Genomic DNA, 232,415 nt, shown 5'->3' with positions numbered 1-232,415 from the left:
TTAGATAAATCACCTGGGAGGGAAGGGCTGAATGGGGCAGAAAGAGGTGTCTCTCTCGCAGATTGCATTTCCAGTAATTAATCTTTCTTGGTACTTTCCACCTTAAGGGAAAAGTGCTTTATTTACCCATCACAGGATAAACAGAACTGTAACTGGGGTTTCACAATATTTACTGCTGAGTCTTGCCTAAATGCTAACTTCCCAATCAAGCCTTTCTTGACCACCTTATCTAGCTGTTTCAGACACTTTCATATTTCCTTCCTGTCACTTATCAAAACATGAAATCATTTCATCTATCTGTTTATTTGTTGCTTTTTTTCTTTGTTTTGCCCATCTTGTTTACCATTACATTCTCTCCACCTAAAATAGTACCTCACACATAACAGGTGTGTTATTCAACAGTTTGTTGAATGAAAAAAAAAAGTGGATTTCAACTACTGACTGGTGTTACTAATGTAGCAGTTGAATTCCTTATAACCTTCTTTCCCTCTGGGGTAAGGGGAATATTAGGAATTGGGGGTGTGTCAATGATGGGAGACATATTGTGATCCAGGGGTCACTAGTCCCCTTGTCACTGCCCTTCATCTGATGGTCTTGTTTTTCTCTCCAGTGTCCCACCTCCACATCCCTCTCTTCCTCCAGCCCTGGGATCTTACCTGCTATCACTAGTATCTGCTATCTTCAGTACTCCCCAAATCTGCCTCATCTCCATCTCAGAAGACAGATGTGGGCAGTCAGCAACGGGCCAGGTTGAGATTCTAGGACACCTAATCCCCAGCCTAGCCCTAAAGGGCCCTGATCCCTCTCAGATGGCTCCATGCCCCTGGCATTCCCCTGTACAACCTTAGCAAGAGTCTCAGATTTGTTTTCTATTCTGCAAAGTTTCCTTCCAACAGGAAAACAAAGATTTGTGGGACCTCTGGAACATGTCACTGGGCCTCTGCCATCAAGCCCAATGTTCTTCCTTGATTTACAAATAAAAATGTGCCTCTTTAATATCTTTCCTCCCAGTTGGTTACTGGGCAAAGCTGGACTCCCTAAGCCCTTGGCAGCATGGGCAAATGCCAGGACTCCTGTGGCAGATACCTGACACCCACTTTCTTCCCACCGCAGGGCATCCCTGACTGACCTTGACCCCCTCCAGTTTCTGGGCACCAGGAGCACCACCCTCAGACTCACTCTCACCTGCTTTTTTGCCTCTCAGTCTCTAAACCCTGATATAAGCTTCCTGGGGTTCTTCCTATTGAGCACATAGTAACTACCTCAACCACTGTCTCTAGCTCCAGACCTGCACTAAGCCTGCCGGGGGAGATGCAGATTTTCACACTGAGTCACAAACACCGCTCAAGAAATCCACAGTGAGCATCTTCGACAGCTGTATCAGGAGGCTGCATGGCTCTGCTGGTCCAGGGAAGCAGCCTCCTCTGGCCTAGCAGGACTCCGAGCACATATACTGGTGGTCAGTTTTCAGCTTAGCCTCTTTTTTCTCCACATAGCACTGGTTCCCTCCACTGCACCCCTGAGTCTATCTATCCTAGAAGAGTGATTTGTGCCATGTTTTCACTATTGTTTCCTAATTCTCTTTTCTACCCTAAAGGAACTTAAATAGCATGATAGGAGACTTCCCCTTCCCTCCCTGCTCCCCAACCTCCCCATCAGGCCCTCCATCCCTACCCCCGACCCCGACCCCATCTCCCCTGCCCTACTTTCCCAAGGAGCAGACTAGCAGTCATCTGCATGGTAGACAGTGCTGTTGAAGCTCAAGTTCTGAGCAAGAGCTAAGAGGTAGAGGACTAGGTCCATCTGGCAACCCAGGCTGTGGATATGTTGGCCATTCTGGTGCTGGTGACGGCACAAGGCACCTCTTCTCGGGGGACCCAACAAGGCTGGCCTTTCCTCTCTGCTTCCTTGAGGTGGCCATTTCTGCTTCTCCAGAGTCGTCCCACCCCGCTGGCCTAGGCTGAGAAAGTTCTTGTCCATACTTGATCCTGAGCGCCCCCTGGAGGCCACAGGGCTCAGTGCGCACCCACCTTTCAAACAGAGGCCAGAGTTTTTCCTCCTGGAAACTGGCTCTCCATAGCCTTTCCTCACTCCTCTCAGCCTGGCTATGGGCTTTAGTGGTACCCCTTCCTCTGCAAACCTCTGCTGTCCAGAGCAGGTTTGGGGATCTCAGTCTCTTGCCTGATTTCCTGAGGAATTCAACCCCAGAAAAAGCCAACTATCCCTTTTCCTGTGGTCTTCTCTCAATCCTATCCAGCAACTTTCCACCTTCCTCCCAAGGGGGTCTGAATGTCTTCATGGACAGAGCTTCCTCTTGCATTGCTATGGGCTACATTTATTTATTTATTTATTTATTTATTTATTTATTTATTTATTTATTTATTTATTTTGCTATGGGCTACATTTAAACGACACTGATCCACTGTCCCTTGGAATGGCTGTGTCCAGCCCCCCTGACACTCATCCCCCATCCCCGGTCTGAGTTCTCTGATCTCAGTCATTTCTCCTGGGGCCCACTGAGTGCTGGGTGTGCTGGGCTTGCAGCCTGTAGCTATGAACTTCCAGGAGCAGAGCCTGGGTTCCTTTTCTGTGACTTAGAAGGCTTGGGGTAAAGCTCCAGGCACCAAAAAGAGCTAGCTGCTCCCAATTGACTCCTCCAACATGTACATTTGCTTTTGTTCTGCCTATAATGGGCCTTCCTGCATAGTCCATGCTTGCTTCTCTATGAGTAAATATACTAATAATTTGCTCATATCTATTGGGCACTTGTATATGCCTGGCACTATGCTTAATATGGATTATCTTGTTAATTCATAAATAAATATGTGTGTATATATATGTATATGTGTGTATATATTATCTATATTATTAGTCCCATTTTACAAATGAGGAAACTGATATTAGGTATCATAACCAAATCCCATTGTTAGCAAGGGGTAGAACTATGATTAAGTTCTGGCTATCTGACTTCTAGGGGTGTGCTCATTACCCTATCAAAGGGTACATTTTTAACAGCCAGCACTCCAGAAGGGAAAAAGCACCAATTTGTAGCATTTGCTAATTTCTGTGGTGTAAATCTTCTATTATGACCATTATCAAGCTATAAACAACACATCAGAGTGGAACCAGGAAGAAATATACAGTAATGTACTTACTATATGGTATTTCTACCACGCAGATACTCAAGAACACAGGTAATAGTAAAATGCAGTAAAAGAATTAAGAAGTGATGAGTTTTGAGTATTTACTATATTTGATTTTAATAAAACGTACTTAACTTCAAATTTACATAACTTATTTTTTAATAAAGGCTGAATCTCAAGAACCAGCTATCAAAAATCCTGAAAACTTAACCGTGAGCCCTTGTGAGCCAGTATGAACCAGCTCCTGCACCCCATTGCCCACCAGACTGCCTTAGTGAATGGAACAAGGATGTCATCTGCTTTATTCACCACTATCTCTTCAGTTCTTCAAGCAGTGCCTGAAATGTTCTGTGTTAATATTGACCTCTTTTGTTCCTACTTTCTAGTTAGACCTAAAATTTATCCACTTTTCTCTGCCTCCTGCAAAATGCAAACCCATCATCTCCTTTGGCCACTGAAATAGGCTCTCCTTCCCTGCTTCTCCTGCCCCTCTGCAATACATTCTTTATAGCAAGTCCAGTTTTCAAAAATGTGTCTGAAACCACTGTAAGCTCCTGCTTAAAAGTTTTTTTTCCTTGAAAGACAAAAATCAACTTTAATTCTACTAACCAGAGAGCACCACTATTAACATTTTATCTATTCCAGCCTTTTTCTATTCTTCCAACATCCCTTCTGAAACAGAGGGAATTTTATAAAAACTTTTCCTTCCTTAGTGTATCTCAGATATTGGCATTTTAAAAGGATGCCTATAATTCTATTAAATATTTAAGCAAAACTTTATAGAGCTATTCTCTGCTGAGGGATACTTTGGGTTTTCTAGGATTATTTTTTCCTATTATGAATAAAGCTGTGAGAAACATTGGTGCTTACACCTCTTTGTGCCTTTGCCCAGTTTTTTCTTAGAAAACATCCCTAGAACTGAAAGACTAGATGATTTTAAGATGTCTATGGTCTTCAAGGAGAGTAGAGATGCTGGATTTTCTTTTTATTCTCACTTTTCTTTTCACCCTACGGAATCACTGTCCAGCTGCCAGTTCATCCCATAAAGCATCCTCTCTGGCACTTCAACCTTTCTGTGGTTTACTAGGAGAGTTCAGATCAAATCCAAACTCTGATTTAAATGATCCAATGCAGGCCTGACTCTCCAAGCTTGTTTCTTTCCTCTCTCTCCCTCTGCCTTCCTTCCTCCCCATCACCCAGGCCTTCTTTCAGGTTTTCCAATACACTGAGATCTTGACCCCTCAGGACATTTGTACCTGCTCTTCCTTTGGAAATCTCTAACTCCTCTGCTTAACACAAATGGTTCCCCACTCGCTACCCCATCCTAGCCTGCAGGTCACTGCTCAAGAGGCCTTCCTTGCCCACCCTATTTAACATTGTATTCTTCTATTTATTGCTTTCTATTCATTTCCATCACAGCTTTAACACAAACTGTCATTACACACTTACGTCCTTGTGTTTGTTTGCCTGCCTTCCACAATAAACTATAAGCTCCATAAGGGCAAAGAACATTTCTGCCTGTATTCCCAGGGCCCACCACTCTGACCAAAAGTGTGCAGAAATAATTGTCGAATGAATAAATGAGCCAGCTGGCCATATATGGCCACAGGGCTGTTCTGATCACCTGAATGCCCTATATAAACCAGGTGTGAGCCCTTGTGGGACCACAAAATAACTTTCCAATCTGCCCCAGCAGGGCTCCTGCTGTAATCTCCAAGTCTGTAAAGATTAGTTAAGATTGATGCCAACTAAGTCAAGGCATAGCCTCTACTGCCAGGTATCACTTCCACCTACTTCTGGGCCTGAGGCCTGAATTGGAGGAAAAAGGCCCACTGTGATCAGGTCAAGAGGAAGTGAATAACCCCACCTTGAGACACCTTCTGCATGACTTAGGCAGACAACCTAAACTGGTATCTATGGAAATCAGCCCAGCAACCTGTTCTCCATCTGGTAGGAAAGCCATCTGGGGCTTCCCACCCAAGGAAGTTTATTTTTATTGCCATTTTATTCCCCTGCTACTTTTAGATGTCAAGAACATGAGTGTGTGAGAAGCTGAGGGCTGGGAACTTTGAGCTTGCATCCTCAGAGCCACTGTTTGTGCTCTGTCACAAAGGGAGTACATATCCCTTAAATTAATTTAACATTATGTGTCAGCCATACTTCAATAAAAAACTAAATATAAAGAAGGGAGTGCAGGGAAGGAATAGACTGTCCACCTGTGAGCTCCCAAGGATAATTGAGTATCTCTGGTGCCCAAGGCATGGGTTTAGGCAATCCTACTAGGCAATGAGTAGGCAATCCTACTCATAATTGGAGCCAGAAGTGCAGACCCTATAAGAACACCTCCCCTAGAATTTCAGGGAATTCATCTGTCCCTACATCTGCCTACCAGATCTCAAACAATGGAAACAGAGGATCAGGGAGGTGAATATTACCAAGACTTCCAGTGGTCCACGTGGTGCCTCCTTGATTTCTGCACGGTCCTCCATAGGTCTGTGGACAGGCCCTCCCATCCTAGCTCCAGGAATCATGCCACATGAGGACAATGTCTTGAGCTTTCCCATGACCTCTCATAACTAACTTTCCCAGAGCCATCATTCCCCAGATCTTGTTGAGTGCCTTCTCTGCCAGTTACCATGCCAGGTGCAAGAGGTATAATGAGTAAGGTGCAACAACTTTCAGATTAGGAGTATGACAGCTATAGATTCAAGTCCAGGCTCTGCTTTTTATCAGTCATATGCCCTATTCATCTGAGCCTCAGCCTTTTGTAGAGGGAGAAGTCATAGACCCTGCCTTCCAAATCACTGAGTGCTGGTTGTAATTATCTCTGGAATTGGCAGCCGAACCCTGGCCCACTAGAACTCAGGAGAGATGCTAGGACCCCCATTCCACTGTGGAGAATGGGCAACTGTAGAATGGAAAACAGGAGGATTAAGTGGGGCTCCAGGGCTTCAGCACTGAGCTTTAAAATTGGCTACAGAGTCTCTCACATGTGGGTTCCATCTGGGCTTAGCCCCTAGGTTCCTTACCTGGGCTTCAAGGATTGCTATCATATCCTCAAACTGTTCTCCCTGCAGCTACTGGTTGTATTCTGGGGAAGGGTCATTTTTTCCCAGGCTCCTTCTTAGCTGTAGGGCAATCTGCCAAAGGACTTACTATTTCTGCAGGAAATGAGGGCCTAGGGACAGGGATCTGGCAGGTGGCTAAGAGTCCCAGGGGTTAACCCTTTTTTGCACTCCACTCCTGAAACTTTAACGTATCAGGGCTCTTTGGGAATCTGGATTCTCTGCCTACCTCCTTGCTCATCTTTTAGTTCAGAATGAGTCCCAAACTCTGATACCCTCACAGCCCCTCCCCATAAGAAAGCAACAAAACCATCTTGGTGAACACATTTACTTAATATGGGGGGTGGGGTATTGCTGTCTCTGTCACTGTGTATAGGGTGGTAGGGAGACAACCAGAGGGACTTCTGCCCTGGAGTAAGAGGCTGTTCTGGCCCCAGGATGGGGGTGGGGAGCAGACTGAGGGGACCGGGCAGGTGTGTATGGGGTGGGGGGTAGGGTGAAGCTCTGCACACATCCTTGGGACCACAGTCCAGGCCCACCCAGTCACCAAAGCAAGAACCGAATAAATAAAGTGCAACCGTGGGGTTGGGAGAGGGGGAGAGGGAGGGCACCGGGCACACCCATGCCCACGGCCCACATTCAGTGCTGCCAGGTCTGGCCTGCCTCCTGGCCAGACCCTCTTGTCCAATCCCCCCATATCTGTCCCTCCATGAGCCAGGCAGGGCCCCTATGCAGCTACTGGAGGTAGCGATAAGCTTTAAAGCAGTGGTTGCCAGCATCGGCCACCACCACGTGTCCATCTGAGGTCAGTGCCAGGCCCTGGGGGCCATACAGTGGCTCTGCAGACGTGTTGATGTAGGACAGGAAGGAGCCAGAGCTGTCGAATACCTGGGGAATGAGTGGACAATGGAGGGAGAGGTGAGACGGGGCAGATAGCAGGCATTTGCAGGGGGGAAGGGGAAGGGTGCATGGAGCACAGCAAGCAGCCTCACCCCCATGCCATCCCTGGGCCTCACCTGGATGCGGCTGTTGCCCCAGTCAGCCACGATGATGTTCCCATTGGAGTCCACTGCTACTCCCGTGGGGGCGTTGAACTGCCCATTGCCCTCGCCGTGGGAGCCAAACTTGAAGAGGAACTCTCCGTCGGCACTGTACACCTGGCAGGGGAAAGGGCTGGGGGCTGGGGACCCGGCCTCAGGCACAGGGCAGGGCCTTAGAGGAGGCGGGGTGAAGCCCCAGGGCTGAGGACCCCCAGATCTGCAGCTCCAGCCCCCTTCTTCCCAGGCTTCACATCCATGCTTCCCACTGCCTACAGAACATCTCCAGCTGATGTCCCCTGGGCTTATCAAGCCTAACAGCTCTACTTCCCCAACCTCTCTTTCTCGGTGAATGGCAACACCCTTTTGGCCCAGGAGGCATTCTCAACTCCACCTCCTCCTCTGCATGACAACCAGCAAATTCACACAACCAGCTGATTCTATCTCAAATCTGCACCCTCCTGTATGTATGGCCACTGTAGTGGTCCTCAACATTTCTCATCTAGATTACTACAAAAGACTGATCTTCCTGACACTAGTCTTGCCCCAGCCAGAGTGATCTTTCCAAGACACAGGACTGCATTGTCCTGCTCCTTGCAACCCTTCGATGATTCCCCACGGCTCTCAGGAAGAAAGCAAGTCCCCTAACAGGGCACCAAGACTCAACAGTACTGGAACCACTCCCCTCTTCAAACACAGTCAGAACTACTTGTGGTTTCTTGAGCATGCTGAAGGGTTTCTGCCTCCAGTTCTTGGCTGCTCTGGTCCCCCTTGCCTCAAATCCTTTCCTTCTATCCCTCCTAGTTAATTCCCCTGCTCCTTTAGGTGGTTCTCCTCTCACCTGAATCAAATCTTTCAGCTATGCCCTCACACAGTTCCCTGCACTTCCCTACCACATAATGTAACATAATAATACACTGTAATATGCTGCTTTACCTCTTCCCTACTAGACTATTAGCAAAAAGACAGTGTATTTGCCTTATTAATCACTGTATCCCCAGCTTCTAGCATAGTGCCCAGGACAAAGTAGCCATGCCATAAATGTTTATTATTCCAATGAATGATCTCAAGGAGGGGGAAAATGTGAGAGAGAGAGGAGTCTTGTGAAAGAGAAAAGGATGTTGGGACAGCTGTCATGGAGGAAAGGAGGACACTGACCTTCACTGAATGGTTATGGAAATCCGTCACTACAATCTCGTTCTTGTTGTTCACAGCCACAAAATGAGGCCCTGAAAATACAAAGTGGTCTCTAGGGCAGTGAGCTGGGATACTGACTGGGATGGAGAAGAGTGTCTGGGATGACAGAGCTGGGGTATTAGAAAAGAGGTGGGGTCTCAGAGGCTGACAGGTTATCTCTGGGATAATGGTCCTAAGGTATAGTGAAGGCAAGGCGTCCTTTAAGGCCCAGATCTAGGAGGAGGGGTGGTTAAGTCTGGGGTGCCCAAGGTAGTTCTCTGGGGCTGGGGTGTCAGGATAGATCTCTGAATTTTTCCTCAATACCTGCAAAGTGGCGGTCAGTGGCCCCACGGCCCCCAAAACGGCCAACCAGCTTGCCATTGGGCTGGAAGGTAAAGACGCAGCAAGACTTGTTGTCTACCACAATGATATGTCCATTCCGGTCTACGGCTACTCCTTTGGGGCCCATGAGGCGGCCAGCTCCAATCTTGGTCTGGAGGAAGAGGATATCATTAGGGGCTTTCTCCTGCCTTGTGGGGAGAGTAGTCCCAGCCTGCCACTAAAGGAGAACATGGGGCTAGGGATGGACCATTCTGGGCCCTGACCACCAGGAGGCGCTAAAATGGTCACCTCGGCAGGCCATCTGAAGTGCAGAGCACAGTGACAGCAGTAGGCCTCTTACCTTGAATTTGCCCTCAGGGGAGAAGATGCTGACCCAACGGTTGTCATAGTCTGCCACAATAATGTCTCCATTGGTGTCCACTGCCACACCTGTGGGACGCTGCAGCTGCCCTGGTGAGCGCCCTCGGACCCCAAAGCGGAATTTGAACTGGCCTTCATTGGAGAAAACCTGGAGCAGAGGAGCAAGGGAAGGAGCGGGAAGGAGGGGAGAGACTGTGGGCACAGAGGGAAGGGAGCAAGATCCTGAGGGAGGAAACCCCCCCCCCCCATTCATTCAGTCATTCAATGAGCACTTACTGACACCATGCTGGGGGGCACAGGGAAGAATCAGACACAGCTGCAGACCTGAGGTCACATGCAGCACAGATATGAAGGAGAGAGACTGTAGGAAGAGGACAGGGGTGAGGGGGAATGGCCAGGGAAGGTTCCAAGAGAGGTATGTCTGAGTTAACAGCCTAATAAGGAGGCCAAGAGACAAACCAACACTGGCCAGTAAAGGAGGAGGAAAGGCATTTGAGCAGAGTGAACAGTAGGTAAAAGGCACAGGGTGCAGTTTGGGCACTGCATCCAGTGTGGCTGGACTGCAGGGAGCACTCCCATGAACAGAAGAACAAGGTTTTCTCCTGGGTGTAATGAGGATTCACTGAAAATTTCTGGGCAGGGGAGTGACAAGATGAGATCTGCTTTTGTGGTATACCAAGAAATATACTTGGTCTTTGTCCCTAGTGCCTGACACAGAGCTCCTCAAAGCCTTGGAATTTCCTGATTAATAGGAGTGTCTTTTGCCATTCACAAGGAGCCCCTTTTGAGCTCATGATAATGAGGTGACTCAGGATGGGGCCCCTACACAGCTTCAGGATGGGGCTGGTCACCAGAAAGACCAAATCATTAAAGAGTTGGAACCTTCAGCCCCACCCACTCATCTCTGGGAAGAAGAGAGGAATGGTACAGATTTGATGTGCTTCCAGGTTGGTGCTAGGAGGGTGGTGTGCCCCAGTTCTACAGGGACCAAGTTCCTACATTAGAGATTCTTCTAGACCTCACCCTATTTACTTCTCCATCTGGCTGTTCATCTGTATCCTTTATAGTAAACTGGTAAACATAATTAAATGTTCCTCTGAATTCTATGAGTCACTGTAGCAAATTAACCAAACCTGAGGAGGGGGTCATATGACCCTCCAATTTATAGCTGGTCAGTCAGAAACACAAGGAACAACCTGGACTTGTGACTGGCATCTGAGGCGGGGACAGTCTTATGGGAAGTGATGCTATCTCTAGTAGACAGTGTCAAAATTCAGTTAAATCTGCAGGGCACCTGGTTAGTGTCCACTGATAGTTGCTTGGTACTGTTGGAAAAAACACATGGGAGCTTTTAGGAAGGAATACTTGGGCTGCAGGGAGGAGTCTAAACTGGACACTAGCTGGGCAGTTAGAGGTGATGTATTAGTCCAGGTGAGAAGTGATGACGGCTTGTTCCAGGGTAGTTGCTGGTGCAAAGATAGACTCAGGAGACATAGGAGGAAGACAATAGTACTTGGCAAGAGACAAGAAAAGGTGGGGTGGTGGACAAGGGTGAGTATGTCCAGGCTAAGAGGCTGACAAGGAGCCTTCTTCCCAGACAGAGCAATCCTTCCAAACTTTTCCCCTCTCCTACCTCCTCCTTTAGGTGTGCAACACGCTCAGCTCTCCCCATCCTAAAAGCACCTCCTTTAATGCTCCTTTCCTCTATAGCCAAGCCTTCTTATTTCTCCTTCACAGCCAAAACATCACTCACACTACACAAGTCTCACATACTCAGCTTTGTTACAGCTCTAGGGACAGAAGATGAGCCAGGAGCAGCCTTGGGGAGCTCAAGTTCTGGGTCTTGGCTTTGCTCCTTCCTTAGTGGCCTAGCCCCCCTGCCCCTGCCCCATCCCCATCTCTTAGGCCTGCAGGGCTATTTGAACTGGACCCACCAGCAGACCTCAATCCCTCCTGACGTGGACTTCCAGCATGCCCTCAGCTGGCTGGCCAGCCCAGCGGCTGGGGTCTGCCCTGGTCTCTTGTGGCAGGCCAGCATTAGCCAGCATGACAGGGAGGCACCGTGAGTGGAAGAGCTGATGTCAGAGGGGCTAAAAGGTCCTGCTAGATCAGCAGCAAGGCTGCAATTCTTCCCCCTCTGGTCTAGGCAGCTTGGTCCAACTCAACACTGAGGCTTGGTGGAGGTGGTGGTGTCTCGCTCTTCCCTTCCTATCCTATCCACCTCTGACACCTGGCCAACTCCTACTCATCTTTTGATTCTCAGACATTTCCAGGTCACTTCTTCAGAGAAATTTCCCATGACCAACTCCAGCTCTTGAGTCAATATACACACATAAAGGTAGGCCTATGCCATATGCTTCACAGTTCTCCTATTAACAACTTTCACTCCTGCAGACTAACTGCTAAATACCCTTGCCTCCCAAGGAGGTAAGCTTCAGGTGGGACAGAGACCGTCTGCCTGGCTTGCTGCTGCATTTGCACTGCTGGCACAGCAACGGGCACACAGCAGTCAGTCAACAAATGTACAAATTCCTTGGCTCAGCCTCACACAGAACTGGGCATCTCCAGTCCTGCTGCACAGCCGCTCAACATGTACAGAAGGGAAATCACCAATTGATACCCAGGCCTGCTCCTGAATGGCAGCACCAGCTACGTAGGGCACCAAGTCCTGCTATTCTTGATCTCTTCTTCTCCCTTGACATCTGATGGCTCATCAAAACCTGCCATATTTGCTTTCTTTTTTAAGATTTTATTTATTTGACAGAGAGAGAGAGAATGAGCACAAGCATGAGGAGGAGGAGCAGCAGCAGGCAGAGGGAGACAGAGAAGTAAGCTCCCCTCTGAGCAAGAAACCCAACATGGGGCTTAGGATCCTAGGACCCTGGGATCATGACCTGAGCTGAAAGCAGACACTTAACCAACTGAGCCATGCAGGTGCCTCCATATTTGCCCTCTTAACGTCTCTAGAATCTGCTGGTGCCTTAGTTTGGTCCTTAACACCTCTCTCCTACACGATAGTAGCACTAAGTAACTTCAGGATCTGAGTCTAGAGGCAAGGTGCGGGTGGGGCAGAGAGACTAAAAAGAAACAACAGGACAAACCAATGATTCTAATAAAGAATGAAAAGTGCTATAGCAAAGGCCGAGGGAACTCAAAGAAGAATGTGATTACTCTTCTGCCTGAAGGAAATGAGCAAGTTTTCACAGAAAAGCTGATAAAATTTCTGGACTAAAACTATTACACAGGAATATAATATATACAAATCAAATTCTTCATTCAAAAATCACAAAATGTTTTTTCTCTTTTGTCAGCTGATGCTGATTAGGCACTACGAGGGGATTTGCCTCAGCTGTCACCATAGACAGGCCAAAGGAGGAAAAGTTCACAAGGTCACCAAACATCATGAACAGGGTGGGGAGGCAACATCTATATGGGAGCCTGGCCCATATGAAGCTGGAAGACCCCAAAATAAAGGAAACCCCAGTAACTCAGCTCTGGAATCTGAGAGCCCAGGTCCTAGCAGTTATGAAATTGGGGTACAGGTGGCATAGGAGCAAGGAGGCCTGCTGTAGGAGTAGCAAGTGTCTGGAGAGGAAAGGAAATGCAAGGCCCAGGCCCTCTCTCTCAACTCCCCAGTCCTTCATTAGGGAGACAAAGTAGCAAACATCCTTGTGTGCATGTGAACGTCCATGTGTGTGCACACCAGGGACAGTTTCCCAAATTTCAGCTTTTGGGGCCAGAAGGCATCTCTGGCATAAGGAGGAGAAAAGGAGTTGGAAGGTGGAGGGTGGGACTGAGTAGGGCCTTGGCACCACCTCCACCCCCCATCCGCTCACTATCTTGGCTGGACCCAGAAGCTTCCATGTGCTGCCCTGCACCTCTCCATTCCTCTCCCCTCAGGAATAAGGTAGGAATAAAAGCAAGCTGGACAGGACTGGGACAATGGTTGTTGAAGAGTTCCTGGCACCTTCAGCCTGCTAACCTGGAAGGCAGGGAGTGGGAGGAGCTGACACTGAGGTGACAGACCTGTGGCATGGGTATTCAGGCAGGGTGAGGAAGAGCTTTAAATTTATAGGTGTTGTGAAGCAAGGATCTTCAAGAAAGGTTTGGCCACCTGATAAAATGTTTCCAAGAACTGAAGTGCCTGGTAGTTAGAAACAATCCTGCACAGGATAAAATAAAAATTCCACAGCATCTTCTCCAAAACTGTTTACAATATAACCTCAGCTACTTGGCTCCTAATAGTAATCCACCTCCAGCTGGCTAGGATTCTTCCAGTTCCCTGAACAACCCCCCTCCGGCACTTTCCTACCTCCTGGCTTTTGTTTACAGTCTCCACCTGGACAATGATATTTTTAACAATACCTAACATTAGAAGAAGGTTCACCAGGTGTCAGGTAACGTGCATTATGTCATTTTAATGCTCCCAGCAACTCCACAAGGTATTCTTTTCCCAATTTTAACATGAGCTAACTGAAGCTCAGAGAGGTCACATGACTTGTCAGTAAGTGGCAGACTAGGATTCAAGCCCAGGTGTCTGGTTTCAGAGCCTAAGCTTTTAACTGCTATCTGCTCTATCAAGCTGGTGCCTGTCACTAGGCTCTGGGCTCAGTACAAGGAATACAGAGAGAAAATCATGCTTCCTGGCTTTAAGGAGCCCAAAGTGCAGAGTGAGGCCACGCCCATTGGTGTAGCAGATGTTTTCATCAGGCATGTGAGGGGCTGGGAGCACTGGGTGCAGGACCACGTTTGAGGCTGCACTATAGTTTAGCCTCTGGAAGACACCTCTCTTCATCAGTCACTCCCACTTGACTATCTAGCCAAGCAGATGTTTGCAGAGACCAGCATGGACAAGAGACACTCTAGGGCCAGGCTGGTATGATGAAAGAAAGCAGGAGAGGGCAATGCCTGCATCCTGACCACGTGGGGATAGGGGAGAAAGTAAGCCCATCCGGTGGATGCTCCAATGGAGACAGAGGGGTATGCAGAATCAACCAGATCTTTGGAGTCCAGGAGCTCACGTGGACAGGGGCTCAGCCTGGGAGATAGAAGCTGCAAGCACAGGAAAACGCTGACGCCTAACTACGAAGGTGCTGGATAGAGTTGTGGCCCCTGGAAGTGGATGGCAAGTGGGTGGGTGAGGGATAGTGCTGCGATTCCTTGCTCTTTAAGGACTGGTACTATCTTCAAGGATTGGTTCATCTTTCAAGAGGTGACTGGTACACTCTCTTTTTCAGGCGGTCTAGTCTGAGAACCTTCACCGGTGTCAGGGGAGAACCGGCAAGGCGCTTACCTGGATACATTGGTTGTTGCTGTCTGCTACCACGATGCGGCCGCTGCTGGCTGCCGACACGCCCTGTAAATTGGTGAATTCGCCCTTCTCCCTTCCTCGACTGCCTGTGGGGAGGGCAGGAGGAAAACAGAACAATTGGCTGAGGTCATTTTGAGCGGTGCTCGAGAACCGCCCAGCCCACTGCCCGCCCCGCCCCCGCCCGGCTGGGCCCTCCGCCCTCCGCCCTCCACCCCCGCATACCAACGCGGAAGACAAGCTCGTCCTCGATGGGGTTGTCCTTCCGCTTGCCGCCGGTGCTGTACATGGAGCTGGGCCTCCGCACTGCCTTCTGGCGCACGTGGCTGCCGGGGCCGCCGGGGGACTTGACGCGGCGCTTGACGTCGTCGGGGGAAGGGGGCAGGTCCCCGGGGCGCAGGGCCCGCACGCGGAAGGGGCTGCCGCGCACCGGCTGTCCGTAGAGCAGCACCGAGAGGAGCAGCTCGCCCTCCGCGCGTGCCGTATACACGAGCTCGTACGTGCCGTTCTTGTGGTCCACCACCGGCACCGGGAGGCGCGTGCCGTCGGGGCCCGTGATCTCGGCGCGCAGCTCGGCGCTGCCCGTGCGCACCAGCCTCCCGTCCTTGTCTTTGGTAGTGACGGTGAGCGAGGCGGGCTGGCCCACAAGAGCCTGGCGCAGGCCCTCGCCCGTGGCCACGGTCTCGTGGGCCGTGGCGCTCGTGGTGAGCAGCGCGCCGAGATTGAGCACCGAGCGCCGCAGCCCGTCGACCTCGAGGACCAGTTCCAGCTGCGCGTTCTCGTGCGGCCGCTCGGGGAAGGCCTGCGCCGCCAACGCCGCCAGCCGCTCTCGCATGTGCTTGCGCACTAACAGCACCTCCGGGGCCGAGCCCAGGCGCAGCGCCTGCTCCGCGAAGCTGCAGCTGCTGCCGATGTGCTCCTGACCCTGGCGCAGTGTGTCTAACTGGGTCTGCAACACCTGAGGAGGGGTGAGGGGAGGGTTGGGTGCGCAGACTGGCACGGAAGGGGTCTCTGTGATTCCTCACGAACTTATAGTAGGTACTACAGCATGAAAGAAATGCAAGAGGCTGAGTATGGACAAGGGACACGGGTACTGCCCTCCCTACGGGGCCAGGTCAGAAGGCAGAAAGGGGTGCCCAGACGTGGAAAGCAGGGAAGGCACGGTGGTAACAAGGCCATCTCACAAGGGACAGTGGTAGGGAAGGGTGAATGGACGCACCTTCTGCTTGGCCCCACAAATGGCCTCCAGGTCGCTGACCAGAGCCTGCTTGCGCTGCTGCAGCGCTTGCTCCAGGTCCTCGAAGGCTGCGCTGATCTGGGCCAGGGCCTCTGCTTTGCGCTCCTGCAGCTGCTGGCTGATGCCCCCCACTAAGGCGATAGCTGCAGACAGCTGTGGCAGTCTAGGGAGGGGAAACATCTCATACCGCGGTTGCTTGAGGATGCTTTCACCAAACCATTCCTTCTCAGGGGGTCTCCACTGTGCCCTCCAGGAGATCCCCTACCTGAGACCTCCCCGCCCTCCCTAAGAATTTTATTTCCAAGCCTCCCCAGGGTCCCTCCCCTGCCCCACCAACCCAGGCCCCGCCAGCCCCGGTTCCCACCAGGCTCCTACCGGCCGCGCACGGCCTCGAGCTGGCGCTGCAGGGCCGCCTTGTGCTGCTCCACCACGTCGCGCAGCAGCACGGTGCCGTGCTCGCGGTGCTCCCCCGCGCGGCACTCGCCGCACATGGCCGTCTCACAGGCCTCACAGTAAAACTCCATCGTCTGGCGGCATAAGCACTCCAGTCAGGCAATGGCTAGACACCAGACTTCTTTGTCTCCTCCCCGCCCGCTCTGCCCTCCTCGCCCCTCACCTTCCAAGTGCATCCCCCTACCTGGACCACTTATCCAACAAAACGCCCTCTCACCCTCAGCCCCTCAGCCCCTCTCCCAGCCTCTCCTTGCCCTCCACCCCAAGTCCTGGCCTCACTGGGCCTGCTTGGGCCCACCTTGCCTTCATGGTTGGGGCAGGAGAGGGGGCGGCCAGCCACTGCGCTGAGGGGGTGGGGGTCCTCGGGGTCGTGGGCCCCATCAGGTGCCTGCTGCATCGCCTCCATGAGGCTGCTGATGAAGAAGTTGTTCTGCAGTGCAGAGACGCCCTGCTCCGGGAGGATGGACGTCTGCCGACATACTGGACATGACAGCGTCAGGCTCTGGGCAGGGATGTAGTTCTGGAGGCATCTGGCCAGGGAGGAGGGGGAGTCAAAAGGATGAGGGGTGGGCAAAATCAGTGCACCCCTCCTCACGCCTTCCAGGGATGCCAATCCTTCTCCTCACAGGTGTACACTTCATTTTGAAATCTCTCTAGTTGGCACACAAATCTTGTCCTGCCAGCAGGTGTAAAAGGCCTCACCTTTCACAAGTGAGTAAAACACATCCCTGATCTCTCTCAGAAAAGCAGACAGATGTGCATTCTTCACAGTGTGTACAAACACAGGCTCACCTTTCAAGGTGTTTACAAACCGTTCTCATAGAAAATGTGCAACTAGCCCCATTAACTCATTAAACATTTACCGACTGCCTACTCTTGCCAAATTTGTGCTAAGCTCTTGGGATAAAGCGCAGTACCCATCACTAAAATACTTCCAAGTCTACAGAGGAAAAAAGTCAGAGTTTATAGAAGTAAATAGTATAATGATAAGGGCATGGGTCTGGAGTTAGGCTGCCTGGGTTCAATTTCTAGGTCAGTCATCTATTATACTATGTGACCCCTGATAAGTTACTTAACTTTTATGAGCCAAGTATCCTTCCTGTGTAAAATGGAGACAGCACAGACTTCACAGGGTTTTGGAGGGAGGATTAAATGTAAAGTGCTTTGGGGAGCCCTGGGTGGTTCAGTAGTTTAGCGCCTGCCTTTGGCCCAGGGCATTACCCTGGAGTTCCGGGATCAAGTCCCATATCCGGCTCCCTGCATTGAGCCTGCTTCTTCCTCTGCCTGTGTCTCTGCCTCTCTCTCTCTCTCTCTCTCTCTGTGTGCCTCTCATGAATAAATAAATAAAATCTTAAAAAAAAAAAAAAAAGTAAAGAGCTTACATGCCAACTCAGAGCAAGCATTATATATTATAGGGTATTAGTATTATTTATTACTAGCAAAAGACTACTATACATACAGTGATAAGGAAATGCATAGAAAGGGCATCTGGCCCCAGGTGCAAGTGGAGAGAAAAGCCAGGAAAAGCTTCAGAGGGTGTAGGCTAAATCTTCCTGGATAAATCATTGTTAGCCTAACCAAAGAAAAGTGCAGGGAGAAGAGGAAGGGTGTTCCAGACATAGAAGGTAGCCAGAAACAGCATCATGTAAGCAGGGAAGCAGTTTGGGGTGGGTGGAGATCAAGTCGAAGGCAAGAAATGGTAAGAGAAGTCTGAGAGAGACAGGGGCCAGTTATACAAGGTAACATGGCCCACACTAGGAGCTTTGAAATGATCCCAGGGGTGCCTGGGTGGCTCAGTTGGTTAAGCGTCTACCTTGAGCTCAGGTCATGGTCTCAGGGCCCTAGGATTGGCCCCTGCTTCAGGCTCCCTGCTCAGCAGGAAGTCTGCTTCTCCTTCTACCTCTGCCCCTCCCCCACCTCTGCTTGCTCTTTCTCTTACTTGCTCTTTCTTTCCCAAATAAATTAATGAAAATCTAAAAAAAAAAAAAAGAAAAAGAAAGAAAGAAAGAAAGAAAGAAAGAAAGAAAGAAAGAAAGAAAGAAAGAAGAAAGAAATTATCCCAATAGCAACAGGGAACACCGGGAGCATGGTATAGCCACTTTTACATTTTATCCTCTTCATTGCCTCTGTGTGGAACATGAATTTGAATGTGATGAGACAGCAGATAGCAGCAGCAGCAGCATCCAGCTACTGTTTATTAAGTACTATGTGCCAGGTGCCTTGCTCTGTGCCTTATGTTTATGTTAATGGACTCAGAAAGGGTAAGTCATCCAAGGTAACAGGCTAGTGAGCACTGGAGCCTGGACTCAAATCCAAGGCAAAACATGTGCTTAGCCAAGATGCTCTCACAATAGTCTTGTAAGAGATCTTGCAGTGGATGAGAAGAACCTGGAATTAGGCAGTAGCAATGTAGACTAAGAGCTGGAACAAATTTGAGAAGCATTTAAGAAGTACAGCAGTGGGAGGTGTTAGGTCTGAGTAGATATGGGGAGTGAGAGATGAGTCTTGGTTGACTCCCAGATTCCTAGCTTAGATGATGGATTGGATGGTGGTGACAGTCACTAAGATGAGAAACACAGACAGAGGAGTGGTTTATAAAGGCGTTCAGCTTTGACCTGGCTGAGTTTACTGGAACAGCAGGACATCTGGGTAGTAGGACAGGTGGGGAAAAGGCAGAGAGAGATGGGGTACCATCAACATTGAGGTAGCCTCTGTAGCCACAGGGGAGGATGAGATCAACCCAAAAGGCATAGTCAGTGACAGGAGCAGGGCAGAACAAATATTGAATGAGGAGAGCAAAGAGGAACCAGCAGAGAAGTAGGAGGAGAGGCACTGATAAGGCATCAAAGTAAGTAGTGCATTTCCAGAAGGAGGTGAAGGATCCTGATCAGTGTGAAAGCACCTGAGGAGTCAGGGGAGTTAAGGACTGGGGAAAGGCCCCCTGAACTTGCCCAGTGTGAGAGTAGTTTTGTCTGTAAGGAAAATTGTGTGTGTGTGTGGGGAGGGGGGGGGGGCGGTGCCAGAGGAAAGAAAGCTTGACTGCTGCTGGTTGAAGAGTGAATGGGAGGTTGGGGGTTTGAGGAAGAAGGGGCTTGGCATGAGGGACTGCATGGCAGCTCGCAGGAGATGAAGGGACACAGGAGAGTTCCCATCTGTTTGTAATGGGAGCCTGAACATGTTTATAAATTGAGGAGCCAGCAGAGACAAGAAGAAACACGGACAGGACTCTGGGAGGGGGTAATGGCTCCAGGTGGCCTGAGGAGGAGGAGTGGACCCCATTCTCTGCGTGGGGGAAGGGGGAAAGAGAGATGGATGTACCTGAGTGCAGGGGTGAAGTTAGAGAGGATGCCTCGCTTCCCTCAGGCAAGATCGGCTGCCAAGAGCAAAGGAGGGGTTCCGGAGACTGGTAAAGGCTGGGATTAGTCACTGAAGGGAGGAGGAGAAGAAGCTTTCTAGAAACACAGCCCCTGGCTGTGTTTGGAGACCATGAATCTATAGAGGGGAGATCTATCTGCATGGTGTATACTTTCCCATATCCTCAATTTCTTCTCTTAATGTTCTCTACACCTCTGGATCTGCATTAATTAATTTTTATTTATTTAATAAACACTGTGTGCCAGGCACGATTCTAAGTGCTTCACAAATATTAATTTGTGACCTAGTTTTGCCAGCAGTCGTGTCAAGTAGAGAGTGGTTTTGTCTCACATTCCACATTCCTTAGGGCCAGAAGGTGGGGTTGAACTCTCCTCGCTCGCAGCTGGAACATTTCTGTTCTTCTACAGCTCCTTGGAAGCTCATGTGTTCTGTCTATACCACCCTCCTGTTATTATCTCCAGTGGCCTCATGGTGGCTTGCCCAATGACTTTCTTCTGGCTCACTCTCTTCTTCTGTTACTGCCACCCCCAAGACCGCCCCCCCCAGCACTACCCCACCCCACCCCCTATGCGTGTGCCCACATGCACGCGCGCACACACACACACACACACACACACACACACACACAAACTCCTGTCGTCACTCTCAAGGGCTCTGACATCTGCAAGGTGACCCATCCACCATCAGAATCTCAATTCTTTGACCTTCACACAACCAGTGATCTTTTCTTCCACTTCACCTCAGCTGTCCTCTCCCATCCTACCCCTACCTCCCGTTTCTCATTGCCAATCTCTGCATCAACCCTACTATCTGAATTTCAGCCATTAATATCTGTCTCCCTGAAGCTCTCTGCCCAGCTCACTGAATCTGGGGTTTCCTCAGCAAAATACTTGCAAACTCATCGAGATCTCCTTCCTATGTGTTGAGCATACCTGGCTTATACTACCTTCCTAACAGGTTTCCTCTTTCCATTCTTGCACCTCTGTAATCCATTCTCCACACAGCAGCCAGAGGGTGCTTTAAAATCTAATTTATGTCACGTTATTTCCTTGCCTAAACAAAAAACAAAAACAAAAACCCTCCTCCAATGGTTTCCCGTTGTGTTTAGAATAAAATCTAAACACTTTCTTAAAACCACCAAGTTCCTCCACAAACTATCCTGATGCTTTTGGACCTCACTTCATCCTCCTCATTCAGCTATACTCACTTCTTTTGAGTATAGCCCAGATCTCTACCCCTTCCCAAAGGCCTTGGCACGGGCTTTTCCCATTACATGGGCCATTCTGCAAGTGTATCTCTTCATCCTCAGGCCTCAGGTCAAATGTCACCTCCTCAGGGAAGCCTTCCCTGATGATTCTATGTAGAGTAGCCCCTGGCCTAACCATCCCCACTCAATCCCTCTTTATTTCCTGCAAAGAACTTTGCTGCACCTCTCCTGTTTGATTATTTGCTTGCTTACTGTCAGTCACCACCCACTAGAGTAAAGCTCTTTGACAGCAGGGACTGAGGGATAAATGAATGAGTAGTAGTTAAGAGTGAAGGCCCTGAAGTCAAACCTGGATTCAGACATTCAGACCTCAGCTATTTACTTACTGTGGAGCCCCAGAAACATTTCTTAATTACTCAGTGACTCTTAACCCTAGTTTACTCCCCTCTAAAATGAGGATAACAAAGTATCTATTGTGAGGATTAAGCAGTTCAATACATGTATTTCACTTAGCCAGTCCCTGGCAGATACTAAGCAATTGATATATTGTAGTTACTGTTATAATTTCTCAGGCACTTATTTTTCTCCATGAGAGCTCAGTGAACTGGGCCTAGGAGGAGGTACAGAGATGTCCAATTACAGTTCTGATCCAGGGTTGAGCATCGGCTGCGGCTGCATGGGTTCAGAAAAGAACAAAGACCTGAGGAAATTATGGCAGCCAGTCAGGTGGTCAGCCACAGGGTCTGGCATGGGTAAGAAAGGATGGAGCTAGTGGCTGGGAGAGGGAGCAGTTGAGGGGGCTGGGTGTCTATACCCAGTCAAAGCTGCTAGAGTGGGAATGGGGTAATGGGAGCAGGAAGGGGATACCAGAGTTTATGACCACAGAGGTGATATTATTCTGGGTAATGGCAAGTTCCAGACACAGTTGGGAGAACGTAGACTGAGGTGGTCTGGAGGATGTCCCTGGAGAAACAGTCGAGAACCAAGAGGCCTAAGTGAGTGGTGAAGTCATCAGGTTGATGGAAGAGGTTGGAATAGACCAGAAGGCTGAGACTGTTTCCAGTTGATGATGGGGTGAGAGAGTAGAGCTGAAATCTTAAAGAGTGGTGGGGTTGGAAGAAAAGCGTGTCCCTGTGACAGAGGCAGCTTTCAGTGAAGGCAGGAGGCAGTGGGAAGGCTTGGGTGGAGGCAATGGCAAGAAGACCCAGGGGCCAAAGGCTTCATGGGGACCTCAGGGTAAAGGCAAAATTCTCTAACATGTCTACCAAGCCTCCTGTGGTGAGGGCCCCACCTGACTCTCTAGCTTCACCCGTACCACCTCAATCACAAAGCTCTGCTCCAGCCTCAGCAGACTTCCTCCAGGCCCTCTTACCTGACGCACTCCCTCATTCCACATGCCTTTTCCCATTTCTGCCTAGAATGCTTGTACCACTTGTTAACTTGCTAACATCACTTAGTGCATCCTCCAGGTCGCATCTCAGGGAAGACTTCCCTCATTCTCTAAACCATAAACTCTCGTAGCTTACCATTTTATTTGCAGCCTTATGAAGGGGGCAATATTTATCTGCAGTCTGGCTGTAGGACCGTTTAATGACTCTCTTTCTCCTTAACTACACTGTAAGCTGTCTAAGAGCAAGTATTACATCAGTTTGCTTAACATACCCAATGCCTGGGACAGTCTGGGACATAGTAGATGCTCAATAAATAAATATATGTAGAATGAATAAATAACGGATAAAAGCCTAAAGGTGGGGAGTGATGCCTTTCATTCAGGGCCTCAGAACGACCATGAAGACAAGCAGGGAAGGAAAGACCCTCATCTGTCCTCCCACGGGTGCTGCAGCTCGTGGAGAGTCTCCACTCTGTCTGATTTCTCTGGCAGTGTTGAAAGCTGCCTTGAGGTCTGGCAAAGGGCAGGTACTATGACCCAGGGTCAGCAGCTTCTGGCCTGTCACACGTTCTTGCACCAAAACCTCATCTCCTGCAGGTTAGGGTCCATCTGCTCCCCTCCATGTGTATGCACTTCCCTTATCTCCTATAGGTTTACACATGCCACCCCACTTAGGGGGGCCTGCAAGGTCCTCATCCCTCCCCGGTACACACACCCCCTCACCTCTCACAAAAGGTATGCAGGCAAGGCAGAACCTTGGGGCACCGGTACCGATCCAGACAGATGCTGCACACCAGGAACTGCTTGTCCATTGGCTGGACCTCTGGGCCAGGGCTGTCCTCCCTCTTCGCCATGGTGCCCACGGAGGGTTCCTGCCACTCACACCAGCCTGCATACAGAGAGACGGTCAGCCCCAAGGAAGCCCACGCTCCCTCTCCCCACCCGATCCCCACCACTCAAATCCCCCTGCAGAGAACTAACCCCGTTTCTTCCCTGCCAGAGGCAGGACAGGCAGAGATCAGGAGGGAACAGGGTGAAGTAGGTGGGCCCAGTGACCTCCGAGCATGGTGCTCTGGTTAAAACCAGACTTAGGGTTTGATTGGGTTTCAAAGCCTCTTACCAGGTATGTAACCTCAGACAATTCATATAACCTCTCTGAGCCTCAGTTTCCTAATTTGCAATTGTGGGAATAGTGCATACCTCAAATGGATGTTTTGAGAATTTGCAATAGTGCACGCTGACTGCACAGTACAGGGATGCCCACTTTCAAGGACACCCACCCTTCACTTCCTCTGCCTTCCCCAAATCTTCCTCCAGGGGGCTCTCTTCATGGAGGGTCTCTCCCGCAGCTCTTCCTAAGCTCTGACCCAGCCCTTAGCACGACTCCCCTGGGATCACATTCAATATCAGTATCCACATCCAGTCAGTATCAGGTCTTGTGGAGTCTGCCTCCCGAATATCTTATGCCCTTTTTTCCAACCACACATCTACTGCCCTCAGTTCAGGTTGCCACCAAATCTGTCCTGTGATATAGTGACAGCCTTCTAACTGGTACCCTTGTTTCTTCACTTGTGCCTCTTATCCATCTAATATCCATCTCCCTCGCAACTAAACTGAGGCTCCTAAGACACAGGTTCCACCTTGTCACCTCCTCCCTATTAAAATCCTTCAATGGTTCTTTTCTATTGTCCAGGGGACAATGTCCAAACTCGTTGGAGTGGCCAACAAGGCTTAGCTGTGTCTGGCCCATACCTCCCTCTACTACCTCATGTCTCATGATTCTATAATCAGTCACACTGGTGTCTCTTCAGTTCCCGGAAAACTCCTTGTTCTCTTTTGCTTCTGGGCAGTCACACATTCTGTTCTCTTTGCCTGAGATCCTCTTCCAAGCTCCCCTTTGCCTAGCTGGCTCCCACTTACCTTTCAGGTCTCCACATAAATGTCACTTCCTCCAGAAGGCCCTCCCTGATTTCCTGAAGTCTGGGTTAGGTATCCCACCTTTGGGTCCCTCCGCACCCTGTACTCCTCCATTCTAGCCTGGATATGCTCTACTGCAATTTCCTTGTTACCTCTCTGTTTTCCTCCACTACATGCAGAGTTCTTGAAGGCAGACATTATATCTTATTCTTTTATTCCTAACTCTTAGTACAGAGCCCAACATAAGGATTGTTCAATATTTACTGAATTAATTCCATAATTCAACAAATATTTGTTAAGTGCCTACTTTGTGCAGGCGCTGGGGAAAGAGTGATAAACAAAACAGATATGGTCACTGTACTTGCGGTGGGGAGGTGGTGACATTTATTTTATTGTTTATTTATTTGTTAAACGTTTATTTATCTTAGAGAGAGAGAGCGACAGCATGCACTAGCAGGAGAGACAGAGGGAGAGGGAAAGAGAAAATCCCAAGCAGACTCCATGCTGAGCAAGAAGCCCAACATGGGGCTTGATCTCACCACCATGAGACCACAATCTGAGCTGAAACCAACTGTTGGATGCTTAACTGAATGCACCACACAGATGCCCTGACATATATTTTAAAAGTAAATTTTAGGGATCCCTGGTGCAGCGGTTTGGCGCCTGCCTTTGGCCCAGGGCGCGATCCTGGAGACCCGGGATCGAATCCCACATCGGGCTCCCGGTGCATGGAGCCTGCTTCTCCCTCTGCCTGTGTCTCTGCCTCTCTCTCTCTCTGTATGACTATCATAAATAAATAATAATAATAAAAAAAATTTAAAAAAAAAAAAAAAGTAAATTTTAAAACTACGTATTTACAAATTGTAGGGGAGGAGAGTGCTATAAAGAAGAAAGGATCCTATGAGGAAGAATATTTTTTTTGTTTGGGTGATCAGAGAGGGCCTCTCCCAGTAAGGTAACTTTTTAAGCTGAGCTCTGAAGAATGGAAGGAAAATGGTAGGGATGAGGATGGGGCATCAAAGACTGATGGAGGGGAATCATTCTGGGCTGAAGGAATGGCAGGAATGAAAGTTCTTAGGTAGAAGGTTCACTGGGAATCCAAAAGGACTATGTGGTCAGTGCAAAGTGAATAAAAGGCAAGAGGTGAATTAGGGAAGGTAGGATAAAATGAGAGCATCAAGAACCTTGACTTTAAAATTTTGGACTTTACCCTAGGGGAGGAAGGGGGATGGTGTAATTTACAAAATAAAAAATAAAAATAAATTTAAAAGCTCCTCTGGTAGCTAAGAGGATTGAGGAGGAGCCAGAGTGGAAGCAGGGAGACCAGTGAGGAAGCTACCTCAGTTCTTCCTGTCAGATGATGTTTGGTATTAGCAGAGATATAGGCAAAAAGGTAGACTAATTTGAGAAATACTCATGAGGCTGAATCAAAAAGATATCATGAAGGGGCGCCTGGGCGGCTCAGTTGTTGAGTATCTGCCTTTGGCTCAGGGTATGACCCCAGGGTCCTGCGATAGAGTCCTGCATTGGGCTCCCCACCAGAAGCCTGCTTCTCCCTCTGCCTATGTCTCTGCCTCTCTCTCTCTCATGAATAAATAAATAAAATATTTTTTAAAAAAGACATCACGATGGATTGGGTATGAGAGGGAAAAGAGAATGCCAATAATGACTCCATTGAGCAAATGGTAGGCCATGCTCAGAGACAGTGAAAGCTGAGGAACTGCTGTGGAGCACTCTGCTTTCAGCATGTGAAGTTTGACGTTCTATATGATGTCCAGGTAGAGATGTCAAGTAAGGAATAGAATATAAGCTGAGTAGAATAGAATCTGGCTGGTTACCATTTGAGAAGGATTGGCATATTAATGACACTTAAAACGATGAGAATGGATGAGGCCACCTAGGGACAGAGAGTAGATTGGAGAGTGAAGAACCCAAAAGGGTGGAAGAAAACCAAGAGACTGTGGAACCAAATAAATCCAAGGAAGAGAGTGATTCAAGAATGAAGGGATGATGAAGGCAGATGAAGACTGGGATGCCCACCAGTTTGGCTACGTGGCACAGTAGGAGAAGCAATGGCATTAGAGTAGCTGAGTGATGAGTAAAGATGAAGACTTGAACAATAGTGGCTGTAGACAATTCATGAGAGAAACGTGGCCATGAAGGGAGGCAGAACTGGACTACTTCAAAACAGGCAGTGGCTACGATCGTAACAACTATCTGTGCCCAGCTAGATGCATCATGGGCTTCTGTAAGGACAAGTGAGTGAGTGAATGAATGAATGAATGCATGTTTGTCTGCTGTGGGGGCCAGTCCAGAACCCTCTTCAGGTTTGGGGAGGAGCAGAAGAAGGGCTGAACTGCATATGTCTTATATTTGTACAAGGGTGGGCATGAGTAGGATTGGGATAAGGAAGGGCATCCCTGAGAGCATCCTCTCCTGATGTGAGCACTGGGATTCTGAGGTTCTCTCTCCAGAGAGACCTAACACCAGGACAACAGAGCAGGAGGAGGACAGACTGAGGGTTGGTGGAAGGTTAGGAGGTGGGAGCCAAACTGAAGCTTCTGTCTGGTGAAGGGGAGGGCTAGGAGAAAAAGTAGGAGTGGCTGGGAGGAAGAGGAGGAGTAGCCTACTGGGTACTGCTGGGGCAGCTGGACAGCAGGCTCCGCCTCTCTCCAATCCCAAAGGGCTCTCTCAGCCTGTCACACAGGGGCGGGGACTGGGCTACATCCAAGGACAGGCAGCTCCTCCCTCCCTTCCCCTTCCTGCTTCAGTTCCCCACCCAGACTTGCTGGGCATGTAACCGCTAAGGCCATACCCCAGCCTGAATCACTAAGATTCCCTTGTCTTGGGTTCCCACTCCCACCTCTCCCATCCCACCATGTCTTAGAGATCTGCCCCCAAGGTCCTTCATGTAATGGTTTAGGCGGACTGTTTTTCACAGTGGAAAGTTGGAAGACGTTGAACTCAGAGCTGAGGATTCACACTCCTTCCTCGGGCTGCCCACTGCCATCCCTGCATCTCTTACCCCACCCATCTTTTATGGCTCAGTTCTAAAGGCACCTCATTTCCTCATTCAGCATTCACTCAACAACTCTGCTAGGACTGGGAATACAAAGATAAATAGTCACAGTGCAGCCTTCATGGATTCCGCAATCTAATAAATAGATTACTGCAATGCAACATAGAAGACTATGTGGGAAAGCAGTTTGCTACAGGAGCACAGAACTCACCTAATCTAGAGCTGGGGCAGGGGAAGGGGGTTTCTGGAGGTTGGGGGTCAAGAGAGTTCTCCTAAAGAAAGTGACACTCACACTGAGAGCTCCAGGATGAGTAAGTTACAGAGGATGGTGCCTTCTACATCAGGAGACTGAGTCACATACTGTGACAGAGGAGGGCTAACAAATGAGGAAGAGGGCACCTGGGTGGGTCAGTCAGTTAAGCATCTACCTTCAGCTCAGGTCATGATCCCGGGGTCCTGGGATCGAGTCCCACATTAGGCTCCCTCTTCGGTGGAGAGCCTACTTCTCCCTCTTCCTCTGCCTGCCGTTCCCCCTGCTTGTGCTCTCCCTCTCTCTCAAATTAATAAATGAAATCTTAAAAAAAAAAAAAAAAAAAGAAATGAGGTGGAGTTGTAGGCAGGGGCTAGATCACACAATGCTTGGTTGGCCTTACTAAGGAGTTTAGACTTTACTCTTCCCTGCTTGGGAATTAAGGCTTTATCCAAAGAGCAAAGGAAACGTTGGGTTACGTGGGTTGGGAAAGATGGGTAGAGAGGGTTTACATATAAAGTGATAGAGGCACAAGAGTCACTTTTTTTACTTCTGTGTGAAAATTAGTTTAGGGGCGTCACCAGGACAAAGGTGAGACTGCATGATGTTCCACAGGAGAGCTGATGGTGGCCTTGACTAGGGGAGTAGCCAAGGGGAGATGCAGAGAAATTGATTTCATAGGGAAGAATCAACAGAACTTGGCAACTGATTGGTGTCATGTGAAGAGTAGACGGACAAGAAAGAATTAGAGATGATTCCTTGTTTTCTGGCTTGGAAATTCTGGAAGAGGAGCCGCTGAATGAAAGGATGATAAGTTCAGTGTTTCCCTAAGACAAATCTGATGGACATCTGAATGGAGAAGTCCAGCTGGCGGTGGGAAAGAAAGGCCGGAGCCTAGGAAAGAGATCAGAGCCTAGGAAAGAGATCGGCCCGGAGATAGAGATTCTGGAGTCACTGGTGTAGAGATGGTGCCTAAAGCCATGGAATTGGCTGACATCACTCAGAGTATAAGGAGAGAAAGGAGCGCCTGGGACCGTGACCCGAGGAACCTCAACATTTAAGGGATAGGCCCAGAAAACAAAGCTTGTTTGTAAAGAAACTGAAAAGGTGTGGCCAGAGAAACTAGGAGAAACAGGAAGGAGAGATATGAAGACCAAGGGAGAAGAAGCTTCATGGATAAGGCAACAGTGAAATGCTGCAGAGAGGCCCTAGGATCTAAAGCCAAAAAGAAACTGTCATTAGCTTTAAGGAGTATGGCTTCCAGAGGCTGGAGGAGAGGAAGCCAGATCCAGAGGGCTGAGAAGGAAGTTAACTGTGAGTAAATGAAGAAAGCCAGTGCTGACTCCACCAGATCCTCGGCATCTGCAAAGGATACGTTTCAAGGCTTTTCAGTTTCTCCAAATTCTCAAACAGCATCCAATTTTCCCGATGACTTTCTCCTACGACCTCACGAGAGTCCCAGTACACATGATTTACAGAGCTGTGGCTAGAGGTAGGTGACCAAGGCATTGTTAAAAAAAAATGATGCAAGAGGTCAGCGAGGCTCACTTGCTTCTTAAAATGAGTCACTCCTGTACACTAGCTCCCAAGTGTACTTGATCATTTGAGACCTCAACAAAATGACAATGACTGCAGGTTACAGTTTTGGGGGTTTCTCAGGAACAGATAAAGCTCTGGAGGAAGTAAAGTCCTGAAAACCAAGGAATCCTTTCAGTAAGATTGGCAGGGATGGAAAGTGATGAAATCCACAGTGCCATCACCCCCACAACTGCCAGACTGAGCAGGTGGGTGAACGGTCCAATCAGCTGATCAACCTATCAAAGAATCAGACTGCCCTGGGCATACTCTGGACCAGGCTCCTAAACTGGAAACTGGAGACACAAAACTGAAACAGATGCACTCCTTGTCCCTCACAAGTCTCAGACTAGTGTGGGAAAGAGACACGGAAATACATGACTATAATGTGGTGTCATGATACTGACATATTCAAACTGTTATGGCCAGAAAAAGGAGGAAGTATCTAACTCTGAAAGTGGTGAAGGAGAATAAAAAGGCTTCCAGAGGAAGGGATATATGAGCAGACTCTTGTAGCAGCTTGATAGGTACACTGGGAAAACAGTGAGTAAAGGAAGAGAAACATGAAAAATTAAGAAACATGGACCAGTTGGGGCAAGATAGCAAGACTCAAAAGGGCAGAGGTTATACTAGATGTTTTCATGATCCACTTGATACAGGTTCTCCAACTGCCTCTCCGGCTGTGCCTTCACTGCCCATTCCTTAAATGTCTAACTCCCCAGGGCTTTGATCCAGGACCTCTTCTCTTAGTTTCATACTCTGCCTGGGAAATATCACCTCCCATGGTTTCAGCTACTATCCTCTTGACTCCCAAAACTTTATCTCCTGTGGAGAAAACTGTCTTGAACACCAGGCCCATATATCAACCATAGCTTGGACATCTCTACGTAGATGATGGGAATCTTCTCCATTCTCCCCGTTCTTTTACCTTTCAGATACCAGCTATGACTATATCCTTGATTCTGCCTCTAAAATGTATCTCAGTTAAAAAAGGTCAGAAGATTTAGGAGCCAGTCTTGACTCTGTTACTAATGTCACTAATGCAAGGTTAGACTCTGGGCAAGTTTCTATTCCATCTCCTTACTTGTAAATTGGGATGGGGGCGATGTCTTTTTGTTTCCCAAATCTGCGATTCCCAAGGTTCTCTTTCTAGCCAAAGGTCCCTACAGACTATAATATGTGCCATGATTAAATCCCATCTTCAGGATTTGATTGCTGATTCCTATGGTACGGCTAGCTGTGTTGGAGGGTGATTGCCGTTGCCCCCACCTCCCTTCCAAAACAAACATTTGCTAAGTTTAGGGCACCCATAACACTCCCCCTGGGCACCCTATACCCTAGCCATATGGTTTTGCTCTGTTTTTCTGAACCCAGGCTGTGTTCACAACTACGGGCCTTTACTCAAGCTCTTCTCTCAGCAAGAATGTCATTGTCCCCTAAGTGGCTGAGGCAGCACCTGGCACACAGAGGGTGCTCAGTATATGTTGGTGACAGGAGAGCCATGTTTAAATCACTGCAGTTCCCTCTCACCAGACAGAGAGGCAAAAGCACAGGCAATAACAAGACAAGTAAACAAAGTTCCAAGGAAAAAGACCTCTACTTAACATAAAAAAGCTCTTCCACAGCAGAAGGTAGTTAAGTGCTCTGTCACTGGAGGCATGCAAGCCAAGAGAGGCAGGGCACCTGTCAGGCCTGCAGCTCTGACTCCAATTCTGCAGCAAACCAGAGCCCTACTTAGGGGATGAATGGGCCGTGGCGAGCTGGACAGACAAACAAGGAAAGACCTGTGAAAAAGACCTCTGCACCCACTCCAGCCTCCCAGATCTCACCTTCCTACTGGTGCTAGTCCTGGGTTTATGCTGTCCACATCAGAGACCCCCACACCAGGAACAAGCCCAGGACCTGCCCGCAGTCAGACGGACCTCCCTGGGGTGTAGCCGGCCCCTCCAACCTGCAACCATCTGTCCCCGCAGGTTTGCAGCCCGAGATCTGAAGCCAGGTCCAGAAGGGAGGAGGCTAGGACCAGGGAGGGGCCTGGGGTCCTCCAAGCGGGGCCCAGGCTGAAGGGGAACCAGAGGGGTCCTTTGCTACAACAAGCAGCCTCCGGATGAGGCTTCCCGTCCAGGGACCAGCGCTAGAGGAGGAAGAGTGTCCTCCACCCTGGCTGGTGGGCTTCTTGGTGCCTGAGGAGGATGGAGCGGGGAGCCAGGGCGGAGGTGTCTGCACCCGGGAGAAAGGAACCCTTCAGTCGAGCTGGGCCACAAGATTCCGGAGTCCCATTCGGCAACCCCACCCGCCACACCGCCGCCACCCTCGGCCGCAGCCCCCGGCACCCTCCGCCAACACACAAGCTCCCGAACCCCGCGCCCCAGGGAACCATCACCACCCACCCGCGCCTCCCCTAACGCGGACCTCACGTGAGCAGCCACAGCCCGAGGAATCCCCCCAGCGCTCGCGCGGACACGGACACGGACACGGACACGCCTCACGTGGACCGCGGCAGACACGGCTTTTGAAAAGCATCTGTGCCCCCACCCGCAGACGCTCGGACAGACACAGCGCCGCTCGGGCTCGGACCCGGGGCCGGGCAGACCCGGACACAAATGCACCCCCGGGGCCGCCCGTCGCACTCACCGCGGCGGAGCAGGAAGGGAGGACCGAGGCCCAGACTGCGGCCCCTCGGCGCGGCCCGCGGCGCTGCCCCCGCTGCCAGCGCCCGACCGCCCGGCCCTGCCCGCGGCGCCGCCCCACGCCCCGCGCCTCCGCCTGTCCCCGCGCCGGCGCCGCCGCCGGACCCGCCGCACAGGCCGGAGGGAGGGGCCGGGGCGGGGCTGCGGACCCGCCGGGGGAGGGGGCGGCTCGCGCGCCGAGGCCCCACCCACGCCCCGCCCGCCGCCGCCGAGGCCCCGCCCGCCCCTGCCCCCCGCCCCCCGCCCCCCCCCCCCCCCCGGGCGCCTGCGGGAGCTGCCGCGGCCGGCGGGCTGGGGAGCGCGCGAGCCGGACCCCCGATCCCCGGCCCCGATCCCCGGCCCCCGCCGCTCCGGGCCAGGGCGGCGTAGTGGGTCCCGGGGCTGGGCTGAGGCTCGGCCAAGCCGCCGCCGCCGCCGCCGCCGCCGGACCGCAGAGATTGCGGACTCGGGGAGCCGGTCCGGGCCCTCCCGGGCGCACTTCCCGGCCTTGCTGGGGGCTCCTTCGGAATCTGCAGTGCGCGCCCAACGGCGCGGGGCGGCGGGGCGGCGGGGCGGCGGGGCGGCGGGGCACGGGCCCTCGGGCGGCCGGAGCCCCCCCCCCCCCCCCCCGCGGAAGGGCAGTACCGGGCGCTACAGGGGGCGCGGGGCGAAAGGGGGCAGGACGACTGGGCTCCGTGCGCCCGACTCTCCCTCAGGAGCCCCCTCGCGAGGAGATACGGCTCAGACCCTCCAGCGATTCCCCTCCACACTCCAAAAACCAGAGCAATTCAGGATCATCACATTGTGGAAAAGCAGCCCCAGTGGAAAATTATAATGACAGTTAACGGGGACTGAGTGCTTATTATGTGCCAGAAACATAACGAATCACTTTACATATATTGTCTCCTTTAATACTCATGATCTTAATAGGTATCTCCTTTTATTAGCTGCTTTACAGAGGAAGCACTGAGGGCCCCGGGCTTCCCAGACATGAGCCCTGATCAGCTAACTCGGCTAGGAAGCGGTGTAACCAGGACCCTCTGCTTCAGAGCCTGCCTCCAGTCACCTGGAGATTCAGTACCTTTGGTTGAAAGTCCCCTGGGTGGGGGGAATCTATCTGTATGAACCACCCAATCTAATAATCAAGCTCCAGTCAGACGGCTGCGGGCTGACCGAAACCCAGAAAGCCTGCCTGGGAGCTGCAGTATCTGTGACAAAGAGCAAAATCAGGCTGCAGGGATCTCAGTGCTAGGAGAACCTGCTGACTGGGTTGTCCTCTTCCTCCAGTCCTCCAGAGAGGTAGCGGAGAATTTTGAAAAATTCTGGAACTCTCCTCCGCCAGGGAGCACAGAAGTGACGGTACCTGGGCGCAGACTGAACCAAAGTGCTGTTAAGGAGCTTTCTTGCCTCAAACAAGGTTGATATGGGCTCAACATCTGGGTGTACCCTCAAGCTCTCATGCACCTGAGGAGCTCTGGGACCCAGTACAGGTGCTCCAATGCTTGTGAATAAGCTCGCTTTGGGGTTTGGGGCCAGGGTTACTTACTAGACTACTGGCCAATGTGAGGGAGCTCAGGTCTGTGTAACACTATTTCAAGCCTGAGGATGACTTTCCTCAACTTCAGATTTCCCCCACGCTACCAAACTCGTGCTTGAAAAAGCTTTACAGCTCCCTTTCTCCTAAGGGCAGAAGTCCTTCATCATAAGCCTGAACAGCCCAGTGTGACCCAGGGCTGCCTCAGCTCTGTAGTCCTTCTCTAAGCCACTCCCCTTCCACTTTTCATTCCAAACTGAATTCCTCACAAGTCCTCTCAGGGCTTTCACAAATGCTGGCCTCTCTGCCTAGCTAGCTCTTCTCCCTATTCTTTGCCTGCCTGTGTCTACTTGCCATTCCAGTCTTGGTTTTCAGGGTGATAGCCCATCTCCACTCCAGTCTGGGCTAGATGCCCCTCCTCTGGATTCCCATAGCTCCCTGAACTTCTGTATCCTAGTACTCATCACTGCATTGTAGTTGCCTGGTTACTTGTCTCTATCCCCCACTAGGCCATAAGCAATGTGGGAAGGGACTGTGTTTTATTCACTGATGTATCCCCAGGGTCTAGAGCAGTGCCTGGCAAATAAAAGCACTCAGTAAATATTTGCTGTATGAATGAATGGATGATGAAGGCCAGGGGGCCCAACCCCCTCCAGGTCCTGGGCTCTTAAGATCATAGCTATCTCGGTGCTGGCCTAAAGAGCAAATAAGCTTTGGCTCCAGCTGGGGCTGGGGGAGGAGCAGGCTCTCAGACTGCTCCTGAAACCTGTAACTTTGGTTATCTGGCCTCTGCTCTTCTGGCTTGATAGGATTTGGGTGTATGATTAGACTGAGCATTTCTCCACCCAGCCCACCCTCCTAGAGCCCCCCACAAATTGACCTCACTGGGCCTGCTTTTATGAAAGGTTTATTCCTAGTGCTAGGTCCCAATCTTCCAGGGCTCTAAGCACAATTAAACTGGGTGGGTAGGAGAGGGGAAGCCCATTCAGATGCAGGGCCAGAAATGGGGCTCCCCATTCTCCCCACCCCTTTGGTCCCAGTCCCCCCTTCTCTGCAATGGGGACGCATAGAGGAGGAACAAAGGGTACTGGAGGCAACGTCATTGGCCCAGGGGAGCCCGAGAAGAGCTGCCATTGGCTGACAGGGCCTTTGAGGCTCTGCCATTGGTCAGGGGGCACACCCCAGGAGCTGGGGACAGGCCTGAGGAGTGATGCCATTGGCCAGGGAGTGGTTTTGTCATAGCCTTTGGCTGTGGAGTGGAAGGAAAAGATCTGGGAATGAAGCCCAGAGGCCAGGAAGATAAAGGACAGGGCAACAGCTGCTGGCCCTGCAAGCCCCCTCCCTACCCACAGCAGTGTGGGCAAAACTGGGTGTCAGGCCCCAGCCAGGGAAACGGAACCCAAGCCAGAGGGCAGGTGGCAAGGGAGGTCCCATGTCCAATCTCCCCCACCCTGGGACTGCCTCTCCCAATGTCCTTCTTGATAGCCAGGGTTGGTTAGGAGCAGCTCACTGCTCCTCTAGCCAGGAGGGCTTCTCAGCTCCTGGAGGCCGCAGCTTGATGTTGAACTGCTGCAGGGTCTGCTCCAGTTGTTTCTGATTCCCAGCAAAGTAGGCTGACACGGCATTGTGGAAGAGCAGCAGCTGCTTGTGCATCACCTTGATCTGGGGGTCCAGCAGGGTCAGCTGAGACTGAACTCAGATGCCCTTCTTGAGCCTGAGCCCAGACCAGGGGTAAATGGACTCTGCTCTGATGGTGCTTTAAGGGTGGGGGCTGACCTCCACTAGGGAGTCAAAGGATAAGGGTCAGTCTGATGGGAGAAACCTGATTTGATTTGCCCGGGCCTGGGGTTCTGGTACCTCAGCTCAAGGGACGATTTTTTCCCAGTTATGTTCCTGGGACCAGCAGTCAAATCCTCCAACAGAAAAGGGCCAGGGACTAGAGGGTGGGTAACTAGAAAGGTCCAGGAATTAAAGGGGTTGGGGGAAGATCCCACCCGTAAGCCAGGCTGCATTTCCCCATCCAGTGACGGGGAGGGTCTTAGGGGTAGAAGGTCAGTGTTACAAATGGGAAGGCGGGCTAGGGTCAAAGGGGTGGGGTTGGCACCTTGTTTTCTTCCAGGAACTTGAGCTTGATGGCCACATCTCCCCGCAGCTTCTCATATTTGTCCCGATGGGCCTGGAAAGTGGCCTGGGCACTCTCGAGTCGACCACGCGTCCCTGCATCCCGGGGGCCTAGGCTCAGCTCCTCTAAGTCTGTTCGGTAGGCATCATATTCCAGCCTGGGGAAGGGGTGATACAGGCTGGTCTCCACCCCTGTGTCCTCCACACATACTCTCCTTTCCTTCCTCAATTCTTATGACCTCAAACTTCCACCCATGCCAGCCAACTCCCAAAACCCTGGGCCCTGCTGGTGCCCACACCTGGCAGCCTCATACTGTTTGACAGTCATGAGAGTGTCTTCCATGGTCTTGGTGACCAAAGTGTTGATGCTAGAGACAAAGAAGTTCACAGCCCCTAGCAGTGTCTCTCCATTCTTGCACAGCAGCTTCTGTGTCTCTGCATTGTAGCCAAATTCCTCCTGAGGGCAGAAGGGGAGGACAGGCCTTGAGCAACAATTCCTACCTAACTAAAGCTATAGGGCCCTCATTCCCCTCCTCCCCCAGGAGGAAAGAGCCATCAAAACTGGAACCAAGGACTGCTCCAGCAAGGCTCTCTTAGACAGAAAGTTACTGGGGCCACCCCGGGGATGGCTGGGGTAGGAGTATGGGAGTAGGTTCTCAGATAAGTTCACAGGACGAGAACAGGGAAAGCTAGTGCAGCAGGCAAGGGGTGGGGAGGGGGGCTCTGATTAGGCCGAGCACCGATGCAGAGAAGGGTTACTTGTGAGGCATCTAGTGTGCCGCCTCCCCCACCCCTCCAACTTCTGAACCTCCGTACAAACCCTTAGGCTGCCTCCACAGGTGAGTGCTGCTGGGGGTAGGGCTGGGCCTACCCTGGAGGGGTTCTCCCTCTGGGCTGCAGGAGGGAGGGAGGGAGGCTGAGGGCTGACTGCCTGGGAGGGCCCGGGCCCAGTCCCCCCACCCTCTTTGGCCTGACCAAGGCACCTGAAGCTCTGGGGACTTCTGGCTGAGGTCAGCAAAGGCGTCACCTAGTGCATGCTGGGTCTGCAGCAGGCTGTAGAGGTGGGCTGTCAGTGCCCGGCCCAACTGCAGGACACTCTCATACTTGCGCTTCGTCTCACGCAGCAACTCAATCTGCAGCTCTAGCTCCAGGTCCACAGTCCGGGAGCCTCGGCCAAATCGCTCTGATAACAGCTGCTTTGTGCACTGATTGGGAAGTGGGGGAATAGGTCAGAGATCCTAGCACCCTGCCCCCCAACAGGTATCTACCCTAGCATCCCAAGGCTCCTCATCTCAGACAAGGATGGGAGAGTGGAATCTGGAAGATGGGGAAAAGGTACCCAGGGGGAGTCTGGGGAAAGGGAAAGGTGCTTAAATCCCACCTTATATGTGTTGATGCCCCATTTCTTGACGATGTCAAACTTTTCTCCAGCGATGCCCCGAGCCACCTCATCTCCCGGGCCAGCAGGAGTGGTACTGTGAGATGGATGGCGGCCAGACCCTAAAGAACCAAGTTCTTTGACACCAGCCTCTCTGATATAACCAGACATCTCTGTGGCTCCACCCACACTTCCCACCGACCCCACCATGCAATGACTTTCCACCGACTTCCCACCATGAAAATGACTTCTCTGAAGTAGCAGAAACTAGAAATTCTCCTACTCACTAGGAAGAACTCACACTTGTGCCCTGAAACCCAAATCCCAATATACATCTGGCCTCCTGAGGTGGTGATGGGGGCTGGAGTGGGGGGAGGGAGGGAGTTGCTGATGTACAGGGGCAGAGAAAACAGAAGAAAATATGCTGAGTATTGGGTGGCAGGTCAAGGATGGTGGGTCCTGACAATAGGAAATCTCATTGACGTTCTCATGTGGAATCCTAGTCAGTGTGAAATTCAGGGCTATTTGCTTCTCTAAACTTGAGAGTCTGAAGCAAAACTCTGAGAAGCTTCAGAGTTCCAATTAAGTCTCACGCTCCAAAGCAGAACTTCTGCAAAACAGTTCTTAATGTGATTCAGGTGGTGGAAGCAGAGAAAGGACAAATGGACACATCTCAGGGCTAAATGGCAAGCGGGAGCAGTTGGACAGCCCTACTGAGTAGAGTCCATTGGGCTCGTACTAGCAAGAGTTCCTAAAATCTCCAGACATAGATCAAGCTATCTTAGGCATATCCTATACTCCCCAGAACCATTCCACTCCCTCTGTCCATTCAAGCTTCCTGTCCTGTTCTGATCATTCATACCTGTGGGGATGAGTCCATCACCAGAGCCCCCATAGCCACCAGACACAATGCTGGTTTCATTGAGGTTGGGTCCTGACACCATCACCTGCTGGAGGTCCTATAGGCCAGAGAAGAGGGGGGCTTCAGGAACATTGGGGCAGCTGAAGCATTTGGGGGGTGAGAACAAGCTTGGATTGAAGCATCACAGAGAGAGCACACAAGGGAAGTCTGCATAGAATCAGAATGAAGATATGTAAAGATTGGAGGGAGTTAGATAAGTTAGGGGAAAACTCCTGGAATGGGGTGAGAGCCCAGGGCTTATGATTTTGGACTCCTAAATTGAAACAATATGGAGAAGAATCAAACAGAAGCACCTGCTCCAGCCCATCATCCTCAGGAAGCTGCCCAGCTTCACCGTTCCCGTGGATGGGGATCTCCATTGTGGCTGCCTTCCCTAGGATCCCGTCCGTCATGGCTAGGGAAGGGACTGGAGTCAAAGTCTCCACCCCAGCGCCCTGCAAAGCCCAACACAGACAGTTCTGGAAACTAGCCAGTACTCCCGAAAGAAAGGTCTCCCCCACCATTTCAGAGATTTTAGAGGTTGTCCCAAGACTTGAGTATCCTGGGGTTCGGCCACCACTCCTTTCTTCTCATGGATATGTATTTCTCCCCTCCAAGGTGTGCATCTTTCCACATGCACACCCAGGTCCCCAGTATCTTCTCACGGACCCCCAACCCCACCAGGACTCAGGTGATCACTCATGCATTCAACCATTCAACAGACTACTATTTGAGGTCACAGCAGTGGCCAAGGGAGAGAAAGTCTGCCCTGTTTTGGAACTTACCCCCATGCAGCTGTTTCCTCCCATCAGATTAACCCCTTTCCAGGGCTCAGGAGCCTACTCCTCCCGCTCTGGTATGTTCTCCATTGCTTGGCCTCTCACACTCCCTTAGGGTTGCTTCCCCTTTCCTTCAGGTGGTCTCTGCCTCCTCCATCCCATGCACCCCCTCCTCCTGAAGCCCTCCCCCCGAAGGCCCTAGTTGAATCAGTTGGTGTCCGTTCTTGGCCTCTGGGAAATGCCTCATTTTCCCAGCACATAGTGATCCCTTCCAAAGTCAGTTATGTCCCCCAGGTGTGTTAGTCCCCGCCCCCCCCCCACACCTGGGCATCAGGTGTGTCCTCATCCTTCCCCAGGGCTCTGTAGCATCTTTCCCTCGGGGCAGGCTCGTGCATTCAACTTCCCCTTGCCCAAGTATGTCCTTCTCACCTCGGGCCGGGCCGCTCTTCCCCTCAGGGCGCCAGGCCCGGGCCGCGCGGGGACCTCGGGCTCCAGTTCCCGTCGCGATCCTAGCAGCAGGTCAGGGACTCGGCGGAAGTGACGTCCCCTCCCGGGCAGAAGAAGCCGGCCACGTCGCAGACTATAAGGGCGGAGATGACGTTAAAGCCAGGGGCGGGGCGATCCTTGAGTCAACCCCTCAGTCCCCGGGGAGCCAGGAGAGGTCACTTCCGGGGCGTTACCAAGAGGCTGTGCGGAAGTGACGTGCGTGCGCCGGTGGCGCGATGGAGCCACAGCAGCAGCAGCAGCAGCTGAGGAACGTGAGTGGGTGCTGAGTCGCGACGGGGCCATCAGTTCAGCTGGCATCCTTGTCCGTTTGGCTGGAGGGCGGAGGGCTGGGAACGTCGCGCTGTGGCGCGCCGTCCTGGGAAACCTCGAGGGCGCGGCCTCGAGGTGCCCCCTTATCGCTGGGCTCTTTGTCCCCTTCTCTCCTAGTTGCGGGACTTCCTGTTGGTCTACAATCGGATGACGGAACTCTGCTTCCAGCGCTGCGTGCCCAGCTTGCACCACCGAGCTCTGGACGCTGAAGAGGTTAGGTGGGGAACCCTGTCGGGAGGTTCGCCGCAGCCTGTCCCCAACCTCCACCGCCCCTACCTCTGGCCCGGGCCTTTCCATGACCCTTGCCCCTGGGCTAGGGATGGGACGGACACCAATGGACACCAATGCTTCACCCTGTCTTCCTTCCAGGAGGCCTGTCTGCACAGCTGTGCTGGGAAGCTGATCCATTCCAACCACCGCCTCATGGCCGCTTACGTGCAGCTCATGCCGGCTCTGGTACAGCGCCGCATCGCAGACTACGAGGCTGCCTCAGCTGGGCCAGGTGTTGCTGCAGAACAGCCCGGAACCTCACCATCAGGCAGCTAGGAAGGGAGGCGCTGGATGGACCCTCAAACTGAAGGAGCCAGTGGACCTTGGGCTGGATGCAGCCCATATATAGAGCGAGGGGTTGTCTGACAGCTGGGTACTATTGCTCCTTTTCTAGGAGCCAATAAACCCACTTTTGCACTGTTTGATTTATGTTCTGGGCAGGGAAGCTTTGCCCGCTTTATTGGCCCCTCCTTTATCCTGTCAGCGCATATCTGTTGGCTTCAGCCCTGGCAGTGGAGAAATTGGCTTCTATGTGTAGAAGGAAAACCTCAACATTTCCTGGCACCTGGTTAAAACAAGGCCTGTGGGTACAATTTTTTTCTTTTTTAAAGAGTTTATTTATTCACGAGACACACAGAGAGCGGCAGAGACCTAGGCAGAGGGAGAAGCAGAGGCTCCCTGTGGGGAGCCCGATGCCGGACTTGATCCCAGAACCCCAGGATCCTGCCCTGAGCCAAAAGCAGACGCTCAATGGCTGAGCCACCCAGGTGCATCTTATTTAATTCTTTTTTTTTTTTTTTTTTTTAAGATTTTGTTTATTTATTTATTTGAGAGAGAGAGAATGAGCAGGGGGAGGAGCAGAGGGAGAAGCAGACTCCGGGCCAAGCAGGGAGTCAGATGCGGGGCTTGATCCCAGGGCTCTGGGATTATGACTTGAGCCAAAGACAGACACTTAACCAACTGCACCCAGGCACCCCTGTGGTACAATTTTAATGTTAGTAATAGCAATAGGAAGTTGGTTCCTGCCCAGATGGCAGAGAAAATAAGAGCTCTTCTTGTTGTCTTTCACTTAAATCTGACTTAATGGTTTATTTGTGAGCTGGGTGTGCATTCATTTATAACTCTTTTCATGGGCTCTAAAGAATTCTGCTAAATTTAGGGGAGGGAGGAGATACCTAAGAATAATAGATCAAGAAATCACAGGGTTTTTGTATGCAGTGCCTCCTGGAAAGTCAGTAGCCCCATAACTGAAATGAAACCTGTAAGATTTCGGGGTGTTCTGGAACTTCAGCCATTTTCCCAAGTTGTTATTTTCTTATTTTCTGTCTCCCCCAGGATGAGCAGTAAAGCTTTTACACAAAGAAGGTCTGTGTGCTTGTCTTCAGGAGCAGTCAGAAAGGGGGAACTTGGAGGACCATATTCTGCAATATAGCCAGACCCAAGGAACAAAAGCTCAGGGGAGAAATAGATGATGATGGTTATGGGGGAAAAGATAAAGCAAATCCTTGGGACCTCTTTATCGTTGCCTGCACGTCTATAATCTAATTCCAGCTCTTCTGTCCTCTACCCTACATTGTTTTCATTGTCCCGGTTTTGTTATTTCCATGCTGAGCCTCTCTATCTTTCTCTCATTTATTGCCCTCATAAAATTTACTTGTGTCCAGCATTCTAAATGGCGTATCACCCCATCACCGCATTTTCTTGCCTCCCTTGTGTCCTTTTTGTATCATTCCAGCTGTTTTACCTTTTCTGTTCTTCCGTTCAGACTGCTAGACAAAAACACAGCTGTGTCATGAGTGGCACTAACCATTCAAGGTCTCCAGCGTCAACCAACAAGCAACCCTTTGTGGCTTCCTGGTATATTTTGTCTCCTAATCACCAAGGCAGTTAGTTTACACCTTCACTGCTCTTATCCCCCATTTCACGTTCAGCTATCCCCCATCAGGGGACCATGTTTCATTTTTTACAGAGGAAATGGAAGCTCTTAGACATTGGCTCCCATAAAACTCCTTACAACTACCCACAAAGCAGACATTTTTCCCCCTATGTGGATCAGGAAGTTGAAATTCTCTAGTAGCAGACCCTGTATTAAGATACAGATCTGACTTTAAAATCCATGCACTTTTGGGCAGCCCCAGGGGCTCAGTGGTTTAGTGCCACCTTCAGTCCAGGGCGTGATCCTGGAGACTGGGGATCGAGTCCTGCGTCAGGCTCCCTGCGTGGAGCCTGCTTCTCCCTCTGCCTGTGTCTCTGCCTCTCTCTCTCTTTGTCTCTCATGAATAAATAAATAAATAAATAATCTTTTTTTAAAAAACAAAATCCATGCGCTTTTTATTACACCAGGCTGCCTCTCAAAATATCCATTGAGCTATCCGATTTGTATGGGTTCCAGTGCTGGTATATGTCCTGCTTTATCTCAGCCTTTTTTTTTTTTTTTTTTTTAGATTTTATTTATTCATGAGAGATGTAGAGACAGAAGAGAAGTAGGCTCCATAGGCTGCTGCAGGACCCTGGGGTCACATCCTGAGCTGAAGGCAAATGCTCAACCACTGAGTCACCCAGGCATCCCTATTTTAATCTATAGCAAAACTACAAGTAAGAGATATTATCCCCCCACTTAATGGATGAGGAAGCAAGAATCCAGAATGTATCAGAGCCCCGTGTTTACATAGTTACCTCTTGAGAAAAGTTGCTCCAAATAGCTTTTCGTCTCTTTAGTTTCTATATCTTCAACAGATGGTTGCTAGGAATGTACAAGCTGCTGACCAGGAACTTCCCTACTGAATGGGTTTGTCTACCCATTAAAATTTTCTCCTTGGAACGGAAAACTTCAGCTAAAGCAGTTTGTGAACTTAACCAATTCCAAGACAGGAATGGAGACCTTGAATACTGTGCTGCTGGTGGGAGGACTCTTCCGTGGACATTTGCTTGTATCCTTGCAGTAAATTTCCATTGCGAATCATCTGTTTCCATGTCACATAATTACTACTTGCTGGAGAAGGGCTGAGAACAAGATCTGTCTTGACTCTAGAGGCTATGTTCTTTGAATTTCCAGAATTTATATTTGTTTGCTCATGTGCACCCAGCCTGTCCCTAGGGATGAAAAAACAAGTATCCATCAATTAATCCCTTAAGTTTTTAACCTCTTCTTTCCTCTCTGTTTATAAATATGTTCAGTATGTAGAAGAACTCTACTGTTGCTACCTATCTCCTGTAGTCATCGACATCTTCCTCAGGTCTCATCATAAAGTGATGACCATTGGCGTAATGAAAGCAGTGTGATGTTTCAAGCATGACACAAGAATTTTTTTTTTTAAGATTTTATTTATTTATTCATGAGAGACATGGCGAGGGAGAGGCAGAGACACAGGCAGAGGGAGAAACAGGCTCCATGCAGGGAGCCCGACGTGGGGCTTGATCTCAGGTCTCCAGGATCAGGCCCTGGGCTGAAGGCGGCGCTAAACTGCTGAGCCACGGGGTTGCCCACAACACAAGAATGTTAACAAAGCTTTATCCCTTATCACATCATTTTGGAGACAGAGTTGATGTTCTTGCCATTGTGACTTCAGAACTTAACTGCCTATTCCTTTGCAAAATCAGATTCCTTTGAGCCTACTGAACTATACTACCCTTTCTCATTACTGGTCCTTAGGAACCACTGCTCTCCTACTTTCCTCGAAATGGCTAGCCCTTGGTTTTCCTATCAACCCCTTGGTACTTTAATGTTACTGGATAGTCCATTAACTATTTTGGTTTCTCAGTCTTCAATAATTTCCACTCTGTCTTATCCACCCACTCCCTTAGCTATGTCCTAGCCATTGTCATTTCCCCTAAACTGCTCCATCTTTAATACACTATTTACTGACTATTACTTCCACTTTGTTTATTGATTTATTCCTTTACTATTATTCTTTGGTTTTGCTGGAGCATTCAAACCATTGATTCTACCTTCATTCCATTAACACCTCTGTCTTTAGATTCCTATCCAGCTTAAATTCCAATCATTCTCTTGGAACAGGCTACTCCTGTTTTTTGTCATCTCTTTGTTGGACTCAGATAAAATGAGGTATTTGTCTGCCTGCATTTGGACAGCTAAAAGCCCAAGGAAATCACTACAGAGCAGATTTATATCACTGAATTTGTGGTTACCAGCATCAAATGGAGTCTCAACCCCTATAGTCCCACTAGATTTTTCCAGTCTCCGCTGCTCCTGCAATGACTTTTTTGAATCAGTAGTCTTAAGCCTCTTATTACCCTAACTATTCTCTTCAATTTTGTGCAGGTAACTTTATTTTTTAATTCATGGGTTAAAGAAAAAAAAAGCTGTCAGTTGGGAGCTACCACAAAATCTCACAACAAAACTTGGTCACCCACCTGTATCTGCATCTTTCTCTCATTCCCTCCATCTAAGCAGGGCAAACATGCCAATGCCTATCCCTGCTCTGAATTCTAGTCCTTCCTTCTTTGGGAATCTCTGACTTTTTCCTATTTCACTCTATTCTCACCATCGTTCAAACATGCTAAAAACTCCCCTGTTACAACAAACAAACCACTTCCTTTATTCCCCTCTAGGTACTATCTATTATTTTCCACCTTACAGTTTAACTTCTTAAAACAGTTGGATACTGTGGCTCTTCCCATTCCCATTCCTCCACCCAGTCTATTTTGACATCAATCTTTATTCTATTGAAATTGTTCTTGATGAGGTCACCCTGTCCCACCAAATGACTTTCATATCCCTGAATTCAGTGATGATTTCCCAGTCCTCACTTCATTTCTCAGTAGCATCTGGTACAATGGACTAGTTCCATTGTCAGTCTTTCACTGGCGTCTGATTCCACTCATGGTTCTACTACTTTCACCACAGCTTCATAGCCTCCTTTGAGGATCACCTGCTTCCAGCCTTTACATCTAAAGGTTTCTCTAGGGCCTGTTAGACATTTTTCTAGGACAGTGTCCTCCCCACTCAGCTTCAGTTATTCATGCCTCCCAGATCTCTCCTCTGAGCAACTTGACATTCCCACTTAGATATCTCAAAAACTTCCCCAACTCAAAGGTTTTCCTCATCAGCTTTCCTCCAATACCTAGTACTTTTCCAGTTGCAGAAGGTAGAAACCTCGGTTGCCAAATTCCATCTGTTTACATTTTACATTTCTAAATATCCCCCTTAATTCGGTCTGCTTCTCCCCATTTTTATAATCTTCCAACAGGGTCACTGCAATTGCTACTTTACCTCACATCCACTTCTGTGTCTCTCCAATCTATTCTCCAAACATAGGTCAGAAAACTGATGCTTAAAACCTCACAGTAGCTTCCCATTCTTAAGATAAAAATACATTCTACACATGATCTTTGAGACCCTGCATGATCCGGCCCCTGCCCACCTCAGCTTTATCTCATCATTGATTATCAAACACGAGACTCTCAGTACTGTTTGTTGTACTGAGTTGCACCACACCTCACTTGCTCCCTCCCTCTCTGTGCTCTAACCACATTGCCTCCAAAGTTCTTCTGTCACGTACTATTCATTCTCAGGGCCTTCGCACCATTTCCCGGCTTGCAGTGCTTTCCCCTCACTTTACCTACTTAACTTCTAACGCATTCTTAATGAGTACTTAGTGTGAATGCTCTTTCTTCAAATAACTTCTCAGACTCCAGATCCCATAATTCCTCATGTTTGTGGCAGGTAGCAGTTCTAACAGTTGATAGTTACATACCTCATGAGGTCACAGTTCATGGCTGAATTGCTCACTGTTGTATCCTTATCACAGTGGCAGCACATAATATGTGCTTAGTAAATATTTATTGAATGAACATCTTTCAGTTTCCTCCCAGCTCAGTCTGGGAGGAAGAGAAAGGCTTTATATCGGAAGAGACAGAAATGATTCTGCATTTATCTTTTGACCATTTGCCAATGATTTAGAAGTTTTTCATTCCTAGTCTTACTGATTGGTATCTTCTGTCCTTAACATTCACAGATCAAAGAAAGGGATATTACCTGGGTTGGTCTGACCTAACCACATGAACTTTTTAAAAGCAGAGAGATTTCTCTGGCTGGTTGCAGAAAGAGGCCAAGCTTGAGGGGCACCTGGGTGGGTGGCTCAGTCAGTTAAGTATCTGCCTTTAGCTCAGGTCATGATCCCAGTGTCCTGGGATTGAGTCCCATATTAGGCTCCCTCTTCCTGGAGAGCCTGCCTCTCCCTCTCCTTCCCACTTGTGCTCTCTCATGATCTCTCTTTCAAATAAATAAATAAAATCGAACAAAAATATATTCCAAGCTTGAGAAGGTTTTGAGGCACTGTTGATGGCCTGAGGATGAATGTGCCATATGGCCAGGAAGGCGGGTGGCTTCTAGGACCTGAATATGGCCCCCAGTTGATGGCCAGGAAAGAAACCAGGACCTAGTCCTACAACTGCAATGACTCGAATCCTGCCATCAAGAATAATCTTGGAAGAGGATTCTTCTCCAGGGTCTCCCAATAAGAACTCAACCCAGCCAACACCTTGGTTTCAGGTTTATGATACCCTGAGCAGAGAACCCAACCAAGCCATGCTGGACATCGATCTACAGAACTGTGATAAATTGGTGTTTGTTTTTAAGCTGCTTTGTTTATGGTAATTTGTTACACAAGCACAGAAAACTTGTATGTGTCCAACTTTGGCTTTTATATGAGGGAATGAGATGTAAGGCATTAGTGAGTTTTGAGCAGAGGAGTGACAAGAGCTGCCTATATTTGAAAAGGGTCACTGGCTGCTCTGAAAAGAGCAGATAGGAGGGGCAAGGGTGGAAGGAAGGAGTTCAGTTAGAAGGCTATGGAATAATCCAGGTGAGAAGTGATAGTGACTGGCAAAGGTGACGAGAAATAGTTGGATTCCACATAGATTTTGAAGCTATAAGCCAACAGAATTTGCTAAAGGATTCAACATGGGATATAGGGTGAAGTGGGAAGGAAGAGAGGGAGAGAGAAATCTAAGATGACTCCAAGTTTTGACCCCAGTAACTAGAAAAATGGACTTGTCATTTTGGGGGATGCAGTAAAAGAAGCAGATTTCATTTGCCCTGGGGAGAGGGGTGGTAGTTAGGAGGCTGGTTTGGATATTTTAAGATTTTAAGTTTGAGATATTTATCAGATATCCAAGTAGAGCCAATAACCAGGCAGATGGATATACAAATCTGAATTGCATGGGGATCCCGGCGTGGTTCAGTTGCTTAGCGCCTGCCTTCAGACCAGGTCATGGTCCTGGAGTCCCGGGATGGAGTCCCACATCGGGTTTCAGTCCCACATTGGGCTCCCTGCATGGAACCTCCTTTTCCCTCTGCCTGTGTCTCTGTCTCTCATGAATAAGTAAATAAAATCTTAAATAAACAAAAAACAAGGCTGGATTGGAAAACAGAGGTAAGACCCTATCGTACACTGAATTTTTTCCCCTTTTTCTTTACCTCCCTCCCTCCCTTCCTCCCTTCCTCTTCCTTTTCCTTGTTTCATCATTCAGACCTTCCCACCCCCGATTTTGGCTTCCTATGATCAAGGATTTTACCTTATTGTGGGTTTTCTTGAGGGGGACAGTGAGGTAGGGTTGGTGGATATGTGGATGGCGTTTGGGTAGGGTCCCAAAGACTTAGCTTGTTGGTACCTGGTGCTAGCGTAGACGCTCAATGAATAGATAGGCACATGGATTATACCTTCCCACGATGCCCTCAGGGTTGTTACTTCCCCAAATCAACCGTGTCATTCGTTTTCATACCCAGCCAGGCTGATCGCCTATGCCCAAGTTGAGTGGGCAGCCAGCGGGTTTGGCCGCGCCGCCGCCCTTCCCTGCCTCCGCCCTAGCCCCTCGCCCCGCCTGTGTGTGACCCCGGCCAACAAGGATGCCGACCCCTCCCCTCTCCGGCTCCTCGGGTGTCCCAGCGGCATTCTGCTGTTCGCGGGTAGAGCCTCGGGCCTTTCCGGACCGGACCGGACGGTCTAACCGTTCTAACAGCCGTAAAGGGATGATGGAGCTGCGGGTGAGTCCACAGCTTGCAATCCGCTTCTCTTTGCCTGGAGACCACCCTTGCCACCGCCGCCAGAAGATCCTCTCCTCCCACACTCCCATGCCCCCCCTTCCCCCTCTCCTCCTCCCATTCCTCCTACCCTACCTCCTCCTCCTCCCAGTTTTGTTTGTCCTTTGCCACTTTTTCCTCTGGGCACTCCCCCCGACCTCATCTCGACCAAGTAGTCCTCAACAGCCCCCCCACAGCCCATGGGCAGATGGGACAGGGCTTTGTTGCCTCTGAGTGACGACCTGTTTCTCCCCTCAGGCCATTGCCAGGCTCCACTCCCAGTGATGGTTCCTTGCTGTTACAAGGTTGTTTGAGTGAGCCCTTTCTGGGTGCTTGTCACTTTGTCTCTGCAAGTGATCACTCCTATGTATGCCAGTCTCTGTGTGGGCAGCTGTGAGTAGAGTGAGCCTCTGCTGGGGACCCAAGTCCCGGTTCACCAATTTCTCCAACAGGCAATTGGGATGAAACCTCACCAGCACCTCAGTCTCTCTTCCCTTCCATTGCCTACTGTACCCCTTAGGCCAGGTGAGAGGGATTGTATCCTGGGTGGCGGGAAGGAACTCTTGCGCAAAGTGGGCTGCCACCTCTGCCCTGGGCCTGCTTCTTGCCAGTCTTTGGGGAAGCTGTAGGGAGAGTTGTCTTCTGCTGTTCTGGCTCTGCCTGCAGCTCCATCCATTTTCCTGTCCTAAGTCACTCCCTCCCCCTTTCTCCTTCCCCCTAACCCCTTAAACCCTGACCATTCCTGGTCCAGAGCCTAAGGCCCCTTCTCTTACTCCTCTCCTGGGCTGGGCCAAGCAGGTGAGACCCAGCAGCCGGGAGCCTGGAACTGGCAATCAGAACCTGAGCAGTGGGCAAGGTCAGTTCGACAGCAGTTGAATGCCCAGCTCCTCTTGGCCTCAGAGCCAAAGAGAGGTTCATCTCCTGAAGAGGCATTATCTGAAGACCTTGAATCCCAGCATTCCATCTATGTTCCAGACGAAGAAAAGCAGCCCTGGGATGGTCAGAGGAAACAGAGGCAGTTCTTAAAGGCAGTGACGCAGTCACAGCAGCCCACAGTGCTGGAGCTCCTGGTAGCTGAGCTCCAAAATCTGTTCTCAGCTGTGCTGAAGGATGGCAGTCCTGCAGCTTGGCACTACCTGTATGCAGTGTTGCGTCTACTGCCTCCATATCGTGCATTACTTGTTGGTCGCCTTGATTTGCTGCCCTTCCTGGAACAGTTGTCCCACTGGGCCCCCTGGGTCCAATCCCAGCTCCAGCTAGACCTGCTAGATGCCATAGAACAGGCCTTTCCCCCAGATACCTCTTTGTTAGAAAGTGCCTCTCATATTGAGTGCTGTCCCCAGAAGCAGAAGTTCCATCATGGGCCCCCACACCCAGCCTGCCCTTTTGTACAAGCCCGGTGGGGTGGGCAGCAAGTAGGGGAGGAGTTGGCTACATGGCTGCGACCATTGACACTGCCTGAGCTACAGCACAGCCTGGGTATTGTTGGCGCTCAGGTGGCCCTGACAGAGACCTGGTGGCTAGATGGCCTAAGCCTTCTGCCTTTGGCACTGGCAACAGACATCCCTGTACAGTATGAAAGCCAAGGCACTGACAACACAGCGGAGGAACCTGTTGGAAGAAAAGAGACTAAGTAAGTGAGGGGCCCAGACTGGGGCTTTAGGCAGAGGAGAAAAAGAAGTCAGTGTATGGGTGTTTCTAGGACTTGGATGTCCAGAACCAGCTCAGCTCCCTGTTGATTTTAAGCATTAGCCGGACTACAGGCCATGCTGGTTGAAGCTGCTTCTCTCTTCCTTTTTGTCTGCTAATAAACCAAGTGATCTTAGTGTTCATCCCCATTGGGCAGTGCAGAAATTTGTGAAAATCAAAAATCAGCAATAAGGAAGCCAAGCTTCAGAAAACAGCTTGAGTTTCCAGAGTGTCATTCTTTCTCAGATGGTGCTAGAAGCTTCCTGAGTTCTTTCTCTTACTCATTCATAAACACTGAGCCTTGTCTCTGGGCCTACCTAATGTTGGGTGCTGGCTTTTGGGTACAGGTCCTTCTCTCAGGGTGCCTTTAGGTGAGTGGTGATCTAAGGGCCTTCCCACTCATGTCTATGTGAGGTAAGCCAGCCCCAAAGCAGATTAGAGTTGGCAACACTGCCAAATGGGACTTTCATTCTGACCCTTCCAGAGTCTTCCTGCTGTGCCAGTATAGGTATCCTGGCCCCTTGAATGCTGATTGTTTCCCCCAATCTGGCTCTTGTCACTCCTTTCAGAATTTCAGAATGCCTGCAGAGACCTCCTCTTCTGAGAGTTCTAAACTCTAGCATGAGAATTTCCCCCCATCCTCTGGCCTGATTTTCTAAGTGCTTTCCAGCTTGTCTAGGACATTCATTGTCTGGGAAGAATGGTAGCTTTACCTTTAAACTAGGTTGGCTTCCTCAGTTTTTGCTTTAAGTTTATGGATGGGTCAAAGTTTTCCTAAAGACTTGGATCCATAATGGTGGACAGATAGATAGGTTCCTGAGGCCCTGATGGAACAATTTATCTCTTCAATACTATCAGCAGACTCTTTAAAAAGACCTGCCATGTGCTCTGAGTATGGTTCCTTCCCTGGGAGAATGTAACTAAAATGATAATGGGCTGAGATGTTGAGAGGGGTTAAGTTCTAAGCCTTCTCTTTGGACTTGGTGATAAGCCTCTGAGGCCCAGCTAATGTGGCTTAATTTGCACAAAGTTCTCCAGGCCTATTCCCCTAGGCATCTGTTCATTCAATAAGTATTATTGGATCCCCAGTATATTTCAGGAACCGCAAGATGCTGGAGATACAGAAGTGAACAAGACAGACTCAATCTCTTTCTTTGGGGTTTTACAGTTTAGTTAGGGGAACAGATATTAAGTAAAGTTGGTACCAGTAAAATATAATTACAAATTGTAATAAGTGCTATAAAACAGAGAACACTGCCTTTCCCCTGGCTGCTCCTCTGGGTGCATGCATGTGTGTGTGTGTGTGTGTGTGTGTGTGTGTGTACAGGTAGGGGAAAGCACATCAGAAGGGTTTGAGTTTAGATTGGAGTTGTTAACAAAATATTATGCAGGTTATAAGGTGAAATAAGAGGAAAGTTTCAAGGAAAAGGAAGCAGTCAGTAGTATTAAATGCTACTGAGGCAAGTAAGACAAATCTGAAAAATGTTCATTTGTTTTAGTAACAAGAAGTTGATGAGAGTGATTTATTTCAGGGGAGTTTTTTGAGGCAGAAGCCAGATTTTAGTGTATTCAGGAGCAAATGAGAGATGAGGAAGTAGAAATCACATATTATTATTCTTTCATGAAGCTTGGCTTGAAAGGGAGAGAGATAATAGGATAATAGTGGTGTCTGGATAGGACTCTTAAAAAAAATGGAGAGATGTTCATAGCCCTTCAGGCAGTGCTTGAGAAGTGGGTGTTCAATCAATATTTGTACAGTGAATGAGTAAATATAAGCTAATAGTAAGAAAAGGAAGAGATTGAAATACATCATGATGAGGTGATCAGAGATCCATAGCACAAATGGAGGAATAAGTCTTGGAGAGAAGAAAGGACATTGTTTCCTCTCAGGTTGATTAGGATGGGATTAGGATGGGAGTCTGTGCAGATAAATGTGTGGGAAGGCAGCTGAATTGAAGGAAGTTAGTTCATGGCCAAGAGCCTCAGTTTTCTCTGGGCAGAGAAGGAGGCAGAGAAGGGGATAGAAAGAGGCCTGGCAGGGCTGGGCATGAGGGTAGGTAGAAGCCTGGAATAGCAGCCGAAGAGAAAGCTGCCTGAGGACTCATATGAAGACATCAGACCAGAGTAAGCCCATAGTTGAGATTAGATACCAGGAATCCATAGAGGCGCTGATATTTCTGGTTCCTCAGTCTTCTGAGCCAATTTAGACCATGTAGCACTTTAATTGTTGAGGAAATGAAGCTTTAGTAGCTATTATACCATTAAAATATCCAGATCTAACATCAAAGTTACAAGCCCTACCGTTGATATGAATTTTAAAATAGGATTACACTGTTATCCCCGGGGTTACTTGTTCTGTTGCTCTAAGTTTGAGTCAATTAGTGACATTGTTATACTTGACTAGTTAATTCTAAGTTTAATTATTCAGATTTTTTGTTTGTTTTGTGCTCTGAGGTCACTCCAACCGAAATTATTAGTCCAGGTGATTGGTTTTTGGTTTCTTGGATAATTAATTTTCATACCAGTTTTGTTGGCTGGTATTGTGGAAAGGTGAGAAGATTGAGAGTACTGTGCAGGCTTGAAAGGGTCAAAGGATGCATCATTGGATTCTAGCTAGAAAGGAAAAGATGTGAAACTAGAAGTTAGGTGGTGATGAGGGAAGAGCAAGAGTCACAAGCATGGGGATCATGCGGAATTGGAAAGCAGGCATAATAGGGGCAAAGATAGATCTAGAAGGTTAGGAAGGTTGCCACTGAGGAGAAATCCAGAACTGTGGGCTTGGAAGGTAAGGAGTTGGGAAAACAAAGTATTCCCAGTACTTTTACTCAGTATTAAGTAATACTGACTTCATAGTTATTGCAATAAATCCAGAATGATTATTCACTTATCAGAAAGGGAAGGGTTGCTCATATATAGGTCTGTGTGAATGTAGCTGTTTGACTATATTTGCTCAGTATGTGAACACCTTTGGGTATAGATGGTAGACAGGCTCTGAGAATACCACATCATATCCTCTTAGGTACCTGATCTAGCTCCTCTTTTCACCACTAACAGTGGCAACTTGGTCTCTTTTCTCCTGATTTTTTATTGTACAGGTCTCAGCTTGATCCAGAAGTTCCTGGGAAGAAGACCTTCCAGAAGAGAAGCACTGGCTTCTCACTTCAGACTTCCCTCCTGGGTAGGCAGGTGATGACCATTCTGAAGACTGAGAGATACCTGAAGAAGATCCACTTCCTCTATCTCAATGTAGCTCCCAGCCGGTACTTTAGGTAAGAGCCTATGTCAGACCCTTTCTTCTCTGGCCACTCCCTGGTTTCTGCCTATGCTCTCTTCCCACACATTTATCTGCACAGACTCCCATCCTAATCAACCTGAGAGGAAGCAATGTCCTCCTCTCCATACGAATTCCTCTCTGGCTGCTTCTCTGTCTTCCAGTATCCCTCTTTCTTCCCTTCTCAGCCTCCTCCTTTCCATTTTCCACCTCTGCTTTGCTCCCCTTTGCCTTCACAGTCTTTGGTCTTAGTCATCCTCTTCTACTTTTGGCTCTGTCTTCTTTATTCTGTCCTAAAATGATAGAAACATTTGGTCATAGCCTCTGAAGGGAGTTTAATGGTGCTCTCTTCCAACTCCAATGCAGGAATCAGGTGTTTGAATCTTTACAGTGAGGGGAAGCTTTGAGTTTGCCAAGGTATCTCATTCCTTAGACTGAACCAAAATCTGCTTTCTTTTAACTTCTATCTTCTGGTCCTAGTTTTATCTCTGGGACTAAAAAAACAAGTCTCCTTCCATATGACTCAGGAGGCATTAATTTTCTTCTGTTAGTTCTAAAATTTACATGTTTTTAAAAGCCCTATTCAAGTCCCATCTCTTCCCAGGAATAATAATAATAATAATTACCATTAGGTAAGTTTTTCCAGGCATTGTGCTAATAAATACATGATGTATTGTTTAACCTTCACCTTCCAGGTAGATGCTATTATTATTTCCATGCATGAGATGAGTACCCTGATGCATCAAGAGGTTAAATAACTTGTCACATAGTAAGTGGTAGAAACAGACAAACCTAGGACTATCTTAACCCAAAAGTCCACAGTCTTTTTTTTTATAATAAATTTATTTTTTATTGGTGTTCAATTTGCCAGCATACAGAATAACACCCAGTGCTCATCCCGTCAAGTGCCCCTCTCAGTGCCTGCCACCCAGTCACCCCCACCCCCCGCCCTCCTCCCCTTCCACCACCCCTAGTTCCTTTTCCAGAGTTAGGAGTCTTTATGTTATGTCTCCCTTCCTGATATTTCCTACCCATTTCTTCTCCCTTCCCTTCTATTCCCTTTCACTATTATTTATATTCCCCAAATGCATGAGACCATATACTGTTTGTCCTTCTCCAATTGACTTATTTCACTCAGCATAATACCCTCCAGTTCCATCCACGTTGAAGCAAATGGTGGGTATTTGTCATTTCTAATGGCTGAGTAATATTCCATTGTATACATAGACCATATCTTCTTTATCCATTCATTTTCGATGGACACCGAGGCTCCTTCCACAGTTTGGCTATTGTGGACATTGCTGCTAGAAACATCGGGGTGCAGGTGTCCCGGCGTTTTATTGCATCTGTATCTTTGGGGTAAATCCCCAACAGTGCAATTGCTGGGTCGTAGGGAAGGTCTATTTTTAACTCTTTGAGGAACCTCCACACAGTTTTCCAGAGTGGCTGCACCAGTTCACATTCCCACCAACAGTGTAAGAGGGTTCCCCTTTCTCCACATCCTCTCCAACATTTGTGGTTTCCTGCCTTGTTAATTTTCCCCATTCTCACTGGTGTGAGGTGGTATCTCATTGTGGTTTTGATTTGTATTTCCCTGATGGCAAGTGATGCGGAGCATTTTCTCATGTGCATGTTGGCCATGTCCATGTCTTCCTCTGTGAGATTTCTGTTCATGTCTTTTGCCCATTTCATGATTGGATTGTTTGTTTCTTTGGGGTTGAGTTTAATAAGTTCTTTATAGATCTTGGAAACTAGCCCTTTATCTGATATGTCATTTGCAAATATCTTCTCCCATTCTGTAGGTTGTCTTTTAGTTTTGTTGAAAAGTCCACAGTCTTAAGCAGTATGTAATATATCCTCCCAGAAAGCTTTATTTCCTGCGTACACTGCTCTCTTTCTCCTGAGCATTTATTAATGTAGCACTAATGATCCATATCATCCATGCATTTACTGATCAATTAATTAACACATTTTCACTGAGAGCATTGTGCCAGTTATTAATCAATTGTCTTTTGGCTCTAACTCTCCTCTCTCTGCATGGTATTGGGGCTGAGACTTTTTGGTCTGACCTCCTATTAGATTTGATTAGTAGGGGGTGCTAGAAGGAGACTGGGCAGCAAGATAAAAGAAGGACATTTCTCTTCCCCTTTCTTCCTCTGTCAGCATTGGTCCTTTATCTTGGTGGCTGCAGGCACCTTCTGAATTAGCTTCGTCATGATTCTGAGCTGGGTGGCACCTTCCCATCAGAGTTCTGCATCTTGACTACACGGCCCTTCCTCCAAACTCAGTAGCAGCCTAGCTGTGTCTCTTAAAAAGTCCAGGTCCACGCTCTACAAGCCCTTTCTCCAGGCTCAGAGCTTCTGAGAATCCAGTTACCTTCCCTTTGTTTCTTTAGTTCTGGGACTGGCATCCATTATTGTATGTGTGCTGTCTTAGTATTCCCTTTTGGTTTTTCATTTCTTTGACATCTTAAAAAATATATATATACTCTCTATTAAATTCACTTTGTTGAAATGCCTAGTTTGGTTTCTGTTTTCCTGACTGGACCCTTACTGGTATCATGAAAGAAATTGAGCCTCAAATATGGGATTCTGATATTGATTTGGTAATGTCATTGGCTTTGAACAGTACTGAGCTCTCTGCTGATGGGATATAGGATACTAGTAATCCATGATACATAGTGACATAACGAATAATTTTTTAAATATATTTTTTATTTATTTATGAGAGACACAGAGACAGAGAGGCAGAGACCCCGGCAGAGGGAGAAGCAGGCCCCACGCAGGGAGCCCGATGCAGGACTTGATGCCGGGTCCCCAGGATCAGGCCCTGGGCCGAAGGCGGTGCTAAACAGCTGAGCCACTGGGGCTGCCCGACATAACGATTAATTAAACTATCACTTGTGGCTGAATGTGATGAACTACCTACTGATACCCAGTGGCCACCACACTTGATTGACTGGCAGGAATGGTAGTAATGGTGGCAGTGTGGGATGGGACACTTACTGACTGTCGCAGAGAGCTTACACAAAGAAAATTAGAATCTTAGAACTTTAAACTATCAGCTCAGAGAAGCAGCACAAACAAAAATAATTAGGCACATAGAGAGACAAGAAGCCATAATCAAGAGAACTAAAAAGGCAGTGAATAATTATAGGATCAACATCTGCCAAAGAAGGGAACTGACTGAAGTGAGCTTAGCATTTGGTGGTGCTTTTCCCCAAACAGAGATGCATGTCGATTCCAGTATCAGCAATTGTGTGTCAGTCTTACTATCTGTTCCTAAAAGACTGAGAAGAGGAGCTGAGCTTTTTGGACAGGTGCAGACAGCCAAAGGATCAGGAGGTGGTGGTTTGGGGCACACACCCAGGAGGGACATGTTTTCTGCTTCAACCTATAATGTGGCCAGGGTCCCAACCCAGAGCCTGGGGCATTTAACTTTTAGTTCTCTGATGTGTTCATACAGATTATTTTCCTATATTATCCACTTATTTTGCCTTTTTCTAGTTGTCCTCAAGTAAGAGTGTTACTTCCAAATTTCTAGTGCACCATCAATAAAAGTAGAACTCTGGCATTTATTGTTTAATTTTGTTTATTTGTCATGTAACAGGTTTTTTTTTCCCCCAATGGTTTGAATTTATCAAATTTTTCTTGCACTTATCCTAGAATTTTTAAAATTCTAATATATTTAAGATACGGTATTATATGGGTTTTTGTCCTAAGTGTTGATTCATACTCAGAAAGGAATTTATTCCTTCACTTCCTTAGAGCCTTTGCTCAATTGTTACTTCTTCACCCTTTGTCCTCCCCTGGCACTGCCAATATCCTTTTCCTGTGTTTTTCTTCCCCTCTCATTTATTGCATTTATCATTTTTCTTCTTTAGTATAATGAAAGCTCTATCATGACAGAGATGTTTGTTTGTTTTGTTTAACAATGTATCCCAAGGGTGTAGAACAGTTTGGTGTAGAGACTCAATGTTTGTTGAATGAATGAATGAATTATCCAGAGTAGGAACATATTTAGAGGCAGTAAATTATGAGTTCAGTATAGAACTTGCTATGTTTCATTAAGGCATAGAGTTTGAGATGTTTTGGAATTAGTTAAATACTCTCTAGCATCATTTAATACTCTGATCCAAGCCCTTTGAGAGCAAAAATTATGAAGTAGTTATTTCTATGTCCTCATCTCCAATCACAGTACTTGGACAGAAGGGAAACATGATCAATGGTTTAACTAAACTCCATGAAGGCATTAAAAAAGGGGAAGGAGAAGGAACTTTTAAAGAAAAGAAAAAAGAAAGAGAAGCATTCATTAAGAAGGTCATAGGGGAAGGAATGACTCCTTGGGAGAGCCTGGGATCAGTTAGGATAGGAGGCTATTCTTTGGGAAGCTAAGCAACCCAGTGGTTAAAAGGGGTGGCTTCAATCAGATAGATTTTGCTTTAAATCCTATATTTTTCCCTTAACTACCTTAGGCGAAGTTATAACTACTCTTTGTTTAAGAAGAAATAGTTTGGGAGAAAGAATACTTGGGAAAATCAAGTCACTTTGTCAGAAAAGAAACAAAGTTTTTATATAACTTGATTTAGTGAGTTCATTCTCAAATCTATCTAAATGCTCTTTTTTTTTTTTTTGCTTGTTTTAAAGATTTTATTTATTTTTACGAGAGAGAATGAGCAAGCATGAGGTGGGGGGAGCAGGAGAAGGAGAAGCAGACTCCCGGCTGATCAGGAAGCCCAATGCAGGACTCATCCCAGGACCCTAGGATCATGATCTGAGCAGAAGGCAGATGCTTGGGATCCCTGGGTGGCTCAGCAGTTTAGCATTCAGCCCAGGGCGTGGTCCTGGAGACACGGATTGAGTCCCACATCGGGCTCCCTGAGTGGAGCCTGCTTCTCCCTCTGCCTGTATCTCTGCCTCTCTCTCTCTCTCTCTCTCTCTCTCTCTCTCTCTCTCTCTCTCGTGTGTCTCTCATGAATAAATAAATCTTAAAAAAAAAAAAAGGCAGACACTTAACCGACTGAGCCAGGAGCCCTAAATGCTTTTTTTTTTTTAAATAGATTTTATTTATTTATTTTGGGAGAGAGAGAGGGTACATGAGAGAGTGTGAGCCAGGGGAGGCATAGAGGAAGAGGGAGAGAGAGAGGATCCTCAAGCAGACTCTCCGCTAAGCTGAGAGCCTGACATAGGGCTTGGTCAGACAATTCTTGAGATCATGACCTGAGCTGAAATCAAGAATTGGATTCTTAACTGACTGAGCCACCCAAGCACCTCTCTAAGTTCTCTTAAGTCATTTGCTTAATAATATATTCTAGAAAATTGAGAGAAGAGATAGAAGAGGACCATTTTATCTCTTAGACATTATAGGTGTAGGACCTGGGACATAATAGCTTTTAAAGCATTCTAAAATATATTTAATGCTTAAAAATATTATTGGTTCCAAGTTATGAAAATAAAACTGTAAAATAAAACTTATAAATGCTCTACTGAATGTGCCCAAACATAGCATTATGCTAACTAGTCTCCTGCAACTCGATACAACTATTGTATAGTTCCATATAAATGGCATTTAGTGTGGGATGTAGATGCATTGCACTGAAGTAAGAGAACTTAGTAGGATTTTAAGATGACTCTGGAGGTACTTGTCCAGTGCTCTAGGGTACAGTTTTCCTCTTAATTTGCTCGTGTCTAGTCTTCTAGTTGCCCCCCTGCTTTTCCCCATTCTCAGTTACTCCAAACAGCACCCCCTAATGATCTCTCTGTGTTATTTCAGTACCTAGAGATATACATGTTTTATCATTTCTAGGATGTACTTTTTTTCACATTTTAACATCTCTGAAGTTGTGATGCATCTTACAAATTCATGAAGTATCACGTTGGCAGCATTTTAAATTTTAGTGTTTAATTTTTTTTTAAATTCTGGAGCTTACAACTAATGGAATCTTAGATTTGATGGGATGTAAAGTATCTGGATCTGGAGATATGAACTCCTTAGAACTGGCTAGGTGCCTTTTTATTTTTTTCTTCTCTATCTTTGGCTTCCATTTCTTCTTCTTCTTCTTCTTTTTTTTTTTTTTAAGAATTATTTATTTGAGAGAGAAAGAAAGAGAGCAGGCATGCACATGAGTGAATGAGCAAGGAGAGGGGTAGAGGGAAAGGGAGAGTGAAACTCAAGTGGTCTCACATTGAGAAAAGAGCCCATGCTGAGGCTTGATGCTGGACTCCATCTCAACCCAGAGATCAGGACCTGAGCCAAAACCAAGAATCGGGCACTTAACCGACTCTGCCACCCAGGTGCCCTTGGCTTCCATTTATTCTTAATAATATTTGTTTCCTCTTTTTAGTTTGAACATCATTCTACTGTTTCCCCTCTTCCAACCTTCCTCTGCCTTCATTTCTGCTTCCATGTTTTCCATCTCCAACCTTCTTTTGTCCCTTCCTGAAGCCTGCACAAGTTCCCAGGGCTCCTGCTGATCAGAGCTCTTTTTAAAAGGCCCTATAACCTGGTCGTGGTGCCACCAAAGAAGGTGAACCCTGAGCACTACATCTTCTCTCCATTTGGGATCCTGCATATACATCCTGTGGAGGGCAGTGAGACAATAACGCTGGGTACCTGGCACCGCCACTCCGTCCTCTGGCAGCAGCTCCAGTTCATTCCATTCTTCAAATATTGCCTCTTATACAAGGCCTTGGCTCGGTAGGTGATGATGGTCTGGGATTTGGGGACCAGTGTTGCAGGGAGCAAGAACATGTTATCACTGCCCTCTGATTTGTAGTTGGAAGAGGAGTGTGAAGTTACAGGGACTGCAGCGGTGCCGAACTTTCCTAGAGAAGCATCTGCTCTTGGCTGTGCCCCACTTTGGAGCTGGGCTTCTGCATATTAGCAGGTAAGGTCTGCAAACACAATGTCAATGAATGTTTTGAAATTATTTTTACAAAAAGTAGTAACATGGTCCTTGTAGAAATTTTGGAAAATACAAAAACACACAAAGGGACAAAATCTTTAATCTGACCACGTATAAATAACCAAGACAAACATTTTGTTAGTCTTTTTTTCTATCACATATACAAATTTAGTCATACTTGACATATTGTTAAGTAACCAGTTTTTTTCTGAATAATGTATTCTAAGCATATATTCATATAATTTATGTATTCCTACATCAACTTGCCCCAGATCATACAATTATTAAGTATTGCATCTGGGGATATAACTCAGGTGTTTGAATTCAAATTCTTTGCTTTTTCCATACTCTCTTCTCTCTTGGATTCTTTCTTCCTTTCTTTCTTTCTTTCTTTTTCTTTTTCTTTTTCTTTTTCTTTTTCTTTTTCTTTCTTTCTTCTTTCTTTCTTTCTTTCTTTCTTTCTTTCTTGGAGTGGGGGGGACTTAGTGATTCCTATTTTCAGTACTTTTTTCTTTTTCCTGTACTTCTTAGCCACTTCTAATTATTTTCTGTGAGAGAAGTTGTAAATTCAAACATCTACAGGGCCCAAACAAAGGCTTTGGAAAAAAGGCAGTGGTTTAGGTGCAAGACATTAGGGGGTGTGGGGAATGCAATCTGGAGACTACATCTAAATAGGACAATCACTACTCAGTTCCAGTTCACTGTTGCCTCTGGGAATATGGGTATAGCATGCCAGCCACCTTATCTTTTTTAGGATTTCCTGGAAATCCACATTTTGTTTTAAAGTGTCTTAATTTTACCTAATTAACTCAGATTTTTATTAAAACAGTGTGCTGGACAACTCTTAGTGGAATATATGAAAGCATGTTCAGTCTGAATTTGACCCATGGGCTACCAGTTTACAACCTTTACTCTAGGAATCCTCTAGTCTAGCCTAATTATCATGGTATACTTAAAAGCATGATGGCTTGGAGGCTGGACAGATCTGAATTTAAATCTTGAATACTAGCAAGGGACTTTATTCTCTGAGCCTCATTTCCTGATATGAAAACTAGGGATGAAGATTTCTTCAATGCCTCTAAATAGGTACTAAATAAAATGACACCCATTATGATCATCCTCTGCTTATTGGGTGTCTTTTGGCTTGAGGTATTTTTAGAGATGTGAAGTTTTTGGGGAGGGTGGGGAGAGTAGATAACAGAGGCAGATTTTTCTCAGGGATGCTCAGTCCATGTTAGATAAGTTGGAGGTTCATCACCTTTGATCCTAAAACTCATCTGTCCATCTAGACTTTTAGGGCCCTTAGCTTCCTCTATTCTAAGGAAGAAGCCTCTGTGGTTTCTCCTTCTAAGTCAGACCTTGGGATCTATTTGACCCTCTCCTAGCAGAAAGGTCACTTAGTACAAACATTTGCACAAATCCCAGACCTTTCCCAAAGAATTCCCTAGCCAGCAACTTGCTCAGCTTGAATTCTTCCAAAGAACAATCAAGAGGAAGCTGTCACTGTAGGTCACTAGGAATATTATAATCTTTCTAAGCTTTTGCTTATTCTAAAGTGGGCTAGGCTGGAAAGAGGTCAAAGGTGTTCAAGGAAAGAGGGCTGAGGGGGGCAGCTGGGTGGCTCAGTGGTTGAGCATCTGCCTTTAGCTCAGGTTATGGTCCCAGAGTCCTGGGATCAAGGTCTGCATCAGGCTCCTTGCAGGGAGCCTGCTTCTCCCTCTGCCTATGTCTCTGCCTTTCTCTGTGTCTCCCATGAATAAATAAATAAAATCTTAAAAAAAAAAAAAAAAAAGGTAAGAGGGCTGAGATGCTGGCTCTGACCAGCTTGGCCCTTGATCCCAGGCTTCTGCAGGAGCTGCGCTCTGTACCGTGGCTTCCCCAAGAGCCCAATCGAAGCTACAAGCTGCTGGACCTGCAGCGGGCTCTAGCCAGGGAGAACCACGAGGCTCTGCGGCTGCTCCATCGCTGCCTGCACCTCTGCACATCCATCCTTCAACTGGTAAGAGGCTCCAACTTACTGTGAACCTTTTCTCCAAGGTAAGCTTGTCAGAATTTCAGCGTTGTCTTGGCTTAAGCTTCTCCTGGGATCCCATGTGTGGCCTGGATGTTGCATTTGGCTCAGAGCCATTGTCCTGTCCAACAGGACAGCGGAGTGGATGGATCAGTTATATAGATGGGCAGAGGCTTGGACTCAACCTTTTCCCTAAGGGTTGGTCATGGCCTTGAGCAGGGAGGGAGGGAACATAACAATAATTTTTCTTCAGTTGTTTGTGCCAGGGGCATTAGGGAATTTGAAAGTTGAAATCTGGATCTTTTGTGCTGCTGGGCTTATCTTTGAACCTATCTTGAACCTTTGGCAGGCCACTGTGGCTGTTAGTGGCTGTTAGAAGCATCCAGTGATGATGTCCTTCCTAATTATGCCTCCTTTGCATTTCTGGGACATGCCCCCCGCTTAGGGTTCCTGGAGGTCCTGGTGTGTGTTTGTTTTCATCACTATAGTTTGTTGTCTGCCAGGTGGGCCTGGATATTTTCACAGTTATCTGGTTGATCCCCACCTGCAGTTAGTCTAGTTCTGAGAGAAGGGGCCCACCCAGATTTTGTGAACATGGGAAATAATGGAAGGAAGGCCCCCTGTAGATTGATACAGGGAGATGGCTTTTAGCCTCCAGACAATAACAGGCTGACCTGCCATTGCACTAAGGGACAGAACATGGGGGCGAACTGTTCCATGGCCTTTCTCTATCTCCTATTTCCTAAATCCCACCTTTGTTTTAATGTGACAAAACTATAATTTTTGTAATGGTCAGTAGTTTTTGTTAATTAAGGTATAATTTACATGCACTAAGGAAAACAAATTTTAAGTGTTCAGTTTATTGAAATATTTGTATATATATATATCCATGTAACCACCACCCAGATCAAGATATAGAATATTTGGGGATCCCTGGGTGGCGCAGCGGTTTAGCGCCTGCCTTTGGCCCAGGGCGCGATCCTGGAGACCCGGGATCGAATCCCACGTCGGGCTCCCGGTGCATGGAGCCTGCTTCTCCCTCTGCCTATATCTCTGCCTCTCTCTCTCTCTCTCTGTGACTATCATAAATAAATAAAAATTTAAAAAAAAGATATAGAATATTTCCAGCACCTCAGCAAGTTCCCTGGTACTTCTCCTGTCAATAACCCCACAAAGGTAACCACTACTCTCATCTCTGTCACCATAGATTCATTTAGTCTGATTTTGAGTTACATATAAATGAAATCTCATGTCTGGCTTTTTTTTCCCACTCAAAATTTTGTTAGTGGGATTTATCCATAATCTTCTAGGTAATAGTGGTTCACTTTTTTGTATGCTATGTAATATTTCCCTCTATGAATGTACCACCATTTATTCTTCTATTGATGGACATTGGAGTTTGTTCCAGTTTTTGCCATCATGGGTAATGCTGATAAGAACATTCTTGGACATGTCTTGATGGACATAAGCATCCATTAGTTTGGAGTATGTATTCCAGGAGTAAAATTTCTGGAATAATATATATGTTTTGCAGTACCAGACAGTTTTCTAGAATGGTTTTACCAGGTTTATATTCTCCAATGTAGGAGATTTCCAGTTGCCCTATGTTCTCATAAACACTTGGTATTGCCAGGGGTTTTGATTTTAGCCATACTGGCATACAGTGGTATCTCACAGTAGTTTTAATTCGTATTTCTATGATCACCAAGGTTGTTAAGCGTCTTTTCATGTATATTGGTTGTTTTGGTACCCACTTCTGTGAAGTGTCTTAATTCTCTTGCTCATTTTTAATTGGGTTATCTTTTTTTCCTATTAATATGTAGGAGTTCTTAATATATTCTAGATGAGTCCCATATCAAATATATGTATTATAGATATTTTCTCCCAGTCTGTGGCTTGCCCTTTTCCTATTTTAATGTTATCTTTTGATTAACAGTTCTTAATTTATTTGAAGTTCATTTTATCAATCTTCTCTGAGTGGTGCTTTTGAGTCCTGGTTTAAGGAATCTTTGCCCACACCCAAAGTAATGTAGATATTTTCCTGTTTTCTTCTAAAACTTTTATTATCTTTTCTTTCACATTAGGTTTTTGGTACATTTCAAATTAATTTTTATGTATGGTGTGAGGTAAGAATCAAGTTTTATTTTTCCCATTTATTGAAAAAACTATCCTTTACTCACTTAATTACAATAGTGTCTTCTTAAATAAAAGACTATATGTGTGGATCTGTTTCTAGACTCTTTTCTGTCCCATTAATCTATTTATCTGTCTTTTTAAAAATTATCTTAATTTAAATTCAATTTAGTTAACATACAATTATTAATAATTTCAGGGGTAAAATTTAGTGATTCATCAGTTGCATATAGCACCCAGTGCTCATTACATCACATGCCCTCCCTAATGTCCATCACCCAGTTACCCCCCCCCCACCCATCTCTCCTCCAGCAACTCTGTTTATTTCCTAGAGTTAAGAGACTCTTATGGTTTGCCTCCCTCTCTCTTTTCATCTTATTTCATTTTCCTTCCCTTCTCCTATGATCTCTTTTTGTTTCTTAAATTCCACATGATTGGAATCATATGATACTTGTCTTTCTCTGACTTATTTCGCTTAGCATAATTCCCTCTAGTTCCATCCACATTGTTGCAGATGTCTTTTTGTCAGTGTCACATCATCTTAATTATTGTAGCTTTATGGTATGTCTTGATATCTGGTATTATAAGTCCTATTACTTTTTATTATACAAGATTTTCCTGGCTATGCTAGGTTCTTTAAATTTCCATATAAAGTTTAGAATTGGCTTATTAATTTCCACAAAATTTTGCTGGGATTTTTTTATTGCCTTGCTTTTTTTTTTTTTTTAAAGATTTTATTTATTTATTTGACAGAACACACACACACAAGCAGAGGGAGTGGTGGGCAGAGGGAGAAGCAGGCTCGCTGATGAACAGGAAGCCCGAATGGGGCTCTATCCTGGGACCCTGGGATCATGACTTGAGCTGAAGGCAGCCGCTTCACCCCCTGAGCCACCTTGGTGCCCCTATTACTTTGCTTTAAATTTGTAGGTCAATTTGAAGGAGAATTGATATCTTAATAATATTTTGATTTCCAAGTCATAAACATTGATTTCTTCATTTATTTTGATTTCTTTAATTTCTTCTACTAAGGTTTTATAGGTTTCCTGTAGAGGTCTTGAACATATCTCATTAAATTTATTACTAGATATTTGATATTTTTTGTTGCTATTATAAATGTTTTAAAATATTATTGTTTCTGGGATCTCTGGGTGGCTCAGTGGTTTGGTGCCTGCCTTTGGCCCAGGGCGCGATCCTGGAGTCCCGGGATCAAGTCCCACGACGCGCTCCCTGGCATGGAGCCTGCTTCTCCCTCCTCCTGTGTTTCTCCTTTCTCTCTCTCTATGGCTATCATAAATAAATAAGTAAATCTTTAAAAAAATATATTATTGTTTCTAATAGTTGCTACACCATACACAAAAATTGATTCATGATGGATAAAAGACATAAGCGTGAAAAGAAAATCCAGAAAGCCTTCAGTGATCCCTGGGTGGCTCAGCAGTTTGGCGCCTGCCTTCGGCCCGGGGCGTGATCCCAGAGTTCCGGGATCAAGTCCCACATCAGGCTCCCTGCATGGAGCCTGCTTCTCCCTCTGCCTGTGTCTCTGCCTCTCTCTCTCTCTCTCTCTCTCTCTCTCAATCTCATTCTCTCTCTCTCTCATAAATAGATAAATAAAATCTTAAAAAAAAAAGCCTTAAGAAGGCAATGTAACATTTTTATTATCTCAGGGTTTCTTAAACAAAATATAAAAATATAAACCATAAAAGAGTCAAGATATTTATCTATATTAAAATTAACTTTTTAAAAAGCACCATCGAAAGAATGAAAAGACAAGCAAAGGTAGAATGTAGAGCCACTTCCTATGCTGCTGTGTGGAATGGAGTGGAACTTGTCCCTGTTGGCAGTCACCCCAGAAACGGGGGGTGATATAGGGGAAGGGAGGATGGGTCATCATCCCAACTGGTAACTGAATTGTTACAGAACCAGGCTTGTACTCTGTGCTCAATAAAAACATGCTGCTGCCCATTAAATTGTAGCATTACTAAATAACTAAAATAGATTTGAAACATTAAATAAATAATGATATAAAATGTGAGCATTTGGTGGATAACCTTTATCAATTTTTAAGGATGTTTCCATCAATTTTTTGTGTGCTAAGAGGTTTTATCATGAATAGATCTTGAAATTTGTCCAGTGATTATTTTTCTGCTTCTATTTAAATGATGAGAATTTTTCTCCTTTAGTCTAATACAGTGAACTGTCAGTGTTAGATAACCTCTGTATTATTGGGATAAACCCATTTTCTTTCTCTCCTATATAACTTTTTATTTCGATGTAAATTCAAATATATTAGGAGAGTTGCAAGGATAGTATAATAAACTCTCATCTACTTTTTACCCAGATAGTTTGTCTCATTTATCATTTATGCTTTTTCTTTCTCTATGAATGAATACATTGTTTTCCTGAACCATTTGAGAGTTTTAGGTTGGAGATACTGAGTTCCTCTACCCTTAAATATGCCAGTGTGTTTCTCTGAAGAGCAAGGACATTTTTTTTCCATAACTCTAGTCTAATGCTCAAAAAATAGGAAATTTCACTTTGACAATTTTGTTATCTAACCCACAGTCCTTGTTAAAAATCTGCAAATTATTCCAAGAATTTCCTTTATTACTTTTTTTTTTTCTTGCTTCAGGATTCAGAATCATTGCATTTAGTGGTCATTCCTCCTTAGCCTGTTTCATACGTTACAATTTCTCTGCCTGCTTTTTGGTTCCTTGTCTCTTAGTGGGACAGCTCTTCAATAGGGTCTTCATTCCAAAGCTGCTTCTCTCACCACATCAGACCAAGAAAAGCCTTAGCCTTTTTCTGGGCAATTTCCCCTTTTCTGTTTTGCTTCCCTCTCTCCCTTAGATGTTTGTTTCCTGAAGATCATTCCTCCAATAAACCACATTTTCCTAAATTCCTGATCTGGGGAACCTAGTCTAAGAAAATTATATTAGATCAAGTTTGTTCATCCTTTTATGCAAATATTCTACAGCCACAATTACTTTTCTTATCTACTTTATCTTTCAGTTTCAGAGAAATACATGTTAAAATGCCCTCCTGTGACTATAGATTTGTTAATTTCTCCTTGATATTCTTTCGCTTTGCAACATGTATTTCAAAATCATGTTATTGTGCATGCAGGTTCATAAAGATATTTTTTGGTGACTTTACTGTTATGAAAAGGTCTTCATTCTTGTTATTTCTTTTCTAGTAGAGTTCTCTTTTGTTTGATGTTAGCAGTATCAAGTTTTGCTACATCTCTTTGTTTCAATCTTTGTTATTTTATGTGGATCTTTTAAGAATAGTTGGAAAACATTTAGTCTGAGAGTCTGTCTTGCAATAGGTTTATCTCATTTATTATGATTACTGATAGGCTTGACTTATTTTTCCCATCTTTTTTTTTAAGATTTTATTTATTTATTCATGAGAGACACACAGAGAGAGGCAGAGACACAGGCAGAGGGAGAAGCAGGCTCCATGAAGAGAGCCTGATGTGGGACTCCATTCTGGGCCTCCAGGATCAGGCCCTTGGCCTCCAGGATCAGGCCTTTGGTTGGAGGTGGCGCTAAACTGCTGAGCTACCCGGGCTGCCCTATTTTTCCTCATCTTATTTTGGTGTTTTCTACTTTCTATGATTTCTGGTTAATTCTTCCTTATGTTTCTTGTTGTTTGTTGGATTGCTTATGTTTTTGTTGTCATCTAATTGTTTCAATGTTAGACGTTTCATTTCTCTCATGGTCACCCAGGAACCCCTCAATGCCTGTTGATTCTCCTTAGTTTTAGAATCTTGACTTTGTTTCTTTTTGTAGACTGGTAGCTGGAGGAAGCCATGTAACTCAGTTCTGGGCAATGAAACATAAGTGAAAGTCACCGTGAGAACTTTTAAAAAGAGGCAGATATCTAATTGGAATGTCTTTTTGGGCATTTACTTTTGTCTTATTGCCTGACACTTGGATGAAATTTCTGATGTTAGAGAAGCTATGAAACTATCACACCACAAAAGGACAAAAGTCATATTTAAAAAGATGGAGGAGAAGGACCATAAAAAGAGCTTTGTTCTGATTGATACTGTTGGGCCAATATGCCATCCACAGATTTCTTATTGCATTAAATAAATCAATAAATCAATAAATCTTTTACTTGCTTAAACTATATTGCATACGTAAGATATTTAAACTAATGCATATGTACGATGTTAAAACACCTGCCCAACAGGTGTAGCTGTTCCACTTACTTTTTTTTTAAAGATCTTATTTATTTACTCATGAAACAGACACAGAGAGAGGCAGAAACATAGGCAGAGAAGCAGGCTCCCTGTGGGGATCCTGATGTGGGACTAGATCCCAGAACCCCGGGGATCATGACCTGAGCCAAAGGCAGACGCTCAACCCCTGAGTAACCCAGGTGCCCTTGCTCCACTTACATTTTCATAACAATGTTTTTTTCATCTCTTTTTCTAAAAACTCTTCATTGTAAACCCCCACTATGACCAACATACCTGATCTCTTTTTACCTACTCTGTGTTTTTTTTCCCTATAGCCCTTATCATCTTTTTACATACAATATACATTACTTATTTATTAAGTTTATTGTATTTCTCCCACCCCACCCACGCCTCCAAAAGTATAGGGATTTTTATTTGTTTCATTCACTGCTCTACCTCTAGTGCTAATTACAAGTTATGCCATATAGTAGGAGCTCAGTGAGTGCTTTGAGTGAATGAATGTCAAGTGTAGATTTGCGTCTATGTCCTTCTCCCAAGCAAAATAAGAACCTTACCACTCTTCTGGCTTCCTTTCTCACCTCTCTTCCTTTCCTCAGCCTCCACCTCTCCTGGTATGCTTATGTTAAGATTTCCTAGACTTTAATTCTGAATTGTTGTGAACATTCTTGTTTCTCAGCCTACTCATTTAGACTTGACAATATGTTTTACAAATGTCTTTGCTCATCAAAGCTTCTTGTACTTCTGGTATTCATTTTCCTTTCTCAGAAATACACTGTTGATGGTTTGTTTTATTTTTTATTTTTTTGTTTTTTTACAGAGAGAATCTGTGTATGCTAAATTTTTGGAGTCTTTGTATATCTTAAAATGTCTTTATTCATCTCCAAAGCTTCTATAATATACTGTGGCTAGATACAGAATTCCAGGTTTAAAACATTTCCTCAGAACTTTGAAGATATTGCCCCTTTGTGGTGAGGTTTTAAAAATGTATACTGATTATATCCTGGTGTAGTAATTATTGTTGTTGTTTGTATGGTTTTATCCTAACTGGCACTCATAAGCCCTTTCAGTGTGAGTGATACATTCTTTTTATAAACAGTTGCTGTGGAACTACTTGTACCAGACACTGTATTAAGCAAAGAGAAATGAAATAACATGTGCCAGAGGTCTCTTCCTCAGAGAATTTACAGTGTAGTGGAAGAGTCACATGAGTAAGCGGATAGTGGTGATGCACTGGACTAAGGGCTATGAAGTGGGAAGCACTGAGTATGGAGGGTATTTCTAGAGCATGGAAGCAAGTCAGAGGGCATGTTTGTGTATGATGTATAGTGTAGTCCTCAAGTGCCTTATGTCTGGATTTCAGAAGACTGGGATTTGAACTCAGAGTGAGTAGAATATAATCCACGTGCCCCAGTTCTAATCACAGGCTCTACCAAACATCAGAAAGGACAGGAGAGCATCAGGGACAGTAGGTCCATCTGGCCAACCATATCTTCCTGGTGTCTCCCCTCTGTTGTTGTTGTTGTTGTTCTTCTTCTTCTTCTTCTTCTTTTTAAGATTTTATTTATTTATTCATGAGAGACACAGAGAGAGAGGCAGAGACACAGGCAAAGGGAGACGCAAGCTCCTTGTGGGGAGCTCAGTATGGGACTCGATCTCAGGACCCTGGGTTCACGACCTGAGCCAAAGGCAGATGCTCAACCCCTGAGCCGCCCAGGTACCCTCCTCTCTGTTCTTCAACAAGACAAGTCCAGAGAGGTGGCAACTCTCAGCAGCCCATGTAGGCTCAGAAGCCTCCCAGATGTGAGAAGGACCCACAAAGAGGCTCTTAGACTTTTATCCCACATTCCCCACCCCTGATAGAAAGTGTCAGTACCGAGACAGCTTCCACTGTCACATAAGGAGTATTATGCTAGTCAGCAGGCCATGCCTCCCAGGCCTAGTGATTGGAATCCATGTCCTAGAATTATTGCTGGGCCTTACTTAGCCAATCCTTCTCTTTCTCTGTGTGATTTCTGCATTGTGAACCTCTCCATTGACACACGCATAAATTTTCTATTTGAGTCCTACCCTGGGGGCTTTTGGTACACAGACCTGGCTTATCAAATTAGCAGTGTAGCCTCTCAATGTGTGTTCTCCATTTTACATCTTCTCTGGGCACTAAAAGATTTCAGGGGCTAAGCTAAAAAGCATCCCTCCATGTGTATATCTAGGTACTAGTTTTCAGGCTCTGAGACCTGAGAGTTTTACACAGGCCAGTGGGTGGCCAGTTTGTTCTCCATCCCCCTTCAGTTAGTTGTCCATTCTCTGTTCCGACAGGTTCACGAGGATACGTATCACATGCAACAGGGCCTACAGGAGCGAGTGAAAAACTGCAAGAGGATCAGGACAGACCAGTGCTCTGTATACCTTCAGAGGGTACAGTGCCAGCGGCTGGAGCAGAAGCTGAAGCAGGCAGAGTCCTGGTTTCTGCGGCTGGGACATTTGGCCCGCCTAGTAGACTACATGATTTGCCAGAGCCTTGTGTCTATCATAGAGAGGAGATAACCTCCTTTGTGGCCAAAATCCTACAAGTGAGGTGGTGGGTGGCATGTGTGGAGGTGGGCAGGCAGTCAAGGCCAGGTGGCCGGCAGCAGATACTGACATGTAGCCCCACGACCTCTCCTGACCCTTCTTTATAGGCCCCAAGGCAGAAACCCTTTCTCTCAGCCCGACTGGTCTTTGACAATTGTGGCCAGCTGTCCCATGAGCCATGTATTGAAAATATGATCCAGATTCTAACTGGGGGCCTGCAATCTGTCAAGGCCTCTGTCCTGAAGGTATTCTGGATTGGGCAGGGGGCTGGCTGTAGGAATTCCCAGTTCCTCTCTGTGTAATTAGACATTCTCAATCTGGTCTGAACCCTCACTCGTTTCCATTTCTGCCTCCTCTACATACCTTGGCATGAAGGTAATGCAGTCTACAGACCTGAAGACCCCCTGGGACTCCTTGTATTCTGAAGGTATTTAAGTAAGGAGACTTAGGCAGGGGGGTAAGAAGAGTAGAAGGAGGGGGAAGGGCATGTGCAGAGTGCCAATGGCATGGGCCATCAAGTCAAGCCTTGGGTGTAGATGGAACAGCTGCAACCTGGGTAGTACACACAGGTATTGGGGGCGGGGGTTAGAAGTGCGGGTATGTGTCTTTGCTCACTCATACATGTGCCTGTGTGTATGTGTATGCATGCAACTGAGTGGAATGAGAGGTGTATGAAAGAATGTGAGTGAGTGCATTGTCCTTCCTCTGGTTCATCCAGACTCTGTGAGGCTTTTCTCTAATGTAATGGCATTTTGTTCCCTGTTAAATTTGATTTCTAAGTTAATTTTGTACTGGGTTGAAGAACTCTGCTCATTTGATATTTGCTTTACTTCATACAACTCTTTTTCATTTCATATAGGATAATCCATTAATATTATTGAGCCATTATGGTTACCAGTTATTACTGGTTATCAGTCCTCAAACTTGTTAACCATCAGGAGGGAAATACATCTTCACATTTCCTTTATTTGGAATACTAACCCAGTTATAAACAAAATCATTACATGCATTCAGTCACATCTGACATGTAGGTGCTCCCCCCGCCCCTTGATTCAACTAGCATTTTCATTAAGATGATTAAAAGACATGAAGTCAGTTTTAGGAAATAGATGACAAGGGAGAAAAAGGTTCATTGAAAGGAGCCCATGTCTTTTACAGAATACACCAGTTGGGGCACATTATTTTCTCACATGAATCTATGTAAATTAATACAGACTACTGATATTTGTTTTACATGGTACAATGGAAAGAGAAAGGGCTCTGGAACCAAACACATTAGTTTGCTAACCTGTAAAATGGGAATAACAAAGTCACTTAACTTGCAGGATTAAAAGAGGTAAATTGTCTAGTACAGTGCTCAGCACATAGTGATACATGCAACAGATAGTAACTTCTTATTGTTACTAGTATTAAAGAATGAGACGAATGAGATATTTCACATTATTCTCTCATTTTATACTAATTTATATCTTGGTATGCTGTAGTATTTTCTTTTGATCGGCAAAATCAACAAAAACCTTAAAACTTTTATTCTAAATTCTAATGAAAGTAAAAAATGTTTACCTGCAGTGTCTTGGGTGGTGCCTTCTACTTTTAAAAGAGCACCATAACTGATGTATTTGAGGTAAAATGTCCTGATGCTTGTAATCTTATTTTCAAATGTTTTAGGGGATAAAGAGAAGGAAAAACAAAGTAATGTGGCAAAATGCCAATAATTATTGAATCAAAGTGGATGGATAAAGGGGTTTGTAATACTTTTAAACTTTTCTACATATTTGAGTTTTTTCAATATCAAAATTTGAAGGGAAAAAAAAAGATTAGCACAGAAAATCAGAGTAATGGTTCATGGAAGAACCAGACCAAAGTTCTGATTTAATGTTTTTCATAAGTTTTTTTTTTAATGAAAACGGTGTAGTATTTAAAAGCATTATCTATTAATGTATTAAAAGCAAATATCTAGCAGTTAAAACACAACTAATAGTTTTTACGAAATGTACATCTATCTGAGAGATCCTATATGAGGCAAAATTTGGCAATTGTATGGCATTGTATGGCATTGTAACCAAATTACAAAACAATTTCAATGCCTTTATATATACACAAAAATATGAGAAATCAGCCCCTTACAGTAGAAACTTACACACTGACTAGATTTTGGTCCCTAGAAGAAGACCCAATCTATTACTAACAAAACAGTTGCAGCATATTCTGCAGTCTTAGGCTGCATTCTCCAACATTTTCCAGAGAACGGTCTTAGTACTAGAACATTTTGTAACCCAAAAGAGATGATCAGTATTGTTACCTGATGGCCTTACAATCTTATCAGGAATTTTCTGCAGTTTAAAACTGGGAAATCACAATCAGATAATGATTTTTCTCATCTGGCAGGCGTCAAGTTCAGGAATTTAAAGGTCTTACATTAACTTGATCAGTGTATCTTTTTGATATTTGTGTTACATTGAGAAGGAACAAAGGATTGCCCCATAAACTCTTTTGTGTATATTTTGGTTGAGATGGTGTTGAAGTTAGCTGAGAGATATAATGCAGAGAAGGAAACTGTCATTACTATTTTTTTTTTTTTTTGCCAGGGGGGCTGCATGTGGCAGGGAGGGTGTATTGGCAGTGTGAGGTATGAAAAGTATGACCAGCAAGAGGAAGAATAGAGGTAAGCAGTATAACAGTGAGTGGATTCATAGATGAAGGAGAAGAAAGACTTTTTCTTGCCGTCCTGTGAATAAGAAATTCTCAAGAGATGAAAAGTTGTATAAATATGTCTGACAAGAAACTTTGCTACTCTAGGTAAAATGTCTGAGCAACCCATTCAAGGAAACCTACAGTAAAGGTCTATATTATTTGGTTTTTCACAGTTAGGTCAGTACTTAAAAATGCAGCTCCAGGGACGCCTGGGTGGCTCAGTTGTTTAGCGCCTGCCTTCAGCCCAGGACGTTATCCTGGAGACCCGGGATCGAGTCCTGCATTGGGCTCCCTGCATGGAGCCTGCTTCTCCCTCTGCCTGTGTCTCTGCCTCTCTCTCTCTCTCTCTTTTTTTCTCTCTCTCTCTGTTTCTCATGAATAAATAGATAAATAGATAAATAAATCTTTTAAAAATGCAGCTCCAGTTGACTTTTATGTTTCTTTGATTTAGTTGATACCAAACTTCTTATCATAAGCAAGCTTTACTTTACTCTTACGTTGGCTATGAAGTTAATTAACGATTTCTGTTTTGCTTTGTTGGGATATTAAAGTCACCAAGTTGCATTAAAAATATACCATGTTAAAAAATACATATACCAGGTTTTCTTTCCATTGCTCAGAATCACACGTAAATCGACTGTACTGCATCATATTGCTTGAGTGTTCCTGTAGGTCTTGGCGCCTTGAATCACAGTTCTTCAACCTCATCCTGTGTTTAGGAGCTCACAAACCAGAAAGTTACCAAATTCAAAGGCAGCAAAGATGTAGCAGCACCACGCTTCACTGAAATGGAAACTAGAAAGCCAGGAGCCTTGCCTCTCAAATTGCTGCCTATCCTTTTATCTCTACTTCTCTCTCTGTTGCTTCCCAGTTTCCCTAATTCACCACTAAAACTAGCTGTCTCTGTTTCCTTTGATCTTTCTGCTCCCTTATAGCTTGCTTCCAAATGACTTTCTATGGTACCAACTCCATCCTTGACTCTATGTGATCTTTTAGTTAAGTTTTCCTATATATGTGACTGACTTATTTCAAATTTTCGAGATGAGGAGTGTGATTGATTCAGCCTGTCCTCCAGAGAGAACCACATATCCATAAGCTCTGGCAAGGGGAATGGGTGATGGTACAGATTAATTGGTTTTAGCCATAGGTAAAAGCAGATCCTCTTAGAAGGTCATGTGTGGTGGAGGAGGCTCCAATCTTCAGTTATGCTTGTATTGGCTATAAACATTATGTAAGCCTAAGTGTGCAAGTTGGCTTTGGATAACATTTCTAACTCAGAACTAGCAAGCAAAAGTGGGAACTGACTGACTCCCATAACTAAGAAATACATGGATGCAGATGGATTTAGGGTTAGCTGATTTAAGGCTCAGGAAGTGTCTGTCATCAAGGCCTTATTACTCTTTCGTAGTCTTTTGACCTTGCTTGTGTATTTGAATTCTGAGTCACTGAGAATGCTTTCAGCTGGAAGTAAGAAGACCTAAGAGTAGCCTAACAACAACAACAACAACAACAACAACAAAACAATTATCTCCCATAACAAGAAGTTTCCAGATAGACGCTCCCAGGGTTCATTCAGTGGCTCAAAAATGTCATCAAGTACCAGGCTCCTTACATACTTCCCCACATCCTTTCTGGGTTTAGCTGTAGGTAAAGGCAGATTCTCTTAGAGGTATGTGTATGGTAGGGGAGGCTGAATAGAAAGGTTTTTTTCATCCCAAGGCTTATTGCCTCATACTTGTAAGACAGGCTCTGGCTCCAAGCATCCAATTCTTAAGCAAGATCAAGGAAAATGGGAGGAACATTGGAGGGAGCGCTCTCCTTGCCTGACTCTTACATTTTATCAGGAAAGGAAATCTTCCAGAAACTCTCCCAGCAGACTCACTTTTACATCTCACTGTAAAAATCTAGGTCATGTGGCTACCTCCAGAAGCAAGAAGGGCTTGGAAATCAAATGGCAAACATTTCTAGTTTCTCACAGAAGATGGGCTCTACCACTGAGAAGAAGGGAGATGGGAATAGCTATTGAGTAGTCAGCAATACGCCTTCCCTGGTGCCTTCTTCCATTCTCAAAACCTGGCAAGCAAGAGAATTACCAGCATTCTTTACAGCATCATTTCACACTATATTCTTTCCCTTCTAAAAATTTATATTTAAAAAAACCTTACTTAATTATAGTTCTACAAATGACAATATATTTAAGCTAACCAGCAGTCTTTATGTTGATCAGTCTCTCAGCAATTTTGTCTGAAGCTCATTCTCTATTTAGATTCTTTAGGAAGGGCTTGTGGGAGCAAAATTTTATTTCCCTTTTTTCCTGGGTGACTGAAACATTTTTTTCTTTTTTTCTTAAATTCAGTAATTTCAGTAGACTATGTCTTGTTATTGAACACTGTGAGCAGTATTCTCAAGTATGCTGTCTCAAAATGTAGCTTTTGTTTTTGTCTTTTAAAGATTGTTTGAGAGAGAGAGAGCTTGCACATGAGTAGGGGGAGGGACAGGGGGAGAGAATCTCAAGCAGGCTCCCTGCTGAGCTCAGAGCCAAATGCAGGGCTCCATCCCAGGACTCCGAGATCATGACCTGAGCTGAAATCAAGAGTCAGCTGCTTAACCGACTGTGCTACCCAGGAACTCCTCAAAATGTAGTTTTATGTCTTTTATTGCAGGAAAGTTTTCTTTAATTGAAGTTTTTTAGTATTGATCTCTTCCCTTGTCTTGGATTTTTCTTCAGGGATTCCTGATATATGTATACATCCTTACCATCTATACCAAATATTCATCCCTTTATCTTGAAAGTTAAAAAAAAAATGCCTTTTTCTTTTTTATTTTATAGTTTTACTTTTTTGCCTTTTATTTCTATTAAGGTATTAGCTGTTAAATTTATTTGCTCTTAAATTCCTTTTTAGTTACGTTTCATTCTGAAATGATTTTTTTCTTTTCTAATTCCTTCCTGAATTCTATCAAAAGATTTCTGAATTTTTCTAATTTTTCTAATGTGTTCTACTTTCATGACTTCCATAATTTTTCTAGTGTCTTTTACCTTGTTTTGCAGTGGGCTTGTTTTGATCTTGTTTCTTGACATGATCTCATTGTCCCTAACAGTGTTATTCTGTCCTTATTCTTTTTCCTTATAAGGATTTCCTATGGGTTTGATGTTGGTACTTTTCTGTTTCTCACCTTTGGAAAACACATGAGCTTTTCTAAACTTTTCTAAAATAAAAAATTTGAACTTTTTAAAATTTTTCTACAGTTTTAGGAGGAGGTGAATTTCAAAATGACTTTTTAACCTCTCAGTTACCTTTACAATTTTTTTAAAGATTTATTTGTTTATTCATGAGAGACAGAGAGAGAGAGAGAGAGAGAGAGAGGCAGAGACACAGGCAGAGGGAGAAGCAGGCTCCATGCAGGGAGCCTGACATGGGACTCAATCCCAGGAGTCCAGGATCACGCCCTGGGCTGAAGGCGGTGCTAAACCACTGAACCATCTGGGCTGCCCCTCCTTTTTAATTGTTTTTCGGTAGTGTTCAAAAACTAGTGGTCAGCTTTCTTTCTTTTTAAAGATTTTATTTATTTATTTATTTATTTATTTATTTACTTACTTACTTACTTACTTACTTACTTACTTACTTATTTGAGGGAGAAAGAGAGAGAGAGCAGCAGAGGGAGAGGGAGATGCAGACTCCCCTCTAAGCAGGAAGCCCGATGCAGGGACTTGATCCCAGGACCCTGAGATCATGACCCAAGCCAAAGGCAGACACTTTACTGACTAAGCCACCCAGGCACCCAGTGGCCAGCTTTCAGATTTCCTGGTTCCTGTTTTGCTCTCCTACTTTTGTCTGGACTCTTCTTTTTCTCTCTTGCTTCCATTCTGCTCAGTTGTAATTTCACCCCCAGCAGTTTTTTCTTAGTGTCAAGCTCTGTCCCAGAAGGGAGCCCTGGCCAGTTGGTTTCAGGAGTTTCGGGCATAGACTGCTTCAGCTCCTATAGACTTTACATCACCAGCTCTTGGAGTGGACACATTCCCTCCACTCTTACCTTCTGTTCTTAGACTGGCCTTCTGCCTTCCAGGAGATGCCCATGGAGTATTCCAATACAAACTGTTTTCCTAGTCTTAGTTCTGTCAGTTGTCTCATTGCTCCCCTCTGCTTCCTTCCCTACAAACAGCGATGCCATGTAAGTCTTGAGTGTGTAGGTGCTTTGTCCCCACTTACTTTTGTTTTGGGATTTGTAAAGATCTCCTGCTTCCATTTTCACTAAAATGTTGTTGGGTCTGGAATTTTGTTGTCTAATTGTCACTTTTATGTCGTTTTACATAGGAACTTGGGAAAGATTTCAAAACAACACTGTCACTTCCACCATTTCTCCAGAATCTCTTTTTTAAAAAATTTCTTTTATTAGAGTTCAATTTGCTAACATATAGCATAACACCCAGTGCTCATCCCATCAAGTGCCCCCCTCAGTGCCCGTCACCCAGTCACCCCAACCACCCCACACCTACCTTTCCACCACCCCTTGTTCGTTTCCCAGTGTTAGGAGTCTCTCGTGTTTCCAGAATCTCTTCTGGCATTATTTTTAAAATTTTATTTTTTATCTTTTTTTTAAGATTTTATTTATTTATTCATGAGACCTCTGTCAAACGAAGAGAGAGAGAGAGGCAGAGACAAAGGCAGAGGGAGAAGCAGGCTCCATGCAGGGAGCCCGACTCAGGACTCGATTCAGGGTCTCCAGGATCAGGCCCTGGGCTGAAGGCAGACGCTCAACCGCTGCGCCACCCAGGTGCCCCTCTGGCATTATTTTTAAAGGATCATTCTTGATGTTATGTAGGGCAGAGACTATAAAGCTTTGGAGGCAAGAGCCCAAAGCAGGGAGACAAGTCAGAAGCATATTGCAGCAATGCAGCGAGATCTGCTGATAGCTTGGAGTAGAGCAAGGGGGTAGGTGATGGTGGAGGTGATGAGAGTTGGTTGGATTCTGGAGATGTTTTGAATATAGACTCAATGGATTTTGTGTTGTGTGTGGGGGGGGTAAGAGTCAAAGATAACTCAAGTTTTTGACTGGAACAACTGGAAAGATTCAGTTTGCATTTGCTGAAGTTGGAAGACTGTAGGAGGAGCAGTTTGGGGTAAGGGAGAAATCAAAGCTCTTTTTGAGGTGCATGTTAGACATCCAAGTAGAGATATGGAATAGGCAGTTGTTTAAATGAGATTGGAATTCAGGGAGAGATGCGAACCAAATATAAATTTGAGAGCAAATAGATGGTATTTAAAAACATGAAACTGGATGAGTTCTACTAGAAAGTAAATACAGATGGAGAAGAGATGAGATCCGAGGACTGAGCCTTGGTGGGGGAGCACTTTATTTTTAGGTGTTGGTACTGTGCATCTAATTTCTGAACATTTCGATGCTTTTCCCCCATTTTGCACAAAGTTTTAACACATATAGTGAAATTGGCAATTAACCAGTTTCTAAGAAGTTAAAGGGGAAGCCAGCCTCAAAGATATTCCTTGAGGCAGGTACTGAGGACTGCCATGCGCACCATCTTTGTTATCTCCTCTGTTCTGCAGAGGCTAGAGTTCTATGAACTACATTTCCCAGACCTCCTTGCAGCTAAGTGTTGTTTGTGATTTAGATCTGAATGAGACTTCAATTCAGAACTAAGGTAAGAATGGGAAAGAGACAGCATATATGCCAACCATTCTGCTGGAGGAGATCATAACAGAGGTAGTATGCTTTTGTAGCTGGTAGTGTGGCAGTGACATCCCAATTGCCAGGCAGCACAGAGCCATAGATGCTCAGCCTAGAGTATTTTTGTTTTTCAGTTCTTCCAACTATTTGCAAACCATTTAATATTCTATAATAATTCCCTTACTGCTTATACTAACTAAAGTAAATTCTGTTTTCTGAACTTGAACCCTAAATAATAAATTCCCTCAGTGGGTCTGTGTTTGTGATATAGATGTATGTGTAAACTCAGGAGCAAGGAGTGTGTGTGCATGTGTGTGTGTGTGTGTGTGTGTGTGTTTATATGTGTGTGTGTAATGTATACGCTCACATAGAGAGAGAGGTTGTGTGGAGGCCCTGCGGAGTACTCATGGACGATTATGGCATGTGCCCCACTAGAAAAAGAAGAGGAAGAGGAAGAGGAAGAGGAAGAAGAAGAAGAAGAAGAAGAAGAAGAAGAAGAAGAAGAAGAAGATTTGAACACAGAATTCGTGATGCCCAAACTTCAGGGCCAGCCCAGCGAGGCTGTGCACATCTTCTGTGGCCCAAATACAGGATTGGTGTGGCCCTGGAAGTCTCACACAGTTACTCAACCCTTGGAAGTCCGTGGGTACCAGCTGGGGGGCCAGTTCTTGCCCTTCAACTTTAAGCAGCTGCAAGAGGACCTGGACAACAGTCCCCGAATCCAGCAGGCACTGACTATGCAACAGACCTTGCTGGAGGTGAGAACAGAGGTTTAAGGAGGGCAGTGATAGGCACCCACCTCTGCCCTAAGCACCTTGTCTGTGCCTAGGGCATGCTGCGGGAGGTGAAGGAATTCTGCAGGGAACATCACTGGATGACAGGCATTCATGAGTTCCTGCAAGCCTGGGGGCCTCAGAAGCTGGAGTCCATGAGAGGTTGTCCTATCAAGAACTACGTAATGCTGGTGAGCTGCCTGAACGTTTGGCAGACCCGTGTCTCCAATATACCTAACAAGTTAGTCACAAAAGGCAGATTGATGCTGCTGAGCTGCCATCATGTACAGTTAGAGATGGGTGAGTGCTTTTTATCTTCTTTCCTTCCACCTTCCTTATCTTATCCACGTGGCCCTCCTTGGGCTTGGAATGTCCTCCAAGGACTTTTGGTGAAGGCCCCTCATTGGACCTATAGAACCTCCAAAAAGCCAGGTCTCAGGCCCTTCCCTTTGCAATTAAAGGTATGATTATTACAGAAGATAGGTTCTGCTCATTCCCCATACTTTCTGGAGTTACATTTCTGTCACCTGACACCTTCTATTTTTTTTGGCATGGAAGTAGTTCAAACCAAATATGACTAAGAAAAATCTTAACCTACTCCTTAGGCTAGTGTGCTCAGTTTCTTTGCAGATATTCTTGGGAATCGAGAGTGCCCCTCTCCACATGGAGCAGTCAGAGTTGACACTATAATATGCACGTATAAAAAGTTATTCTCTTTAACTGTTATTGTCCTACTCTGTAGTCCCAACTTCTGCAGATGATGGAAGAATGTATTCCAATTGAAAGTGAATTCAGGCTATTTCGGGTATTTGGTCAATTCAAAATTCATTCTACAGATCTAGGTTGTTTTTATTCTCAAGTGCGCTCTGCTCCTCTTCCCCTGCAAGGTGGCATCTGGCATTGGAGAGAGCTGCTGGACTGTAGGCTCTTCTTTACTGGCTTCTGTCAACCGTCGCTGAGATGTAGTACATCTTGCCTGGTCTCTGACCTCCTTTTAACATTGCTGCTCTGGTGCGGCTGTGGCCTAAGCTGGTGTAACTATGTGTGTTCTCTTGGCTAGTAGGAGCCCAGAGTGTCTGCTTTGGTGACTTTGCCCTGCATTGGCTCCTGATGGCTTTGCAGATCCTTGTGATTTTAGTGAACCCTTCACCTAGTCTTCATCTTAGGCTGGCCGGCCCCATAGCTTCTGCTTCAGGAATCTACATAGAAACCCATCACTACTCTACATAGGAACTCATCAGGCTCACTGGTTATTAACTCTCCTTGTCTTCTGTATCCCCTCCCATTTGGGAATTGTGGAGGACTTGGGAGCAGCAGTGTATTTGGTCCTCTTTTTGCCACAATGCATTAACACACAGACACTCTGAAAAGTGGTATCTTCCCAAACTGCCACATGGAAAGTGGAGCTCAAGCCCACTGTGCCATCTGTTTCCTCTTCAACCCATCTCAGTTTCCCTCTTGTCTCTATGTACCCATGCTAGGCTAGGGCCCAGTTGTTGGTCTCCCTGGGTTTCTGAGAAATCTGGTTTAAGACCTAGTTTCATTCCTTTGTTTTTTTCCTTCCTTCCCAAAGGAAGGCTGTCTCAGGCTACTAGTAAAGTGTCTCTGCCTAGAAGCTGGCCTTAGAAAGTCTCACAGTAGGGTAGATTGGGAGGCCATTGATTTGTTCTTCTAGAAAACATTGATTTGTTTTCTCACCTAGCTCACAATGACCAATAGTGTTGGCTTCCTGCAAAGAGTAGATGCTATCAAACCCATGGCCCATGCTTACTTTCCTTATGAAGGTGGGTGGCCTTGGGTGGCCCCGAAAGAGCTTGCTTGAAAATGCTTGCCTGCCTTGCCCTCCTTGTCTTTGCTCTTCAGCAGATGAAAGTACATGCCTAATTATACATCGTTTGGGCCGAAGAAATTCCCCATACTTCCCTCCACCCCACCTAAATGTACAGGGGGTTCGGGCTGGCATGGCAGGAATAGAGAGGGCCTATGACTGGCCTACTTGGCTTCTGACCCTGTTTTGGGCAGGCTTTGCTCCAATGTTATTTAGGAAGTCTCTGTTCTTTCTAGTTTGTTAGATTCTTGGTCCTTAAGTCCAAGATCAACTGGCCTCTTCAAGAAGAACAGATGGAGAGAGAGCAACATGGGGTTCAGAATCCTGGGTCTGCTTTTCACTGGTTTATGTGACCTCAGATCACTGAGCTTCCGTTCATTTGTTTGTAACATGGACATAATAATGTCGTCACTCACAGGATTATGACAAGGAAGAGTAAATGAGGTGTTATTTGCAATGTTTCTAGCATTGAAACAGGCATGCAGTAGGTACTTAATTTTTTCACTTAACCTTATTCCCCTCTGCCAACCTCAACCTTCTTGTGATCTAATCTTGTCTGCTTATCCTCCAACGCTGTTCCTCTTCTGCCTGGACTTCCTTAACTGTGAATGACATAATTATTCACTTTTGTGAGTTAGTGTTCATCCTTTAGTCTTCCCTCTTCCTTACTCCACCACATCTCACCTGTCACCAAATTCCTTCCTTCCTTCTGCTTCCTAAATACCACTCAAATCTGCTTTTCCATCCATCTCCAATTTCTGCCCCTCAGCAGCCCTGGTATTTTCGATCTATTGCGGTCTTATACCATACGATGTCGCTGTTGAGCTCCTCTCTGCCGTCACCTGCCCTGACACTGCTCTTGATAGCAATAGCCTAGCTACCGTGATAGGCCACAGGGCTAGTTTGGAAAGGGATAAGTTCTCTTCCTTGTGTTCTACTCAACCTCAGGTGCCCCTCTAGGGGCTCCCTCTCTCTCGGTTTCCTCAGTCTCTAGAGGGGCTCCCTCTCTCTCGGTTTCCTCAGTCTCTAGAGGGGCTCCCTCTCTCTCGGTTTTCTCAGTCTCAGCTCTTGGTATTGAGTCCCATTGGTTATTTCCTTCAAGGCTCCAGAAGGGTCATGCCCAGTGTATTTCCATGATCCGTGGAACCAGGCTGTCTGAGTTTGAATCTTTGCTCTGCCACTGTGTGATTTTTTTTTAAAGATTTTATTTATTTATTTGAGAGAGACAGAGACAGAGCATGAGCAGAGGAGAGGAGAGGAGACAGAGGGAGAAGGAGAAGCAGACACTCCAGCAATTGGGGAGCCCAGTGTGGGGCTCGATCCCAGGACTTTGAGATCATGACCTGAGCCAAAGGCAGATGCTTAACCTACTGAGCCACCCAGGAGCCCCACTTTTTTAAGCTATTATTTAAATCCCAGTTAGTTAACATACAGTGTACTATTAGTTTCAGGTATACAATATAGTGATTCATCACTTACGTACATTACCTGGTGCTCATCACTACAACTGTGCTCTTTCATCCCATACCCCCACCCCCCACCCACCTCCCTCTGGTAACCATCAGTTTGCTCTCTATATAGTTAAGAGCCTGTTTCTTGGTTTGCCTCTCTCTGTCTTTTCTCCCCTTTGCTCAGTTGTTTTGTTTCTTAAATTCTACATATGAGTGAAAGCATATAGTATTTGTCTGTCTCTGTCTGAGTTATTTTGCTTAGCATAATACTCTCTAGCTCCATCAGTTTTGCAAATGACAAGGTTTAATTCTTTTTATGGCGGAATAATATTCCATTGTGTATATATACCACAGCTTCTCTGTCCATTCATCAGTCAGTGGATACTTGGGTTGCTTCCATAATTTGGCTATTGTAGATAATTCTGCTATAAACATTTGGGTGCATGTATCCCTTTGAATTAGTATTTTTTGTATTCTGTGGGTAAATACCTAGTAGGGCAGTTGCTGGATCATAGGGTAGTTCTATTTTTAACTTTTTGAGAAACTCCATATTGTTTTCCAGAGGCTGTACAGTCTGTATTCCCACCAACGATGCAAGAGGTTCCTCTTTTTCCACATCCTTGCCAAGACTTGTTTCTTTTTTTAAAAAAATATTTTATTTATTTATTCATGAGAAACACAGAGAGAGAGAGTCAGAGACATAGGCAGAGGGAGAAGCAGGCTCCCCTCAGAGAGCCCGATGTGGGACTCAATCTCAGGACCCCAGGATCACAATCTAAGCTAAAGGCAGATGCTCAACCACTTGAGCCATTCGGGTGTCCCAAGACTTGTTGTTTTTAATGTTATTAATTTTAACCATTCTGACATGTGTGAGGTGATAAGTTATTATAGTTTCGCTGATGATGAGTGATATTGAGCATCTTTTCATGTGCCTGTTGGCTATCTATATGTCTGATTTGGAAAAGTATTCCTGTCATCTGCCCATTTCCTTTTTTTTTTAAGATTTTATTTATTTATTCATGAGAGACAGAGAGAGAAAGAGGCAGAGACACCGGCAGAGGGTGAAGCAGGCTTTATGCAGGAAGCCCGATGCGGGACTCGATCCCGGGACCCCGGGGTCACGCCCTGGGCCAAAGGCAGGTGCCAAACTGCTGAGCCACCCAGGGATCCCCATCTGAACTTTTTTTTTTAAGAGTTTTATTTATTTATTCATGAGAGAGACACACACAGAGAAAGAGAGAGAGAGAGGCAGAGACACAGGCCCCATCTGTCCATTTCTTAATTGTATTATTCATTTTTGGAGTGTTGAGTTTTATAAGCTCTTTATATACTTCCGATACTAATCCTTTATCAGATATATCACATGCAGATATCTTCTCCCATTCTGTAGGTTACCTTTTAGTTTTGCTTATTGTATCCTTTACTGTGCAAAAGCTTTTTATTTTGATGAAGTCCCAATAGTTCATTTTTGCTTTTGTTTCTCTTGCCTCAGGAGACATTTTTAGAAAGAAGTTGCTATGGCCAATGTCAAAGAGGTTACTGCCTGAGTTCTCTTCTAGGATTTTTATGGTTTCAATTCTCACATTTAGGTCTTTAACCCATTTTGAATCTATTTGTGGGTATGGTATAAAAAAGTAGCCCAGTTTCATTCTTTTGCATGTGGCTGTCTAGTTTTCCCAATACTATTTGTTGAAGAAACATGTAGAATGAATTTAAAAGTTTTCCTTCCTTTTCTATTTCTTGGAATAGTTTGAGAAGAATATGTATATTTTTAAAAGATTTTATTTATTTATTCATGAGAGGCACAGAGAGAGAGAGAGGCAGAGACATAGACAAAGAGAGAAGCAGGGAACCTGATGTGGGACTCGATCCCGGGCCTCCAGGATCACACAACAGGCTGAAGGCAGGCACTAAACCACTGAGCCATCCAGGGATCCCCAAGAAGAATAGGTATTGACTCTTCTTTAAATGCTTGGTAGAATTTGCCTGTGAAGCCAACTGGTCCTGGACTTTTGTTGCCACTATTTGATATTGATAATATTGTTGAAACTCTATGAGGCTCAGTTTGCTTATCTATAAAAAACATGGACAAAAATATTATCTACCTCGAAGGGTTTTTGTGAGAAAAGTTCTGTAACTCTGTATTAAAAGGGTTAATACAGGCAAAGTAGTTGACATTCTTTTTTTTTTTTTTTTTTTTTAGTAGTTGACATTCTATATGGAATGCAGTAAGCAAACATACTATACTGTATTTCATGCTATACTCCATATCATACTACTTTTTTTTTTTTTTTGTAAGTAAGCTTTATGCTGGATGCAGGGCTTGAACTCATGATCCTGAGATCAAGACCTGAGACCTGAGCTGAGATCAAGAATTGGACACTTAACTGATTGGGTCAAGCAGGCACCCCTGCATATCATATTTCTATATTGTATTTTGCTGTTCTTTGCATATTTTAACATCTCTGAACTTAAAAGGTGTTTTATAATTGATGGCATGCTAGAGTTTAGGTGGCATCGCTTTTTTCTTTTGGTGTGGTGCTTCTTTTTTTAAAAAATTTTTTTTAAGATTTTATTTTTATTTTATTTACTCATGAGAGATACAGAGCGAGAGAAAGAGAGGCAGAGACACAGGCAGAGAGAGAAGTAGGCTCCATGCAGGGAGCTTGACGTGGGACTTGATCCTGGGTCTCCAGGATCACGCCCTGGGTTGCAGGCGGCGCTAAAGCGCTGCGCCACTGGGGCTGCCCAGGTGTGATGCTTCTTATAATCAATAATATCTTAGTGGTGTCAGTGATTTGGTATTATTCCTGCTCTTAGAAACAGTGGAGATGTTCATATCACCAAAGGCAGCCTCCAAGATAACCTTCTAGCCCCATATGCACCTGACAGCTTCTTTCTGTTAACCCTTAAAAACAAAAAAAGCAGATTACACATTGTCCTTGGTACCTCTTCTCCCAGAGTAGAGCCACTAAGACTCCCCAAACAGAAAACTTTGATCCCAATAGGGCATTCTGCCATTCATGAACATGTCATTCCCATGCCTTTGCAAGGTGTGCTATTTCATCTGCTTGATGTGCCTTTGCTCTTTGGAGCATTACCTACTTGACACACTCAACTCCATTGTTTCCTCCCAGAGGAAGCCTTTCCCAGCCTCCTCAGGCCTCCTCTCCTTTCACTATGTCAGGCTGAGGGCTCCTGAGACCTCACAGAGCCTTTATCACACTGGTTTGTGATTGTTCATTTGTCTGTCTCTGCCACCATACTGTCAACTTCTGAGGGTGGGAACACTTCCTGTCTCACCCACTCACCCTGATCTCCTGGTGCCCAGCACAGCCTGGTGTGGAGAGCTGTGGACAGCACCAGTGAATAGCAGCCTTGACCAGACACTAGGCAGGGGTCTGTAAGTGCTCACTGAGTGAGGGAATGAGTTCATGGTCTGATTTCCCTTTCCCCCTTCCCCACTCTGGACCCACAGCATTTCCCCAGCACCCCTTCCCTTTCAATAAACCCCAAAGACCTAACTCTCTCTTTTCTTCAGAATCCAAGCTGGATAGCATCAGGAAGGACATTCTTACACATGTGCAGAATGAGTGCTGGACCCGCAGTCAGCAACTAATAACAGAGCTCAGGGATTTCACAGAGGTCTTCCAGGGCATCAATTCAGACATTCATGCCATTGCACGGTGCTCCCAAAAGGTAGGCTCCTCGCATCTTCCTTTTCCATCTTGATCACCTGCTCAGCACACTTTCTTCAGGTCTCTGGTGAGCTCCCAGTGGGCCCCGATGCTCATGTATGTGATCTGCCCTTACTAACCCTCACCCTATTCTCATGGCCGTCAGTTTCCTCAAGTCAGGCAGAGGCCCTGGCATAATGAGAGACGTGGTTCTGCTCTCTGTGATGGTCAGCAAGGGATCTATTGTCCTGTCAACAGAGTAATGATTTGGTTGGGAAGAGCTATGCTGTCTTCACAGAGACCTGGGTCAGATGGGATCTGATCCCATTGTGCCCCCTGATCCCAGTTGGGTAAAAGGAGGCTGCTAGGGTCTGGAGCCTCTAGAAGGCAGGAGTGCCCTCAGGGATAAGCCCAAACTGGTGTGCAGGGTTGTGGGGGTCCTGGTCTCATGCTGTAACCCCTGCAGTTAAATGAAGCCAACGAGCAGTACAACATGCTGGAGGAGCGAATGGAATACATACGGTCACTCCACGAAGTCATCCGCAACCACTTTAGCCTCTTTAGTGATGAGAATGAGGCCCTGGACATCTCGGTGAGAAGGCAATTCCTGAAGTCACCCATGCCTCCCACCCTCCTCCCCGATGCCCACTTCTTGACTGCACTCTGCTTGCCCCACAGCTCCTGGATGTGTGGGAGGCATTTCAATTCGAGAAAAGCCAGGCCTCAGAGTTTCTACTCAGCAAGCGATATGCTATCGTGCCCAAGCTGCAGCAGCTGATAGCAGCAGCATTGGTGGAGCTGGAAGGCCTGATTGACAAGGCCCTATCTGGCCCCTTCATGGACCCAACACAAGAGCAGAGGAGCACTGAGCGCCAGCTCATCTCCCTGGAGCGTCAGTTCCAGAACACAGCCAGCCACCTCAGTGAGCTGCACCATGCCTATGCCACCTTCACTGGTACTGAGGATCCCTGCCCTGCCCCCACCACTCTGTGATAGACCCTCCAACTGAGATAAGGGTCCTGTGTCCTGAGAGTCCCTAGGAAAGTCTTGGGAATCACATAGCTTCATTTTATTTAGTCTCACTTATAAATGAAAGTTGCAGGACAAAATCTTCATACATTGGCTTTGTCGAGGGTTGTACTTAGGGCAGGGGATCAGGGGGCTTACAGTCTGGTAGGGGAGGCAAATAAGTGAACATTCCATTAGAATGTGATGGGGTTAGAGGGCTAGAAGTCTGTGCAAGAGAAATGTAAAGGTGCCCTCATTGTAGTTCTTAGCCTATTCAGCCCAGTTCTGTACTAGCGGGCAGGGCCTAGAAAAAAGGGTCTTAATAAGCCATAGCCACTGTTTCCAGCCAATGTGGTATAGAGGGGCAGCTGCTGAGATTCTTGCCCATAGGAAGAGACCAGGACAGAACTATCGGTCTTAGCCCTCTGCACAATGATTCCCTAGACTAGTTCCCTTCTGCACATAAAGAACTTCGTGGGCTTGAGTTTCTTTTCGTAGGTGCAGTCACTTTGATCAGTTACTTTTATCCCCTGGAAGGTCACATTGCTTCTGAGTTGCCTCTTGGCCAACTACCAACTATTATCAACTCTGCCTGTGGGCATCCCCAGCCCCAGGGCCATTAGGCCAAATGTAAAGTAGAGGACACCCTGAACCATCCTCAAGCAAAGGGCATTTTCTTTGGCCAAGTATGGAGAGTATCCCCTGGTCCCATACTCTAATTGACATAGACCCCAGACCTTGAACTTTCCTCTAGGGACTGGGGATGTTGGTGAAAAAGCAGAGTGGGGGCTCAGGCCTTGTGATGTCAGGCCCAGGAAACCCCACAGGACTGCTGTTAGTTCCTTCTTCCATCCCTGGCTCTTCACCACCAAACTCTCAGTTTTTGTTAAAAGAATCCAGGATCTTAGAGCTAGGTTATTAATACTACTCATTATTTTCCATTATGTATGTTTTATTTTACTCAAACTTTTGACCTTTGCTTAGTTTAATAACAAAGCTAACAACTATTTTGACCTCTAAGGTTTACTGGCTTTATTTACCCACTACCATTTTTGTTTTAATTGAAGTATAGTTGACAACCAATGTTACAGTAGTTTCAGGGATACAATATAATGATTTGAGAAGTGATTCTGTACATTATGCTGTGATGACCACAAGTGTAGCTACCATCTGTCACCATACAATTCTATTACAGTACCATTGTTTATACCCCTATGCTGTCCCTTTCATCCCCGTGACTTCTTCATTCCATAACTAGAGCTGAATCTTCCACTCTCCGTCACCCATTTTGCCCAGCCCCTTACCCCCTCCCTTCTGGCAACTCTCAGTTTGTTCTCTATATTTATGGGTCTGTTTCTGCTTTTTGTTTGATTATTCATTGGTTTTGGTTTTTTAGATTCCATATATAAGTGAAATATGGTATTTGTCTTTATCTGACTTATTTCACTTAGCGTAATACCCTCTAAGTCCATCCATGTTATCACATTACTATTTTTAGAAATATCACATCTTTTCATTATTTTAATTCTTAAGTGGCTATAATATTTCTTTTGAGTATTTTTTCTAAGAAGGAAGTTTGAGGTGTTAAAATTTTTAAGCTCTTTATGCCTAGAATGACTTTATAAGGTCCTTATATCACAGCTTGGCTAAATATTGCATTCTGGAGTCACAAAATTTTTTCTCCAACCTGCATCATTGCCTTCTGATAGTTGGCAATATGGGTAAATATGATACCAATCTAATTTTTTTCCTGGCTAGGTAATCTGTTCATCAGTTATTTGATAATGGTTCTTATTATATTTTCTCTGGTTTCCTTCCAGAATTCATACTTATATGTTGGATTTTCTGGAACTCTTCTCCATTTCTTTAATCTTCATCATTATTCATTCCTTTATTCTGAATTCTGGAGAAAAATCATGAGCTGATCTTATAAACTTCTACTCTCTGTAATTTCCATTGCATTTAAAAATGTACACATGTATGTATTTAAGATTTTATTTATTTATTCATGAAAGACACAGAGACAGAGGCAGAGACATAGGCAGAGAGAGAAGCAGGCTTCCTATGGGAGCCTGATGTGGACTCAATCCCAGGACTCCCGGATCATGTCCTGAGCCGGAAGGCAGACACTAAACCACTGAGCCACCCATGCGTCCCATGCACACATATTGTTTGTGTATGCATGCTTATATGCATGTGTATATGTACATGAATGTGTGTATATGTGTATATAAACCTGAGTAGATCTTAGTTGCTAAGATCATTGCTTACTAGGGCTCCTCAGAGAGTGGATGATTCCAGGACTACCACAGGATAGATATAAGATAAGCCTAGGATATTTTTTTAATCCAGAAAGTAAGAGAGTAATAAATTCCTTTAGTAAGTGATGGGAGCATGTCACAAGGACACAGAAGGGATGTCAACTGGCCAAATCTGGGACAGTTTGAGCACCAAAGTACAAAGTAAACTATTGGAAAAATAGGAATATATGAGCTTATTATCCATGCTAATAATAAATAAATACATAAATCAATGAGGGAGAAATGAGGACTTGCACTTAGAGTAGAATGGCAGGAGTCAGCTGGTAAATGGGGAAGGAGAAAATCTGGAGGGAAAAATCATCATTTTGTAAACATTCTGGTAAATATTGAATCAGGTAAGGATCATCAGTGGATGTCAAATCTGAGGGCAGATTTGATGAGGAGTAGAACATTTGCACATTCTTAGAGATTTCCTACAGAGACTACTTATTAGTTGGAAGGGAGGAGAAAAAAAACTAGCAATTATTTAGTGGGGAAATTGGGCAACATTTTGACCAGGTGATCAAAGGTTAACATCACCAATGAGGGAGAGATGGAAATCATGTTCCTCCAAGACATGGTACCCAGAAGACACAATACCTATTCAGTAGTCCAGCTGAGAATGTATAACTTCAGTTGTGAAGAAAATCAGGAAAGCACAACATTATGAACTTTCTGCTAACAAAAAAAGGAGAAGGGGGTCTATATACTTAAAAAATATCTATTAGAAAATATAAAGGATGTGAAGATTGTTCTAGATGAAAGACGTTAAAGAGACATGACAAGTGAATGTGGTACTTGATCTTGGACGGATACTATACTTGAGGGGAAAAATGCTATATAGGACATTATTAGGTCAACTGATAACATTGGAAAGGACTGTATTAAAGTATATCAATGTAATATATATCCCTGTTCTTAGTAAATACACATCTGAGTGTTTGGGGATAAACAGGGCCATGAAATATGTAATTTATCTTTAAATAGTTCAGAAAAGAATTATGTGTTTGTGTATACATATGCCCATACACACACAGAGCATGTAAACACAAATGATAAAGAGAATGGGCAAAATGTTAGCAAAAGGTGAATCCGAAGAAATGGTATGTAGATATTCTTTTTACTGCTTTTGCTTGCAACTTAAAAAAATTTGAAATCACGTAGTGTCTGGGTGTCTCAGTCAGTTAAGTGTTGGACTCTTGATTTTGGCTCGAATCATGATCTCAGGGTTGTGAGACTGAGCTCTTTGTCAGGTTCTGCATTCAGTGTGGAATTTGCTTAAGATTCTCTCCCTCTGCCACTCCCCTCATCCCCTCCACTCCCATGGTCTCTTTCTCAAAAAAAAAAAAAAATTGAAATCACTTCCAAATAGAAAGTTTTAAAATGCAGTGGAATTTACTGTGTAGATACTACAGCAAATGTCTGTCAGAGGATATTTGCTATTAATCCTCAAGATTGTCTTTCTCATGTTTCTGGAGATATAGTGCCTGTTCTTTCTTACAAAGGAAGTTCTTCACTTGTCCAGTATTTGATGTTGAGACAACTGCTATCAAAGATTATATGAGTCTCTAGTCAGATCTTTTGAGTTTAGACAAAGGAAGATTGGAAGAGTTTAAAATTACGTGTTTTTTTTTTTTTTTTTTTTGGTCAGATGAGAGCTCTGATAGCCTGATAGTGATTCTAAGCCTCTCAGTATTCTGATCTCCACAATGGATGATGCTTACACATGTAAGATGCATAATTCCCAGCATTCGGGTGTTATCATTTTTTCTCTCAAGAAAGTATATTAGAATTCAAATGAATGAGAATGACAATTTTACTGCAATATCCTTGAATCTTGTCTGATGTCTCTTAAGTAAGTTACAAACCTCAGTACTATCATAATTATGATTATTTTAAAAGATTTATTTGAAAGGGAGAGCATATACCTCTGTGGGGGTGGGGTGGGAGCAGAGGGAGAGATACCCCAAGCAGACTCCCCACTGAGTGCGGAGCTGACACAGAGCTCCATCTCACTACTGATGAAATCATGACCTGAGCCGAAACCAAGAGTTGGACACCCAACCAACTGAGCCACCTAGGTGCCTTCTCAGTACTATAATTATTAACTGCAAATTACATTTGACACCTGTCTCACAACTGAATATAAATTATTAGTCAAGAATTAATGCAGCAGCTTATGAGATGAAGGGAGGGAATAATGACAAGAAATACGCAAAATAGGAAAGTGTCACCATTTATCCTTTATGGCCCTCTATGGGACAAATCATTTTCATATGCCTCTCACTGGACTTATTCATCTGTCTAACATATTTGTTGAGTGCCTATACTGTGCACTGGGCTTGCAGTATATCAATGGGCAGATAACAAATCACCTGCCCTCACAGGCCCAACATTGTAGCTGGAAGAGAAAGACAACAAATAGTAAACGTAAAATACAACCAAATTATGGAGTATTTTAGAAAGTGACAGGTGGCATAGAAAAAAAGAATAGAGCAGGTGAGAGGTGTTGAGAATGCCAGAGAGGGTAGATAGTTTGTAAAGGCTTGGGCTACACAGGCCTCAAGCAGAAGGACTTGAATTTGGTGAGGGAATGAAGTATATGATTCTCTGAGGAAGAGTGTTCCAGAAATAATGAACTGCAAGTCAGAGGCCCTCAGCAGGAGGGAGCATGCCTGGTGCACCGAGAAACTGGAGAGAGCCTGGTGTGGCTGGAGCGGAGTCAGTGAGATGGAGGCTAACAGAAGAAGAACCCTTCTCTTGTGCTGCCATCACATTTTCCCAGATAGTCTTTCCTTGGAAAAACTGTATTTGGATGGTCTCCACCTACATTGGACTGAACAATTTTGGCTACCCCACCCCTGGCACTTTGAAGACCTTCATTTTGGCCATTAGGAGCTCTTGACTGACCACTCCCCATCATGCCCCTTCTCCACACACAGCTCAGGCTTCAACCAACCCTATCCCACAGGGGACGAGAGTCCTGTGCCCTTGCCAGTCTGTGGGACCCGTCCGATTGTGCAGCAGCAGCGCATCTGGCACCTGTACCGAGTCATCTCTGAAAACATCAGCGAATGGAAGTGCATGGCTTTTGCCAAGGTGCTGACGCCCTTCCTTGGAGTTCCTGCCTGAGGGTGGAGTCTGTGGGGACAGGTGGGGAAGGGTCTCCAGCTGACAGTGAGCCTTTTTCCCTACAGTTCAGCATGACTATGGCCCAGGAGAAGACCGATGGCTGGCTGACAGAGGCAGCCCGGATGAGTACAACCCTGGGGCTGCACAGCCCAGTTCTGCTGCACTGCATGCGCATGCTGGAGGAGTTTCGCAGCTACCTGCCATTACTGACCAAGCTCGGCAGCCTCCAACTCCAGAACTTCCAAGCCCTTCTTCAAGGTGTGTTTTGGGTAGAGTCAGGGAGGGGAAGGGAAGGACTTGGGGGTTAGAACAGTGTAGCACCTGGATTCCCTGCTGCTGCTGGAGGCAACACCTGTCCTCCCTGGATTCCTCCTTGTCTTACCCCCACAGGGACTAACATTTCTAGTCTCCTGCACCATCATGTGGGTCTTCTCTGCTGACTTGGACTAGACTAAGGCTAGAGTCTTTGCTCTGGGCTCTGTGTTGTGCTCTGGACCCTACATTCTGGATTCTTAGCTCTATGTTGTACTTTCAGATCTGCTGTCTAGGAGCTGGGCTGGGCTGGGCTGGGCTCAGGGTTGCAGATCTGGGACTCTGGGATATAAACTGAACTCTGCCATACACTGGGTGTTGCTCTGACTTCTCCCCTTTACCTCCAGCCCTAGGGCTAGGCAGTCTCCACAACATGGAACTCCTAACACTGGGCCAGCTGCTCAGTTGTCCGCTGCTGGAATTTGCAGATCGAATCAATCAGGTGGGGCCCTAAGGAATTGGTCAAAGCCCAAAACCTATTTGCTAAGCTCTAATAGATCTAGTTAAGTCCCAGCAGCCCCTTGTGACAGGGGACCGAGGATACTGGCTTATGGGTGGGAAGGTGGGAGGTTGAGTTTGCTGTCCTGTTTGGAGGGTGTGGGCAATCTGATGGGCGGTTTCAGATGCTGACTGAGTGTGTGCCCCACCCCCAGAAAGAACTGAGTGGCAGCCCCAAAGTTTTGGGCACACAGGACAGCAGATGTTCTCTGTACACCTGCCCTGTTCCAACTTGAACTGGTTAAGGTAGTGTCTCCTTAGCTGAAACCTTGCAAAAGAGTGAGTTTCAAGGCAGCAGCTTTAGGTCAAAGTATGCTGCTGCTGACCTGTCTGAAGCCAAGTGGGCCTGCTCTCCATCTCTGACACTTCCACTCCCCTGAGCCTTGGCCTTTGAGTCCCAGCTTCAAGGCTAGCCCCTGAGCCATTATCAGCCAGGGCTGGCTCCTGAGACCCAGCTGTTCCAGATCTGGCAGTGTGAAAATGAAAGAGTCCATGCCCAAGAAACCCTCCGGCAGCTGCAGCGGGGCTGGGAGACACGCCAGCTGCGACTGATCAACTTCATCCTGCACGTGCCCTATGAGCCCCCAGCATCGGAGCGCTCCAAGAAGCACGAGGTCCGCAGCCCCCAGTGGGAGGTGGTGAGCCAGGACAGCGGCACCTTCGTCCTCTCAGGTGAGAGCCAGCCATTGGGGCCCAGTGATAGCCCACTGCTAGGGGCCAAATTCATCCACCATGTCCACCAAGCTCTGTGGAGCTTCTCCAGCTAGCGGCCCATCCTTATCGGGCAGCAGGAGACCTCAGTCTGTCCTGAGACAGTGTCTTCCATGGAGCTTCTTTTAAGTCTTGATCTAGGGAGCTCCCTGCTCCCTCCCTCCTGCCCAACACCTGGCCTCTTCAGCAAAGGTCCTCCCCTTTCTGGGTGTACTGAGCAGTAGTACCTCATGGTCACGTCTTTCCATTTTCTAGTGCTCTTTCCTCTAGATTGCATCCTGCTGTCTGATCTTTTTGCCCCACTCATTCACTCTTCTGTCATTCCTACATCAAGCTTCCCTGCCTTCTCTGAGCCAAACGCAGGAGATGCTGAGGTTCACAGGCAAAAGTCCTGTCCTCAGGAGCTCCCTAGTCCAGTGAGAGAGGACAATGGAATAGAGATGAGTGCATGATGGAGAATCTACTGAAGGCAGTAGAATCTCAGAAAGAGGCCCAGCTTCAAAGGACCAAGGAGAGTCAAGAGGAATCTTCCCTTCCCATAGGCAAAGTCCTCATGTTGACTCCCAAACTCCCAAAGGAGTTTGCCAAACTTACAGGGAGAGGAGGGCATTCCAGGCAGAGGGAACAGCACAAGCCCAGCCACTTGAGATGGTACAGTTAGGGAATTGCCAGTAGAGGAGAAATTCTCTCACCCAACTCACTTGAAACCCAACTGGCAAATTCAAAGTTAGTTAATAGGGAGATCATAAAATATGATATATATATATTTTACTTTAGCTTAAACATACAAACATACATTTATTTACTAACCTTTTAGCCTAAAGACAAGAGCTTTACTTTGATTTGCAGGCAACTAATACAAGTTCCTCGCTGCTTTTCTTGCATTAATGCAACATCTACTGTTTCCGCTTTCAGTTTCTATAAAGTCGAGCAGTGATGAAGACACTTGTGATGTTGCTGGAGTCCAGAATTTTTCTAGATTTTATTATAATTTCCCATTTTTTAAAAATTGGCTGGCTTATACCTAATTTAATACCATGTTTTTATCACTCACCTTTACTGGAGGCTTTCCATTGTTTCCATAGAATCAGCAACTCTTGAGGTGCCTGGGTGGCTCAGTTGCCTAAGCATCTGCTTTCAGCTCAGGTTGTGATCTCAGGGTCCTGGGATCAAGCCCTGCACTATCGGCTTCCCTGCTCAGTGGGCAGTCTGCTTCTCCCTCTCCCTCTGCCCCTCTCCTCTGCTCATGCTCACTCTCTCTCTCTGTTTCAAATAAATAAAATATTTTAAAATATTTTTAAAAAGAACTAGCAACATATTTCAGTGGTTAACATTAGATTAAATTGTGTAACTACGATTATAACTTACTGAATAGGCTTGTAAACACACTCTGATTCTAGGTGAGCATATTTTTCAACTAGCAGAAAAAAATATGTTTGGGTCTTCTAGAGAATACCTGGGAACTGTGAGTTTCAGTGTAATTTGGGTAATAGTAACCCCTGCCCTTGCCCCATCTGACTACTAGCTCAGGAATCCACTTCCTTAGATTACAGCAGCCTGCAGGATTCTATCCAGGAAAGTCTTCAGATGTTGTTCAAGATCCTGGCCATCCAAAAGTCAGGAGACTTAAACAAAATAGCTTTGGAGTGGGTGACCATCATGCATAGCTTGAGTGAGTATAGGCCTCTAAGCTGGGGGAATGGATGGGACCTGAGGTGGAATGGCCTGGAGGTTTGGGGTGAGAGGTGGGGGTTGGGTAGGGGAAGATCAGAACAGAGTGAAGATCTCCTTCAGAGCCACTTCCTGGGCTCAGATGACCAGGTGAAAGTTTATTCACGGTGAAAGTTTGCTGTTTTCCAAACAAGGTCCCTGGGTCCTACTGAGTATTTTTTGGGGGGGCACCCTGAGAGGTCAGGCCCAGCTGGACCCCTTTTTAGAAGCTAGAACCCCAGTCTCCCTCCAGTGTTCCTCTGGTTGCTCATACAGGTGCTCTGCTGAAGGTGTGGGTGATTTTTCAGCAGAAGTGGATTTTTCTGAATAAAGTTCTGCACGAGATGAAGATTGAGTTTCCGAATCCTGACCTGGTAGGGAAGAAGGGTGAGGCAGGTGGACAAGGGCTACTGCATAATGGGGCTCAGGGTAAGGAGGGAGAGCTGACTTTACTCTTATCCCCTCTCTTACCGCAGAACTCCCGGTTCAAGGCCATGGATGATCAGTATCGGACCCTGATGTTGATCTCTGTAGGTGACCCCTTGGTTCTGTCACTTATAGTGCCGAGTGTCAAACGGAGCCCTCTTTTCCAAGGCCAGCAGCTGCAACAACTGCTGCAAGCAGGCTCAGTGGAGCTGGAGGGCATCATTATGGCTCTGAAGAGTGTGCTCTATCGGGTGTGTACTCATTTCCCCCGCCTCTTCTTCCTCAGTGATAGTGAGCTGGTGGCACTGCTGGCTTCCCCACTGGAGTCGTGTGAGGCCCAGCTGTGGGTACGACGCTGCTTTCCTCATGTGCATGCTGTGAGCTTCAAGTCCAGCCCAACCGATAGAAACACAGATGACCGAGAGTCAAGCCCAAACACATCCACTCAGATGGAGGCAGTAGCAGTGCTTGGGGCAGGTGGGGAGGAGGTTAAGCTGCCGGTGTCCATTCCTCTGCATCCAGATCTCCCCAAATGGCTGGCCTTTCTGGAGAATTGCCTGCGTTCAGCACTGGTGCACATGTTGCAGGACTGTGTGGCATCCCGTCTTGCTCTGGGCCCATCCCTAGATGAGACCTTCAAGCAGCTGCCCCAGAAAGGCCAGCTGCCCCCACAGCTATATGTCCACCACTGGCTCGACCTAGTCCAGGCCTTCCCATGGCAGTGTGTGCTGGTGGCAGAGGAAGTGGTATGGTGGGCGGAGATGGAGGAGGCTCTGCTTGAGGGGAGGACCCTGGCCATGGTCCCCATGCATGTGTGCAAGCTTGAGGCACTGGTACATTTTATACGGGCCCAGAGGGCCTCCCAGGGTGAGCAGCCCCTGCCTTCTGTCCGCCAGACCAGCCTGCTCAGTGCCCTGCTGGTCATGGCAGTGACTCACCGAGATATAGCACAGCTGCTGCAGGAGCACCAGGTCAGTGATCTGAAAGATTTCCACTGGGCTCGCCAACTCAAATACCGCCTGGGTTCACCTGACGTCATCCCCCAGAGCCCTCTGCAGAGTCTCAAGACTATTGCATCTACTGAGACTTCTCCATCGCCAGCTGCATGTTGGATAGACGTGCTAGGCCGGTCCTTCCTGTACAATTATGAGTACCTGGGTCCCAGACTAGGGTCTCTGCCCAGCCTGCTGCCCGAGCGGCCAGCCCTGGTACTGTTATTAGCCTTGGAGGAGGTAGCCTGTGGAACTCTACTGGGTCCTGATGGAGTGGGCAAGGCAGCCATGGTGAAGAGCCTGGCACAGGCCCTGGGGCGCCAGCTGGTGACGATGCCTTGCCTGCCTCAGATAGAGGCCCAAAGTCTGAGCAACTACCTGAATGGTGCCTTGCAGGGTGGTGCCTGGCTGCTGTTGGAAGCAGCTCAACGCCTGCCCCTTGGCTTGCTCTCTGCCTTGGGCCAGCGCCTAGCTGAACTGCAACACCTCTACGCTCCACTGTATCAGGAAGCCTCCAGGAGCACCAGCACTGTCGACCCCACGCAACCCCAGCTCCTCGGCAGTGGCTTATTTGAGAAACATCATGTATATATACGCCTTGGCTATGGTTCTCTCCTGACGCTGCGTTCCCTGAGCCCTGCTGTGCCTGCCAACCTGCACTTGCTACTGCGGCCTGTGGCATTGACACTGCCTGACCTGCAACAAGTGGCAGAGCTGACCCTACTGGGTGCAGGGATGCGGGATGCCTCCCGCATGGCTTCCCGCCTATCTAAATTCTTCTCCCTAGAGCGTGAGCTGGTGGCTGCACCTCTGCCTTGCCGCCTGCCACTGCTCAAGCAGGTACTAGAAGACATGATACAGGATTTAAATGCGACCAAGGACGAGTCCAAGTCCCTAGCTGTGATCGAGGAGGCTGCCCTACTGCGAGCTCTGCTACATTCACCACTGTTCAGCATCCTCAAGGGTACCCATCTGCACAACCTCCAAGAGCTGCTCTGTGGGCTCTTCCCTAATGCCAGACAGGTGCTGGCGGAGCCTGTAGCACATACACCGAGGAAGCCACTGCTGCTGGAGGAACTGCAGCAGATAGGCCTCCATCCTAGCCCTGAAATTTTGGGATCCCTGGAGCAGCTGAGACAGGCTCTGGGCCAAGCTCTGGGGGTTTTGCTCCTGGGACCTGCAGGCAGTGGCAAGACCACTTGTTGGCACAGCTTATTTAAGATCCAGAATCGGCTGGCAGCCAGGGAGGACACCTCAACCCAGGGCTGCCAGCCTGTGGAGATCACACACCTGTATCCCAATGTCCTCAGCCCCCAGGAATTCCTGGGATGGCTAGAAGGTCCCTGCTGGCACCATGGCATCTTCCCTAGGCTGCTTCGTACACCCAGTCCGTGTCAGACTGTGGGCCCAAAGGAGCCACCACAGGAATCAGGTGGGATCCAGCACTGGATAATATGTGACGGGGTTGCCAATGCCGCTTGGATGGACTCCATCACTTGCCTCCTGGGCGAAGTCCCCCAGCTCAGCCTCCCCAATGGTCAACAGATAGCACGACCCCCAGGTACTTTTCTCCTGATGGAGGTGGGAGATGTAACAGGCATGTCTCCCGCAGTGGTGGGCCAGTGTGCCCTAGTCTGGTGTGGTGGGGAGCAGACTTGGAAGGATATGCTTAGTGTCCTGATGGCAGCCCTGCCCCATGAGTACCACCTGCAGCTCCAGACAGTCACTGAGCTCAACCACCTGGCTGAAGTGCTGGTGCCAGCAACATTCGGATTCCTCACCCACCAGGGTGCCAGCTCCCTGCTGCAGGTACATGGGCAGCAGGCCATTTGCCCAGGCGTGGCTGAAGTCACCAGCCTGGCCCGTGTCTTACGTTGTCTTCTTGACCCCCACCTACGCATAGATGAGAAGGAGAAGGCACATATCTCAGGTGAAGGGAAGGGAAAATAAGGGATGGTTTGGAGAGAAGGGGCTTTAAAGACAGCTGGCATATAGCCAGCACCTACAGCATGGCTTCTTTGGTGGATTTGGGCCTGGGGATTGAAAGTTGACAGTGACAGAGCCAGTGTCTATGTCTTCCCTCACCCCCATCCCACTTTTTCCTACCTCGGCTCCTATTCTGACCATCGTGACCTTTGCAGAGGACCTCAGCTTTAGTGATCCTATGGCCCAAAGCTGCAAGTCCTCCAAAAGCAGCTCTCTGAACCTGCCTCAGGTTGACAGTGATGATGTACCTAATCAGCGCAAGGAGCACTTGCTGGCTGTCAGCAGCTTTCTTTTTGCATTGATCTGGGGCTTTGGAGCCCACCTTCCCTCCAGGTATCTGCGGAGGTGGGGGTGGGTGATACAGGAGGGCTGAGATGGACTGGCACATGGAAGTTAAAAGCCAGGTGACATCACTGTCGGGGGAGGATGGAATTGTGTGAGTGTGTCACAAATGCAACTGTTGTAACTGTCTGACATTTTTGCCTGTACATCCATCTGAACAGGCTCTGGCCCCTCTTTGATACCTTCTTGAGAGATTCTATTAGTTGCCTCTCCGACTACCCTGAGCCACCACCTTCAGCCTTGGTGTTTGATCTACATGTATGCCCTGAGACTGGGACTCTGGTCCCCTTCACTGGCCATTACCTGGGCAGCCGCATCAGGGGAACTCTGGGCACATTTAGCCCTTCTTTACAGGTGTGAAGACAGCGGGGCAGCAGATGGGGTCAGGGCTCAAGGAGATATCCTGGGGAAATCCATGTTCTAGGCCCACCTGAGGCCCACCTGCTCCCATTCTTTGATATGTTTTCACAATCACAAGAATATGTGAAGCGCTCTGCAAGTGCAGCTCTAAAACAAAACCCCTAGACTTTGCTTTCAGCTAGATTACTGTCCTAAACTGGCACTGCCCCAGTAAGCCCTGCTCCTGTCCTACAGACTGAACGGCTCTTATATGTGGTGGACCTGCTTCTGTCAGAGGGACATCCAGTGATGCTGGCTGGAGAGGCAGCAACAGGGAAGTCCACCTTTGTGGAGATGCTAGTGGAGCCACATCATTCTTACACGTGCAGCCCCATCCACTCTGCCTTCACTCCCCTCCACCTTCGCCTGCTGCTGAGTCAGGGGGTCCAGGGCCAACCACAAGCTGCCCCACGGCCTGGGCAGCACCCAGATTCTAAAGGCTCCCTCCTCTTCCTGCTGGAGGATCTGCACCTGGCTGCTTCTGGTAAGGAGCTGAATAGAGGGAAAGACAGAGTCATTGTGATCTCTTGAGACTATAAAATCTCAAGCAATATTTACTGACTCCCAATTAGACACCTACAGACCAAATCTCAGCATCCCATTCTTAATATCTTTTCATTGTACATATGCTCCCGAACAATCCTACTCCTCTCATGGCTTTATCCACCATCTCTGTGCTTTGACTGCTAAATCTTTATCCCCAGGCCAAGCTTTTCTTCTAAGCACTAGACCTGCTTATCCAACTACTTACTGTATATCTCTACCTTGTTGTCCCATTGGCACTTCAGATTCAACTGTGAACTCATCATCTTACCCCTAAACCCTGCTCCTGTCCTCTGAGTCACTAGTACAACCATCTATCCAGTCACGTAAGCCAGAAATCTTGTTGACATCTCCCCATTTCTTACCAAAGTCCTTTCACCATGTCTCTCAATTTGGCATTCCAAATCTCTCTCAAATCTTTCCACTTATTTCCATTCCATCTTCCCTGGTTCAGACAGTCATTAACTGGAACATCAGTGAATTCTCTTGCAAGGTTCCTTGCAGTGAGGCTTTCTTCTCTAGGCTCTTACACTCTGTACTCTAACTGAACTCAACTATGTACAGGCATTCAGTAAGTCAAGCTCTCTCTAGCTTCTGGGATTGCTGTCCTCTCTGTCTTCCCTACTCTACTAATCTGGCAAAGTCTTTGTTCTTTACAAATAATCTTAGTATCTTCTCCAGAAAACCTGAGCCTTAGGTTAGATACTCATCTTGTGTTCTGTACAAAGATCTGTGACAACCATGGTTCTACTATTATATATTTGTTGATCCTTTCCATGATACTCTGAGCTTCATGAGAAGAGAGATTTGTCTTATTCATTTTGATTGACTCAACAGGAAGTAAGTGCTCAGTAAGAGTTTGTAGAAGCAAAAATTAGAAAGGAAAGGAGAAGTTGTGAAAAAGTTTGGGATATTGAAGTTTAAAGTTTCTCAAGTGGTGGGCTTCTAGATAATGACAGGTTTGAATATGGCCATAGGAATGGGCAGAAATGAAGTATAGGTACAGGATAATGAAGTCAAGGAAGTCAGTGGATTAAAGCATTAGCTGGATTGTCCAGTTAAACACAAGTCTTTTATGGGATGTAGAAAACTTGAATCAGGATATACGTACTTAATAATAGTAGGTACAATTAATTGAGGACTATGTTCTACATGCTTTATCTAGGTCATCTTTAGTGTTCATAAAAGCCTAGTAAGATGGAGATTTGTTATGATCATTTCAGAGATGAAGAAATGAAATATTTTATAACTTGTCCAAAACACTTTAGTCAGTAAAGTGTCAGAACCAAGATTAAAATTTAGGTCTGGGGATCCCTGGGTGGCGCAGCGGTTTGGCGCCTGCCTTTGGCCCAGGGCGCGATCCTGGAGACCCGGGATCAAATCCCACATCGGGCTCCCGGTGCATGGAGCCTGCTTCTCCCTCCGCCTGTGTCTCTGCCTCTCTCTCTCTGTGACTATCATAAATAAATAAAAAATTAAAAATAAATAAATAAATAAAAATTTAGGTCTGCTTAGCACCTTTAAAACATGTAATTTTCTACAACTATGTGATTTGGGCCTTTCAGTGAATTTGCACAAATAATCAGATTGTCAGTGGAAAATAGAAAGGGTGAATTCAGATCTGTGAATAGCAGCTGAGAAGAGATTTCAACAGGAAGGTTGCAAACATTGTAAGCAGTGTTGTGAAATGGCAGTGTTACACAGCTGGCAGTGTAAAAGATATCCCAGGGTGACAGCCACCAAAACATCTAGTATAAAATTAAAAATTAATAAACATACAACAAAACAAAAAACTGTGACCCACTATCTAGAGAAAACAGTCAAATAAAAACTGACTTTGAAATGTTTTCGAAGTAGAATCTAGCAAATATTTACAGCAGCTATTACAGCTAATTATAAAAGTACTAAGCTACTTAAAGAAAAATATGATCTGAATGAATAAACACATAGTAATCTCTGCAAAGAAATGAAAACTATTAAAAATAACTAAACAGAAATTTTAGAACTGGAAAATGTAATAACTGAAATGAAAAATTCACTGCATGGTTTAATAGATTGAAGATAACAAAAGAGTCAGTGAATCCTGAAGAACAGAAATATACTGAATATGAATAGAGCTTCATACACACACACACACACACACACACACACACAGACACACACACACACACACCAGGAGTTCCAAAAGAAAAGGAGAGAGAATAGGGCAGATCCACCCTTGGGGAGCAGTGAGTAAAAATTATACTATTATAAGGTTCTTACACTCATGAAATGTGAAATAGGAAGTGGGAAAGGTCAGGTATTAAGTGTGAAGTGGCACAATATTGCTTATAATTATCAATATATTGAGGAGGCATATTATAATCCTAGAAAAATCACTAAATAATATTAACAAAGTATAATTTTAAAAATATATTTTAAATGTAAAAATACTTCTTATATAAAAGGAATCAGAAAATGAACAATAGAGGAATTAAAAATAAAAGACGATTAGAAGACAAATGGCAACATGATGTGGGGACACCTGGGTGGCTCAGCGGTTGAGCATTTGCCTTCAGCTCAGGGTGTGATCCTGGAGTCCCGAGATTGAGTCCCACATCAGGCTCCCTGCATGGAGCCTGCTTCTCCCTCTGCCTACGTCTCTGCCTCTCTGTGTCTCTCATGAATAAATAAATAAAATCTAAAAACAAAACAAAACAAAACAAAAAACCTGGCAATATGATGGACTTTATTTTTTTTAAGATTTTTATTTATTTGAGAGAGAGAGCATGCACAAGTGGGGGGAGGGGCAGAGAGAGAAACAAACTCCCCACTGAGTAGGGAGCCTGATTTGGGGCTCCATCCCATGACTCTGAGATCATGACTAAGCCAAAGGCAGACATTTCTGACAGCCAACCCAGGTGCCCAGAATGATGGGTTTTAAACCAACCATATGAATAATGACATTAAATGGAAAGTCCTAAGCACTCCAAAAAGTCCTTCAAGACAAAAGGTATTACCAGAGATAGAGAACTGGACATCTCCTAATTAAAAGATTTAATTGAAAAAACCCACAAAAGTCCTAAATGTGTATGTACCTGAAACAGCTTAAAACTATATAAAGAAAAAAATGGATAGAAATTAGAAATAGCAAGACCAAAAATCATAGTAGGAGATTGAACATTCCTCTCAATAATTGATAGGAGAGAGGAAATAAGGATATAGATCTACATACTACTATCAACTGTTACAGAACATCATAGTCACCAACTACAAAATGCACTTTCTTTTCAGGTGTACATGGAACATTCTCCAAGACTGTTGATATGCTGGGCTATAAAATAGTCTCAAGAAATTGCAAAGGGTTAAATTTTATAGAATATTTTCTCTGACAACAATAAAACTCAACGACAATAAACCTAGAAAATTCCCAAATTCTTTGAAATTAACACACTTCTAGAGGTGCCTGGATGCCTTAGTTAAGCATCCAACTCTTGATTTCAGGTCATGAACTCAGGGTCCTGAGATTGAGCCCCCATTAGGCTTTGTGCTGGGCATGGAGACTGCATAAGATTTTTCTCTCCCTCTCCCTTTGTGCCCTACACCCACTCTCACTCACTCTAAAAAATAAAGTAAAATACACTTCTAAATAACTCAACCATTCCAGAAACTACATGATAAATTCAAAAATATTTTGAGCTTAATAATAATGAAAACAAAATGTTATCAAAATCTGTGGACTGTAGCTTAAGCAGTATATCCCCAGAATGCAAAGTTGACTCAACATTCAAAAATCACTATAATTCATGACATTAACAGAATGAGGAAAAGTGTAGGATCATCTAAGTAGATAAGAGAAAGCACTTGATAAAATTCAACACTATTCATGGTAACGTTCAACAAACTAGGAATAGAAGGGAGCTTTCAGTTTGATGAAGAACATCTATTAAAACCTACAGCTAAATAAATAAATAAACCTACAGCTACTTACTTAATTGGTGAAATATCACACATTTTCAAAGATCAGTCACAAGGCAACAATGTCCACTTTCACTGCTTCTATTCAATATTGCAGCAGAGACCCACATCAATGCAATAAGAAAAAGAAATAAAAGCCTTTAAAATTGGAAAAGACAAAGTAATACTGTCTCTACTGGCATACAACATGATTTTCTACATAGAGAATCCTAAGGTAACAACAATAACAAAAAACAACCCTACGAAACTGCTAAAAGTGAATTTAATTTAGCAGGGTCAGGGTATCTGGGTGGCTCAGTCAGTTAAGCATCTGCTTTCGGCTCAGGTCATGATCCTGGGGTCCTGGAATTGAGCCCTGCATTGGGCTCGCTGCTCAGTGGGGAGTCTGTTTCTCCCTCTCACTCTGCCCCTTCCCCACCTTGTGTGCTCTCTCTCTTTCTCAAATAAATAAAATCTTTAAAAAATAATTTAGCAGGGTCATAGGATGCAAAGTCAATCTATGAAATCATTAGTATTTCTATAACCTAGTAACAACATTTTATTTTTATTTTTTAAAGATTTTATTTATTTATTCATGAGAGGCACATAGGGAGAGAGGCAGAGACTTAGGGAGAGAGCCTGATGTGGGACTCAATCCCAAGACCCCAGGATCATCCCCAGAGTCACAGGCAGACTCTCAACTGCTGAGCCACCCAGGCGCTCCCTAGTAACACAATTTTAAAATACAGTTTAAGATATCATCTGAAAGCTTAGAATATTTAGGAATAAACTTATTAGAGATATACACTGAAAATTACTAAATTTTGCTAAGATAAAGGAGACTCAAATTAATGGAGAGATATACCATGTTCATGGGTCAGAGGAGTCAATATCATTAAGGTGCTTACTTTCCCCAACGGATGTATAGATTCAATGCAATGTCAATCTAAACCTGAGAAGGTTGGTTTTTGTTTATTTTGTAGAAAATGACAGGATTGATAAACTCATTATGAGACTTATGGAAACACAAAAGGCCTAGAAGAGCCAAGACAACTTTGAAAAAGAAGAACAACGTGGAAGGGCTTACAGTAGTTATTTTATTTTTTATTTATTTATTTTTTTAAGAGCACTGCTTTATTTATTTATTTCTGATAGTCACAGAGAGAGAGAGAGAGGCAGAGACACAGGCAGAGGGAGAAGCAGGCTCCATGCACCGGGAGCCTGATGTGGGATTCGATCCCGGGTCTCCAGGATCGCGCCCTGGGCCAAAGGCAGGCGCCAAACCGCTGCGCCACCCAGGGATCCCCAGTAGTTATTTTAAAGGCTTATTATACAGCTATAGTAATCAAGAGAGTGGGGTATTGGTATAAGGACATAGATATAGACAGACTAATGGAAAAGAGAACCTGATATATGATATATGATGATATATGGTCAATTGGTTTTCAACAGTTGTGTCAAGATAATTCAGTGGGGGAAAAGATAGTCCTTTCAATGAATGGTGTTGAAACAACTACCTATCTATGGGGAAAAAAGGGAACCTTGAATTCTACCCCATGATATACACAAAAATTAATTACAAATCAATTAAAGGTCTAAATGTAAAAGCTAAAATTATAAAACTTAACAACAAAATGTTGCAGAAAAATCCGTGTGACCTTAGTTAAAAGCAATGATTTCTTAGGACACAAAAATTGGATTTTAGGAAAATTAAAAACCTATGCCCTTCAAAAGACACTGTTAAGGAAATGAAAAAATAAGCCACAGACAGAAATATGATACACATATCTATCTGACAAAGGACTTATAACCATATTGCATTAAAAAGCTCTTAACTCAGTAATAAACTCCATTTTTAAAAATGGATAAAAGAATTGATACTTCACAAAAGAAAGATTTGTGAGTGGCCAATAGCATATGTTGAACAGTATTATTCTGCATAGTCAAAACCTGGAAACAACCTAAATTCCCATCAGTATGTCAGTGGATCTACAAATTGTGGTATTTTTATAATGGAATATCACTCCAATAAAATGAAACACACTGATGCACACAAAACATGGGTGAATCTCAAAATCATGCCAAGTAAGAGAAGCTAGACGTGGTAAACTACATACTATATGATGCCCTTTATGTGAAGCTCTAGAACAGGCTATGGGGCACCTGCGTGGCTCAGTCAGTTGAGCATCCAACTCTTAGTTTTAGCTCAGGTCACGCACGGTCTTGGGGTCATTGGATCAAGCCCTGCTGTCCAGCTCTGGGCTCAGCTCAGCTTGGAGTTGCCTTGGGATTCTCCCTCTCCCTCTGCCCCAACCCCTGCTCATGCTTTTTATCTAAAATAAATAAAATAAGGGACACCTGGGTGGCTCAGTCTGTTAAACATCTGCCTTTGGCTCAGGTCATGATCCCAGGTCCTGGGGTTGAGCTCCGCCTTGCATTGGGCTCCCTGCTCAGCAGAGAGTCTGCTTCTCGCTCTCCCTTTGCCCCTCCCCTTGCTTGTGGTCTCTCTCTCTCTCTCTCTCTCTCTCTCTGTCAAATAAATCCTTTTATAAAATAAAAACTTAAAAAAACAGGCAAAGGTAATTGATAGTGATAGACATCAGATGAGATAGAAGTTCCTGAGACAATGTAGTGGGGGGATTGACCGCAAAGGGTCACGAGGAAACTTACTGAGATGATGAAAATGTTCTAAGTATCATAAGAGGAACAGTTACATAGGTGTATACATTTGTCAAAACTCACTGAACTGGAGATCCCTGGGTGGCTCAGCGGTTTAGTGCCGCCTTCAGCCCAGGGCGTGATCCTGGAGTCCTAGGATGGAGTCCCACATCAGGCTCCCTGCATGGAGCCTGCTTCTCCCTCTGCCTGTGTCTCTGCCTCTCTCTCTCTCTCTTTCTATGTCTCTCATGAATAAGTAAAATCTTTAAAAAAAAAAACTCACTGAACTAATACATTTAAAATGTGTACACTTTATTTTATATCAATCATATCTTAACATCGACTTTATAGAAGTACACATGTGTACACATGTGATAACTCCTCCCTCTGATTATGGTGACTTCACTTTCCCCCTATTGTGGTCAGATCAGGTTTCCATCCATCTCAGCTTCCAAACCCTTCTTCTGTTGATGAATAATTAGTCACAGAGGTGGGATTTGTGGGGAGAAGAAAGAAGAAATTACTCACTTTTAGGGAGAGTGTGGGGGAAAGAGATCAATTTACTCAGACATGACCACGTCCCAACACATCAGGTGTACAGAATTCCTGTAGAAGCCTGTGTGTGCCAGAAGTAAAGCAGGGATAGGAGGGACAGAGTAACACTGTCACGTGCACCCCTGCGTGTCCTTACTGTTGGTCTTCGTGTCCCACAGACCCAGAGAAGAGCTGCCAGCCAGTGTTGGAGACTCTGCGCCAGGCCATAGATGGCACGGTCTATGCCCACCACACCCTGGAATTGCAGACTCTGCAGCCCACAGTCAACTTCCTTGCCACTGCCACAGTGCCAGGCTTCTGTGAGCGCCCGCTGTGCCCACGTCTGTTTAGACTCTTCACAGTGCTGGCCCTGGGTAGCATGACCCAGGCCATGCTGCTGAGCAGGCACACACCTAGCATCCAGGCCTGGCTTGAGCGCTTTCCGTCTGTGGAACGGGAGGGGGTTCTAGCAAAAGCTCTGGTCCGGGCCTCCGTGGAGGCCTGGGAGGCTGTGCGCAACTGCTTTCTGCCTTCCCCCCTCCACCCACATTACCGCTTCTCCCTGCACTCTGTGAGCCAACTACTGGGCAGCTTGCAGCTGCTACCAACCAGGATGGGTTCCCGGGGGTTTCTGGACTGTCCCAACCATCAGGAGCACTTGCGCCGGGTGTCAGGCTTGCGTGGCACCCGCCTGACAATTATGATGGCCATGCGCAACATGGTACGTCTTTGGTTGCATGAGGCACAGAGAACTTTTTGTGACCGGCTGGACAGCCCTAGGGAACGCTCCTACTGTGCCAACCTGCTCCTAGAAGTAGCTCAGAGTGTCTTCTGCTGCGGGCCGGCACCCCAGAACAGGGGCAAAGGCTATGAGGAGGAGGATGAAGAAGAGGAGGAGGAGAAGGTACCTGAAGTGGAATCTGAGGGGGAGTTGGCCCAGTGGGAAGACTTAAGCAACAGCGGCAGTGAGACAGAGGAGGAGGAGGACCCTTATGGCCTTCAGGTCACCACAGGCTCCCCCTCCAATGATCCAGGTCTAGCACCTTCCATAGCACCAGTAAAGAGGGAGACCACAGAAGGTATAAACCAGGAGGAAGACACAAAGTCTTCTGGCTACAAACTACAATTAAACAGAAACAAGAATTGGTGGCATAAAACATCCCAGATAGACCTGGCCTCACCCCTTTTGCTACCAGTGCTGCTACTACGCCCCCAGGAAAAGCCCTCAGACCTAGTCTTCAGTCAGGAGCTGATACTAGGATCCAACTCTGAGAGCCCCAGCTTGTACCTGGAACGGCAGTGGGAGAGCCTGGAGGAGCAGCTGTCCACTTCAGCAGCTCAGCTGAAGCTGAGCGCCCACCTTGCCCGATGCCACTCCATGGCCGAGCACGTGGCCCGCCTGGTCCGGGTGCTGGCCAGGCCCCGGCAGCATGGCCTATTGCTCTCAAGGGCTCTGGGTACTGGGCGCCATACTGCCATCACTCTGGCAGCTAGCATTTATCAGGCCCGCCTCTTCCATCTGCCGACTGGCTCAGAGGAGGCCATTCTCCAGTGTCTACGGGATGCCAGCTGGCATGCTGGCATGTTAGGCCAGCCAGTGGCCCTGCTGGTACCCAAGGGTGTGGATCTTACTACCCTTCATCGTCTGCTGGCCCTGGCAACCTCAGGCAGTTTCCCTGACCAGTATACAGAGGCAGATCTGGACAGCATTGAAGAACATCTCCCCAGGGAGAACCTTAGTGTCAAGCAGAACATCAAGAAGGAAATGCTGTTGCAGAGGTGAGGCCAAGAACGCCATGCTAAGGGCTGTTCTGCTCTTGCTCTATGCTGGCCAAAAGGCCAAGATGAAATCTAAGAGCTGCTGTGAGGACTCAGAAGATCAGGGCTAAAGGGGTCAGGTTTGGGACTGGGGCTATCCTTTATATAAGGGAGGACAGTATCTGAACCCTTGGCCCACAGGTTCTATCAGCAAGTCTGCAACCACCTGCACATGTTCATCCTGATTGGAGATGACCAGGCCCATAAACAGTTGCCCTCCACCCTTTTCCTGAGGCTTCTTCAATTGGCCATTGCTAGCATTGACCGCTATGAACCCTGGGACCAAGACTCCCTGATCAGTGTGGTCCAGCACTACCTGGAGAGTGATCATAATCTATCCGTTGATGGTGGTGAGCCCTTTTTACCTGTTCTCACTACTCCTCTCAACCAGGTTTTATTGAAGATTCAGGTCAGTCTCTCTCTTCCAAGAACCTAGTGATCCCCTTCACCTTTTCTGCCCTGAATCACCTTTTCTTTCTGAATCAGAAAAGGGTCCCTTTTCTTTCCCATTCTCCCACAAGTTCACAGGCTAAAACCATGCCCATTTCAGACTCCTTGAAGTACCCAGACCTCCAGGCATCAGTTCCCAGTGTGGCCAAAGCCATGGCTCTCATCCATCTCTCGGCTGCCAGCTACCATGGACACCTATGCCCTGAGTTGCCACTCATCACCCCCAAGACCTTCCTAGACTTTCTGGACACCTTCATGCTGTTGCAGCAACAGATGACTCTGCAAATTAAGAACAAGGCCCAGCGGTGAGTGGCCCCATTTCCTGCACTGTACCTCCTGCTTCCTTGGGCCCACTTACGTTGTAGGTACATTGTATCTCCAGGATCCAGAATGCCTTGGACAATCTGAGAATGCTGATTGAGAAGCACAATGCCTACACCAACTTTGTCTTCAACTTGGAACAGTTGCTGAAAGGCTCCCACAAGGTAAAGGGGGAGAAGATTATGAGGTATGCACACTAGGGTCAAAGCAGGGGCCCAGAGGGGGACTTTGGAGGAGCCAACCAGCCTGCACCTTAGTTCTTATCTCCCGAGAGTACCCTTTCCCCAGGGAATCTCTTTAATCCCTGCTACCTCTTCCTTTAGATCTTAGGCTCAAAGTTCCCCATGGCACAGCTGAGACCAGACTGATTCTTCTAAACACATGAAACCCCAGTGTCTGCTTCTGCTGTCCTTAGTATGTACTTTGACTATGGGAAGTCCAATATACTTCCCAAGATCTCCACAGGTTCCCATCAAGGACAGGGCAGAGATTACACTCTCGTGGTTGCCTCTACCCTTACCCATTTTTCTCCTGGATTCTCTATCATGGCTCATTGGCACACCTCTTATAGCCATCCTCTTTGCCCGTACAGCTTTATCCTTGTACCTCTTCCTATCACAAAAGCAACAACTATACAAGGCCCACATATACACTGGGGAAATGCGGATGGGTGATGGAAGTCAGGCAATTTTTATTTTAGACCAAAACCAGAAAGATGTTGGAATGGTACACTAGACCTCAATGTCCTGAACTTCACTAGTCACCCTCCTCTAGGCATTCCCTAGCAACCAGTTCTCTTTTTCTCACCTCTTCCTGTGCCCACTCCACCGTATTATTCAGCTACCCCACCTTTTCTTTAGAGCTCCTCCAATACAGTTCTCATGTAACAAGAGAGAATTTTTCTAGTCTAAATCTAAGTCCCATTTTGTTTTTAATAAGAGGAATTCTGAAATAGCTCTTCTTTTTCTTTCTGCTGTATAAGGCTTTGATGAAGATTCAGGGATAACTTCAGAGAACTGAACTAGTGGGCAACTCATACACAGACAAATGCTTCCCTTCTGCTGGGCTTTCAGGCCACAGAGCTCCCAATGCCTAGCCTGTCAGGGCTATCACCTAGTACTGCACAACTCTAGAAGCATGGCTTCCATTGTATCTACATGCATGGCTGTCATCGTGTTCTCTGTAAATGCTATTCCCTAGAGTTCTCATAGTAATGGTGCCCTCCTACCATTCACCACCAAGGATCATTAGCTTAGATGGAACCTCAAGACTCACTTGAGGTTAAAAAAAAAAAGTTCACAGAGGGACAGGATTGCCCTCTCCCATGTTTTCCAAATTCCATTTTCTTGTCTTGGGTCCTACTATTTCCCAGGATAATTAATAACAGGAATTATTTATCTGGTTTAAAGATGCTATTATTTTTTAAAAATGCTATTATTATTTAATCCCATGGTCAGTTATATCAAAGGACAACATAAAAAAAGCCCAAAATCTAGATAAGAGATGTTCATAGTAGGGGCACCTGGCTGGCTCAGTAGGAAGAGCACATGACTCTTGACCTTGGGGTTGTGAGTTCGAGCCCTGTGTTGGGTTTTAGAGATAACTTAAAAATAAAATCTTAAGAAAAAAATGAGAGAGAGATGTTTATAGTGTCAGAGGCATTCAGTGTCAGATCTCTTGGCTGTTCACTCAACAGCCATAATAGTGTATACTTCTTTCAGTGTTCCCCACCCCAGGAAATGGCATCACCACCCACTTAGTTAAGCTAAATCCCAGGAGTCGTTCTGGAGTCATCCATCTCTCGTTTCTCTCATATTCAACTGGTTCATTTATTCATTACTGTACTCTACAAAAGTTAATTGAACTGCACTCTTTTTGTCTACTCACTCATCAGTATTTATGTCCATGCCTACATCTAGATAGATAGATAGATAGGTTGATAGAATCCTTGCTACAACTTTCTGAGGTGGCTCTCCTTTTCCTCATTTTGCAGATGAGAAGACTAAGATCCAGAGAGATTAGGATGAGGATTAAATGAAATCTTACATGGACAGCATTTAAAAGTGTTAGAACATAGTAAGAGCTCAATAATGATAGTTCCTTCTAATAAGAAAGATAAGGCACTGTACTTGCCTTCATGGTACCTAGTTTACTGGAACATATAGCCTCATCCAGGCAATTACAAAACAGTACGTTATGACAGAGAAAGTCCAGGGCACTCTGAATTATCAAGACTTTCTGGAGAAAGCAAAGTGCCACAATGAGTAATGTGTAGAATATGGCAAGCACTAAAAAAACATTCCTTAAATATGGAAACAAAATGTAGTGCACCAAAGTTGATACCTGGAGGTTAGCAAAGATTTGGCATAAAAGGGGGGTGGGTCTGGGGAGGGTGTCACAGGCTGAAGTAAAAGCACGGACAAAGGCCCAGAAGCATGGGAACATGTGCCACATTGGAGGAGCTAGAAGTCAGGAATGGCTGGAGAGTAGGGTGTTGGGGGAGGAGAGAAATGAGGTTGGAAAGTGGAGTCCAGGCCTCCTGGGCACAAAGGCCTCATAAACCAACTGGGAGAGTGGCGAGTGTTCAGGAACATGATGATGATGGTATTTGGCTGGGGCATGGAGAACAGAGTAGAGGAAGGGGCTTACGGGCAGAAGCTCAGACAGCCATGAGGGAGCACAGGCTCAGGCAGAGGAGCAGACAGGACAGACATGTTGGAAGTAGAACTGAAAGGCCTTGAAGACGGGTTGGGTTCAGGGGAATAGAAGGGATGGAGTCATGGTAATAATAGGTTTTCTTCTTTGGGAAACTTAGATGTGTTTTGCCACAGCTCTTTGAGACGAACAGGTGAGGAGGTGAAGAAGATTGCAAGAGATCTGATGGGGCATAGCCAAGACACTGTTCATTTGTGGACATGTGAAGTCCAAGAGGTCTGTGAGGCATCAAAGAGGAGATTGCCACTAAGTAGATGGATATATGGACGTGGAGCTCAGGAAAAAAAATCTGACTTGAGATAGCAATTTGAGAGTTGTTAAAGTATAAGTAGTAATCAAAGCCATGAGATTAGGGAGAGCATGTAGATGTGCAGAATGTGAAGATGAGGAGGCCCTGAAACATTGCTGAGGAATATTTAAGGGATGGTAGAGGAAGAAAGAGCAGCCACAGTAGTTGGAGAAAGCCAAAGGATAACATGGGGTCATGAAAGTCAAGGGAAGGGGTGCCTGGGTGTCTCAGTGGTTGAGTGTCTGCCTTCGGCTCAGGGCATGATCCCAGGGTCCTGGATCGAGTCCTGCATCGGGCTCCCTGGTGGGAGCCTGCTTCTCTGCGTATGTCTCTGCCTCTCTGTCTCTCTCTCTGTCTCTCTCTCTGTGTGTCTCTCATGAATAAATAAATAAAATCTTTAAAAAAGAAGAAGGAAAGTCAAAGGAAGACAGTGCTTCAGGAGGTGGGGAACTGTCTTCTGTGACAAATGCCACTAATGGGTTAAGTAAGAGTATACCAAATAGTTGAGCACATAGGCCTTGGAGTCAGACTGCCTGGGCCTGTGTGGCAGATCAGAAGCAATCATCCCCTTGGAGCTGCATTGCCAGGTATGTAACTTATAGACCAGTAAGGGACAGTCCCAGGGCTCAGTCTTTATCTGGGGCATATATGGAGTTCAACTTGGTCATCCTGCCTATCAAATGAGGAGTATGCTGGAGTCCCAAGTCCCCAGGGCTCCCTTTGGGGTATTTCCACCTGGCCCAGGATCTGGAGCTGCATAACCTGGATCTCTATTTACAGAACCTCCGAATACTTCAGCAGCAGCTAGACAAAGGCAAGCTGCTATTCAGGCAGCAGCTGGCAGAGTGTCAGCAGCAGGAGAACCTCATTGAGAACCTGACCAAGCAGCGGGATGCCCTCCGGGCTCAGCATGAGGCTTTCCTGGAGCAGGTGGGCTCTTCCTGCTGCCTGCCCTGCACTGCTCCTCCCTTTGGGTGGGGACCACCTTTCACAGGATGATACCCAGAGGAGGGAAGGGGATGACTTGTCATGGCATCTTCTGGGGGAGGGGACATAGGTAGTAAGATGGTTTGGGGAATTGTCCCTCATGGGAACTCCTAGGAAGAAGTGATCCCCCCTGGCAACACCTTGAAGGAAGAAGACACTCTGGGAACTCACTTCAAGAGTGCATATCTCCTCATTTAGATGGGCAAGGCATTCCTGGGGCCTCTGAGCCAGCTGCAGGTGGCTGACTTTGAGGAGATACGGAGCTATCGAGCACCACCAGAATCTGTGGTCCAAGTGACAGATGCACTGTGTGACCTGTTCCACTGTGAAACAGGCTGGGCCAGCGCCAAGCAGCTCTTGTGCAGTGAGGATTTTTATCAGGTAGGGAATGTGGAGCACAATGGAAGAGGAGAGTGGAGGCCAAAAGGGGAGACTCAGCAGAGGGAGGCTGTTGGGGCAAGGTCCATAACACCTGTGTCTGCCCTTACCCCTCTTAACACTTCTCCAGGAGCTGGTGTTCTTCCCCAAGGAGAAGATGACGGACTCAGAGATGATCAAGTTAACCCAAGCTCTGAAGGCTCCAGGTATGACTGATGCAGCTCTGCGGGCAGTAAGCGTACCTGCGGCCAGGCTGGCAGCCTGGCTCTGGGCTGTTCTGTGCTATGGGCTGGCACAGCGCCGAGGACTGCCCACGGGCCTGCTGCTGCGGCAGATAGAGGCCACCCTGGCTCGGGAGCAGACCCGCCTGGGGCACTACCAGTTCCAGGCCCAGGAGATCATAGAGCACAATTTGGATCTGGCCAAAAAGCTAGAAGATGCCCAGACTTCACACAACCATTTGATGGAGAAGCTCAGTCAGGCTCAGTGTGACCAGTATCACAAGTGGCCCATCAAGGCTGCCCTGCTCACACCCATGCATTCCTGGACTACAGAGCTCCAGGTAAGGAGCCCCTCCTGGATTTCCCTCCAGAGTCCATGTCTGTACCACTGTCCCCAAACCCTCTGATCCTCCCTGGGCCCTCCCTGCCATGCTTTCTTACATGCCCTGCCTTGCTCCTTCTCTGCCTGTATCCTCCCCGCTGGCCTCCATGCTCTCTGCTCTCCCTTTCCATGCTAGAAGTTGAAGGGGCACTGTGCCACTGTGTCTGGAGACGCCCTTCTGTGTTCGGCTGCCATCGTCTACCTGGGTCCTTTCCCGCCACTGCGGCGCCAGGAGCTACTAGACAAGTGGCTGGCTCTGTGTAGGGGTTCTCAGGAGCCCCTGAACCCAGATGATGTGGCCCAGGTACTGAAGCAGAAGCAGAGATCAGTTGTCATGCCACCAAAGAACCCCCTGCTCCCCACACGCTCTCCCTTCAGCCTTCTGTCCTTGCTGAGCTCCGGATCTGAACAGTGCCAGTGGGACCGGGGCCTGAAGCCCCAGGCGAAGTCCGCCCGCTTGGCAGGCCTGCTTCTGCGGAGTCGCACCCACTACTCCAGTTGTCGTTGGCCTCTGCTGCTTGACCCCAGCAACCAGGCCCTCATCTGGCTGAACCCACTACCTCTGCAGGAGACCAGATGCTTGGCCCCAGGTCGCACTGAGTGCAGAGGTAAAGCCAGAGATAATGAACACGATATTTCTCGGGCATCTGAACTGCAAGCACTCTCAGCCACATGTGGTCTTCTCTTTCCTAATGAAGACACTAAGTTTTTGTGGCCAGGGTATCCTAAACTTCATTGGCCTGTGTGGTATTAATAAATTAGGTCACATTTACATCTTGGGGCCTATATTGCAATGATTCTGAATCTACATGGCTGATGTAAATGTCCACGATCTTCCACTTCCCTGGTCTGCCTAGCACTCTTAGAAACTTGGCCTACAACTCAGAGCCTTCCTTACTATCCAAATTTATCCTCAGTTCAAGAATTCTGAGGAAATATTTTTTTTTTAAGATTTTATTTATTTATTCATGAGAGACATGGAGAGAGAGAGGCAGAGACACAGGCAGAGGGAGAAGCAGGCTCCATGCTGGGAGCCTGATGTGGGACTCCATCCCGGTACTCTGGGATCACACCCTGAGCTGAAGACAGATGCTCAACTGCTGAGCCACCCAGGTGTCCCGAGGAGAAATATTTCTATTAGCTCTGCCTGGAGCAGAGACCCACTTGTGTAGAGTGTCAGAAAGAGGTGTTTCTTAGGGGAAGGAAGCAAGTGTGGTGTGTAGGGGAGGGGGAAACAGGTGTTTATTTCCCAGAAAGAGGGGTTGAGAGTTGCACTGGGGAAAATAATAGACATCTTCAATGGAAGGTATATAACATGGCCTCTTAAATCAGACTGTTTGGGTCAAATATCTGTTCTTTACTAGCTGTGCAAAATGAGGCAAAGTACTTAATCTCTCTAAGCCTAAATTTATTTGCCGATAAAATGAGCCATCTTAATTATATTCATCTCATAAAACATTGTATTAAGTAAGATAATTCCTGTACAAGGGGTTCACAGAGTGCCTAAAAATAATAATTCCTCAAAAATGTTAGTATCACTAACATATTACTACATCCATTATTCCATTGGCTAGCAAAACTCTCCATTTTGCCCATACCCCATTACAAAAATGCCCACTATACAACTATCACATGTGTAACTGTAAGTGAATTTACCCCCTCTCTAGTAAGAGACACTCTGAAGAAACATCCAGCTGCAACATCCAATTCTGAGTCTACAAATTTTGAACAATGTTCATGTTCTTGATCAGATCTACATGTGGCTCTTTGTGATTCTATAACTTAAGACAGAGTACATGCTAAATCTCATCCTAGTAACTCACCTGCTATGCAAAGTGAAGCAAAATCAAATGGAGATAACTACAGTAAACTTCCTGTTTAGAAACTGGGTAAGGGTGAGAAACCCATACTTGTATATTAGCTTTAAGCTTGTACTGTGTAATGCCAGACAGCGATAGAAAGGTAAATGATTAGCATCACTTCATTGGCTATAGAGTAAGTTCTTGGACAGCCACTCTGACTGTCCTGGGTTCTGATGAACAGCATAATTTTCCTTGTCATTGTCCTCAGGGCTATCTACAAAAGGAATATTGGGCAAGAGTCCCCTATTTGTAGCTGTTCTGCCTTACATATCCACTTCCTATTGGAATGAGATGGGGGCTTAGGATTTGCCTTAAAATTAAGCAAACGCTGATCACTTGTTACCAGATGGTGGATTTTCTAGCTAATTTCTTTAAATCTCTTATCTTTTCCCTTCAGATTTCATTTATAAGGATTTTATTAGCTATTAACCAATGCCAGAAATCTTGGTATATTCGCATTCTTGAATTTAAGCCCCATTTTTTTTGTCTTCTCTCTTAACACTGGTCCTGGGGGCTCTAAGAATGCCACTGAGTCTTGATGTAATTGTCATCTATCTAAACCTTGGCCTTCACCTCAGAGCTGTAGTAATAAAACAGTCTAAGTAGTGAGCTTAGGCTAATCGGCCATAGCATATAACCCCTATTACTGGGAGCTGTATCCAAATCAAAAGGGAGAGGGATACTATTATGTTTGTCAAGCAGGGAATGCAAAGAGAAAAGTGCTTGGGATGGACCTGGAGAATTAGGCTTCCCTGATTTTCCAGGCTCTTCCAATAGCCAATTAATTTCCTATTCCATGCAATATAATGTAGAAAATCATTTTTATAAACCAGTAAGATTCATGAGTATCTGATAATCAGTGTCTGAAATTGCTTGATATGATCAGAAAGGAATTTTCTTTAAGTTTTTTTTCTGGAGATTGTTCCTCTCATCTAAGTGGAGAAGTAGCCAGCATGCGTTCTACTAAATCCACTGAAGTGGATATGGTCCAAGTCCCATGAGATAAACCAACTTCTTACCTACCACATAGTCTAGTGAGGAGAAGAAAAATCCTCATTGCCCCTCGCCACCACTAACTCACTGTATCAGTTAGGAATGCTATCACTATCAGTAACAAAAGCCCAACTTACCATGGCTTAAGAAATAAAGAGTTTAGGGACACCTGGGTGACTCAGTGGTTGAGCAGCTGCCTTTGGCTCAGGGTGTGATCCTAGAGTCCTGGGATCGAGTCCCATATTGGGCTCCCTGTGAGGAGCCTGCTTCTTTCTTTGTGTCTCATGAATACATAAATAAAATCTTTTTTTTAAAACAAAGATTTATTGGGGCACCTGGGTGGCTCAATTAGTTAAGCGGTCAACTCTTGATCTCAGCTCAGGTCTGGAGCTCAGGGTTGTGAGTTCAGGCCCCACCTTGGGCTCCACACTGGGTGTGGAGCCTATTTTTAAAAAAGACAAAGAAGAAAAGAAAGAAGGATTTATTTATCTCACGTTGAGATAAGCAGGCACAAGGCTTCAGTGTTGACTTCAGGTCCCAGATTGTTCTTTCTGCTCAACGATCCTTAGCATGCTGGCTTATCAAATTATAATTGGTTGAATGTAGTGGGTTGACTCCTAACCCGCAGAACTTATTAATATGAACTTATTTGGAAATAAGTTCGTAGGTGTAATAAGTTCAATAGGTATAATTAAGAACCTTGAAATGAGGTCACCCTAGATTATCTGGGTTGGCCCTAAATCCAATGACAATTTTCCTTATAAGAGAAAAAAAGAGAAGGCACAGGTACACAGAGGGAAGGCCTCATGAAGATGGAGACAGGGCTGTTATGTGGCCACAAACCAAGAAACTTCTGGAAGCACCAGAAGCTGGAGAAGGCAAGGAAGGAGTCTCCCATAAAGCCATCAGAGGGAGTGCAGCTTTCCCAACACCTTGATTTTGGACTTCTGGCCTCCAGAACTGCGGAAATAAGTTTCTGGTTTTTCTAGCCATCATATTTGTGGTAATTTGCTGCCATATTGGCTGCTATGCCTATCATCATGTCAGAGCTGCTGCTAGCCATTTCTGTCCCTTTTATCAGGAAAACAAAAGATCTTCCAGAAATCTGAATAGTCAAATGTGGTGGGCAGAGTTTTGGCCCCCATTACCTTTGTCGTCTGTTGCTACTCCTGTAATTATGTTCTATGACATGAAAGACTCTGCAGAGGTAATTAATATTACTAGACAGTTGACCTTAAGATAGAGATGTCCTGGATTATCTGGGTGGGCCCAGTGTGATCACATGTGCCCTTCAAAGACACAAGAAGGAAAGAAGAGGCAGGAAGATTTCAATCATGAGAAGAATTCAAGGAACTGTTGCTGGCTTGGAAGATGGAGTAGACTACTGGGAAAGTGTGAGATGGAAATGAGTTCTGTCAAAAACCAGTAAACCTGAAAGAAGACCCGAGTCCCAGATGAAAACTACAGCCCCAGTTGATGCCTTGATTAGCTCCGTGTAACCCTGAGCAGAGCATCCAGTCCTGCTGTCCTGGGCTTCTAACCATCTGAACTCAGACATTATAAGTGGATGTTGTTTTAAGCTGCTAAGTGGTAATTTATTAAGCAATAGGAAACGAATCTACCAAACTGTGGACCTGGGAACCTCCACTCGCCTACTTCTTAATGCTCTCTCCCTGTCAAATAAATATATAAAATCTTTTTTTTTTTTTAAGTATTAAGCATTAAGAAGGGGGCAGGGCAGGGGGGAGGGAGAAGCAGACTCCCTGCTGAGCAGGGAGCCAAACATGGGGCTCCATCCCAGGACCCTAGGATCACGACCTGGGCCGGAGGCACTTAACTGACTGAGCCACCCAAGTGCCCCAATGCTTAATACTTTTTAAAAACTTCTTAAAATTCTTGAATTTCTTAATACTTAAAAAAATGTTTACCTTTCCCAGTTGCTGCAGGACAGGAGGCAAAGGAGAAGGGGGCTGGGGAGGCAGCCATCTGTGTCCACCATACCACCGTGACTTGGCTAATTCTAGTTTATGGCCTTTCACTTACAAGTTGCTACTTCGAGGCACTGATTTCCATATTAGTAACAATTCTTTTCGTTATGATAGAATTAGCTTAGGCAAAAAGAGAAATACACAGACTCTTCTAACCAATCTGCTGAGAAGCAGAAATGGAGCTGATTTCAGGGATACCTAGAACATCTCCCTGGAGGTTTAGAGAAATAATAGTGACAGCTAACATTTGGTGAGTGCTTACGAGGGCCAGTGGAATGCTTTCTATATATCATTTCATGTCATCCTCAACAGTAACCCTGTGTGGTACCCACTAATATCAATCCCATGTTGCAGATAAGGAAATTGAGTCAGAAAGCACTTAAGTCACTTTCCTAAGATGTCTTCCTGTGGGCCTTCCATCATGAGATGGAGCTCTTGGGTGAATAGTGTTCCCTAGGACCTGGTTCATCCTCTGAGAGGAGCTCCTCTGCATCTTCCTGCCACAGGGGAGGGCTTTGTGAGAAATCAAGAAAAAGAAGAGGCTATGGAAGAAGATGATGATGACAGTAGTGAAGAGTCTAATGAGGCTGAGGACAAGGCAAAAGAGCAGAAGACTGAGGACAAGGCAAATGAGGACAAAGAGGGAAAAAAGGAACAAGAGCAAGAGCACAAGGAGGAGGAGGAGACAGAGAGGGAGGAGTCAAGGCCAGCCTCTGAGACTGGGTCTCTGCCTCTTCCCTGCCTTCATGTGCTCTCAGGCACTGACCCAGAGTTGGGTCCTCAGCTTCAGGAGGCAGCTGCCAGTGGTGAGAACTGGTCCCCATGGTCCCCACCATGCCCCCGTTCTGTGGCCTCTCACCCCCAGCCTGACTTCAGCTCCCATCCTTAAGCCAGGCCCTAACTGTGTGGAAGAGCCCTGAGGAAATCTCCTAATGGCCAGTGTGGAGCTGGTCAGAGCCAGATTTTGTGCGGGGGAGGGGTGGAGTGCTGGCAAGGCTGGTAGGGTGTCCTTGTCTCCCCCTTGCAGGCCTGCCCGTGCTACTGACCAATGTGGAGCTGGGCCTAGGCTGCCAGGAACTGCAATGGCTACTTCGGCGGGAGGAGCTGAGTGCTCCTGAGGTGCAGCCTGGCTTCTGTCTCTATCTGAGCACTACTCTCCCCCTCAGTGCCTTGGGAAAAGGTGAGCCCCAGTTGGTAAGTTGCCACCACAGCCTTGTGGACACACTAGTCCTCCTGCTTCACTCAGTCTGGCCCAGAGCAGGCTCAGGACTGTGGTCGGGAGCCATACGCCCTGTGCAGCCCACCCACTGGCTTTGCCAAGGGGAAAGCCTTAAGCGTCTCCCATGTGACCCCCAAGTGCTAGGTTACGAAGTGTTGAAGGGGCTGAATGTGCTGGATCTGAGCCTGAACATGGATATCCTAGAAGAACAGATGCTGCATGAAATCTTGTGCATAGAGTGTCCTGAGCTCAAGAACCGCTGGCAGGACATAAAGACCAGAATCCTAGACAGCTGTGAAGCTGTGGAGGCTGCTGAGGTGCCTGGGGGTCCTGGCCCTGGTGGGCGGCTGAGCTTTGGAGGGCCTGGGTTTGGGGGCAGAGATGAGTGTGGATGGTTGAGGGCTGTGTGGGAAAGGGTCAGACCGGGATCCCTGGGTGGCGCAGCGGTTTAGCTCCTGCCTTTGGCCCAGGGCGCGATCCTGGAGATCCGGGATCAAATCCCACGTCGGGCTCCCGGTGCATGGAGCCTGCTTCTCCCTTTGCCTGTGTCTCTGCCTCTCTCTCTCTCTGTGTGTGTGTGTGACTATCATAAATAAAAATTAAAAAAAAAAAAAAAAAAAAAGGAAAGGGTCAGACCATGGAACAAGTGACTGTTTGTAGGAGCAGCTGCTGCTGCTGCTGCTCCAGAACCCAAATCATCAGAAACCAGCTAAATTCCTGCGGGGCTTGGTGAGGGCCCAAGCACAGCTGTGTCAGCTACGTGCCCACTCGGAGGACCTAGAAGACATGAGACTGCAGGAGGTGGCATTGTGGGCACCCTATCGCCGTGTGGTCTGGCATGGAATGGCCATTATAAAGGCCCTTAGCCCACTGCAGAACCTGCTGCCACCTTTCTGTATGAGCCCAGACAACTGGCTGGCAGCCACCAAGCAGGCTCTGAACAGCATGAAGCAGCATGAGACTCATCAGGGGGAGGACTTGCCCAGCCATCTGCTGCATCTGAGAAAACAGCTGACCCGCCAGCTACTGGGCAGTGCTGTGGCTGCACTGGGCCTGACCCAAGTACCGCTGGTGGGTGCCTTGGGTGCTTTGGCTCTGCTGCAAGTGACAAGGAAAGCACCAGAGCTGGAGAGGCTGGCATTTTGGCCTGGCCTGGCAGCCTCTCCTAGCACAGGCTACAGCAAGCCAGGTGTGGCACGACCAGCCTGGCTAGGACTGAGAGCCTGGCATGAATGCAGGATGCTGGAGCTGCTGCCCCCATTTGCTGGGCTGTGTGCATCCCTGGCAAGCCACTCCAGTGTCTGGAAGACCTACCTGTCACTGTCATCCACAGTGCTGGGTCCTGCGCCTGGGCCTGGGCCTGATCCACTCAGCCTCTTCCAGAAGCTGGTTCTGTGGCGTGTGCTACGACCTGAGTGCCTGGCAAGGGCCCTGGCCGACTTTACCACCAGCCTCCTGGGGCGGCCCCTGGATGGAAACCTGGGTGCCTCCAGCATACCCTTCGAACACAGCCAGGCTACTCAGCCCATGCTGATCTTGTTGCCGCCACCTGGCCACCCCACAGCCACCTTGCATCCCCTCACTGTCCTCCAGAGGCTGGCTGCCAAGCATGAGCAGGTTTGAGCCTTGTCTCGTGGCCACAGAGATACCAGATCCCTGTGGGCTAAGATGGGGTGTGGTGCCCTCCCCCCAGCATTCTCATCGATCTTTCTGGCTTACTTAGGGCTTTCTGGGGTCATTTGTGCCATTATGTTGGGTCCTCTGGGTCACCCTAGGATCACACTAAGTTCTCTGCCACCTCTCTGTTGGTCTTCAGGGGCAGAAGCATCTGGAGGTGATTGCCCTGGGCTCTGAAGCCTGGGACCCGGTCTCAGTAGTGGTCAGCACTCTCTGCCAGGCCATGCATAAAGGGCACTGGCTGGTGCTGGAGAACTGTCATCTGATGCCTCACTGGCCGAAGGAGCTGCTACAGCCCTTGCTGGGGCTGTTGGATGGAGCCAGGGGTGCGTTTGCTATCCAAAGACAGCTTCTATGACTCTGTCTGGTACTGGGCCTGAGCTTGAACTCTCAGGCCTCATGACTGATCTCCTCACTCCAAGTCTGTCCCTTGTATCTCACTCCTGACCCCTGAGTCTCAAGTCTGATCCCTGAACTGGTGTCTGACCCTTTACCCAGTATTTGATCTTAGCCCCATATCTAACCCCACCCCTAGTGGTCTCGGACCTGGAGTTAGAACTGCTTCCAGCCCAGCCGGCAAGCAGGAGTGTGACGACCGTCCACAGAGACTTCCGTCTTTGGCTTATCTTGTCTGCAGAGGCTGTTGGTTCCTTACCAGGTGAGGAGCTTCACACTATAGGCTCTTAGATTGGGGGAGGAGGGCAACTGTGTTTTGTTGACCCAGAGTTCTCCTTCTGCTCCAGCTGTGCTGACTCACCACTCCATGCCTGTGTTCTGGGATCAGTCCCTGGAGCTGGGCCACGTCTTGATTGACAGTCTGGAGCTAGCCCAGCAAGGACTCTCTGTGCAACCCCCCACCAGGACCCTGCCTCTGCTCCTCTTACACGGCCTCCTGCTACACCGGCAGCTCTACGGAATGAAGCTGCAGGCACACAGGGGGCGCTGGTAGGGGACCCATATCCATCTTGTTCAGTCAGTCGTTCAGCAAACACTGAGCATTTTCCACATCCTGGAGGAATAGGGCTAATTCTTGTTTGGGCAGCACCAAAGTGTGAGGGGAAGGGGAAGTCAAGAAAGGCTCCTCCAAGGACTTTGAGATCTTGCCTTGAATTGAGTCTTGGAAGCAGAGGCAGATCAGGTAGAGATGCAGCTTTTCTGGGCAGAGGGAACTAAACTCAACAGGAGGAGATTTCAGTGTGGCTGAGGTGGACATGCTGGGAGGTGAGTGGGGAGAGGAGGTAAGGTACTTTTAAGACCATGGCAAGGGGCCTCATTTTATCCAGAGGACAGTGGGAAGCCACTGGAAGGTTTTAGGTAGAAGAAATGTGATCCTGATTTGTTGGAAAGATCACTCTGGCTGCAGTGTAGAGAATGGATCAGATGGGACAGGGCTGGAGGCAAGCAGAGCCGTTTTAGAAGGCTCTGGCAGTCTCAGGGGCCAAGACCATGGCATGTGTGGAAGGGACTAGGGTAGTCCCAGTAGGGACAGAATGTACATATGGAGTGAGGAAGAAGGAGTCCAGGGTGGCTCCCAGATTTTCGCCTAGGACAACTGGGTGGTTTATATGGAAGGAAACGATGATTTCCGTTGAAAGCCAGTTGAATTTGAAGTGCTAAGTGGCAATGACTAGTGAGCCCTCATGAGTCAGGAGCTTGGGAGCTTGGGCCAGAAAGATCAGAGTCCTCAGCATACAGAGGTTCTGAAACCCTACTTCCCGTTCCCTTCCTCCAGGAGTCAAGTGACCCTGACCCAGGTCCTTCAGATTCAAGACCAGCTGTGGGCCAGCCTTAGCAATCCCAGTGTTGCCATGCAGGAGCTGGCTGGTGAGACCCTTCCTGTCCCCATGTAGTCATCAGCCCCCAAGGGAGCCCTGAAAGGGGTGAGAGTGGGAGTACTTGGGACAGGGACGTAATTCCCAGCTTTGGTTTTGGTTTGGGAGGTGGTGGGAACTGGAGTGGCAAGAATTGAGGGGCCTCTGACCTTGTTCTCAGCTTCAGTTTTCTATGGGGGTCCTGTGGGAGACCAGAAGGACAGGGAGGCCTTGATTAGCCTCACACGAGCTTGCCTGGACCCCAGCAACGGGAGCCGGGCTCATCCACACACCCCCCAGTATCTGCTGTCTACTCTGTTGCCCAGCCCAGGTAAGTTGCAGCCAGGTCACTGTGTGGGGGCGGGGAGGAGCAGTCAGAGTAAGCCCCCCCCCCCCCTCAGGAGTGAGAACACCGGTACTAAGGTGTAGCAGGGGGCAGTATTCACAGTTGTGGGTGGGGGCTTCAAGTGTCACCCCGCCCCCCCACCTCCCAGAGCTAGGGGAGCTGGATGCTTTGGCAGAGTGCAAGGCCCGGATGCACCTGTTGCCCACCCCTCCGGAGCCCCAGAGCTGCGGACTGAGCGCCGGCCCCCAGGCCTGGCTCTTGCGACGCCGGAGTCACGCTCTCTGGAGCGCGCTGCAGCGGACTTCACCCACTTGGGTCCCTGCGCCTCGCGGAGGCGCCGGACGCGCGGAGAGGCGGCTGCGGCAGCGCCTAGCGCAGGCCGAGCGGAGGCTGGAGGCCCTGCAGGCTCTGCTGACGGAGACCGCCCGCCGGGGAGAGCCCGCGGCGGGGCTGAGCCCGCGGCCGCCTCTGCAGGCCTTCCTCCAGGCCGAGGTGCTGGGGCTGAGCCAGCTGGCGGGCGCGCTGCTGCGGGACCTTGGCTGCCTGGCTCGGCAGCTGAAGGGCGCGCCCCCGTGCGCCTCCCCGCGCTGTGCCGCGGTGGCCCACGCTCTCGGGACTGGCCGCCTACCCCCGCCTTGGCGCCCCCATGCGCCTGCCGGCCCACAGCCGCCCTGGCACTGGCTGCGACAGCTGTCGCGCCGTGGGCAGCTGTTGGTTCGCTACCTGGGCGCGGACGCGGGAGTACCAGAGCGCATCTTCCACCTATCAGCCTTTGGCCGCCCACGCCGCCTGCTGCTGTCACTGCGTTGGGAGGCCACCTTTGCCACGGCCGCCCGAAACCAGCGCGCGCCTAGTTCGAATGTCCCTGGTGGCCAAGGGTCTAGCTCCAGTGAGCTCCCCGCAAAACGTCCGGAGCTGAACAGCAGCCCTTTGCACCTCCAGGTACCTTCATGCCGTCCCTCCGTCTATTCGCCCCCTCAAATCCCTGATTACACCTTACAGTTACCCCCATCTGGCCTCTTCGTGATCCTGCCCCCTCAGGAACCCCATCTCCTCTGATCCCCCCTCCACCGTCCTAGCCTTGCCTGATCAGCTTCTGGCGCCCCCAGGTGGTGAACGGCCCAAATCCTACTGTTCCAGAGATGGGGCTGCTGCTGATTGGGCTCCAGCTTCGCAACGCAGAGTGGGACCCGGTAACAGGGGCCCTGCAGGACAGCACCTCCAGCCAGCCCAGCCCTCTGCCTCCCGTCAGCGTCAGCGCCCAGGTCCGGGGCCCCAGTGACTTGCCACCCCCAGCCGGCCTGGCTGTGTATTCCTGTCCTGTGTATATGGAAGGGGCCCTAGGTATCACCAGGCTGCACAGCAGAAACATCCTGATGCACCTGCCCCTGCCCACAAAGCTCAGCCCCGCCACTTGTGACCAACGGAGAGTCCATGTGTGTAGCCCACCCTTGCTGTGAGCCCTCAAACAAAATAAAGTTGGGGTGATTCGATGAAGGATTTCTGAGATTTAGTAGTGCAGGGTGTCTGCACATGGAGAACCGACATGCTGAGGGGAAAACCCAGTGTGTACCAACCGAGAGGGGAATGTTGGTATCCTGTGGGGAGATGGGCCTGGTGTTGGTCATGCATCCAAGGGGCTTGGCAGATGGGGATGGCGAATACACCGGATCCTGAAAGCTGTGCCCAGCTTTCTACTGTGTTCTCAGTACTTGTGTTAAATCCACAAAATATACATACATATATATTTTTTTCACAACGGATATTTTTAAAGAGAGTATTAGAACTGAAAATGATTTTTCAAAGCCTTAATTGTATATCAAGAATGCCTCAGTCGGGGATCCCTGGGTGGCTCAGCGGTTTAGCGCCTGCCTTTGGCCGGGGGCGCGGTCCTGGGGTCCCGGGATCGAGTCCCAGGATCGAGTCCCGCGCCCTGCATGGAGCCTGCTTCTCCCTCTGCCTGTGTCTCTGCCTCTCTCTCTCTCTCTCTCTCTCTCTCTCTATGTCTATCATGAATGGATAAAAAAAATCTTAAAAAAAAAAAAAAGAGAATGCCTCAGTCTTTCCCTACCAGTCATCCTCTCCCCTCTGATGGATTCTCCAAGTGAGTCATATACATGAAAAACAAAAGCCAAATAAGGTACAAGGTTTTATGTGCATTCAACAATTATTATTTTAAAGATTTTTTTTTAATATTTTTTTTTAAATTTTTTTTTATTATTATTTATTTATGATAGTCATACAGAGAGAGAGAGAGAGGCAGAGACACAGGCAGAGGGAGAAGCAGGCTCCATGCACCGGGAGCCCGACGTGGGATTCGATCCCGGGTCTCCAGGATCGCGCCCTGGGCCAAAGGCAGGCGCCAAACCGCTGCGCCACCCAGGGATCCCGATTTTTTTTTTTTTTGAGAGTGAGAGAGAGTGCACGTGCAAGTGGAGGAAGGGGCAGAGGGAGATGGAGAAGCAGACTCTCCGCTGAGCATGGAGTCCAATGTGGGGCTGGATCCCAGGACCCCAGGATCATGAACTGAGCCAAAGGCAGATGCTTAACGGACTCAGCCACCCAGGCACCTGGGAGAGAGAATCTCAAGCAGACTCCCCACTGAGTGGGAGCCACACACTGGGCTTGACAAACTCACCACCCTGAGATCATGACTTGAGCCAAAATCATGAGTTAGACACTTAAACTGACTGAGCCCCTCAGCAATTATTTATTGAGCACTCCTTTGAACCAGGTGCTTTTCCTGGCACCGATGATGTTGTTCCAGAGCAGGGAGACAGACAAGAAAAGGTCAACATATGGGTAAGTTAAATTTGATTTTATGTGCTATAAAGAAAATAAAGAGGCTGATGTGTTAGAGCATGACCAGAAGGGAGCAGTTACTATCTTTTAGGTGGTCAGGTGATGCTTCCTGAATATTATTAGAAAGAGAGCCATTTGAAGATCTAGGAGGAGTATTTCTGGGTGGAGCCCTCAGTAGGCTCAAAGGTCTTGAGGCAGGACAGAAAATGTGGTGGGAGGGACACCTGGGTGGCTCAGCAGTTGGGCATCTGCCTTCAGCCCAGGGTGTGATCCTGGAGACCCGGGATCGAGTCCCACATCAGGCTTCCTGCATGGAGCCAGCCTCTCCCTCTGCCTCTCTCTCTCTCTCTGTCTCTCATGAACAAATAAAATCTTAAAAAAAAAAAAAGAAAGAAAGAAAGAAAATGTAGTGAGTATCGTGAATAAGAGGTAGGATGATACAAAATTGTTTAAGGGTATAGACAGGGGTAGATTGCATAGAGCCTTTTCATGATAATGATCTTGTATTTTATTTTTAAAAGCAAAAGGAGGAATCTAGTGCAGAGTATTAGGTATGAGAGGACATGATCTAATTTGTATTTTGCAAAGATCACTCTGGCTGTTCTATGGTGGACGGGTGGAAGAAAATCCAGAGTAACAGAAGGAACATTTGTTTGGGGCCTTGAAGTAATTCTAGAGGAAGACGATGGAGTTCGGATGAGGGTCCTAACAGCAGGCATGGAGAATTGATGGATTTAGGAAATATTTTGGAGGTAAAGCCAACAGGACTAGCTGATGGGTTGCATGTCAAATGCGAAGGAAGAGAACAAATCTAAGATGACTCCAAGATTTTACGCTTGAACAACTGAGTCATCATGGTGTCATCAACCGAGATGGGAAATTTGAGGGAGAGACAAGCTGGGGATGGGGAATCAAGAGTTCTGCCTTGATAGGTTGTTATTAACTGAACTGCATGCTATGCCACGACAAACCTCTCTGATAAATGCTGGGTTCGTGTGTAGCTGAGCTCAAGGCCTACACAGGCTCTTCTCCTTGCCCTGAAGCACCAACACCGACTATGTATAACCTACTTCCTTCACTGTACAGCCAGGTGTGAGCCCTGTGGTGAGATTGGTAACGCAAGTGGCAGGGTATACTGAACGCTGGCACACGACCTCTTCAGTCACCCCCTCACCAGTGACTGTGGCATAGATGTCCTTTAACAGAAGGCTGAGAGGAGGTGCAAAACTCCACTTCCTCAGAAGCCCTTTCCTTCTCTTTGCCACGGTCAATCAGTGACATGGCTGTTTCTTTAGGAGAGGAGATTAGCAGAGTATTAAAGAAGTCCTTTTGGATAAAGAAGCTCTACCCTCTACCCACATACACCATCACTGCTTTCTAACCTCCAGTGGTGGAAGCAGGGAGCAACAGTGCGGTACCTGCAGTAAAACCACCTAAAACTGGCTAGAACAGAACATTTTCTACAAATCCATCCACACCATTTTATGGAGCAAAATTCATTCTTTTTCTCTCTTTTTTTAAAAAGATTTTATTTATTTATTCATGAGAGACACAGTGAGAGAGAGAGAGGCAGAGACACAGGCAGAGGGAGAAGCAGTCTCCATGCAGGGAGCATGATGTGGGACTTGATCTCGAGACTCCAGGATCACGCCCTGGGCCGAAGGCAGGCACTAAACCACTCAGCCTCCTGGGGATCCCCTTCTTTTTCTCTTTTATGTAGGATTTTCTTCTTTTTTATTGTTGTAATTTCAGCCTTTTTAAGGTATAACTGACCAAAATTCATTCTTGAATTATGTCCAGCTGTTATTAAACTTAATCAGAGATGATAAGAACCACATGACTGCATAGCTCAACTACAATGACTGACACATAAAAATGTTCCAGACCAGACAATTTCACTACTGTCTATCAGATAAATTAAAATACCAACAAGGAAATCAGAGTCCCAAACAATGAAAGGAAAGAAGACACATGACAAAAGGGAGAACAGGGATTCCTGGGTGGCTCAGCGGTTTAGCGCCTGCCTTTGGCCCAGGGTGTGATCTTGGAGTCCTGGGATCGAGTCCACATCAGGCCCCCTGCATGAGGTCTGCTTCTCGCTCTGCCTGCATCTCTGCCTCTGAGTTTCTCATGAATAAATAAAATCCTTTAAAAAAAGGGATAAACAAGTCTCATCCAGTCCTGATGGATGGGGGTAAATGAAGTAGAGATAAGAGGGACATGTATGACAATATCAACCTCAACTGGGGCTTTGGGATGAAGTAGTAAACTGAGGTACTGTGGGCAAAGCAGCTTTTCCCCTTTTCCCTACTAAGACTTTAAAAGGAAACTGCTGGGATCCCTGGGTGGCACAGCGGTTTAGCGCCTGCCTTTGGCCCAGGGCGTGATCCTGGAGACCCGGGATCAAATCCCACGTCGGGCTCCCGGTGCATGGAGCCTGCTTCTCCCTCTGCCTGTGTCTCTGCCTCTCTCTCTCTCTGTGACTATCATAAATAAATAAAGATTAAAAAAAAATAAAAATAAAATAAAAGGAAACTGCTCTGCAGCATGGACCTCCTGTGGCCCCCAAAGCATTAAGAGGACAGAATGGCATAGTCAGGAGGAAGTGTCCCTTGATCCCTTATATGGTATGGCTACTGAACAGAGACCCTTTTGGCTCCATGGACTACTCAGCAGAGAATCACTGGAGGCTGCAGTACCAAATGGTTGTCGAGAGGCCAAGTTGACAGGGAAGGGCACAAGGGTCTGACAGCAGAGAGACAAGACTACCAATTCATCAGCTTTAGAAGCAAATGTTGGCAGAATGCCTAGGGCCAGCCATACCCAGAAGATTCCAGCTCGGGCACACCCAAGAACCAGTATTTAGCCAGGGGATCCCTTCCTTCTGATATCGAAATGCCATATACATCCTCCCATCTATACCCAGAGGCCACTCTGGAGAGGAGCAAAGGTAGAATGCTCAGAATTTTCTGAGCGTCTATTTCAAAAAGAATAAATGAAACCTGAAGAGACTGAATTTATTTCTAGACTCGACTACTATCCAGTGGAGTGGAGGAGGGAGTGAGACTTGGGAGGAAAATCAGAACAGTAATTGAGAAAGGAGCTAAATTGTATTTGCGTAAGGAAATCTGTGATCCTGCTCTGTATTACTGTATGCACTAATAACCCAAAGGCCAAAAATCTCCTTGATTTCTGTAACTCATTTCCTTTTGTAGTTTTTCAGTCTAATTTAAAATCCGCATTCAGGGCAGCCCAGGTGGCTCAGTGGTTTAGCACCACCTTCAGCCCAGGGCCTGATCCTGGAGACCCCTGGATCGAGTACCACATAGGGCTCCCTAAATGGAGCCTGCTTCTCCCTCTGCCTGTGTCTCTGCCTCTCTCTCTCTTTCATGAATAAATAAATCTTAAAAAAAATAAAATCCTCATTCAGAAATAGGATATATAGGGGGAAATGTCTGAAATAGAAAAAATAGTTGCTAGTTTCACCCATTAATGCCTAAGAAGCTCTGGTATCTAAAAGATAGGGACTGTTACTATTGTTTTACAGATTCAGTAAATTAGCCAAGGTCATGAAATCAGAAAATGGTGGAGCCAGTTTTTGAATCCAGACATTTGTCCCCAGAATCTATTCTCCTTACAGCTTTCTCTTTCCTCTTCCATACCAAATGTTGAGGATATAGTGGAAAACAAGCATTCTCATGCTCTGTTGGTAGATGGCTATCCTGGTGTAGTTATTCTGGGGAGCAATCTGGCAGCACTTGGTGAAATTAATTAAATATACTATGTTCTGCTCCCAGGTATATGTATCAGTGAGTCACATACAAAATGAGTTGGCATGTGCTCTCCTACTCTACTTTCTAAAAGAATTTGTGTTGGATTAACATTTCTTTCTTCCTTAAATGATTGACAGAATTTGCCAGTAAAACCATCTGGGCCTGGAATTTTTAGTTTTGTTTTTGTAGGGGAAGTCTTAAATTACAAATTCAATTTATTTAATAGATTGAAGGCTAGTAGGTTTTTACTCCTGAATTTTGAGAGTTCTTTATATATTCTAGCTACTAATCCTTTGTCAGATATGTAGTTTGCAAATATGGCCTCCCAGTCTAAAGCATCCTCTTAATCAGATCTTTCAGAGCAAAAGTTCTTAGCTTGGATGAAGTCCAGTTTATCAGTTTTCTTTCATGAATCATGCTTTGATGTCATGTTTAAAACTTTGTCTCACTATAAATAGTAAAGATGTTTCTCCTGTGTTTCTTTTCTAAAGTTCTTTTATGGTCTTGTACTTTACATTTAAGCCAATGATCTATTTTGAGTTAATTTTTATCTAAGGTGTGAAACTAGGTCAAGGTTTATTTTTTGCGTAAGGATGTCCAAGTTCTCCAGCTCCATTTGTTTTTCAGGCTTTCTCGCACCCAATTGCTTTTGCGCCTTTGTCAAAAATCAGCTTGGCATAGTTGTGTTAGTCTATTTCTGAGTTTTCTATTCTGTTCTACTGATTTATATACCTAGCCCACCTTCCACCAATACCACACTTTTTTTTAAAACGATTTTATTTATTCATGAGAGACAGAGAGAGAGAGACAGAGACAGAGACACAGGCAGAGGGAGAAGCAGGCTCCATGCAGGGAGACGTGGGACTCGTGGGACTCGATCCCGGGTCTCCAGAATCACACCCTGGGCTGAAGGCGGCGCTAAACCGCTGAGCCACTCGGGCTGCCCAATACCACAGTCTTTTATTTTTATTTTTTTTATTTATTTATGATAGTCACAGAGAGAGAGAGAGAGAGAGGGGCAGAGACACAGGCAGAGGGAGAAGCAGGCTCCATGCACCAGGAGCCTGATGTGGGATTCGATCCCAGGTCTCCAGGATCGCGCCCTGGGCCAAAGGCAGGCGCCAAACCGCTGCGCCACCCAGGGATCCCCACAGTCTTGATTATTGTAGTTATATAGTAAGTCTTGAAACTGGGTAGGTTCATTCCTCCTACTTTAAGTTTACTGTTTAGATTCTGAATGTTTGGAGATTTTCCTGCTACTGATTTCTAGTTTGACTTTGTTATGGCTAGAAAACACACTCTATATGATTTCAGTTCTTCTAAATTTTTCAAAATTTATTTTATGGCCCAAGATAGAACTTTTCTTCATATATGTTCCATGAGTACTTGAAGATAATTTCCTTGGGTATTCTAATTTCCTTGGATATTCTATAAATGTCAATTAGACCCTATTGGTTGAAGATGTTGTTGAGTCCTTTTTTTTTATAAATTTATTTTTTATTGGTGTTCAATTTGCCAACATACAGAATAACACCCAGTGCTCTGTATACTTGTTGATTTTCTGTCTTAGTTGTTTGAGAGGGGCGTTGAAGTCTCCAACTGCAATTGAGGTTTGGTTTTATTTCTCCTTTCTGTTACATCAGTTTTACTTCACATGTTTTGCACAAGGTTGTTATATGCACATGTAAGACTGTTATGTCTTCTTGCTGCATTTTTTTTTTTTAAGATTTTATTTATTTATTCATGAGAGACACAGAAAGAGAGAAGCAGGCTCCATGCAGGGAGCCCAGTGCAAGACTTGATCCCGGGACTTCAGGAGCACACCCGGGCCGAAGGCTGATGCTAAACTGCTGAGCCACCCAGGGATCCCCTGCATTCTTTTATCAATATATAATGTCCCTCCCTGTCTTTGTCAAATTCCCCTTTGAAGTCTACCTTATTTGATATTAGTATCACCACTCCTGCTTTAATTTTTGCATGATAAATCGTTTTCATTCTCTTTCAATTTGCCTGTACTGTTACATTTAAAGTGAGTTTGTCACAAAGTATAGTTGTCATTTTTTTTTTTTACCACTCTGCCCATCTCTGCTGTTTAATTGGTGTATTCAGTTCATTAATATATAACGTAATTATTGATGTTAGGGAGTAAAGTTGCCACTTTTTTTTCAGATTGCTTCTGTTTTTTTTTTTTTTTGCCTCTTTTCTTTTATATGGCTTCCATGGGTTCACTGGGTACTTTTTAGAGTTCCATTTTGAGCGATCTATAGTGATTTTGAGCTTGTATCTTTGTATAACTTCTCAGTTGTTGCTGTACGTATTGCAATTTAAATGTGTTACTTAACATGGTCTACTGGTGTTGTGATTTTACCAGTTCAAGTGAAGTATTGAAACTTTACCTCCCTTTATACTTTCCTGTTTATAATTATCTTAAATATTTCTCCCACATATGAACATTAGTTCTCCCACATTACAGCACCAGACAGCATCATAATTTTTGCTTCTACCATTACAAAAAATTTCAGAGAACTCAAGAGAAGGAAAGCTAGTTCAACTGGCACATATTTTTATTTACCATGATCTTTCATCTTTCTCGATGTTCCCAGATTTCTTTTTTATCATTTCCTTCTGTTCAAGTAACTTCTTTTAACCATTCTTTTAGGGTAGGTCTGCTGGTGACAAATTCTCATTTTCCTTCCTCTGAGAATGTCCATATTTCTCCTTCATTCCATAAGAATATTTTCACTGGGTATATTGAGTTAATGGTTCTTTTCTTTCAACCTGAAAAATATACTACTCCCTATAGCTTCCATGGTTGATGAGAAATCTACTGTTATTCAAACTGTTTTCCCCCTTTAGATGTCACTTTCAATATTTTAATTTTTTTAAATTTAGTTTTCAGAAGTTTAATTATGATATGTTCGATAACTGATTTTTTTTTTCATGTTTATCCTGTTTGGGGTTCACTCTGTCTCGCCAAATTTTGGGGAGTTTTCAGCTATTTTTCATCAAGTACTTTCTTAGCTCCTTCTAGGATTTTGATGACACAATGTTGGATCTTTTGTTATCATCCCACAGTTTCCTGAGGCCCTGTCCACTTCTTTCAGTCTATTTTCTGTGTTACTCAAACTGAGTTATTTATATTATCTTTTCCTTCCTCCCTTTTAGTTATTTATACTTTTCAGTTCTAGAATTTCCATTTGGTTCCTTTTTGTAGTTTCTGTCTCTGGCAAGGTTCCCCATCTGTATATTTACTGAGGCCATACTTTCCTTTAGTTTCTTATACATATTTTCCTTTCATTGTTTGAACACACTAATAGCAGCTACTTTGAAGTATTTGACAGCTAAATCCAATATCTGAGCTCCCTAGAGTCAATTTCTATCAAGTGTCTTTTACTCTGAGTATAAATTACTGTTTATAATTTCATGCTTTTATAACAGGGTTATAATTTCTTGTTTATTTGTATGCCTGGTAATTTTGGTTGAAAGCTGGTTGTTGTGGATAATATGTTGTAGTAAGTTTTCCTTCTGTCATATTCTGAAGATGTGTTGCTGGTGTTCTAGCAGGCATTTTGGGGTGAGGGTGGGCTTAAATTGCAAATATTTTATTTCCTGTGTTATGCAACAGAAGATATCTTTGTTTATTTCTTCCAGCTTCTAGCAACAGCTTGCCTTTTTTTTTTTTTAAGAGCCTAGTCTCAGGGCATCTCTGCATTTTACAGAGTTTAGTCACTGGCCAAGGATCTGAGCAGATTTTGGCTCAGATTTTGGGGCTCACCTCTTCTACAGTGCTTTTGCTTCTGGGGTTTTCTTTTTAAATTTCCAGCTGCTTTCCATTACCAAACCCATCCCCTGACACTTCCTTCAGTTGCCACCTAAGCTGGACATGAATTGAGGAAGGCACTGTCAAAAAAGCAGCAAAATGGGACACCTGGGTGGCTCAGTGGCTGTACGTCTGCCTTTGGCTCAGAGCATGATCCTGGAGTCCTGGGATCGAGTCCCATATCGGGCTTCCTGCATGGAGCCTGCTTCTCCCTCTGCCTATGTCTCTGCCTCTCTCATAAATAAATAAATAATATCTTAAAAAAAAAAAAAACAGCAAATTTGCACATCTCAGCCAGTGCACTTCTGTCATTCAAAGGCAGATTCTTCACTGGACTCTGTCAGCTTTATTTGCTAGGCACCCCCGAGTCTCCTCTGTGCATGTATACTTTAGCAGTCATGCAAAGATTTGGGCAGTTCATGTTAGTATTTTGGTTTCACACCTCATGCCACTTCCAGGATTTCTGCTCTTAAATTTCCAGCTGCTTTACCATCCTGAACTATGTCTTCTGCTATTCTGGGCCAGTGAGGCTGTGGTTTTCTGCCTTTAGAACTGGTGGATAGGGTGGGGCTGGGAAGGACCTTCAGGCAAAGACCACAAAATCATAATTTTTATCCATTGCAGTTGAAGTCTTTTAAAGGTAAATTCTCCTCTAGTTTTTGCCTGCTTTTGTTTACTTTTCAGTGTCTTCAAATAATTGCCTTTTGGTTTACATTTTAGTTAGGTTTTTCTTGTTAATTTTGTTATATTTTATAGGGGAATAAATGGCCTCACAAATTGACTTAAAATCTGGAAACAACACCCACACATATATTTTTAAGAGAACATTTATAAGAAAATTCTTTACTTAGTTGTTTGTGGTGACAAAGATTTATATAATCTAAATTCCTTAACTAGGAGAATGGATATGTTAAATGTTCTAAATAGGCACTCTGGGTGGCTCGATCAGTTACGAGTCTTCAGCACATGTCATGATCCTGGGGTTCTGGGATGGAGCCCAATATCAGACTCCCTGCTCATTGGGGAACCTACTTTTTCCTCTGCCTCTCCCCTCTGCTGATGCTTTCTTATTCTGTCTCAAATAAATAAATAAATGGAAACTCTAGAAAACTAAAGACATTGGGGGCAAGTAAGTCTTAGATCCTAGGGGTACAGTATTGAATAAAATAGATCAAGTCCCTGTTGTCTTGGAATTTATATTTTGGTGTGGAGAAATACACAATAATCATATAAACAAAAATGCAATTGGAAAGGTGATAAGTTCCTTGAAGAAAAATTAAGCATGGATGGCAGTAGAGAGGAGGGGACTACAAAAATTGACATGAAGAGACCTGAATGAAGTGCATAAGTGAGTCATGTAGATATCATGGAAATAACAATCTACATAGATGGAATAATAAGTACAGTGACCTGCAGCAGGGGTATGCCTAGACTTTTCAATAAATAGCATAGTGGACCATGTAGCTGAAAAAAACATGAGTAAAAGGAGTGAATGTTAGATAACTGGAATCCAGAAAATACAGAGCCTTTTAGGTCACTGTAAGAAATCTAGATTATGCTATGAGAGAGATGGGAGGCCAATAGAGCATTTGAAGAAAAAGAAACATGAGTTAAAAGTACACACAGCAACAGGTATAGCACTCAAAAGCACTGTGTTGAGAAAAGGAAGATTTGTAGGAAAATATTTATGTTCATTCATGAGCACAGCTGCAAAAGTCCTATGCAAAATATTACCAAATTGATTTCAGCAATATATGAAAAAGGATAATAATCAACTAAAGTGATTATATTCTAAAAATTCAAGGTTGATTATACATATGGAAGTGAATCTATTACTTGCTACACTGACAGAACTTTTTTTTTTTTCCAAGATGTTATTTATTCATGAGAGACACAGAAAGAGAGAGGCAGAAACACAGGCAGACGGAGAAGCAGGCTCCATGCAGGATACCTGATGTGGGACTTGATCTTGGAACTCTGGGATCACTCCCTGAGTCAAAGGCAGACGCTCAACCACTGAGCCACCCAGGTGTCCCAACAGAACTTTTTAAAAAATATTTTTATTTGAGAGAGAGCATGTGCGTACAAGCGCAGGAAAGGGAGAGAGAGAGAGGGAGAGTCTCAAGATGCAGGGCTCAGTCTCACAACCCTGAGATCACAACCTGAGCCAAAACTAAGAGTCAGATGCTCAACGGACTGCACCACCCAGACATGCCTACACTGACAGAACTCTTAAAAATATATATGATCATCTCAATTCAAAGCATTTGACAAAAATTGAAATCCAATTCACGATAAAAGTAATAGCAAACAGAAAGGCACCTCATTAATCTGACGATCATTAATCAGAGCCTTGCTGCAAATATCATACCCAATGATGAAATACTAACCACGATTTTTTCAAGCTTGAGAATGAGACAAGGACTTTCACCAACATCACTTCTCTTGAACACAAAGATCTGGCCGGGTGTTCAAAGCAGCCACCTGGGTGGCTCAGTGGCTGAGCTTTCAAGGTCATATGTGCAAATGCATTAAGTTGGCCATTGTGGATACAACCGCTACCACCTAACTGGCTAGGTTCAATCCTGTGGCCATACTGAGGGGTCAGGGAAGCTGGGAAAGAGTCTAGCTGATTTCCCAGGAAGGAGAAAATGGGTTTGAGGAACAGCTGGTGCGTCTCTTCCACAACATATATATATACCCAAACCATATGTGTGTCCAAAGATACATATGTATCTAGGGACACACAACAACATGTTGTGGGGTGATGAACAGAAGAGCAAGAATCAGGAATAAAGGAAACAAAGAACAAGAGGGAGCTTTTGTGGGCCAATCCTAAAACAGGGCCATAAATGTAGGAGGCTTAACTCAATTCTTAACATCAACCTATGCAGCAATAAAGAAAAAGTCCAGCAGCCATGCTAACGAGACTGACTGACGTGTGACCTTAGTTTTTATAGCTGTCCATCCTCTCTTGGTCCAGGTGTTTTCTAAGCCTCACTGCTTGGACTTTTCATAAGTTTTGTGAATTACTTATTGACATCTTTCCAGTACCTTCTCTTCTTAACCACACTTTGTTATAGCAAAACTCAAAGTGTCACAGAGTAGATGGTATTTTACCTGTTGAACCTCCATCCCATGTGGAGCTCCAGCCATTACAGTAGGCATCCTTACTTCATCCTTGGTGTTAGTGGGAATGCAGCTGCAGAAAGCCAACATCTAGATAAACCTGCTTTCCAGTAGCAACAGCCAAGCACAGGAAGAGGACCCTTGCCTCCCAAATCTCATGACTGAATCTAATTGATGTAACATAGTTTTTACTGAGGATCCTAGCTCCAAGGATTTTAATTTCTCCAGATGGCAAAGAATTTGAAGCAACCAGGTAAATGGATATATTTACTATGGTGGATGTATACCCTGGAACACTGCATGGCTGACAGAAGCAACAAAGTACCTGTATAAGTAGCTACACAGATGATATCCCTTATTTACCTATTTGGGCTCCTAGCCACCAGACTATCTCCCTCTGCAGCACAACCTCCCACTCCACCCTACTCCCCACCCCCTTACACACACTCCGGTTGTCTTGCTGCAGCAGAGATTCTGCAAACTCTATTTCCCAGAATCTACTGCCAGCTGGTTCCATCAGGTCCTTCCTATCAATGGGACTTCCTAAAGGGAAACTCAAAATGAAAGACAGCAGGAAGGCCCTTCATTCCTGTTCTCCAGCTGCTGTCACACTACTTAAGCTGCAGGCAACTGTCTCCAGCTACTAGCTGCTTCTGCATTTAGCAGCACCTTTGCCTCACTTGTTATAGAGATTTTAGCAGTAGACAGGCAGTCATGCCTTTGCTCAGAAGTCTAAGCCCTAGGTACGAGGAAGAAGCTTCCTACAGAGCTACAAGCTCCAGAACCTACAGAGCTCCAAGAACCAGTCAAAAGGGGCTCATTCTCTGAGCAACTAGTTTCCGGTGATTATATCACTTCTTCCTGTTTGTTTTCCCAGGACTTGGGATGTTTTGATTTCTCCAGTTACTAATTTTTGAATTACATCAGCAACTTCTTCCTATTGTTCCAGCCTTCTAACATTTGCAATTAATTCTCTGAGTGAAATGCTGTCACTTAAGTACTTAGTGTGGTTTGCACTTTCCTGACAGGGCCCTGATTGATATGTGAATGGCTATTAGAAACACAGCTGAGTGAGGGAGAGGGATGGCAAAGTAAAAATAAATTGTCAGTAACACTCTATATAAAAGCACATGCACACGAACAGCTCACATTCTCTAAGAATATGAACATAAGAAAGAGGATGTTAAATGAGTTTTTAAGTTGTAGAAGATCTTTGGAAAATACACAAAAACTGAACACAATAGGTAACAGGTACTGACACATTCTAAATAAAGATGCTGGATATATCCAAAGAGAATTTACTCTAAGATAATAAAGCTGATACAGAGACTCTCAACACAACTTTCTACTACATAAGAAGCGGGAAATGAAAGATGCATTGATGGAAATTTTTAAGAAGAGAACTTTTCCTCCTTGCAAGGCAAAGGAGCAGCGCTGTTCCCTCCATCCTAAACCAAGTAAGGAAGGCTCCAACAGAACCATTTATAGTCCTTTTGTGTTCCCACAAGGGACAGGCTTTATATTCACTCAGATTACATTCTCTAGCTAGAGGCTTGCCACACTCAGGAATGGTAAGAGAGCCATCTTCATACGACCACTGAGGTAGAGCCTGGTGCAGAGGCTTCTTGGGAGAATAGAACCTGAGTTACTTATGAGGGTTTGGAGTCATGTGATATACAAGTTGGTGCTTATTTCTCACATGGAGAAGTCCATTGGGCTTGCTGGGGCAAGCAAGGGGAGAGGAATCAGCTGCTGGCTGGCCTGCACTTTTAGTGTTTGGTGGGATAAAAACATGCATGAGTTTCTGGTGGGCTTCATAAAAGGGAACCAGTCTTGAGGTGTTTGTTGGGACCTCTCCCAGAAGGGCTGCCCAGGGGAAGTGCAGGCTGTGTATCATAAAGAGAGAAGCAAAGCCAGTCAGTGCACAAGTCCCCATGGGGCCTCCAGAGAGAGCCAATACCCCACATGAGAGCCAATATTTAAATGTCTTGGTAGAGCACACTGATGGAGTTTAGCTCTTTCTCCTCCAATGTGCCCTCCTCACCCCAATCCTAAGTAACAGAGAAGGTAAAGAACGAGTGAAAGAAACAGACAATGCGTCCCCCATCCCACTGAGCTGAAGGAAGAATAGCTTTGAATTGGATAGGTTGCTGACAGGTCACTGAGGTATGGGAAAGGGTAGGGGAGACAAACATATTTAAAATGTTAATATTTTAGATTGGCCTGTTATGTTGTAGGGAATAATGGAAGAGGGACGCCTGGGTGGCTTAGCAGTTGAGCATCTGCCTTCGGGTCAGGGCGTGATCCTGGGGTCCTGGGATAGAGTCCCACATTGGGCTCCCCACAGGGAGTCTGCTTCTCCCTCTGCCTATGTCTCTGCCTCTCTCTGGGTGTCTCTCATGAATAAATAAAATCTTAAAAAAAAAAAATAATGGAACATATTTATAGCAGGGTATTAACAATGCAGAAGGACCTTTGAAGTAAGGCCAAAAAGGTAGGGGCTGTGGCAATCAGCAAGACTCCAAAAAGAAAAAAAGTTAAGTAGGGCATCCCTGCTTAATCAAGAACACATCCATCATCTTGCGACCATCAGAATCAAGAGACCAAGGAAAAACAACAGCCTAACGGTTAACATCCTTGAGTTCCTAAACCAAAACGAACAGCCCCTACCTTCAGGTTTCTAATTACACTAGAAAAAAAATCTAATGTGTTTAGGACATTCTTCAGTGGGATATTTTCTTCTGATCACAATCAAAACACAACTGATAAAATGAGTATTTCAACTTCCTCATGTGATTGTTTTTCTCTCCATTAAAAGTTATAGAACAGGCAGGAGTGTTGACTGGCACCTGGTAAAATTCTACGTTTGAAGCACCCTGAAGGAAACAGAAAGGGTTTTGTGATCTAGAGTGAGGTCAACAGGAGATGCCCAGAAAAGATATATTAACCAGGGTATATAATGCTGGTTTCTTTTTTTTTTAGATTTTATTTTATTTAATCATGAGAGATACAGAGCAGGAGAGAGGGAGAGGCAGAGACACAGGCAGAGGGAGAAGCAGGCTCCATGCAGGGAGCCTGATGTGGGACTTGATCCCGGATCTCCAGAATCACGCCCTGGGCTGCAGGCGGCGCTAAACCACTGCGCCACCTGGGCTGCCCTATAATGCTGGTTTCTGTAACCTTCCTAAAGCTCAGGAACTTAATGTAATAGATGTTCATTTTTGTTTAAAGTCCAATGTGGATGTTCTTGGTCAAAGAGCTTTCCTCTAAGCAGTGACTTAGACTCTATGTTCTGGGTCTTCAAAACATGTGCTTCAAGGTTACTGAGGAAGGCAAGAGTAGGTGGAAGAATGTGGAGAAGGCTGATCCACTCTTTAATTGTCTTGGTCTGGTAGTAAAACATCATTTCTACTTACTTTCCAGTGGTGAGGCCTATTCACACAGGAGCTGGGAAACGGAATTTAACTGTGTGTCCATGAGATGGACATTTTTTTTTTAAGATTTTATTTATTCATGAGAGACACAGAGAGAGAGAGAGAGAGGCAGAGACACAGGCAAGCGAGAAGCAGGCTCCATGCAGGGAGCCCAACGCAGGACTTGATCCTGGGTCTCCAGGATCACACCTTGGGCCGAAGGCGGTGCCAAACCGCTGAGCCACCGGGGCTGCCTGTGATGGACATTTTGGTAAGCATCTAGCCAGTTCCTTCTACAGAAGAAATGGGGATATTGATGTGAAGACCTGGAAGATGAAAATGAGCTCATCACAAAAAAGTATTGTAGGAAGATGAACCAGCATGTCTGAAAACCCAGCAGAACAGGTTGGGATGTGTGAGGAATGACAAGAAAGCCCATGTGGCTGGAGCCTCATGAGGAAGGAGTGGGTTAAGATGCATTTGGGAGAGCGAGGCCTGGGGCAAGATCACAGAGGGCCTGGGAACGGGTCTGTCTTTTGTCTCAAAGCACTGAGAACCCATTGAAGGATTTTAAAAAGAGAAATGACATATCTGATTTACATTTTAAAAACATCACTTGGCTGTGTGGAAATGAATCGCTTTGGGGGCAGAAGTGGAAATAGTTAAACCAGTAAGGCAGTTGCTACAGTGGTTGACCGTCCTAGAACCAGGTGGCCATCCTAGAACCAGGTGGCTGGTCTGAGAAATCACCTGGGAAGGAGGATGACCTGTGGATACAAAGCTCTAATTGCGGGTCTCCGCCTGTGAAAAGCTGTAAAGGGCTTTGTGCAAATATGTAAATGGCTGAGTGTTTGGAGCTGCGCTGTGTCTCTGCCAAGACCATGTTGTTTCCTTTGGAACTATGTTCCCATACGGCTGTGTTACAGGAACAAAGGCTGGAGCACACCAAACACTGCAGCAGCAAGAGACCTCTCAAAGCACGCTGAACAAGCACAAGGCACAGGCTGCCATCCAAACCCAACCGGATTCTTGTCTCTCACTAACCCTGCAGGCTTTTTTTCATTTGGGGGCACTCTTCCCCTGCTGTGGAGAGAAACTGCAGCTAGCCTGGGACGTTTCAGCTCATTCTTAGTTAATAGTCCTAAGCAACCACAAGCAATTAGAATAACCCTACGTAACAGTAAATAATCTGTACTTACTGTAGCTCTACTTCCCCTCCCAGCCCTGCCCCACTTAAGTCTAGTCTCCAGGAGCCTGAGCTGGGGAGGGGAAGAATAATCTGAGTGCTCTTTGTTCTTCTTACCTCCAAACTACCTAACAGCTGCTGACTGCTCTGGGCCCAGCTGCATAGGAGTAAGGGGGTAAGAGTGGACAGAAGGTTCTTGCTAGACTGGATGCTTTTGTGCCCTATGGGCCTGGCAGATACTTAAAGGGGATATCCCTGCTGTCCCCTTGACCCTGGTAGAGGCAGCATTAGTGTGTGGTCTCTTTTAACTCTCTCCTCAGCTCACATGGCACATTCCTAGCTTCTCTGTGCTAAGGTCTCCTTGCTTCCTCAAATGGTCCTACTGGACAGGACCCAAGACCACCTCATGCTTCCCTCTCTCCTGCAAGATGCACAGGATACGTGACACCTGCATCACTTGCCACAGCCAATTCTGGGAATGCAGGTCTATGCAAAAGCAGCAGCACTCCCCCAGCTCCACCACTGAAACAGTTAGTGAGTCTCTGCTTGCCCTCTACATTCCCAGGGCAGGAGTTAGACTCCAGCCTCATCATTCCTCAGCTGTAGGAATAAATACTTCAAGCTTCCTGAATGGTCCCAGTGGAGTCTCCGCAGTTAGGTTTGAGGTGAAGGGGGTGGGTCCCCACAGTCCAGCTGTGCCGTCTCACAACAGCAAGCTCTCTACAAAGCCATCCTGCACAGCCTCTTCCCATGCATCCTCTTTCTGACCTTGAACCCCAAGCATGCTATTAATACCACCAGCAATCATACTCAATTTTCCTTATTCATTCATTCCGTCTTACTCTCTTGAGGATATTCACGTTCTCCTTGCCTTAAAACTCCAACTTCTCTGCTACTCTCTCAACCCTGCTTCCTACTTCACTGTGAAGAACCAAAGCAACCAGAATAAAACTTCTCAAACCCTATCCTGATCTCCTGAATCAGAAACTGGGGGAGGGCTTGGTAATCACCAGGTGATTCTAATGCACTGCCTTGCACAGTAGAACAACCCTCTCCCACTTACCTTTTACTACTCTTGCCCTTCCTTCAACCTGTTCTCAAATCGTTCTTCAAACTAGTTTGCTTAGCTGTCATGCTGTTATTTCTTAAGGAAATCTACTTTTCTCTCTCCAACCTAGGCTCTCAACATTAAACACGGAGGTCTAGGAACTTCGGCTTGCCCAAGAGTTTATCTGGAAGCTAATAATGGAGCCGGGAGGCCCCAGATCAGGCTCAGAGGAGTCCTGCTTTCAGAATCAGAGCAACTGATGGAGACACCAGTGGGCCTGAGCTGAGTCCAAGCCAGAGAAATATTTACTCGAGTGGACTGAGCCAGAACAGGTAAAGGAAAAATCCAAATGGTAAGTAAGGAGAACAACAACAACAAAAAAAGGCAGATCCTAGCTGTCCTGCTGAAAATTTAAAAAAAAAAAAAAAAAAACAGGGAAAATTAACCAAGATCTAGGAATATAAACATCTGTGAAAGAACAGAAACAGGAACCTATCAAAGGTAAAGTGTGTCCCACAATGAGATGCCTGCTACTCCAACACCTCCCTTGGACTTTGTGGCCTGCCTCCCCTTACTCCTGGAGGCTCCTGTCCTATGCAACTGCCATAATAATAATTTCCCCAGCGAATCCTGACAAGCTGGAGAGGACTGTGAGGGTGTTTTATCCCAGTAGCCAGCTCCACTCATCAGCCTCACATTGCTCCCAAAATGGCAGTCTCTCTAGTAGGCAGCCCAAACCCCTTGCACTTCTGAAATTCGTGCCATCTAGCTTCCCTGTCACTTTGTCTGCATATCTCCTGGATCAGCCTCCTCCCTCAAGAGGTTGGCACCTGTTCTGTGCCAACTTCTATCATCATCCTGGAGAACTTCAAAATCCAGTCAGACAAGACCTCCCCATAATACCAGAGCCCTCAGTCCATTATCCAGTGTACGGGCACCTCCCTCACACGCCTCTCAGGGACTGACCCCTGTGGCTTCACTCTAGGCTCAGCCATTGCCTGGAGCTGCTATGCTTCCAACACTAAGAATTCAGGCACTCTAAATTTCTGACCACCAGTTCTCATCTGCCCAGGTTGCTTGTTTAATGATTCCCAGTGCAACAACCCATTCCTCGTCTTCACTCTCCTACCACTTCTACAACATTGCCCAATCCCACATGGTGACGTTACTTCTAAATGGTGTGAAATGCCTTTGCTTTCCTTTCATTTCCATCGCATGGCAAGATTTCGGCTCTGGATGATCCTTTACTATTCATTTTCCCCACAGCTACACCTAGATTCCTGAATAGGCAGAGATAACCACACCACTGGGCTGGCTAGTGTAACCATAAAGTCATGAGTAATACCAATATAAATTCAAAGAAGCCCTCAACATTATTTAGCAATTTTTACCTTACTGCAATCTGACTTCACTCTAAATTTTAACAGACCTTGCAACAGCATTTGACAGCTGACAACTTCCCCATCTCTTCCTTCCATATTGAAAGCACTCACTCTCTTGGTTTTACTCCTCCATTTCTTGCCCAACCCTCTCATATTGTCACCCTGATGGGTCCATTTGCTTTTCCTTATTCATTACATGCTCCTCAGAATTTTATTGAGCCGTTTTCTCTAAATATATTATTCTGGATACCTTCTCTGTTCCCATGACTTGAATTACCACCTCTAGATGGCTTATTCCTAAATCCCAGCACAGATCTCTCCTGGCATTTTTACATCCCCCTTCCAAATGAACATCAAACAGGTACCTAAAACCCAACATTCTCAACGACAGCACCAGCCCAACCTGTTGCTCAAGCAAGAAGCCACTTACTTCAGATTCCTTCCTCTCACCAACCTTCAATATCCCACCTGCTCAACTTCTCCCATCTGCTTACTTCTTGCATTGTCCCTTGTCCTTGGTGCTCACATCTTGAACTGTGAACCTGGGTTCTTGCAACACCCTCCTCTCATCAGTCCCACTCAACTAGACCCTGTTTTTCCACCACCTCAGCGACAAGCTCTGAGAATATGAAGATAAATACGAGTCGAAAAGACCGCAGCCTAGGGATCCCTGGGTGGTTCAGTGGTGTAGTGCTTGCCTTCGGCCCAAGGCATGATCCTGGAGTGCTGGGATTGATTCCCACATCGGGCTCCCTACATGGAGACTGCTTCTCCCTCCGCCTGTGTCTCTGCTTCTCTCTCTCTCTCATGAATAAATGAATAAAATCTTTAAAAAAAAAAAGAAAGAAAAGAAAAGAAAGAAAAGAAAAGATCGCGGCCTAATGCACAAAGCAATCACAATGCAATTTGAAGAAAGCAGATGAAGAAGTTAATTCTGCTTTGGGAGGGGTGCAGCAGGGAACAACTAAGCTATGTGGAAGGATGAATAAGACTCTATCAGTCAGTATTCAGCAGACAGAAGAGCACATGCAAAGACACTGGGGGACACAGCCTATCCTCCAAACATGCTCTCTGGCCTACAGCATACCTCAAAGCCTCCATCTCCTCACTGGAGGTATCTGACTGGCTTAGAGCCCTGGAAGCTGTGTCCCAGTGGGCACTGTCAGTTTTTGCCCTTCACAACAGGTAAGAGGCTGCATCTTTATACCTAGACCCATAGCAGATACCTTCGAAGAGAGGGCAAGGGTCTATCATCCCAGTTCATCTTTTTCCAATACCAGCCTTCCTTTCCCATAACTTTCCTAGGCATGCTGATCTGGGCCCGCTGCAAGGTGAAAACAACACAGACCCTTGTGCCAATGGACAACCCAATGCTCCACACTACCATGGCATCAACTAGTTATTTATGAAGAGACCCAGCTCCTTTACCACCCTCCTCCAAGAACTTATCAACAATCTCTGAATACCCTGTGAAATGAAGCCCATTAGAAGGCCTACCTTGAACTCCCTCTCAGTCTTCCCCAATCAACAAATCCATTCTTTACTCTTCAACCTCCAAACCTAAGGAAGGGCCTTTAGAAAATAGTAAGGCTTACAACACATCACAGCCATAGCTGAAGTTTATTGTGCACCTCTTATGTACCCGGCCTTGGCTGTAGATTTCCTCAGCAGACGGAAATCAGAAGAGAGTAGAGATGACAGGACAGAAAGTCCATGTGGCTCCTGAGAGATGGAAAGAAGAGCCAAACCCAGAGATGCCTGGAATTCCAAACCAGCTAGTTCCCACATGTGTAAGACTCATAATTCCCCGATACACTTGTATTTTAACAATAAACTCCTTATTCTTTAGCTAGCCCAAGTGACTTTATGCCTCTCACTACCAAGAAGCCTCCCTTAGAGTTGGGCTGAATCAGGGGGTTTCATTACACTTTGGTCTTGGGACACAGGAAGGGATGTACCAGTTCCTGAGTCAGAGCTTGGCTGGATACAGTCTTCAGAGTTCTGAGCCTGGAGTTCAAGACTTGCTTCCCCTTTCAAGGTGGGCCCAGAGGTCACCTGCGCTTGTAGAGACATGGCTGAAGCTTCAGGCCTGTGAGCTGAGCCTTGGGCCCTACCCGGGGAGGCCCAGTCTTTTCAAAGTCAAACAAGAAGAAGTGGCTGTTGGTAAGGTCCTAGGGATGGAAAAGACCTAGTGAGCTCCAAATCCTCACCCCAGGTCCTCAAAACACTTCTGTTCATGTCCCGCCCTTGCTCAGAAAGCTTCCCAGGGCTCTCCCATGCATCCTGCCTTCAAAGAGCAAATGTCGGTGTCTGTGCCTATGGCTTCCTTCCTAAACACCATTACCCTAAAAAAGACTATATGAGACAAAAACGGGGAGACTTCTTGGGACCCTTACCTTGGAGATGACCTTGAAGCCCAGTTTGGTCACAGCCCCCAGAAAGTTCCGAACGTCTTCAAAGCGGCTACTGACTTCAGCCACTTTCAAGAGACCCCTGCGTAGAGGGGAGAAGTTCTATGTAAATGCGCAGACATATGCCTGTGCACATATATACATGCGTCTGTGTCCCGGGAACTCCTACCCTTGCTTCAGCACTCGATTTGCCTCCTCTAGGAAGTCCCTGATGTTGGTTCCCATCAGTGAAAGGCAGAACACTGCGACATCCACAGACTCATCCTCCAGAGGCACCTGTGGAGAGTGGGAGTACTGTATAGAGCACACAACATGGGAGCAGAAATCCAGCACGGGCTGCTAGCGCTAGGCACCAGGATGCAGGGTGTGGAGGAAGGGAGCATTAGAGATTAGCACGTGGAGGCTGGGTCTAGAGCACAGGCCAGATCCACGGAGAGATAGGAGGGCTTACCTGAGCCATGTCACACACAGTGACCCTGGGGTCCAGAGACGCCAAGTCAAAGCAGTGCACAGTGTTCCGGATACTTGAAGCCAGGCGGCAGTCCCCGCAGCCGAAGTCAGCTACCACCAGGGACGCAGGCCTGGGAGTGGAGGGGAGGGATCATTCACTGGTCTAGTCTGAGCCATGACTGACCCACATCGCTTCTCGCAGTGCCCAACCCCCATTCACCGCTGGCGAAGATCCCTGGCGATGCGGTCCACTGGCTGCAGTGGCCACTTCTTGACTTGGCTCTGGAAGCCGCGGTGGTAGAGGAGAAAAGCCTCAGGGTCTTCCTGAAAGAGGCGCTGTGCGGCACTGCTAGGCTTTGAGTATAGCTGTTCGTTGAGGTAGCGAAATCGGGCACCATCCAGCCTCTGGGCCATGCGGGCTCGCAGAGCCCCGGCCCGATCCTCATGGTTATCTGGACTGGGGGCAGGAGGCATCTCTGCCTCTTCTGTTGGGGCTGTGGCTGGAGCCTGGTCCAACGGCTGAGGTGGCCGAAACTTGTTCTTATGTCTCCGTTTGTTCTTTTGCCGGTTCCGCCACTGCTTACGGCTCAAGGTCTGGGGAGGGTTAGAAGTGGTTCCAGGACTTGGCTTGGATAGGTCACTCGTAGCGCTACTCTTCAGGTCACTCGTAGCGCTACTCTTCCGGTCACTCGTAGCACTACTCTTCTGGTCACTCGTAGCGCTACTCTTCCAAGCTTTGGGACCTGCAAAGAGGGAGATAAGAAAGCATATTTGGGGCAAGATCCCCTGATTTCAGAGGATTGGTGATCATCCTGGCCGTATCCCCGTCCTTAGGAAAGAGACTGTGCCCGGATGAAAATACTTCTTACTGCTGAACCCCAAGCCTAGTGGTGGCAGGTAACCTCTGTCATATACAGGACCGGCTGACCTCCCCTTCCTGTCCCACACACATACACATCCATTAGTACCTATTTGGTTATCATCATCCAGGTGCTGGGTAGGGCTTGAAGGGACCTGCTTCTGGCATTTCTTCTTTCTTTTCTGTTCTTTGGCAGAGTCATTGGCATTAAAAACCCCTTTGAGGCACTTTTTCTTCCTTTCTACTTCCTTTTCTTCATACTCACTGCCAGGCGGGCCCTGTTTTTGACATCTCTTCCTCTTCTTTACTTCAATAGAAGTGCTGGCAGATGACGCCTTTTTGGGGCGTTTCTTCTTCCTTTCCACCACATCCTCCTCAGAGTCACTGCTGGGCAGGCTAGGGGGTTGCTGGGGAAGAGATGCTGCTTCCAGGGCCCGTAATGTGGCCAAGAGCTGCCGGTGCTTGGAGCCCTGGGGAAAACAAGGAAAGAGAGGAGGGGTGAGGTGAATAGACAGGGCCTGCAGAATAAGAAAGCAAAGGTGGAAACCTTTCAGATGCTGGCAGAAGCATCTGGATTATTCCTAGTTAACCCCACTACTTTTCATAATGTCAGCCAGCCCCTGACCAACCTTTAAGTCACCATCTCAGCCTTTGGGAGGTTGGAAAGAAGAGAAACCACCCACCTCACTTCTTCAATTTGCAAATGAGAACATGGAAGTTCCCCAGAGGAATGTGGTAAGGCCACAAGTAACAGGACCAAGGCCAGAGAACAGAAGTTCCAACCCTCCATCTCAGGCTTTTGCCTCTAGGTGGTATCCTTCTATAAAAGCTAGGGAGGGGGGATCCCTGGGTGGCGCAGCGGTTTAGCGCCTGCCTTTGGCCCAGGGCGCGATCCTGGAGACCCGGGATCGAATCCCACGTTGGGCTCCCGGTGCACGGAGCCTGCTTCTCCCTCTGCCTATGTCTCTGCCCCCCTCTCTCTCTGTGTGTGTGTGACTATCATAAATAAATAAAAAAATTAAAAAAAAAAAAAAAAAGCTAGGGAGGTTTCTGAAAACAAGAGTGACACAATCACAGGTGTGTATTTCACATGAATCTAGCTGTAGTGTAGAGAATAAACTGAAAGGAACAAGCTGTAGACCGAGAGACCAGGGGTGTTGATTATAGCAATGGGTTGAGGGGATGAAAAAGAATAAAGCAGGCTGATTCCATGCTGGACGCTGACTGAAAGGTAGGAAAAGCCTGCGGAAGTACAGCAGCTTTCACATATGCAAAGGCTTATAGGAGAAGATCTTCTGTCCAGGAGGCCTTCTGGATTGAAGTCCTGCGGGGAGGCCCCAGCGCAGGCATTTAACCTGGAGGTTTTCAGTACCCACGGCTGGACCACTCCTTTAGAATGGTAGTGCTGGTAATCCCTCATGGTCATGCTCTCTCCAATCCAGTCTCCACACCGCAACCAATGGCTTTTCCAAAATGCAAATCTTACACCGCAACCAATGGCTTTTCCAAAATGCAAATCTTACACCGCAACCAATGGCTTTTCCAAAATGCAAATCTTTTTTTTTTAATTTTTATTTACTTATGATAGTCACAGAGAGAGAGAGAGAGAAAGAGAGAGACAGAGACACAGGCAGAGGGAGAAGCAGGCTCCATGCACCGGGAGCCCGACGTGGGATTCGATCCCGGGTCTCCAGGATCCCGCCCTGGGCCAAAGGCAGGCGCCAAACCGCTGCACCACCCAGGGATCCCCCGAAATGCAAATCTTAAGAAATCATTCCTCTGCTAAAACCATTTCATTTTCTTTTACCGTTAAAATATGCAAAGCTTCTACTCTGTCTCTCCAACTTCAATGGCATACCCTCTCAGCTCTCTGTGCTCCAACCGCGCGGACTAGTGTGCGTGTGACCCGAACAACCCAGGACTCGCTTCCCTGCCCCAGGGCCTTTGCACGTGCTTTTCCCGTCCAGACAACCGTGTTCACTAACTTCTGCTCAACAGCTCTCACTGAGTCGGATCTCGCGCCGGCCGCAGGCGCCCCGCCGCCCCGACACACTCACCCACACACGGCGTGACCCAAAGCTCGGATCCACCTGCGTGGGCTTCTCGGCCGCTCACCTTGATCTGCGAGGCTGCGGCGCGCGGAGGCCGTGGAGCTACAGGCGGGAAGCCCGCCCCTGCTGGGGCCTCGTCGGCCCACTCTGGCTCCTCAAACATGCGGGTGGGGTGGGGGAGGCCGCGGGGTCCACACGCCTCTGCACGTGCAGGACGCGTCTCCAGCAATCGGAGCGCGCGAACCGCCGGAACCGAGCCGGAGACCAAAGAGTGAGAGTCTGCGGGGTAGAGCGGCCGGAGCGGCGCCGGAAACCACCGAGTTTAGGCGCTGCTGGCTAGAAGGGCAAGGGAGGCGGGAGGCGGGAGGCGGGAGGCGGGAGGAATGGGCCCGCGCTGGCCGGAGAGGGCCAGGGGCGGGGCTGCGCGGCGGGCGCGGCCAGACGGGAGTTCCCCGAGGAAGGCTCCTCCAGCCCGAGTCCCGGTGAGTGCGGAGCGCCCGTACCCCTCCCCGAGGCCCGACCCCGGCCAGCTGGCCGGCCTCCGCGCGGCCCGAATACCGAGCAGGGCACGAGGGCCCCCCCGGGAAGGACCCCCACCGCCTCTCCCAGGGTACCGGGCGCCCGAACTCCCCTCCCCCCAGCTCAGTTCGCGGGAGGGTCCCAGAGCCCGTTCGCCGACACCCCTCCGTCAGGGGACTGTACCTCGGAACCACCCCCTGCCTCGCGCGGACGCGCCTTTCTCTGGCGCCCAGGGGACACAGCCAGGGACCATCCCGCCTCCCTGAACTGCTTCCCAGGTCTCCAGGAGCCGGGGAGGCAGCGGGAGACCCCAGCCCCTACACGAACACTTCTCTCCGGTAGGGGACAAAGCTCGGGGTTCACCCCCCTGCCCTGACTCTCCCCAGTCCCCAGGCTTCCCCAGTCTAGGGCGCTCAGCGCCGGGACGCTGCTATGGACGACATTTTCACCCAGTGCCGGGAGGGCAACGCGGTGGCCGTTCGCCTGTGGCTGGACAACACGGAGAACGACCTCAACCAGGGGTGAGCTGACGTGGCTGGTGGGTGAGAAGCAGGGCAGAGACAAGCTCCTCTCCGCAGTGTGGGGTGCTCACGTCGGCTGGGGGCGGCTGGCTTTCCTACCCTGTGCGACCAGTGCAAAGCACAGCCTGTGGGGGGCAGAGGGTTTCCACAGAGGAAGCTGTGTTTCTGCTGAATTTTGACTGCTCAACAAGAGTTTTTCAGGCGCAGGGTGCAGAGAGCTTTCCAACCTCAGTGAACTGCATCGGCAAAATATAGGAGGCAAGACAGTGAGCAGAGAATCTGGAAATTGTCCACCGGTCCATATGCCCGGAGGATAGAAGACTTCTGTGAGCTTCTATGGATTGAAGCTTTGGGTACAAGTGGTAAACCACTGAAGATAAGACTGGAGGGGTCGGCTGCAAGGGTCAGTCAGATCATGCAAGGAGATTTACACTATGATAAGGTCATTAACGTTAAGAGCAAGGGTTTAAAGCCCCTCTGTGATATGATGAGATTGTCCACTTAAGTGTCCTCTTGGATACTTTTTAAAGAGCAGGTGGCCATGTGGAGAGGCAATTGCTAAGTCTGTCCCAGGAGCGGTGATGCCTTAGACTAGAATGGGGGCAGATGAAAAACAAGTGCTTGGGTTCCTAAAATCTTTAGTGTAAAGAATTGATAAGACTTGGTGTGGGGAGTGAGGAAGGTCAAAGATGATGACCAGGGTTCTGGCCCAGCCACTTGGGTAGATGGTTGCTTTTACTGAGTTGGACAAGGCTGAAGGATGATGAGTGCTGCTGTGACATGGTAAAGTAACTGTACAGCAGAGTGGAAATGTTGAGTAGGTTGTTGGTTATGCAGATTTGCAGTTCAGGAGAAATCGGACTTGGAGACACAGATTTGGGAGATGTTAGCATATAGATGATACCTGAAGACATGGGTGTGAAGGAGAGGGAATGAGAACTCTGCAAGGCTAAAAAGGTGCCATTGGAGGTTGCAGAAGAAACAGGAAAATGTTAGTAAAGCTCAGAGAAGTGTGTTTCAATGAAGGGGGAGTGGCCAACAGTAGTTTATTTAGGCTGTTGAGAAGTCAAAAAACTTGAGCACTTCAAAGTAACTGTTGAATTTACAATTAATAATGAGTATTTGATGATATTTGCGAAGGCTGCCTTAGAGGAAAATGGATGAAGAAATCAAATAACACTGGGTTCCTTCTTTAAAGTGCTGGTTAAACACCTCCCGTGCTAGAGGCCCAGACATACTGCCAGCCCTCAAGGCAGCAAGCAGCCTGGTGGCAAGTTGAATGGGAGGTGAGGAAATAAGAGAGTGAACGTAGACAAGTTCTTCAAGGTTGGCTGAGACAAGGAGGCTTTAGGAAAAGCAGTAGTGATGTTGATGATTCAGGATGGTGGGTTTTCAGGGTTTTTTATTTTAAAATTTTACTCAGTTTTTAGGTTTGAGGAGTAAGGATCACCTGTCATCTTCATCCAGCTTTCATAGGTTCTCAGTAGGCTCTATGCTATTCCTCATTAATTCTTGGTCACTTTTCCATTTTTCATATTCTTACATAATTTCCATAATTCTTCAAAGAGTGCCTAGATGAAGACTGAGCACTCTTACTATTTTGTTGGTAGGGTCATAAAGGTTTTCGGTGAAGTTGTCCAGGGGGACTTGCATTGTATAAAACCCTGGTGCCAAAGGGTGAATGGGTGGCATTACTGAAACTGGAAGGCTTTGGTGGTTTGCGGGGATAGGCTTCGGGGGCCCAAGCACCCTATATGCAGGATATTAAGTGTGGTGAACTCCCTGCAGGGCTTTCAGGATTATAGTCTGTGGCCCTGAGGTGACAGGCAGCCAAACAGCAGAAACCTTGTGCTCATACTTTTGCCCTCAGGCTCTGGCCTGTCCTGCCACACAAACTTCAGGCTGATAAACCAGGGCACAAATTAGAGCTGGGAGGCAAAACTCACTGATTGAGTAGGGGAGGATAGTTGCTTCAGAGAGGGGGAGGTGGGGATAATCCACCTCTGGCAAAGTTTTTGACTATCTCTAAAGTGAACAGATGAGGGCAGCTGTGGAGGAAAGTCATTAAAGGCCACGCCCCCCCACTCTCATCCCCTGGGAGAGGGGGACATCTGGGTGGCCTGCAAGTGGCCAGACCCCTAATCTGCTTTAGGCCATGCCTTGAGCCCCCACAAGGGAAGTGACCGCAGCACTAAGGCATCCGGAGGCAGCCATCTCAGACCAGGGACCACCCCCTGCCCCGCCCCTTACATCTTCACACACACCAGGCCAGAGGGAATTTCCTTTTATGGCCCCAGGCTGTCAGGCCCTGATCCCACCAAGTGTTTTTCTCTTTTCTTTTTTCTTGTACAGTTCTTTTACTTTAGAAAATACATGTCCTGGGGGGGGGGGGGGGGAGTCAGATACTTTTCTTTCCAAAGAAGCCATTCTCATTTTCCTCTATTTTCTGGAACCAGGATTGCTTGAGTAGAGGAATCCTGTTTTACCAAAACAAATCCTGGTTTGTATCTGCCTCATTACTAATGACTTATTAAAAGCATTTGTCTTTTTTCATTATAAACCCTTCCAAAACGTTATTCTAATTCCAGTGCATTTTTAGATCTTAGGTTTCGGTACCAGATCCGATGAGTAAGCTTGCTCCCTCTCCCGTGAGTTGTGACCTACCTTCTCCAAGACACTCCACCCTTGTATCAGCGTGCACTAAACACCTGCTGTCAATCCATTCTCTTCAAAAAACTCAGTCTAGCAGACATGACAGCCCATTAAGATTTTTACAATCTAGGGCCACAAGTTAGCATACTAGGAGGCTGTGAAATGCAGTGAATACAGAAAGGACCAGCAGATGTTGCAAACGAATGCAGAGGAAACCAGATGAAAAATGTTACCATTTAATGAGATAGGGCATGCTAGGAAAGAAAGGCTGGTGGGAGATGGTGATGAAGACAGTCAATCATGGATTTGTTGAGATTGCAGGTGGTGGTTGGTTAGGTTTGAGGCTCAGGGGAAAATCTTAATTGGATGGCTTTGGGAGTTGCTGGCATGAATGAGAAATCAGAATCCTGAAGAGGTAAAGGTTCCCTGGGAGCTTGTTCAGAATGACTATCAGTTTTTTTCCATAGCAAAGCCTTCGCCCCCATTCCCTCTCCCAATCAATGATCATTGTTCCTTCCTAAGGGATGATCATGGCTTCTCCCCCTTGCACTGGGCCTGCCGAGAGGGCCGTTCTGCTGTGGTTGAGATGCTGATAATGCGGGGGGCACGAATCAATGTGATGAACCGTGGGGATGACACCCCCCTGCACCTGGCAGCCAGTCACGGACACCGTGATATTGTGCAGAAGGTATGCATGAATGCTCCCTCTCACCTACATTACACGCATCTGGAAATCAGTCATAAGCACTGTAACACGAGTACTCTTCTCCCTCCTCGCATGCCTCAATTCCCGTCTCTCATTTGACTGTCTTCTGCCTCTTCTACTTGTCCATGGGGACCAGCTGCTGCAGTATAAAGCTGACATCAACGCAGTGAACGAGCATGGAAATGTGCCCCTGCACTATGCGTGTTTTTGGGGCCAAGATCAGGTTGCAGAGGTGAGTGCTCAGGCCCTGAGCCCTGGGATGGATGGGAAGCCAAGTCTAATAAGCCTGAAGGGGAGATTCTAGAACCGTTAACCTATCCTGGAAGTGCTGCCGAATGGATGACCCTCAAGCTGGTGCTGCATCTGTATTCACGGTTGGGATGGTCAGGGAGGCAGCAAAGCCCTTCAACACAGCCATTGTTTCATTCCAGGACCTGGTGGCTAATGGGGCCCTTGTCAGCATTTGTAACAAGTATGGAGAGATGCCTGTGGACAAAGCCAAGGCTCCCCTGAGAGAGCTCCTCCGAGGTCTGTCCCCCAACCTGTTTGTATTCTCTCGTCTTGTCCCTGCCTATCTTCTCACTCCATACTACAGCTAGGTCCAAAGCTGTTTTTCTTCCCCAGAGCGGGCAGAGAAGATGGGCCAGAACCTGAACCGTATTCCATACAAGGACACATTCTGGAAGGGAACCACCCGTACTCGGCCCCGTGAGTCAGCTGTAAGGGGGAGGGGTGCTCGAGGGAATAACCCTGGGCTGCTGGGGCTGGGTTAGGTATGGTGAAGCTTGGGTACCTGACCTGCCCACACTCTCAGGAAATGGGACTCTGAACAAACACTCCGGCATTGACTTCAAACAGCTCAACTTTCTGGCGAAGCTCAACGAGAATCACTCTGGAGAGGTGACCCTGCCTTTCTTGCCCCTCCCTCCCCAGTCCCCTACAAATTACTGGCTCTTGCACCTGTTTTAAGTTTCTCCTCCAGTTATTGGACACGAAAGCAGTGGCTTTAATTAAAGCTTCCTAACCCTTACCTGTCTCTCAGCTATGGAAGGGCCGTTGGCAGGGCAATGACATCGTCGTGAAGGTGCTAAAGGTTCGAGACTGGAGTACAAGGAAAAGCAGGGACTTCAATGAGGAGTGTCCCCGTCTCAGGTGGGGAAAGGGCCTAAATGGGAAGGTGCTAGTTCCAAGGAACCCTGACTAGCTCCCAGAGGGAGATCTTTTATGCTGATCTCAGCTAGGGATACTCTCCCTCTTCCAGAATTTTCTCGCATCCGAATGTGCTCCCAGTGCTAGGTGCCTGTCAGTCTCCACCTGCTCCTCACCCCACCCTCATCACACACTGGATGCCATATGGATCCCTGTACAACGTATTACATGAAGGCACCAGTGAGTAGAGGATACCAAATCTCATGGGACGGGGCAGGGTGTGTGAGCCTCTCCAAACTATTTGACTCTTGCCTCCTTAGATTTCGTTGTGGACCAGAGCCAAGCTGTGAAGTTTGCACTGGACATGGCAAGGGGGATGGCCTTCCTGCACACATTAGAGCCCCTCATCCCACGACATGCACTCAATAGCCGTAGTGTAATGGTGAGGTCACACTTCACTCCTGGCCCAGGCCCCCAGAGCCCTTTCCATCTAGAATAGGACTTACCTCCTTGCACATATCTATCTTCTCTTCCTCAGATAGATGAGGACATGACTGCCCGAATCAGCATGGCCGACGTCAAGTTCTCCTTCCAATGCCCTGGGCGCATGTATGCACCTGCCTGGGTGGCCCCTGAAGGTGAGTGAGGGCCTCATGTTGGGAGGTAGAGAAGGGCCAGCTCAGTAGCAATGGAAGGGGGCAGAGACAGGACAGGCAGCTGGAACAGTTAAGTTCTGTTCCTCCAGCTCTGCAGAAGAAGCCTGAAGATACAAACAGACGCTCAGCAGATATGTGGAGTTTTGCAGTGCTTCTGTGGGAACTGGTGACGAGGGAGGTACCCTTTGCTGACCTCTCCAACATGGAGATTGGAATGAAGGTGAGAGAACAACTGTATGCACTTATGTTGAAGGAATGGTAGTGGTGGTGACAACAACTATAGCAGGGCTGGGCTCTTCCCATATTTGTTCAAATATACAGTAATCCTTTCCTGAGGACTAGAGGCCTCTCCCCACAGGATATTAGAAGTTCTGAGACCCATTTTGTTTTTTCCTGTATCTGCAGGTGGCACTGGAAGGCCTTCGGCCTACCATCCCACCAGGCATATCCCCCCATGTGTGTAAGCTCATGAAGATCTGCATGAATGAAGACCCTGCTAAGCGGCCCAAGTTTGACATGATTGTGCCTATCCTGGAGAAGATGCAGGACAAGTAGAGCTGGAAAGCCCTTGCCTAAACTCCAGAGGTGTCAGGACACGGTTAGGGGAGTGTGTCTCCCCAAAGCAGCAGGCCTCTGGTTGCCTCCCCTGCCTCCAGTCATGGTACTACCCCAGCCATGGGGCCCATCCCCTGCCCCCATCCCTACCACTGCAGCCCCCAAAGGGGCTAGGCTCAGAGCTTTGTCACTTGCCACACGGTATCTCCCAGCATGGGAGGGACCAGCCCTGCCTGTCACAATAAAGTTTATTATGAAAACAGGCTGGTGTGGGGACAGGGGGACAGACAAGTACATTTAGGTTGGGTGGCTCAGGTGAAGTAGTGCGGCTTCTTCACATTGATGCCATATTCGCTGAGGGCAGGGGTCAAGTCCTCCATGGTTAGAGTGTACTTGCGGTCCTGAGGGAAGAGGGAAGAGCACCAGCTGAGCAGGGGAATTCCGGATTTCAATCCCAGGTGGGTGACCCTGAGTAGGTCTTTCACCTCCCCTAGGGCTTAGTTTCCCCAAAGGGGTTTCAGGACAAATTAGCCTCCGATGCTGTGGGAGATAATTACTGATTCAATGAGCCTCCCCTCACACCTTGCTCTTGCTTCGGGAGCTGCCAGAAGCTGTGCCCTTCATTTTGCAGTGCTGTAGGGCATCGTTGGCAATATCTGAGATGAATTTCTGGGCAGCTAGGGAGATGAGCCGAATTCTAGAGAGAAAAAACTGGGGTGAGAAGGAGAGGAGACAAGAAACTCCACACAAGCACCCAAGGCTCTAACCTACCCAAGCTGTACTCACATGCGTGGGTCCGAGGCCTCAAAGCCAGCACGGTTCAGGTAGTAACCAGTCACTGCATCTGGGATCTGAGAGATCAACGAGAGGACTGTCAGTGTTTGCCCTGTGCACTGCTGGGCTGAGAGGATGAGGGAAATGGAGGACAGGCCCGGCTTTCAGGAAGCCCGCGGTTTGGGTGGGCAGAGGGGATAAATCAAAGAGCTAGTAGGGGAGCAAGTACGAAAGAAAGCTGGAAATCCAGGTGATGTGGCGGAAGGTTGGCCTGACAGCGCCCCAATAGCCTGTTCAGGCAGGAAGCCCACCGTAGGCGTATAGTCCTCCAGCTGCATCAGGAAGTCCACCAGAGGCGTGCTGGACACCACCGGCTTCACGTCTCCGTTGGCGGCGCTCGGCAGCACGTAAACCCCGTTAGACATGGCCCCCTCCGGGGGCGCCGCGCCGCCCGCCGACACGGGAGCTGGAGGAGAAGCAGCAAATAGACATGGAGGTGGAAGATGCGCAGCCCCGCTTAGGTCGGCCTCAAACCCCCTGCCCTCACCCGCCGCTGGGCCCAGCCCCAGGCGCTGCCTCGCCCTCACCCGGCCCGGCCCTCACCCGCCCCGCGCCGCTCGGCCGGCTCCCCGGCCCGCGCCGCCACGGGTCCCGTGCCCCCTGCCGCAGCTCCAGCCCCGGGTCCCCCCGCTGTCCCCGCGGGGCTGGCCTTGTTCTCCGCAGCGGTGCCGGCGGGCAGCGCTGCGGGGGCCGAGACCGTGGGCGCCGGGCCCGGGGCCGAGGCGGCGGAACCCGGCGCCGCCTCGGGGTCCGCGCCGGAGCCGCTGCAGCTCATCGGGCCGGTGGGAGAGGCGGCGAACAGAGCCGCTTCCGCTTCCGCTCACGTTACGCACACACCAGGGTGACGTCACACGCCCCGCGCTTCGCCCCGCCCACGCCATGTTTGTCGTCTGTGTCGGGACTCCCGCCTCCTGGTTGTCCGCTAGCCAGTGAGATGCCGCCGCCGCCAGGCTCCCTCCGCCCTACCCCCCCTACCCCCCTGCCCCCCCTGCCCCTGCCTCCCCCCCCTCGGCGTAGTCCTAGGCCCTGCCGCGGGGCTGGGAACCGTCGACGTCTAGGACGCTCTTCTGCGGGTCCGGGGCCCCTCTTGCCCCTCCTGCAACCTGGCACTTAAAGACCTTGCTTAGGGACACCCCCCTCGGCCACGGGTTGCCTGCCAGTGTGTATCCTTTCCAGTTCCCTTACTCAGCCTTTTAAGGGTTGTAAGTGCCCCCCCCCCCACCCCCCGCAACTGCCCCGGGAATGGAGGACAGTAGGAATGTGCAGTGTCGCCATAGTTGGGGAAGGAGGTATTTCAGCCTGAATAAACAACATATGCAAAATCACAGCGAGTGTGTGGGGGGTGTTCAACGCAACACACATTTATTTAATTCCTATTTGCCCATCCTGAGCGAGGGCCTGGGAGTACAAAGTTAAGCAGGACGAGACTCCAGTCCTCTCGGCACTGACAGTCTCGGGGAGGCAAACAGGTTAGCTGGCATTTCGGTACTACGTTGGAGTTACAGTACTAGAGGTAGACCCAGGATGCAGCGCACAGGAGGCAGGGGACAACATCTGCCGCCTACTTCTTTGTGTCAGGCACTCTATCAACTTTATTCCACTTAGTTACTCCCTGATTATTGTGAGACGCAGGTATTGATATCCCCCCTTAACAGAGGAGGGAGAAGACTCGGGAAGATGTACCTGTCCAAGGCTCTGTCCTAGTCTACGTCAGAACCAAGTATCAAATAGGTCTGTTTTTAAAAACCCAGGATTTTTCTGCTACACAAAAATGAGCTACCTTCACGGAGTCAAAAGGTTCACTGGAGGATATGACTCCTGAGTTTTTAAAGAGAACTGGAAGTGAACCAGGTAAAGGGAGTCGAGGGACATGTTAAGGGCATAGACTACCTTGAGGAAAAGTGAAAGTGTGTGCAGAGCAGGGAGGGAGAACAAGAGAAGATAAACAATTTGGTACTCAGGAACAAATGGCAAAGAAAGAATCAGGTTTGTGAGTCATAGCAAAAAGCCAGAATTGCATCAGTAACCTTTGAAGGGTCTTAAGTAAATGACCTGATGGGATTTGCATTTTACTCTGAAAAAACGATTTTGTGGATGGGCAGGAAGTAAGGACACCTTTGGCAAGGGCCTCCTACAATTCAGAGGAGAGAAGATACAGTCCTAAGGTAATGTAGTAGCAGTAGAGATGGAAAGAAGTAAATGAGGGCTAGATATATTTAGGAAATACAATTGGCAGGACTTATGGACTGATAAAGATGTATTTAAAAGGGGAAGTCGGTAGGACTTATTAATTGACAGTGGTAATGGGGAGGGGGAGGTGAAGGAAAGTGAGTCTAGGCTAACACCTAGGCTTCTGGCTTGTTCGGAAAAAGCACAGTATCATTTGCCAAGACGGAACACAAGAAAATGGTCTGGAATTGGGAAGGAGGGAGATGAAGTATTGAGTATCACACATCTTGCACTTGAGGTATCAATCATTGTCAGATAGAAAGTCTGATTTAGTGAGATGGTGATGGCTGTAGATACGGGTGACTGAATGTTCCAGGGAATATTGGGTAGACTGAGAAGAGCGAAAGACTAAAGATGAGGTAATGGTACAAACATTCAATGAGGAAGAAAAGAGGAAGGGGGGAATGAAGGAGGAAGTGGGAATGGTCAGAAAAGAGGTTAAGCCCTGAAGGCTAAAGAAGGAGAGGAAATGGATAGCTGGGACAGAGAGACCATAAAGCAAAGATTAGCAAGTGTGCACTGGATGATGCAGCAGGACGGCCAATGTTTGTCATTGTCAGGGGAGGAAAGAGTGAAAATGTGAGAGCAGAGGTCTCACTGCAATAAACCGAGAAGAGAACATCAAGTGAAATAGTGTACACAGACAGCATAGACAACTATTTGAAAAAGCCTGGTTGAAGAGAGAAAGGAGAAATGGGGGAGGGGAGGCTCCCAATCAGTACTGGTTATAGCATCTGTAGAGGAACATGAGGCCGGAGTAGGAAGACCTGAGCATGATGGAGCAGGGTAGGGTTAGGAGTCACGTCAAGCTCACAGCATTTCAGGGTTAGGGAAATAAGCTGTCTGTAGCAGTCTATGGTTGAGGGTTCAACAGGCCTTCCAACAGTGCAGAATCAGAGACCAAGCCACCAGCTATGGGGCAGAGGATCAGTTCACTCTCCAGGCAGGAAAGGGTCAAGGTTTGATTAGTGCCTTCAGCAGAGCTGGGAAGTTGGGTGTTCCCCAGCCTGTCACAGGATCCCAGCCAGGGCCAGAGCAGAACCCCTGACCCTGCACCTCTTCATTCAGACAGGATTCATGGCAGCCACGGGTTACCTAGGGAGAAGGTGGGCATCAGATCTGGGGCTGCCTGTCTGTACTGGTACTTACAGACTAAGCCCCCTGTATTCATATTTCAGGACCCCATCAGAACTCCCCTCAAGTTCATCTTTGCACTCCCCATACTCATGAAAATGTCCACACCTTCCTTTCCCTTCCATACTCACATCAAAGAGTCCTGCCCCACGCTGCTGGTAGAGCCTTGGGTTGAGAAAGCCAAGAGGAGGGAGGCCACTGAGGAGTCTATGTTCATTTATCAGGGATAGGATCCCACCAAACACTGGAGTAGAAGCCTGCAAGAGTAAGAGTATAAGTAGAGGTTAGGGGTTCAAAGTGATTGGATTTGGGGGATGGATTTTTTTTAAGATTTTATTTATTTATTCATGAGAGACGCAGAGTGAGAGAGAGAGAGAGGCAGAGACACAGACAGAGGGAGAAGCAGGCTTCATGCAGGGAGCCCGACGTGGGATTCGATCCCAGGCCTCTAGGATCACAACCTGGGCCAAAGGTGGTGCTAAACCGCTGAGCCACTCGGGCTGCCCCTTGGGAATGGGGACGAATGTTTAAAAGGATCAGAGGTCTTGGAGGAGGCAGGGGTTCTGGGTGCAAGGTCTTAGTAGAGGATGAGGATAGTTCCTGAGAGGGGGTTTGGAGCCAGGCTGATTCTTACCGAGGTGCCAGACACCCATGGAATGGGCACGCTGTTACTGACCACCCAGTAGCCATCGGAGAGTGCAGCCACGTCTGGATAGGCACGGCCACTGGCATTGAAATAACTAGATGGTGGTAGGTGGGGACTGGAGCTCAGGAACTGGGCCACAGCTTCCTCCTGAAAGGTGTTGTTGAGTGAGTATGGTCTGCTTAACTGAGGATCCCTCCTACCATCTATCCCCATAAATACACATACATACCTGGTATGAAGGCTGTGGGAACACATTGCTGAAGCCGCCACCACTGATGTAGTCAACAATCTCAGTTGTGACTCGAAATGGATTCTGGAAGGATGTGCCTCCCACCGTGGTGACATAGGGGCTGAGAGCAGAAAACAGCATTCAGATTGTGGTGGTCCCAAGGGGACCTCCAAAATATGTGGAGATGGGGGAGTATGGGCTAGGTCTTGCTAAAGGGGCTGGACTCTGTGGGGAAGCAGGTACATGGGGAAGACGAAGCCCTCAAGGCGTGGGCCTGAGGTGACAGTGCATACTTTTCTCTATAGAACATTCACCAAATCTTCTACTCTAATGCCTGGGAACTAAGGAAGAGGAATACTGGGAACTTTGTTCTACTTAGAGGCCATGGGACCTAGATCTATAGGAAGAAGAGGGGAATGCAGCAGCCAGAGCCAGTTAAACTGAGGTCTTAAGCTACAGGAGCACCTGGTGAGGTCAAGGCAAAGGTTCCAGATCATGAGGTCATAGATGAAAGATTGGCGGTCACAGGTAAGAGGTGGGCTGGAGTGCTTACCTGGAGGCAGGGAAGCTGGGACGGAACTGGTGTCTTCTAGAGACAGACCAACACCCAGCCCCACTGTCACCTGGGAGAAAGACCAAGTTTAGCATTCAGATTAATGGGTCAGAGCTTGATATGTGGGTTCGGATGTCAGAGAAGAAATTAAACAGTCATTGCTGCAAGAGGTCAGAGTTTAGAGGTCAGATCCGGGTCCCTGGTGAGTTCAGATTATAAGTCAGAGATCACAAGGGTCTCTGTGGGGTCAAAATGCCTGGATTCCAGAAGGGTCTAAGTTTAGAGTAGGAGGTCACCTGAGGCAAAGAGCAGGGTCAGACCCCGAGCGGCTGCCTTCATGAACTCAGTGTTGACCCGCTGGATGTAGGCGCTGCTGAGGGAGTCCTCGTCATCTCCATAGCTCACAGTGTGCACATGTGGCAGGGCTGACTCATTACTGAGCAGCAGGAGCCACTGCAGGAAGGGCTCCTGTGACTCATGCCGGCCTGGATTTAGGGGAAGGGGAGGAACACAAGGACGTTGTCAGGATCTCTGTCTAGCTCATGGGATTCCCTTGCGGGAGCAGTAATCACCACTCACCACCACCCCTTTCCCCACCCACCAGTCAGTCCCCTTGGCAGTACCAGGGCTACTGTAGACCCAGGTGGAGATGTTGGCACCGGCACTCATCAGGTACTCCACATCTAGACTGGCCTCGATCCCAGCCCGGCCCCGGCCCTGCTGTCCAACTACACGGGCTACCGATTCCTGGTGTGCAAAGTTCCCACCAAAGAGGCGCATGAATTCAGCCAGGTCTGATGCATGGAAATACTGCTCCAGGAACTACAAAAGGAATCAGAGCAGATATCATGGGTCAGAGGATGCAGCCCCAAAGTCAGGGCAGGGGGTGCTGTTCCAGTTAGAGGGTGAGAACCCAGGGGAGGAGTCAGAGAGCAAGCCCAACCTGGGGAGACATGTAGGGTGTTAGGACCCTGGAGTTCTCTGCCTGGCTCACCTGGGCACAGGCTTGGCTGTTGTTGGTTGTGCCAGAGCCCACGTCTTGTGCTGTCAAGTTGTATCGCTGACGGATCACAGATGGGGTCACCCCCAGGTGCAGGCCAACAGTCCCTGACACCTGTGGCTCAGGGCGTTGCCTCAGGGATGATGTGGGGGGGAAGCGGTGCAGCCCGCCCACTGTGGGGAGAGGTCAGGCTTGAGGAGGAGATCTTTTAGACTCCAATTCCCACTTTACCATTGATCCCACCCAAAGCCCCCCATGGCACCTAAATTTTTCCAGCCCCTGACTCTGTCTGCTTCAACCCCCACCAACCCCATTGGGTGTTACCAAAGTCCACATGAGGGGCCAAGGCCTTCGGGAGCTGATATGGACGTAGGGACCTTATAACATGGATCTCTGCAGGTCCCCGCACATAGCGATGAAACTCAGCCCCAGAGAGGAGCAGTTCTGCCTGTCTGGAGGTCAGAGATCAGAGAACAGAGGTCAGAGAGCAGTACAGACCAGAGCTGAGACCACCTGAGCATCACTGCTCATCCTCGTCTCCCCGTGTGTTAGCTCTCACCCACAAGCTCCCGCCAGCTCTCAGCCATCTCCCATTGGAGCGACTTGTCTCCCTGATGGGATGATTGGTACCCTCCATGGGGCAATCATTCCCTCTCACCGGACACTCAGCCAGCAAGTCAGAAAGTCTTGTGTGGTCACCGAGTGGCAGTTCCGGGCTCCAGCTGCTGAGAGCCATTTTTGGACTGTGCGGAAGGTCAGTGGTGATGGCCGGACCAGTTCAGCCACATCCTCTAGGGTCAGGTATTTTCCTGCAGGGATTCAGTAGAGGATCTTGCTTTTCCAGGTTGCCCATTTTGGACCTCAACCAGGAGACATTGGGACTTCCCAGAGAACCTGGAACAGGGTCTCAAGGGATAGGTGGGAACTTTCTAGCAAAAAGGCAGGCTATGCAGAGGTGCAAGCTACATTTGGGGGCCAGGGAAAGAAAAGGCTGAGGAGACTTGGAATGGCATGGCCAGAAATACCGATTTACCTTAAAGGCCAGAACATTGCAAATGCTGCATTAAAGCGTGTATTTTCAGGATCATAAACAACACATGAAGTTAAGAAATTAAAATTTTCCATATTAAGTTTATTTCCAGTAAAAGTTTTCAAAACTTTCAGAACCAATTATAAGATGACATCTAACTCAGTTCCAGTTTTCATACTTGTTGATTTTAAGCTAAACATGACAGTGAGTCACTACTTTCCTGCACAGTGCCATGCACACAGCTCCGGGGTGAATCTGAGACTGTCCCCCCTCAACCATGAAGGGTTTCGTGCCAGGGAGGGACACTATCCAGCATGACCACTGGAGCAGAACACTGTTTTGGAGTAGAGTAGGGAGCAGGGTGGGGAGTGAGGTGGAGCGGATGAGACTACGGACCCCTGAGGGGCCTGGGCAGCAGTCTGGATGCAAGAATAAACAAATGAGTTGGCGGTAACAAGCAATGGTAAAGGGTGGATGACTCCAAAGGCTCTTTCAGAGCTTCAGAACTGGAAATGACAGCCCTAGAGTCTGACTGGAGGAGGACATGGGCGTGGGTTGGACTGAGGGTGGCGAAGGAATTGAGCTGATGAGCACCTGTCTGTACTCGACACTACCACTTCTCCATTTGTCTGGTAGCTGATAAGGAGTAGAGTCAGAATTTGAATCCAGATTTGATCACACAGCCTGGGCTCCTAACTCTCAGGTTTCTAGCCTGATAAACACAGGTGGAAAGTTTTGGGGAAAAGAATTTGAGTGAATTTTGGACAGTTTATTTCTAGTTCACTTTTTTTTTAAAATTCAGAAACTTCAACGAGAGCCACTAACCACTGCTATTCAACTTCCCTATATCACCGCCTCCCCAGGCACGAAGAGCATGACCCTGACATTATGTGCACCATCCCACACTCAGCCCAGCCCTGAGTCCCTCCACTGCATCCCGCATCCCAGCCCCAGTCCCTCTCCCGATAGGCACCATAATGAGGAGAGCCAGGATCCGACACAGCCTGTACCAGCTTGGACAATCTTTCCACGTTCTGCTGTCTCAGGGCAAAGGTGAGACTCAGCTCTTCCTCAGAATCTACACGGCCCAGGGACACCCAGCCTGGGGGCAGCCTGCAGGGTCAGAGGTCAGGAACATGGCCTTTGTTAGTGGGGGGGATGGGAAGTATCAGTCATGGAAGGTTCAGGATCAGGGGCTGAGACCTGGGGTAGGATCCCAGAGGCAGATATGACTCACAGGAGGTGAATGCTTGGAGACTGAGCCTGGGAACCTGGGAATAAGACTACGGAGGGGGTACCAGGAGCTGGTAATGGGGTGAAGGAGGCTGGAGCCATGGCAGTGGGCACAGGACAGGGCACAGGGGAGGGGGCAGTCTGTGCTGAGTCAACTCACGTCCGCTGCTGGTCTGGCTCCGGGCTGTAACTGCATTTGCTGGCGACACAGAGAGCAAGGAGCCCTAGGAGGCTGCAGAGGCAGTAGGCGGGTTTCAGCGGGAGCCGGACTGCCAGTGTATCCCCACCCTCCAACAAACATAATCCCCTCCTCCCGGAGCCCCCTCATTTCTCACCAGGTTCGGAGTCTCATTTTGCCTTTCTGGAGATCCACTGTCATGTGACAGATCACATGAACCCTATGTTCCACCGCCACACCACGCGCCGCCTGGAAACTACTGCCCATGCTGGCTCCTCCTTCAAGTGGGTGGGCCTTCAAGTGCTGCCACCCAGATCCTTCCTCTGGCCGAGAGCTCTGGATTAGTCCAGGGCTCCCCCCTGCTGCCAGAGTCCAGCCAGCTCTCACCGCGGGGTAAAGGGCAGTGCTTGAGGACGGGCTCCCAGGCACACAGACCCACGGACGGGATTCATCGTCCCTGTAGGTATCGGGAGAGCCGCCCAACCTCTCAGAGCCTAGGTTTCCTTTAGAATACGGAAGCTGTTTATTTAAAGTGCTCTGCCTCCCAGGGTTGCGGTGAACACGGACAGAAATAAAGCAGGCACAATGCTCAGAAGGGAGCCCCGCGCGGCCTTCCGTGAGCTCTTACTACACGGAGACCCTCAGGCCTGAAGCTGGTCATCTTTCCCCACGCAGCCAATCCCTCTCTAGATCCCAGCCACAAGGAAGCCGCTGTCTGCCTCCTGGACCTTGTGAGAGGGAAAGGCCCGCCGCAGAGATGTGAGGTCAGCCTCAGGCTAGGCTCCCAGGGCCATCCCCACCCTAGAGGCCCCGTGCCCACCACCCCTCTGTGCCTCTCTAGGGTGTCCACGATACATCAGGTGCCTTGCAATCGTCCCCCATCCCAATGGCCCCCACAGAATACAGCCGGACACTAGATACAAACTGCAGTTTATTAAGGCTCCAGAGTGAGAATTGGCACTTGGTTCTGTGCAGGGGCAGGGGTGTTAGTGGAACCCAAAGGAGCTGGGCCCAAACAGGTTGGAGGGGCCTCCCCCATCCCCCCTACCCCTCAATAAATAAAGTCTCAGCTCCACCTCAGGGTGCTGGCACGAGGCAGGAAGCCCTCACTGAGGAGAACCCAGAGCTGCTGCCTCCTTCATATTTCTCCCCACATTGGACCTGACCCCAGGTCCGTGCCCAAAGGACCTCTATTTGACTGGTGCTCTGACAGGACCAGGGTGAGATGTGGGACCTGCCCCCACTGGAGTTTAGGATGGGGAGCTGGCCTCCCCTGTGGTCAATCATGGTCCGAGGCTGCCCAGGGCAGGCTCAGATGGGGCCTGCATTGGGGACACTGTGCGCATCCCAGGTCGGGGCCCAGCCTGGGCCACAGCTAGATGTGCAGCTCCGTGTCATCAGGTGGCTCCAGGCCGGACTCTGCGCTGAGTGCTGAGGCTGAGGGGCCCTGGGCCACCCCAAATGGTGAGACAACGGGGGAGCGAGCAGCCAGAGGAGACAGTGAAGGGGAGAAGCTGGGGGACATGGCAGCTGAGGATAGGGAGCCTTCGTGGCTGATGGGGGAGCGGTGAGAGGCTGGTGGGAAGATGGCCCGGGTTGCTGCTGTGCTGGCTGGCTTAGGGGGCACAGACTTGGCTCCTGGGTGGGCCACAGCAGTGATGAGGGGTGGTGGATCAATACGGGGAGCTGGGGGACATGGCCGAGCTTCATCCTTGAGCCGGGCAATCTCTGTGAAGACACTGGCCAGTGGCTGGAACTGAGGGCACCAGCTCAGCAGGTAGTCCCAGTTATAGCTGCCACGGAGCTCCTCCTCACCAGCCACAATGGCTGTCAGTGCACCTGCCACACATGGCTTGCCATCTGCTGGGAAGCCATAGTCCCCGGTGGGTGCAGGGCTCAGGCCACAGCCCCCTAGGAAGGCTGTGGCAGTGGCTGGTGGGCCCTCTTCTCGGTACAGAGTGGCTCCTGCACCTGGCAGCAGCAGCCCTGCCTTGCGGCCCTTATACCAGGTGTCAGGGGCAGGTGGCTCGCAGGATGTGTCACTCAGTCCATCTGCATCCTGTTGGATGCCTGAGTCGGGGCCACGGGCAGCCAAGGAAGAAGCCACACTGGCCACTCTTGGGAATTCATTGATCATGCGGATCTCGTCATCCTCTGCAGCCTCTGCTGAGCCTCGGCCACTTGAGTGTGAAGGGTCCAAAGAGCCACCACGGGGGTAGGGTCCTCCAGCTCCTGGCCCACCATAGCTAGGGAGAGTCTGGTGATAGAGGTGCTCTGAGGGTGGTGGGCTGGGTGGCTCTCGGCCTAGCTTCTGCAGAGAGCCACTGGACAGGGGTGCTGCCTGTGACATTGGACCAGGTGCTGCCTCAGCCTTGCGGCTACGGGCCCGTACCAGGCCTAGGACCAGGGCTGCTAGTGCAAGCACAACCACAACTCCCAGGGAGGCTGCCACAGCCCCCACCAATAGCAGGTTGAGGTCAGGTGCCAGGCCCAGTGCAGTGTGGGTGATATCCACGGTCACAGGCACTGTGGCACTCCGGGAACCAGGCAGAGGCCCCCGTGCCACCACCTCCAGCCTCAGCTCCCGTGGTGCCTCACGCCGTGTCCGGCCTCCACTCCCAGAAGTGCCTGTTCCGCTGCCTGGTGCCCGGCTGTCCACTCGAAGGTACAGGGCACCTGTAGTCTGGTTGATACCAAAATAGGGGGAAGAGGTGGCAAGGGAATAGAGCACCAGGCCATCGGCACCTCCATCCTCATCTGTGGCCTGCACATGACCCAGGCTGTAGCCACGCCGGGCACCTTCTGGCACTTGGAAGTGGAAAGCTGGAGCCAGGAACACTGGGTCATACTCATCCTCCCCTGTCACCAGCACTGACACAGTGACTGAGGCTGAGAGATTCCCAGCATCAGCAGCACCCACCAGCAGCTGGAAGCTTCCTGTGTGCTCATAGTCAAAGGCCACTCGTGCCCGCAACTCCCCTGTTGAGCTGTTCAGTGCAAATGCCTCTCGGCCCTCAGGCCCTGGCCCAGCCTCCAACAGGGTATAGCGGAGCCTCCCGAAAGCTCCTGCATCCCCATCAATCGCATGCAGAGTGGTCACAAGAGTGCCTGGAGGCTGGTTCTCTGCCAGGCTGGTGCTGAGCAAGCTCAGCGGGAAGACTGGGCCATGGTCATTCACATCCTGGACCTCGATGGTCACTGGTGCCAGAGCAAAGTGTGCCCCAGCAGGGTCAGCAGCCTGCACTACAAGCTGATGTCGAGCCTGGGTCTCACAGTCCAGGGCGCGGGCGAGTCGCAAGGCACCTGAGTTCTCATCCAGTTCAAAGAGCCCAGAAGGATCGCCTGAGCTAAGGGTGAAACGCACAAGGCCATGAGGACCCGGGTCAGCATCAGAGGCCTCCACATGCAGCAGCTCAGCTCCAACAGGTGTGTCCTCGGGAACTGCCATGCGGTATGACGCTCGAGTGAAGACAGGTGGGTTGTCATTGACATCCAGCACAGTGACGGTGACAGGCACAGCTGAACTGCGAGGTGGCTGCCCCCGGTCAGCTGCAGCCACAGTTAAATTATACTGGGTTAGGCTTTCAAAGTCTAGAGACTCAAGTAGCACCAGGCAGCCCAGTGCCCGGGGGCCTAGTCCACCACCTTCCCCAGTCTCAGCCAGCCGGGGTTCCAGCTGGAAGACTCGGCCCCGGTTACCACTGACAATGCTATAGTCCACGGTGGCATGAGTGCGGCTTCCATCGGCATCTGTGGCCTCCAAGGTGAGCAGGGTGGAACCAGGGGGCAGATCTTCAGTTACAGCCACACGGTAGTGTGGCAATGTGAAGCTAGGGGTGTGGTCATTCTGGTCCTGCAGCTGCACATGCACTGTGGCTCGTGCTGCTCGGCCTGGCATCCCATGATCTCGTGCTTCCAGTACTACGTCCACCACTCCTGGACCCTCATGGCCCAAGGCCACTGTTCCCACTGTTGTGAACAAGGTCCCTGCGATGCGAAGGGAATGGAGAGAAATATGCATTCAGCAGAAGCTATAGGTGAGCATAGGGTGATCCTTCGGGGCCTAGGAAATGGCCTTGGAAGTCTGATTCTAGGGGATGGCCTGTGTGCTGGGAGTTTATGAAATGGTCTCCAAGATCCATGAAATGGCTTCTAGATATGCAGTCAGGATGGGGCTTAAAATAGAGACAAAGCAGGGGAAATGTTCTCACTGGGTCAGAGATCCAGGAGTTAAGGGTTCAGGCAAGAGATTCTAGGAATGAGGTCAAAATATGGCCCATTGCTGTCAAAGATAAGGGATCAGATCCTGGGAAGAACGTACCATTGTTGGGGTCAACACTGAAGCCCTCAGCAGGGGAAGCCAGGTGGTAGGAAATGTGACCATTGGCACCCGAATCCTGGTCAGTGGCAGAGACGGAGAGAATGGCACTGCCTGGAGGTGTGTGTTCAAGCAGTGTCACCTGAGGGGTGAGGACAAATGTTTATGGCCAAATTTCCCAGCTGCCCTACTGTCCACTTAGCTTATTTCTGGAGCTTGATCCCATGAACCCTGCTTGGCATCCATGCCAGCTTGAAGCCCATACTCGGTGTTCAAACTGCCCACCTTCCTCCATTTCTGGGCACAGGAAGAAGAACCTAGACACAGTTCCTAGGACTCAGACAGCTGACTTAGAGATGGGACCCTCCCATCCCCAGGTCATTTCCAACATCCATCCCACCTCAGACCCTTCTGGCCTTGGCACTTCCTTCCAACGTGAACAACCCTGGGCCCAGGTGTGGGGTCATCTAGGGGCATCAGTACCTGGTAGAGGCTCTGTGAGAAGGCAGGTGCATTGTCATTGACATCCTCCACAAACACTGTGAGATTAGCACGGCCCTCGTGAGGCCCGTCATGTGCCAGCAGTTGCAGGTGGTAGCGGTCACGCTGCTCAAAGTCCAGGGGGCCCGTGAGCGAGAGGCGGCCTCCATAGCGACCTATGCTGAAGGGATCCTGGGGTCCAGATGGGCTCAGCACATACCACAGCACCGGTCCTGAGTCCACATCATTCCCTGTTACCTGTGCAATCTCTGAGCCCAAGAGTGCATCTGTAATACAGGGGACAAGTATTTGGCGTGATCCGAGACACCCCTGGAGCCCCAAGAAGGGGAATGTGCTGCTCCACCACCCTTTTACTGAGTCCTCACCTTCCGACACTCGGAGCTCCCAGGGCTGGGGGATGGTGGGACGATTATCATTAGTGTCGATGACCATCACTGTCAGGGTAGCTGAGCCCACCAGGGCTGGACTTCCTCTGTCTGTGGCCATCAGTACCAGCCTGGACACAGAAAACAATCAGGGGCGGGGCCTGGGGATAAGGGAGAACCACAGGCAGGGCTGGAAGGACTCATGACAGACCTGAGAATGTAGCCTAGGGATTGAGAGGGATTCAGGGCAAGCCTTGAAGCTGCATGGACCCATGATGGGATCCTGCAATCTACCAAGCCAGGCCTTACCGTGTTTCAGCCCAGATCTCACGGTCCAGGATGGCTGTGGTAGTAATAGTGCCTGTGGCTGGATCTACGTGGAACAATCCGCGTGCCGGTTGGGATGCAGCCAGGCTGTAGGAGATCTGTCCGCTGGGGCCTTGGTCCAAGTCATCTGCCTCCACCTGGTGGGAAAAGGAGGCTACTGGCACTGGGCTGGCCACAGACAAGTCCGGCAGCCAGCCCTGCCCCTCATCTTCCCATCACGCCCCACACCTGCAGCAGGGGTCCCTCCAAGGGCCTAGACTCAGGCAGGAAGGCCACGTAGTGGGGCCGCAGGAAGCGGGGAGCATTGTCATTGGCATCTTGCAGGGTTAGGGTCAGCACGGAGAAGGCAAAGGCTCCCCCGCTCTCTGCCTGTAGCACCAGTCGCAGTCGTGGGCTCGCCTCAAAGTCCAGCCCCTCTGCCGAGCGAACTGTGATGGCTCCTGCGGCAGGGGGTGAGGGGAAGCAAAAAGCATCACAGACAACCCTTGCTTGCCCTGGAGCCTCCCTCTCTGATGCCCCTTCCTTAAGGGCAGCCTCTCCCCAACCAGAGCCTTCTCAGGCCCAGTGAGGAGCTCCCCCAGGAGCTGTCCCCTCACAGGGCCCCTGCTCCTGCCCCTTACCTGTACTAGGCTGGATGGAGAATGTCCCCTTCTCATTCCCACTGAGAATGCTGTAGATGATGGGTCCATTTGAGCCCCCTGCATGGACAGCCTTAGGGGAGATAATGGGAGTCCCTGCAGAGAGGATGGTATTGGTTGGACTGCTAGCACTAGACTGAGGGAGTTTATAACACATTTTTAGCAAGTAACCCCAGCCCATTCAAGGATACAAAGCTGGTCTCCCATCCAAGTACTAACCAGGCCCAACCCTGCTTAGCTTCCGAGATCAGAGGAGATTGGGTGCTTTCAGGGTGGTATTATGTTGAGCACAGTAAGTCAATCAGAGGACAATCATTATATGGTTTCACTCATATGACAAATATAAAAAAATAGTGAAAGGGATTATAGGGGAAAGGAGAGAAAATGAGTGGGAAAAGTCAGAGAGGGTGACAAACCATGAGAGACTCCTACCTCTGGAAAACGAACAAGGGGTAGTGGAAGGGGAGGTGGGCGGGGGAATGGGGTGACTGGGTGATGGGTACTGAGGGGGGCACTTGACAGGATGAGCAATGGGTGTTATACTATATGCTGGCAAACTGAACTCCAATAAAAAATATACAAAAAAAAAGAAAAAAAGAAATTTAGAAATGCTTTTTAAGTCAAAACAAAGATACAAAGCTGGGAGACATGGGAAGGGACCCACCTGGGGGTGCATTCTCACGGAGCATGGCTTCACTAGTAGCCCGAGGAAAACGCGGTCCACGCTCGGACTCCCCCTGCAGCCCAACAATGACCACACCGGTAGCAGAACGAGCTGGACGCCCAAGATCAGTGGCTACGACGAAAAGGACACGATCCCGGGGGCCCAGGGCTACAGGGGAGCGGGCCACACGTATTTCACCGGTGTAAGAGTCCACGGTGGTGCCAGGAGGTGGCGTGCCTGCCAGCCGGTATAGGATGGAGGCATTAGCACCAGCATCACGGTCTTCAGCTCGCAGAGTGGCCAGAGCCAGAGTCGGGGTGCTGAGGCTGGGGCCTGGGCGGGGCAGGCGCAGCCTCAGAGGACTGGTGGGGAAGGTGGGTGCATGGTCATTGACATCACGCACTGTGATGGTGATAGGTACTGTGGTGCTCAGGGGCCCAGCAGCTGCACCATCCACTGCACTCACAGAAAAGGCATAGCTGGAACACTGCTCCCTGTCTAGGGCTATGGCTGTGCGTAATTCCCCGGAGCTGGGCTCCAGCAAGAAGGCTCCTGCTGCACCTGTACCCAGGTAGTAGGTCACACGGCCATTGGCCCCAGCATCAGGGTCGTGAGCCTGTAGTTGCAGCAACAGGGTCCCTGCAGGTGCATCCTCAGGCACCTCCACAGAGTAGGCAGGCACAGGGAAGGCTGGGGCATGGTCATTGGCATCCAGCACTGTCACTGTCACAAGCAGGGTGGCACTGAGAGCTGGCTGGCCTCCATCCCGGGCCTCTATCCGCAGCTGGAATGCTGGCTCCACCTCTCGGTCTAGTGGCCTCATGGTGCCAAACTCCCCAGACGCTAGGTCTAGGACAAAGGCTCCTGATGAGTCCCCATCTGCAGAGAAGTACATGTGCACATAGACAAAGATGTGTCAGCCCATGGGAGGGAGAGTGATTTACAGGCAACAGCAAATGGGAAGGGGTAAAGGGAAGAGAAACTGGGATAAAAGCAGAGAAGAGAACCACAGACAGTAAAGGAGGATACTGTAAAGCAGCTGTTCTCAGAGTGTGGCCTGGGGACTCCTCTCAGGGAGTAAATAAGATCAAAACTGGTTTCATAGCAATACTAAAACATTATATGCCATTTTAATTCTCAGAATCTCACAAATGTAGAGTCCAAATACTGATGACATGTGATATCAACTTGGATGGTTAACGGCAAGTGTATTTATTAATGCTTATGTCTTCTAGAATGTAGGTAGAGGGACGCCTGGGTGGCTCAGCAGTTGAGTGCCTGCCTCCCGCCCAGGGCGTGATCCTGGAGTCCTGGGATCGAGTCCCACATTGGGCTCCCTGCAGGGGCCTGCTTTTCTCTCTGCGTATGTCTCTGCCTCTCTCTCTCTGTGTCTCTCATGAATAAATAAAATCTTAAAAAAATAGAATGTAGGTAGAAAATTTAGAGTGTGAACATGTATTTTCAGAGACTCATTCAGTTTTTGCTGGCTTCCTTTTAGTTACACCTGCTATAATCTTTGCAATCTTAGTACTCTCCAACAAGTTATTTGAAGCCCTAATATTTCTTTGTACCTATATGGAAATACCATAAGCAGTGTACTTCACTGGCTGTCTTATAATGGTGTTTTAAATTTTTTCTCAGCTTTAGTATCTAATATAATAAATATGGATTTAATGTGCTTATTATAAATATGAATTCATATTACATATTTGTTATATCACGTTATTATATCAATAAATATTGATATCGTTTAAACAAACTCTTTAAGGTTCTCAAAAATTTAGAATATTATGGGTTATTAAGACCAAAAAGTTTGAGAACAAGTGCTCTATAGGGAGAAACAAGAAAGAAAAAGAAAAGTAACAGGAAAATAAAAACAGAGACACAGAGGGACATAATAAGCTAAAGAGGCAGAGAAAAAAACACTCAGAAACACACACATGCATGAATGAAAACGTAGAAGACAGAGACAAGAGAAAGGAAACCCAGACACACTGAGGCTGACATAAGCCCACAAGGAGTAGAACTGGGCAAGTGGATGCTGGGTTAGTGAGTGTGGGGACAGTTCTCACCCAAGATGCGGTACTGCAGCTGCCCGTTGGCTCCCACATCTGGGTCAGAGGCCCGCAGCACCGTAAGGGTCTGGGGATCCTGGCCCTCGGGCACCTCCAGGGAGAGGTGGGCACTCCCAAAGGTTGGGGCATGGTCATTCTCATCCTCCACAGCCACTCGCACTGTGACATGAGTCAACAAGGGGGGCGAGCCCCTATCCCGGGCATACACTATGGGGAAGCAAAATCAGTAAGATATAAAGCCTGCTCCCGTCCATGGAGAAACCAACACACACGGCACTCAACATGTTCCCCAGGTGCGTGTATGAACCAGAGAATGTCCATCTCTCCCTGCTCCGCAAGCATGTGTGCGCTTACGTGTGTACATGTACACGTAAATATACTTGTCAGTAGACTTTTTTCTTCCCACTTCTCATACTTAGTACATGCAAGATGTATCTTAGATTAGTGGTAGTGTGACAGAAAAGGCAGTAAATGAGGTATCAAAAGATGTGGGTTCAAGTCCCAGCTCTACCACTTCCAAGCTGTGTTGGCTTGCACAAGTCACTTAACCTCTATGGTACTATCAATATGCTTCTCTGTTAGATGGCCACGGTCTAATCTGAGGGAATCCTACAGGACGCAACTGTGGCATTATGTATTTCAGAGTTTGTGTGATCACAATGGCAACAGCCAGGGAGTCCGATCACCTTGCAATCCACCCAACTCTTGCTTCCCCCAAAGGATCCAAAAATATAACAAGCTGTTCTCTAATAGGTGGAAGCTTCTAGAAGGTATTTTGGGGGTTCTACCCCTGTAACGCTGGTGCTTACAACACCTCAGGCTTTTGGGGTCCTGTCAGTGCGTACCTGTCAGGTTGATCTCCTCCTGCTCCTCCCGATCCAGGGCGCGAAGAGTCGTCAGAACTCCAGTGTCTGGGTCCAGGGAGAAGCTTTCTCCAGAGATACCTCCATAAGTCACTTGCCCATTGGCCCCTGAGGAGGGGCAGCATGGAGGGAGATCAGAGGGTAGCTATAGCCCTTCCTGCCCAGTGACCCTCTCCACTCACCCCCTCAGGTCTTACCCAGGTCTGGGTCGGTGGCCCGCAGCGTGAGCAGAGACGTGCCAGGAGGGCTGTTCTCACGCAAGAGGACGCTGTACTCCTGCTGCTGGAAAGCGGGTGCCTCGTCGTTGACGTCGGCGACACTGACAGTGAGGAGCTGCGTGGCCGAGCGCGGTGGGGAGCCGTGGTCCGAGGCCACCACGGTCAGCAAGTGCTCAGCTCGCTGCTCCCGGTCCAGGGCCCGCACCACGGAGAGCGCGCCTACGCGGGCGGCAGGGCGCACGGCAGGTTGGAAGGAAGCCTCAGTACTCCCCCACGTCCCCCCGCCCCGCCCCGCCCCCAACCTCCTCCCCGTCCCACTCACCGGTGCCCGAGTGGAGCCGGAAGTAGCCGTCCCCGCCGGCTGCCAGGCGGTAGGACACGCGCGCGGCCTCGCCGAGGTCCGGGTCCCGCGCTACCACGTGCAGCGCCACGGGCCCGGGCGGCTGATCCTCGGGGATGCGCACCCGGGACGGCGAGGCGAAGACCGGGGCGTTGTCATTCTCGTCCGTGACAAAGACGCGCGCGGAGACGCGCGCTGCGCGGCGGCGGCTGGCGTTGGCGGGCCGGTCGGTGGCTTCCACGAGCAGCAGCAGGGCGGGCGTGGTCTCCCGGTCCAGGCCTCGCGGCGCGCTGAGCGCCCCGGTGCGCGCGTCCAAGCGGAGCGCGGGCACGGGCGGCTCCTGGCGCAGCAGGCGGTAGCGCACGTCGCTGTTGGGGCCCGGGCCGTCGGCGTCCGACGCGCGGAAGGTGTACAGCGCCGCGCCCGGATCCGGGTTCTCCGGCAGCGCCAGCGCCAGCGGGTCGCGCGCGAAGGCCGGCGCGTGCTCGTTCTCGTCCTGCACGCGCACCTGCACGCGCAGCAGCCGCGCGCCCGCGCCCCCCGGGCCCTCGGCGCGCACAGTGAGCGCGCGCCACGCCGGGCCCGCCTCGAAGTCGAGGGGCCGCGCCAAGTACAAGCGCCCCGAGGACGCGTCCAGCGCGAAGGTGCCCTCCGGGTCGGCGCCGCCGACCAGCGTGTAGGTGAGTGCGCCCACCCCCGCCGGCTCCGGCGCCGCCACCGAGCCCAGCAGGGAGCCGGGCTGCAGCCCCTCCGCCGCTGTCACCGTCAGCACGACGGGCACCGGGGCCGCTGGGTCTGGCTCTGAGGCATCCGGGGCGGGCTCGGCCGAGCGGACGGAGGGAAGCACCTGTTGTGGACGAGGAGGAAGGACAGAATCAGGAGGACCCGGGTAAAAGGGGTCTGGGCTGGCCCGCTGGGTAGCTGAAAGGGTAGTGAGAGCTGCCCGACTAGAGGGCGCAAGGCCTCCGTGAAAGTGTAGCTCCTGGAGGGGCCCACAGCGTGGCCTAGAAGTGGGTAGATTAACAAGCAAGGGCGGCCGTACCTGCACCAGCAGCTGGAGACTGGAGCTCCGAGGGGGGCTGCCTTGGTCATGAGCACTCAAAGTGAGCACATAGTGTGGCCGCTCCGCTCGGATCAAGGGTGCTGCGGTGAGCAGCTCCCCCGAGTGAGGGTGGAGAGAGAAGAGCTCTGAGCCAGGACCTGGGGGCAGGCAGAGGAAGAGGGGTTGAGGGCATGTGTCCCAGAGAGGGCAGGTCATGCTGTCACTCACCGACCCCCTTCTCTCCACACCACCCCGCATACCAGTTAGCGTGTACAGGATAGTGCCGTTCTCCCCCTCATCTGGATCCTTGGCCTGCAGAGTCGTCACCAGTGTTCCTGGAGGCACTCGATCTGGTACCTGGTGGGGACATGCAAGTCACCTACAGCTGTGTCCCTCCTGTTCTTGAGACATCTCAGGGTCAAGTTCCCCTCACCACCACCACCCCTTTTTTTGCTCTCACACCTGGTCCAAGGGTCAATCTCTTACATCTACAGCTCTATGGGGAGATCCCTACTGCCTCTCACACTTTTTCAGGACAGGGTCCTGCCACTTCACATACCTGTACAGGGAGGCCCCCGCCAGCAGCCCCGGAAGCCTGCAGGAAGCTGGGGCTGTTGTCGTTGAGGTCGAGTACTGCGATGTGCACAGTGCCTGTGGTACTACGGGGTGGGCTCCCCCCATCCTGCACCTGCACCAGGAGTTGGTAGCTGCTCTGCCGCTCTCGGTCCAGGGTTTGGAGTGTGGTCATTTCTCCTGGGAGTGCAGGATAGGGATCATGTGTGGGGCAGCTAGGGTTTAGGTATGAGGAGCTGGGGTTTAGGGAATGTGGGAGGGAATGCCAGGGTGAAAGTCCAGGCTCAGTCCTGGTCCTCAAGGCTGGGGTCTGGGGATTCTATCTGGGTATTCACCAGTCTGAGGATGAGGCTATGAGGTCTCAGATTTCAGGCCCCAGTGCTCACCAGTCTGGGGGTGGATGCGGAAGGCCTTGCTGTCTTCTGACAGTGGTCGCAGGCTGTAGGTCAGACGTCCATTGGGTCCTGAGTCTCGGTCAGTGGCAAAGACCCGGCCCACGCTGGTCCCTGGGGGCTGGTTCTCAGCCACAGCCAGGAAGGTGGGCTCCTCAGACAAGCGGGGACTGTGGTCATTCTGGTTGAGGATGCTGACCCTCACAGTAGCTGTGCCTGTCTGCTGCCCCAACTCAGCTTTGGATCCAGACACTGCCATTACCTTCAGGGTGTACAGCTCCTGGGCCTCGCGGTCCAGTGCGGCCCGCACCCATAGCCAACCAGTCTGTGGTTCCAGGCCAAAGGGGCTGCTTGGCCCATCTGCTGCAAGATGGTAGGTGATGGGGCCCCCGTCTGGTGCCTGAGCTCGCACTTGCAGGACTTGAGTTCCAGGGGTGGTGCCCGAGGGCAGGTCCACACGGTAGGTAGGGCTGTCAAAGTGAGGAGCCAGCCCACGGGTCCCCAAGTCCTGTACCACCACCCGCAGTCGAAAGTGGCTGGTACGGGGTGGGGAGCCTCCATCCCGGGCCTCCAGCTCCAGCTCATGGGCTGGTCCCCCTGGGGGCCCCAGAGGTCCCATAAGCCGTACATGGCCTGTAGTGGGGTCCACGGTGAAGGCCCCGCCACCTCCAGCAAGCAGGGTAAAGGTGACTCGACTGTTAATGCCTGCATCAGGGTCCAGAGCCCGAAGTGTATAAATGGGGGTCCCCGGGGCAGTGTTTGGTGGCAGCAACACTGTGTCTTCAGGTGCAGGGAAGGCAGGGGAGTTGTCATTCACATCATCCAGCAGCACACGCACCCGAGCTACAGCAAAAGCCGGGGGCACTCCGCTGCCTGCCCGCACCTCCAGCTCCAGCACTGGTCCCAGAAGCTCCCGGTCCAGAGGGCGAAGTGTTTGTAACAGCCCTGAGGCCCCATCTAAGGAGAAGAGTCCTCGGGGATCCCCACCTGATAGGGCAAGTGTCACAGACCCCAAGCGACCTAGGGGGATGAGAGAGGAGGCAAGAAAGAGATTGGGGGCACCTACTGGGTTGGGGGTCTGTTTTCTGACAGTCCACGGAGGGCTAAGCACTGTCCACACCCATATCTGTCAAACTATTAGGGGAAGGGGCAGGTGTTGGCAGAGGATGCTGGGTGGCACTAGGGTGATAATTTATGTGCCTGGGGATGAGCAGAGTGCCTGTACTGTGCCTACAGAGGTGTTGGGGATTGGAACCTGCATGTTTTGTACTGGGGCTACCTAAGGTGTGATACTCTAGGGTACTTTGAGAGGGTTATGTTGGGGTATCTGGGTAGAGCACCAAATGGGGATAAACGATACCTGGTGGATTGCGTGCCTGGACTATGCCCACACTGGTGCCTGGTGCCACATCCTCTGGTACAGAGAAAACATACTGGAGTTGCTCAAATACAGGTGGCACAGGGGTTCCAGGCACAATGCTGACGTTGACTCGGGCACTGGGCTCTGCCTGCAGGCCACCTCCATCCTGAGCCCCAATCTCCAGCTGCACCACAGAGTTGGCCCGTCTGGCCAAGGGCCAGGCCACTGTCAACAGCCCTGGGAGAAAGGATAGAAGCACAGATATATAAGGAGACAGCACAGAGGTAGAAAGGTTATGGAAAGGCGGGGGGGGGGGTGTCCTTCATTTCAGTAGGTGGGAAGAGGCAAGCCCTGGGAATGGGAGGATCCTCACCTGAGTGCTCATCCAAGGCAAAGAGTGGGGGGTTATTGCCAGCCAGGATGTGGTAGGAGAGTCGCCCATGGGGCCCTTGATCAGGGTCATGGGCTCGCACCCTCAGCACAGCTGTGCCTGGTGTACTCTGGGCACTCAGACTGACAGCATACTCCCATGGATAAAACTGAGGTGGGTTGTCATTCTCGTCTGACACAAACACCTTCACGTATACCATGGACTTGAGGCCTCCCTAGGAAGACAGGCAGCCATAAGTCAGGTGGGCCATATCTGGCTCTGGTGAGCACCTGATCCCAACACCCCAACCGGCCCACGGTCTCCCCACTCACCCCATCCACAGCTGTCACTGTGAAGTCGAAGCTTGAGGGTCCCTGATCTCGGTCCAGGGTCCGGGTCGTACACACATCACCAGTGTGGGCATCAATGCGGAACGGGGGAGACCCTGGGGCCCCAAGTCCGGCACCCAAGGAATAGGAGAGGAGGCCAAATGGACCACTGTCTGCATCTGTGGCTGTCACCTGGGGAGAGGCTGGGGTGAGTGATGCCCCATCGTTTTGACCAGAAGAGCCAGAGCTAAGTGGCAATTAGAAGGAGCAGGCCCTGGGCCACCTGGGTGCCAGAGTCTCTGGGTGGTGGAGGACACACAGAGGGGACCAGTAGGACGTGGGCCAAAACCCAATCATAGCTCAGACCTCACCACCTGCTTTAGGTTCCTGTGAGCATCTGGTCACAACATTTTTGTCAGCTGGTCAATACATAACCTTGTTTTATGTACGTTTCTGTTTAAAGATACCTTATGTAACATGTATTATTGATTCATTAACGTTGAATGCACAGCTGATGGCACCATAAATCATATCTGAATGAAGCTTATCTAACACATACATTGTCTTTAGAAGGCACATCACAGCCATCTTGGGTTTAGGAACACTAGGCAGTGCTTCAGCACCACACTTGGAGACCATTTTAAAGAGCAAAATCACCAAACAAAAGGGACAAAAATGCAAAAAATGTGGCACTAAATAGACCGCGAAAAGGACCCTTGTTTACAGCATGAGCCGAAGTATGAAAGCAGAGGGTTGCCTGGAATGTGCACATCAGTCCACTTAAACTTTTCATCATTCTGCACATGTTCAGGAATGACCGCAAAAGCTCCAGGAGTATTGATTTGGGGAGGGGGGGGCGGTTACACTATATTTTCGAGAGTCGGCAAACTTACAAATACAGAATCTGCATATGGTAACTACCTGCACTTACAGAGGAGAGCGACTGCAAATTCAGGTGGGCTGCAAGGAGTTAGTAACCACCACCAGATCTCATAAGGTAACCAATGAAATTACTGGGACTGATGTTCTAGCCCCACTTTTTCCTGAGTTTGGCCATTCCAGAGAGGGATCTGATTGATATCAGGATCTAATCACTGGAGTGATCCGGGTCTGTTCTGTAGATTTATAGATGTGGCTCATGCACCTGTAGCATCCCTTGCCTCTCAGGCCAACCTCATTGGAAGTGACAGAGAGAGGGATCCCTGGGTGGCGCAGCGGTTTGGCGCCTGCCTTTGGCCCAGGGCGTGATCCTGGAGACCCAGGATCGAATCCCACGTCGGGCTCCCGGTGCATGGAGCCTGCTTCTCCCTCTGCCTATGTCTCTGCCTCTCTCTCTGTGTGTGACTATCATAAATGAATAAAAATTAAAAAAAAAAAAAAAAAGGAAGTGACAGAGAATGGCAGGTTTACAGGATGTAAAAGGTCATGAAGTCCAGGCGGTTCCTCAAAACTAAGAGGTAGAGGAAGGCTTTCCTGGTTAATTCGTGGGTATCCCCCAGATTGGTTCAGGAAAAGTTGAACTATTGGACACCGATGTCAGGAGCCTCTCAACATTACAGAGCCAGAACAGCAGGATACACCATTCTAAGAGCTTCTGAGCCTAGGACAGGGCCAGGTACTCTATGTATATTTGTTAAATGGGTAAATGGACATTCTGATTATCCTTACAACAAAAACTTCCTTCAAACTAAGTTTTATACCTTGGGTGCACATTGGACCTCCAACAGTGTGTTAGCTGGTATTGACTGCTGAGGACTGTGACAAAGTACTCTTTGTGGATACAAGGGTCCTAGGGTCATGACATGCTGTATGAGCAGCCTGGAGGGTTCCCTCTTCTTAGCCAGAAAATGTTCCTCAGAGAGAAGGCGAGCTAAGGACTTCTGCTTGTTGCCCAGGTCCTTGACAGAAGTGATTTGTGGCACTGTTTACCCTCCAGAGAGACACTAAGACCCTGTCATGGCTGAACCCTGGAAACAACTCCTGCTCCAACTCTGTACTATGGCTGTGGGCCCAGATGTCCCGGGAGACAAACATCCCCCTGCATCAATCCAGGCAGGCTGCGACACAGCTGCAGCACCATCTCCAGAAGCTGTTAAAGACCTTTGCCCTCTGACTCGCGGCAGGAAGAAAAGCAATAAATAGTGGTCAGGGGAAGTTGTCAGGAAGTGACCCCAAAAGGCGTAGGGGCCACTGCCTGGAAATGACCAAGGCAGAAGTGAAATTCCCAGCCTGTGCGGCTCCTGCTCAGAGGTTGCACTGCATATGCTCAGTCTCCCTTTCCAGCAGGCTCTCAGCCCTACTGCCCAGCCCAACATTGGTCAGCTTCCTCTCCTGCTCATCTGTCTCCTTTTGTCCCCATCCACCCCTAGTTCTCATCGAATGTGCTATTTCAAGGAGAAAATAAAGACCCTTATCTGTGAATTTTCTTAAGTTCCTACCAGACCACAAACTTAATGCATCCACCCCATCCTGACCTTCCCAGATGTCTCCTGCTTCTCCTCCTGTTGCCTCCCCCTCTACAGATTCCTCTGCCTCCTCTTTCCCTGCCTGTTCTCACACACTGTTGCTCCTTGGAATCTCTCCTTGGCCCCTTTCACTCTATACAGTCCCTCAGGACCTTCTCTTCCACTTCCATGACTTTGACCATTGTCTGCACTTTGACCTACACCACTCCTCTGAGCTCCAAACCTGTACATCCAGATGCCTGCTCAACATCTCCACTTGGATATCCCACAGGCACCTTAAATCCAACCTGTCCAAAACTAAACTCATGATCATTCCAATCCCTCTCTAATGACTCTTCCATCCACGTAGTTGCTCAAGCCAGAAATCTGTTCTTCCCTTTTCCTCTCCCGGTATATCAATCAACTAGGGACTAAGTAAATCCTCATTATCTTTCCTATTTGTCTATTCCTCTCCATCACCATTATCACTGTCTTGATTTAGGCCTGAGTCATGTCTCCCCTGGACTATTGTGATTCCCTTCTCACAGGTGTCTGACCCTCCAATCTGTCCTCTACACCAGGATTTCTGATCCTTGGCACGACAGACAATTTGGACCAGATAATTCTTTGTTGTGGTGCTGTTGTGTGCATTATAGGTAGGATGTTTGACAGCATCCCTGCCCTCCATGCACTAGATGCCAGTAGCATCCCACCAGTTGTGACAATCAGAAGTCTCTAGACGTTGCCTAATGTCTCATCCAAAGGGCAAAACACTCCCAGTTATGAATCACTGCTCTATGCTACCAAAAGCATCTTTTGAGAAAGCAAATATGATCATATTACCCTTCTACTCGAAAATCTTCCATGTTCTCTAAAGAAAAGTGCTCAAATGCTTTGGCTTGGCTTGATTCCCCACTGTGTGGCCTACCTGCACAGTCTCACCACCGACTCTCCCATCACACACCTTAAATTTCAGAGACACTGAGCCACTTGTAGGCCCCTAAACAAGTCAGGCTCTCTCACTGCTCTCTGAGTGTCACTTGTGCCTGGACTCCCTTCCCTACCCCAGTCTGGCCCCTCACAAACTCCTGCTCAGCCTGTAAGTCTCCGCCTAAAGGTCACCTCTTTGGGGATGCATTCATACTGCCTATAAGTACCTCACATAGTCCCCACCATGTAAGTTGTTTTTACTGCAGTACAATTATTTCTTTGCACAAGAATCTCCTCTGTAGACTATAAACTCCATGAAGCAGGGTGGGGGGTGGGGGGAGGATGACTCATTCATTACTGTATTCTTTGTTCCTAATACGATGACTAGCACATGGTAGATACTTGATAAATGTATACTGAATGAATCTAATATTAAGACTTCTTCTAACAGGTATGAACACCCAGTGGTCAATTTTACTTCTGCTTCCCTGTAGTTACTAAGAGTAAAAACTCCAGGAAACCTCCTGGAGAGTTATTCTCTTGCTTCATGTGCTAGTGAGGAAGAAAAGGTTTGGAAGTCATCACCCATTGGTCCTGGGCCAAGAGGGAGAGTAAACACAGGGGAGAGTGGTGGCGAGAGCTGGACAGCAGCAGGCAGGCAAATGCCCAGAGTGTAGCCAGAAAGCAAGGCGTCAGCTGGGCCCAGGCACTGCCTGAGATCTAGACCAGAGGTCTAGATGCTCAGGGGTCTGGTGACTTCTGAGATGTAGAGACATCAAGCACTAGTCTCCTCAGAGGCCTCCCTTCCTCCTGTTTTCTATCCTGCATCCCTACTCCATGATGCAGCCAAAGCAATCTTCCCAAATGACATATCAAATTTGCTTAGAGCCCCTCAGTGGACCCCTGTGATTTTTAAGACAAAGTCAAATCCTGTAATCTGGTCTCTGTCTACTATTTTGTCTCATCTCTCTGCAATTCTTAGCAGCACAGTTGAGGCCAACCTGAACAATGCAGTCACCTGAATTCACCTGAAAGTCACAGTTTTCTGCAGCTCTTTCTGGAGGCCTGGAATCCCCATCCATATACTCTATATAATCCATTTAGCAAAGTCTCCTTGGTTCTTCAAAGGTCCCCTCCTCTGAGCGTCCACAGCGCTTCATGTGCCATCTGATGCAGCACTACTTACTGGTGTGTCTCCCTGTCTAGACTGGGACCTGCCTGGGAACGAGACCATGTCCTTTCTTCATTCTCTGAGACCAGCACAGTGCCAAGCTTATAGTGGGTAAGTTAATTCTTGAATATATCACTTACCCACTGATCTAATCCATCCTTCACCCCTAAGGCAAGTTGCTTCCTAAAAAAACAATCTGTAGGAAGGAGGGAAGGATGAATAGGTAGAGCAAAGAAGATTTTTAGGATGGTGAAATGACTGTGTATAATACTGTAATGCATGTCATTACACATATCCATTATACATGGCCATATACATTATACCTTTGTCCAGACCTATACAATGTACGATATCAGGAGTGAGCCCTAATGTAAACTATTTTTTGGGATTTGTGGTAATTATGTGTCATTGTAGGTTCATTGGTTGTAACAAATGAACCACTCTGGGAGGGATGCTGATAACAGGTAGGGTGGGAAGTAGATACATGAATTGGGACAAGGGGTATGTTAGGAAATCTTTATCCTCAACTCAATTTTGCTGTGAACCTAAAACTTTCAAAAACGTAGCCTTTAAAAACAAAAAACAAAAATGAAACAATCTGATCATGCCCTTTTCTGGCTCAAAGAAGTTCAGTGACCTCCTCTGTCTTCCAAGGAAAGTCCTTGGAAGCTTGGTGTCCAAGGACTTCTGTAATCTGGCCTTGGCCTGTCTCTTCAGTTTCATGCCCCCTCTGTCTCCTTCAGGCCTGACTTGCAGGCCCTCTGTGGTTCCCAGAGTCTATCCAGGGGTCCCACCTCCTCCTCGGAAAGGCCTTCTAGCTCTGGACATTGGGATCTCACTAATAGTTCTTGTTATCTCTTATCCTTGTGCCATAGCCCAAATGTCTCATCGAGGCTCAGCTCCATGGAGAGGGATGGGGGTTTCTTCCAGCAGAGCCCAGCACTGGATGAGGGCCCCATAAATGCTGGCATCTCTCTTAGGGAGCAGGAGCCACATGGGTGTACAGAATCTCCATTTCTGCCTTTCAGAACAGCTTTGAGATTTTACAGAGTCTCTCTCACTTCTTGACATCACAGGACACTTTTCTCTCTAGATCCAGTCTTCCCTCAACTGCCTTACCTGATCCAGCTCTTACACCTTGCTTTCTTATCTTGTCATTAGCCCTCACCCTCTGCACAGACTTTGGAGCTCTCAGGATAAGATCAAACCCTCTGTCATAAGTCACCATAAACAAATACACCTGCAAGGCTTGGTTTCTATTCTGAGGTCCCCTGTGACCCTTTAATTCACTCCTGCCCACAGCAGCATCCCACTGTGTGCAGGACTTACCCACCTGCAAGAAGCATGTTCCAGGCTGGGTGCCCTCAGGCAGTGAGGCATTGTAGAAAGTCCTCTGGAACTGGGGTTCATTATCATTCACATCTTGCAGGGCCACACTGACTGTGGCGGACGAGGCAAGAGGAGGCAAGCCCCCGTCTGTGGCCACCACAATCAGCTGTGGCTGAGGTTCCAATTCATAGTCCAGCGAGGCAGCTGTGGTAATGATGCCTGAAGTGGGGTCGATGGAGAACCAGCGGGTGTGGGCACCAGGGGCCAGGCTATACGTGACCTGACCATTACTGCCCTGGTCAGGATCCCGGGCCATCACACGCACCACAAAGCTGCCAGGTAGTGCGACCTCAGGAAGGGGCTCAGGGCGGTAGAGCTGACGGTCAAAGGTAGGAGCATTGTCATTGACATCAGTGACATGCAACACAAAGGTAGCCTCAGCCCGCAGTGGGGGCGAGCCTGAGTCTGTGGCGGTAACCCGCAAGTTATAGGCATCCCGCTCCTCTCGATCCAGCTGCCGAGCCACGCACACCAGGTAGATGACACTGTCCTGAGTGCTTAAGGCAAAATGGCCCTCTCCACCCTCCAGAGAAACGTTGACATGAGCAAAGTCACCATCATCTGGGTCTGACACAGAGATGCGAGCAACAAGCTGGCCAGGTGGGGCAGCCTCAGACACTCGCGGGGAGCCATCTGCACTCAGGAAGATGACAGTCATGGAAGGCTGATTGTCATTGGCATCCCGCACGTTCACAGTCACAAAGGCTGACCCCAGCTCTGGGTGAGCCCCACCATCCCGCGCCTGCACCACCAGTTCATGGACCCGCCGTTGTTCAAAGTCCAGTGGCCGCTCCAGCCGCAGCAGTCCTGTGTGTGCATCAATGGAGAAGGGCCCATCACCCTCACTCTGCCTCCGGTTGATCTCATAAGTCACAGCCCCATTGGCACCAGCATCAGCATCAGATGCATACACCTGCAGGACTGGACTGCCGGGGGCCAGGCTCTCAGACACCACAGCGTGATAGCGACTCTGATTGAAAGCTGGGGCATGGTCATTGATGTCCAGTAGTGTCACATCCAGCAGGGCCTGGGCCCTCCGGGGGGGTGAACCACCATCATAGGCCTCCAGTTGCAGCATGTAGTGTGAACGGTTCTCTCGATCCAGCTCTCCGGTAACTACCAGTTCTGGCACTGGGGCCCCATCTGGACCAGGACGTGTCTCAAGCCGGAAGGTCTCTCCAGCCCCATCACCAGACAGTGCATAGCCCTGGGTTCCTAGACGGCCAGCATCTGCATCACGAGCAGGCTCCAGTGGGTAGCGGGTGCCAAGAGCTGTATGCTCAGGTATCTGCAGGGCAGCCCGAGCCTGTGGGAAGGCTGGAGCATGGTCATTGATGTCAGCCACTCGCACAGTCACTTCTACGGTGGCACCGTCAGGAGTGACTGCAGTAAATCGGTAGCGATCTCGCCGCTCACGGTCCAAGACGCGGGCCGTACGGACCACTCCACTGTGTTCATCGATGGCCAGGTCTGTGCCCACCCCGCTGCCCTCTTGGGCGGAGATGAAATACATGGGAGGTGCTGCCGTGCCTGGTGGAAGCCCTGCGCTGATGTCACCAATCAGTGTGCCTGCCGGCTGTTCCTCATCAATCTGTAGGTCCAGGCTCCCAGCCTGGCCCCAGGCACCTGATACCCCGGTCCCCAGCAGCAGCAGCAGCAGTGGCAGTAAGGGGAGGGGCCTGGAGCTCTGCATGCCAGTGCAGGAAGGCGCAATGCCCGCCTCCTTCTGCATGACAAGGGCAGTCCAGTTATGACTTGGGCTCCAGCTCCGGGCCAGGCTCCAGGCCCAGCTTGAACTCAGGCTTCGGATCAGGTCCAGCTTGGGCCCTGGCTCCTGTTCAGCCTTCCTGACCTGGGACAAAAGCAGAAAGAAAAAGGTCATGATAGTGGTGGTGGAGGAGCGGAATCAATGGTCCAGGGGATCCCTGGGTGGCGCAGCGGTTTGGCGCCTGCCTTTGGCCCAGGGCGCGATCCTGGAGACCCGGGATCGAATCCCACATCAGGCTCCCGGTGCATGGAGCCTGCTTCTCCCTCCGCCTGTGTCTCTGCCTCTCTCTCTCTCTCTCTGTGACTATCATAAATAAATAAAAAAAAAATTAAAAAAAAATGGTCCAGGGAGACTAGGATCTAAGCCACAGCAAGACTCCCGCATCTTCAGCCCATCCCTAGGGCATTTGTGCTGCCGCTCACCCATCTTGGACCCAAGAAGCCCCTGCTTCAGAATTCCTCAGGACCCACTCGTCTTTCCCTGGCAGGTCCTCATCCCACCCCAGCCACCCCCTACTCCAGCAGATTGTTTTGTTCCTATTGTTCAAGTCTCAGCGCCATTGGAATCCCTTCTTTCATGTCTGGAGTTAAAAATATGGCCAGTCCTTTCTCATTTCTCTTCTCATTCAGGACTAGTATCTCAATAACCATGTGCTTTTGCTAACCTCACCTGAATCATCAACCTTCACCTTTAACCATCATCTTCTTGAGCTTTCTGTCAACATTTAAATATGCTGAAAACTTTCCTAATTTATATATATAAATATATATGTATAATATAAAAAATTCATATATATTCCCTCAGCCCCACTTCCCTCTCCATTTAGGAAGAGATTGGTCACATCAGTGACTAAAGGAAACAGTCCTTAGCTTCAGGGGGCTCACAGTTCAGGGATTAAACAAGTAATTACAAGTGTGATAAGGGCTGTAAGAAGTATAGGCAGCTCTGAGGGCACATGTATAGGAGCGGCTTGCCATAGTTAGGGAGTCAGGGAGAGCTTCTCAGAGGAGGTGACCTTCAAGTCAGTATCTACCTAATGAGTAGTTAGCTAGGCAATGGTGGGCAGAAAAGGGAGTTATAGAAAGCAGAGAACAGTCAGAAGAGGGAACAGACAGTGGGAAGGCTTAGAGTCTACAGTCAAGAAAGGGCTGAGAGTGTTTGGAAGTGAGTAGGGGACAATGTGTGTGAGGTGTAGAGGTGTAAAATGCTAGGGGATGGGGGAATGAGATGGGATGGGGACTCATAAGCCATATGGATGATTTGGATTTACTTTTAAGGGCAAATGGAAGCCACTGTGTCATGATATGACTTACATTTTATTCTGATCACTATAGATAACTGCTCTTTGGAAAATAAAAGACACGCACATGGGACAGTTATCTTAGAAAAGATCCTACTACAGACTTCTGAGAGTCCAGGTATGGCAGTGCTTTGATGGTGACTTAGATGAATGTTAGCAGTGAAACTGGTGAGAAGTGGATAGGTCTATAGAAGGCTTAGGAGATAGAACAGGCAGGGCTTGATGACTGCTTGAAAGCAGGAGATGAAGGATTGTGAGAAGTCAAGGAAGATGGGCAGATTTCTGGCCTTAACCATCAACTGGAGAAAGGCATCCTTAACTAGCTAGAGAGGGAGACAGAAAGAAACCCAGAGAGGGGCAGTGCCTCTGAGATGAAGGGGAGCGAGAGTTTCAAAAGAGGCCTTGGGCCCCATATGAAGGTGTTGGTGACTGAGTGAAAGCAGAATCTGTGCGAAGTTGCCCACTCAGAGGTTGGTTCGTTTCCCCCAGTTTCTCACTTCTCACATCCGTGAGGCATCCTCTCCTGTGACAGCGCTCTCACTAGGCTTCCAATTATCTCCATGCTCTACAGCCAATCAACTTTTTTTTTAATCTTCCTCTTACTGGGTCATTCTGGAACACTGGATCGCTGATCATTGGCTTTTTGAAGCCCACTCCTCCTGGCTTCACATGGGGACACCCCACCTCTTGCTTCTACCTTACTTCTCTATCTGCCCCCCAATTTCCTATACAAGGAAATTGTAGAATCCTCTGCCCATCCCTTAGAAATTGGTGCTCTGCAGGACTAAATCCTGAGCCATATCCTTTTCTACTCTCCTCCACATTCTGCCTGGGTGATCTTATCCATTCCTGTGCCTTCAATTCAGTTGCATTAGTAATTTTTTTGTGTGCTATTTGCTGATGCCTTTCCAATCCAGGTCTGAAGAGCTCTGGAGACATGTGGCCAGCTATATACTGGACTTCCTTCACAACACATCCCTAACCTCCTGAAGTTGATTTTCTTCCTCCATTCTCTATCCCATGAGCAGCACCACCACTCAGAAACTTTCCTTGTTTCCTTGCTTTTCATCAGTCTGATTTCCAGTTAGTCATCAAAACATGACCAACACAATGAAACAGGTCTCAGATCGGTCCTTTCTTCTCTATTTGCACTGCTACTGTCCCAGTCTGAGCACTGTCATCTCTCCTTTTGATTCCTACAGTAGCCCCTAACTGCTCCCCCTGCTTCCTGGCTTGGACCCTCTGACCTATCTTCACCTGACTAGAGCAATCCATATAGCTTTCCCCAAATCACTACTGAAGATAGGATTCTATGCATTCCCCACTACTAACAGCAGAAAACTGCTGCCCCGCTCCAGAAAAAAAATGCAGATACACATACACACAAACTGTGTCTGCAGTTTCTGGGGGATTCATGGACAGTAGGGATAAAACTTTTGGCCTGAAAGATAAAGTACAGCTTCCTTACTATATGAAGCTACTTACTTACTTACTTACTTACTGATCTGAGCCCTGCTGCCTCTCCAGTGCACCTTTACTTTCTTCCACCACACCCTGCATCCCAACACTAAAGCCATCCCCGTGTTCCTTCCCGCTCCTTGTCCTATATGCATTCTCTTGTCCTGATATCTCCTTTAAACAGTCTTCCCAAGTGGCCATCTCCTACTCAAGCTTCAAGATCTGGTCCAAATGTCCTATCTTCTGTGGAATGTTCCGTGACTTCTCTCTCCACCCACCTGCAGGAGCCCCTTGTACCCTCTGCTGGGCTCCCACTGCCATTGGTCACACTGACAGTAAACTGCATAGCAGCTCTGAATCGCAGGCTCCTCGAGGGCAGCGAGTTCAGAGTCTTAGCTGGTCTTTGTCCAGCACAGTGTGAGCAGGCACTTGGTGCTGAATGCATGGTCAGAGCCTCATAATTCTACACCGTCACACTCACATGCTGACACAGATAGAAATGTCTGTGAACTTGCCAACTCAAGACGATGGACACAGACAGTGTGAGCCTGTGCTCCTGATGCACTGTAGTCAGGCCTGTGGCTACAGAAGTGTGTCCTCCAGTTTGATATATGAGCTCTGCTACTTAGGACTTCCTGTCCTCCCAAGGGAGTTTCTGACCTCTCACTAACACTTCCAACCCCCATCTCTCCCACCTGTGTGAGGCAATAAAAAGAGCAGGGATTCTAGAGTTTCAGTTATTTTCCTAATCCATATGATTCTATGAGAATTAGAGGCAAAGGAAGCAGAGAGCTCAGAGCTGAGCATCTGGTAGATGCTTTTTCAGCAGCTCCCAACACCATCTCTGATGAATCCCTTCGTCCTGGCTTCAGAATTCTGGGGTTCTCTGTGTGCACTAAGGCCCCTGTCCTTGGAGACTGCAATCTGAGGAGCTCATGGAACTGCCCATGGGATAGCAGGTCAGAGGAATTCAGAACAAGGAGGTCTGAGTGAACATAGCTTTGACTGGGAGGATGTGGGTAGAGGCTGAGTGTACAGGGATGGGGAGGATGGGGGTAGAGGCTGAGTGTACAGGGATGGCCCAGGGGCCCAGGTCAGGGATCTAGGCCTAGAGACTGGTTAGGGGTCAAGGGTTAAGAGTCAGTCCTATTCATTTAGTCAATCAGTGAAGAGCAATCTGTTATGGTTGGTGGGGAAAGAACTAATAGTGGGATCAACATATTTATTACTGTTATTATAGTTTTCTGTCTGCCCATCTAGGGACGGAATGTCAGCTATGTTGAGGGCCAGGATTGTATCTCATTCACCTTTGTGTGTAGCACAGAGCATGGCATGTGATCAATACATTTTCTGAATTAAAGGATATATGAATGATATGAGATAAAAGCTCAGGTGAATGAACAGCCTTGAATAGGAGGGATTCAGGCCCAGACAGATGCCCCTTCTCCAACCTGTGTAGACCCTGCCCTCCTCAGCACGCAGCCTGGGTTCCAATGCAAACTCCCCCTGTACAGTCTCACAGTGGACACACAAAGGTACATGCTCACAAAGTCACAGATCCACACACAGCCAGATCCACAGGTGCACAGACTCACATATAGACACTCAACACACTTATACCTATGTAGACAGGGGCTACTTTAACATATATGCTGCCAATACAGATACCTCTCCTTACAGAGAAGCATATTTTCATACACACAGATAGGGATATTCATTCCCATGGAACCTATCCCCCCCCCACACACACACATACAGGCATACAGACACACATAGGCATGCTTTTTGCACACAGAAAGACAAATTTCTCACAGGCCTCACATGGACAGGCACATTCACATGATACTTGCTCCCCCTACCCCACACAAATACACAGGCATACTCACATACTCTCTCCCTCCCACATACACAGACAGATGCATTTTCATGTGTGCACAGACACACCGGCAGGCACGTGCACACACACACTCACAGACCCACCCACACACAGGCATGCTCTCACACATGCTGCTGGGGCACTCGTGGTCAGCTCTGTGGCTGCAGCTGTGACCTTTAGGTCCCTGGGGCCTCTGTCTGGACTGTGCCTCACCACTTCCTGCTCCAGAGCTTCCAGTTCCAAACTCGCACTCCAGACTCTCTCCAGAGACCGTCTCATCCTCTCTCCAACTCTCCTCTCAGCACCATCTCCCCATCTGTCCAGTGCTTCTCACTGCCTCTTCCCCAGCACTTGCTCCCCCTCCCTGTTCCTGTCTCTTTCCCTGTCCAGGCCTATCCTGTCCCTTTCCCCAGATCTGGCTTTAGGTGTCCACCTGTCTCCTGCCCAGACCTATCTTCTTTCTGCCCCCAGATCAGTCACTTCTCTTCCACCCAGTTCTGCCTTGCTGCATGCCCTCACTGTCCCGGTCCTGTTGCTCTGTCCTCTGGCTCCATCCTGCTCTCCCCCTCTAGCCCCACATCTGGGCCTCTGGAACCACAGCTGGTTCTCATTAGGAGGGGGAGGGGCGAGGCTGTTCATTGGGGCCTGCAGTGTGATGTCAGTCCTCCCCCCACCACAGCCCCTGTGTCTACAGGACCCCGGGAGCAGGGAAACATGGGAGAGGAAAGAGAGGTGGGTTGGGGGGAGTGGTAGGGGGGCCATAAGGGAAGGGGGTGCTCCAGGAGGAAGCAGAGGAGTGGCGGAGGTACAGAAGGGAAGCAGGCTAGGGGAGCTGGCACCGCCCAAGCCTCCACCCTCAACTTCCTGTCCTAGGGCCAGGGAGGGGCAGGGACCAGAAAGACAACAGGGTGGGGGGGGGGTGGTACTAGAAAGGCAGATTGGTGCAGAAATGGCAGAAGAGGAGGGTAGCCTTGGTAAGCAAAGGGAGGGCCAGGCATAAAGGGGAGAGGACAAGACTGAGAATGCTGGTGGGGGGGGGGGCAATACTGCAGGAGAGTGCGCTAGTGTGACAAAGGAGAGAGCATGTGTGGCAAAGGGCAAAGGAGAGAATGATCCAGTTACTACGGAGATGGGAGCTAAGTCAGAGTCAGGCAGAGCTAACCTGGAGAGGTGTGGGGAGGTAGATAGAGGTGGGAGGCAGAGCTGTGCTGGGGGGCAGAGAGGAGAGGAGGGTGAAGCAGGAAGGGAGGAGGAGGGAGGAGAAAGCACACAAACTGGCTTTCAGGGTATCCCCGAGATAACATAACGCATGGGAGGGCTGTGTCCTTCAGTTCCTAGGAGCCACTTTAGGGAGAGGCTGGGGACAGATCTGAGTGGAGGGAAAGTCTCTTCCCTGAATTTTTATGGTGTGCTGGGCTCTATGCCAGGGAGTTCACAGACAGTATCTCATTTAATCATATCAACCCTGTAAGGAAGGTGTCCTGCCTTCCACTGAGGAAACAGGCTTTGCAGGAAACAACTTTCCCGGGTTAACACAATCCCAGTTTGATCTGAAAGCTATGCACTCCATGCTGCCTGGGATGCAGGGAGAAGGGAGAGATGGAGAAAGGGAGAAATGACAGGGGAGCTGGAGGGAGGGAATCCTAGTAAGACAATGGAGACCTGAGGAAGAGAACCCACGGGAGGAGGGAAACCAGGTATGAGGTGTCTGTGACAGCCTAGGTCAGTACCAGTGGGACCAAGAAGACACAGATAAAAGAGGTGAGACTGACAAGACTTGGCCACTAATGCTTCGGGAAAGGTGAGGGAATCGAAGGGCCCAGACTGACTTCCAGGGTTATGGCCTGGTTACTACAGTGGTGCCATTAGGATACCACAGAGGAGAGAAGCCACTTCTCAGGTGCCCATCGGGAACCCCACATGATGATGTCCCAGGCACAGGTGGATTTGCAGGTCTGCAGCTTAGGAGAAAGGTCTGGGTTGGAGATAGGGATTTGGACAAATCCAGGGGTGATGAAAAGCATGGGTATAGAGACCCATCAGCTAGGATGTACAGAGGAAGAAGAGTCTGGGGCAGTACCCTAAGGAGGAGTCACATTAGGGGGCAGACTGAGAAGACTTTTCTTCTTGGAGGAGAAAAAGGGAGGCAGTATCACAGAAGCTAATGGAGGGAATATTTCAACAATATTGAAAGGGAGGGATCGATAGTGTGCAGGACTGCTGAGACTTCATATAGGATGAGGGCTGAAAAGTGGCCATTGATTTTAGCAGTAAGGAGTTCACTGGAGATTTGGGGAGAATAGTTTCAGGAGAGTCCGAAGGGTGCAAGCCTCCTGCAGTGGGGAATGATAGAGAATAAATCAACTAAACAACTCACCATAGACCAGACGTCAGCATAGATTGATTCATCAATACACACCACACTTCTACAATAGGGAGCCAATATATCACAGTAGGGCAGGATAGGATAGTGGTGAAGATGTGGACTCAGGGGCCAACCAAATTTTTTTTGCCCAGCTTCACACTTTCTAGCTGTGTCACCTTTGGCAAACCACTCAAATTTCTCAGTGCTTCTAGTTCTTCATTTATAAAATAAGGGCAATAAGAGTACTCACCACACTGTGTTTGCAGTTAGAACAGTGTCTGGCACACAGTTCCTGCTTTGTAAGTGCACAGGCATGATAAGAAGATGGGCTCCGCTGTGAGGCGGACTTCAGCGCAAATTCTGACTCTGCCACTGACAGTGTCGCCCTGGGTGAGTTGTTCAGCCTTTCTTAGTTTCCTCCTCTGTAATGTGGGGATTAAAATGCCCACTTTATATGGTTGACAGGAGAGTTAAATGAAAGAATGCTACCAAAACCTCAGCACTCATCTGGCACAGAGTGAGGGCTCAGTAAATATCAGCTGCTACTGCTGTATGCCAGTCACACAGAAAAACCATCAGGTAAGTGTTATTTCACAGATGAGGAAACTGAGGCTCAGCGGGTAGCAGAGAGATGTGGGACACGGCTCCAAAGCTAGTGCTTGGTTACCCTGGATTGCTTCCCTGCTGGAAGGCTCCGAATGCTCTGATGAAGGACAACAGGAAGAGTTCTGCCATAGGAGAGGAACTCTGGCAGTGGGCATGGAAGGTCAGGTGGGCATGGAGCCAGGTGGTGAGGCAGGAGGAGGACCAGAGGATGCTTGAAGGTCTCTAGGAGACAAAGAGAAAATGGGGAGAGGCAAGCTCAGGACATGCATGTGAAGTGATTCATTAATTGATTGATTCAACAAGTATCTATTGAAGAGAGGCCAAGCATCAAACTGAGCAGTAGAGATAAAGCAGTGACTTGGACAGATTGGACTCCTTGCCTTTGTGGTGTTCACAAGTAAGGCAGGGAAGGGCACAGAAGGATGAGGGAGCAAGGGATGTTAGTGACGGGCAGCAAGGGCCTATTCCGAAGGTCTGACCCTGACAATCAGAGTCTGGGCTGCAGAGGAGGCTGGTGAGGCTGGAGTAAGCAGAGGAAGTGAGAAAATAGCAGCAACCCAGAGAAATTAAGAGGGAAGCACAAGTTTAGAGTAGTGGGAGGCTGAGGGGCAGGAGAACACAGTAGAGGGATAGAGATGTCGGGAGTAAAATTAACTAAGTTAACAGTTGAACACTTAACAGTAGTTTTCTTTCTGAATTCTCAAACAGCTCTCTTAATGTTGCCTCCATTTTCACCCAAGAAAAGGGGAGCTCAGAGAAGCTAAGGTCACCTAGGTGGCAAATGATGTAGAGGGGTAGATCAAAGAGGTAGCCTCTATCCTTCTCCTTTCCTCCTTCCCCTCCTCCTTCCCCATCAACCAAATGAGTGGTGCTATCTAGGCTCTGAGAGAAAACAGCTCCTTCTATGAGCAGCTTAGAGAGAGAAACATAAACAAGGACATTCTAGTGTGCCAAGCGAACACAGAGGGGCATCCTGACTCAAGCTTGGGGGTTCCAGATTGACTGATGGGAGGAGGTGCCCTCTCACCAGAGGACACAGGAACTGAGTAGTAACCCCTCCCAAATGTCAGTAGTTGAAATGCCTGGGAGTCAGAGGGTTACCCAGGAGACATGGACCCTGGAGCCCAAGGAAAGGCAGGCAGCGGGAAACCAAGAAGAAGATGGGATCCAACAGCACATACCTCTGGGAGGGGCTTTTGTTTGCAGGTCCCAGGGCATCAGAGAGTCCAGTCTTGCTTTTGTTACCAGATAGGCTGGATAGGGAAGAGGAAGTGGGCACAAGTGTCTGGGAATCTAATATGGGGAGGGGCAGGGCCAAGGGTGCTATGATTTGGGAGGGCCCAGCGTGGGTGTGTGTGAGGAGTGTTGGAGGGAGAAGCAGCCTATGGCACCTTCCTTGCCTTCCTATGGCAAGGAAGGGGGCCTCGTGGAGCAGAGCGGAAGGTGGGCACTATAGTGCCTTGTGATCTAAGCAGGTCACAGCTTCCTCATTTTCCTCTCCCTCTAGGAACCTCAGTAAGCACCTAGCCCAAAATATTTGGATCTGTGAATTTCTGGTGCTCCTTGAATAATTTGCCAACTGAATAAAAGAGAAATAAAGTACAGAGAGGGAGAGGAAGAAGAGCCAGGAAAAGAGAAGCCCAGGTGAAAGGCAGAGAGGAGGGCATAGGGTGAGGAAGGATAGTTTGTGGGAGAGGGGAGTGGCAGTGTCTCCAGTGGGATAAGTGGGTATGTGTGGAAATGTCTCGACTATGTAGGCTGCTGAGACCAGATGTCAGTGTTCTAAAGAGTGAATGAGGGTGAGGCATGTGCAGTGAGAGGCCTCAGTTATTCATTCATTTGTTTATTGCCATGAATGTGAATGTGGAGGGCCCCTGGGGACATTAGGAATATAATACACAACTCTGCCATCAAGAGGCCCCAGCCCAGTCAGAGAGACAGAACAGGGAAGAGGCAATGATAACAGGGAGACAAGAGGATCGCAAGTCTGCATGGTGGAGTCAGGAGAGGCAGGGTTTGAGACTAGATCTGAGGATGGGAAGGGGCTAGCCAGAGGAAGAGGGAAGAGAAGGGCTTTTGGGTCAGAAAGCAGAATGTGCTAAGGGCCAGAAGCATGGAAGAATCCAGTATCTCTGAGGAACTACAAGGAATTCAGTATGGCTAGAACTTGCAATGTGAGGAAGGTAGGGAAATGAAGATGAGGCTGGGGAGTCTGGGGGGAGCCAGATCATGAGGGATCTCGTAAGCCTCAATAAAGTAGAGAGTTCACCCAAGACAATGGAAAGACACTGCAGAATACTGAGCAGGGAATACATGGCTGGACTCGCACTTGAGAGAGAGCCCTCTTGCTACAATGAAAAGAACAGATTGGAAGAGGGAAGAATAGAAGTCTAGGGAGACGATTTAGGAAGCTCTTGCGGTAGTTTATGTGGAAAGATGGTGAGGTGGGTTCAGTAGCTAGGCCATGGAGCAAAGGGAATGGGATGCCAGAGAGAGCTGGAAAGGCGGTAAGACCGGCAGGTTCCAGTAACTTTCTGGGTTGGGAAAAAAGACATGTGGAGAAGGGATTGGCTGCAGTTAATTTCTGGATTTGTAGCTTGATAATGAGTAGAGATGGTGATTTGGGGGAGGAAGGAGTGAGTTCAGATTTGGACATTTAGGGGCTTGTGAGCTATATGGCAACGATCAGGTAGGAAGCAGATATAGAGGTCTGGAGGTCAGAAGAGAGGTCTGGAAGAGGTAGATATTTGGGAGTCATCAACCTATATAGGTGATAATTATAGCTTTGGGAATTAATGAGATGGATCATCTAGAGGAGTGTAGACAGTGAGATAATGAGAAGATCCAAGCCAGAACTGTAAGGATTGGTACATATAGGGGCTCCCCAAAGGAGCCTTCAAAGCAGAATGAGAAGGAACAGTGAGGAGGAGCTCTGGGAGAGAGATACATGGACCTCATCCTACTGTAATTATCTGTTTATCTGCCTGTCTTTTCCACCAAGGTTTAAACTTCCTGAAGGTAGGAGTAGTGTCTTCTCTCATAGTATCCCCATCACCTAGCAGTGTCATTGGCACTTGAGAGCTAGAATAAAACGGTGGCTAAGGAGCTATAAAACAAGAATGGCTCAAAGAGAAAAGAATGGTCAACTATGTCAGACCATGCCAAGGGGTCAAGCAGTTGAGGACTTGTGAAAAGAACCTCTAGATTTGGCAGGTGAGACGTCACTTGCTCTTAGGAGAGCCATTATCCTGGGAGGACAGGAGTAAAGGGGAAGTGAGAACAGCTCCATGCAGAAGACCCTTTCACAATGAAGCAAAGCGAGAGATCACTTTTCAGACACTCCTTAGCCAATCTTTGTCCCATTTTCCTTGAGCTCACCCATCCCACAAAGTCTCAACACAAATTCTCAACCACACCAAGTGGTTGGTAATCCCCAATGAGCACTTAGCACATAGGGGATTACCAAGTTAAGGAAGGCAAGGGAGACTGGAGGCTCTGTGTGTGCTCACAGGAAGAACAGATATAAAGGGAGAAACTGGAGACATGGATAAGACATAGCATAATTAGTTGAGTGAGGTCAACATGGAGGCAGGAGGGGATGGATGAAGTAGTTTTATATAGAAGAGACACCTCTTTGTAATTACAGGAGAGAAGGAGAAAAGATTGAGGAGAATGCAGATAAAATTTGAGGGAGAAGGCAGGAAGCTGAGGGAATTCAAACTGGATGGCCTCACTTTTCTCAGTGAGTGAGACCAGATTGCCTCCCTTTCCTTTAACCTCCATACCCCTTCTGCCACCGAGCCCTGCTGACTCCGCTGCCTACACAACTCTTGAAACCACCTTCTTCTCCTTCTCTGCTGCCACCAGTCCAGTTCAGTTAGCATTCCCCCTTCCTGGCTTCCTGCAACAGCCAACCATCCTCCTTTTCAGATCCTGCCCTTCAGTCTCCACAGGGTCAGACTGGTAGTTCTAAACCAAATCGGATCGTATCAAATGATTGGGCGATTCTCCATTATTTTGGGGTCAGACAGTCTTTTTCCTATGACCGACAAGAACTGCATGATCTAACTCTCTATCTACTTCTCTTAGACTTTCTCACCTCTCCTCACATCATGCTACTAGTGCCAGGCTCACTGGGTTGCTTTACCTCTCAGACATACAATACTTGTTGCAAGTGACTTTTCCATGCTTGCTCCCTTGGCTTGGAATATTCCCTACCCAATCCACCTCATCTCTACCTCTCCTCTGCTTGGCTGACTCCTTACTTATCCATCAAGTTTACGCTTAAACTTAAATGTCACTTCCAGAAAGCCTCTTCTGTCCCTCCTACATTGGCTTAGTTGTCCTTGTTGTGTGCTGCCATGTTACAGCACTCACTTGATCGCCTGTAAGCTCCATAAGGGCAAAGAGCATTCACCCTTGTAATGCCAGCACCCACACTGCCTGGCACAGGGGAAGTACTTAATATGGGTTTGCTGAATGAATGAACCAGTGGACTAATTAGTCTGCTGTAAACAATAGAGTGAGGGATGTGAGGTTAAGGGGTACGAAGAAAACAGAAAACTTGTCACCTATTTATTTATGGAGAGCCAGTTGAGGGTGGAATTTATATTAGTATCACCTGGTGTGGTTGAGAATTTGGGATGAGACTTTATGGGATGGATGGGCTCAACGACAATGGGACAGAATGGCCAAGGAGCGTCTGAAGGGATACTCCTGGGTGTGTAAACTGGAAGGAAAGCGCAAAGCCAGAAAGGGGAAGATCAGGAGAAAGCAAAGACGTCAAGGGCAAGAGGCCATTGTGAGGCTGAAGGATAAGTATAAGTATGAGTGAGGGCATCTATCTGAGAGCTGGAAGGACATAGGAAGCTATGGGCAGAGAGTGGAATGGAGGAGTTTACAATTTTAAAGATGGACCAGCTCTACAGAGTGGTCTGGGAGAGAAGAAGATAACAAGAGTTAAGGAGCTCAAGAAATGGTGAGGCTGGGATATTAGGACACTTAGAATCATGGCAGCTTAGAGGGTGAGGGGAAGACTGATCAGGTCTCCAGGTTTCAGGGAATAAGAGGTTAAACCTGGGAAGTCTGTGGATGCGAAGGACTAATGGTGTGAGCATCATAAGTTAATGGGAACTTGTCCAGGAATTGCAGCTCGCTCCTGGTGCATTCATGTCACCTGAGAGTGTGTCTCCTATGGGTTGTACAAGCGAGTGTGTGGTAAGGGTGATTGCAGCCCAGCCTCCTGTTAGTGTCAGGTCTCTGGGGCACCTGCTGTATACAGGCAGCTTTGGTGAAGTATAATCTAGGTGACGGGTTGGCTGGGAAGGTGTATCCACCGGATGTGCATTGCTGTGCCAGTGTCTCCAGGGAGGTGCTGGCAGTAATAGTGTCTCTGACAGTGATCCTGTGGGAATGTGTTGGCTGCACCAATTCTGCCGTGAGCGTGTGTTTTCCTGAGAGCATCATCTGTAGGTGTATGTTGTTAGCTCTGACAGTGCTTCCTGGGGGTGTGTGATGGCATCTCTTGTGGATGTGTGTTGCCTAGGACTGTGTCCCTTGTGGGTTGAGTGGGGCTATGACTGTGTCCCCTGTGAGTATTTGAGGAGCTGACATAAGTAACAATATTTTTCTGGCCTCTGACCCCATGGCTGCTGTCCCAACCCACGCCACACTGAGTTCATTGTGCTGCTAGAGCTCCCGGTCCCCACCCCCTCCACGTGGGACCAGGCCTGTGGTGACCTCCCTCTGTCCCCTGAACAAGACTGTGAGCTGCGCATGGTGGACACCCACTCAGAGCACCAGCCTGGGTGACCCACCTCCACGGCAGGCTTTGCCTGTACCTCCTCTGTTTCTCTTTGCTTCTCCTCCTTAGTTTCTTTGTCTCTGTCTCCCTTCATCTCTGTCACACACCCATCCTCCACCTTCTGACACATGGCTCCCACGGAGGCAGGCAGCACACACACACACACACCCAGGCTGGGACGTGCTCACCATGACACACGCTCCTCCCGGCCCACACACCCGCGGAATGACACGCACATGCACCCACCACCGGACAGCCGCCGCGGACACGGCCCCGCGCTGACACGCAGCGGCCCCCGAGGGGCGCCCGCACACCCCGCACACCCCGCACACCCCGCACACCCCGCCCGCACACCCCGCACACCCCCGCCCGCACACCCCGCACACCCCGCCCGCACACCCCGCACACCCCGCACACCCCGCCCGCCCCCGCCCGCCCCCGCCCCCGCCCCACTCGCGCGCCGCCGGCGCCCGCCTCGATGACACACGCACACAAAGACCCCCCGGCCCAGCCCCCACGCTCGCGCTCACGCTCGCCTCGTCCCGCAGGCCCAGGCCCCCCCTCCCCCATTGTCTCCGGCTCAGAACAAAGCCCCCGGCTCCAGCGCCGCCGCCGCCGCCCCGGAGAGGCCACGGGCCGGGCGGGCGCGGCCGGACGGGCCGGGCGGGCGCGGGCACTGACCTCCGCGCGGCGCAGGCTCCCTCGCCCGGTCCTGGGGCGCCGTCGGCCGCGGTCAGCCCCCCGGGCAGCGCCCGCCCGCGCGGGGCCTGGGGCCGCGCATCGTCCGCCGCCGCCGCCTCCGGGCCCGCGATCAGCTCCGGGCAGCGGCCGTCGGTCCGTGCGCCCCGGGCCGTCGGTCCGTCCTTCCCCCGCCGCCGCCGCCGCCGCCGCCGCCGCCGCCGCCGGGGCGCCGCCTCCTCCACAGCCGCCCCGCGGAGGATGCGAGAGTCGCCGCCGCGGCCCCGCGCCCCCTCCCCTCCCCTCCCCTCCCCTCCCCTCCCGTCCCCTCCCGTCCCCTCCCCTCCCCCGCCCTCCGCGCGGTAACCCGAGCCCCCGCCCCCGCCCCCGCCCGCGGAGCCCCCGCCCCCGCCCCCGCCCGCGCTCCGCGCCCCGCGCCCCGCGCCGCCCCCGCCCCAGCGCCCGCCCGGCCTCCCTCCGCCCCTCGACTTCCCGGCCCGGGTCCGCCGCTCCGGATCCGGCCCCAGCGCCGCGCGGTCCTCGCGTCCCGGTTCTCGAGCCTTCTCCGGGTCACTTCGCCCGGCCCCCTCCTCCCATCCCGGCCTCGACATCCTCTGCGTAGTCCCCTCCTTCCATTTTCCTTCCCAGCCCCTACCCGCCGTCGTCCGCTCCGCTCCCTCACCGTCCTGCTCCCTCGCTCAGCCCCCCTCCCCCTCCCTCCCCCCTCCGCCCTCCGTCTCTTCTCCCTTTCCCCCCATCCTCTTCTTCTCACCCCTCTCTCCACCCCCATTCCCATCCCCTGCCGTCGGTCCCCCCCCAGCCTCCTGTCTATCAAAGTCTCCATCTCCTTCCTTCCCCAGCCCTTCTCTTCCACCGGCTTCCTTCCCCGCCCCCCTGTCCCCTTCTCATCTCCTTTCCTTTCTCCCCGTCTCCTCCTCTTCTCCCTTTCCCCCCACCTGCTCCCCATTCCCCCTGTCGTCCGTCCTTTCTCTGGCCTCTTCTTCCCCAGCCTCTCCTTCCGTCTTAATCCCCCCATCCCCTCCTAGTTACTTCTGCTGATCTCATGCTCTATCCCTGTCCCCGTCTTCGTGCCTCGGCTCTTTCCCTCTCATCCTTCTTTCATCCTGAGTTTGAGGCTAGAGAGTGGAAGGCAGGTACTGAAAGGAAGAGTTTGCGGCTGGTGGTCTAACTCAGGGTATAGTCCCCAGACAAGGAAAAATGAGATGGAAGCTGGGCAGGGAGTGGGGAAGGGGCTTGCGGGTCAACAAGGGAGACAAAATGGGAAGATCTGAAATCAGAGCTGGGGAGTTTCCAGGAACTGGAAAGGTTTTGGCCCTCCCCCCCCCTTCTGTCCTCCCTTATGACTGTAAGTAGGTCGTGAGCCCAAAGGTATTCTGAATTTGAGAGGTGTATAAACGGTACGAAGAAATCAGGAAATCAGGAACTTCTGGGAAAAGAAGACAAAGGTTCAGTTAAAGCAGAAGGGGGTGTGATTTTTGAAAGGAAGGAGTGAAAGAGGCTGGAGTCCTTGGAAACATCCAGGTTTCCGACGTGGGTAGGTGAGTGGATGGTACTGACTTTCACTGCATTAGACAAAAGGAGCAGGAGTAGCTTGCAGGGAGGTTATGTAGAAAGATGATGACTTTTGACTTGGGCTGCTGACTTTGAAGTGCCTGTTGGGTAGGTAGGTTTGTAGCTTAGAAGAGTGGTCTGGGATGGGTATAAATATTTGGGAGTCATCTGCAAATACCGTATAAGCTTGAATATAGGGTGAGGTTTTGCTTTTTTGTTTTTCCAAAATCTTCCCTCAGGAAAGAGGGAGTAACCTTATATTTGAGTCCTTACAAAGTTTCTCATATTACAGGGTTTGCTCTCATTTATTTTGAACAACAAACCACTGGATAGGGCAGTATGGTATGGTGACTAAGCTTGTGGACTCTGGAGCCAGACTGCCTGGTTTGGGGTCCAGACTCTGCCATTTACAAGCTTTGTGGCTTTTGAAAAATTTCTTGTCTCTGCCTCAGTTTTCTCATCTATAAAGTGGGGTTAAAGGATTAAATTATTTAATATATATATATATATATATATATATATATATATATATATATATATAAAGTACTGTGTACCCGGCACAGAGGTAGTGCTCAGTAAGTGCTATCTTTACTTTTTTGGGCAAGATCGATTAATCTGCAATGTCCTCAACAATGCTATCTTGGATGCTTGTGTAGGTTACTTGCCACAGAATCCATTGTCAAAGAAATTTAACACAGCTTTGGTAACTATTCCTGGTAGTATGACCTCATAACTGCATGTGCTGGATGTCTCTAAATATGCTTTTTAAAGATTGCTTTAAAAAGTAATACAGTGTACTTGGGAGGGGCTTCTAGGGTGCTGGAAGTGTTCTATTTCCTGACCCTAGTGATGTTATATGAGTGTTTCACTTTATGACAATTTATTGAGTCAAACACTTATGTCTGTATGAATGCTATGCTGTATGAATGTTATCCTTTAGTATGACACCATTTTAAGGGGTACCTGGGTGGCTCAGTTGGTTAAGCATTTACCTTCTGCTCAGGTCATGATCCCAGGGTCTTGGGACTGAGCCCCGGATTAGGCTCCCTGCTCAGTGATGGGGAGCCTGCTGCTCCCTCTCCCTCTCCCTCTGCCCGCTCACTTGTCCTGTCTCTTCTCTGGCTTTCTCTATCTCAAATTCCTAAATAAAATCATTAAAAGAATAAAATAAAATTATTTTTAAAAGGCAATAATACATTAAGTGATTTTTTGAGGTCATGAGCATACTCTTGCAGGATGCAGGCCAAAAACCAAATGGCCCTTGTGACTTGGGATAAAGTTTCCAGTGACTGAATCATATGTGGATTCAAATTGTGCTGTGTCCTATCCCAAACTCTTCACTTGGATTGGAGAGGAGGTTATCCATTCTGGAAAAATAGGTAAGGTGGCTAAAAGTGACACTGTTTTGGAGACGCATGTTAAGATTAAAAGACACTGATGCATGTTAATGCATAAAATTGTTTACTGAATTATGAGAATGGAATAAAGCAAATTTATAAATCAATATTTATTTTATATGATAATGAATTTAAATATATGAATATATGTGTAGTAAATTAATAGAAATAGACTTCTGACTATTTCAAACCTATCCCTGAAGGTATAAGTTTTCAGGTCAGTCAAAAACTTTTTGGATTTTCTCATTGGGAAAATGAGGTATCACTTTAGGTTTGGGTTGCCTTATATGGTAAATGTGACAAATGGTAAGAGAATGTAAGGGAGTGCATATGATTGCTCAGGGGCAGCATGTACATTGGGAAGGGAGGGGTGTTTAGGACAGATCCTGAGAAGCTCCAACACTTCATGGTTGGAAAGAGGAGGAACAGCCTTTAAAGAAAAGTGAGGAGTGGCCAGAAAGGAAGAGGAAGAAAGGTAGGCAAGTGGAACCACTGAAGCCAAGGGAAAAACCAAGAAAGAAGTCACAAAGCAAGGAGTGGTCATAAAGGTTGATTGACACAGAGGAGGCCAGAGGGGTAAGGACTGGCAAGTATCTACTGGGCTTGGCCAGAGGTAGGCTGCTGGTGACTTTGGGGACAATGGAGTAGGTGGAGTGGTAGGGATGGAAACTAGTCAGCACTCAGTAAAAGAATGAGCAAGGGCTGAAGGACTGAAGACTTAGAGTGCAGGCTGCTCTTATTTTTTTTTTTTCTTCAGGCTGCTCTTTAAAGAGACTTAACTATATGTAAGGAGAGAGAGCCATAGCAGGGGGAGGGTAGACAGGTATTTTAGGAGGCCAGAGTTTTTCAAATGGGAGAACCTAAATGTATTTTCTTGCTTCCTTTATCTACTGAAGACATATGCAAATGCCCACTATATGCCAGTTTTATACTTCAGATACATAGTTAAGATATGACTAAAAAGTAAGCTGTGAAGACAGATCTGCAAATTGGCACTGGGGAGTATAATGACAGAGGAAAGTATGGGATTATGGACATAGAGGGGATTCCTCATCCAGCCCAGGGTTGGGATGTCAGCCAGTGGTGTCACAGAGATGGCACTGGAACTGGATCTTGTAGGATGAGAAGAAGCATAGCATACGAAGAGGCTGGAGAAAAGACTTACAGGAAGAATAAACAGCAGCACCGCATTAAAAAATCACAACAACATGAAATAAAATAGTTTTGGTCATGGAGGTTGGTATATAGGTGGTAGTGGTGGTGGTCCTGGGTAGATAGAGTTAGCTGGAGTATAGGGCATATGGGCTAGTGTGAAAGGAGAAACCAGGAAAAGTAAATGGGGCCGAATCATGGAGGGTATGATACATTGTACAAAGAGTCCAGGCTCTGAGAAGCCATGGAAAGCTTTATTTCATACAGAAAATGAAATGGTCAGGTTATGTGACATCAACATCATTAAGGCTGTAATATTGAGGATCAAAGGAGACCAAATAGAAGTTAGCTTCAATTGCCCAGCTTACACTGTAATGAGAGAATCTAACCTAAGTGGTAATAGGATTAGAAAAGAGGAGTAAGATGTGAGAGAGATTACAGACTGACTAGAAGGAGTAGTGACATAGGAGGATTCTAAGATGCTTTCCATGTTCTTGGGTCATATAGTAGTGATGTTATTCATACAGTTGGGGAAACAAAGGAAGAGCAGGTTTGTGAGGAGAGAGATAAAATAATGAATTTGGTTTTGGAAATGATGCGTTTAAGATAGATGTGAAATAGCCAAATGAAGATGTCTAGTAGGTGGATGAATATAAAATTTGGAACTGAGAAAAGACTGTTGAGCTGAGGATAAATATTTCAGAGCCACCAGACTAAGGAAGGATGTTGTGTGGAGCCATGAGAATGGATGTGGTTACCTATGGAGAACATGTAGTGAGAAGCGGGTCTGTCAAGGGGTGAGTGACAGAAGAAGATTCACAAGAGAGATTGGGAAGAAGCAACTGACAAGGTAAGGATTGAACCAAGAGAACATTGTCTAATGTATTATCATATAAGTCAAGGAAGGAAGTAATTATTATTTTTTTAAAGATTTGTTTATTTATGATAGACATAGACAGAGAGAGAGGCAGAGACACAAGAGGAGGGAGAAGCCGGCTCCATGCAGGGAGCCTGATGTGGGACTCGATCCCGGGACTCCAGGATCGCGCCCTGGGCCAAAGACAGGCGCTAAACCGCTGAGCCACCCAGGGATCCCCGGAAGGAAGTAATTATAAGAACAAGAATTGTCAGCAGAGTAAAAATACCACAATAAGATGTGGTATGACAGGTTTCCACTAGATTTTTGGAATTAGGACATAGCTGATGATCTCAGTGATCAAAAGAGAAGAGGTGTAGAACAAATCTGGAGGCACAACACTTCCTGATATCAAACTATACTACAAAGCTTAGTAATAAAAACAGTAAGGTATTGACATGAACAGACAGATAGATCAGTGGACAGAATAAAGAGCCCAGAAATAAACCCATGCATATATTGTCAATTAATTTTCAACAAAGGTGCCAAGAACATATATACAAAGGAATGATAGTGTCTTTAATAAATGGTAGTGGGGAAACTGGATGTCCACATGCAAGAGAATGAAACTGGACCACTATCTTACACTCTACACAGAAATCAACTCAAAATGAGCTACAGACTTGAATGAAAGACCTGAAAACCTTAAATTCCTAGAAGAACTTCAACACAGAGAGTAAGCTCCTTGACTTTGGTCTCAGCAATGATCTTCTGGATTTGACACCAAAAGCCCAGGCAACAAAAGCAAAAACAAACAGCAAGGGGAACCATCAACAAAATGAAAAGGCAGCCTATGGAATGGGAAAAAAATATTTGCAAAACACTTATCTGGTAATGGGTTGATATCCAAAACATACAAGAAACTCATACAACTTAAAAGCAAAAAACCTATAACCTAATTTAAAAATGGGCAAAGGACCTTAATAGATATTTTTCCAAAGAAGACATACCACGAGGTCATGCTCAACGTCCCAGGACGTCTGGATCCCAGGACTCCAGAATCAAAAGATGCTCAACGTCACTAATCATCAGAGAAACACAAATCAAAATCACAGTGAAATATCACCTCACACCTGTTAGGATGTGTATTATCAAAAAACAAAAGAAAAAAGAGATAACAAATGCTGGTGAGGATGTAGAGAAACAACGAATCCTGTGTGCGGTTGGTGGGAATGTAAACTAGTATGGCCACTATGGAAAACGTATGGAGGTTCCTCAAGAAATAAAAAATACAACTGTCACATTATCCAGCAGTTCCACTTCTGAAGGAAATGAAATTATTATTTCAAAGAAATGTCTGCATCCCATGTTCACTGCAGCAATATTGACAAAAGCAAAGACACAGAAACAATCTAAGTGTCTGTCAACAGATGAATGGAAAAAGAAAATGTGGTATAGGTAGATAAAATGTTATTTAGGGATCCCTGGGTGGCGCAGCGGTTTGGCGCCTGCCTTTGGCCCGGGGCGCGATCCTGGAGACCCGGGATCGAGTCCCATGTCGGGCTCCCGGTGCATGGAGCCTGCTTCTCCCTCTGCCTGTGTCTCTGCCTCTCTCTCTCTCTCTCTCTGTGTGACTATCATAAATAAATAAAAATTTAAAAAAGACAAAAAAATGTTATTTAGCTTTAAAAATGAAGGGAATCCTGCCAATAATGACAATATAGCTGAAACTGGAGGGCATAATTCTAAGAGAAATAGGCCTGACAGAGAACGACCAATACCGCACTGTGGAATCTTTAAAAAAGAAAAGAAAAGAAAAAAAAAAGCTCATAGAAACTTGTAGGATGATGGTTACCAGGGGGTGGGGATGGGAGAAATGAGGAGAGATTGGTCAAAGGGTGCAAACTTTCAGTTAGAAGATGAATAGGTCTGAGGATCTAATGTACAACTTGGTGACTATAGTTGATGATACTGTATTGTATAAATGAAATTTGCTAAGAGGAAAGAAAGACAGAGAGAAGAGGAGGAAGAAACCAGGCCACAGAGAGAGGAGGAGAGAGTGGAGGTAAAACTGTAAAGATAGTGGGAGAGCGAAAACGTAATGGCGTGTGAAAGAAACCCAGTTGAATTCACTGAGGAAAGAAGGGTAGATTTTTTTGGCCCAGGATACCAAACCTGGGAGACGACTGACAAATGGAATTGGGAACTCAAATACCATCAAGAGTTTCTCTGTGTCTCTAGTTTCTGTTTTTCATTTTATTTTATTTTGCTTCATTTTTGCCTACTGATTTAATTTTTTTTAAATTTTGGAGTAATTATAGATTTATTTTTTTAAAGATTTTATTTATTCGTTCATGAGAGACACAGAAAGAGAGGCAGAGACAGAGGCAGAGGGAGAGGCAGGCTCCATGCCGGAAGCCTGATGTGGGACCCGATCCCAGGACTCCAGAATCACGCCCTGAGCCAAAGGCACACGGTCAACCACTAAGCCACCCAGACGTCCCTGATTTTAGATTTATAGAAAAGTTGCAAAGATAATATTGAGAGTTTCCATATACCCTTCATCCAGTTTCCTCTAGTGATAACATCTTATATAATTATGATACATTTGTCAAAAATAAGAGGTTAGCATTGGTACATCACTTTTCACTGAACTCCAGACTTTATTCTGATTTTGCCAGTTTTTTTCACAAATGTTCTTCTATCCCAAGATTCAATTCAGGATACCACATTACATTTAATCTTCATGTTTAGTTTACTCTGGTCAAAGACAGTTTTTCTGTCTTTGTTTTTGTTTTGTTTTGTTTTCATGACTTTGACAGTTTTGAAGAGTACTGACCAGGCATTTTGAAGAACATGCCTCAGTTTGGGTTTCTCTTATGCTTTCCTTGTGATTAAACTGGAAAAGGGTACCATGGAGGTGAAGTGCCCTGCTCATTCCATTATATTAGGGAGTACATAACAACATGAATTATTACAGATGATGTTAACTTCGATCACTGGGCTAAGATTGTGTCTGCCCAGGTCTTTCTACTTTTTTTTTTTTCTCTTTCCATATTCTGTTCCTTGAAAGTGAGTTTATTTTTCTTTTTTTACATTTTTTTAAAGTTTTATTTATTCATGAGAGACACACACAGAGAGACAGAGACATAGGCAGAGGGAGAAGCAGTGTCCCTGCAGTGAGCCTGATGTGGGACTCAATCCCAGGACCCCCAGGAGTATGACCAGAGCCAAAGGCTCAACCACTGAGTCACCGAGGTGCCCCTCTTTTTCTTTTTTAAAAACGATTAATTTATTTATTTCAGAGAGAAAGAGAGAGGGAGCATGAGTGCAAGCCGGGGGTGGGGAGGGGCAGAAGGAGAGGGAAAGAGAATCTTTAGCAGATTCCATGCTGAGTTTGCAACCCCACGTGGGGCTTGATGCAGGAGCTGGATGTGGGGCTCAGTCCCATGACCCTGAGATCATGACTTGAGCCGAAAACAAAAGTTGGACACTTAACCAACTGTGCCACCCAGGCACCCCTGAAAGTGAATTTCTAAGTCCCGTTGTCAGGGAGGAGGAAATTAAGCTCCACCTCCTGGAGGAGGGGAATGTCTGATATATGTTACAATAGGTAGTAATTACTATGTTTGGAAGATTCCTTTTACTTCCTGATGTTTTAAACCAATTTTTAAAAAAGATTTTATTTATTTATTCATGAGAGACAGAAAGAGAGAGAGAGAGAGAGGCAGAGACACAGGCAGAGGGAGAAGCAGGCTCCATGCAGGGAGCCTGATGTGGGACTTGATCCCGGGACCCCAGGATCATGCCCTGGCTGAAGGCAGGTGCTAAACCATTGAGCCACCCAAGGAACCCCTTAAACCAATTTTAAAATTAGTGTTATATGTATGATTAGTCCAAAAAATAGGTAGGCCTTCTTAAACACACAAAAAAATTTCAGAAATCCTGAAAAAAGACTTGAGATGGCCTGGGCTGATTCACATGCCCATCTAGATCAATATTGGGAACAGAGGCAAGAACACTTAAGAGTATTGCAGTTCCCATTTAGACTGATTGTTTAAAATGCTTTGGCACAAACTTGTCCATTTGCCCAGGGCATGCTTTGGTTCTTTCCTTGGTTAAGTGACCTCTCATTTAACTTTCAGATCTCATCTGAAGCATCACTTAGTCACAGACTTCTTCCCTGACTAGATCAGTCCATATGATGGATTCCCATGGTGCTTGGTACTCCTCCTTGGCAGTGGTTATCACAGTTGCAAGTTTCTGGTGTTTGAATACTTGATTGAATGTCTAAAGACTCCACCAAATAGTCGATCTGGTATGTTCACCATTGTAGCAATGCATGCTATGCCTGCACATAGGTGATGTTCAATCTGTATTTGTTAAGCGTATGCCTGACATGATGGGAACTGCTCTTCCACAATTAAGAAAGGATGTTACTGAGGTAGCAGAATCAGGGACCCACCACTCCGTGAGTACAGTAAGGAGAGGGGGCAGATAACAGGAGACTGGGAGGAAGAGTGAGGGAAGGGAAGGACTAAGGGACAGTTACTTAGAAGAAAGCACCAGGACCATGTTTGATACTGTAGGTGAGGAGCTAATGAGGAGGCATTGGCTGGTGGAGCGGGCCCCCAAGAGAGAGAAGGGACTGAAGAAATAACCATGAGTACAAGCAGCAATTGATCTTTAACAGAAGAAACAGGAAGGCAAGATAGGGAGGATGCAGAATGTGCATATGTGACAGAATTATGGCAGTGGGGAAGAGGGTTGACAGGGTGGGAATTTGAGACCACCAAATGATCTCATTCTTTCTGGAGGGGAGCTGGGGCATGAGAGAGGCAATATGTTAGAGACCTTCAGGAGAGTATTAAAAGAGTGGAAGCACTGTGAAGGGGCTGGTGACCTTACAGGCCTAAAGGACAAAGGAGTTGAGGATGCTAGTGAGAGGGTAGAGGATGCAGGCACAGCCACTACATACAGTCCTTGCTGAAGAAGAGGGGAGGTCATTTTGTGACAACACTGAGGAATGTAGTCTTGTATGACAAGATGGTATGATTCTCAAAGGCTGGTGCATGAATGGAGACGTGGTTGTCTGCATTTGGACTTAGGAGAGCCCTGAGGCTGGAGACTCCTTCCCTCTTTTCTCCAGACATGTGGAAGGTTGTGCAGAAGTGAAGAAGTGCTTAAACAAAGCCAGCCTCTTGCACAGGAAGTGGAGGCTCAGAGATATATACAGGGGCTGAGAATTTAGGAGGTTGTCATCATGAAATGGAGGTTTCAGAACAGAAAACCTTGGGATGTTGGTCCACCATGGGAAGGGTTAAATGGCAGGGAAACAGTGGAAGGAAAAGCTAACTAGTAGCAAGGAAGGACAGATCAGTGTGGGGATGACCCAGTGAGAAAGGGAAGATGACCCAGAAGGCCTGCCTTGTGAATGATGATTCTTAATGACAGAATGGAAGGCTGACAATTCTTGCTGGCTCTGTTATTCATTTGTTTCTTTTTAGTGCCAGAAGAAGCATGGGGTAGCATCAGTGTTGGTTTCAGACTGCTCCAAGCCTTAGCTCCCTGTTCAAATGCTCATGAGAAGCTGCAATCATCTGAGCTTTTCAGTACAGCCCAGCCCTGGAGAAACTGAGCAGCAGTATTAAAAACTGGCCAGAGTCCAGGATGGTCTGAGTTGGGATCTTCCAAGACCAAGTATATTTTCCAGGCTCTGAAGGACTTCAGCTCCCCATAGAGACTCTAGGAAAGAGAAAAAGGAAACTCCCGATTCCCTCCACAGAGGAAGAGCCAGGGGAAACAGAAAGGGAATGGGATCTAGAACACAGGTGTAGGGATTCCGTGTGGTCTCCTGTCCTCTGGAATGGGAAGTAAAGATTCAATTCTCTGAATTTCAATTCCCGGTGATCAATCTGCCTAAATTTACCAATTTTGTCAATTTAACAAAATTTTATTTCTTTTAATTATATGTAGAGCTTACAACAATTTGCATGGTTGCGCAGATTTTAATTGCTTTTGAAGATTTCTACAATGTGTCCGTTGACTCATTTGAAGTTCAGCTTAGTTTTAGTTTTAATTTATTTGCAGCTGTTTCACTGAAGTCATTTTGGCATGGCTGGCCAAAGTTCAGTGTATTCTAACTTTTTCCTTACTTCAAATCTGTGACTTTTGGGAATGAGAACTTCTTGTGTATTTTGCTCTGCAAGTGTTATGCAATGACTCAAATGTAAAAAAATTTATAAACAGTCATAGTGGATGGGTTCTACCTTCTAAAATATTTTCAACTCCATGATTTGCCTTTTTAAAAACTTTTTTTTGTTCATTGCAATTTTAGTAGATATACAGATATGGGCTGAAGTAGGACTATACTGTATTTTCATACTAGTTGGTAGATGGTATTAATAGTTACTATAATAAGTGACAAAATTAATTACATAAATTCTATTATAAATTCATTAGTTCAAGATAATTATATTAAGATATCATGATGACCGTTGATAAATGAATCTCATGCTGCAATAGTGATATCTAAGAAACGTTTGTAGAATTTCTCCCAGTTTCATTCATATCACAATAGGAGGACTATGCTTTAGAAAGATCTCTGCTTATCTTTATCCTTGAATATAGAGTTGTTATTACCTCTAAATAGTTTTTACTTTGATTTTTAAAGTAATTTTTACGTTAAGTAATTACATATGTTAAGTAATTTTTTAAAGATTTTATTTATTTATACATGAGACACACAAACACACACACACACACACACACACACAGAGGCAGAGACAGAGGCAGAGGCAGAAGGAGAAGCAGGCTCCATGCAGGGAGCCCCGTGTGGGACTCGATCATGGGACCACAGGATCATGCCCTGAGCTGAGGGCAGATGGTCAACCGCTAAGCCACTCAGGCGCCCCTATGTTTAAGTAATTTTATTGCAGTACAACTTATATGACATTAAGTTCATCTTTGAAAGTGTACAATTCACAGTGGTTTTTAGCATATTCACAGAATTGTTTAGTATATTCACAGTGAATTTAGTAATTCACAGAGTATATTTATCACCATAGGTTCTAGAGTATTTTCATTGCCCCAAATGAAACCCCATATTCACTAGGAGTTACTCCCCATTCTTTCCTCCCCTCAACCCCAAGCAACCAATAATTTATTTTCTGTATCTGTGGATTTGCCTATTCTGGATATTTCATATAAATGGAACTATGCAATATGTAGTCTTTTGTGTCTGACTTCTTTCATTAAGCGTGTTTTCAACATTCATCTATATTTTAGCATGTATCGGTACTTCATTCCTTTTAATGACTGAATAATATTCCATTGTGTGGGTATATCATATTTTGTTTATCCACTCATCAGTTGATAGACATATGGATTTTTTTTTCCACTTTTGGCTATTAGGAATAATGGTATGAACATGTATATACAAGTTTTGGTGTGTATGTAGCTTTTCAGTTCCCTTGGGTATATACCTAGGAATGAATTGCTGGCATGGCTCATATTGTAAACTAATGGTTAACATTTTGAGGAAGTATTTGAGGAAATGTCAAACTTTTCTACAGCAGCTGCACCACTTTACATTCCCACTAGGAATGTATGAGGGTTCCAATTTCCCTACAACCTCTCCAACACTTACTATTGTTCATCTTTTTTATTATAATCATCCTAGTGGGCATGAAGTGGTATCTCATTGTGGTTTTGATTTGCACTTCTCTAATGACTAATGATTCAGCATCTTTTTTTTAAAGATTTTATTTATTTATTCATGAGAGACACAGAGAAAGAGGCAGAGGGAGAGGCAGGCTCCCTGCAGGGAGCCTGATGTGGGACTTGATCCTAGGACCCCAGGATCACCACCCAAACCGAAGGCAGATGCTCAACCACTGAGCCACTCAGGCATCCCTGTCCCATGGTTATTGAATATTCTATTCTTTTTACCCCCACACTTTTTTCTCATTGCTTTTTAGTTTGGGAAGTTTGTATTAAACATATATTCAAGCTCAATGATTCTTCCCTTGGCTCTGTCTAGTCTATATAAGCCCATCAAAGGCATTCTTCATTTCCATTATGATGTTTTATTTATTTATTTATTTATTTATATTTATTTATTTTTAAGATTTTATTTATTCATAGAGACACAGAGAGAGAGGCAGAGACACAGGCAGAGGGAGAAGCAGGCTCCATATAGGAGCCACATGTGGGACTCGATCCCGGGTCTCCAGGATCACACCCCAGGCTGCCGGAGGCGCCAAACTACTGTGCCACCGGGGCTACCCCTTATTTATTTATTTATTTTTAAATATTTTATTCATGAGAGACACACAGAGAGAGGTAGAGACAAAGGCAGAGGAAGAAGCAGGCTCCTCATGGGGAGCTTGATGCGGGACTCGATCCCAGGACCCTGGGATCACGCCCTGATCCAAAGGCAGACGTTCAACCACTGAGCCACCCAGGCATTCCAAGATGTTTTATTTTTTAAAAAAGATTTTATTTATTTACTTGAGAGAGAGAGAGAGAGAGAGAGAGAGAGAGAGAATGTGTGTGAGAAAGCAAATAATCAGGGGAGGTACAGAGAGAGAGGAAGCAGAGAGGGGCAGAAAGAGAGGGAGCAGCAGGCTCTCCACTGAGCAGGGAGCCTGGAGGTTTGGGGCTCCATCCCAGTACCCTGAGATCATGACCTGAGCCAAAGGCAGATGCTTAACTGGCTGAGCCACCCAGGTGCCCCTCATTATGATGTTTTAAATTTCTAGCATTTCCTTTCAATTCTTTCTCAGAGTTTCCTTCTTTCTGCTTACATCATCCATCTCTTCTTGCATGCTGCACTCTTTTTCCATTAGCACCCTTAGCACATAAGCCATTTATTTAAAATTTCCAGTCCCATAATTCCAAAATTTGTCCCATATTGAGTGTGATGCTTGCTTTGTCTTTTCAAACTTTGTTGCCTTTTATCATGTCTTGTAATTTTTTGCTGAAACTGGACATGATGTAGAAGGAACTGAGGTAGATAGGTCTTCCGTGCAAAATTTTATTTTTTTTTAAAGATTTTATTTATTTATTCATGAGAGACACACAGAGAGGCAGAGAGAGAAGCAGGCTTCATGCAGGGTCTCCAGGATCATGCCCTGGGCCGAAGGCAGGCGCTTAACCGCTGAGCCACCCAGGCGTCCCTATGTTTATTTGGCTTAGGAGTTAGGCAGTATTTACAGTATACTGCAGCTGTGGTATTGGAGGTTAGAACTTCCTCTAGTATTCTTGTTTTTGTCTTCCCTGTTGTCTTTGGGTTTCTCTACAAACTCCTTAAATAGGGCCTGAGGCTTGCAGTTCTTTTAGCTCTGATTCCTGTTATTGTAGAAGAGCCCTATTGATGTGATGATAAGGTATGAGGGAAGAAGAACTACTCCATAGTCTTTTTAGTGAGTTGTGTCCTTGGGCTGTGACTTTCACAAGTGCTTCTGAACTTTTCTTCCCCACTTCCCACTTCCCACTTTAGGCTTAAGACAGGAAGGCTAGAAATAGCTGAAGTTGGTTATTTCCCTTCCTCCACATCAGTTAGGTTTTGGTAAACCCAAGTTAGTTAGGCTCTAGGAAAATAGTTTCCCTGGAGAGCAAGACTTGCTAAGGAGAACAGACAGATAGCTCTGAGCATCACGCAGATTGGTTGTTTTCTGCTCTCCTGCTGGAAGCAGGAGGAAATTTTCTCTGATCTTTGTAGTGAGAACCTGGTGGGATTCCAGGTTTTCTCCAAATGAGAAAGCGTCTATGTACCTTCTTTGGTATATCTGTTCACATATTTTCTCCATTTTAAAATTGGGTTGTCTTTTTATTTTTGAGTTGGTGAGAATTATTGATATATTCTGGGTAAAAGTTCCTTATCAGATATATGATTTTCTCCCATTCTGTAGATTGTCTTTTCATTTACTTAATGGTGTGCTTTGGACCATGACAATTTTACATTTTGATGATGTTTAATTTTCCTTTTGGTGTTTAATGCCTTTGGCATCATATCTAAGAAACCATTGTCTAATCCAAGGACAAATTTCCTGCTATGTTTTCTTCTGATAGTTTTTTAGTTTTAGCTCTTATATTTAGGTCTACAATCTGTTTGAGTTAGTTTTCATATATAGCATGAAATAGGGGTCCAACTTTATTCTTTTACACATAAATATTTAGTCTTAGCATCGTTTGTTGAAAAGACTTATCTTTCCTCATTTAATTTTCTTGCCATCCTTGTCAAAAAATAAATTGACACTAAGTGTAGGTTTATTTCTGGCCTCTCAGTTCTATTCCATTGAACTATATTCTTATGCCAGTACCACACAGACTTGGTTACACTGTAGAATTTTTAAAATCAGGAAGTAAAGTCCTCCAGCTTTATTCTTCTTTTTCAAAATGATTTTGGCTATTCTGAGTTCCTTAAATCAGTTTGAGGAATATTTCCATCTTAACAATATTAAGTATTCATATTCATATCCATGAATATGTGATATCTTTACATTTATTTAGGCATTTGATATTTCTCTCCATGTTTTGTAGTTTTCAATATATAAGTCTTACACTTCTTTGGTTAAACCTATTTCTAAGCATTTTTTTTCTTTTCAATGTTATAAACAAAATTGTTTTCTAAATTTCTTTTTTTTAATTTTTAATTAAATAATTAATTAATTAATGTTTTACAAAAACAATTCCATAAGCATTTATTAGGCAGTTAACTATAGTTACTACATTTTACACTTTGGGGAATAGTTTTCTATTTATAAGCAGATTATAGTTAGCTGGAATAGTTTCTCTTTTTTTTTTTTATAAATTTAGTTTTTATTGGTGTTCAATTTGCCAACACATAGAATAACACCCAGTGCTCATCCCATCAAGTACCCCCCTCAGTGCCCGTCACCCAGTCACCCCCACCCCCCGCCCACCTCCCTTTCTACCACCCCTAGTTCGTTTCCCAGAGTTAGGAGTCTCTCATGTTCTGTCTCCCTTTCTGATATTTCCCACTTATTTTTTCTCCTTTCCCCTTTATTCCCTTTCACTATTTTTTATATTCCCCGAATGGATGAGACCATATCCATTTATTCATGGAAGACTCTGAGACAGAGGCAGAGACAGGTAGAGGGAGAAGCAGGCTCCCTATAGGGAGCCTGATGTGGGACTTGATCCTAGGATCCTAGGATCACAACCTGAGCCAAAGGCAGATGCTCAACCACTCAGGTGCCCCTGTTTTCTTATTTAGATTTTCCTTGATAGTGTGTAGAAATATAATTGATTTTTGCATACAATTAATCTTTGTATACCAATCTTGTATCTTGGTAACCTTGCTGAATTCATATTTATTAGTTTCAGTTTTTTTTGGGGTGGGGGTGGATTCCTTGAGAATTTCTATGTATTAGATCATGTTACTGCAGATAGTTTTCCTACTTCTTCCTTTCCAATACAATGCCTTTTTTTCTTTTCCTTGCCTAATTACAATGCAATGTTGAATAGAAGTAGTAAGGATAGACATTCTTGTCCTGTTCCTGTTTTTAGAGACAAAGCATCCAATATCTTATTTTATTTTTTTAAAGATGTATTTATTTGAGAAAGAGAGAGGATGAATGGGAGGGGCAAATGAAGAGGGAGAGGAAGAAACCCAAGCAGACTCCATGCTGAGTGCAGAACCTGACTTGGGGCTCCATTTTGCAACCCTGAGATCATGACCTGAGCCAAAACCAAGAGTCAGATGCCCGGCTGACTGGGCCACCCAGGCACCCCACATCCAGTCTTTTAATACTAAGTATGATGTAAGCTTTGAGTTTTTCATACATGTTCTTTATTATGTTGAGAACATTCCCTTTATTCCTAGTTTATTGAATGTTTTTATGATGAAAATATGTTAGATTTTGTCTAATGCATTTTGTGTGTCTACTGAGGTAACTTTGTGTTTTTTTTTTTCATTCTATTGAGATGATATGTTGTATTACATTACTTGCTTTTAGAAAGACCAACCAACCTTATGTTCCTGGGATAAACACCACTTGGTAATAATGTATAGTTCTTTTCTTATGTTGTTAGATATAGTTTGCTAGTATTTTGTTGAGGAATTTTGCATCTAAATTCTTAAAGGATATTGGTTTGTGGTTTTTTTTTTTTCTTTTCTTGTGAGGTCTTTTCTTGGTTTTAGAATCAGGAATAATACTGGCCTCACGAAATGAGTTAGAAAGTGCTATTTTTGTTTATCAGCTTGCTCAAATGAGTATTTTCTATTTGTTTTAGGTATCTGAATCCTAAGTGTCTGATATGAGAACCACACAAAAGTGACATTCAATAGACTTCAAATGAAATTTGGTACACAACAGATCTAATGAAAAGACTTTGGTAAAACTAAAAGTAAACTAAGTCAAACTGAAATGAATTGAAACTTAAAAACGGAGAGAATTCACAAAGCTATTACATTTTTCCGTGTAACATAATTTCTATAAATTTTATAAATTATTGAAACATATTTTTGGTGAATTGGTAATTTTATCGAATTGGATTTTGGTGTCAAACTGCATGTGTGATAAATTTGAAAAATTTGATGAATTGACTTTTGGGCAGCTTGGTCATTGGATTGTCTTCAGTAGATTTTCAACTAATTGCCTAGTTCCTGGGTGCAGATAAGGGTCAGGAAGGTATGAAATTGAGAAGACCATGCCTGCAGCCTCCTTTTTTCTTTTCCAATAAGTGTGAAGTGAAGTTAAGTGCTGTTAGTGAGAGATGAAGGTTTTCAAAGTGTTTAAGAAAAGCAGAGAAAGTTTGCAGGAGTCAAAGACATGACAGGATTGAGCAATCCAGGCTTGTTGAGTTGTGTTTCGGGTCCACCTCTGTTGATTCCAGTTCCAAGAGCTGTATGGTATTTTTTTCTAAGAGCTCTCAGTGATGTGATTTCTCCTGAAGAGAAATCTGGATTAGTAGGTAGGTAAGAGAGAAAGACATGGGATTGTATAGGAACTGCCATGAGAACAGATGAAGTATTAGAGCATGATATCCAGGGTGGATTGAAAAGGAAAGTCTTGTTATACAAAGAGAGAGAGAGTGCTCAAAGGACTAGAGTTATAAGAAGTTGAAAGTTTGATATATGTACAAGGGGATGAGAGAGCCAGAGGCAAGAAGCAGATCTAGATTGTGAGCTTCTGGAGATATCAGAGGTAAAGTAGATTTGGTCATGAAAGGGTCAAAGGCCCGGAAGAATGTGTTTCAGGCAAGAACAATGAAGAACTGTGGGGTCAGTCTCAGATGGGGCATCCAATGGATAGAATGCTAGTAGGTCTTGGGATGGTGAGCAAGACTCTGAACCCAAGGCTTCACTAAATGTGTGAGTGATCAGAAGTTGTCTTCCCCCAATTCCACCCCGTCAGCCCAGCATGAATGATCCAGCCTGTCATAAAAAAAGGTTGGGGGAGCTGGTTCCCAGTGTCTGCAGAACTCCTCCAGAGATGCTTTTGACCTTCCTGTATTTGCCTCTGTCTTTGGTAGTATTTGCTTCAGTCATGTTTTGAATTTATGATACTCTTTCTGCTCTAACCCATCATGTTAGGTCTCTGAATGACTGAATTTATCAATTCATTTGTCCTAGCATATTTCCTCCTCAAAGGCCTACATGGCCAAACTGCAGGCTTGCCAACTGACTTCCTGTAGTTGTTGGGTCAGCAGGTGCTCTAGGCATGCCTTAGCAGCCAAGACCACCGGAAGACCATCAGAAAAGGTGGTACAACCAGTGCTTTGAGTCCAAAAAAGAAGGAGCTTTCAATAAAGGTAGAGGAGCCAAGGAAGCCACAATGGGGCATGAGAAAGCTCTCTCCCTCCCCCTTTGCCCTCAACCCAAGATTTTTTACTTTTCTCTCAATTAATACATATACCCTTAAGTGTCACCATACCTTAGACTTGGCAGAAGTGCTTATCATAAAATTGTCTTAGTCTGCTCAGGCTCCTATGATAAAATACACAGAGTAGGTAGTTTATAAATAACAAAAATTTATTTCTTACAGTTCTGGAGGCTGGGAAGTCCAAGATCAGGGTGCTAGTAGAGTCGAGTTCTGGTGAGGACCCTCTCTTCCTGGTTCATAGCTGGTGCCTTCTCGGTGTTTGTTTGTTTGTTTTTAAAGATTTTATTTATTTATTCATGAGGGACACACAGAAAGAGGCAGAGACACAGGGAGAGGGAGAAGCAGGCTCCCTGCAGGGAGCATGATGTGGGACTCAATCCCAGGACCCTGGGATCACAACCCAGGCCAAAGGCAGATGCTCAACCACTGAGCCACCCAGGCGTCCCTTCTCAGTATGTTCTCATATGGTAGAAGGGGCAAGGGATCTCTGTGAGGTCTTCTTTATAAGAACACTAATCTACTGAGAGAGATAAACACAAAGGGATATTTTTGACACACCAATGTTCTAGTTGTAGTCCTTCTTATCACCCTCCTCAGATGGTTTCTCTTTCTCTGTCAGGCCTTTGAATGTCAGCTTTCTTAGGCTTTCTTCTTTCTTTCTTCTTCCTTCCTTCCTTCCTTCCTTCCTTCCTTCCTTCCTTCCTTCCTTCCTTCCTTCCTTCTTTCTCTCTCTCACATTTATTTGTGTGTGTGTGTATGAGAGAGAGCAGGTGAAGGGGTAGAGGGAGAGGAAGAGGGAGAGAATCTCCAGCAGACTGCCCACTGAGTGTGGAGCCAGATGTGAGGCTCTACCTCATGACCTTAAGATCATGACCTGAGCTGAAGCCAAGAGTTGGATGCTTAACTGACTGAGCCATCCAGCCATCCCTCTTCTAGGCCTTCTTTTTCTCTTACTATGTATTTTTATGACTGAGAAATCTCATCTAGTATAATTGATTCAACTCCCATGTTTGTGAGTGACTCTCACATATGTATTGTTAGCTTACACATATCCTCTGATCTCCAGAATAACTGTTTACAACATAGCTCCTTAACACAAATATGTCTACAACAAAGTTCAGCACAGTGATCTCAAATCTGCTTTTCCTCTACTATCCTTGTTCTCTGTGAATGTAATTACTCTACCTAATTGCCCAGGTAGAAACCTGGTGTCATCCTGGACTCTTACCCTCTTCCTCTACCTCATGTAATCACACACAATGTCTAGTCTGTTCTGTCTCCTCTATAGCTGTCTGGTCTGTTAGCCTCTCTCCATCCCCCCTGCCTGTGGCCTCATCTAGTCTTCCATCAACTCCCTCTGGATTCCTTAACTAGCCTCCTATTTGTTTTCCTTGCTTCTAGTCTTGCCCCTCTAACCCATCTTCCACTCTGATGCACAAATGATCTTTCTGAAATGTAAATCTGATCCCTTTTCTCCCCATTTAAAAATCCTTCAGTGGCTTTCTCTGGTCTTCAGTATAAAAACTAAGCACTTTATCATGTCTTACAGGGCCCTTTGTAACCTGATCTTGCTTGGCCTTCCTGCTTCATTTCCTCCACTTCTTCCTCAAATACTAAATCCCAGCTGTACCAAATAACTTACTTGGAATTTCTCAAGCACTCCATGCCGTTTCATAATTCAGTGCATTTATACCTTCAGGTCTCTGCCTGTAATATCCTCCCAACTGACTTCTCTCCCTCATGTTTAATGAATACCTACCTATTCTTTCTTTAAGATTTAGCTCTTGCATTATTTCCTCTGAAAAGTTCCACTCACCTTCTTTCTTGGTATTATGCCTGTGTGCATCACTTTCATACTACCTATCTTACTATGTTATATTTATTTATGATCTTGTCCCTCTGATTGGCCTGTTAGGTCTCTTGTATTTTCTATATTCGATAGTGCTTTGAATGGAGAAAGATTATACTTGCTAAATTGATTTGATAATTATTTTTTGAGTGCCTCCTATGCACAAGGAAGATACTGTACTAGGGTACTGTGTTGAATTTTGCAGGTTTTCTTGCCTCTCTTAAAGGCAATTTTTCAGTCTTCTTCATAGCTTCTGTATCCTGTCTATCCCATAATGTCTGATCTCAGCCTCCTTTCCTTCTACGTATACACTCTGAGTCACCCCATCCATTTCCTTAGCTTTAATTGCCAACAACTCCCAAAATCTGTTCTCCCAGTGAAGAGCTATTGCCCAAGCTCCAGATGCTTTCAGGCATCTAACTCAGCACATACAAAAACTAAACTATTTTTCCTTCTGGGACAAAAGAAAAAGATAACTGTAAGAAAGATTCTGAGATCATATTAAGGAAAAGCAATTAGAAATTAAGTCAGAACAATGGCAGAAAGTTTACAGTGAGAGCTCTAGGTACGGCTTTTGTATTTTGTATTTCTCCTTGAAGTGAACAGCAGTAAAATTCTAATGCTATGCTTCTCATGCTGGGCTGCACACTAGTGTGTCAAGATATATGTGAAGCCACAGTGTAAACAGCCTTACCTTCCTAGAGCATTGATTGTGACAGAAAGCTTGTATGTTTGTAATTAACTTTTAAGAACATAAACCACTTTTTAAAAAAATATTAAACATATGATATTGTGGAAGAGTGTCAGAAAAGTTTAAACTTTTTCCCTTAAAATATGAGCACACAGACCATTTCTATTATTAGGGCATCTCAAATATAACTATCAAATTCATGTCCCAGAGTGAGAGGAGAGTTATAATATGCCCATGAATTTAAGGGCAAGGAGAGGAAAAGCCTAAGGGTACAGACATTACCCAGCAGTGAACAATGGACATTCAGCTTTGTAGGAAGTTCTTTTTCAGATGAAGTGAGAGGAAACTGGGGAAGGGAGGAATTACTGAGCCTAACCAAAATGCAGAGCTACGCTGACAAACTTAGTACCACACACTGATTCAGTCAATAGACATTTATAGATGCTCATTTTGTCCCATGTTCTCTATTGTGTGGCACCAGAGTAACTTAGATATGTCCTCTTACCCCTAAGGAGTTCACTGTCTTACTAATTGGTGCTGAACAATGTAATTGTGCCATTGCTACAATGAAGGGTGTACAGCGTGAAACTGGACCACTGGGAAACATGCCTAGCTTTGCTTGGGGGAATTCAGTGAATACTTCACAAAAGAGGCATCGTTTCGGCTTCTGGCTAAAACTTGGAAAATGTATAGGTAGGTAGGTTGTGCTGGTAGGTTGGTTAGAAATATTTCAGGAAGTTGGAATATGAAATGTGTGGGAAATGAATTAGACACACACATTCTTGACAGTCATTATGAGCATGTAAATCCCTGGAGAGGAAGGAACCCATTTTTTTTTTTTTTTTTTAATTTATGATAGTCACACACAGAGAGAGAGAAAGAGAGAGAGAGGCAGAGACACAGGCAGAGGGAGAAGCAGGCTCCATGCACTGGGAGCCCAACATGGGATTCGATTCCGGGTCTCCAGGATCACGCCCTGGGCCAAAGGCAGGCGCTAAACCGCTGTGCCACCCAGGGATCCCGGAACCCATTTTTTTAGTCTTGGTATACTCAGCAATGTAGCTTAGCACTATCCCTGCATAGTACCATAGTACTGTTAATTGATTTTGTAAAGCTCAGCTAGAAAGTTGAATATGTCATGGACAGCATGTGGCTTACTCCTCCTCACTTAATAAACATATATTGAGCACCTATTATGAATCAGGTCCTATGGGAGGAATAGAGTTATCCAGAAAATTGAGTCCTTTTGTTCCTGGCTTTGGGAGATGAGCTGGAGTCAATGAAGCAGTTAGGCCCTTATAGGACAATGTGATGAATGTTTTAATAGGCATATGCCTAGAGGACTGAAACTGCACATAGGGAGGGACCTGGCTCTGGAGGGTTGTGTGAAGTTTCAAGGTAGCCTCAAAAAAGTGACTTCTGAGGAAAGAATCAAATGATAAGAGGTAATGTGGCATAGGGCAACTATACAACAGGCAATCCATGCACAAAGGTCTGATATATTTACAGAGCAAGTATTTCCTAAAAAGGGTGACAGCCAATAATGGTAGAAGAGGCTGAGAGGTGGCCATAGAATGCCTTTGTGTCATGAGAAAAGTCTAGATTTTATCTAGCAAAGGCAGCAGTGAGTCACTAATAATGGTTCAGATCAGTATTTTTTCAAAGAGCAGGTTGTAATCCAGTAGTCAGTTGTAAGATTATTTATTGAATTGAGATCAGCATTTAAAAAAAAGTAACTAGAAAAAAACTGACAGCATTCATGTGCATATATTTGTTAAGGTAATGTTTTGTGATGCTTTTACTTCAATTATATGTCTGTGAATAGTGTTCTGATGTAAAACATTTTTGAGAAACACTAAAGGTTCAGTGGCACAAATTAACTGCTTTTAGTAGCAATTAACAGAAAACCCAGTGCAAGTAAGAATAATCACTAAAGATTACTATATAGTTTCTTCTAGTTGTTCTGACCTGACATTGTCATCTTCATACTAAAGCCAGTTCCCCATAGCACTCAGAATAACATGCTGCCTTTACACTTTTCCAGTAGAGACCAGATTCTCATTGCCTCAAATTAGTTTAGGCCGACCCATCCCTGAACCCGTTAATAGCAAGGGGATGGAAATACTAGAACCACCTTAAACTAATGAATGTTTGGGAACCAACTGCTGCAGCTGTAGGGAATTATAATGCAATGTGGCAAATTCAGTGTATTTTGGAGATACTGTAGCAGCACTCAGGTTTACAAAGTAATGAACTTAGGTGGGGATGGTCAGAGGAGCCGCTCAGATGCCTGTGTATGTGTACAAATCAGGTAGGTAAAAGGAGAGTTCTCTGGGTGGAAGATACTGCATGAACACAAGATGATAAGGGGAGCTGTGCATAAGAAAAGTCAAAATAAGGACTTCCAGCCTTCCTGGGCATAAAATTAGAGGCAAGGGGAGTAAATGGAGTAGTGAATGTTTGGTTACCAAGGGGATCAGGTAAGGAAACAGGACTCTTTCCCCATAGGAAAGGAGGCACTGGAGATCATCAGGGAATTAAGACATCAGGTGTTTTTTTTTTTACTTCATTTGCAGTGTGGAGGGAGGCTTTTGCAGTAATCTGGGATAGAGAGGTTTTGGATTTTAGCTAGGGAGAGGTGACTGCAGATTTGAGAAACCTGGAAATAAAACCAAGACTTGTTCAAATTTTAAATTGACGGTAGGATGTTTAAGCAGTGCCTGGCCATTTGTAGTTGTGTCTCCTTTGGATATTGGCTTATATTGTGTCACTGATTTGTTGAGGCTAGAGTTAAGTTTGTTATTTTTTGGAGGAAGTGCACATAGCTGTCAGACCTGCTGTAAAGAACTAGAGCCCAAGACAGAGAATCTCTGAAAGTAGGGAGGGAACTCCAATGTATCTGGGCCCGTCTTAGGGGTTTGGAGTTTATTAAAAAGGTGCTTAGAGGGCAGCCCCAGTGGCCCAGTGGTTTAGCACCGCCTTCAGCCCAGGGAGTGATCCTGAAGACCTGGGATTGAGTCCCACGTCGGGCTCCCTGCATGGAGCCTGCTTCTCCCTCTGCCTCTCTCTCTGTATCTCTCATGAATAAATAAAATCTTTTTAAAAAAAGAAGTGCTTAGATGGATGAGGGCATGGTCCACCCAGGTGAAAAGTTACCATTTATAGGTCAGATTAGAAAATGGACATTGTTATTTATTTCTCTTGTTATCCCTGAGCCTCTAGTAAGCATTCTAGACTCATGTATTTTTTTTTTTTTAAGGTTTTATTTATTTATTCATGAGACACAGAGAGGCAGAGACCTAGCTGGAGGGAGAAGCAGGTGGGGAGCCTGATGCGGGACTCGATCTCAAGACCCCAGGATCATGATCTGAGCCAAAGGCAGAGGCTCAACCACTGAGCCACCCAGGTGCCTGCATGTACTCTTTTATGGGCCAAAATATTAAAGATGTAGTGTCCCTTAAAGCCATCATGGCAGCAGACGTGATGCTTTAGGTTGTGAGCTCCTTGATGGCAAAGGTGGTTTCTTCTCATCTCTACATCCTTAGTATCTAGCCTAGGGCTTGACATACGGCAAACACTTGATAAAGACTATATCTCTAGTGACTAAAATGATGGAAAGTAGCACATGCTTATTAAGCACTTAAGGAATTGTTGAAAACCCCCAAGGGAGGTCTGTTTCTGGGGACTAAGAGAAAAAGCTGAGATTTGAATCATAACCCATCTTTGGTAATACTTAACAGATGTAGTTTTAATTTTTTTAAATGATTTATTTATTTATTCATTAGAGACACAGAGAGAGGCAGAGACATAAGCAGAGGGAGAAGCAGGCTCCCTGCAGGAAGCCTGATGTGGGACTTGATCCTGGAACTCTGGTATCACGCCCTGAGCTAAAGGCAGATGCTCAATCACTGAGCCGCCCAGGCATTCCGTAGTTTTAATTTTAAAGGAAGTACTTTCTCTAGGAGTCAGGGATGATGACTCCAAGATATCTAGTTGAGGTTCATGCCAAGGACAGAAAGGAGGTGAATTTTGGGGAAACATTCAGAATTGTAGGTTTATTGAATAAATGCTTTTGAGTGTCTACCATGTCACTCAAAATATGTCAGAAGGAGCTTTCTGGCAATACTGTGAAGGACAAATTAGAGGGAGATGAGAGAACCCTGTTGGGAACAGATGAATCTTAAGACTAGAGCAGCTGCAGTGAAATAGCACGGAATAGCTCTGTCCATGAAGCCAGTATCTTCTAGACCAGTGACCCCTTCCACCCTCACCCTGACTTGCTGATGATGGTTGGGTTTAGCAGGCCAAATACACTGTGAAGGTCCAGTCTAAGATAAAATATCTTCTTTTTCACTGTACTAGCGATATGAAAACTGTTAGGCCTTGCTGTCAAGTGTACAGGCAGGGATAATAGTTCCAAGTCTTCCCACGGCTACTATCCTAGTCAAACCTTTGAGCCTGAGGAATGGGCAGCCTGGCTAGGCTAAGTCTGGCTTCACAATAATTAGTGGGTATAAAGGAGCTTCCTACTTCTCATACGCCTTGGCCATTCTGAAGCCGGATTTCCCTTTTCTGAGTTCCCAGAGAAGCCCAAATTTGACAACAATAAAAACTTCCAGGAAATTCCCAGCACATTTAACTTCCTAACCCTCCTCCCACCTCAACCCTCTCTTTATTCCCCCACCTCCTACCCCGTCACTCCAAGAGGAAGGAGCTTATCCTTTACTGAGTGCTTCCACCCACTTGGCCAGAAAGGTGGTGCATCTGAGTTCTCAGGTCCTCTCCTCTAAGGCCTATTCAGGGCTGAGAGGAGCACATGAGGGTAATATGTGATCCTGCTTAGAAACAGAGGAATAGTTGTAGTGTTCAAGTTTCCTAAGGTACCAGATTATTATGGAAGATTCAATTCTACATGTTCACTCTCTTATCCTGTCAGGACTTAAGTTTTCTCTAAGAAATCCCAGGGGTTCAGTCTCTATGCTAGATGTCAAAATTCAATCACCTTTGGAGTCCAGTTTGGAATAAGATACAAGCCCCATAAAAACTGGCATTAAGAAAAACAAAACTGTGCTAACCAAACACAACTCAGATCAAGAGCCAGAAACATAAGCAATGAATTTACTAACCCATGGAGACTGAGCCTTTGATTAGTTCTCATTCTCCAAAAATCTCAAGAGGAGAAAAAAAAACCCCACCCTTATACATTCATATATTCATACAAGGAATTTTATCTACTCTGCAAAGAGATGATTATCTGGCTCCCCAGAAGCTTCTTGGCTCCATTACGACTGTCCATTAACAACTCTAGCTCCAGTTCTTCTTAGAGATTAAAAGAGCTCCAAGATGATCATAGGCATTGATGAGTATGCCACACACCCGTTTGGCCCCTGTTAAATCCCTGGTGTTTGAGCTGTGTGGGAGCCGTGGATGCTTGCTTTCTGGTCCTGCTGCAACCCCTGAAGCAGCTGGTTTAGAAGAGTAAGGTTGCTGTCTCTGCGAGGCAAGGGCAGGGGTGGGAGGCAGTTCCCTTTATACTCGATCACTGCCATCTTGGCCCGATCCTGCTTACTCCGATTTGGGATCTGCAGCATTCTCGTGTAGCCCCCATTCTGACCTTGGTAGCGAGGGGCCAGTACTTGAAACAGCTTTGGGATCAAGTCTTTCTCCTAGAGGGGGAGAGTTATCCAGGAGAGACAGAGTCAGGCACCACTGCTGAGACACATTTAACTTTTAGCACTTGGAAAAAGTAGGGTCCAAACACATTCACACCGAACTCTTCCACCTCCCAATGTGGTCGAGTCAGAGTGAACACTGAGGGGTCACAGGCAATTGTGCAGGTTGATTCACGTAACATTCAACTAGGTTAAGTCACACGTTTCTCATTTCGTTCACAGCATTTGTCCCTAAGTATCTTAGCTTAATTCCGTCCAGTTCCCCCTTCCTCTTACAGCCCCCTCCCACACAGGGAGCAAAGGCTGGGACGTGGGAGGCACACAGACGTACTCACCGTAAGCCAGAAGTCAGCCATGCGCATGGCCTGTTCGTTGGTGTCTCCCAGCTTCCCATAGTCGATGAGCTGAGAGGACATAACATTACTGATCCAACCCGAGCAAGAATGGAGGCGCCAATCAGCAGTAAGCTCTAATGCCCCATGGCAGCCCATTCGTTTGACCTCTAATTCGGGCCACCCCTAACTCCGCGGGCCTATGCAGTCGTCCATTTGAGGGGCTGGAGGAAGGAGGCTCAACTCGGGGTACAGGGGGCTCAGCCTTCGGGCAGCGACCGCCAGGGTACCCTCCTCCTCCCCCAGGGCAGCCACAGCTCCCGCCAGAAGCTCGCGGTGCAGAGAAGGGCCCGCCCCCTCCCCCGCCCGGCGCGGCCCCGCCCCGCACCTTCTCGGCGTAGCCTCTCATTTCGTCCACGCGCGCCCATGAGGCCTCTATGCGTTCGTGCCGCACGAGTCCTGTAAGCAAGTTCCGCAGCAGGTGGATACGGGACTCTGGACCAAGGCCCAGACGGCGAAATACACGACCGTGAGAGACGGCTGCTGCCACCGACAGCCGCATATTCCCCACCTTCTGTCCGCCCCTGCGAGGCCGGAACTGGAAATCCGGGGGGGGGCGGGGCGGAGATGCCTCGGGAACGGCCTTGAGAGCGCGCATGCGCCGTGCCTCCGTGCGTGGTGGACGTGTTTGCGCATGAGCATCAGAGCCTGCCTCGCTGGCAGCCTGGGGGAGGGCGGGGAGGAGGTGTTGGCTTCTTCCAGGGGAGGGCCGGGGAGGGGAGCGGGCCGGGCCGCGGGCGCTGCTGGTCGGGCCGGGGAGCCGCGCGCCCTCTAGCGTGGGACAAAGCGGCCGTCGAGTTTCTCGCGGGCTGCGTCAGTCTTGCGGCCTCCAGGGCGAGGGGAAGCTCCGCCGTGGAGCCTGCCGGGAAAGTGAGTATCCCCGCGCAAGCGCTCCCCGCCCCCCTCCCGGAGTCCGGGGCCGCGCCGGCCGCTGGCGGGCGGACCCGGGTCGAGCTCGGGCGTCGGACGCCCCGAGCGTGTCTTTGGGTCACAAAATTATTTTTCGTAATAACGGGGAAGCGAAACCAATAGCAGTGATGCTCAGAGAAGCGCAGATACTGAACATTTTCTTTTGTCGAAGTACAATGTAATAACCCAGTTAAAGTACAGCAAAGGCAAAAGTAATGGGTTAATACTTCTTAATTGCATCCAATGTGGGGTTTTGGTTTTTTTTTTTTTTTTTTTTGAAAAGGTGAGAAACATACCTGTGCATTGGTGTTAATGTTCAGTGACGTTCTAGTTTCTGTTTCTGAACAGTCCTAATGTCTGCAAATTCGCAATTATTTTGTCAAAATTATTCCTTGTTGTGGGTTGAATGGGGTCTCCCCCTCCCCCCCCAAGGAAGATCCTTAAGCCCCAACGCCTCCCAGCCTCCACCGCCCTCCCCGCAGAATAGGACCTTATTTGGAAATAGGGTTATTGGAGTTGCAATTAATTATTAAGATGAGGTCATACTGCAGTGGAGT

General features: G+C 47.4%; 10 protein-coding genes and 1 long non-coding RNA gene across 16 annotated transcripts; 4 read left to right on the top strand and 7 right to left on the bottom strand.

The window, feature by feature from the left end:
• Nucleotides 1-6,534: 6,534 nt before the first annotated feature.
• TRIM3 (tripartite motif containing 3) lies at nucleotides 6,535-31,649 on the bottom strand. Its single transcript, XM_041729627.1, has 12 exons — nucleotides 31,489-31,649; nucleotides 22,817-22,982; nucleotides 16,420-16,651; nucleotides 16,044-16,195; nucleotides 15,651-15,831; nucleotides 14,657-15,389; nucleotides 14,417-14,520; nucleotides 9,104-9,271; nucleotides 8,746-8,914; nucleotides 8,404-8,474; nucleotides 7,225-7,365; nucleotides 6,535-7,096 (listed from the first exon to the last, which is right to left on the bottom strand). The coding sequence occupies exons 2-12, from the start codon at nucleotides 22,945-22,947 to the stop codon at nucleotides 6,944-6,946; spliced, it is 2,235 nt and encodes a 744-aa protein (XP_041585561.1). The 5' UTR covers nucleotides 22,948-22,982; nucleotides 31,489-31,649; the 3' UTR covers nucleotides 6,535-6,943.
• Nucleotides 31,650-33,948: 2,299 nt separating this feature from the next.
• On the bottom strand, nucleotides 33,949-38,816 carry ARFIP2 (ADP ribosylation factor interacting protein 2). The gene is made up of 8 exons (XM_041730699.1): nucleotides 38,666-38,816; nucleotides 37,772-37,912; nucleotides 37,419-37,515; nucleotides 36,560-36,678; nucleotides 36,162-36,383; nucleotides 35,478-35,635; nucleotides 35,162-35,336; nucleotides 33,949-34,719 (listed from the first exon to the last, which is right to left on the bottom strand). Exons 2-8 carry the CDS (start codon nucleotides 37,868-37,870, stop codon nucleotides 34,564-34,566), a joined length of 1,026 nt encoding a protein of 341 aa, XP_041586633.1. The 5' UTR covers nucleotides 37,871-37,912; nucleotides 38,666-38,816; the 3' UTR covers nucleotides 33,949-34,563.
• An 89-nt stretch (nucleotides 38,817-38,905) lies between these two features.
• Nucleotides 38,906-39,744, top strand: TIMM10B (translocase of inner mitochondrial membrane 10B). The gene is made up of 3 exons (XM_041730700.1): nucleotides 38,906-38,994; nucleotides 39,170-39,265; nucleotides 39,422-39,744. Exons 1-3 carry the CDS (start codon nucleotides 38,959-38,961, stop codon nucleotides 39,596-39,598), a joined length of 309 nt encoding a protein of 102 aa, XP_041586634.1. The 5' UTR covers nucleotides 38,906-38,958; the 3' UTR covers nucleotides 39,599-39,744.
• A 7,448-nt stretch (nucleotides 39,745-47,192) lies between these two features.
• Nucleotides 47,193-126,697, top strand: DNHD1 (dynein heavy chain domain 1). Its single transcript, XM_041729837.1, is given in 45 exon segments — nucleotides 47,193-47,330; nucleotides 47,819-47,891; nucleotides 48,165-48,999; nucleotides 52,151-52,324; nucleotides 58,819-59,022; nucleotides 59,102-59,212; nucleotides 61,073-61,229; nucleotides 69,901-70,114; nucleotides 70,117-70,154; nucleotides 70,263-70,400; nucleotides 70,531-70,582; nucleotides 79,024-79,289; nucleotides 79,361-79,604; nucleotides 86,125-86,282; nucleotides 86,727-86,886; nucleotides 86,889-87,215; nucleotides 92,540-92,667; nucleotides 92,766-92,958; nucleotides 93,360-93,454; nucleotides 93,975-94,182; nucleotides 95,768-95,893; nucleotides 96,208-96,305; nucleotides 96,408-99,279; nucleotides 99,491-99,668; nucleotides 99,839-100,031; nucleotides 100,272-100,560; nucleotides 107,927-109,526; nucleotides 109,707-109,915; nucleotides 110,116-110,320; nucleotides 110,398-110,500; nucleotides 114,121-114,270; nucleotides 114,526-114,708; nucleotides 114,836-115,267; nucleotides 115,445-115,916; nucleotides 120,658-120,957; nucleotides 121,179-121,331; nucleotides 121,509-121,687; nucleotides 122,031-122,987; nucleotides 123,187-123,373; nucleotides 123,583-123,705; nucleotides 123,791-123,992; nucleotides 124,780-124,871; nucleotides 125,040-125,189; nucleotides 125,353-126,146; nucleotides 126,314-126,697. Coding segments are annotated over 45 exon segments (14,511 nt in total). The 3' UTR covers nucleotides 126,665-126,697.
• An 11,068-nt stretch (nucleotides 126,698-137,765) lies between these two features.
• Nucleotides 137,766-151,828, bottom strand: RRP8 (ribosomal RNA processing 8). Of its 2 annotated transcripts, XR_005983856.1 has the most exons (8): nucleotides 151,593-151,828; nucleotides 149,587-149,947; nucleotides 148,839-149,361; nucleotides 148,620-148,749; nucleotides 148,338-148,444; nucleotides 148,154-148,250; nucleotides 147,716-147,928; nucleotides 137,766-142,467 (listed from the first exon to the last, which is right to left on the bottom strand). XR_005983856.1 is itself a non-coding variant. In XM_041729676.1 (7 exons), the coding sequence occupies exons 1-7, from the start codon at nucleotides 151,689-151,691 to the stop codon at nucleotides 147,809-147,811; spliced, it is 1,437 nt and encodes a 478-aa protein (XP_041585610.1). In that variant the 5' UTR covers nucleotides 151,692-151,828; the 3' UTR covers nucleotides 147,343-147,808. The 2 variants fall into 2 exon arrangements, 1 of the variants encoding a protein (XP_041585610.1); XM_041729676.1 differs by lacking the exon at nucleotides 137,766-142,467 and having other exon boundaries at nucleotides 147,343-147,928.
• Nucleotides 151,829-151,880: 52 nt separating this feature from the next.
• On the top strand, nucleotides 151,881-158,546 carry ILK (integrin linked kinase). 2 transcript variants are annotated; one of them, XM_041729677.1, is made up of 13 exons: nucleotides 151,881-152,010; nucleotides 152,434-152,568; nucleotides 155,743-155,908; nucleotides 156,063-156,158; nucleotides 156,358-156,454; nucleotides 156,551-156,634; nucleotides 156,741-156,826; nucleotides 156,969-157,078; nucleotides 157,188-157,315; nucleotides 157,396-157,517; nucleotides 157,614-157,713; nucleotides 157,821-157,951; nucleotides 158,137-158,546. In XM_041729677.1, the coding sequence occupies exons 2-13, from the start codon at nucleotides 152,480-152,482 to the stop codon at nucleotides 158,284-158,286; spliced, it is 1,359 nt and encodes a 452-aa protein (XP_041585611.1). In that variant the 5' UTR covers nucleotides 151,881-152,010; nucleotides 152,434-152,479; the 3' UTR covers nucleotides 158,287-158,546. The 2 variants fall into 2 exon arrangements, with proteins under 2 accessions (XP_041585611.1, XP_041585612.1); XM_041729678.1 differs by lacking the exon at nucleotides 151,881-152,010 and adding an exon at nucleotides 152,015-152,138.
• Nucleotides 158,517-159,938, bottom strand: TAF10 (TATA-box binding protein associated factor 10). The gene is made up of 5 exons (XM_041729679.1): nucleotides 159,664-159,938; nucleotides 159,372-159,526; nucleotides 159,073-159,137; nucleotides 158,869-158,983; nucleotides 158,517-158,687 (listed from the first exon to the last, which is right to left on the bottom strand). The coding sequence occupies exons 1-5, from the start codon at nucleotides 159,893-159,895 to the stop codon at nucleotides 158,598-158,600; spliced, it is 657 nt and encodes a 218-aa protein (XP_041585613.1). The 5' UTR covers nucleotides 159,896-159,938; the 3' UTR covers nucleotides 158,517-158,597.
• A 516-nt stretch (nucleotides 159,939-160,454) lies between these two features.
• Nucleotides 160,455-167,647, bottom strand: TPP1 (tripeptidyl peptidase 1). Its single transcript, XM_041729675.1, has 13 exons — nucleotides 167,510-167,647; nucleotides 167,335-167,406; nucleotides 166,915-167,054; nucleotides 165,570-165,720; nucleotides 165,236-165,363; nucleotides 164,906-165,084; nucleotides 164,535-164,733; nucleotides 164,208-164,396; nucleotides 163,912-163,981; nucleotides 163,359-163,479; nucleotides 163,118-163,276; nucleotides 162,615-162,740; nucleotides 160,455-162,444 (listed from the first exon to the last, which is right to left on the bottom strand). The coding sequence occupies exons 1-13, from the start codon at nucleotides 167,617-167,619 to the stop codon at nucleotides 162,304-162,306; spliced, it is 1,785 nt and encodes a 594-aa protein (XP_041585609.1). The 5' UTR covers nucleotides 167,620-167,647; the 3' UTR covers nucleotides 160,455-162,303.
• A 618-nt stretch (nucleotides 167,648-168,265) lies between these two features.
• DCHS1 (dachsous cadherin-related 1) lies at nucleotides 168,266-203,786 on the bottom strand. 2 transcript variants are annotated; one of them, XM_041729771.1, is made up of 22 exons: nucleotides 203,519-203,786; nucleotides 196,679-197,256; nucleotides 187,606-189,513; nucleotides 181,731-181,919; nucleotides 181,402-181,633; nucleotides 181,029-181,265; nucleotides 179,663-180,688; nucleotides 179,263-179,456; nucleotides 178,964-179,060; nucleotides 178,704-178,861; nucleotides 177,644-178,508; nucleotides 177,301-177,540; nucleotides 177,086-177,211; nucleotides 176,238-176,447; nucleotides 174,166-175,044; nucleotides 173,484-173,597; nucleotides 173,092-173,303; nucleotides 172,846-173,000; nucleotides 172,537-172,667; nucleotides 172,154-172,437; nucleotides 171,674-171,812; nucleotides 168,266-171,339 (listed from the first exon to the last, which is right to left on the bottom strand). In XM_041729771.1, exons 3-22 carry the CDS (start codon nucleotides 189,391-189,393, stop codon nucleotides 168,728-168,730), a joined length of 9,888 nt encoding a protein of 3,295 aa, XP_041585705.1. In that variant the 5' UTR covers nucleotides 189,394-189,513; nucleotides 196,679-197,256; nucleotides 203,519-203,786; the 3' UTR covers nucleotides 168,266-168,727. The 2 variants fall into 2 exon arrangements, with proteins under 2 accessions (XP_041585705.1, XP_041585704.1); XM_041729770.1 differs by lacking the exon at nucleotides 196,679-197,256.
• Nucleotides 203,787-203,979: 193 nt separating this feature from the next.
• On the top strand, nucleotides 203,980-220,912 carry LOC121476048. 3 transcript variants are annotated; one of them, XR_005983874.1, is made up of 5 exons: nucleotides 203,980-205,074; nucleotides 206,323-206,466; nucleotides 208,340-208,486; nucleotides 212,638-212,810; nucleotides 214,000-215,211. It is a non-coding gene; the product is annotated as an uncharacterized LOC121476048 (long non-coding RNA). The 3 variants fall into 3 exon arrangements; XR_005983873.1 differs by lacking the exons at nucleotides 203,980-205,074; nucleotides 214,000-215,211 and adding an exon at nucleotides 220,754-220,912 and having other exon boundaries at nucleotides 206,203-206,466; XR_005983872.1 differs by lacking the exon at nucleotides 203,980-205,074 and having other exon boundaries at nucleotides 206,203-206,466.
• A 9,077-nt stretch (nucleotides 220,913-229,989) lies between these two features.
• Nucleotides 229,990-231,507, bottom strand: MRPL17 (mitochondrial ribosomal protein L17). Its single transcript, XM_041729773.1, has 3 exons — nucleotides 231,278-231,507; nucleotides 230,893-230,961; nucleotides 229,990-230,551 (listed from the first exon to the last, which is right to left on the bottom strand). Exons 1-3 carry the CDS (start codon nucleotides 231,449-231,451, stop codon nucleotides 230,276-230,278), a joined length of 519 nt encoding a protein of 172 aa, XP_041585707.1. The 5' UTR covers nucleotides 231,452-231,507; the 3' UTR covers nucleotides 229,990-230,275.
• Nucleotides 231,508-232,415: the final 908 nt, after the last annotated feature.

The sequence above is a fragment of the Vulpes lagopus genome, chromosome 15 (assembly GCF_018345385.1).
Source record: "Vulpes lagopus strain Blue_001 chromosome 15, ASM1834538v1, whole genome shotgun sequence".
Taxonomy (NCBI): domain Eukaryota; kingdom Metazoa; phylum Chordata; class Mammalia; order Carnivora; family Canidae; genus Vulpes; species Vulpes lagopus.
The sequence above is the reverse complement of the archived record's forward strand: the minus strand, read 5'-3'. Positions and strand labels throughout refer to the sequence as shown.

Excerpts from the sequence above, each read along its gene's own strand:
- TRIM3 (XM_041729627.1), bottom strand. The coding sequence starts at position 22,947 with ATGGCGAAGAGGGAGGACAGCCCTGGCCCAGAGGTCCAGCCAATGGAC. Across the intron at positions 15,832-16,043 it reads CTCGAGGCCGTGCGCGGCCG|ACTGCCACAGCTGTCTGCAG; the intron begins GTAGGAGCCTGG and ends TCCCCTCCCTAG. Across the intron at positions 7,097-7,224 it reads GGGGCAACAGCCGCATCCAG|GTATTCGACAGCTCTGGCTC; the intron begins GTGAGGCCCAGG and ends CTCATTCCCCAG.
- ARFIP2 (XM_041730699.1), bottom strand. The coding sequence starts at position 37,870 with ATGACGGACGGGATCCTAGGGAAGGCAGCCACAATGGAGATCCCCATC. Across the intron at positions 36,384-36,559 it reads GGGGCATCAACACATATAAG|TGCACAAAGCAGCTGTTATC; the intron begins GTGGGATTTAAG and ends CTTCCCAATCAG. Across the intron at positions 34,720-35,161 it reads AGTTCCTGGAAGAAAACAAG|ATCAAGGTGATGCACAAGCA; the intron begins GTGCCAACCCCA and ends CTGGACCCCCAG.
- TIMM10B (XM_041730700.1), top strand. The coding sequence starts at position 38,959 with ATGGAGCCACAGCAGCAGCAGCAGCAGCTGAGGAAC. Across the intron at positions 38,995-39,169 it reads AGCAGCAGCAGCTGAGGAAC|TTGCGGGACTTCCTGTTGGT; the intron begins GTGAGTGGGTGC and ends CTTCTCTCCTAG. Across the intron at positions 39,266-39,421 it reads GAGCTCTGGACGCTGAAGAG|GAGGCCTGTCTGCACAGCTG; the intron begins GTTAGGTGGGGA and ends TCTTCCTTCCAG.
- RRP8 (XM_041729676.1), bottom strand. The coding sequence starts at position 151,691 with ATGTTTGAGGAGCCAGAGTGGGCCGACGAGGCCCCAGCAGGGGCGGGC. Across the intron at positions 149,948-151,592 it reads CCGCAGCCTCGCAGATCAAG|GGCTCCAAGCACCGGCAGCT; the intron begins GTGAGCGGCCGA and ends TGTTTTCCCCAG. Across the intron at positions 148,445-148,619 it reads CTGTGTGTGACATGGCTCAG|GTGCCTCTGGAGGATGAGTC; the intron begins GTAAGCCCTCCT and ends CACTCTCCACAG.
- ILK (XM_041729677.1), top strand. The coding sequence starts at position 152,480 with ATGGACGACATTTTCACCCAGTGCCGGGAGGGCAACGCGGTGGCCGTT. Across the intron at positions 152,569-155,742 it reads GAGAACGACCTCAACCAGGG|GGATGATCATGGCTTCTCCC; the intron begins GTGAGCTGACGT and ends TTCCTTCCTAAG. Across the intron at positions 156,159-156,357 it reads GCCAAGATCAGGTTGCAGAG|GACCTGGTGGCTAATGGGGC; the intron begins GTGAGTGCTCAG and ends GTTTCATTCCAG.
- TAF10 (XM_041729679.1), bottom strand. The coding sequence starts at position 159,895 with ATGAGCTGCAGCGGCTCCGGCGCGGACCCCGAGGCGGCGCCGGGTTCC. Across the intron at positions 159,138-159,371 it reads TGGAGGACTATACGCCTACG|ATCCCAGATGCAGTGACTGG; the intron begins GTGGGCTTCCTG and ends TTGATCTCTCAG. Across the intron at positions 158,984-159,072 it reads GAGGCCTCGGACCCACGCAT|AATTCGGCTCATCTCCCTAG; the intron begins GTGAGTACAGCT and ends TTTTCTCTCTAG.
- TPP1 (XM_041729675.1), bottom strand. The coding sequence starts at position 167,619 with ATGGGCAGTAGTTTCCAGGCGGCGCGTGGTGTGGCGGTGGAACATAGG. Across the intron at positions 164,397-164,534 it reads CTGGGTCTACAGTAGCCCTG|GCCGGCATGAGTCACAGGAG; the intron begins GTACTGCCAAGG and ends CCCTAAATCCAG. Across the intron at positions 163,480-163,911 it reads CCCAGCTTCCCTGCCTCCAG|CCCCTATGTCACCACGGTGG; the intron begins GTAAGCACTCCA and ends TTCTGCTCTCAG.
- DCHS1 (XM_041729771.1), bottom strand. The coding sequence starts at position 189,393 with ATGCAGAAGGAGGCGGGCATTGCGCCTTCCTGCACTGGCATGCAGAGC. Across the intron at positions 179,061-179,262 it reads GCGGGGGCCTCCCTGTACAG|GTACCAGATCGAGTGCCTCC; the intron begins GTATGTGAAGTG and ends TGTCCCCACCAG. Across the intron at positions 171,340-171,673 it reads CAGTGTTGACCCCAACAATG|GGACCTTGTTCACAACAGTG; the intron begins GTACGTTCTTCC and ends TTCGCATCGCAG.
- MRPL17 (XM_041729773.1), bottom strand. The coding sequence starts at position 231,451 with ATGCGGCTGTCGGTGGCAGCAGCCGTCTCTCACGGTCGTGTATTTCGC. Across the intron at positions 230,962-231,277 it reads TGAGAGGCTACGCCGAGAAG|CTCATCGACTATGGGAAGCT; the intron begins GTGCGGGGCGGG and ends ATGTCCTCTCAG. Across the intron at positions 230,552-230,892 it reads TGGCTGACTTCTGGCTTACG|GAGAAAGACTTGATCCCAAA; the intron begins GTGAGTACGTCT and ends CTCCCCCTCTAG.